This window comes from Myxine glutinosa, chromosome 6 (assembly GCF_964187855.1).
Source record: "Myxine glutinosa chromosome 6, kmMyxGlut1.1, whole genome shotgun sequence".
In the NCBI taxonomy this organism is placed as follows: Eukaryota; Metazoa; Chordata; class Myxini; order Myxiniformes; family Myxinidae; genus Myxine; species Myxine glutinosa.
Genome location: NC_136266.1, coordinates 23,118,559 through 23,406,916, shown reverse-complemented (window position 1 = coordinate 23,406,916; position 288,358 = coordinate 23,118,559). Strand labels below are relative to the sequence as shown.

Genomic DNA, 288,358 nt, shown 5'->3' with positions numbered 1-288,358 from the left:
AATATTGGTTCATTTAAAAACATCTGAAGGGAGTAAGCACTGGTGTCGCGGCGAAAAGAAACAGCCTGCCACGCTTCCAGCATGCTTCGGTAGAACAACGGGACCGATGTCATATCCACGCGCTTCGCGTCGAGAAGAAAAAGCTCGTCACCATAGCCAAGTTTCCCAGCTTGCCTAAGCAAACAATGGGCAAAGGCTTTCCATGGGACGTCGGAGTATAGAAGCCTTCGTACTGAAAGGAGGCGAAAAGCCATCACTTTGCTCGTCACATCTATTAGCCCCTGTCCACCTTCTGCAGTCGGCAGGCTTAGTATTCCTGGCCGGAGCCAGTGCTTTCCCCCCCAGAAAAAATCTACAAAAGAGCTTTGAAGTTTTTTAAGGATAAAACCTGGGGCCTGCAGTGCTTTAAAAACATGCCAGAGCATTGATGCCGCGAGATTATTAATGACCAGAGTACGACCCCAGAAGGAAAGCTGCCTCAATAGTCCCCTCCATTTTATCAACCGCTGCTCGGTTTTGGTAATCAGCGACTCCCAGTTTTTTGAAATAAAATCTTGAGTTCCAAGAAAGACACCGAGGTAGTGTATTCCTTCATTGGTCCATACAAGGTGCCCTGGTAGGGTTGGAGGGGGAGTTTCATTCCGTGGACCTAAGTAAAAAGCTTTGCTCTTTTCCCAATTAACTTTAGTCGAGCTTGCCAGGCTAAATTCCTCGACAGACTCAACCAGAGCGCGAACATCGTCATCGGAGTACACAATTGCACAGAGGTCATCCGCATAAGCAATGGTCTTTACGGGATTTTCTAACGGCAGAGGATAAAACCCTTGTAGCCGTGTGCGTAAACGATGTAGTAAAGGTTCAATTGATAGGGAGTATAGAAGGCCAGACAGGGGGCACCCTTGACGAATACCCCTGGTAACAGGGAAAGGCTGACTTAAGATGTTATTAACTTTGAGCAAGCTAAAAATATTATTATACAATATTTTGATATAACAAATAAAATTTTCCTTAAAACCAAACCCCCGTAAAACTGCAAAGAGATAAGAGTGATCAATCGTGTCGAAAGCTTTTTCTTGGTCTAAAAACACCAGACCAACATTTCTATGTTCAGCAATACAAATGTCAATCATGTCACGTACAATAAAAATGCTATCGTGTATTGTCCTTTTAGGGATGCAATAGGATTGATCGGGGTGTACAATCTCCCCAATCAGAGGTTTGAGGCGGTTGGCAAGAACTTTTGAAAAAATCTTGTAGTCCGTGCAGAGGAGCGAAATGGGACGCCAATTTTTAAGCTGCTGGAGGTCTCCTTTCTTAGGTATGAGAGCAAGTATAGCCCTGCGACAGCTGATTGGTAACAAGCCTGTTCGTAGGCTATCAACTAAGAGGTCAAGCAACTCAGGTCCCAACAAATCCCAGAAGGTTTTGTAGAACTCTGCAGGGATTCCATCAAGTCCAGAAGCTTTACCTGTGGGCAAAGTTTGCAACGCAGTAAAGAGTTCGTCAAGAGTCACTTCCTTGTCAAGTTGTTGACATGCAGGTTCGGACAAGGTGGGCAAAGAAGTGGTTAAGGAACGAATCATGTCTTCTTTAGTGTTTCTGGCGCAATACAAGTCAGAGAAGTATTGTTTTGTCAAGCTTCTAATGTCTTTTGGATCGTGCGTTGTTCGGCCTCCTGGTGCCTGCAGCGAAGTTATTTGCTGGTTTCTCTTTTTTCGTGCTTCCAAAGCAAAGAAAAACTTGGAAGGAGTATCAATAAAGCTGTAGTTCTCCATTCGTAGCCTTATTAGAGCCCCTCTGGCTTGTTTTGCACAGAGTTGAGCAAGGAGTGCTTTCTTCGTTGCTATTAAAGAACTAGTCCTTTCGGCACTGGGAGCTGGGAGGCTTGACTGGAGAGACAATATTTCTTTGGCAATTAGAGATTGCAGCGCAGATTCGTTCTTTGTACAAAAGGAGCTATATTGCTGGCAAAAAGTCCTAATATGGGTTTTCGCATTGTCCCACCATTGTATGAGGCAGGAGTAGGAAGGCTTCCGTAGTAGTAAAGCTTCCCAAAAGGCTCGGAAGGCGACCGGAAAAGCGTCATCTTGCAGAAGACTCACATTGAAGGTCCAATGGGCAGTGCCACGATTTCGAGCCGGGGAGAGTATATGAAGAACAACCATGTGATGGTCCGAAAAACCACTTGGGGTGGCGTCGACATGGTCTATGACGTTTAAAGAGTCATTATTGATGTAAAATCTGTCTAGCCTTGCAAGAGATAGCCGGCCATTTGCACATCGGCACCACGTGTATTGCCGTGCAGATGGGTTCTGGAGTCTCCATACATCCATAAGGGAGAATTTGGACAATGCTCTCTTTAAGGGTGTTGTACTTGATGGGTGGGGCTCTTCTCCATTACGATCAAGGGTGGGATACAGTGTGCAATTAAAGTCCCCACACAGACAAACAAGGCCATCAAAATCAAGGTGTGTGAGGGACATTTCTAACTGTGTGAAAAAAGCTAATCTTTCTGTGCTCGTACTGGGTGAATATACATTTATGAAAGTGTGTTTATAACCATTATAAAAGAAATTAACTGAAACTAAATGCCCTTTAGTAATCTCCTTAAAAGTGACATTTTCAGGACAGAAAGAAGGATTTAAATAAATAGCCACTCCAGCACTAGGACAGGTCAAGCTACTAAAGAACCACTGTCCTTTCATGATGCGAGTCCATTCGCTCATGCACGAAGAGCTACATCTTGTTTCTTGCAAAAGAACAACATCGAAATGTTTTCGCTCGACAAGCAACTTTACCTGAGCTTTACGCAGGGGTGAACGTCCCCCATTTATATTTAAAGTTACAACAGAGAAGGTCATGGTGTAGGCAGGGAAGGTTTATCATGTAAAGGGAAGTTAGGGTGTGCTTGTAGCTCTTTCCGAGCTTTCAATACACACTTTCTAAGGCGAAAAACTTGCGACTCAGTCACACCAAGTTGTTCAGCCTTAAGGAGGAGGCGTCTTGAGGAGTTTATAAAGCCAGACAGGTTCGGGAAGAAGGTTACAATTTTAACCTTTTTCTTTCAAAAGGTGTCCTGAAGAAACTTTAGAATTTCCGTGGGTGATAAATCATCATCACCCTCCAGTTCCTTGGCTATTGCTGGGTCATTCCAGACCTCGCTACTAGCACTAGAGGCAAGCGACGAGGCCCCATCTGAGTCGTAATCTGGAAAGTCTTCATTTTTTTCCCCCACACACCGAAACCGATGCTCTCATAACGGGAAAATCGTCTTCTACTAAAGGTGCAGCTGTTTCCACAGCGGGAGTTTTAAAAACCGTAACAGGGATTAACGCTTTTATATCAGAGGCTTTGCACTCTCCTTCTGGAGCTGCTGCTTCTTCTTCCTCCATTACCTCAGACACTTCATCGTCAGCAGGGCGCGGGACGAGAGCAGGTTTGTGGTTCTTGACTTTAGTTTCAGTAACCGGGGTGGTTACCACAACATCTTGGGGCATTGCGCTTGGTCCTTGTTCATGAGAGGAATGAACAGAAACGTCTTCTTCCATTTCAGCAAACACACTGAACCTATTCTGCAGCAGAAGACCAGCTGCAGGAGCTTCTGTTTCTAAAAGAGAAACATTACGTTCATTCGACGGCGCTATCTTTTTCGAAACGCTCGCCTGTATGTCCTCATTACCGCTTCCTCTTTTATAACTCCTCCTGGAGGACACGGTAGTAAAACCCGCGTCATCAGCCGGTGAATTATCGATTTCCGCGCTCGAATGTGAAGGCTGATCTGCCGTCCCAGACGCGCCATTATCATTGCGAAGATCGACATTTGGTTCTGTCCGTCTAGATGTGCCACTAGGATCGGCATTTGTTCCTGACTGTCTAGATGTGCCGCCGGATACACACTTCGGACAAGCACCTTTTAAATGTCCGAAGGCACCACACGTGAAACACGTCATTGTCTCTGTTGCGATGTACATTCGATAATTTCGATTTTCAACGACCAACGTAGCTGAGGCATTGAGCGATTGAGCATTGTTTTTTAACACCATGTAACAGTGCCGCCGAAAGGACATGATATGGCGGACTGTAGAATCCGAACGCAAACGGAAGGGAATCATGGAGATTTTTGACACCACGGTGCCAAACTGTGTTAAAACGGACAAAATCTGTTCGTTTTTAACAAAAGGCGGTAAATTAGATAAAGTGATTTTCACCGCGGGTGAGTCCAACATACTAACGTTAACGAAAATATCTGGCGGTAAGGACAAACCAGTTTCAACCGCCTGAGCGACATAGCGCTCCTCGGAAAGAAAAACAACAACTCGTTGGTTCATCTTTGAAGCTGCTAACACATTTTCAAAACCAACGAGTTCACCCAAGCCCATCACGACGTCATCGACCCGAACCCCGTCGGGTGGACTAACTATTACCCCATTTTTACGAGTAAGTGACTCGTAAATGCTTTTCTGCAAACGACTGTTTGCCATAGCGATAAATGAACCAAAACTAAGAAAAGATTTGAAAAAGCAAAACAAAATAGAACCTATCGCAAGCAAAGCCTGCAGGCGAAGGTAAAATGAAAAGAAATAGAATAAGGGAGCCGATAAACGACGATAATGAAAACACGACAAGCAGAGCACAGGCCCGAAGAACACAAGGTTCTTTAGGACTCGCACCAAACTCACCGTGCGCGCTCTCTTTCTCTCTCTTGTCTCAACGAAGAAGGAAAACACGGGGAAAACTTCACAAACACGTACAAAGACACAGAGGGAGTGAAAAGGGGGATGGGAAAGGCAACAACACAACACAGTACTCACAGCTCCTCACACACAGCAGCCATGATTGCCACACCCACGCACGACTCACCAACGACCAGCAGGGGGCGTGCGAGAGAGAGAGAGAGAGAGAGAGAGACTTGACTTTTATGTGCTTTTATTATAAAAGTATCAAAACACACATGAAAGAACACCGCAAAATTTTTACAAGAAAAAGAAAGTTGTACAAGCAAAAAATGTATATACATGTATATATGGACATTGAGCGTAGGTATAATTTACAAAAACAAACTCAACACCTCATCTGTAAAACAATCGTCGCTCACACTGCCGAAACTTATCCGGGCCGACACTATTCCTTTGAAGCAAAACATCACATTTTCATCTCTGCCACTCAATTTGATCTTTCTAGTTTTATATATTGCGAGTTTAGCAATTCCGCACAGAAAATTCAAGAAAGGGACCGCTGTCTTGTTCTTGGTGCTCCTTTCAATGCCATACACAAAAATTGCAACAGAAAAAACAAACTGAAATTTATAAAAGAGCTGTTGGAGGAAACAAAAAAGGGGTACCAATCTCTTACATTTCACAAAAGCATGGGTCACATTTTCAGCCTCTTCACAAAAAGGACAAACATTCAGTACAGAAGGATCAAACTTATTAAGTAAGTATTTGGTGACCAGGGCGTGATGAACTAGTCTCCAATTTAAGTCTCCGGTTCGACCTAAGGTTGGAGACCTATACATCTCTTTCCACACTGGAGATAGGAACGACTTAGCCGGAATGATCTCATCCCACCGATTTTTTAAAGGTTTTGTGAAACCCGGTATAAGCACCTCTTGGCATATCCCATAAATAACTTTTTTTTTCATCACATGGAACACACCGCAACCATCTGACTTTGAGAAGACACCCTGTTGTTTTTTTGAGGTGACTTGGAGCTCGGGGAAATAGAGACGAGAGTCCACCACTTCATCTGCCCCAGTCCACCCGATATTTAATTCCCTGAAAGTTTTAATCACAACTCTCAAAACTTTGTCCACCATTCTGGATGACCGAACCCCCACTTCTGATGTGAGAGAACCGGTGGATAACCATCCATTTAGGGAAGGCTTCATCAGGTCCCGAACTTTGTTTATTCCATTACGGGTGAAGCAATGCATAAATGACCTGGAGGTTGAAATTTCAGGGAATAAAGGATTCAGAACCAATGGCTCATGCATATATTTTTTTGCATCGTAGGACACCTCTAATCGTTGTATTCCAAGGACTTGCCAGGCATTCAGAAGGCTCTGATGAAACTCGGGGAGCAGAGTCATGTTGACATGCTGCAGGTCCATGAGGAAGAGCTCTCGGTCATACTTCAACCCATCTGCTTCCTGCAGCCAAGCGTTTGTGAGAGGCCGCCACGGGACACACTCACCATACAATAAACGCTTTATCGTCCCCATGCGGAAAGCCATTATCCGACTCGGAACATGTATCAAGCTTTGGCCACCTGCATTTCGGTGTCTGCACACCGTGTCTGGTCCAAGCCAATGGTGGCCTCCCCAGAAAAACTGAGTTAGAACCCTCTGAATGCCTGTGACCAAGTATCTCGGAGGTTGGAGGGGGATAACTTTATGCCAAATAAAAGGAACCACCAGGTTATTTATTATTGTCACCCTTGCCTTAAGCGATAGAAGGTGGTGCAACCGTTTCCATCTAGCCAGTTTCTGCTTAATTCTTTCCAAGAAACCCTCCCAATTTTTTTGTTCATATGCTTGGACTCCAAGAAATAACCCTAAATATTTAAACCCCTCTTTGTTCCACTGCATTCCTCCTGGTAACACAGGCAGAGCTGAGGAAGGTGGACTGGGGCCCACCCATAAGGCAACACTTTTGTTCCAATTTACTTTTGCCGTGGAGGCGAGCTCAAACTGGGACAGACATCGAAAGACCTCACCCACATCATTTTGGCTGGAAACAGCAACACAAATGTCATCCGCATAAGCTGAAGTAACCATTTTGTGGTTTTTTGTTAAGGAGACTCCTTCCACTGAGTTTCGGAGCAAAGCTAGTAGAGGTTCGACCGAGAGACTGTATAGCATTCCTGAAAGCGGGCAGCCCTGACGGATGCCTCGCTGAAAGGGAAAAGGGCAACATAAGCTGTTGTTTACCTTCAACAGACAGGATGCATTTTCATACAACAACTTAACATAGGAAACAAAATTTTGTCCAAAACCAGCTCTCTGTAGTACAGCAAACAAAAAAGAATGGTCAACACTGTCAAAAGCTTTTTCTTGATCTAAAAGAACCAAACCAAAACCATGAGATGTAGTATGACCGAGACTGATCAAGTCTCTCACCAAAAAAATGTTATCGTAAATAGAACGCTCAGGAACACAATAAGACTGATCAATATCAATCAAAAGGGGGATGACTTCCTTTAGACGTATCGCGAGCACCTTCGACAGTATTTTATAGTCCGTATTTAGGAGTGACACAGGCCGCCAATTTGTGGCGTCTTGCAAGTTCCCTTTTTTTGGAAGGAGACACAAAACTGACCTCCGGCAACTTAGTGGCAATTCTCCTTGTTCAAGGCTATCATGAAAAATGTCAAGTAGAGTAGGGCCTAGAATGTCCCAAAAGGCCTTGTAAAATTCAACTGGGAGGCCGTCAAGTCCAGGGGCTTTCCCATCTTGAATTCCTTTAAGAGCAACAGTAAGTTCTCCGAGAGAGATGCCAGGCTCCAGTTGTTGTCGCTGGTCTTCAGACAGAGATGGGAGCAGTTCAAACATCTCGTTTCTGTTTTCCTGGTTCACAGTTCTCGAGGCAAACAGCTTTGAATAAAAGTTTCGTAATTCATCTTTGATGTCACTTTGAGAAGACAGAAGCGCACCGGCAGAAGAGCGCAAAGCGTGAATTTGTTGAGGGGTCTTGGCTGTCTTTTCCAGGTTGAAAAATTCTTTGTTTGGTTTGTCAAGTTGGATATTGTCCATTCGCAGTCGGACGAAAGCACCAGATGCACGCTCTCTCACCATTTCAGCCAGTAGTGTTCTTTTCTCTGACAACTGCTGGACATTTTCATTGGACATTCCAGATTTCTGCTCACAATAAAGTATATCGTTTTTTAAGGCAGTTATCACACCGAGTGTGTTACAGGTATTATAACGACAGTATTGCTGGCAAAAACACTTAATTTGGGATTTTGTGCAATCCCACCATTGCCTTAAATTTAGGTAGGAAAACTTTTGCATTTCACATTCCTTCCATACCATTCTGAATGCTTCTTTGAAATGCTCACTTTGTAAAAGTTTGACATTGAAAGTCCAATATGCACTTCTACACACGTGATGAGGTAGGCCACATACAACAACAACCATGTGATGATCAGAAAAACCAGATGGCCTTATATATGAATTCTTGACAAGATTTACCTTATCATGGTTAACATAAATTCTATCTAAACGAGCCATTGTCAAAAGATTTCTTGCGGCACAAACCCACGTGTACTGCCGGATATTAGGGTTCTGTGCCCGCCACACATCCACAAGTTGAAATTTTTTAATGAGCTGTGCCAAAGGCCTTGCACTCGGTGGATGAGGCTCAGGAGTGTTTCTATCAAGTTGTGGGTTGAGGGTACAGTTGTAGTCTCCCCCCAAGCAAACCAACATGGACAGGTCAATAGTGCTTAAAAAACCTGCTAACTTGTGAAGAAAAGCACTTCTTGCAGAGTTCGCACTAGGGCAGTATACATTAGTCGTGCAAATCTTTTGGTTACCGCTGACAAACTCCACAGATAATAAATGGCCCTTGTAAATTTCTCTACATCTGATCTCCAACGGCTGGAGTCTAGGATGTAAGACTACTGCAACACCAGCCTTGGCATCAACAAAAGCACTGGAGAAAAAGTGACAACCTTTAAAGATTTTACACCACTCAACCTCAGAAGACTGATTTGCATGCGTCTCTTGTAACATCAGCACATCAATTTTTTCATTCTGAAACATTTGAAACACCTGGAGGCGACGCACACAACTGCGACCACCGTTGATGTTTAAGGATGCTACTTTTATCTCCACTCTGTTAACTATTCATAAAGTTCCTTGCCCGCTCGAGTTACACATTTTCTTAGCCTCTGGAATTGAGGTTCTGACATGTTAACCTGATAAGGTTCACGAATCATGTTCTTTGCAGTCAAAATAAAATCATGCAGATTCGGAAAGTAGTCTTTGATTTTTACATGTCTTTTCCTGAACGTTTCTTCAAGGAACTTAATAACATTTTCTTGAGAAACCATGGTGATGGTATTGTCATCACACGCCTCGCTCTCTTGAGCACCTGAAGCACTAAAGAGTGGAGTAGAAGAGGTTTCATCAGAATCAAGTGCTTCATCTTGATCTGCATCTTTTCCTCCTATTTGCTGAACACTTAGTTTTGGAAACAGCAATTCTACAGGGTCAAGGACCTCCGCACTCTTTGCAGACCCTTCCAAATTTACCATATCCTCTGTGGCTATAGGTATGTCCCCCTCCTCATCATCCCTTTCATTTTTATCTGTCAGGGAAGGGTTAACGTTATCCTCACAGTCGCAAGGGCTTTCCCCTTTATCTATTTTTTCCTCACTAGCAGATCCAGCTGCTAACTCGTCTGAGCGAGTTTGGTAATCAGGACAAGGACTTACCACATCCTGAGAGGATCGACTATTTTCCGGGTCATACTCAATCTCAGCAAGTGGTGCCAGCGAATCTTCCTCATGTACACACACTTCCTGTACCATCTCCATTACCGCCAAGGAGTTTCCGATGTAGGCCTCACCCTGGAGGTCCTGCGAACCTGACACGATCTGAATCTTATTTTGTTTTTCTTCGGAATCACCGGATTCATCACTTGAACGCTTCTGACCTTTTTTCCTGATGTCCACTACGGATACTTCCATGGTATCGTCCGCACTGTCATGTACCGTGGACGAAATGAGGGATGGTTCAACCACTTTTATTCCCACCTTAAGTGGAGGGGCAGGGTTAGTCACCTCACGTTCTAAGTCTATCACTCCCTCCCCCATCCCCCCGGTCGGGGGGGACGAGTCAGGCGCTTCACTCACCGCAGTCGGTGCGGTGGGTGGATTGACCACTCGATCCGCCTCCTCCCCTTCATGGTGCGGTGAAGAGGAGTCGCTCCTCACCAATCCTCCGCGTTCCTGCGGTTTAGCCGCATTGGGACAGGCACTCCTCACATGCCCGTAAGCCTCACACTCGAAACACGTCATAGCCTCCGCGGAGGCATACATTTTGTATTCAAAGCCGTTGATTTTCACACTCAACACGACATTGAGCGTTTTTACATTTGCAGGCAGTATCATGTACACCACTCTCTTAAAGGACATGACATGTTTGAATCGATCGCAAACATTTCGCATCGGCACCATCGAGATCCTCGATACGACCTTACCGAACTTGTTTAATTGTTCACGTAACTCCTCATTTCTAATAAATGGCGGGATATTACTGATGTTAATCTTTACCGTCGGGGCTTGTAAAGCGAACACAGAGAGGAACGTGTTTGGTTCAATGAACAAGCCTTGTTCGACTACACTCGCTACCATGTGCTCCTCGGACAAAAAAACGACAAATTTCTTATTCATACGAGAGGCAGCGCGAATACTGTGTGCACCAACGATGTTTCCAATGGCGGAAAGCACATCGTTAATTTCCACCTCGTTGGGAGGAACACAAGCTAGCCCGTGTTTACGAGTTAGCGATTCGTACGTATCAATGCGGAAACGTTCGCCCGCCATTCTAACTCGACCAACTAAAAGATCAAATTCCTCCCCCCCCCCCCCCCCCTTGTCCGGACCGGACAAGAGGGTATCAAACCTAAATAACCGAACTAAAGTAAATAATAAACGTGCATTATAAGCACACAAAGGTCTTACAAAGCGCCGTCGAAAGCCAGTAGGCCGCACCCAAAACGGGCCCGCTCTCAATCCTCTCTCTCTCGAAGACAAAGGTGTAGAACGGATGTAAACAAAATGCCAAAGTACACAGGATAGGAAGGAGAGGGAGGGGGGGGGGCAGGGGAGGGCAGGAGAGAAGGAAAACTCGCAAAGAACTCACTGCACCACAGAGCAGTTGCTCACAGCCGCCATGACGCCACGCCCAACACACGAACGGCCAGCAGGGGGCGCGAGAGAGAGAGAGAGAGAGAGAGAGAGAGAGAGAGAGAGAGAGAGAGAGAGAGAGAGACTTTTTTGACTTTTTTAGACTTTTTATTACAAAAATATAAAAATACAAGCCAGTCGGTGAAGATACTATTCAATACAGGCACAATAATCAAAAATACAGAAAAGAAAAAGAGATAATGACAGGAAATCAAAACAGTCCAATGAACTAGAAAAGAAAAACAACAACAGAAAAACCGACCACACACTGATTCAATCCCAACAAACCTACAAATATATCAATAATTCATTCTCCTGCACCATGCAGATCCCATCAAAACACCAGATGTTCATAAACTCATCAATACATTTCTTTCTTCCATAATCACAAAATTCAAGTTTGAGTCTTGCAGATATCAAGGCATTAAAAAAGAACAAGACATCACATTGCCCAATCGGCTTTCCTTTCAGTTTTTCCTTCCTCGATAAATAAATTGCCATTTTCGCCGTGGCCACTAAAAACAAAAACAACATATGTACATGTTCTTTCATATCATTGAAACCAAAAATAAATGATCGCAGAGAAAAAGTGATCTTCATTTTTCCAGCCATGTAGTTCAGCCATTGAAATAAAGGCACAAGCCTTGCACAATCAACGTATGCATGGAACACATCCTCTGTGTAAACACAGAACGGGCAACACGTAGATATGGGCGCGAAATGACTCACTAATTTATTAGATGGAATGATCCAGTGTATCATTCGCCACTGGAGATCACCTGTCCTTTTGCTTACCAGCTTACTGTATACTGATTCCCATGCAGGCTCAGATGGGAGTCCTTCCGGCATTAGCCCTTTCCACCTGGCCACTCCATTTAACGGTGAGTTCCCAAGCAGAACTGCAGTGCATAACCGATACAGGTCTTTACTACTGCATTTCTGAAAAATGTTTTGTCCCTCACTAATTGGGGGCAAGTCTCCGTGACTAGGCTGTACCAATAAACCAGGAAAATGCCAGTCATTGGATGTCACCAAAACTTCCTGGGTCCATCTTAGTCCAAGTTGGAAGCTTTTCTTTACTATTCCCTTTAGTATTCTTCCGATTATTCTGTTTGACCATATTCCAGTCATATCGGCTATCTCTTGCACCGACTTCCACCCCCAACCAGAATCATGGCGGAGGTCCAACACTTTGATTATGCCCGCTGTAATAAAGTGTTGATAAAAGTCTCGGCTTCTTGGAATTGCAGGAAACAGTAGGTTGTAAAAAAGGGGTTCTTCCACAAACATGCTTGTCGCATAGGTTTCTTGCTGGCGACTAGTCGAAAGGCTTTGCCAGGCATTCAGAAGGCTCTGATAGAATGATGGTAGATGAGATGTGTCGACATGTTGGAGTTGGACTAAGAAAAGTTCAAGGCCATATCCGAGCCCGCTTGCTTTTCGCAGCACGTGATAGGCCAGAAGTCGGCTTGGCAGTCGTTCCTTGTACAGCAACTGCTGTATGGTACACAGCCGAAAAGCCATGATACGACTTTTTATGTCGATCAGTCCCTGGCCACCTTCAGACAAGGGGCTACATATGACATTTGGTAGTAACCAATGGTGACCACTCCAAAAAAAATCCACGAGTAGCCTCTGCACTGCCTTTAGTAGTGCCTCTGGCGGCTGAAGGCAGATAAACCTATGCCACAGGGAAGAAGCCACCAAATTATTCACCACTAGAACCCTGCCTTTGTAGGAAAGGTGGGGCAGAGCTCGTTTCCACAGTCCCAGTCTTTTTTTGACATGCTCAACAATCCCGTCCCAATTTTTGAGGACGTAATGTGGAGATCCCAGGAAAACCCCAAGGTATTTGACTCCGTCTTCCACCCATTTTAACTTTGTTGGTAGATGCACAGGTGGTACCAGCACTCTTCCAGGTGGAATGTTCTTGAGACAGGGAATCCATAAGGCCTTACTCTTGTCCCAGTTACACTTCAAAGAAGAAGCGAGGCAAAAAAGATTTAAACATTCAACAAGTGCTGGGATATCACTCTCCTTCTTAACAACCACACAGACATCATCTGCATAAGCCGATACAACTACTGAAGGACTCCCAGGGGATACAGTCACTCCTGAAATATTTTTCCTAAATAAAATTAGGAGTGATTCCATTACCAAGGAAAATAATAACCCAGAAACCGGGCATCCTTGTCTCACCCCTCTTTGAACCTGTACCGGAGAGCTGAGTTCGTTATTTATTTTAAATAAACTAAATATATTGTTGTACAACAAAGTCACGTAGGCCCTAAAATTGACACCAAAGCCACATGCTTCTAGCACCCGATACAAAAAAACATGATCCACACTGTCAAAAGCCCTTTCCAAATCCAGGAATATTATCCCAAAATCTTTTTCCAAGCAATCACATTCCATTAAGTCTCTAATCAAAAAAATATTATCATAAATAGATCTGTTTGGGATGCAGTAACTCTGATCATGGTGGACTAGATCACCGATTACCGTCTTCAACCGACTGGCCAACACTTTTGACAATATTTTATAGTCCGTACATAATAACGAGACCGGCCGCCAATTCTTTATCTGTCGTAGATCCCCAGTCTTTGGAATCAGCGACACCACTGCTCTTCTGAAGCTTAGTGGGAGTTCTCCAAGCACCAAGGATGATTCCAGGACATTCAATAATTCAGGGCCCAAAAGGTCCCAAAAAGCCAAGAAAAATTCTGCCGGTAGGCCGTCAATCCCAGGAGCTTTCCCCGAGTCCATTTCACTTAGGGCCTGCGTTAGCTCAGGCAAAGTAATTGTTGAATCCAGGCCCAGGCACTGAGGCTCAGTTAGGGATGAAAGGTGAGAAGTTAAAAATTCCATGGTTTGCTCACAAACATTTTGTTTTGCATAGACTTTTGAAAAAAACTCTCTAATGCACAACCTTACATCTCCAGGGTTGGCAACCATGTTTCCCCTAAAGTCTTGTACAGAGAAAAGGGTTTTGGGTGACTTATTGACAAAATCCATTTGGAAAAAAGATTTACTCGGGGTGTCTGATACCTTTAAATTGTTTATTCTTAATCTAATTAACAGGCCTGCTGCTTTCTCCTGAATCAGCTCTCTCAGTTGAGCCTTCTTTTCAACCAATAACCTGTGGTCTCTTCTGATATTATCTTTAGCCAGTTTACACTCTAACCGTATAATATCAGCTTCTAAACACGCCATTGTTATATTTTTTATGTCAGTTCCATTTGAAACAAACTGCTGACAAAACACTCTAATCTGAGCTTTTGTATTATCCCACCATAATGCTAAAGAAGAGAAAGAGGGCTTTCTTGAAAGTTGGATGACCCAAAAAGCACGGAAGGCGTCTTTAAACAAAGCATCTTCGAGAAGACTGGTATTGAATTTCCAGTATGCACTTTTGCGTAAGGGTTGAGGGAAAAAGAGGCCCATGGTAACTAAATGATGATCAGAAAACAAAGATGGAAAATGATTTGGAGAGATAACCGCATTCCTGAACTGTGAGTTTATGTACCAACGGTCAAGTCTAGCGAAGGTCATTCTCCCATTGGCACATCGTCCCCAAGTATACTCAGATTTGTTGGGGTAATGCAGTCTCCATGCATCTAGCACACCCACTGCCGAAAAATAATTTAACAAATCAGTACTACCTTCGGGATGAGGTTCTGCTGTATTTCGGTCTATACTGGGTTTAAAGGTGCAATTAAAGTCACCCCCCATGCAAATACAATTATTGAGATCTATCGACTGCATGTGTCGAATTAAAGATGAAAAGAAAGCTCTTCGTTCCACACTCTCACTTGGTGCATAAACGTTGAATAGTGTAAACCGAAAATTATTAATGACCAGTTCCAATGAAATAAACCGGCCTTTAATCACCTCCTGGAAGAGGCATGACTCAGGTACCAGGCCTGGTCTGAGTAAAAAGGCTACACCAGCAGAAGAAGACATGTTACTAAAAAAGCATTGTCCTTTAAAGAGGCGACACCAGTCGTACTCCCCATTTTGAATTATATGGGTTTCCTGGAGTAAGAGCACATCAATTTTCTTGCGCTCAAATAAACTTTTCACCTGAACCTGGCGGTTTTGGCTTGCACCTCCGCCATTCATATTTAAGGTTCCAAAGGTGATTTTTTTCATGGATTATCAAAAGGCGTGAGCGGTTGCTGGGAAATCTCGCTCCCTGCTTTTGTAACAGCCTTTCTAAGCCGATGAAACAGCGACCTTGTTAAATGAAATTCATCCGGCCTCCTAATTATGTCCTTTGCAGTCTGGATGAATGAAATTAAATCAGGAAAATGATCTTTTACAATCACATTTCGGTGTCGGTAGGTGTCATTCAGAAAAGAAATAACGAGTTGAGGGGCTATGGATGACTGATCAGATGAAGATTGAGACAACTCAGTCATCTCAACTTCATCCTCTGAATCTGACAAATCAGAAACAGCTCCACCCGGGTCACATATATCAGTCTGCCCAGTCCCCATTTTGATTCCAGCCAAGTCCGAAGATTTGCTGGAATGTTCTATGGTAGAGTCATCCTCACTCTGGTACCCGGGACATTCAGCAGGAGCTGAAATCTCGGCTTCACCCTCCTGCAGGGAGATGTTCACTGGCTCAGTTGACGAACCAGTGTCATGATTTAGATCTTGCAGGGGTAAAGAGGAGCTTGGGGCTGAGACATTCCCAATCCGCTCGGTCTCAGCAGGTAGTAAAGGTGGCGGCTCACTAATGGGCTCACCATCATCTTTAGTCTCACCATCTACTTTTTCTCCCAGGTTTTCGGTGCTGCCCGATAATGTTTCAGAATTAATTAATTCATGTTCCTTCTCCCTGGTGTCAACACAGCTTGTGGACACCTGAGAAAGACGTTCCAGGGCGTCTGCACCCACACTGTCTTTATCCAACACTACCTTTTTCAAAGTAATGTTGGAGTTACAAGCACCAGGTGCTCTTCGTTTCTTTGTCACCACAATGGGATTTTCTTCCATCTCCTCACTGCACGTAGCATCTGCCACCACAGGTGGGTTATCTGGGGTTATTTCATTATTTACCGAATCAGCGGTGTTGTCGTTTACACTAAGACGAACAGGAGTATTATCCCTACTCCTCGAGTGCGAGGGAGCGTCGGTAGGAACCGTTCGGGTATTTCGGTTTACGTTGTTTCGTACGTTAGAGACCGGGGTGTTATCTCTTTTACAATCAGCGTCACTATGACCTGCTTCACCACACCTTACACACGATACCTTCGGACAAAACCTTTTCACATGGCCAAAAGCTCCGCACTGAAAACATGTTAATGAGGCCGATGACGCATACATCTGATACTCATGGTTGTTCACCTTTACCTTGAACGTGATGTTTAACCCCGTGTCATCGCCTCGATCCGGAAGCACCATATACACCTGCCGTCTGAAGCTCATCACGTGTTTAACACGTTCATCCTGAGACCGGAGCGGAATCATTGTGATTTTTGACACAGCTGTTCCGTATCGGGACAAAACGGACATCAGCTGGTTGCAGGTTATAAATGGGGGTACGTTAGATATGACGACCCTCATCGACGGAGTGTCCATAGGCGACGCCAAGACAAAGAGACCTGTCTCTGTGGTTAAACCCGCACTTACAACATCGCGAACGAATTTTTCATCGGACACAAATACAACAACTTTTCGATTCATTCTCGACGCTGCTCGTACATTTTCACAACCGATTATTTTCCCCACCGACAAAACAATGTCCTCAGTGGAAGTTCCTTCGGGTGGAACACACACAAATGCATGCTTCCTTGTTAAGTTGTCGAACGCCTCTAACCGAGAGCGTGCATTCGCCATCCCAGCGAATTAACACCCCCCCACTTGTCCGAACCGGACAAGTAGGTACCAAAACGAAATAAATCAAACTAGAATAAATAATAAACGTGCAGTATAAGCACAAAAAGGCTTACAAAGCGTCGTCGAAGCCAGTAGGCCGCACCCAAAATGGGTCCGCTCTCAAACCTCTCTCTCTTGAAGACAAAGGTATAGGAAGGATGAAAAACAAAATGCCAAAGTACACAGGATGGAAAGGAGAGGGAGGGGGGGGGGCAGGGGAGGGCAGGAGAGGAGGAAAACTCACAAAGAACTCGCTACACCACAGAGCAGTTGCTCACAGCCGCCATGACGCCACGCCCAACACACGAACGGCCAGCAGGGGGCGCGAGAGAGAGAGAGAGAGAGAGAGAGAGAGAGAGAGAGAGAGAGAGAGAGAGAGAGAGAGAGAGAGAGAGAGAGAGAGAGAGAGAGAGAATTGAATTTGCAACACCATTTATTTCACAAAAAAACACACCAGGTCAAGTTACATTTTTACAGGAGAGAAAAAAATAGAAAAAAACAACAGTTCTTAATGTTAAAAAGAAAAGTACAAATTCGATTCATTCACAACACATAAGGCTTCATTAATACACCATTTGCATTCAAAGAGTTTGACATTTTCATTCGCCACATAATAATCAAACTCTAACCTTATTCTTGCAGACACCAGCCCTTTAAACATAGGAACAACATCAAACCCATGCCCATTATCAATTTTAATTTTCCTCGATTTATATATTGAATATTTTGCTACAGCAGCTAAGAAGTTTAGGAGGACACCAGAGTCCTTGCAGGAGGGTCTGAAAGATACACCAAAAATAAAAGAATGTGAAGTAAAAGGAAAAGACAACTGATCAAAAAGGTGTGTGAGAATCAAGAAAAGAGGTATTAGTCTTTCGCATTTCACATAGGCATGAAAGAGATCCTCCTTTTGTACACAGAAGGGGCATGCTACTGGCACTGAGCTGTCAAGGTGATGAACAAAGGTGTTCGTAGGGAGAGCCCAATGTGCTAGTCTCCACTGGATATCTGCGAGGAACCCGTGAATGGGTAGTTTGTACATATTAGGCCACAGTGGCGTGGCAGGAGACCCTGGCCCTAACCTTTCGGACCACAAGGCTACTCGCGCCACTCCGGAGAAGGATGATGCTTGGTTTTCTCGAAGGAGCTTGTGAATACCCGCCTTTGTTACCAAGTGAAAATGAGATACAAGTTCACCATTCGACTGGAGAGCTGGGAGCACCTTAATTTCAGGGAAAGACAGCCGAACATCCTCGACATTGTTTATACCTTCCCAGCCAATATTTAACTCCTTAAACTTCCTCTTGACGATGCGTATAATTTGGCTGACAATACGCACGGATCTTAAACCAAGAATGGCCGCCACCCTGCCAGCAGACATCCATTTTGTCCCAGATGTATCCCTCAGGTCACAAACTTTGCCAATTCCTCCTTGAGTAAATTTCCTAATCAAAGTCGGACTATGAGGAATGCATGGAAAAAACCCGTTATAGAAAATAGGCTCTTGGATAAACATCCGGCAATTATAAGCCTCAAGGCAACGATGAACCCCAAAACCTTTCCAAACTCTCAGCAAACCCTGATAAAAAGTTGGGATTGAAACTAAGCTGACACGGTCAAGGTTCACCAGGAACAAGTGCCTATCATAACACAGGCCTCCCGCTTGTTGCAACAAGAAAAACGCAAATGAGCGCCAGGGCAGCTCTTCAGCAAACAACAGACGTTGCACAGACTGTAGGCGAAAAGCCATAAGCCGGGTGGACACCTCCACAATTCCATGTCCACCCTCCTTCCGAGGATGGTACAGTATTTGCGGCCGAAGCCAGTGGTATCCATTCCAAAAGAAATTAACCAAGACCCGCTGGATGGCTGGTATCAACTCCTTGGGTGGCTGCAAGGCAATTAGTTTATGCCATAATCTTGCTGCTATCAAGTTATTTATAACTAGAGAGCGGCCTTTATAAGAAAGAGATCGCAGCAGTCCTTCCCATCGTTTCAACCGGTGTGTAATTTGTTCAATCATTCCTTCCCAGTTCTTCGTTTCTACTTCCTGGTTGCCAAGATAGACACCAAGATATTTGACTCCATCTGTTTTCCACTCTAGATTATGTGGGAGTGACGGTGGCAGTGTTAAAGAAAGGTTATCTGAACCGCACCATAAGGCTACACTCTTGCCCCAATTTACTTCGGCGGAAGAGGCCGCAGAGTAGTCTTTAAAGCAACGCTGCACCGCAGCAACACTACTTGGGCCCTTAATCAGAACACATACATCATCAGCATAAGCTGTGACCACAAATCTTGAACCAAAAACGGCTCCCACATCCTGAGTTATTCGCTGCCTGATGGATGCTAAGAGTGGTTCCAGGGCAATTATATACAGAAGTCCAGAAAGGGGACACCCTTGACGGATACCCCGACGGAAAGGAAAAGGGGGACATAAACTGTTGTTTACTTTCATCATGCAGAAGGTGTTAGTGTATAACAGCTTGACATAGGAAATGAAAGTTTCGCCAAAACCCATCCGCTCCAGAACAGAAAACAAATATGTATGATCAACACGATCAAAAGCCTTTGTTTGGTCAAGAAACAACAACCCAAAACTGGCACGCAAGTACTTATTACAAGAAATAATATCCCTTATCAAAAAAATATTGTCATAAATTGACCTTCCTGGTACACAGTAGGTCTGGTCAGGGTGCACAATAGAGCTGATCACAGTTCCCAAACGGTTTGCTAAGGCCTTCGACAAAAGCTTGTAATCCGCACACAGCAATGAGACAGGCCGCCAGTTCTCGACTAGTTGAGTGTCCCCAGCCTTTGGCAACAGGCAAATGACTGCTCTTCTGCAGGACAGGGGAAGCTCTCCAACATGAAGGCATTCATCAAATACCTCAAGCAGGTCAGGTCCCACAAGTTTCCAAAAAGTCTTATAGAACTCTCCGGGCAAACCATCAATCCCAGAGGCTTTACCATCCTTCAAGCTCCGCATAGCAGTTTCAAGTTCAGCAGCCGAAACTGACATGTTCAATGTGCGTTGCTGGTCTTCCTCAAGTCTTGGAAGCCCGGTAGTCAGCTCCTGCAAGGTCTCATTACTTATGCTCTGGGGGGAGTACAAGTTTGTATAAAAACCCTTCAAAACAGACTTAATCTCCTGTTGGGAGGTCACTATTGACCCATTAGCAGCACGTAGCCCATGAATCTGTTGTGATTTTTTAACAGAGTTCTCCAAACCAAACAAGGCCTTATTTGGCATATCCAATGTTAAATAACTCATTCTCATGCGTACCAGGGTGCCCATTGCTCGCTGCCGTACCAGTTCAGTCAACATTGCCTTTTTAGTCCATAGCAGCCGGTCACCTGTAGTGTCTTTCCCAGCCGTATTAATGTTTTCCTCCAGGGCTGCAATTTCAGCCTTTAATGAATCAATCGAGAGATTTTTCAATTTAGTGGCATAAAGACTATATTGTTGACAGAACGATTTGACCTGACCCTTTGCGAGGTCCCACCACAGTCGAAGGTTAGCATGTTCAAATTTGGAGGACCGAATTCTTTCCCACACGGCTCGAAAAGCCTCTTTGAATCTCATATCATTCAGCAGGTGGGTATTAAGTGACCAATACGCACTACCCCCTGAGGTCAGAGGCAAATTAAAACCCATTGAAACCAGGTAATGGTCTGTGAAACCAGTTGGGAGTATCTGGGTTGAGGCCATCACATTTAGCATTGGCTTATTCACGTAGAATCTGTCTAGCCTTGCCATTGATATCCTCCCATCATGGCATCTGCACCACGTATAGCACCGTGAAGTTGGGTGTTGCAACCTCCAAACATCTTTCAAATGCTGATTTTTTATGATGTTCTCCAAAATCCTCATAGAAGCTGGATGGGGTTCATGACCGGTCCTGTCTACGGAAGGATTGATAGTGCAATTGAAATCACCAGCAACACAGATGAAAGCAGTTGTATCCAGTCCTTTTACAAAGTCATGCAGAGTGGAAAAGAACACTCTTCTTTCCATGGGCTCACTCGGTGCATATACGTTCACAATGATGATCCTTTGCGTGTTGCAATAGAAATCCACCGCTATCAGATGTCCCTTATAAATTTCCTTAAAGACAATCTTCCGAGCAGGGATTCTATCACTCAAGGCGATGGCAACACCAGCTTTGGGTGTGGTAAAACCACTCAGCCACCACTGCCCTCGATAAAGTTTTCCCCATTCAGCAACCAGGGTGTTCGTAGCATGAGTCTCCTGTATCAGGATGATGTCGGCTTTCACCCTCTCCATCGCCTGAATTGTCTGAATTTTTCGTAAGGGGGTACAACCCCCATTGATATTCAGGGATGCGATACATATCTTTCGCAAAGCCATTTACAAAGGTAACTCACCCTCCGCCTGCAATTCCTTATTCGCCTTTGTGACCGCTTTCCGAAGACGCTGAAATTGGGCCTCCGAGATTTCCATTGGGTCATTTCTTTGCAGGAGGGGTCTTGCAGCCCTGATGAAAGTTTTCACATCGGGAAAATGGTCTTTGATCACAACGTAGCGTTGCCTAAACGTCTCGTTTAGGAAACTGATGACGTTTTCCTTTGTTGCTTCCATCTGTTCTTCTCCCTGATGATCATTCACAGACACAAGGCTTTGAGCTTCCTCATCCAGCTCCCTAACCACATCAACGTTGAAACTCCTTTGTTGTGTGTCAGGAGCAGGCACACCTTCTGTGTCATCACCACTGCAGTCTTCTTGTTGCATCACAAGGGGCACATCTGTGCCACCACTGCTGCCTATTATAGGTCTGCTTGGACCATCATCCTTGGTCGTTTCAACCGGATGTGAGCAACAACCGTTGTCACTCAGGCCCTGCGACTGCTCGTTGTCACAAGGGACAATGGTGCCATCATCACAACCAATACTGCTGCATTGATTTTCTTCAACAAGAGCAAGGGGTGAAGTCCTACTCTCCTCTGTTTCGTCACCACCCTGCCCAGCTTGCCGAGAATCATCAGGATAGTCTGAGATACTGTTTGTTTGTACGAGTATCACTTTGCTACCTTTGTCTTCCACCTCGGCGCTCAAAAAGGTACGTTTTAGGTTCCTCTTAGCCTCGGTGCCTTTCATCAATACCTCCTCAAAGACCATATTCTCTTGAGGTTGCAGCCTCTTGTCCACATCGACTGGGTGCACCCCTGCTGCACTAACCTCAGCAACACCGCCACCACTTTCCACACCCTGGTCTTCTGGTGTGGACGTCTGTACTCCACCAGGCTCATGAACGGGGGGCACTGCATCAGTTACAGGGGGGGCCGACCCAGCTGCTGTAGCGTACGTCTTTTTGGCGTCTGGGCAATACTGCTTAGTGTGTCCGTGTGCTCCACATCCGTAGCAGATCAAGGTCTCGGTAGCCATGAAGATTCTATATTCATGTTCGCCGACTTTAAAGGTGTGGGAGGTGTTCAACTGCTTCGCTGCGTCTTTTAGAACAACAAAACAAAAACGTCGAAACGATTGTACGTGCTTCAACCTGCCGTTTCTCGTACGTAGAGGAACCCTAATGATTCGAGAGACGACAGTGCCAAACTCACCTAGCTTGTGTAGGATTTCCTCGTTACCTAGAAAAGGCGGAACATTGCTCAGAATGACTTTAACTGCCGGCGTGTCCATCGACGACACAGGAACAAACAGATCGTCTCCCAAGGTCAAACCATTCTGCACAACAATATCGGCCAGACTTATTTGCGAAACAAAAACCACAATTTTGTGATTCATACGGGACGCGGCACGAATGTTACTCACGTCGATCAAATCCCCAATCGCGAGCAAAATGTCATCCATTTCAACTCCCTCCGGCGGGACAAGGCACAGCCCGTGCTTACGCGATAAACCCTCATCGGTAACACGATCGGCAGGCCTTTGGCTACTCCTATTAGCCATATCGTCAAAGGAGAAACGAAGTGAAAGCAAATAGATTTGTATAATCCCAAAAAAAAAGAATAGAAAAAAATATATATATTAAGTAACTAAAAAACGAAAGCACGGTTTAAACCACGTTAGGAAAAAACGTGGTTCAAACAAACCCTTACCGTGCTGGCTCTCCCTCTCTCTGTCTCGAAGGAGGAAAAAAAAAACGAGGGACAGGTGGTAACGAAGCAGGAAGGGAGGAAAAAGGTCAACATACACGACAAGAGTACAAAAGGAAAAAAAGCAAAGGAAAGGGAAAGGTAAAAAAGGTTGGTGGGGAGAGGATGAAAAACAACACGAGCCAGGAGCTACAACACACAAGCACGAGCACGCGCCATCTTGCCACGCCCAACACACGAACGGCCAGCAGGGGGCGCGAGAGAGAGAGAGAGAGAGAGAGAGAGAGAGACTTTTGAAGCTCTTTTATTATAAAGGTAAGAAAACCATACAAGTCATGCAAATAATAAAGTCACCACAATTCAAAACATGTGCAGCCAAACAACAACAATAAAAACACCAAGCACTAAAATAAAAAACTTAACAAACCATGATCAAGTTTACAAAACCCACCCTTTGCACACCATTTTTCCACAAAGGTTTGTAAATCATCTTTCATTTGGCAAAAAGAAAATTCCAAGCGTAACCTTGCCATGACTAGAGCCTTAAACACAATTACCACATCACATAAAATATCAGCATTTGCCAGGAGCTTTGCTTTTCTTGTTTTGTAGATTGCTAATTTTCCAATAGAAATTAAGAAATTAGCAAGAGCAGTCTCAGAGCGTTTTTTATAACGAAGTGGTGTTCCAAAGATAAAAACACGTGTAGAAAAAGAAAAGTTCATACGATTAAAAAAAGTTGATAAAAAACCAAAGAAGGGAAAGAGTCTTGCACAATCTACGTAAGCATGGAAAAGGTCTTCAGAAATCATACAAAAGGGGCATTCCACTGAATTATCCTCATTAAAACGATGTAATAAAACATTGGAGGGCAACACCATATGGGTGAGTCTCCAAGCAATATCACCAGTCCTTTTAACAATCGGTGAAACATACATTGCAGACCATTGCGGATGGGAGGGAGACCCAGAAGGCAGTTTCTCTTTCCATCGAGCCCCAAAAGAAAGAGGCTGTAACGAGGGAAACCGAACTGAGATACACAAACGATACAGTCTCTTTTTATCCTTGCTGGAAAGTGGCGATGAGGATAGCAAGATAGATGTTGTGGCGCTATCAGCTGGCAGGCTAGAGCTAGCACAGATCTGTGGTGGTGTATGGTGGTCACCAATGTTGGTGGTTGAGCTCAGGCCCAGGTGCCTAAAAACACACAGGATTTCCTGTAGGACCTTGGCTACGCTCCTCAAAGATCTGATGCCAGTTCTTACTTGAAGATGTCCTGCGGAGAACCAAATGTTCCTGTTACAGTCACGAAGGTCCCGAGGAGAGAGAGAGAGAGAGAGAGAGAGAGAGAGAGAGAGAGACATTTTTTTGACTTTTTAGACTTTTTATTACAAAAATATAAAAATACAAGCCAGTCGGTGAAGATACTATTCAATACAGGCACAATAATCAAAAATACAGAAAAGAAAAAGAGATAATGACAGGAAATCAAAACAGTCCAATGAACTAGAAAAGAAAAACAACAACAGAAAAACCGACCACACACTGATTCAATCCCAACAAACCTACAAATATATCAATAATTCATTCTCCTGCACCATGCAGATCCCATCAAAACACCAGATGTTCATAAACTCATCAATACATTTCTTTCTTCCAGAATCACAAAATTCAAGTTTGAGTCTTGCAGATATCAAGGCATTAAAAAAGAACAAGACATCACATTGCCCAATCGGCTTTCCTTTCAGTTTTTCCTTCCTCGATAAATAAATTGCCATTTTCGCCGTGGCCACTAAAAACAAAAACAACATATGTACATGTTCTTTCATATCATTGAAACCAAAAATAAATGATCGCAGAGAAAAAGTGATCTTCATTTTTCCAGCCATGTAGTTCAGCCATTGAAATAAAGGCACAAGCCTTGCACAATCAACGTATGCATGGAACACATCCTCTGTGTAAACACAGAACGGGCAACACGTAGATATGGGCGCGAAATGACTCACTAATTTATTAGATGGAATGATCCAGTGTATCATTCGCCACTGGAGATCACCTGTCCTTTTGCTTACCAGCTTACTGTATACTGATTCCCATGCAGGCTCAGATGGGAGTCCTTCCGGCATTAGCCCTTTCCACCTGGCCACTCCATTTAACGGTGAGTTCCCAAGCAGAACTGCAGTGCATAACCGATACAGGTCTTTACTACTGCATTTCTGAAAAATGTTTTGTCCCTCACTAATTGGGGGCAAGTCTCCGTGACTAGGCTGTACCAATAAACCAGGAAAATGCCAGTCATTGGATGTCACCAAAACTTCCTGGGTCCATCTTAGTCCAAGTTGGAAGCTTTTCTTTACTATTCCCTTTAGTATTCTTCCGATTATTCTGTTTGACCATATTCCAGTCATATCGGCTATCTCTTGCACCGACTTCCACCCCCAACCAGAATCATGGCGGAGGTCCAACACTTTGATTATGCCCGCTGTAATAAAGTGTTGATAAAAGTCTCGGCTTCTTGGAATTGCAGGAAACAGTAGGTTGTAAAAAAGGGGTTCTTCCACAAACATGCTTGTCGCATAGGTTTCTTGCTGGCGACTAGTCGAAAGGCTTTGCCAGGCATTCAGAAGGCTCTGATAGAATGATGGTAGATGAGATGTGTCGACATGTTGGAGTTGGACTAAGAAAAGTTCAAGGCCATATCCGAGCCCGCTTGCTTTTCGCAGCACGTGATAGGCCAGAAGTCGGCTTGGCAGTCGTTCCTTGTACAGCAACTGCTGTATGGTACACAGCCGAAAAGCCATGATACGACTTTTTATGTCGATCAGTCCCTGGCCACCTTCAGACAAGGGGCTACATATGACATTTGGTAGTAACCAATGGTGACCACTCCAAAAAAAATCCACGAGTAGCCTCTGCACTGCCTTTAGTAGTGCCTCTGGCGGCTGAAGGCAGATAAACCTATGCCACAGGGAAGAAGCCACCAAATTATTCACCACTAGAACCCTGCCTTTGTAGGAAAGGTGGGGCAGAGCTCGTTTCCACAGTCCCAGTCTTTTTTTGACATGCTCAACAATCCCGTCCCAATTTTTGAGGACGTAATGTGGAGATCCCAGGAAAACCCCAAGGTATTTGACTCCGTCTTCCACCCATTTTAACTTTGTTGGTAGATGCACAGGTGGTACCAGCACTCTTCCAGGTGGAATGTTCTTGAGACAGGGAATCCATAAGGCCTTACTCTTGTCCCAGTTACACTTCAAAGAAGAAGCGAGGCAAAAAAGATTTAAACATTCAACAAGTGCTGGGATATCACTCTCCTTCTTAACAACCACACAGACATCATCTGCATAAGCCGATACAACTACTGAAGGACTCCCAGGGGATACAGTCACTCCTGAAATATTTTTCCTAAATAAAATTAGGAGTGATTCCATTACCAAGGAAAATAATAACCCAGAAACCGGGCATCCTTGTCTCACCCCTCTTTGAACCTGTACCGGAGAGCTGAGTTCGTTATTTATTTTAAATAAACTAAATATATTGTTGTACAACAAAGTCACGTAGGCCCTAAAATTGACACCAAAGCCACATGCTTCTAGCACCCGATACAAAAAAACATGATCCACACTGTCAAAAGCCCTTTCCAAATCCAGGAATATTATCCCAAAATCTTTTTCCAAGCAATCACATTCCATTAAGTCTCTAATCAAAAAAATATTATCATAAATAGATCTGTTTGGGATGCAGTAACTCTGATCATGGTGGACTAGATCACCGATTACCGTCTTCAACCGACTGGCCAACACTTTTGACAATATTTTATAGTCCGTACATAATAACGAGACCGGCCGCCAATTCTTTATCTGTCGTAGATCCCCAGTCTTTGGAATCAGCGACACCACTGCTCTTCTGAAGCTTAGTGGGAGTTCTCCAAGCACCAAGGATGATTCCAGGACATTCAATAATTCAGGGCCCAAAAGGTCCCAAAAAGCCAAGAAAAATTCTGCCGGTAGGCCGTCAATCCCAGGAGCTTTCCCCGAGTCCATTTCACTTAGGGCCTGCGTTAGCTCAGGCAAAGTAATTGTTGAATCCAGGCCCAGGCACTGAGGCTCAGTTAGGGATGAAAGGTGAGAAGTTAAAAATTCCATGGTTTGCTCACAAACATTTTGTTTTGCATAGACTTTTGAAAAAAACTCTCTAATGCACAACCTTACATCTCCAGGGTTGGCAACCATGTTTCCCCTAAAGTCTTGTACAGAGAAAAGGGTTTTGGGTGACTTATTGACAAAATCCATTTGGAAAAAAGATTTACTCGGGGTGTCTGATACCTTTAAATTGTTTATTCTTAATCTAATTAACAGGCCTGCTGCTTTCTCCTGAATCAGCTCTCTCAGTTGAGCCTTCTTTTCAACCAATAACCTGTGGTCTCTTCTGATATTATCTTTAGCCAGTTTACACTCTAACCGTATAATATCAGCTTCTAAACACGCCATTGTTATATTTTTTATGTCAGTTCCATTTGAAACAAACTGCTGACAAAACACTCTAATCTGAGCTTTTGTATTATCCCACCATAATGCTAAAGAAGAGAAAGAGGGCTTTCTTGAAAGTTGGATGACCCAAAAAGCACGGAAGGCGTCTTTAAACAAAGCATCTTCGAGAAGACTGGTATTGAATTTCCAGTATGCACTTTTGCGTAAGGGTTGAGGGAAAAAGAGGCCCATGGTAACTAAATGATGATCAGAAAACAAAGATGGAAAATGATTTGGAGAGATAACCGCATTCCTGAACTGTGAGTTTATGTACCAACGGTCAAGTCTAGCGAAGGTCATTCTCCCATTGGCACATCGTCCCCAAGTATACTCAGATTTGTTGGGGTAATGCAGTCTCCATGCATCTAGCACACCCACTGCCGAAAAATAATTTAACAAATCAGTACTACCTTCGGGATGAGGTTCTGCTGTATTTCGGTCTATACTGGGTTTAAAGGTGCAATTAAAGTCACCCCCCATGCAAATACAATTATTGAGATCTATCGACTGCATGTGTCGAATTAAAGATGAAAAGAAAGCTCTTCGTTCCACACTCTCACTTGGTGCATAAACGTTGAATAGTGTAAACCGAAAATTATTAATGACCAGTTCCAATGAAATAAACCGGCCTTTAATCACCTCCTGGAAGAGGCATGACTCAGGTACCAGGCCTGGTCTGAGTAAAAAGGCTACACCAGCAGAAGAAGAAGACATGTTACTAAAAAAGCATTGTCCTTTAAAGAGGCGACACCAGTCGTACTCCCCATTTTGAATTATATGGGTTTCCTGGAGTAAGAGCACATCAATTTTCTTGCGCTCAAATAAACTTTTCACCTGAACCTGGCGGATTTGGCTTGCACCTCCGCCATTCATATTTAAGGTTCCAAAGGTGATTTTTTTCATGGATTATCAAAAGGCGTGAGCGGTTGCTGGGAAATCTCGCTCCCTGCTTTTGTAACAGCCTTTCTAAGCCGATGAAACAGCGACCTTGTTAAATGAAATTCATCCGGCCTCCTAATTATGTCCTTTGCAGTCTGGATGAATGAAATTAAATCAGGAAAATGATCTTTTACAATCACATTTCGGTGTCGGTAGGTGTCATTCAGAAAAGAAATAACGAGTTGAGGGGCTATGGATGACTGATCAGATGAAGATTGAGACAACTCAGTCATCTCAACTTCATCCTCTGAATCTGACAAATCAGAAACAGCTCCACCCGGGTCACATATATCAGTCTGCCCAGTCCCCATTTTGATTCCAGCCAAGTCCGAAGATTTGCTGGAATGTTCTATGGTAGAGTCATCCTCACTCTGGTACCCGGGACATTCAGCAGGAGCTGAAATCTCGGCTTCACCCTCCTGCAGGGAGATGTTCACTGGCTCAGTTGACGAACCAGTGTCATGATTTAGATCTTGCAGGGGTAAAGAGGAGCTTGGGGCTGAGACATTCCCAATCCGCTCGGTCTCAGCAGGTAGTAAAGGTGGCGGCTCACTAATGGGCTCACCATCATCTTTAGTCTCACCATCTACTTTTTCTCCCAGGTTTTCGGTGCTGCCCGATAATGTTTCAGAATTAATTAATTCATGTTCCTTCTCCCTGGTGTCAACACAGCTTGTGGACACCTGAGAAAGACGTTCCAGGGCGTCTGCACCCACACTGTCTTTATCCAACACTACCTTTTTCAAAGTAATGTTGGAGTTACAAGCACCAGGTGCTCTTCGTTTCTTTGTCACCACAATGGGATTTTCTTCCATCTCCTCACTGCACGTAGCATCTGCCACCACAGGTGGGTTATCTGGGGTTATTTCATTATTTACCGAATCAGCGGTGTTGTCGTTTACACTAAGACGAACAGGAGTATTATCCCTACTCCTCGAGTGCGAGGGAGCGTCGGTAGGAACCGTTCGGGTATTTCGGTTTACGTTGTTTCGTACGTTAGAGACCGGGGTGTTATCTCTTTTACAATCAGCGTCACTATGACCTGCTTCACCACACCTTACACACGATACCTTCGGACAAAACCTTTTCACATGGCCAAAAGCTCCGCACTGAAAACATGTTAATGAGGCCGATGACGCATACATCTGATACTCATGGTTGTTCACCTTTACCTTGAACGTGATGTTTAACCCCGTGTCATCGCCTCGATCCGGAAGCACCATATACACCTGCCGTCTGAAGCTCATCACGTGTTTAACACGTTCATCCTGAGACCGGAGCGGAATCATTGTGATTTTTGACACAGCTGTTCCGTATCGGGACAAAACGGACATCAGCTGGTTGCAGGTTATAAATGGGGGTACGTTAGATATGACGACCCTCATCGACGGAGTGTCCATAGGCGACGCCAAGACAAAGAGACCTGTCTCTGTGGTTAAACCCGCACTTACAACATCGTGAACGAATTTTTCATCGGACACAAATACAACAACTTTTCGATTCATTCTCGACGCTGCTCGTACATTTTCACAACCGATTATTTTCCCCACCGACAAAACAATGTCCTCAGTGGAAGTTCCTTCGGGTGGAACACACACAAATGCATGCTTCCTTGTTAAGTTGTCGAACGCCTCTAACCGAGAGCGTGCATTCGCCATCCCAGCGAATTAACACCCCCCCACTTGTCCGAACCGGACAAGTAGGTACCAAAACGAAATAAATCAAACTAGAATAAATAATAAACGTGCAGTATAAGCACAAAAAGGCTTACAAAGCGTCGTCGAAGCCAGTAGGCCGCACCCAAAATGGGTCCGCTCTCAAACCTCTCTCTCTTGAAGACAAAGGTATAGGAAGGATGAAAAACAAAATGCCAAAGTACACAGGATGGAAAGGAGAGGGAGGGGGGGGGGCAGGGGAGGGCAGGAGAGGAGGAAAACTCACAAAGAACTCGCTACACCACAGAGCAGTTGCTCACAGCCGCCATGATGCCACGCCCAACACACGAACGGCCAGCAGGGGGCGCGAGAGAGAGAGAGAGAGAGAGAGAGAGAGAGAGAGAGAGAGAGACTTTTTTAGACTTTTTATTACAAAAATATAAAAATACAAGCCAGTCGGTGAAGATACTATTCAATACAGGCACAATAATCAAAAATACAGAAAAGAAAAAGAGATAATGACAGGAAATCAAAACAGTCCAATGAACTAGAAAAGAAAAACAACAACAGAAAAACCGACCACACACTGATTCAATCCCAACAAACCTACAAATATATCAATAATTCATTCTCCTGCACCATGCAGATCCCATCAAAACACCAGATGTTCATAAACTCATCAATACATTTCTTTCTTCCAGAATCACAAAATTCAAGTTTGAGTCTTGCAGATATCAAGGCATTAAAAAAGAACAAGACATCACATTGCCCAATCGGCTTTCCTTTCAGTTTTTCCTTCCTCGATAAATAAATTGCCATTTTCGCCGTGGCCACTAAAAACAAAAACAACATATGTACATGTTCTTTCATATCATTGAAACCAAAAATAAATGATCGCAGAGAAAAAGTGATCTTCATTTTTCCAGCCATGTAGTTCAGCCATTGAAATAAAGGCACAAGCCTTGCACAATCAACGTATGCATGGAACACATCCTCTGTGTAAACACAGAACGGGCAACACGTAGATATGGGCGCGAAATGACTCACTAATTTATTAGATGGAATGATCCAGTGTATCATTCGCCACTGGAGATCACCTGTCCTTTTGCTTACCAGCTTACTGTATACTGATTCCCATGCAGGCTCAGATGGGAGTCCTTCCGGCATTAGCCCTTTCCACCTGGCCACTCCATTTAACGGTGAGTTCCCAAGCAGAACTGCAGTGCATAACCGATACAGGTCTTTACTACTGCATTTCTGAAAAATGTTTTGTCCCTCACTAATTGGGGGCAAGTCTCCGTGACTAGGCTGTACCAATAAACCAGGAAAATGCCAGTCATTGGATGTCACCAAAACTTCCTGGGTCCATCTTAGTCCAAGTTGGAAGCTTTTCTTTACTATTCCCTTTAGTATTCTTCCGATTATTCTGTTTGACCATATTCCAGTCATATCGGCTATCTCTTGCACCGACTTCCACCCCCAACCAGAATCATGGCGGAGGTCCAACACTTTGATTATGCCCGCTGTAATAAAGTGTTGATAAAAGTCTCGGCTTCTTGGAATTGCAGGAAACAGTAGGTTGTAAAAAAGGGGTTCTTCCACAAACATGCTTGTCGCATAGGTTTCTTGCTGGCGACTAGTCGAAAGGCTTTGCCAGGCATTCAGAAGGCTCTGATAGAATGATGGTAGATGAGATGTGTCGACATGTTGGAGTTGGACTAAGAAAAGTTCAAGGCCATATCCGAGCCCGCTTGCTTTTCGCAGCACGTGATAGGCCAGAAGTCGGCTTGGCAGTCGTTCCTTGTACAGCAACTGCTGTATGGTACACAGCCGAAAAGCCATGATACGACTTTTTATGTCGATCAGTCCCTGGCCACCTTCAGACAAGGGGCTACATATGACATTTGGTAGTAACCAATGGTGACCACTCCAAAAAAAATCCACGAGTAGCCTCTGCACTGCCTTTAGTAGTGCCTCTGGCGGCTGAAGGCAGATAAACCTATGCCACAGGGAAGAAGCCACCAAATTATTCACCACTAGAACCCTGCCTTTGTAGGAAAGGTGGGGCAGAGCTCGTTTCCACAGTCCCAGTCTTTTTTTGACATGCTCAACAATCCCGTCCCAATTTTTGAGGACGTAATGTGGAGATCCCAGGAAAACCCCAAGGTATTTGACTCCGTCTTCCACCCATTTTAACTTTGTTGGTAGATGCACAGGTGGTACCAGCACTCTTCCAGGTGGAATGTTCTTGAGACAGGGAATCCATAAGGCCTTACTCTTGTCCCAGTTACACTTCAAAGAAGAAGCGAGGCAAAAAAGATTTAAACATTCAACAAGTGCTGGGATATCACTCTCCTTCTTAACAACCACACAGACATCATCTGCATAAGCCGATACAACTACTGAAGGACTCCCAGGGGATACAGTCACTCCTGAAATATTTTTCCTAAATAAAATTAGGAGTGATTCCATTACCAAGGAAAATAATAACCCAGAAACCGGGCATCCTTGTCTCACCCCTCTTTGAACCTGTACCGGAGAGCTGAGTTCGTTATTTATTTTAAATAAACTAAATATATTGTTGTACAACAAAGTCACGTAGGCCCTAAAATTGACACCAAAGCCACATGCTTCTAGCACCCGATACAAAAAAACATGATCCACACTGTCAAAAGCCCTTTCCAAATCCAGGAATATTATCCCAAAATCTTTTTCCAAGCAATCACATTCCATTAAGTCTCTAATCAAAAAAATATTATCATAAATAGATCTGTTTGGGATGCAGTAACTCTGATCATGGTGGACTAGATCACCGATTACCGTCTTCAACCGACTGGCCAACACTTTTGACAATATTTTATAGTCCGTATATAATAACGAGACCGGCCGCCAATTCTTTATCTGTCGTAGATCCCCAGTCTTTGGAATCAGCGACACCACTGCTCTTCTGAAGCTTAGTGGGAGTTCTCCAAGCACCAAGGATGATTCCAGGACATTCAATAATTCAGGGCCCAAAAGGTCCCAAAAAGCCAAGAAAAATTCTGCCGGTAGGCCGTCAATCCCAGGAGCTTTCCCCGAGTCCATTTCACTTAGGGCCTGCGTTAGCTCAGGCAAAGTAATTGTTGAATCCAGGCCCAGGCACTGAGGCTCAGTTAGGGATGAAAGGTGAGAAGTTAAAAATTCCATGGTTTGCTCACAAACATTTTGTTTTGCATAGACTTTTGAAAAAAACTCTCTAATGCACAACCTTACATCTCCAGGGTTGGCAACCATGTTTCCCCTAAAGTCTTGTACAGAGAAAAGGGTTTTGGGTGACTTATTGACAAAATCCATTTGGAAAAAAGATTTACTCGGGGTGTCTGATACCTTTAAATTGTTTATTCTTAATCTAATTAACAGGCCTGCTGCTTTCTCCTGAATCAGCTCTCTCAGTTGAGCCTTCTTTTCAACCAATAACCTGTGGTCTCTTCTGATATTATCTTTAGCCAGTTTACACTCTAACCGTATAATATCAGCTTCTAAACACGCCATTGTTATATTTTTTATGTCAGTTCCATTTGAAACAAACTGCTGACAAAACACTCTAATCTGAGCTTTTGTATTATCCCACCATAATGCTAAAGAAGAGAAAGAGGGCTTTCTTGAAAGTTGGATGACCCAAAAAGCACGGAAGGCGTCTTTAAACAAAGCATCTTCGAGAAGACTGGTATTGAATTTCCAGTATGCACTTTTGCGTAAGGGTTGAGGGAAAAAGAGGCCCATGGTAACTAAATGATGATCAGAAAACAAAGATGGAAAATGATTTGGAGAGATAACCGCATTCCTGAACTGTGAGTTTATGTACCAACGGTCAAGTCTAGCGAAGGTCATTCTCCCATTGGCACATCGTCCCCAAGTATACTCAGATTTGTTGGGGTAATGCAGTCTCCATGCATCTAGCACACCCACTGCCGAAAAATAATTTAACAAATCAGTACTACCTTCGGGATGAGGTTCTGCTGTATTTCGGTCTATACTGGGTTTAAAGGTGCAATTAAAGTCACCCCCCATGCAAATACAATTATTGAGATCTATCGACTGCATGTGTCGAATTAAAGATGAAAAGAAAGCTCTTCGTTCCACACTCTCACTTGGTGCATAAACGTTGAATAGTGTAAACCGAAAATTATTAATGACCAGTTCCAATGAAATAAACCGGCCTTTAATCACCTCCTGGAAGAGGCATGACTCAGGTACCAGGCCTGGTCTGAGTAAAAAGGCTACACCAGCAGAAGAAGAAGACATGTTACTAAAAAAGCATTGTCCTTTAAAGAGGCGACACCAGTCGTACTCCCCATTTTGAATTATATGGGTTTCCTGGAGTAAGAGCACATCAATTTTCTTGCGCTCAAATAAACTTTTCACCTGAACCTGGCGGTTTTGGCTTGCACCTCCGCCATTCATATTTAAGGTTCCAAAGGTGATTTTTTTCATGGATTATCAAAAGGCGTGAGCGGTTGCTGGGAAATCTCGCTCCCTGCTTTTGTAACAGCCTTTCTAAGCCGATGAAACAGCGACCTTGTTAAATGAAATTCATCCGGCCTCCTAATTATGTCCTTTGCCGTCTGGATGAATGAAATTAAATCAGGAAAATGATCTTTTACAATCACATTTCGGTGTCGGTAGGTGTCATTCAGAAAAGAAATAACGAGTTGAGGGGCTATGGATGACTGATCAGATGAAGATTGAGACAACTCAGTCATCTCAACTTCATCCTCTGAATCTGACAAATCAGAAACAGCTCCACCCGGGTCACATATATCAGTCTGCCCAGTCCCCATTTTGATTCCAGCCAAGTCCGAAGATTTGCTGGAATGTTCTATGGTAGAGTCATCCTCACTCTGGTACCCGGGACATTCAGCAGGAGCTGAAATCTCGGCTTCACCCTCCTGCAGGGAGATGTTCACTGGCTCAGTTGACGAACCAGTGTCATGATTTAGATCTTGCAGGGGTAAAGAGGAGCTTGGGGCTGAGACATTCCCAATCCGCTCGGTCTCAGCAGGTAGTAAAGGTGGCGGCTCACTAATGGGCTCACCATCATCTTTAGTCTCACCATCTACTTTTTCTCCCAGGTTTTCGGTGCTGCCCGATAATGTTTCAGAATTAATTAATTCATGTTCCTTCTCCCTGGTGTCAACACAGCTTGTGGACACCTGAGAAAGACGTTCCAGGGCGTCTGCACCCACACTGTCTTTATCCAACACTACCTTTTTCAAAGTAATGTTGGAGTTACAAGCACCAGGTGCTCTTCGTTTCTTTGTCACCACAATGGGATTTTCTTCCATCTCCTCACTGCACGTAGCATCTGCCACCACAGGTGGGTTATCTGGGGTTATTTCATTATTTACCGAATCAGCGGTGTTGTCGTTTACACTAAGACGAACAGGAGTATTATCCCTACTCCTCGAGTGCGAGGGAGCGTCGGTAGGAACCGTTCGGGTATTTCGGTTTACGTTGTTTCGTACGTTAGAGACCGGGGTGTTATCTCTTTTACAATCAGCGTCACTATGACCTGCTTCACCACACCTTACACACGATACCTTCGGACAAAACCTTTTCACATGGCCAAAAGCTCCGCACTGAAAACATGTTAATGAGGCCGATGACGCATACATCTGATACTCATGGTTGTTCACCTTTACCTTGAACGTGATGTTTAACCCCGTGTCATCGCCTCGATCCGGAAGCACCATATACACCTGCCGTCTGAAGCTCATCACGTGTTTAACACGTTCATCCTGAGACCGGAGCGGAATCATTGTGATTTTTGACACAGCTGTTCCGTATCGGGACAAAACGGACATCAGCTGGTTGCAGGTTATAAATGGGGGTACGTTAGATATGACGACCCTCATCGACGGAGTGTCCATAGGCGACGCCAAGACAAAGAGACCTGTCTCTGTGGTTAAACCCGCACTTACAACATCGTGAACGAATTTTTCATCGGACACAAATACAACAACTTTTCGATTCATTCTCGACGCTGCTCGTACATTTTCACAACCGATTATTTTCCCCACCGACAAAACAATGTCCTCAGTGGAAGTTCCTTCGGGTGGAACACACACAAATGCATGCTTCCTTGTTAAGTTGTCGAACGCCTCTAACCGAGAGCGTGCATTCGCCATCCCAGCGAATTAACACCCCCCCACTTGTCCGAACCGGACAAGTAGGTACCAAAACGAAATAAATCAAACTAGAATAAATAATAAACGTGCAGTATAAGCACAAAAAGGCTTACAAAGCGTCGTCGAAGCCAGTAGGCCGCACCCAAAATGGGTCCGCTCTCAAACCTCTCTCTCTTGAAGACAAAGGTATAGGAAGGATGAAAAACAAAATGCCAAAGTACACAGGATGGAAAGGAGAGGGAGGGGGGGGGGCAGGGGAGGGCAGGAGAGGAGGAAAACTCACAAAGAACTCGCTACACCACAGAGCAGTTGCTCACAGCCGCCATGACGCCACGCCCAACACACGAACGGCCAGCAGGGGGCGCGAGAGAGAGAGAGAGAGAGAGAGAGAGAGAGAGAGACTTTTCTTCCCCTTTATTACAAGGAAAACAAGTTTTACATGGTGAAAGATGTTTGTACAGGCATCAAAAAGAAATAACCAGGAAGGAAAGGGGTAACAGAGAAGCAATACTTTAGATTTATAAATTGATTGTTAAAACACCACCAACCATACCACATAAGGATTGTTTCACACACCACCGATTTTTAAATAAAGCAGGATCTTGAGTTTCAAACTCAAAAAGAACACGCGATGTAACCAATGCTTTAAAAACAGTTAAAACGTCATCAGCTAAAACGTCAGTGTTCTGCAGTTTTCGTTTCCTCGATAAATAAATGGCAAGTTTTGCCTCAGAACACAGAAAGTTTGCTAAAAGACATTCATTTTTACATTGATACAAAACATTAAAACCAAATATGAAAACACAATGTGTAAAAGTCAAACCGAGCCCCCGGATCACACGTGACAGGATTTTAAAAAACGAGGCCAACCTTGAACATTCAATGAAAATGTGAAAAATGGTCTCTGGGGTGTCGCAAAAGGGGCACAATTCCGAGTTTTCAGGACATATACGGTGGGACAGGATGTTGCAAGGCAGGATATGGTGCGCTAACCGCCATTGTAGATCACCCGAGCGCTTGACAGTAGGTTCTTTGTACATCACCTGCCAGTTTATTGTTGTGAAACGGTTAGCTTGGAGCAGCGCTCGCCAATGAGCTTGTGGCTCTGCAGGTTTGCCAGGAAAAAGAGTGAGAACACATAGATTGTACACTGAGGATTTCTCCATCTGGTTAAAGAGCCTAAAACTTTGAAATAAAATTAAAAGATTTGGGAAAGGACATTGGGATCGATGGAGGGCATCTTCTATGTCTGGGTCCCATTTTAACCCGGTTTGCTTAAAGGTCCGTAAAATCACAGAGAAAATTCTGCCAATGACTCTGATGGACCTCACACTGGTGGCCACGGCAATGTCAGCAGCTGGCTTCCATCTATGTACAAGGGGGTTCCTGAGGTGTTTTACTCTGGTAACGCCGACATCAATAAACTTTTGCATGAAAGATCTGTCACTACAGACCCCATCAAAAAAAGAATTTAAAAATATTGGTTCATTTAAAAACATCTGAAGGGAGTAAGCACTGGTGTCGCGGCGAAAAGAAACAGCCTGCCACGCTTCCAGCATGCTTCGGTAGAACAACGGGACCGATGTCATATCCACGCGCTTCGCGTCGAGAAGAAAAAGCTCGTCACCATAGCCAAGTTTCCCAGCTTGCCTAAGCAAACAATGGGCAAAGGCTTTCCATGGGACGTCGGAGTATAGAAGCCTTCGTACTGAAAGGAGGCGAAAAGCCATCACTTTGCTCGTCACATCTATTAGCCCCTGTCCACCTTCTGCAGTCGGCAGGCTTAGTATTCCTGGCCGGAGCCAGTGCTTCCCCCCCCAGAAAAAATCTACAAAAGAGCTTTGAAGTTTTTTAAGGATAAAACCTGGGGCCTGCAGTGCTTTAAAAACATGCCAGAGCATTGATGCCGCGAGATTATTAATGACCAGAGTACGACCCCGGAAGGAAAGCTGCCTCAATAGTCCCCTCCATTTTATCAACCGCTGCTCGGTTTTGGTAATCAGCGACTCCCAGTTTTTTGAAATAAAATCTTGAGTTCCAAGAAAGACACCGAGGTAGTGTATTCCTTCATTGGTCCATACAAGGTGCCCTGGTAGGGTTGGAGGGGGAGTTTCATTCCGTGGACCTAAGTAAAAAGCTTTGCTCTTTTCCCAATTAACTTTAGTCGAGCTTGCCAGGCTAAATTCCTCGACAGACTCAACCAGAGCGCGAACATCGTCATCGGAGTACACAATTGCACAGAGGTCATCCGCATAAGCAATGGTCTTTACGGGATTTTCTAACGGCAGAGGATAAAACCCTTGTAGCCGTGTGCGTAAACGATGTAGTAAAGGTTCAATTGATAGGGAGTATAGAAGGCCAGACAGGGGGCACCCTTGACGAATACCCCTGGTAACAGGGAAAGGCTGACTTAAGATGTTATTAACTTTGAGCAAGCTAAAAATATTATTATACAATATTTTGATATAACAAATAAAATTTTCCTTAAAACCAAACCCCCGTAAAACTGCAAAGAGATAAGAGTGATCAATCGTGTCGAAAGCTTTTTCTTGGTCTAAAAACACCAGACCAACATTTCTATGTTCAGCAATACAAATGTCAATCATGTCACGTACAATAAAAATGCTATCGTGTATTGTCCTTTTAGGGATGCAATAGGATTGATCGGGGTGTACAATCTCCCCAATCAGAGGTTTGAGGCGGTTGGCAAGAACTTTTGAAAAAATCTTGTAGTCCGTGCAGAGGAGCGAAATGGGACGCCAATTTTTAAGCTGCTGGAGGTCTCCTTTCTTAGGTATGAGAGCAAGTATAGCCCTGCGACAGCTGATTGGTAACAAGCCTGTTCGTAGGCTATCAACTAAGAGGTCAAGCAACTCAGGTCCCAACAAATCCCAGAAGGTTTTGTAGAACTCTGCAGGGATTCCATCAAGTCCAGAAGCTTTACCTGTGGGCAAAGTTTGCAACGCAGTAAAGAGTTCGTCAAGAGTCACTTCCTTGTCAAGTTGTTGACATGCAGGTTCGGACAAGGTGGGCAAAGAAGTGGTTAAGGAACGAATCATGTCTTCTTTAGTGTTTCTGGCGCAATACAAGTCAGAGAAGTATTGTTTTGTCAAGCTTCTAATGTCTTTTGGATCGTGCGTTGTTCGGCCTCCTGGTGCCTGCAGCGAAGTTATTTGCTGGTTTCTCTTTTTTCGTGCTTCCAAAGCAAAGAAAAACTTGGAAGGAGTATCAATAAAGCTGTAGTTCTCCATTCGTAGCCTTATTAGAGCCCCTCTGGCTTGTTTTGCACAGAGTTGAGCAAGGAGTGCTTTCTTCGTTGCTATTAAAGAACTAGTCCTTTCGGCACTGGGAGCTGGGAGGCTTGACTGGAGAGACAATATTTCTTTGGCAATTAGAGATTGCAGCGCAGATTCGTTCTTTGTACAAAAGGAGCTATATTTCTGGCAAAAGGTCCTAATATGGGTTTTCGCATTGTCCCACCATTGTATGAGGCAGGAGTAGGAAGGCTTCCGTAGTAGTAAAGCTTCCCAAAAGGCTCGGAAGGCGACCGGAAAAGCGTCATCTTGCAGAAGACTCACATTGAAGGTCCAATGGGCAGTGCCACGATTTCGAGCCGGGGAGAGTATATGAAGAACAACCATGTGATGGTCCGAAAAACCACTTGGGGTGGCGTCGACATGGTCTATGACGTTTAAAGAGTCATTATTGATGTAAAATCTGTCTAGCCTTGCAAGAGATAGCCGGCCATTTGCACATCGGCACCACGTGTATTGCCGTGCAGATGGGTTCTGGAGTCTCCACACATCCATAAGGGAGAATTTGGACAATGCTCTCTTTAAGGGTGTTGTACTTGATGGGTGGGGCTCTTCTCCATTACGATCAAGGGTGGGATACAGTGTGCAATTAAAGTCCCCACACAGACAAACAAGGCCATCAAAATCAAGGTGTGTGAGGGACATTTCTAACTGTGTGAAAAAAGCTAATCTTTCTGTGCTCGTACTGGGTGAATATACATTTATGAAAGTGTGTTTATAACCATTATAAAAGAAATTAACTGAAACTAAATGCCCTTTAGTAATCTCCTTAAAAGTGACATTTTCAGGACAGAAAGAAGGATTTAAATAAATAGCCACTCCAGCACTAGGACAGGTCAAGCTACTAAAGAACCACTGTCCTTTCATGATGCGAGTCCATTCGCTCATGCACGAAGAGCTACATCTTGTTTCTTGCAAAAGAACAACATCGAAATGTTTTTGCTCGACAAGCAACTTTACCTGAGCTTTACGCAGGGGTGAGCGTCCCCCATTTATATTTAAAGTTACAACAGAGAAGGTCATGGTGTAGGCAGGGAAGATTTATCATGTACAGGGAAGTTAGGGTGTGCTTGTAGCTCTTTCCGAGCTTTCAATACACACTTTCTAAGGCGAAAAACTTGCGACTCAGTCACACCAAGTTGTTCAGCCTTAAGGAGGAGACGTCTTGAGGAGTTTATAAAGCCAGACAGGTTCGGGAAGAAGGTTACAATTTTAACCTTTTTCTTTCGAAAGGTGTCCTGAAGAAACTTTAGAATTTCCGTGGGTGATAAATCATCATCACCCTCCAGTTCCTTGGCTATTGCTGGGTCATTCCAGACCTCGCTACTAGCACTAGAGGCAAGCGACGAGGCCCCATCTGAGTCGTAATCTGGAAAGTCTTCATTTTTTCCCCCACACACCGAAACCGATGCTCTCATAACGGGAAAATCGTCTTCTACTAAAGGTGCAGCTGTTTCCACAGCGGGAGTTTTAAAAACCGTAACAGGGATTAACGCTTTTATATCAGAGGCTTTGCACTCTCCTTCTGGAGCTGCTGCTTCTTCTTCCTCCATTACCTCAGACACTTCATCGTCAGCAGGGCGCGGGACGAGAGCAGGTTTGTGGTTCTTGACTTTAGTTTCAGTAACCGGGGGGGTTACCACAACATCTTGGGGCATTGCGCTTGGTCCTTGTTCATGAGAGGAATGAACGGAAACGTCTTCTTCCATTTCAGCAAACACACTGAACCTATTCTGCAGCAGAAGACCAGCTGCAGGAGCTTCTGTTTCTAAAAGAGAAACATTACGTTCATTCGACGGCGCTATCTTTTTCGAAACGCTCGCCTGTATGTCCTCATTACCGCTTCCTCTTTTATAACTCCTCCTGGAGGACACGGTAGTAAAACCCGCGTCATCAGCCGGTGAATTATCGATTTCCGCGCTCGAATGTGAAGGCTGATCTGCCGTCCCAGACGCGCCATTGTCATTGCGAAGATCGACATTTGGTTCTGTCCGTCTAGATGTGCCACTAGGATCGGCATTTGTTCCTGACTGTCTAGATGTGCCGCCGGATACACACTTCGGACAAGCACCTTTTAAATGTCCGAAGGCACCACACGTGAAACACGTCATTGTCTCTGTTGCGATGTACATTCGATAATTTCGATTTTCAACGACCAACGTAGCTGAGGCATTGAGCGATTGAGCATTGTTTTTTAACACCATGTAACAGTGCCGCCGGAAGGACATGATATGGCGGACTGTAGAATCCGAACGCAAACGGAAGGGAATCATGGAGATTTTTGACACCACGGTGCCAAACTGTGTTAAAACGGACAAAATCTGTTCGTTTTTAACAAAAGGCGGTAAATTAGATAAAGTGATTTTCACCGCGGGTGAGTCCAACATACTAACGTTAACGAAAATATCTGGCGGTAAGGACAAACCAGTTTCAACCGCCTGAGCGACATAGCGCTCCTCGGAAAGAAAAACAACAACTCGTTGGTTCATCTTTGAAGCTGCTAACACATTTTCAAAACCAACGAGTTCACCCAAGCCCATCACGACGTCATCGACCCGAACCCCGTCGGGTGGACTAACTATTACCCCATTTTTACGAGTAAGTGACTCGTAAATGCTATTCTGCAAACGACTGTTTGCCATAGCGATAAATGAACCAAAACTAAGAAAAGATTTGAAAAAGCAAAACAAAATAGAACCTATCGCAAGCAAAGCCTGCAGGCGAAGGTAAAATGAAAAGAAATAGAATAAGGGAGCCGATAAACGACGATAATGAAAACACGACAAGCAGAGCACAGGCCCGAAGAACACAAGGTTCTTTAGGACTCGCACCAAACTCACCGTGCGCGCTCTCTTTCTCTCTCTTGTCTCAACGAAGAAGGAAAACACGGGGAAAACTTCACAAACACGTACAAAGACACAGAGGGAGTGAAAAGGGGGATGGGAAAGGCAACAACACAACACAGTACTCACAGCTCCTCACACACAGCAGCCATGATTGCCACACCCACGCACGACTCACCAACGACCAGCAGGGGGCGCGCGCGAGAGAGAGAGAGAGAGAGAGAGAGAGAGAGAGAGAGAGAGAGAGAGAGAGAGAGAGAGAGAGAGAGAGAGAGAGAAAGAAAGAGAGAGAGAGAGAGAGAGAGAGAGAGAGAGAGAGAGAGAGAGAGAGAGAGAGAGAGAGAGAGAGAGAGAGAGAGAGAGAGAGAAAGAAAGAAAGAAAAGAAAAAAGAAAGAGAGAATTTTGAAGCTCTTTCTTTTATTATAAAGGTAAGAAAACTAACAACCCTAACAAGTCATGCAAATAATAAAGTCACCACAATTCCAAACATGTGCAGCTGAACAACAACAATAAAAACACCAAATACTAAAATAAAAAAAATAACAAACCGTTATCAAGTTTACAAAACCCACCCTTTGCACACCATTTTTCCACAAAGGTTTGTAAATCATCTTTCATTTGGCAAAAAGAGAATTCCAAGCGTAACCTTGCCATGACCAGAGCCTTAAACACAATTACCACATCACATAAAATATCAGCATTTGCCAGGAGCTTTGCTTTTCTTGTTTTGTAGATTGCTAATTTACCAATAGAAATTAAGAAATTAACAAGAGCAGTCTCAGAGCGTTTTTTGTAACTAAGTGGTATTCCAAAAATAAAAACCCGTGTAGAAAAAGAAAAGTTCATACGATTAAAAAAAGTTGATAAAAAAACCAAAGAAGGGAGAGAGTCTTGCACAATCTACGTAAGCATGGAAAAGGTCTTCAGAAATCATACAAAAGGGGCATTCCACTGAATTATCCTCATTAAAACGATGTAATAAAACATTGGAGGGCAACACCATATGGGTGAGTCTCCAAGCAATATCACCAGTCCTTTTAACAATCGGTGAAACATACATTGCAGACCATTGCGGATGGGAGGGAGACCCAGAAGGCAGTTTCTCTTTCCATCGAGCCCCAAAAGAAAGAGGCTGTAATGAGGGAAACCGAACTGAGATACACAAACGATACAGTCTCTTTTTATCCTTGCTGGAAAGTGGCGATGAGGATAACAAGATTGATGTCGTGGCGCTATCAGCCGGCAGGCTAGAGCTAGCACAGATCTGTGGTGGTGTATGGTGGGGTCACCAATGTTGGCGGGTGAGCTCAGGCCCAAGTGCCTAAAAACACACAGGATTTCCTGTAGGACCTTGGCTACGCTCCTCAAAGATCTGATGCCAGTTCTTACTTGAAGATGTCCTGCGGAGAACCAACTGTTCCTCTTACAGTCACGAAGGTCCCGAGTCGTTTACACGCCAGCACTCAAAAAACGTTGCACAAAAGCATGTGAGTGAGGAATAGCAGGAAAGAGGGCATTGTAGAAAAGGGGTTCCCGGAGGAACCTTTCACTGTTGTATGTCCCCATTTGCCGAGTTACTGAAATTAACCGCCAGACGTGTAACACATCTTGGTAAAAGACAGGGAGCAGCGAAGCATCGACATGTTGCAGCTCCATGAAAAAGAGTTCACAATGGTAGCCTAGCATGCCGGCTTGTTTTAATATACAGTTTGCAGTAGATTTCCAGGGCAAGGCCTCCAGAAATATAAAACGACGAGCTGTAGAGACTCGGAAGGCTATCACCCGACAAAGAATGTCCACAAGTCCATGACCCCCTTCCGCTAGTGGTAGGCAAATAGTCTCTGGCTTTAGCCAGTGTTTGCCATCCCAAAATAAGTCAAGTAAGCATTTTTGGATTGACGACACCAACGTTGCAGGTGGCTGCAAGGCAATCATTTTATCATATAAGAGAGGGGCCACCAGGTGTTAATGACCAGGGCACGACCTCTAAAAGACAAGGTCGACAAAATTCCTCTCCATGTGTTTAATTTATTGCTAATTTTGTGGAGCAAACCATCCCAATTCCTTTTGACAAAACCTGGGGTTCCAAGATAAACACCGAGGTATTTCACACCTTCTTTTCCCCATGTCAAATTCATAGGGAGAATTGGAAGGGTGGAAGGTGGCGTACCGCCGACCCAAACTGCTTTGCATTTCGACCAATTAACTTGCGTTGTACATGCTTGAGAGTAGACCCGCAGACACTCAAATAGCAGAGCAATGTCATTACTGCTGCGAACAGCAAGACATACATCATCAGCATAGGCCGAAATGATAACGGGATTTTCTGATGGAGTCACTGAAAAGCCCATATAGGCCATAGGGCATGCAGTATATTTGCGCTTAATTTTCAATTTTCGTGCAACAACGATGGGGGCAACTTAAAACTTTAATGTGTTTGTAGGAAATGTGTCACTGATTAAGAATATCCATGTCCCCATGCACAAGGGGTGCTCAGAAATTTATAACGAGCAGTTGATGAAAATGCATATTAACAAATGGTACATGAAGTGTATGATGGCTTCCTGGCTTTTTAATCAGATTGTTCAGTGAACATGTTATTATCTGTTGGGCTTCATAAATTAATAACGTGCATTTATAATAATAATAATCTATCTATAATTCCAGTAATCTCTGTCTGTACGTTTGTACGTTTGTCTGTCTGTGACCGCTGTTTCTCGACAACCACGGGTCCGATATACTTTAAACTTGCCAGGTATATTGCTGGGGACCCGAGGATGTGCCTTTTCAAGGTTTCATATTAATCGGACAATTACTTACCGAGCTATGTCCAAAAAACGATTCAACCAATCAGAGAGCAGCGAACGATCGCGTGTGCCGGCGTTGCGAATGGACCAAACCATTCCATGTAAATAGAGGGGGGGGTTCTGTGGTCGTTGCGAATGGACGAAACCATTTCATGTAAATAGAGGGGGGGGATTGTCACTGTACTCGCAAGCCGTTCGCCGTTCGCTTTGGCGTTGCGAATGGACCAAACCATTTCATGTAAATAGAGGGGGGGGGATATAATTTTAGATAGATATATAGTACGGGCATATATATAGTACGGGCATGCCCTAGTCTATCTATAATTCCAGTAATCTCTGTGTGTCTGTGTGTGTGTATGCGACCGCTGTTTCTCGACAACCACGGGTCCGATATACTTGAAACTTGCCAGGTATATTGCTGGGGACCCGAGGATGTGCCTTTTCAAGGTTTCATATTAATCGGAGAAGTAGTTACCGAGCTATGGCGATTTCTTTACCAAACTCCGCAAGCCGTTCGCTTTGGACCAAACCATTTCATGTAAATAGAGGGGGGGGGGGGGATTGTCACCGTACTCGCAAGCCGTTCGCTTTGGACCAAACCATTTCATGTAAATAGAGGGGGGGGATTGTCACCGTACTCGCAAGCCGTCCGCTTTGGCTTTGCGAATGGACCAAACCATTTCATGTAAATAGAGGGGGGGGATATAATTTTGTACGGGCATGCCCTAGTAATAATAATACTAAGAGTATTAATGATAAGAATATATTATTGTTATTATTATTATTATTATTATTATTAACATTTATTCCCTTTCTTTGCCAAACTGATGATATCTTGGGCAATTGACAGGAGTTTTTTTTCAGTGTCTTCTGTAACCGCAACATATTGCTCTTCTTCGGGGCTGTCTGAACCACCAACCACCCACGCTAGGAAGTTGAACAGTTGATATGGGACAAGGGTCTTACCTTTATCCAGCGTCAAGTCATCTGCCACAGGTGGCCATGGGACTGTGAGATTCTTGTTGTCAATTGATAACTTCAATGTTAAGGCAGCATTGAATAACATTCGCAGACTGTTTGGCTGGGATCTATTGCTACCTCTTTCAATTGGTTCTGCATCATCTGTTGAACTTTCTGCAGAAGTAGTGTCAGTGTCATCAACAAGTTCCTGGGCTAGGTCGTTTGCACAAAGTCCTTCACTGAAGACGATATCACTCATGCTTCTATTGGCGGGTGTGACAAACACAAGTTGCGGGAATGTTCTTTGCAGACGTGTCTTTAAATTCCAGGTCCTATAGGGAGCATCTACATTTTCAACCTCTTTGATCGTGTGGATAAATATACGGTTTAATCTCAACGAAGTCAAGATTTCTTTATTTTGAATTAATCTTTTTTTCACCGTTTCTTCACTGAATACAATGAAACCTTGGCACACCTGAGCTCCTCACCACATACAAGGCTTTCATCCGCAGCTCAATGGAATACTGTTCCCCCCTCTGGGCTGGTGCTCCTGCCTCACACCTAGCTCGGCTTCACGCTGTTGAGGCCAAAGCTTTCAGAATCATTGGAATCTCCTGCGATGTAGTCAACTCCGAGGGCCTTTCACTCACTCACCGCAGGCAGGTTGGTGGTCTTTCTGTCTTCTACCGACTCCTCTCCGGCCTTGCTCCCCCAGCTCTCTCTGTGCTCTGTCCCCCCAATATTCCTTCAGGTCGCACAAGATCTGCCTGCAACCCTCTGATGGTTAAACTGCCAAAGTCTAGGCTCTCTGCTCACCTTCACTCTTTCAATTCCCCTTTTCTCCCGCCTCTGGAACAAACTCCCCCACTCTCTTCAATCCCACTCCTCCCTCCAGGTCTTTAAAACAGCTGTTCACCACCATCTCTTATCTTCCCCCATCGAAAACCTTGATCTTTTCTACCCCCGGTAATTCACCCCAGAGTCCTTGCAGTGTTCATATGTTTTATTCCTCTCCCACCTCCCCCCCAAGTCCTCCCGTTGTCCCTGCTCTCAAATGTTGTGTTTGTGTCCTTCCCCCTCTCTCCCCATCTTGTCTGCCGCTCCCCTTGTTTTTTGTGTTTTGTGTGTCGGTTTGTCTTTTTGTGTGATTAATGTTAGCTCTTTCACGAGCCTCGATCTTGTATACAAAAAAAACAAAAACAAACAAACAAACAAAAAAAGCATTCATGTAGCCACTCTGAATGGGTGTCAAAGGCTTACTCGGCTTACTCAGGAACCTTGTGTAGGCTCTGTGACAATCACGATGGTACTGCAACTCACGGGCTACCAAATCTTCACCCTGTATCTGGTGTAGAAGTGCAGTGTCTTCCTTTTGCTTTGCAGCTTCCAGGAGCTGCCCACCACAAATAAGCTCACATTTGACTAACCTTACAATATAACTTTTACCAGTTATAGTATTACGTTTGTACTTGTTTGAGTGGCAAACTCTGCACTCCTCTGGAAACAAGTGACGTTTTCTCCACTCTCGTTGGCTGCCCTTGCCATCTGAACGACGCACACACTTTTGGCTTGGCTGTCCTCCGTGTAAGTCACTTGGTTGGTTCAGTACGTTCATGTCTGTTCCTGTATTTGCATTGATGAAATGATAGAAGATGCAAAGACAACCAAAGAGAATGCAATTAGATTGCGTATTTATTTAAAATGTAACATGACAATATTAGATAATAGATATTGTGTTGTAAAATTTTATCTCCAAACACCTCTTTTGTAGCCAGAATATAGTATAAATTCCTTTTATTAGACAGGCATTCAGAAAGTGAACATTTTCCATAACTTTCTGGAAAACTGGATGAAATTAGATGCACTGGACTTTGTGTTGTGTAATATCTCCCAACAAATCTTTTCATTCTCTCCTTTGCTTACAATACAAGCCAGCATGCTATAGGAGGGGCGGACATAGGTATTTTTGCGCATTTGTGAGAGAGGGACCAGCGATGCCGGTTAAAACAACAGTATTTCCATGTTTGTTTACGTAGGATTTCTTTGTAACCAAGCGAATATTTCCTCACTTTTTTTTTCCGTGAAATTTATACTTACAATATCATAAAAGTATATATAGCTTCACTGTAGAGGCTACAAAGAGATATGAGGTGAATTTGAAGGAAACACACATGGAAGGCTGTTGTATGCACCTGCCTCGCTGATCCCCAGTTAACAGATTTGCAAAAGTTCCTGAAGTCTATGTCTGCCCCCCTCCAATAATGGCTTTAAGTTTAATATCAAATCATTGACATTTATAATTCCCTGAATAACCACGACTCCAAAATTACAGTAAAATTGTACTACTACAGCAAGTTGAACATGATACAAAGTCACTAACTTAATCTTCCACCAAATCATCATCATTCACATGTCCAATCTAACGTTACATAAGTTAATTTTGAAGTCATTCTCAATGCATGGTGCATGAGTTTACACATACCTTGTCCTTGAGAAGCAGATTTCTTTGCAAATGACTTCTCTTTTCTTCTGATTTTACTGATGTCACAGAAGCGCTTGTAGCAATTGTAGTGGTAGCCGATGTTACTCGACGGCGAGGGCTGAGCCGCAATGCATGTCGCAGTATCGTGAAAATCAATACCAAGCTTTGTTGCAATCTCGGTAACTATATCACTCTCTTTGCAGTCGTAATTCACCCATTTGCTAGCGAAATCGACAAATCGTTTCCACGATTCATTATTGAACACGATGAAGTTACTTTTTGTTGTAGAATCTACGTGCATAACGCAAAATTTTGAAGAAAATGTACGATCCACAGTAGAATTGCATTCCGTGGGCGCCGCCATCTTTGGTTCGCAGTGCCATGGCACGGCGACCGTGATTGGATTATTCTGGAAAACTACGTCATCAATTTCACTGAGCGTCAAATACGGTAACGCTGATTGGCCTATTTCATCACGTGCATCGACTGGTCAGCAAAATTTAATGTGACATTATTTACCGAAATTATTCGATTTTTACGCTTTTATGAGCAATTTTGAGGATTGGGGACACACATTTTCTGAATGCTTATAATATTTTTGGAATTATTGATCAAGAATAAAGTTTCCCCCAGTAATGTTGCAAGAAACAGAGAGTTAGATACGGACGTATTGTGGTCTAATAAGAGAAGATCGTAAACGAATCAAAAGGGGCTCAATGCAAAGAGAGTACAAGATGCCAGATAAGGGACAACCTTGCCGAATTCCCCTCCCAATCCGCAAAGGTGAACAGAGACCATCATTGATTTTGATCAAGCTAAAAATGTGATTATACAATAAAGATACATAAGAAATAAAAGATGCCCCAAAACCAAATTGCTTTAAAATGTGAAACAAATACTCATGATTAACAGAGTCAAAAGCCTTTTCTTGGTTAATAAAAAAGAGACCGGTATGTTGTTGTTGAAATGCACACACATCCCACAGGTCTCGTACCAAAAAAATGTTATCGTGCATAGATCTGTGCATAACACAGTACTGAAGGAGCTGTGCTCCTACGTGAGTTAAAAGGATTGACGCGACAAAAGACGCGAATTCATCCGAGTTTCTTTATTCCACAAAACCAAACTCGGGTACTCTGAAAAGCCCGTTTATCGGGCGGCAATATATACATGCAATCAAACGCGGCGAGAGTGGGCGTGCCCGGGCGACCCGGGCGAGCCCGGGAAAGGCAAGTCCGGACATGCCCGGGAAAGGCGAGACTGAGCGTCTCAGGGCGGTCTGGGCGAGCCCGGCACAGCGATCGCTCCCCGGTTGCGTCCCCGGCAGGTGCAAGGCGATTGTGTATGTTCAGCGGCAACCGCTACACGCGCCCCCCCAGAATCGACTTGCACCGGCAGGGTCAATTTAAGGGGGGTCCTGATGACCCGGCCGAAGCGACCCCTGGAGGGTCGTGGGGGGGGAGGGGGTCCGGTGTGGTGGTGGGTGGTCGAGCGGGGGGAACCGTGGATGTGGGGCGGCCTCGCCGCGGAGGAAGGGCCAACCGTGGTGGTTGGTCGACGTCCACGTGCGCCGGCTTGACGCGGTCCACCGAAATCCAGTCCGACCTGCCGCCGACGTCGATGACGAAAGACTTGTCGTCCCGTCGCAGGACCCGGAAGGGTCCGTCGTACGGCGGCCGGAGTGGCCCCCGGTGTGCGTCATGACGCACAAAAACGTACTCCGCTGTGCGAAGCACTGGGGGGACGTAGGACTTGGGGCCACCGTGGCGGGACGTTGGCATGGGGGCAAACCGTCGGGCGGCCTCCTGGAGGTCCGAGCGCTGGCGAGCCGCGGACCAGGGACTGGTAGCGTCGGGCACGAACTCGCCCGGGACGCGTAGCGGCTGGCCGTAGACGAGCTCGGCGGTGGACGCCTGTAGGTCCTCCTTGGGGGCCGTGCGGAGGCCCAAAAGGACCCACGGCAGCCGGTCGGCCCAACCGCCGTCCTGAAGGCCGGCCATGAGCGCGGCCTTCATAGAGCGGTGAAAAGGCTCGCACAATCCATTGGCTTGGGGGTGGTAGGCCGTGGTACGGTGGAGCTTGACCCCCAGGTTGCGGGCGAACGCGCCCCACAGCTCGGAGGTGAACTGCGGACCGCGGTCCGAAGAGATGTCCGCCGGTGCGCCGAAGCGGGCGACCCAGGTGGCGGTGAAAGCCTGCGCCACGTGGGCGGTGGTGGTGGAAATGAGGGGAACGGCCTCCGGCCACCTGGTGGTCCTGTCCACCATGGTGAGCAGGTGTGTGAAACCTCGTGATGGGGGAAGGGGGCCCACCAGGTCCACGTTGACGTGGTCGAAACGTCGTTCGGGCACGGTGAAAGGCACCAGCGGGGCCTGGGTGTGGCGGTGGACCTTGGCCCGCTGGCAGGCCGTGCAGGCGTTGGCCCAATCGCGGACGTCCCATCGAAGTCAGTGCCAGACGAAACGCGCCGACACCAGCTTCTGGGAAGCTTTCCGGCCCGGGTGGGAAAGGCCGTGGAGGGAGGCGAAAACGCGGCGCCGCCAGCTAACGGGCACGATGGGGCGAGGCTGGCCTTGGGGGACGTCGCAGAGCAGGACAGTGTCCGTGAAGGGGACGTCGGCCAGGCTGAGGCCCGTGTCCGCCACCTGGAGGGCTTGCACCATGGTGTCGGTGGTCTGGTCGGCCGCCATAAGCGCGAAGTCCATGCCGAGGTGGACCGCGTTCGCGCTGGCCCGAGAAAGACAGTCGGCCACGGCGTTGTCTTTCCGGCGACGTGTCGGATGTCCGTGGTAAATTCCGACACTGCGGAGAGGTGGCGCTGCTGGCGGGCCGACCACGGCTCCGTGACTTTGGCCATTGCGTCAACCAATGGCTTGTGGTCGACTAAAGCCATGAACGGGCGGCCCTCCAGGAGGTGGCGGAAATGGCGAATGGCCAGGTATAGACCGAGGAGCTCACGGTCAAAAGTGCTGTATTTTAGCTCATTCAGCCGGAGTTGCCAGCTAAAAAAAGCGAGTGGCTGCCAAACCCCGTTCACCCATTGTTCGTGTACGGCGCCCACCGTGTAGTCGGAGGCGTCCGTAGTGAGGGCGATTGGAGCGTCGAGCACCGGGTGAGCCAGCAGCATTGCGTCGGCGAGGGCCAGCTTTGCGCCTGTGAATGCCGTGTCCATGGCTGCGGACCAGACGACGTCATGCTTGGCCGGCTTGCCCCGGAGGGCTTCGTAAAGGGGCCGCATGAGCTGAGCATCGTGGGGCACGAAACGGTGGTAGAAATTCACCATGCCGAGGAACTCCTGCAGGGCCTTGATGGAGCGGGGACGCGGGAACTCGGTGATGGCCTCGACCTTGGCTGGCAGTGGCACGGCCCCGTTTCTGGTGATGTGGTGGCCCAAAAAGTCAACGGCCGTCGTGCCGAAGTGGCATTTGGCCGGGTTGACGATTAAGCCGTGCTCGCTGAGGCGCTCGAACAGTGTTCGGAGGAGGAGGAGGTGCTCGGCCCGGGACGTGCTGGCGACGAGGATGTCGTCCAGGTAAACGAAAAGGAACGGCAGGTCGCGCAGCACGCCGTCCATCAAGCGTTGGAACGCCTGGGCCGCGTTTTTGAGGCCAAACGGCATTCTCAAGAATTCGAACAGGCCGGACGGCGTGATGACGGCCGTTTTTGGGACGTCGGCCGGCCTGACAGGTACCTAGTGGTATCCCCGTATTAGGTCAACTTTCGAAAAAATGACCCGCCCCGCCAAACGGGCGGAAAAGTCCTGGATGTGCGGGAACGGATACCTGTCGGGGGTGGTAACGTCGTTGAGAAGGCGGTAGTCGCCACATGGGCGCCAGCCGCCCCCCGGCTTCGGCACGATGTGTAGTGGCGAGGCCCACGCGCTATCGGAGCGCCGCACGATGCCGAGGTGCTCCAACGCGTCAAACTCGGCTTTTGCCACGGCGAGCTTGGCCGGGTCGAGGCGGCGGGCTCTGGCGTAGACCGGCGGGCCTGTAGTTGGTATGTGGTGCTCGATACCATGTCTCACCGCGATGGCCGAAAACGTCGGCCGCGTGAGGGCCGGGAACTCCGCGAGCAGGCGAGCGAACTCGTTGGCAGCTGGCAGGGCGCATGCTAGTTCGGTCGGCGCGGAGCTGCTCATCGTGCATGCCAGGGAGCTGAAAGTCTCGGCATTGACAAGGCGACGCCGTTTGACGTCCACCAGCAGCCCATGTGCGCAGAGGAAGTCGGCGCCCAGCAAAGCCATGGGCACGCTCGCCGTCACAAAGGTCCAGTTAAAGCGCTGGTTGCCGAAGCAGAGGGTGACGTTGCGCGGGCCGAAGGTGCGGATGGCCGATCCGTTGGCAGCGACCAAGGAGGGGCCGCAAACGGCGGTCTGCCTGTCCTGCTCGGAGGCGGGTATGACGCTCAGTTGGGCGCCGGTGTCACAAAGGAAGCGCCGCCCGGACGCTTTGTCCTTGATAAAAAGCAAGTTGCCCGAGTGGCCAGTGCTCATGGCTGGTAATGAACACCGGCCCGGCCATTTCCCGACTTGCCGAAAGTGCACGGGGGTCGGCATGTCCGAGCCTTGTGTCCGAACCTGGCGTGGTAATAACACCATGCCTGGTCAGGTGGAGGCTCCGGCCGTCGTGTTGGGAGCGGTCGGCGCGGCATGGCGGCCGCCAGTTGCACCGGCAGTTCGGCCTCCAACCGTACCCGGCGCTCGGGCGCCATGGGCGTCGCCTCGGACGGCGGCGGGCTCCAGGTAGCCGCCCCGATGTGCTGGCCTGCCGAGGAGATCTTGTCGGCTTCCCTGGCGAGGGCGCGGGGATCCGTGATCTGCGTGCCTGCCAGGGCGAAGCGTACCTGGCTAGGCAGCTGGTGGAGTAACAGCTCTCGGAAAAGAAAATCCGAGGAGTGCTCACCGAGCAGCGAGAGCATGTAGTCCATTCGCTCGGACGGGCGCGTGTCGCCGAGCTCGGGCAGGTCGAGCAGGCGTCGTGCGCATTCTGCCGGTGAGAGGGCGAATGCGTCGAGGAGGAGCGTCTTGATCGCGCCATACTTGTCAGCGGCTGGCGGGTGCTGGAGGAGGCCCAGGGCGCGGGCCACGGTGGCGGAGCCGAGTGCCGCTACCACATGGTGGAAGCTGGTGTCGTCGGCGGTAATGCCTCGCAGTGCAAACTGGGAGTCTGCCTGTGCGAACCAAACCGCCGCGTGAGCCTCCCAGAAGGTAGGCAGTTTAAGGGCAACTGCCGTGTCCATGTCGGGGGTCACCAATGAAGGAGCTGTGCTCCTACGCGAGTTAAAAGGATTGACGCGACAAAAGATGGGAATTCATCCGAGTTTCTTTATTCCACAAAACCAAACTCGGGTACTCTGAAAAGCCCGTTTATCGGGCGGCAATATATACATGCAATCAAACGCGGCGAGAGTGGGCGTGTCCGGGTGACCCGGGCGAGCCCGGGAAAGGCGAGTCCGGACATGCCCGGGAAAGGCGAGACTGAGCGTCTCCGGGCGGTCTGGGCGAGCCCGGCACAGCGATCGCTCCCCGGTTGTGTCCCCGGCAGGTGCAAGGCGATTGTGTATGTGCAGCGGCAACCGCTGCAGTACGATTGATCCTGATGTATAACTGTGCTTAAAACAGTCTTTACACGATTAGCTAGCGCTTTGGCAAAAATCTTGTAATCTGTGCAGAGAAGAGAAATTGGGCGCCAGTTCTGCATCAATTGCAGATCGTTTTTCTTAGGGACAAGGCAAACAACTGCACGTCGACAACTAAGGGGTAACAATCCCTCACGAAGGCTGTATAATAACACTGAGTGCAAAGCAGGACCAAGTATGTCCCAAAAGGTTTTATAAAATTCAGCTGGTAGCCCATCAAGACCAGGAGCCTTATGATCAGCAAGGTCATCTAGCGCAGTTTTAAGTTCACCGAGAGTAATGTTCTCATCCAAGACATGCCGCTGATGCTCATCTATCTGGGGTAAATTGGTCGTAATATTCTGCATTGCAGGCACATCATTAGGCTTATAGGAAAACACATTCTCAAAATAAGACCGAACAAAATGAACAATCTCTGTATTATCACTAAGAATATGCCCATCACTAGCCCGAAGACTAAGCATTTGCTGGCTCGCCTTCGTCGTCTTCTCAAACTTAAAGAAATCTTTACAACATGTGTCTGAGGACAGTAAACCATTGACTCTCAGCCTGACTAAGGCACCAATACCATTTTCTTGAATGAATTCCTTAAGCAGAGTTTGTTTTTCAAAGAGGAGTTGACACCGTCTTTCATCACTATGGACCTCAGCACCTTCCTGCAATCGTAGAATTTCTTGTTTCAAGGCATCGATACATAATTGTTTACTTTGAGAGCAATTGGTTTTGTATTGCTGACAGAAAACACGGATCTGCGCTTTAGCATAGTCCCACCACTGACAGAGATTTAGGAAACGATGTTGGAAATACACAACCTTGTCCCAAAAAACCACAAAGGATGATTTAAAGAAAGGATCGCTCAGAAGTGAGGTGTTAAAAGACCAATACAAGGTGCGGCATTTGAAACGAGGAAAAGAAAAGCACAGTTTTACCAAAGAATGATCAGAGAAACCAGAAGGGACAATAGCCGTATATGTCACAAGATTGATAGAAGAGTTAGGAATATAAAATTTATCAAGACGAGCAAGTGAAAGATGATTTAGTAAAACCCGACACCAGCTAAATTGCTGCAGGTTTGGGTGTTGTTGCCGCCATACATCATTGAGGTCATGCCGCGAAATTATATTGGAAAGAGGCCTGCTTGAAGCTGGATGTGGCTCTGCACTGTTCCTATCTAAAGTTGGGTTTAAAGTACAGTTAAAGTCACCCCCTAAGCACAACAACGTATCAGAAGAGAGGTGTCTCAGGAAATTAAAGGACTGATTAAAGAAAGTTCCTCTATCTGCACTATCGGTTGGAGCATAGACGTTAACAAACATAAATCGTTGCTGATTGTATTCAAACTCTACAGAGGCTAGATAGCCTGGTACGATTTCCTTAAAGATGGGGGGGGGGACAGACAAACGTGAACTGACAAAAAAAGCAATACCCGCACTCACAGAATCTGTATTACTAAAAAACCAAGTGCCAATCAGCCATGCAGTCTGCAGTGGCACGAGTTTCTTGCAATAAAAGTACATCAATCTTTTCCCTCCTGGCTAATTGCACAGTCTGGAACCTACGCAGCTGACTGCGCCCACCATTAATGTTCAAGCTTGCTATGTTCATAGAAACATAGGCAGCAACACAGCCATTACAGGTTTAATTCTTTCCTTGCTGTGACAAGGTACCTCTTCAGTCTTTTCAGTGATTGATCAGAAATATGAAGGGCCGCAGATTGTTGTACAACTTCCTGAGCCCCACTAATGAAGGCGTGAGTATCAACGAAGAAATCGCAGATTTTCACGCTCCTTATATGGTAAGTTTTTTGTAGGAAATCCACAATTTCAGCAGGAGGGACAGAGCCTCCAGAGACATGCTCCGATGAGAAGTCGGCCTCACCATCACTCAGTGAGGCAACGGAAGAACCCCCATCAGAGTCACAATCATTGCATTGAGAGTCAATTGCCGAAGCAACGGGCTCATCAACGTGACAATCTGAGACTTCAACACTATCACCCTGCTGATCATGAGCTTGACAAGGCTCAGCTGCCTCAATGGAGGATTCGATCACAGAAACATCACTCGTTCCGACACACTCACCACTCCCCACAGAGGGAGGGGTGGCACAATCAACACAAGCTTCAGCAGGGGACACACATGGAGGCTCAACCTCACATGGAGGTTTACCCTCAGAACACCGGAGAGACTCAGGTGCTGTCTGGCCAACACATAAATTTTCAGCATTTATCACATTACCCTCAGAATATTCTGAAGGCAGAGGAGGCTGATGGACAACTGCTGAGGAGGAGGTTGCGCTCCATCGTTACCTTAACTAACCACTTGAGCGTAGGTTGCAGGACCGGCCAAGACCTTATTTTCAGGCTCGTTGAGGTCGCTAGAAGGTGGGAGGGTTATTTTCCTGGTTCTCTGTTTGTCTACAATGGGGTTTGCGTCAGCACCACCCATACATCGACAACGATCTCAGTAGAGCCCTGCTGTTCATCACCATTCAGGCTAGTGACTCTATCTGTGGACTTTTTCGGGCACGAGTCCTTCAAATGACCATATTGACCACACTCAAAACAAACTAGAGACTCTGTGGAGACAAAGACCCGATAAGTGTGACCTTCGACCTTGAAGGGCAATACCGCATTTAAAGAGGTTACACCACGCGGTAAAATCATATAAACGAAACGACGAAAGGACATGACGTGTTTTAAACGGTTATTTTTTCCTCGTACAGGAACCATAGAAACTGAAGAGATAGTCAGGTTCACGATGTTAACAAATATAATTTCGTTCAAAATTTTGGGATTAGCAAACCTGTACATTTTTGGAATCTTCAGAGCATGGAGAATCTGAAAATCAATGTTGGCATTTGCACAGACACCTGCATGGCCGCCATTTTGGATTTTGAAAATGGCCGCCATAAAATACTGTTGCGGATATGAGGACTGTATATTTTTTGATTGTGTGCTTTATTATTATTATTATTATTGTTTATTCTGCGCCCCCTGCCTCCGGAGCTGTGTAAAGGTGAAAGGGCATCCCATAATTAGTCCACAAGCATACACGTCAGCCAATAATAGAATACCCCTGTTCGATAGTTATATCTTATTCTGTGTTTTAGAGTAAGGCTGTGTCTCCCATTAATTGAAGTACTCCATTGCACCAGTGAAAGAGATTAGATCCCCTTTCGTCATTGCCGAGCCTCGATTGCCAATTACCTCCCCTCCAAAACCACCATTGAACAAGTGCTCGGGTCGGGGAAGAGGGGCGTGCCCACCCGTCGTCATCAAGGGCGGAGCCAGAGGGTCGCATGACCAACCAGGGCCGAGGTGAGCACACCGATGGGCGTGTCCAAAAGGCCGGCGGCTTGATCGCTGGAGGCGCTATAAAGGCGCGCGCGCAAGGGTCAGTTGGTGGTCAGTTGGTTGCGTTGGTTGCGGTGAAGGTCAGTGGTCAGTTGGTGGTCAGTTGGTTGCGGTGAAGGTCAGTGGTCAGTTGGTGGTCAGTTGGTTGCGTTGGTTGCGGTGAGGAGTCGGTGGTGGTGGTCAGTTGGTTGCGTTGGTTGCGGTGAAGGTCAGTGGTCAGTTGGTGGTCAGTGTGGTCAGTTGGTGGTCAGTTGGTTGCGTTGGTTGCGGTGAGGAGTCGGTGGTGGTGGTCAGTGGTTGCGTTGGTTGCGGTGAGGAGTCGGTGGTGAGGAGTGAGTGGACCAAGAAAGAGTTGAGGGTTTGGACCAGACGAGCCTGTTGCAAGTCCTGGGAAAGCAGCGGAGGCCACAGCAGCGACAAGACCCAACAGCCACTTGGGGCCTGGACGGCGGTTTTGAGCAAGGCCGTGAAGGAACGGCAGCTGCTAAACGCGCCGATCGTGCTGCAGGACCCCCTTGGACCTTCCTCTCCCTCCAGCCATCCACCTCCTGCCTTTCCACCCTTCTTGTGTACGTGAGTTTGTTTTGTTTGTTCTGTCCCTGGGTTAATTAAGTCTGTATAAGCTAGTATTTGCACTGTGTCACCTGCGTCTTATGTGTTGTAAATAAACGTGACTGCTTTCTTTTTGCTTGTGTGTACAATAAATCCAATTACTCTTCTGTCCGTCTTCTCGTTTTATTCCTTTTCCTCTTTGCATTTCGTCGTTTTAGAGTTTTCCAGATTGGGCAGCTGCGGTGCGATACGGCCAACGTTCTGGGTGAATCGGGTGAGTTGGGGAACAACTGTTCGGTCGCGGAGCCTTCGCTCGGCAAAGTAACATCTAAACCGCGATCAGTAACAATACATATTTTGCGCGATCTCGGCTTCTAGTCAACCTAGAGACTTAATTAAATATGCTAATCCAGGTTTTCTGGGTCAAGGAATCCAATAAAGGCCTCAAAATAGTGCTCAGGATTATAGAAAAGCAACAAACAAAGGTAATTGAAAACCATCGTCTTTATATTTGTGATATAACTGTATTACATAATACATGATATTGCAAGTCCTTTGAAGTTATAGGTTGTTATAGGAAGTTATAGGTAGTATCAGATTGAACTATAAGTCCTATACACAGGATCTACTCGGTCTATACCATTCAGGAATATGCTTTTACAGATCTTCATCACTGTCCTGAGTGTCATTTTCGCAAAGGTGTCTACGCAAATGTAAACATTAATTTTTCGATTCCTCATGCTCTGAATATTCCAAAAATGTATAGTTTTGCTAATCTACCAAAATTTTGAACGAAAAAACATAGTGAACCTGACTAAGACGACAGAACCAAGTTTGTTTAGTTCAGTAACCAGGTCTTTGTTGTTAAGGAACGGAGGAGAGTTAGAGAGAGAAACCCACACTTCCGGCGTGGCGAGTGGACAAACCTGAACAAAAACTTCGGGAACAAAGAAAAGCCCGTGCTCGACTACTTGAGCAACCATTGGTACTGTGGAAACAAAGATTACCACACGTTTATTCATGCCAACCTCCACAATGGGACTGGCTTCAGCTGTCCAGCGGGAACTCCAAAACAGGACTACTTTAAACTCTCAGCTCAGACACCTTTTCCAAAACAAGAACAAGTTTCAACTCTTCCAAACAGTCGCCGAAACCGCACCAGTTTCAACTCTGACCAATCTCTGTGCAAAACTATTTTGTCCTTCAGAAATGACACCCATGGGTGTCCGCAGGGGAGGGAAACGGGGGGAATCTTTCCCCCACTGGTCTTTCCCCCATTTTCCCTTATGCTGTAAGATGTAAAATAAAGATAGAAGGTCGTTTGGACCGACTTTTATGTGTTGCACAGTCCACATTAAAAAAGGAAAATTTCTCCAAAAATTGAGCAAATTTTTTATTTTGTCATCCTTACATCTATAAATTATTATCATGTGTCCATCTATATTGTACCTACAGATGTGGTTGGTTGAAATACAGAGGGGTGGAGGACAAAGATGGGCGATGGAGTTGAGTGGGAAAAATGTGGTGGGGGAGGGAGGTGTAAAAGCTTATGCTTCTTCTTTAATAGGCAGCACAAGGCTGTGGAGCAGTCTCATTGGCTGAGGCTGTGTTGCTGATGATTTGCCATCTGTAGGTTAGGGCAGAAAATTTTAATTTGTTCATGTTTAAGCGAATAGTTCGCATATACTCCGCAAAGGACACCATGAGATCTTTAACTTCCACCAAATAATGCCAGCAGATGGAATGCCCATTTTAACGCCCATCCGAGTGACGTCACACACATTGATGAATCGACCTGCCTGTGAAACACCAGGATGACAGTTTATACCTGGGCTGAGACTCTAACCCAGGTTAGACAGCTTAGAGGTGAGTGTGTGTACCTCTGGTCTAAACTTGATATAACTGATTATGCAAGTGATAAACTGATTAGATTTCGGCATCATAGGTCAAAGGTCAGAGGTCGTGTCAGATAAAAATGTGATACTTGAGAACAGTTGAAGGGATTTAAATCAATCTCCCCCCCTCCCCCCTTATTGGCGGTTGGCATGCTCACTAAGCATTGTGTGATGGCAGTATAGGCCAATGTGGGACCAACAGTGTCGACCGCAAACATCACAGGTATAGACTGGTCCTTACGGAGATTGAAGTTGGCAGGTTTTTCTTTCTTGTCTCTGCTGTATCTCGATAACAAGTCTCCCATATTTTTTTTTTATTTTTTATTTTTTTTTTGTATACTGAATCGAGGCTCGTGAAAGAGCTGACATTTACTTCACAAACAAATCAACCAGACAAACAAAATATATAAAAAGAGGGAGCGGAAGACAAGAGAATGGGAAGCACACAAACACTTGAGAGCACACGACATTTAAGAGCAGGGAGATGTGTGGGAGGGAGAGGGCTTGGGAGGAGGAGGCGTGGGAAGGGGGGGGGGCGGGTGGGAGAAGTATAAAACACAAGGACACCAAGGATTTCCAGGACAGAAGTTGGTATTTCAAAAAGTGGAATTGGGGTGAAATTATCGGGGATAGAAAAGATCAAGGTTTTGGATGGGGGAAGATAAGAGATGGTGGTGAACAGCTGTTTTAAAGACCTGGAGGGTGGGGTGGAAATGAAGAGAGTGAGGGAGTTTGTTCCAGAGGCGAGAGAAAAGAGGAATGAAGGAGTGAAGGTGAGCAGAGAGTCTTGATTTTGGCAGTTTAACCATAAGAGGGTTGCAGGCGATCTTGTGCGACCTGTAGGAATATTTGGGGGACAGAGCCCAGAGAGAGCTGGGGGGGCAAGGCCAGAAAGGAGTCGGTAGAAGACGGAAAGACCACCAACCTGCCTGCGGTGAGTGAGTGAGAGGCCCTTGGAGTTAGCTTCATCGCGGGAGATTCCATTTAAAGTGTTCCAGGCCTTTTGCGGCAAATGTTGCACCAAGCTGACCTGCTTGTGGCCTGGTGTCCCCAGATGATGACTGGAATGGTACAATATTTGAGTGTAGACTTAAGGACGTCCTTATAGCGAGCGCTTCCTTTGTCCACCATGTGACCGTTTAACAAATTTAAGTTGATCATAGAGATGTGCTCTTGGGATTCTGTGGTTTTCCATGCATGTGAGGTGTCCTGACCAGCGAAGCTGGGCTTGCATCAGGAAATACTCAATTCCTTGGATATGACAACGGTCTGGGATAGAGGTGTTTTGTATTCTGTCTTACCAGGCCAAGAATCTTCCGAAGGCATCACATATGGTATTGATCGAGACATTCACTATTGCGACAACAGGGTGTCCAAGATTCACATCCATACAGGAGCAACGATAAAACAATGACACAATAGACACTGACGTTGGTGTCCACTGTCCAGGTGACTGCCACGTTTGTGCCAGAGGCGATGATTCAGTCTTACAAAGGACCCACATTCTTTACTGAGTCCTGATGTTACTTCGTCGTCAATCACTGCATTTTGAGAGAGGACACCTCAAAGGTAGCAGAACCTATCTCCAACTTTCAGTGGCGTGTCATCAATGTCAATGATAGGGGAGGTGTGAACACCTTCTGGTCTTGGCTGAAGTATAGGTCCTCTTGAGGCTAATCGTAAGGCCATAGCGACGAGCAAGGCAGTTGCCAATTAACTGCATATCTTCGAGATTATGATTGAGGAGTGTGCAGTCATTGGCAAAAAGTAGATCATGGAACAACATTTCCATGATTCTGGACTTGGCTTTCAGACGCTGCAAATTGAAGACACTACCATCGGTGCAAAACGGGATCATGACTCCCCTGGTGCAATCTCTAAAGGCCTCTTGAAGCATAGAGGAAAATACAATGCTAAATAATAGGAAATGACTCAGAAGTACATCCTCTGTCCCTCACATGAGCACCCATGCCATCGTGGAAGGATCTGATGATGTTGACCAACTTAGCAGGACAGCTGCTCTTGTGCAATAGCTTCCACAGGCCTTCTCTACTGATTAAATCAAACGCTTTCGTAAGGTTGGCAAACCCATACATAGATCGCATGTTGTTTTCTGCTCTTTTCCTGAAGTTGATGAGCAGAGAACATCATATTGGTCGTGCCACGTCCAGCTCATAAGCTGCATTGCCTTTCTGAGGAAATACTGTTGACAATTGTTGATGACATCCGATTAAGAATGATACGGGCAAGTACTTTCCCAGCAATACTAGGGCCATGCCACGATAGATGTCGACACACGACCTATCACCTTTGCATTTTTACAGGGGAATAATCGTGACATCTTTGAAGATCTGCAGTACTGACTCCTCACTCCAGATGGTATTGAAGAGTTGGGTCAGTTGAGTGACGAGATTGGCACCACCAAACTTGAAAACCTCGAAGGGGATACCATCGTCACCAGAGGCCCTTCCAGAAGACATCTCTTTGATAGTTCTGGTGGTCTTTATTATAGTCGAAGGGTGGGCAAGGTCCTCTAGTATAGGCTGCTGGAGAAGAGAGTCAATGGCCTCATATGAGATGGAGGAGGGGCAATTGAGGACACCATTAAAGTGTTCAGCATAGCGCTCCAGGATCTTGTTACCTCCGCCACCAAAGGTCATTGGAGGTTATGTTTTCACCCCTGCCTGTCTGTTTGTCCGTTTGTTTGTGAACAAGATATCTCAAAAAGTTGTGGACGGATTCTGACGGATTTGGCAGAGATGTAGCGTATGTGACAAGGACCAAATGATTAGATTTTGGTGAAGATCCGAATTCGGATCCGGCTACTAGAATTTTTTAATGATTCTTCACTATTGGGAGATCGGGCTAAAACCAACATGTAGCAGGATATCTCAAAACGTTATGGACGGATGATTTTGATTAAATGTGATTCTGTATTGTGATTTTCTGGTCTACTCTGGGATACAAAACGTAAACTGTTAACCTGGCAGAGGTATGCTCAATACTGAGTGCCGTTCTAGTTTGGGTCTGTGATGAGGTGTTGGCCATCTGAGCTACGGAGTGCGGCGATACCACAAGAAGACAGTCCATAGACAGCCTTTAGACCATCATTGAAGCACTTGAAATGCTTCATATCAGCTGCCTCCTGAATTTCTTCCATTCTTGTTGCCCACCAACTGTCTGCCATGGAACGTAGTTTTGATTGCGTGAGTCTCCTAAGTTGCAAGAACGAAGAGTGTTTGTTCGCTGAGCCTCTGTCATCAATCCAGTGGAGATGAGCCACATGCCTGGAGTTAAGTAGACTGTTGACCCGAAGGTGATGTCTTGGAAAATGGGCCATCCCACTTCAGCATTGGTAGTAAGGTAGATCCAATTGTTCTAAGGTGGCATTGAGATGATGCCGAAGCTGTGATTGCACATCACTCTATTTAAACTGTTGAGTGTTGAACTTTGTAGCAGGCCTGAGACGTTGCTTTCTCACATGAGGCTTGATCTTGGATGCATCCATGTTGCTTTGTATTTATCAGTTTGTTGGAACAAGGAGTTTGTAATGACGACTTCATTGCTTGAACATAGTGTCAGAAGCAAAGTGCCATTGGAGGTGTTAGGGTTAGGGTTAGTTAGGGTCGCGCCTGGATTTGCTTCGACCTGGTGCACCTGAAGTTGTTACGGCAACCAATGTTCGTTCATTCACGGTGAACCAGCCAGTTATGGCACGGGACTATGTACACCGACAGAAATAGGTGCCGGCTGTTGTGGTCCGAGTTTTTGGTCCAGCTAACTACCTTGTTCGTACTTCGGCCTGGCTTATCTGGAAACGTCATGTGAATCAATTGTTGGCTCGCGGGTCCGGTCATTCACACACAACCAATTCCGTTCCGCCGTGCGATGTGTCCTCATCCATTGAGATACCTCATTAAAAAACACAAGGAGACAAAGACATAAATGAGAAAATGTCATAGCCTCCGTGGTTTTAGTAATTTTTCTGTATGGAGTTAAAGGCCCCCAGTCGGCCATCTTTTGTTTTACAAAACAAAATCTTCTGCATATCTACACTCTCATGTGTTGATTGTCATTGTGCCAAATTTTTAAAAAATGGACCATGCATGTTGAAAAAATGGTCCAGGATACGTTTAAATAACAAAATGGCAATCAGTCACCCATCTTGTATCTCTTCTTGAAAAAAAATGCCGGCACATGTAAGTCATCATTCATTATCTGTATGCAAAGTGTGAACAAGATCGGTAAATGCATCTCAGAGGAATGGTTGAGGATGTGGTCAATAACGAGTTTTTTTACAATTAAAATGGCCGCCATTCTACCAGTCGGCCATCTTTGATCAGATCGCAAAATAAAGTGAGGTGCACGTATAAAGTGAGGTCATGAACTCTGCTTGTGACAAATTTGAACAAAATTTTACCATGCATGTCTGAGAAATGGTTGAAGACGTGTTCAACATCGGGTTTTTTACAACTAAAATGGCCACCAGTCGGCCATCTTTGATCGCATCGGCAAAACAAATTATGTGCATATGTATACCGTGATGTTTTGTCTTTGTGCCAAGTATGAACAAAATCTGTCCATAGAACTCCGAGATATGGTTGTGGACACACGGACGGACGGACGAGACCAAATCCATAAGCCCCTGTTTTGAAGTCCAACGGTGGCTAATAAAGTATTGTTATGTCTGGCGGGGTAGTGATATGTAGAGCAGATAGATCTGAATAGGTAACGTGCTTCGTCTGTCGTGGTAAGGAACACTACCTGTAATAAGCTCATGTGTAGGCGTTGTGTCGGGTAAGGAGTATTCTTGTGAACCTACCAGGAGGTTCGTGTGTTAAGTAGAGTTAGGGATTAAAGAGTAGCGCCCCTGTGTGTCCTCACCTGGTTAGCCAAACCTTTGTCCCTTTTGGCACCGCAACCACATAGACATTCCGACAGGTCCTTAGCGCAACACTAAATAACGCCCTTCCTTGACATGACTGTGAAAGAGAACCGGCAAAAGGAAACCAGGCCGGGACACTGCCGATAATGGCCGCCACCATTTACACCTCCGACAGGCCTACCCACCTCGATTGCCACATGCTATGACCACACCACAGGCCTGTGATTCGGTGGAGGCCACTGATTGGGTGGCGCGCCAAGGCTGACGTCACCGCCACAGAGTGATACGGGGGAAGTGGGGCGGCAGGACTTTCGTGGGTGAGTTGGTTCAGAGCAGTTGCGCGGCAGTTGGTTCAGAGCAGTTGCGCGGCAGTGGGTCTTGCGCCGAGTGAGTCTTGAGATGCAGTGGAGTGAGTGAGTTGGCAAGCAGAGGAGTTGGCCAGCAGTGGAGTTCGGGCAGGGAGAGAATTGTGAGAGTTGCTTCTTTGGCTTGAACTTGTCTCGAAGCGGCACTTGGCGTGCAGTGGACTCGCGCTCTTTTTCCCCCTTTGACGTTCTTCGTCGTTCTGTGTTCGTGCTCGAGTTGAGGGTCGACCTTGTGTGGAGCTCGCTGGCCTGCGTTGGACGCATGGTGCCTGGTGCACGGACCTCGTGGGTGGCGTGAGGATCGCAGCTTGGAACGGGGCCTACCTCATGTGCAAACGATCGGAGCTTGGAGCGAGGCCTGGTGGCGGCCGAGTGAGGCCGTGTTACACGCAAGACTACAGACAGATAAGACTGCACACTACATTACCTTTCCCAATTACACGACGAATGTGTTCTTTTTATTAATTCATATTCCCTCGTCTCGTTTCTGAAATCTGTCGTGTGGGGACGTCCCGATTCGGATATTTGTTACCGGCGCATGCTTTTTCCTGTCCTTGCCTTTTTCCTTTAATAAACCCTTGTATTATTTTGCATCCCCTGTTAAACCTGTGCCCGCTTGAGTTAATCCCCTTACAGGACCTGAGCTACGTCGGTGCGCTGAAGGTAAGCTTTTGCCGCAGCCTCCATTTTCCTTCTCCCTCCCGCGCGGCCATAGTAAAATCCGTGTTTGGGTTGTGCCTCCCAATAAGACCGTTTAGGCCATCCACGACTCTAGTGTTAACCGGAGTTGCATGACAACTGGTAGTCAGGAGTGGGATACGAACTTTTTGACAACAGACAACTGTTGTCAGGTAGTGGGATTGAACCCCGAATCAAATTGGTGTCAAGAGTGGAGAATTTGAACGAAATTTTTTTTGTCGGAGGCGATAAATTTGTATAGTCGATTGGGCATACGAAGCGCGATAGCGCGTCTTCGGGAAATTTAAATTCGGGTTTTGAGATAAAATCCACATGGGGTAGCGATCTTCTCTCGACGGAGGAGAAGGTAAGTTATATGGAAGAAAGGATGGAAGATGCGGGAAGTCTTGGGGGTGAGTCGGAAGTAGAGGGGCATGAGAATAGGATTAAAGCCTCCCCCATTCCTGAGCGATCGAAAAAGGAAATAGGTCCGACGGATTTCCAGGCCATGTATGACATATTGAAGAGGGGAATGAAGGAAATATTCGATGCCCAGAATGAGAAAATGGACCGAATGATTAACAAAATGGATGCCAGGACGAGTGAGTTGGAGGAGGAACGAAAGAATGGTGCCATTGGGGCACAGGAGAAGCCAAAGGTGGCAGAAATTCAATCTGAAAGGGGGAAGGCAAATTGGGGATTGCGCCGGGAACGGCATGTGAACATGTAAACGGGGAGTGCTCACAGGTGAGCGTGGAGTGCCAAGAGGTGAAGGGAGAATTAAAAGGTAATGGGGAATGTTTCCCACCTGCTGGCCTGGTTGTTTGTCGGGACCGGGTGGATGTCACAACACCCCAACCGGGAGATTAATTCGGAATTGTGCAGCACCAGGGCGGTGGTGCAGAGCGAGAGGGGGTAACATTATTGGGGGTCCGTGTAATGGAGCCGGACCGGGTATTTATTGGGGATATTGGAGAAGACCTGTCAGAGCCGGAATTGATGGGGGATGATGATGTATATGATGTGACCCAGCGGCTGGGGACCTGGGACAGTCCCATAGAGGTGGGGGTTGATAGGGCCCAAAGGAGTTTAGGTGAGGAGGTGAGTCAGTCCGAGGAGGTGGTTGTGGTGACCGTGAGGACACTCACCGTACACTACGATTTGGTGATGGAGGCTCCGAAATTGAACAACCAGTTGGGGGAGTGTGTTGGCTCCGGGCTGGATTTGGACCTTGGAGAGGGATCGGGAGATGGAGCCTCTGAAGATTTGGTCCCCGTAGGGAAGTTGGACCAGCTGCAGGGAGGGGCAGAACAACCCGAGGGAGTTGTTACCTGCAGCTGTGGTTTGGCAGTGGGAATGGAAATTTCTAAAAGGAAATTTAAAATTAAATTAAAATGGGAATTTGATTTGGAGCAGCCTTGGTTGGAGTTGGTCCCCAGGCTGCGGAATGTGGACCAAGAGAGGTCATTGGGGATGGCCTCGGGCAAAATTTGCCCCTTTCAAAATTTGGTAATGCCAGCCAGCTGGGGGGCTGTGCTGGCGAGATTTGGACGTGGGGCCCAGCCTTGGGTGTCGAGGTATGACCTGGGCCCCACGGGGGTTCTGGTGGAGTGTGGCGTCCCTTGTCCGTCGGGGCGCCGTCCGGGCGTGTGGCTCGGGCCGGCAGGGTCACCGGACCCAGGTGGGGGTTAAGACCTCCAGGGGGTCCGAGCTGGTTTCTCAAGCCTGGGATGGCGTATATTGATGACCACTAGGGGGAGGTGTTGTGGGTCACGCTTTGGTGGTGGCACAGTGGACGGCCAACTTGGGCCTGATGTGGTGACCACCCGGGCATGCAGCCTGACACCCTCTCCCTGAGACTTTGGGACAGCCAGCATGTGATGACCTGACATGCTGTGCTGAGCTATGGATGCAGGTCAAACCGAATGGACAGGAATGAGACAGCCTGCCGGACAACCATTGGGGCATCTGTGGAATGTGAGGGTGTGAAAGTGACCTTCCACAGATGTTTCGTTATGATTTATGGACTCTCGGTTTGGGAAGAGAGTCATGGGAGTGATGAATCAGGAGCTGTGTAACGTGCCGAGCATATGGGCCATGCTCGGCTGGCATGTGTATGGCAAAGCATCTTTCTTTGGTGAGTTAGTAAAATGTGAAAAATGTTTGGCACGGGTAATCTGTGGGTTAGATGCAAATTTAAGGGTGAATTTTGTGAAGAGAAATGGTGGACACTGTACAGTGACGCCATTATTGATCCAGGTGTGTTAGACCAAAGTGTTGGAGGCTGTGATAAAATTGGCAGGGTAGCAGGACACAGCTTTCAACTGGTTGCGTGGGCGACTGTGCTGATATTTGGGACGCGGAGTCATGGGGATGTAGTTGTGTGGTCTGGGTGTCAACGTGGTGCTATGGGTGTCCGAGGTGTGTGGACCATGTCTTCTGGGTGGGTTTCCTGGTGGAGCATGGCTGTTGACTGGACCTTGGTGTGGTCAAGTGTGGGTGAGCACTGGGGGGGCTGCAGTTCTGTGGTCGGACTGGGGTATGATGTGGAGGTGCAGGGGACATGGCTGTCGGGACGCCACGCTCTGCGACCGTGCCCCCCAGGGCCGAGGTAATGTGTGCTGTCGTGTGTTTTTGGCAGCAGGTGCTCACCACATTGGCCAGCTGGGGCTGGTGCAGCTGTGTTTCTCGCAGGGGGGCCGAAGGATGGATGGTGGGTCGCACCCTTATGGACACTCATGGGCCATGTTGGCGTTTTGACTGCTCACCCTGTCCCGATGACACTTGCACGGTAGAGGTGCAGAGCTGTCGTGGCCACAGGTAGTTGTGTAGTGATAATCACCGTTGGATGCGGATCCACATACCTGCCAGTGTAGTGGGGACAAAAGTGAAATTTGGTGAAATTTGATTGGCCCAATGATAAATTTTGGGATTGTGAAGGGTGGATTGCACTTTGGACCTGACCAACCTTAGTTACCTTTGCATCAAGGTAGAGGTGAGGCCTTGATGTTTACTGTCCCAGGCTTCAGGACTTGCTTATGGAAATTTTGGGGACATGTAATTTGGAGTTGGGAGGCGGGTGTGAGTGATGACATGGTCGGTGAGGGGGATGGAATGGGTGCCACACAGAGTCTTGTGGGTGGCGTTTGTGTTAGTGTTGTGGTGATGTGTTTTGATGTGGTCGTGAGAGTGGAAACTGAGGATGAGTGGTGATTATTGGAAATGTGCTTTTGGAAATGTGTAATGGCAAATGTGAATTGGGGATTTCACATGAGGCAGGCCATGGCAAAGACTTTTGAAACATCTTTTGTACCATCTATGGAATTGGGCTGAAATGTGTGAGAATTGAATGGCAGCGGGGGAGGAAATGTGTTTTGGAATTTTGTGGGTGGGGAAGGTGTGTGTGTCCGCAGGTACGGATCAAGCTCTGAGGAGCGATGCCTGTGGCCCCCCTCTGCGGCAAATACCCCTGGCAGCCGGTGGTATCTGGAAATTGGAGCTCGTCGGTGGAGGGTCTGGTTGGGCGCCCTGGGGTAAAGGAGACCCCCGGCGACCCGTGGAGCTGCGCGGCAGCAGGAGGCAACGGAGCCTGGTGTGTGGAGACCCTCACCGGCGAGGTAACGGCGGAAAGGGGCTGTTGGGCTGTCACGGGCCAAGAGGTAAAGGGGGGGGGGGGCAATGAACTTGTGAGTCAGTTGACTTGTGTTTGGGACTGCGGGCACCACAGCCTGAAGCGCCCCCGCCATCTTTTTGTGTGGTACCTCCCCGTTGCCTAGTAGTAGAAATGACATGCACACACGGATGATATCAATGCCATGGTCCTGCAGGAGGGGGGGGGGGGGTGAAATAAGTGCTTGAAATGATTTTGTGTGTAATGAGTTTGGACTGACTATGCGTGGATAAGGGGTTTGTGTTGTACGAATGAGGGCGAAATCCACCGAGCCATGTCACTCACCTGTAACACCTGGACAGGGCCCGCGGAAATTTAGGGGCGCATTGGGGATGGCTCGGCAGGTAAGGTTTTGTCTTGTGGCATCCACCGGGGGTCACGGTCTGTAGACCGGGGTATGTACAAATGTTATAGAGTTTTGGAAGTTTTGAATTTTTGAATAAGGCTAAGGTTTGTGGTTAAGGTAGATTTTTGAGTGTTGTTTGTTTCCTCCCTCCGCAGGAACAAAGAAGAAAATGTAAATACATGATTGCATGATTGTTAAGGGGTTTAGAATGTTAAGGAAGAGTAGGTAAGTAGTCCGACTCACTTCCCACAGCCATCCTGATTTATTTCATAGGTTAATTAAGTGTGAGACAGTAAGTGTTAAGACTGGAATGGTAGCATCTGCAGTGAACCTTGCAGGAGCTACGGATCCAGGGGGCTGTGTTATGTCTGGCGGGGTCGTGATATGTAGGGCAGATAGATCTGAATAGGTAACGTGCTTCGTCTGTCGCGGTAAGGAAAACTACCTGTAATAAGTTCATGTGTAGGCGTTTTGTCGAGTAAGGAGTATACCTGTGAACCTACCAGGAGGTTCGTGTGTTAAGTAGAGTTAGGGATTAAAGAGTAGCGCCCCTGTGTGTCCTCACCTGGTTAGCCAAACCTTTGTCCCTTTTGGCACCGCAACCACATAGACATTCCGACAGGTCCTTAGCGCAACACTAAATAACGCCCTTCCTTGACATGACTGTGAAAGAGAACCGGCAAAAGGAAACCAGGCCGGGACACTGCCGATAATGGCCGCCGCCATTTACACCTCCGACAGGCCTATCCACCTCGATTGCCACATGCTATGACCACACCACAGGCCTGTGATTCGGTGGAGGCCACTGATTGGGTGGCGCGCCAAGGCTGACGTCACCGCCGCGGAGTGATATGGGGGGCGGCGGGACTTTTGTGAGTGAGTTGGTTCAGAGCAGTTGCGCGGCAGTTGGTTCAGAGCAGTTGCGCGGCAGTGGGTCTTGCGCTGAGTGATTCTTGAGACGCAGTGGAGTGAGTGAGTTAGCAAGCAGAGGAGTTGGCCAGCAGTGGAGTTCGGGCAGGGAGAGAATTGTGAGAGTTGCTTCGTTGGCTTGAACTTGGCTCGAAGCGGCACTTGGTGTGCAGTAGACTCGCGCTCTCTTTCCCCCTTTGCCGCTCTTCGTCGTTCTGTGTTCGTGCTCGAGTTGAGGGTCGACCTTGTGTGGAGCCCGCTGGCCTGCGTTTGACGCATGGTGCCTGGTGCACGGACCTCGTGGGCGGCGAGAGGATCGGAGATTGAAACTCTTTTTGTGTTTCTGTGTTTCTTTTGTTTCTGTGTTACACGCTACACGCAAGACTACAGACAGATAAGACTGCACACTACATTACCTTTTCCAATTACACGACAAACGTGTTCTTTTTATTAATTCATATTCCCTTGTCTCGTTGCTGAAATCTGTCGTGTGGGGACGTCCCGATTAGGATATTTGTTACCGGCTCGTGCTTTTTCATGTCCTTGCCTTTTTTCATTTAATAAACCCTTGTATTATTTTGCATCCCCTGTTAAACCTGTGCCCGCTTGAGTTAATCCCCTTGCAGGACCGGAGCTACTTCGGTGCGCTGAAGGTAAGCTTTTGCCACAGCCTCCATTTTCCTTCTCCCTCCCGCGCGGCCATAGTAAAATCCGTGTTTGGGTTGTTCCTCTGAATAAGACCGTTTAGGCCATCCATGACTCTGGTGTTAACCGGAGTTGCGCGAGAGTATTTTTTATTGCTTATAGAGTATGAAGGAAACTGCACATGATAATTGGGATGAAATCGATGATTCGCAGATATAGAGGAAGGGGGTCATTTTTCCAAAAGGGGGCCATTTTCCCAGAAGGTGGCAATTTTTCCAGAAGGGGGTAATTTTTCCAGAAGGGGATCATTTTCCAGAAGAGGTTCATTTCTCCAGAAGGCAGTCATTTCTCCAGAAGGGGGTCATTTTTCCAGAAGGGGGTCATTTTTCCAGAAGGGTGCTATTTCGACAGAAGGGGGACATTTCGCCAGAAGGTGGCAATTTTTGCAGAAGGGGGTCATTTTTCCAGAAGGGAGTTATTTTTCCAGAAGAGGTTCATTTCTCCAGAAGGCAGTCATTTCTCCATAAGGGGGTCATTTTTCCGGAAGGGTGCTATTTTGCTAGAAGGCAGTTATTTCTCCAGAAGGAGGTCATTTTCCAGAAGGGGTCATTTTTCCAAAGTGGGCCGTTTTGACAGAATTTCTCCAGAATGGGGTAATTTTGCTAGGAGGTCATTGCACTAGATGACTAGAAGGATGGTAATTTCACCAGAAGGGGGTCATTTTTCCAGAAGGGGGCTATTGTGCCAGAAGGAGGTCATTTTTCTAGAACGGGGTCATTTTTCCAGAAGGGGGTCATTTTCTAGAAGGGGATCATTTCTCTAGAAGGGGATCATTTTCCCAGAAGGGGGTCATTTTACCAGAAGGAGTCATTTTCCAGAAGGAGGCCATTTTGCAAGAAGGGGATCATTTTTCCAGAAGGTGGTCATTTCTCCAGAAGGGGGCCATTTTGCCAGAAGGTGGCAATTTTTCCATAAGGGGGTCATTTTTCCAGAAGGGGGTCATTTTTCCTGAAGGGTGCTATTTTGCCAGAAGGGGGCTATTTCACCAGAGGGGGTCATTTTCCAGAAGGGGGTCATTTTGCTAGAAGGCAGTTATTTCTCCAGAAGGGGGTCATTATTCCAGAAGGGGTCATTTTTCCAAAGGGGGCTATTTTGCAAGAATTTCTCCAGAACAGGGTAATTTTGCCAGAAGGGGGTCATTTTGCTAGAAGGAGGTCATTGCACTAGAAGGGGGGTAATTTCACCAGAAGGGGGTCATTCTTCCAGAAGGTGGCCATTTTTCAAGAAGTGGGTCATTTTTCCAGAAGAGGGTTGTTATTGTGCCAGAAGGAGGTAATTTTTCGAGAAGGGGGGTCATTTTCTAGAAGGGGATAATTTCTCCAGAAGGGGGTCATTTTCCCAGAAGGGGGTCATTTTTCCAGAAGGAGTCATTTTCCAGAAGGAGGCCATTTTGCAAGGAGGGGATCATTTTTCCAGAAGGTGGTCATTTCTCCAGAAGGGGGCCATTTTGACAGAAGGGAGCCATTTTGCCAGAAGGTGGTCATTTCTCCAGAAGGTCATTTTCCAGAAGGGGGTCATTTTTGCAGAAGAAGGCTATTTTGCCAGAAGGGGATAATTTTGCCAGAAGGGGTCATTTTCCAGAAGGAGGCCATTTTGCAAGAAAGGGATCATTTCTCCAGAAGGCAGTCATTTCTCCAGAAGGGGATCATTTTTACAGAAAGGGGTCATTTTTCCAGAAGCGTGCTATTTCGCCAGAAGGGAGCCATGTCGCCAGAGGGTGGCAATTTTTCCAGAAGGCGGCCATTTTTCCAGAAGGAGGTCATTTTCCAGAAGGCAGTCATTTCTCCAGAAGGGGGACCTTTTTCCAGAAGGGTGCTATATTGCAAGAAGGGGGCTATTTCGCCAGAATGGGGTCTTTTTTTTTTCCAAAAGGGGGCTATTTCGCCAGAAGGGGTCATTTTTCCAAAGGGGGCCATTTTGCCAGAATTTCTCCAGAACGGGGTAATTTAGCACAAAGGGGGTCATTTTTCTAGAAGGAGGTCATTGCACTAGATGGGGGGTAATTTCACCAGCAGGGTGTTAATTTTCCAGAAGGCAGCCATTTTTCCAGAAGTGGGTCATTTTTCCAGAAGAGGGCTATTGTTCCAGAAGGAGGTCATTTTTCTAGAAGGGGATCGTTTTGCCAGAAGGTGGTCATTTTGCGAGAAAGGGATAATTTTTCCAGAAGGTGGTCATTTCTCCAGAAGGGGGTCATTTCTCCAGAAGGGGGTAATTTTGCTAGAAGGCAGTTATTTCTCTAGAAGGGGGTCATTTTTCCAGAAGGGGGCCATTTCTCTAGAAGGGGGTCATCTCTCCAGAAGGGGATCATTTTGCCAGAAGGGAGCCATTTTGCCTGAAGGGGGTCATTTTGCCTGAAGGGGGTCATTTTGCCAGAAGGGGTCATCTCTCCAGAAGGGGATCATTTTGCCAGAAGGGAGCCATTTTACCTGAAGGGGGTCATTTTGCCAGAAGGGGTCATCTCTCCAGAAGGGGATCATTTTGCCTGAAGGGGATCATTTTGCCAGAAGGGAGCCATTTTGCCTGAAGGGGGTCATTTTGCCTGAAGGGGTCATTTTGCCAGAAGGAGTCATTTTTCTAGAAGGGAGCCATTTTACAAGATGGGGGCCATTTTTCCAGAAGGGGGTCATTTTTCCAGAAGGGGGGCATTTTGCCAGAAGGGGGTCATTTCGCTAGAAAGGGGTCATTTTTTCAGAAGGGGTCATTTTTCTAGAAGGGGGTAATTTCGCCAGAAGGGGGTCATTTTGCTAGAAGGGGATCTTTTTGCCGGAAGGGGATGATTTCACCAGAAGGGGTTCATTTCGTTAGAAAGGGGTAATTTTACCAAAAGGGAGTCGTTTTACCTGAAGGGTCCATTTTTCCCGAAGGTGGTCATTTTATGAGAAGGAGGTCATTTTTCCAGAAGGTAATTCTGCTAGAAGGGGGTCATTTTTTCCAGAAGGAGGTCATTTTTGCCAGAAGGGGGTCATTTTTTCCAGAAGGGGGCCATTTTGCTAGAAGGGGGTCATTTTGAGAAAGGGGTCATTTTTGCCAGAAAGGGGTCATTTTTGCCAGAAGGGGGCCATTTTGCTAGAAGGGGGTCATTTTGAGAAAGGGGTCATTTTTGCCAGAAGGAGGTCATTTTTGCCAGAAGGGGGTCATTTTTTCCAGAAGGGGGTCATTTTTTCCAGAAGGGGGCGATGTAACTTCCAGGTAAGACGTGAGTCGGCTGTCCTACCTGTTTGCACTGGATTCTGGTATTTGCCTTTATCTCTCGCAAAGGGGAATGCTTTTGGACAGCGAAGCTGCTCATATTGCAGATGGGACTTCGGGGTCAATCGGTGGGTTCACAATCTTTCCACCTCCGTCGGAGCTTGTTTCGTAACCTCCGCGGCGGCCTCGTGAGGGTCCATTGCTGATGCTCCTCTCACGAAACAAGGTGTGCAGCGGAACGTCAGGTAACGTTACTCTTCTTCACCCTCATTCATCCCAGGCAATGTGAAGACCGCACCCTTGTCGCTCCCCAGTCGGGATTGCCTCCCGTGCATGCAGGCTCAGAGCGCGAGGCGGCTCGGCACTGTACGCACGGGCTCGGCACTGTAAGCACGGGCTCGGCACTGTAAGCACGGGCTTGGTGATCGTCGCTCGTTGAGGGAACGAGGAATGAACGTGTCCTGGGAGTGCAGAGAACTGTGACGTGAATCCCGCTCCATTCCATTCAATCCCACTCCCTTGTCCCCATTCTTCCCTCCCTGACCTCCCTAGGCCTAAACCCGGAACAAACAGGCCCGATGGCAAGAATGAGGCGCTTCTGTTGGGCCTTTTGCAAAACGAAATCTTCCTCTGTTCCCCGTGGTGAATAAACCTGCCTGCGAGGTCTGCAGTGCATGAGGTACGCGTGATGGTGTTGATGGTTGTTTTACATTTGTCCCTCTCTCGACATCGTTACAAGTACAGTGTAACGTGTTGATCTGTGAGTGCAGCGAGGGCATTTAAATATGACCCCTGCGTAACGCTGGGTAACGTTCACTTATTCCTTGAAGGATCTAATGTGCAGTCCAGGCCTCCCCGAACACCACCCATCAAACCGAGCTCAGTCCATCACTCCAGTTTTCTGACTCCATTACTCCAGTTGTTTGCACTTGATAGTTTATCTGCAACCGTCCGTCCACCTATCCGTTTGTCTACACACATTCCCTCTCCATTTGTCTGCACCCCTTCCCCTGTCCATTTGTCTGCAGCCGTTCCCCTGTCCGTTTGTCTGTACATGTTTCCCTGTCCATTTGCACCCGTTCCCCTGTCCATTTCAATTTGTCTGCATCCGTTCCCCTGTCTATTTGTGTGCATTTGTTCCCCTGTCCATTTGTCTGCATCCGCTCCCCTGTCTATTTGTGTGCACCTGTTCTCCTGTCTATTTGTCTGCACCAATTCACCTGTTCGTTTGTCTGCACTTGTTCCCCCTGTCCATTTGTCTGCACCTGTTCCCCTGTCCGTTTGTCTGTACCTGTTACCCTGTCCATTTGCGCCCGTTCCCCTGTCCATTTGTCTGCATCCATTCCCCTGTCTATTTGTGTGCACCTGTTCCCCTGTCTATTTGTCTGCACCCGTTCCCCTGTCCGTTTGTCTGTACCTGTTTCCCTGTCCATTTGCACCCGTTCCCCTGTCCATTTGTCTGCATCCGTTCCCCTGTCTATTTGTGTGCACCTGTTCCCCTGTCCATTTGTCTGCACCCGTTCCCCTTTCCGTTTGTCTGTACCTGTTTCCCTGTCTATTTGTCTGCACCCGTTCCCCTGTCCATTTGGCTGCATCCGTTCCTCTGTCTATTTGTGTGCACCCGTTCCCCTGTCCATTTGTCTGCATCCGTTCCCCTGTCTATTTGTCGCACCCGTTCCCCTGTCCATTTGTCTGCATCCGTTCCCCTGCCCATTTGTCTGCAGCCGTTCCCCTGTCCATTTGTCTGCACCTGTTCCCTGTCCGTTTGTCTGCACCTTTCCTCACATCCCTTTCTACAAATCAAATTTCCCGCCTTGCACTCGTCAGTCCATTTGTCTGCACCCGTCCAGCCATCCATTTATCTGCACACAACCACCTGTCCATTCACTTGTCTACCCCAATCCACCCGTTCGTCCATTTGTCCACTCTCGTTCATCTGTCCATTTGTGTGCTAACATCAGCACACCCACTTCTGCACACTCATACAGTGCATTCAGAAAGTATTCAGACCCTTTCACTTTTTTCACATTTTGTTATGTTGCAGCCTTATGCTGAAATCGTTTAAATTATTTTTCCTTCATCAATCTACACTCAATACCCCACAATGACAAAGAGAAAACAGGATTTTAGGAAGTTTTGCAAATTTATTAAAAATAAAAAACTGAAATATCACATTGACATAAGTATTCATACCCTTTGCTATGACACTTGAAATTTAGCTCAGGTGCCTCCCATTTCTCTTGATCATCTTTGAGATGTTTCTACACCTTGATTGGAGTCCACCTGTGGTAAATTCAATTGATTGGACATGATTTGGAAAGGCACACACCTGTCCATATAAGGTCTCACAGCTGACAATGCATATCAGAGCAAAAACCAAGCCATGAGGTCGAAGGAACTGCCTGCAGAGCTCAGAGACAGGATTGTGTCGAGGCACAGATCTGGGGAAGCGTACAAAAAAAATGTCTGCTGCATTGAAGGTTCCCAGGAGCACAGTGGCCTCCATAATTCTTAAATGGAAGAAGTTTGGAACAACCAGGACTCTTCCTAGAGCTGGCCGCCCGGCCAAACTGAGCAATCGGGGGAGAAGGGCCTTGGTAAGAGAGGTGACCAAGAACCCGATGGTCACTCTGGCTGAGCTCCAGAGATCCTGTGTGGAGATGGGAGAAACTTCCAGAAGGACAACCATCACTGTAACACTCCACCGATCTGGGCTTTATGGCAGAGTGGCCAGACGGAAGCCTCTCCTCGGTGAAAGACACATGAAAGCCCGCTTGGAGTTTGCAAAAAAGCACCTAAAGGACTCTCAGACTGTGAGAAACAATATTCTGTGGTCTGATGAAACCAAGATTGAACTGTTTGGCTGAATTTGGCATCACCCCCCAACACTCCCCACAAACAATGGACAGAATACTCACCCCTCCCGCAGCTACCCACAATGCCCGCATGACTACTTAAGTCCAGCATGTCCTGGGTCTCAATCATTCTTCTGGTCCCGCTGCTTTTACCTGTGTTTTGCCTCTCGCTCTGCTCATTGATCAAACATGGCGGGTCTGGGCACGAGTGATGCGGGTGCGGCTATGAGTGATGTGCCGAGCGTTGTGGGTATGAGCGGCCTCAGTCCATACTGAGCGAGCAGGAGATGGTTTGACCGCTTCAAGAAGCAGTATGGTCTCCGCAACGTCAAACTGTCAGGCTAGCGTGGACAACGAGGCGGCCGAAACGTTCCCTGCTCAACTCGCGCGGCTCATCGACGAGAAGGGGTACCTGCCAGAGCCAGGCAGGCAGCTCTCGATCACGCAATTTTTTTCGCCCTGGTCCCTCCACCTCAGGAGCATCAGAACCCGCTCCCGCCTGGCCTGCCTCTCCTGTATCCCCCTCAGTGCAAGACTCATGAGCGATCTCACCTGCTTCGTCTTCAACGCTCTCACCTACATTCCTTTCGGTGCACGACTCATCAGTGACCTCATCTGCGTCGTCCTCAGAGTAGTTCATTGAGTTCGCTGGATTTTAATTCTTCATCATAATCATCATTTGAAAAGTTGCACGTGTTTGTGTAAATTAAACTTTGAAAAAGTACCTGCTGTTGTTTTTTAAAGTTTTACGGTAAGGTTGGTTAAGCCCTTTTAATACATTTTTTACAATTTCCGCTATGAATTAGGAATCGCGGGGAGCCTACCCCCCCTTTCCACATTGAAACAATGCCCCCACATTCGCAACGTCACCATTCACGGCATTTTTCACGAATCACGAACCTTCGGGAACCTATCGCCCCTTTTCCTTTTGAAACAATGCCCCCACATTCGTGGATTTGACATTCGCGGCATTTTCCAGGAACGTATCCCCTGCAAATTTCGGGTTCCAACAATATATAAATCATTGTTTTGTCCCTGACAAATATTTTCCAGTGGAAAAACTTTTTCGGTTCCAATTTAGTCTTTTGTCTACAATGGAAGCATTTCATGGTTTACATCATCATTTTTATTGTGTTTTTGATGCACGTAATCCTTCATTTGTGCAGAATATAATGGCAGCCAGTCAATTCAGTTTGCTGTTTGGTCATTTCTGAGCTGTGTGATGCTTAGGATGGGGATCCAGACCCAGGATTTTGGGATGCTCCAGAAACCTCTTCCTATACTTTGCAGGCCTGGATTTTCTTTCAGTTTAATGTCTGTAATTTCAGAATCGACAGGCTTGCTCAGCCATCTGTCTTGCGAAACCACCAGAATAGGGGTTTGAAGGTAGGTATCCCACTGTAAAATAGGTGCAATGTTCATCATCGCTTGTTCACCAAATAATGTCTTTAACTACGTAATACGTGAAGATAACCAACTGTTGTGCAACATATATAAGAAATCTTATGTCCTCTTTCAGTTAGTGACCTAATATTTGACCTCTGTTGATCTTTAGAAGTCAAAATGACGTCATATTAGTTGTAAAATCATCAAAATTGTTCATGAAACTTAAATTATGCTCATCAGCTTACCAAACTTCCACTCCGTTTGGCTTACCAAAGAGCCAATCAGTACATTTTCATTCTAATTTAAGCGTAATGAATCGCTGGTATGAATGCCTAATAGTATTCCATTTCGTATATTTTCAGATAACCTTTTGAGGCAACATGATGGATGATGTGAAATGAATGAATGAATGAATGATCGTTTTAAGGCCATTTTTCCCCGCTAAAGCGGGGGTTAGCCACAATGATGTACAGAATGATGATGTACAGGATGATGATGATGGATGATGATGATGGAAATGCTACAATGATGATGTACAATGATGTACAGAAGAGTAAACGGTTTTGTCAACAAAAATCACCAAAACTGTTTATGAAACCCAATTCATTAGTTCAGTTAATTTTATAGTTCTATACATTACCTTGTGAACAATCATTTAGTCAAGAGTTGATATTATTAATCATACATTGATACAGAAGTAACTAGAGCTTCCAGGGAAGCAGAACTCAACTGAACTGACTGGACAACTTTAAAGTAGGTCAGTTGTCTGTACTAGATTTGACTTAAGATAGCAACCTACCTTGTGTGGTAAGAGTCTCACACACCAAGTTTGATCAAAATCCATAAATATTTGTGGACGTTAAAGTCTTAATGTCGTTTCGGAGCTGAAAACAATATGGCGGCCTATGGCGGCCATTTTGTGACGGATCGGGCTGAAATGTAATACAAACCTGGTCCTTGGGGTAAGGATGCTGCATGTCAAGTTTGATCAGAATCGGTTGATATTTGTGGACGCTGGAGTGTTAACGTCGAAAAGTTAACGGACGACAGACGACGACGACAGACGCCGGACGCCGGAGGGTTCAGTATGTGATGAACTCAACTGGACAGTAGTCCAGTTGAGTTAACAAGTATAACAACATAGCAAAGTAAGAATACATGTTTTAAATAATATAAGATGCGATATATCTCTGGCCATCTTGATAGCTGATGCTATTGGCAAAACGCTTCAATATTTTGACTACTTCTTTACTCCTGGTGTTTCAAGACATATAATACTCTGGAGTGGGAATACCTCCTATAGCTGCACAAATATCATGAGCCATATTGAGGACTTTTTCCCGATTTCTCTCATTCAGTCTGACTGATTCACCTCTGGAGTTGCATCAGTCACCATGCAGACACACAGACACACAGGAACACATTCCAATGCAGCATCATATTATATATGCACAAACAGTGATGTTTCATCTTCTGAATGGCAACCTTTGATAGAAGATAACCTATTGACATATCTGATGAACAAGTTATGGAAGATTGCTCTTTTTGTGGTACTATCATTACCTTATCATGACCGTTGGCTGTGTAGCATTCTTCAACTTTTTTTGAGAATGGACAACCTGTATAAAGTGGCATTCGCTATACCACATTTGGACAACCAGCTCCTGCATTTCTCACGAAGTGAAGTCAGAAAGATTATACTGTTCGGATCTTCAGATAAGTTACCATCTATGTAAGAGGTGAGCCACTGCAGAGCATCACCATGTACAGGATCAGGAGTGTGTTTCATGTGTAGGTGGACATTTATGTGCACAAACAGGACTTGTGGCACCTGAAGTCATTAGCAATCATGTCAACACAATTGTCACCATATCCCTGGATACGGTGTACCATATCATCATCACCGAGTGCCTTGCTCTCATATCACATTTTGTCGATCCTTCGTACTCACAAGTAGTAGTTTATGTTCACCTCTGCAATATCGTTCCTTCACTCAAATGAAGCACTGATTTCCATGGTCTATGGATTTAGTAGCAGATGACCAAAGCATGCATCCAGAGATGATTCCAAAGTTCGTTGCTGCATTTTTATCACATTTATTGGATACATTTGATGATTTCACTTTTTGTGCAACAGTTTTCTTGTTGCTGTTACAATTTTGACATTTGACATGACATGCAGAGAAAAATCTCAAGAAATTGTTCATCTTCTTCATTCAGCTCTTCTCTCGGCCTAAATGCTACATCATCAGTTCTGTTCTCCACTGCATAGGAGAGTGCTGTGAACCCTTTATGGGTACCGGTAACTTTTTGTAGCGTCTCGGGGGGGGGGGGGGGGGGGGGAAGTGACTTTTGGCATATGATGCAATGACTATAATCAGTGGAAGGTCGTTTCCTCTTGCATTTATCATCCGTCATGTTGCCTCAAGAGGTTATCTGAAAATACATGAAATGGACAACCATTAGGCATTCATACCAGTGATTCATTAAGCTTATTTTAGAATGAAAATGTACTGTTTGGCTAGATAATTTAAGTTTCATAAACAATTTTGATGATTTTATGACTAAAATGACTTCATTTTGACCTCTCAAGGTCATCAGAGGTGAAATATTAGGTCACCAACTGGAAGATAATATAAGATGTTTTTATATGTTTCACAACAGCTGGTTATCTTCATCTATTATGTAGTTATAGACATTATTTGGTAAACAAGCGATGCTGAAAATTGCACCTATTTCATGATGGTGTTGGTGTTGCCTGGTGTAGCCTGGTGTTTGCTTAGCGGTTAGGGTGTCGGCTTGGGATCCTAGGATCCTGGGTTCGAATCCCGGTCGATCGCTAAATTAACACCAGGGGGGTTGACTCAGCCTGTCTTCCTTCCGAGGTCGGCAAATTGAGTACCAGCTTGCTGGGATGAATGATCCCGGTGTGTACCCCGGTTTAGAATAGGTACACCGTATCCCTGCGCATCGTAAGAGGTGACTAAGGGTTGGCGCCAGGAAGGGCATCCGGCCATAAAAACATTGCTTCAAACAGGGAACCATGATTGTCATGGGTCCCGCAAGGCTAACCCCCACTCTAGCGGGGAAAATGGCCTTAAAACGATCATTCATTCATTTCATATTCATGATGGGGGTACTGTACCTATCTTCAAACCCCTATTCTCGTGGTTTTGCAAGACAGGTGGCTGAGCAGGCCTGTTGATTCTGAATCTACGGGGATTGGACTAAAACAATGAGTTTAATCCTGCAAAGTAGAGGAAGAGGTGTCCGATCCATCCTAAAACAAAGCCTTTTTGGCCACATGGAGCCTGGACTAGCTTGATTTTGGGCTCTAGATTCACATCCACTTGAAGGTTGTACTCCACTATGAATCCTGATTTCCTTTTCTGTCGGATTGGAAATAGAGTTCGCTGTCACATCTGCTGGCAGTCAGGAGTGGACATCAACTATGCTCTGAATGCTTTAACAAAGTGTCCTTTTAGGGGTCGGGCTAAGGGCAGTTCCCATGATGTTCCACAAATAGTCTTTGATCAGATTTGTCAGTGAACATTGTTTCATTTATAAAATAGTTTTTGGAAGTTTTGGCTTGGGAGTTGTTTTGGTTGCCTCTCCTTTTGAAATCAAGCTCTTTGGTAATGATCCCTTGGAACATTGAACTTTATCACGTGTAGATGTGCCAAATGCAATCTTATTACAAGCTGGGTAATAATGTCTTTTATGGTTTTCTAATAATCTGACCAGCTGTTTGTTTTGGCATCTCGGACAGGACCTGCAGTGCTTTGGGAAAATGAATGATGAAAAACCATTCGTATGTGATGTTCCCAACTGTGGCCAGGTAATGCCCTTTTCCTGTTGGTGAACACAGATCCATGTCATCCATTGTTTCAAATGAATGCACTTGTTACAGTATAAGGTCTCAAATTGATTGCTTAGATGAACTTTGTATTTGCAACTTCCAAGGAGAGATAAACAAGGAAGAAGGGAGGCCGGGGGATGGTCGCAGAGGAAATGGTAGTAAATGTGAGGGTGAGATGGGTGGGCCCACTGATGTATGTGGTATATGAGGAGGATTTGTAGAGGGATTAGAGCAATTTTTGCATCTGTATATTAATTGTTCCTATTCCCTGATGCAATATCCAAAATCTGTAATTCTTGCACAACAACAAACAACAACAACAGGCATTTTAAGGCCATTTTCCCTGCAAGAGCGGGGGTTAGCCTTGCGGGCCCCATGACAATCTCTCCATTTTGCCCTATTTTCTGCATCTCTCTTTGTTAACCCCCTTGCCCGCATTTCTTTTTCCACCACCTTTAGCCAAGTCTTTCTCGGTCTTCCCCGTCCTCTACTTCCTTCTACATTCATTTCCATCACTCTTCTCAACCAGTCACTTTCATCCTTCCTCAACACATGACCAAACCATCTCAACCTGTTTCTCTTCACAGCATCCATCACAGGCTCTATTCCCATCATCTTTCGCAATTCATCATTTGTCTTCCTCTCTCTCAACGATACTCCGCACATCCACCGAACCATTCGCATTTCCACCCTTTCCAGCTTTCGTTGCTGCTCTACTTTCATTACCCATGTCTCGCTCCCATAAATCATAACATTTCTCACACATGCAGCATACACCTTTCCCTTCAGCTTCAAAGACACTCCCCCCTCGTCAGCACGCCACTCAGTTCCCGAAACTTCTTCCATGCACACCTCACTCTAGCAACCGTTGCCGAGTCTGGTCCACTTTCTCCATTCAGCATGTCTCCTAGGTAGAAAAATGTTTTCACACCTTCCAGCTTCACGCCGTCTCCAAGATCCAACTCAACATTTAGTTGATTTATTTTATTTATTTAAACAGTTAATTTATTGTACACCGCACCTTTCCTATGCCATCTCCAGGCGCTGCATATCGTCATTGCCGGGCACCGAAGGGGGCTCGGCAGTGACGCACGCTGAAAGGGAGTACTCTGTGTTTTCACTCTGGTTGTTGTACACCACACCTTTCCTATGCCATCTCCAGACATTGCAAATCGTCATTGCTGGGCACCGAAGGGGGCTCGGCAGTGACGCACGCTGAAAGGGAATACTCAGTTTTCACTCTGTTTGTTTGTTTTCTTGTTTTCTTGTTTGTTTGTCCGGACGATATCTCAGCCATCCTTTGAGCTAGGAAGCTGAAATTTCGGCACAATAGTGAGCAAGTCCTTTGTCAAAAACGTTATTTTTTGTTTTTTGAATAATCAATTAATTAAGGAGTTATTTAATTATTAGCGATTAATTAAGTACTTATTTAATTAATCAAATTTCCTTTCTCTTCTGACCATTAACTCAGGCACCTTTTGAGTTAGGAAGCTGATATTTGGACATGCCAATGACCAGGTGATTTGGCTGCAAAGGCTATTTTTGATTTATTAATTAATCAATTAATCAATTAATCGATTAATTATTTAATTATTTGATTAATGACTAAATGTTTTTGTTTTTTTAAGTTACAGATTCTGATGAAATGGTGGTGGTTTATGTGTTCTCTGACCGAATTGATTAATAATTTAATTTTTTAATGATTATTATTTATTTCTTTTCATTATTAATCTTTTATTTTTATTTTTATCATTTGGCCAATATCTCAGGCACCTTTTGAGCTCGGAAGCTAATATTTGGACATGAGTGACCAAGTCATGTGGTATCGAGGATATTTTTGATTTATTGATTAATCAATTAATCGATTAATTATTTAATTATTCGATTAATTACGAAAAAAACAAAAAACAATTTCAGTTACAGATTCTGATGAAATGGTGGTGGTTTATGTGTTCTCTGACCGAATTGATTAATAATTTAATTTTTGAATGATTATTATTTATTTATTTTCATTATTAATCATTTATTTATTTTCTTTCTCATTTGGCCAATATCTCAGGCACCTTTTGAGCTTGGCAGCTATTATTTGGACATGACAGTGACCAATTGATGTGGCTATCAAGGATATTTTTGATTTATTGATTAATCATTTAATCGATTAATTATTTATTGATTAATGGATTAATAATTATTTATTGATTTATCAATTAATTATTTAATTTTTTATTAATGACATATTTAATTAAATTTCTAAAAGATACATCTTCGGATGAAGCACTAGTGGTTTAGTTATGCTATTAGCCAATTGATTAAGAAAATATTTTGTGATAATATTTTATTGATTTTAATTATACAATTAATCAATCAATTAGTGTACACCTTTCCCTCCCAATGCAGCCTCAATGAGCTGCACTGCGGTATTGCCGGCGCCGGAGGCACCCCAGCAATGCCGCGCTGTAGGATATTTAATTATTTGGCATGGGAGCGGTGTACTTTGAATGTATCTGTACTTGTTTGTTTGTTTTCTTGGTTGTTTGTTTGTTTGTCCGGGCGATATATCAGCCATCCTTTGAGCTAGGAAGCTGAAATTTCGGCACATTAGTGAGCAAGTCCTTTGTCAAAAACTGTATTTTTCGTTTTTTGATTAATCAATTAATTGAGGAGTTATTTAATTATTAGCGATTAATTAAGTTCTTATTTAATTAGGTAGATGGAAGGGAAGTGGTGTGAGAATGGTGAAGGGTAGGCAGGGACAGAAATACAAGTTTGTGTGGCAAGGGTGCCTGGAGGGCGTGAATGGTGTTGGTGTCCTGTTTTCTGAGGAGTTTGTAGACAGTGTGGTGAGTGTGACTAGAGTGAATGATAGGTTGATGATGGTGAAAATGATGATTGGAAAGATCTTGGTGAACGTCATCTCGGGATATGCTCCGCAGGTTGGTCGGAGCGTTGAAGAGAAGGACAAGTTTTGGTGTGCGATAGAGAAGCTGATGGAAAACGTGAAAGATGAGGAAGTTGTTGTGGAAGGAGGAGACCTAAATGGACATGTGGGAAGGAGTATGGATGGTTTTGAGGGAGTTCATGGTGGTTACGGATATGGTGTGAGAAATGGAAAAGGTGAAAGGATTTTGGAGTTTGCTGATGGAGCTGATTTGTTGATTTGTAATACTCAGTTCCAGAAAGAGGATAATAAGCTTGTTACATACACGTCAGGTGGGTCGACGACAACCGTTGACTACCTGATGGTGCGTAGGCGAGATAGGGGGCACCTCCGGGACACAAAGGTGATCCCGGGGGAGGAGGCTGTTTCACAGCACCACTTGGTTGTCTGCGACATAAGGGTGAAAGGTGCGAGGAGAGCTCGGCGGGTGAAGTACCAACCGAGAATGAAGGTGTGGAGGTTGAAAGAGGTGACAGTAAGGGAGGCATTAAAAGAGAGGCTGAGTAGGGTAGAGGATGATGTGGTTGAGCTTGAAAGTGGTTGGATGTCAATGAAAGCTAGTCTGTTGGGAGCCGTTGGTGAGGTATGTGGATGGAGAAAAGGACCACCGAGGCACTCAGAAACATGGTGGTGGGATGATGAAGTTGGAAAGAAGATTGACGAGAAGAGGAAGAAGTTCAAGGAGTGGCAGAAGGCGAAGGGTACGGGAGCAGAAACAGCAAAGCATGAAAGTTATAAGGCAGCCAAGAAGGCTGCAAAGAAAGAGGTGGCAAAGGCGCAAGAGGCATGTAGGAAAATGTTCGGAGAACGCTTGGATTCGGAAGAGGGTCAGAGAGCAGTATTCAGGATTGCAAAGCAGATAGCGAAAGAGAGGTGTGATGTGATGGGGGTGAGTTGCTTGAAGGATGAAGTGGGTCAAATCGTTGTGGACCCAGATGGAATTAAAGGAAGATGGAAAAGATATATGGAAATGCTGTTGAATACAGAGAATGAATGGGATGGCAACATAGAGAGTAACCCAGTTTTAGGACCGGCAGAGAAGATAACTGAGAAGGAAGTTGAGGAAGCGATAAAAGCAATGAAGAGTAGAAAAGCGGGAGGGCCGACGGGAGTTGTGGGAGATATGTTGAAGGCAGCAGGAAGTTGGGGTGTGAAGAGAATGACAGAGATCTGTAATCTGGCGGTGAAAGAAGGCCGCATTCCAGTGGATTGGGAACTGAGTACCCTCGTCCCTCCATACAAGGGGAAAGGTGACCCTCTCGAGTGTGGCTCGTACCGAGCGATAAAGTTATTGGAGCATGGAATGAAGGTATTGGAAAGGGTGTTGGAGAGGAGGATAAGGAAGAAAGTGAAGATCGACGAAATGCAGTTTGGATTTATGCCAGGAAGAGGAACGAAATACGCACTTTTTATTGTGAGGCAGTTGCAGGAGAAGTACATGGAGAAGAGGAAGAAGTTGTTTCTTGGGTTTGTTGATCTGGAGAAAGCATTCGATAGGGTTCCACGCAATGTATTGACATGGGTAATGAGGAAGTTTCGGAGTGGAGGAATGGTTGGTCAGAGTAGTGATGGCAACGTACAAAAGAGCGCGCACAGCTGTAAGGACGAAGGTCCGGAACAGTGGTGAGTTTGAGGTGAAGGTGGGAGTGCATCAGGGGTCGGTACTAAGCCCACTACTATTTGTAGCTGTGATGGAGGTGCTGGCTCAGAATGTAAAGGAGGGTTTACCGTGGGAGATGTTGTATGCAGATGATCTGGTGTTGATTGCGGAAAGTATGGATGGACTGAAGGAAAAGATGAACAAGTGGAAGGAATGTATGGAGACAAAAGGTCTGAAGGTGAATATCGGAAAGACGAAGCTGATGGCAAGTGGTAAAGCATGTGGTGAGGTGGAAAGAACTGGGAAGTGGCCGTGTGCTGTGTGTAGGAAGGGTGTCGGAGTGAACTCCATTCAATGGACAATGTGCGCTGAGTGGGTTCATCAAAATGTAGTGGTTTGAGAGGGTCATTAACCAGTGTGGCAGCTACATTCAAATGTAAGGTGTGCACAGAGGGAGCTGCAGATGGAGGAAATGTTGAGTTGGATCTTGGAGACGGCGTGAAGCTGGAAGGTGTGAAAACATTTTGCTACGTCGGAGACATGCTGAATGGAGAAGGTGGATCAGACTCGTCAACGGTTGCTCGAGTGAGATGTGCATGGAAGAAGTTTCGGGAACTGAGTGGCGTGCTGATGAGGAGGGGAGTGCCATTGAAGCTGAAGGGAAAGGTGTATGCTGCATGTGTGAGAAGTGTTATGATTTATGGGAGCGAGACATGGGTAATGAACGTAGAGCAGCAACGAAGGTTGGAAAGGGTGGAAATGCGAATGGTTCGGTGGATATGCGGAGTATCGTTGAGAGAGAGGAAGACAAATGAGGAATTGCGAAAAATGATGGGAATAGAGCCTGTGATTGATGCTGTGAAGAGGAACAGGTTGAGATGGTTTGGTCATGTGTTGAGGAAGGATGAAAGTGACTGGTCGAGAAGAGTGATGGAAATGAATGTAGAAGGAAGTAGAGGACGGGGATGACCGAGAAAGACTTGGCTAAAGATGGTGGAAGAAGAAATGCGGGCAAGGGGGTTAACAAGGAGAGATGCAGAAAATAGGGCAAGATGGAGAAGATTGTCATGGGGACCGCAAGGCTAACCCCCGCTCTCGCAGGGATAATGGCCTGAAAATGCATGTTGTTGTTGTTGTTGTTGTTGTTAATTAATTAAATTTACTTTCTCTTCTGGCCATTAACTCAGGCACCTTTTGAGTTCGGAAGCTGATATTTGGACATGCCAATGACCAGGTGATTTGGCTGCAAAGTCTATTTTTTATTTATTAATTAATCAATTAATCGATTAATTATTTAATTATTCGATTAATGACTAAATTTTTTTTATTTTAAAGTTACAGATTCTGATGAAATGGTGGTGGTTTATGTGTTCTATGATCGAATTGATTAATAATTTAATTTTTTAATGATTATTATTTATTAATTTTCATTATTAATCATTTATTTATTTTCTTTCTCATTTGGCCAATATCTCAGGCACCTTTTGAGCTAGGAAGCTAATATTTGGACATGACAGTGACCAAGTGATGTGGCTATCAATGATATTTTTGATTTATTGATTAATCAATTAATTGATTAATTATTTATTTGATTAATTGATTTATTATTTATTGATGAATCAACTAATTATTTAATTTTTTATTAATGACTTATTTAATTAAATTTCTAATAGATACATCTTCGGATGAAGCACTAGTGGTTTAGTTATGCTATTAGCCAATTGATTAAGAAAATATTTTGTGATAATCTTTTATTGATTTTAATTACACAATTAATCAATCAATTAGTGTACACCTTTCCCTTCCAATGCAGCCTCTATGAGCTGCACTGCGGTATTGCCGGGCGCCTAGGGCGCCCCGGCAATGCCGCGCTGTAGGATATTTAATTATTTGTCATGGGGGCGGTGTACTTTGAATGTATCTGTACTTGTTTAAACAGTTAATTAAACTGTTTAATTGAATTAAACTCCAGCACAAAACAGTTAATTTATTTAAACAACTATTAATTCAGCTGTCAAATGCAATGGATGTCTCATCAAAAATATATCCTCACCCATTTTTAAAATGAAGTTGAGTTTTTTGTAAATGTGTAAAAACAAAATGTATTGTTTATGACACATGGGCATGTAATAATAATAATAATAATTCATTTATTTTGTATAGCGCTTTTCATGAAGCCCAAAGGCGCTTTGACAGAGTGCAAAACATAATGCATAACAAAACATGAAAACAAAAATTGCAAAAAGACAAGAATCAATCGGGAAATATTTAAAGCAAAAGGAGGGAGAAGGAGAAGTGATAGTCAGGGGTTACATGCTGTGGGTTGAATGTTGAATGCAGTGCTGAACAGGTGGGTCTTGAGTGATGTTTTGAATGTGGTGAGTGAGGAGGAGTCTCTGATGGTGTGAGGTAGTGAGTTCCAGAGGGTGGGAGCAGCGATGGAGAAGGCCCTGTCCCCCCCAGGATCTGAATTTGGTCCGGATGGGGGGGGGGGGGGGGGGGTCAGGAGGTTGGTACCAGCAGAGCGGAGGTTGCGGGTGGGAGTGTGTCTGGAGAGGAGGTCAGCCAGGTAGGATGGGGCCAGGTTATGGAGGGCTTTGTAGGTCAAGAGGAGGATTTTGTACTGGATTCTCTGGGAGATGGGGAGCCAGTGAAGCTTGTAAAGGACGGGGGTGATGTGGTCACGGGTCCGGGAATGGGTGAGTAGACGGGCAGCGGAGTTCTGAATGTATTGGAGTTTATTGGTGATTGTTGAGGGTGAACCATAGAGGAGGCTATTGCAGTAGTCCAGACGGGAGGTGATGAAGGCGTGGATGAGGGTTTCTGCAGCCGTGGAGGAGAGGGATGAGCGGAGACGGGCGATGTTTTTCAGGTGAAAGAAGGCTGTCTTTGTGATCTGTTTAGTGTATTTGTCGAAGGAGAGGGTTTGGTCAAAGATGACGCCAAGATTCCGGATGAGAGGGGAGGTGGATACTGGGATACCGTCGATGTTGAGGGCAAAGTTATGGGTGGATTTTGTGAGCGTTTTTGAGCCAATGATGATTATTTCAGATTTATCACAGTTTAGTTTGAGGAAGTTGATTTGAAGCCAGGATTTTATTTCAGAGATGCAGTTTGTCAGGATAGAGTGGGTGTCGGTGGAGACGGACTTGGTGGAGATGAAAAGCTGGATGTCATCGGCGAAGCAGTGGAATTGGAGACCATGACGGCGGATTAAGTGACCGAGGGGGGACAGGTAAAGGATGAAGAGGAGGGGGCCAAGAACGGAACCTTGGGGGACACCTTGGGGGAGGGGAGCAGTGGGGGATTTGCAGTTATTGATGGAGATGAACTGGCGTCTGTCAGAGAGGTATGATTTAATCCAAGAGAGGGCAGTGCCGGTAACGTTAAAGGTGGATTCAAGTCGGGTGAGGAGGATGGTGTGATCGATGGTGTCAAAGGCAGCGCTGAGGTCGAGGAGGACGAGAATGTTGAGGTTGCCAGCGTCAGAGGAGAGGAGAAGGTCGTTGGTGATTTTGAGGAGAGCAGTTTCAGTACTGTGGTTGGAGCGGAATCCGGATTGGAATGTTTCATACAGGTTATTGGCAGAGAGGTGATGTTTGAGTTGAGTGGCTACAGCGCGTTCCAAAACTTTCGACAGAAAGGGTAGGTTGGAGATGGGTCTGAAGTTGTTTAGGGTGTCAGGGTTTAGACCAGGTTTTTTTAGAATGGGGGTAACAGCAGCAATTTTGAGGGATGGTGGGACGATGCCTGTAGACAGGGAGGAGTTTATTGTTGCAATGATAAGTGGAGAGAGAGCAGGGAGGGAGGCCTTGACAAAGCTGGAGGGGATGGGGTCAAGAGTGCAGGTGGCAGTTTTCATTCCTATGAGGAGTTCAGAGAGGTCAGTAGGGGAGACCGGGGAGAATTGAGACAGGGGAAGGCAGGATAAGGGGGGGCAGGTGGTTGGAGGGGGAGCGGGTGCGGTGGTGGTCAAGCTGTTGTAGATGTTGTCAATTTTGCGTTGGAAGAAAGAAAGGAAGGAGATGCAGTTGTCTACTGTGAATGACTGGGTGGTGGTGTCCAGGGGGTGGAGGAGTTTGTTTATTGTCGAGAAGAGTGCTTTTGGGTTTCCGGAGCCAGAGTGGATAATTTGAGAGTAGTAGGCGGAGCGGGCGTGGGAGAGGGCATCTTTGTAGTGTTGTAGGTGGTCCTTGTAGGCTTGGGAGTGAACTGTGAGACCTGTTTTATTGCGGAGTCTTTCAAGTTGGCGAGCACGAGTTTTCATCAGGCGGAATTCAGGGGTAAACCAGGGAGCAGAATGGGTGAAAGAAACTGTTTTGGTTTTTACAGGCGCAAGCTGGTCAAGGCAGGAGGAGAGAGTGTGGTTGTAGTAGTCAGTGAGGTCGGAAGGGGTGTGGAGGTCAATGAAGGGAGAAGTGGACATTTTTTCAGAGAGGGTGGATGAGAATGAGGTAGGTGAAAGAGCGTTTAGCTTACGGAATGTACACTTGCTAACCTTACCATTTCTATTTGCGTTTAACTTTGTCTGTTTTGATGATGTTGCTCTGTATTTCCCTTGTTCCCCCTCTTATTAGACCGCCCCACCCTCACCTCCCCCATCCCCCCCTCCTCCGCATAGTGGTAGACAGGGTTTTGCAGTCCGTCTGTCCATCTGTCCGTCTGTTCAGGTCATAACTGTTTTCCCATTTGAGCTTTTGTCATCCAATTTTAAACAAACCTTTATTGTGAGAATAGGGAGAAAAAAAAAATTGTGTCAAAATATGAAAGGGCAAAGTCATAATGACTATAAATAGCCCTGATTAGCCCCGCTGCAGCATGTCAAGTTTGAAATGAGACACCCCAATTTTTTTTTTTAATAGCTTCCGTGTTTCTTTATTTATTAAGCCTCCCCCGAAAGGGGAAGCATTATTGCTGTTGTTGGGTTTGTTTCTACAATTAGCACCCCATTTTTCATTGAAGTTTCTTAGACCCCCTATGAGTACTCAACCACCATTTATAAAATTATTTTTAGCTGCAACATTTCGCAGGTCTACAAGAGCATCGCCTTGTTAGTGTTGCTGTTGTTGCTGTTGTTGGGGTTCTTGTTGTGGGTGGATTTTTGAAATATGCACCCATTGGTCAGACAGCTGTCGGACCACACCCACATCTGTCGCATAACTTCTTATTTTTTGTATACATAGACGAGGCTCGTGGAAAAGCTAAGTTTCTTGTAGAGCGCTCGCCAAGTGGCTTAAGCACTCAAGCAAGCACCCCAACAGAACCTTTAAGGAACGGCTGGCTTTGCAATCGATAGCTAGCTGATTGGTAATTGAACACACCCCAGGTGTGCCCTCCATGCCCGTGTGTTAATCAGGCACTGTGACATGCATATTTTGTTACTTATTCCACAACTGAGTAAAATGTGCTCCACTCATGATTTAAACTGTACCAGCACATGGGTGGGGGAGGGTTGGAGTGGAGGTGTCAGATTTTATCAAATATATCTTTGTGTAATTTTTCAACAGCCCCATTGGGGTTAAATAATCTGTGACGGTGTGTCGAATCAGCTTGTTCTGATATTACCAATTTATTTATTTCATATTTACCAATTGAGCTTTTATCATCAAATCTTCAATAATCCTGTATTATGAGAATATGGAGATCCCAAATGAATATAATGTGCAATTTTTTAAACTGTTGTTTTCGTCAAGTTCAGTTTGAGCACGAAGCGGACGTGGACGGTCTTTGCCTTTTGAGATGCTTTCTAGTTGGTTCTTTTATCCTCCATACCGTCATCACTTTGCACGATCCTGGACCCCGTTCAATCAAAACAATAATATTTGTGGGGAAAAGAAGTTACACCACATGCACAATGTTGTAGCATTGTCAGAATATCGAGTACCATCCACCACAGCCAACACAGTGGAATCGATTTCATATCATGTAAGAATATAAAGACAACTCTGTCGTATAAATACACTATTTCTGCCTCAATAAAAGCACACTGTGTCACTGACTTGTTTGTCTTCGTTTGTTTGTAACATTCGCTTTTGTTTGTAACATTGTATCTTAAGACAGTCTTAACTAGAACGGCACTCAGTAGAGAATATACCTCCACCTGGTTGGCCGTATCACTTCCGGTGATGAATGGTGAAGAATCACTTAAAAATTATACTAGCCAGATCCGGATCCGGATCTTCACCAAAATGAATCGATTCTTCCTTGTCAGACACCCAACCGGTCAAACAAGTTTCGTCCAAATCCGTCCACAACTTTTTGAGATATCCTGCTATGTATCGTTTTTGGCCCTATCTCCCAATGGTGAGGAATCACTGAAAAATTTCTACTAGCCGGATCGGAATCCGGATCCGAATCCGGATCTTCACCAATATCGAATCATTTCATTCTTGTCACATACGCTACATCTCTGCCATGTTTCGTCCAAATCTGTCCACAACTTTTTGAGATATCCTGCTATGTATCGTTTTTGGCCCTATCTCCCAATGGTGAGGAATCACTGAAAAATTTCTACTAGCCGGATCGGAATCCGGATCCGAATCCGGATCTTCACCAATATCGAATCATTTCATTCTTGTCACATACGCTACATCTCTGCCATGTTTCGTCCAAATCTGTCCACAACTTTTTGAGATATCCTGCTATGTATCGTTTTTGGCCCTATCTCCCAATGGTGAGGAATCACTGAAAAATTTCTACTAGCCGGATCGGAATCCGGATCCGAATCCGGATCTTCACCAATATCGAATCATTTCATTCTTGTCACATACGCTACATCTCTGCCATGTTTCGTCCAAATCTGTCCACAACTTTTTGAGATATCTTGTTCACAAACAGACAGACAGACAGACAGGGGTGTAAAACATAACCTCCATCCACCTTTGATGGCGGAGGTAACAAATGCAAAATATGATGCTGGTAAAGTGAACAACCTTATGTTGAGTTGAAATACAGTATAAATAAATAACATACCACACTAGTCTGCTCACGTTTTTTGAAAACATGGCGACCCCACCCTCATTTGGAAAAAAAGAAAATGATTTGGAAACATAAGCCCTTTCGAAGTTTGGCCACTAACACCGACCGATCAGTGGTAATAATAACCTCTGGTTTAGTGAGTTTATGCGAGAACAACAGTCGTGAATTAATCGCTAATTAATATGTACATGTTCATACTGTAATGTGAACTACTTTGAATAGTGCGTAAACCCATACACATGAGTACAGTCGGACCTCAACATTCACGGGCCCTGTTCATAACATGTGACCTGCTTCTACATTCGCGCTTTGTTTATTTGTTTACACATCAGGACTGGTCTCCCATATCCACCGCCACTGATATTAATTCAGCCTGGAAATTCTTCCACAAACCTGCTTTCATATGCACAGATTAATCGGATCTCATCTTCAATTATTTTTTTCAAAAACAATTACCCGTCCTCCCGCTCTTGGTACTCGGAATCCTGTGGTGAGGCAGTTGCTTTGAAGCAATTTGCATTCTCTTCTTGGAAGGCAAATCCACCTGATAGTCAGGTTCACTATGTTTTTTCGTTCAAAATTTTGGTAGATTAGCAAAACTATACATTTTTGGAATATTCAGAGCATGAGGAATCCAAAAATTAATGTTTACATTTGCGTAGACACCTTTGCGAAAATGACACTCAGGACAGTGATGAAGATCTGTAAAAGCATATTCCTGAACGGTATAGACCTCGTAGATCCTGTGTATAGGACTTATAGTTCAATCTGATACTACCTATAACTACCTATAACTTCCTATAACAACCTATAACTTCAAAGGACTTGCAATATCATGTATTATGTAATACAGTTATATCACAAATATAAAGACAATGGTTTTCAATTACCTTTGTTTGTTGCTTTTCTATAATCCTGAGCACTATTTTGAGGCCTTTATTGGATTCCTTGACGCAGAAAACATAGGATTAGCATATTTAATTAAGTCTCTAGGTTGACGAGAAGCCGAGATCGCGCAAAATATGTATTTTATTGTGGCCATTTTCAAAATCCAAAATGGCGGCCATGCAGGTGTCTATGCAAATGCAAACATTAATTTTTGGTTTCCTCATGCTCTGAATATTCCAAAAATGTATAGGTTTGCTAATCCCAAAATTTTGAAAGAAATTATATTTGTTAACATCGTGAACCTGACTATCTTCATCACTGTCCTGAGTGTCATTTTCGCAAAGGTGTCTACGCAAATGTAAACATTAATTTTTGGATTCCTCATGCTCTGAATATTCCAAAAATGTATAGTTTTGCTAACCTACCAAAATTTTGAACGAAATTATATTTGTTAACATAGTGAACCTGACTATGAGGACAACCTCAGATCATTCTACAAAGCTCACAACAAGTGTGTCTACTCTCAGGAGAGCCAGAAAACAACATCTGTCCAATCTCAAGAATGATCTTTCAGAATTGTCCCCTCCTCTAAAACCTGGTGGTGCCTTGTCAAGACTTGCATCCTCTGCCTTCTCGTGCTTTGTCCCCCTCAGGTAGCTCCAGCATGTACGCGGTCCGGCAGCAACCCCCCTCCAAGTGAAACTGCGTAAATCCAGAACCACTGCTCACCGACACTCATTTATTCCTTTCTTCCTGCCTGTGGATCTAGTGTTGGTGTTGGGCTAGCGGCTAGGGTGCCGGCTTAGGATCCAAGGATCCTGGGTTCGAATCCCGGTCGATCGCTGAATTAACGCCGGGGGGGGGTTGACTCAGCCTGTCATCCTTCCGAGGTCGGCTAATTGAGTACCAGTTCACTGGTAATTCCCTGTTTGTCGTTAAAGGCGGCAAAAAGGGTTGGCGTCAGGAAGGGCATCCGGCCGTAAAACATTGCTTCAAATAGGGGACCGAAAAACAACAACAACCACGGTTCCCGAAAAAGGCCAACCCCCGCTTTGCAGGGAAAAATGGCCTCTAAAGGTGGTTTTTTTTTGGTTTTTTTTCCTGCCTGTGGAACCACCTTCCATACTCTCTTCAGTCTCATTCTTTCCTGCAGGTCTTCAAGACAGCTGTTCACTACCATCTCAAGTCACCCCCCATCCAAAATCATGATCTTTTCTACACCTGTTAAACCAACCCCCACACCTCCCAAACATTTTGCTTACATATCCATCCTGTGGACCCCTTGCGTTCTCCCCTACCACTCAATGTTACCTGCATCCCTTGTTTGTCCATCTCCATCTATTTTCTCCCTCTGCCCAGCTGTTGGTGTTTCTTCTTTTCTCCTGTTGTTCCCGTTGTTATGTTGTGTCCTCATTTGTTATGTCATAGCTCTTTCATGAGCCGAGACCATGTAGTTAAAAAAAAAATCTTACCTTCCCCCACAATCAAGCAATGCCCCACATTCGCGGATTTGCCATTTGCGGTATTTTCCAGGAACATATCCCCGTGAATGTCGAGGTCCGACTGTATTTATCTAGAAGTTTAAAGACATTCCAACAAGTGTTTTTTTTTTTTTCAGTGATAAAGTTGGGTTGGCAGGATGGCCGAGAGGTATACATACTCACCTCCAAGCTGTCTAGCCTGGGTACGAATCCCATCCCATATATAAACTGTCATCCTGGTGTTTCTAAGGCAGAGTGATTCATCAATGTGTGTGTGCCGTTTCTCCGATGGACGTTGAACTGAGTGTTTCGTCTGCCGACATTAGTTGGCGGACGTTAAAGATCACAGGGTGTCCTTTGCAAAGAGTAGGAGAGCTATCGCCGGCACACCCTGAACAAATTCCTGCCCCAAGTACTTCGTTGAATGTCAGGCCAGGCAAGCCAGCTTGTGAAAGGCCCCCAGGCAACCCCACAAGTGGGAATAATAGTGGCCATTAAAGAAGAAGAAATGATAAAGTTGTGGCTGTTGCACTGTTCTGATTGGTGGGTTTGTTTTATTCTGTCTGTTTGATAATTTGTGGGTAAAATTTCTGAACGACAGAATGTTTTGGTGATCTTCTGACTTTTACCATCACATTTTTCATATCAAACTCCAGCAGTATCCTTTACTTTAACGTTGCCTTTGCACGGCATCTCAATGTATGAATAAATGTTTCGTTATAACATTTATTTATTCAATGTAACCAGGAAACACAACCTGTTTTTAGAGGTTGCAATGATGCAGTGCTTGTTGTAGGTTGCTGCACAGAATTATCTTGTTGTGGGGTGTGCACTTGTGTGCAACCGCAACAGCACAAACGAGCAGAGGAAATGGAAAAGACTACTACTTTACGCACAATGCAATCGTGACTGCAGGCAGTTGTGCGTCCCGAATAATTTAATCTTTTTTGTCTTCCCCTGGAGCGCGATCAAAAAGCACAATGGAGCAGACTAATTAACAGGCTGGACAGTGACACTGGGAAACCTTGGAAACCGACAAAATGCTCACATCAGAAGGGAGCATTTCCTTGAAGGGAGGCCAACCAACCAGTACTCTGATGTATTGAGCCTTTTCAATTCTTCCTGTGATGGTCTTCGGTAGACATTGCTCCCATGCACAACATTCCTTGGCTACCAAAGTGCTCTTGCATCCAACTCCTTGGGGTGTTGTGGGGAGAGGGCAGTGCAGGGAGAGTGAGGAAGAGAGTTTTTGATAAAGATAGCAACCCCACCTCCAGGACGAGGCTCAGGGCTATCATAACGGAGGAGGGAGTAACCAGGGAGAGAATATTCATGAATCAGAGACATCTTGAAGGAGGAAATCTACTTTACGATACACTTACAATGCGTTCTGCCTCAACAAATATTATAAAGCCTGAAATATAATAATAATTTTGTTCCATAGCCTATAGTTGGTATACCCACATTAAAAGTACACATAACAGAAATACACTGCCTCACAAAATTTATTTATTTCCCTCCAGGACTTCTCAATAAACCGAATCGGTCTGTGCGGGAAAGATGGCGCGAACACACGCACATATGCAGCCTTGATGGATCTATCATGATTTAATAAACACAAGACAACAAATACAGATTGAATCCTGGATAAAGACAATTGCTAAACATTATACATAACAACAAGTGAGGAAACTAACCCTCTATGGGAACACAACAATGCACACAGAACCGGGTGAGTGATCAGGGCTGAATGGCAGAATGCGGGCGATGGCAAAAACTCCCGGCACGGTCAAGTGAGAAGAGCTCCAGCTTTAAGGACTTCATCCAAGGAAGAAGACTAAAAGCAAACTCCAAGTCCCTTTAGACACTCGCGCCCTCCACCCTTAAGACATTCCCCCTTCCCATTTGCCGATGCCACGGCCTGCAGAGTGCCAGTCAGTGACGTGCCACACCCATGCACAGCGACAGCATCTTGGCCAATCCACGATGCCAAAACCCGACCCAATCTGCTCGTGGCCACCAAGCAGTAGGGTCCATTGCAGCAATGTCTTTCTCACCGCCAATCAGGAATGGCCATGCTGGAGGGCCGGAGGGAGGCACCACGGCACACACTGTGAGCTGCAGGACGGTCTCATCGGGGAGTGGGAGGATTTTTTTTTTTTTTTTTTTTTTTTTTTTTTTTTGTATACAATATCGAGGCTCGTGAAAGAGCGAACATTAATCACACAGAAAGACAAACCGACACATAAAACATATAACATAGGGAGCGGTAGACAAGATGGGGAGAGAGGGGGAAGGACACAAACACAACATTTGAGAGCAGGGACCGAGAGACATGGAGACATCGAGAGATCTGAGAGAGGGCGAGGGCTTTGGGGGGGGGGGGGGGGGGCGTGGGAAGGGGGCAGTGGGAGAGGTATAAAACATATGGACACTGCCAGGACTTCCAGGAAAGAAGTTGGAATTTCAAACAAGGTGGATCTGGGGTGAATTAGCGGGGGTAGAAAAGATCAAGGTTTTGGATGGGGGAAGATAAGAGATGGTGGTGAACAGCTGTTTTAAAGACCTGGAGGGAGGAGTGGGATTGAAGGGAGTGAGGGAGTTTGTTCCAGAGGCGGGAGAAAAGAGGAATGAAAGAGTGAAGGTGAGCGGAGAGCCGAGATTTCGGCAGTTTAACCATCAGAGGGTTGCTGGCAGATCTTGTGCGACCTGTAGGAATATTTGGGGGACAGAGCACAGAGAGAGCTGGGGGTGCAAGGCCGGAGAGGAGTCGGTAGAAGACAGAAAGACCACCTACCTGCCTGCGATGAGTGAGTGAAAGGCCCTCAGAGATAGCTTCATCGCGGGAGATTCTAATAATTCTGAAAGCTTTGGTTTCAACAGCGTGAAGCCGAGCTAGGTGTGAGGCAGGAGCACCGGCCCATAGGGGAGAACAGTACAGCATCTTGTTTATAGATTGTTTCTCTGGACAAGCTCCCGCCTGGTTAAACCTCTTCCTCACCCCCACACCTTCCGGAGCCTCCTGGATTGGGGTCAAAAGGTCAAATAACAAAAATATGCCATTACAGGCACATTTTAAAATATTTTAATAAAACCTTGTATATGCAATCAACATTTGAAGATGCATGAAATATGGTGAAAAAAATATTGGATTTGACCCCCGGCTCATGTCTCATGGGGTGGGGACTTGGATCACAGGGGTTAAAACAGAAAAATAATTAACTCAAGATTTTATATTGGGTCATTCCTGGTGGAACTTTTTGGCATCTTACAGCTTTGCTTCAGGTGGGAAGCGTGGGGATTTGCGATGGGGTGCTATCGACTTTGCTCTGGTTATTATTATTTTTTAATTCCTTTTGGATCTCATCAGTTGGCGTTGCTTTGCTTAATCAACAAACTTTGATATTGTGGTATTTTAGAGTTGGCATATCATTTACAAATGAGCTGTGATGTTGGTCAGGTTCTACAGCCCCCATTTCTACAACGTCTAGGTGCGTACGGAATTTGTAGATGGTCGCAAACATGGTTATAATGTCCTCGGGGCTCGGACGAGTGAGAGTGGTCTTGCAATGCGTATGCATTATGTGGAAGTGTATGCATTTTGTAGATGGTCACATACGAGTGCAATTTTATATATGGCCCTCGTGGCTCCTGCAAACAAGTACTCTGCAGGATTTTCAGGAATTATGCACAAAACAGACACGGACAGGCCGCTTGAGGATACCAACAGGTGCCTAGTTCATGTCCTAGGTACGCATTTTCACCATTTGGTGCTAAACCTTCCTGTGCACCCCCCGGGTGCAACCACAAGTTTTCATCTCATTCCGTCCAGCATTTCAGGTGTGCATCAAAGTCAAACAAACAGACACGTCTTAAATGATGTATTTTTTTCCTGTGCCATCCCTACATATGGAGTACCATCATATTCCATGATAGTGTGATTAATGGGGTGTTTATGGGTTTGCTGATGAAGCTTGAAGGCCGAAATAGTGCTATTCGGGGATTATTTTCATATGAAATTGTGCAAGTCGTTGTGACCATAATGAACTGTCTGGCCTTTTGGGTAATGCTTTTTTTATATGTTGATGCCATGTGCAGGCCTTTCCCCATCCTGAAATAGCTTTTTAACATTTATTCTGTAACTACCCTGGCCTTTCCCCCCTTCAAACCCCTTCCCCACCTCCCCATTCCTTTGTAATATAGAGAGATGTAAATTCTTTATTTCCCAATAATGTACTTTGGTAATAACGTCCTTGAATCAAGATGTTTCTATAAATAATATAACTTACCTTAGATGCTATAGAAATTTAATTTGTAAAAACCTTATATTCAAGCTGCATTTCTGAGATGAAGAGGTGGATCACATTGAAAATCTTCCTTGTTGGTGGTGTCATGTTCACATTTAGAACTGTGCTGCACACTTTAATTCACCTTTGTGCAGTTCGTACTGCAACTCCGAAAGAGTGCTGTTTCTGCCCACTACGTGTTTACTTGTGCGAATTAGGGTGGCAACATGGCTCCGTTTTCAACTGTCTCCTCCAGAGCTTTACCAACGAAGACCACCTGGCTGTGCATAAGCACAAGCACGAGATGACATTGAAATTTGGACCACCCAAGAATGATTACACTGTCGTTGCAGGTGAGTGGTGACGGAAAGGAATTTTTAGATCCAAAACTACCAATCAAATGCATGCATAAGTTCATATACCTGCAAGGGGAGGGTTAGGGAGGGACACACCAGGCTTTTTTGACCAATGTAATCGGCCATCAGCTAAAGCTCCAGAAGTGGCTAGAAAAGGAATTCCGTTCCACCATCCGGGGACCTACTATTCTTTGACGGTTTTTGATTGCTGACAATGCACCCGACCTTGTGATAAAAGTTTGACTTCAAAATCCTGCCAGTATTTTTGTCATAGACAGGGAAAGTTGGTCACGTGGGGCAAAAAGTGCTCATTTTAGAGCAAAGTACCAGGTTCACACCTTCATACCATCGTCCTTGGGAATTTGGCAGGTATGACATTTGGTAAGCTTCTCAACATCTATGGGAACCTCTCCCTACATGAGATTTAGCAAGTCCAGAGTTGCCACATGACGCATGAGCGGAATGTGAATTTCACTACTTATTGACCTATTTATCGGTGACTGGGACCAACTTCACGGCTCCGTAACATTGTGTTGGAAACACTGCCGGAATTGTGAGTTTATCTACTCTCTGATATATGTGAGGACTCTGTGTAAGCAGAAGCTCACGATGCTGGGATTCATAAGCGCTGTGTGGGCGCTTTATCGATTCCACTAGATTCACCCAAATCATGGTTCCAGTACCAACTTCATGTCCTCGAATTGTCCTGGGTTAGTCGCCAGCTATGAAACTTGGTTGGCTTTGAGACATCTAAGGAAACTTTCCACACACAAAATTAAGCGATACTGAGGTTGCTACACGATGCGTGAGCAGAACGTGGTTTTCACTAGATTGATCTAATTATCGGCGATGGTTGCTTGAATGAGATGTGCATGAAAGAAGTTTTGGGAACTGAGTGGCATGCTGACGAGGAGGGGAGTGTCGTTGAAACTGAAGGGAAAGGTGTATGCTGCATGTGTGAGAAGTGTTATGATTTATGGGAGTGAGACATGGGTAATGAACGTAGAGCAGCAACGAAGGCTGGAAAGGGTGGAAATGCGAATGGTTCGGTGGATGTGTGGAGTATCGTTGAAGCTGAAGAGAAAGGTGTATGCTGCATGTGTGAGAAGTGTTATGATTTATGGGAGTGAGACATGGGTAATGAACGTAGAGCAGCAACGAAGGCTGGAAAGGGTGGAAATGCGAATGGTTCGGTGGATGTGTGGAGTATCGTTGAAAGAGAGAGTAAGACAAATGATGAATTGTGAAAGAAGATGGGAATAGAGCCTGTGATTGATGCTGTGAAGAGGAACAGGTTGAGATGGTTTGGTCATGTGTTGAGGAAGGATGAAAGTGACTGGTTGAGAAGAGTGATGGAAATGAATGTAGAAGGAAGTAGAGGACGGGGAAGACCGAGAAAGACTTGGCTGAAGGTAGTGGAAGAAGAAATGTGGGCAAGGGTGTTAACAAGGGGAGATGCAGAAAATAGGGCAAAATGGAGAAGATTGTCAAGGGGCCCGCAAGGCTAACCCCCGCTCTAGCAGGGAAAATGGCCTTAAAATGCCTGTTGTTGTTGATCTAATTATCGGTGCTCATGATCAACTTCATGCACCCATAACATCATCATGGACGCACTTGTGGGATCGAAACTTAGTTTTCAGAGTCCACAATCGACTTTATCCCATGTGTACGAACCTGAAGGTGGTATGATTGAGAGAGAGGCCCAACTGGAAGAGTTACTTTCATGAGGGACTCCAACACTTGGAGGGAATAATGCGAAACAGGATATTTCTAGAAAAGAGTGTCACATGGAACAAATTTATTAGGCTCATATATTCTGATATTTAAAGAGCATGGTAGCAAATCTTCACAGAATCTTCAAATATCAAAATAGAAGACAACACCGCCCATTGTAGAATAGTATTTACTTAAATAGTACTTATTTTATAACATCAGGACCAAAATGGTCAAGTCGAATACAGCGAATGACGTTGTGATGAATATCAAAGATATTGTTGCGGATCTCCAAACGTCGGCCTCCCCCTTATCAAGGGGGGATTAATCCCCATGTCCTTTTTTTTACTAGCCGACGCGATCCAGGGCTATCACGTTCCTTCCGGTCGGTGTTAAATAGGGTTGTAAGCCGAATTAGTCTTATTACCTAAGTACTAACACCGGCCGTGAAGCAAGGAAATAACCCCACCCGAACCACGGCGTTAGTGGACACGCCGAGCGATTAGCGAGCCGTGATTCGGGCCGTTAACAGATACTAAACCCGATTCGAGCGGTTGTCAATCGTGCCACGCTTACCCAATGGAGAAATCACTAAGACGGTCGAATCGAGAGGAAAACAGGAAGAACAGGTAATTTATTACAATTGTATGGGAAGGAAGAGAAGTACACACTTTGTACAAAGAAGAGGAAGAAAAAGCAATGTACAGTGAAGAGGAAGAAGCAGATACACAGGGCAGCCTTACACAGTCTTATACTTATCCCTGGACACGGGCCCGTTCGCACTCAGACTCACTCTCAGACTCACTCACACGGGGTTTGTAGATGGTCGGGTTGAGGGTCCACCGATGGCGTCCACAGCTCGCTCCGGTCCCCGACTCGTACCACGAAGCAGATGGTGAGGTAGATGGCAGACGGCAGGCAAGATCGTCCCGTGTCAGTGGCGCGGATCGGACAATTACACTGGGGGGGGATCGGTAAGCAGGCGATTATACTGCGTATGTAATAGTTGTACCGGTGCCTTTATACGCGCTCCCGGTATCGCTCGGTACAATGCGCCACTTCCACAATGATGTCACCCAAGCGCCTTCCCCAATCGAGTCCTTCAATACGAATGCCAAACGTGACAATCCTTGCACACGATTCCTTTGTAATCACATCCGTCCTCCTGGTAAACGCAATCGTGCAAGTCCTTTTGCAATGAGTGCCGCTGCATCAGTCCTCCTGGTAAACGCAATCGTGCAAGTCCTTTTGCAATGAGTGCCACTGCATTAGACCCCCCTGGTAAACGCAATCGTGCAAGTCATTTTGCAATGAGTGCTGCTGCATCAGTCCTTCAGAGGGCTTTGCGCTCGCGGTTATATAGCGCCGCTTCGCGAACCCTCTCAAATCTCTAGCCACACCGTCAGGCGATGTCTCCTCAGCCCTGATTGGTTGTTGAGGTCTTACCGGCTCCGCCCTTGATGGCTGCCTGACGTGGCCACACCCCCACCCTGGCGTTCCGCCCTCTTTTCGGGCCTTACCTCGTGGCATTTGGCTGGTTTGAGCGAGCCACTGGCAGCTAACGTTGCCGGCCCAATGCGAGGGGCAATGGGGTGCAGACAGGATGGTGTGCAATGGAGTCGATTGGAGGGAGGGTGCAAAATGAACGGGGCCTACTCTTATTTGTTTTACACAACGCAGATGCAACTATTGGAAATGGCCTTATCTCACATATACTAAGAAATAACTAACGTTCTAAGGTGACCTATGTGTTGCATGTGGCCTAACTATGGGGTGCAACCTTTAAACTTTAATGATGTTACCTGTGTGGGTTCTCAAAACCGCAACAATATTCTATATTGTGATGAATATAGATTAGGTTTTGGTCCAGGTCCGTTGCAGATCCAGCCCATCAGTGAGATACCAAATGTAAACTGTTCAGCCTGGCGGAGGTATGTGCTCTACCGAGTGCCGTTCTAGTCTGCATTCTGTTTTGAATGAGTTGCCCAGTTTCCAGGTTATGTAGGCATTGCTTTTCTGTCATGTTTGGTGATTACAGTGGTGGAATACTTTATCTCCTCTTGATGGCTGTTTATTCTTCTTGTAGACCAAACACCAACCCCGACACGCTTCCTCCGGAACTGCGAGGAAGTCGGCCTTTTCCATGAACTTGCTAGTCCATTTGAGAAACTGGAGAACGAGTTTAAGAAGACACAAGAGGACGACGATGACAAAAAGGCAAGCGCATTTCTCAAACGATATTTTAATGTTGATCACAGTAAATATTATATTATTGATGGTAGTAAGATTGCATTTTAATGGCACTGCCAAACTGTTGGAAAAACCTCTGCATTACATGCACAAGGGAACAAACAATACACAAACCAAACTACGGGGATTAATGTTAGAAATGTAAAAAAGAAAAGAAAAAAAAAGTGAAAAATAATAGAGATTGACTACACTACAGGAATGTCGTTGAGCAGTCAGCTACGGTACCAGCAAAACATGCCAGGACCCATGATGATATGCACAAAGGAGCACGCTATTGTGGCAAAGTATAGGAAACCGCTAAATCAAAAGAACAATAATTTTGATGAGGAAACCAAAGCAGTAGAATCTCCTCCATACCTGTGGAGCCCAACGTGTTTACTTTGACCTTTTATAGACGTATCCCTTGTGCTGCAAGGATAAATTGACAGGGAGTTAGTAGGGCAACAATTGGGCACAACCAGCAAGGGAATGATCCAGCAGGAAAGGAAGAGCGAGGAGGGGATGAAACATTAAAACCAGCAAGTCAGAATGTTGGGTTAGGAAGGGTTAGTGGGGGATGACATGAGGTGGCAGATGTGGCAGTGCACTGCCTGTTTCAAACCATGGCGGGAAGAGTGTGATAGATCGGCCTATGGAAGGTGATTCCATAGACGGGAGAAGGGAGGAACAAAAGAGGTGAGGAGTGTAGTCAGTCTGGAATTTGGAAGTTTAACCGGAAGATTAATCCAGGAGGGGGTTACTGGAAGAACATGAACATGGAAGAATTGGAAGAGCATGTCCTGAAGTCTTAGGACTGAGATTCCAGAGGGAGAAATAGCGCAGAAAAGGTGGTAAATAAACAGAGGCTGCCGACAATGCCTGTGATGTGAAAGCAACAGACCATGTCCTGCGGCCTAATCATGGGAGATTCCAATAATGTTGAGAGCTTTATATTCCACAGAATCCAGGAGAGATAGATGTTTTACTTGGTGGCCAGCCCATAGTGGAGAGCAGTAATCCATTGAGCCCTGGACAAAGGCCTTGTAGACTGAGTAGCTCTAATTTTCCCAAGTAAAAACTTGGATTGACGGAGGATGCCCAGCCTATGGCCGGCTATGGAGACCAGCTTTTCTATGTGGTTGGCCTAGGAGAGGGCAGTCAGCACGTTTTCTTTTTTGTAGGACTTGCAGGGTTGTTCAGATGTAATGTACTCTCACCTTTGAGGCATTTCGTATGGGTTCAATTATTGACCTGACTATAAACTGTCATCCCGGTGCTTCACAGGTATGGTGTTGCATCAATGAGTGTGTCGTTCTTCAGAGGGGACGTTAAGCTGGATGTTCCGCCTGCTTGCATTTGCTGGTGTGCATTAACGATCCCATGATACCTTTCAAAAAGTGTAGTCCATTATGTGCTAGTACCCTGACCAAATTCCTGCCCAATGATAATGCATCTCGTGTTTGCTCAGCCTCATGATTACATCAGCAGTGCCGACACTCTGGAGAGAGCATGGCCACGAATAGAATGTTTTGCAATTTCTTTGAAGCTTCTGTGAAATGTTTTTGATCTGCCAAATGGGGTGAAATCCTAATTTTGATCCTCTTGTAACGTACTATTCACTTGATTTTTTTCTGATGCAACAATTCAACTTTACAGTGCCTTGACCTCCTCGTGTCGTTTATGCTATTGCTAGCAGGAGTACCCGGCGTTGCCGGGAGGTGGGGAGGAGGCAGGAGAGAGAGTGGTGAGGAAGGGAGTGAAAGGGGGAGGGGAGTGAGAGGTGAGGGGAGAGGGAGGGGAAAGATATGCTACATGTACATCTTTTCGGGGGTGGTGGGAGGTGGGGGTGGCTTTGACAGGCCCCTCTGTTTTGGGGGAGGGGGGAAGGAGGAAAAATTTACCCATGCAAAGAGTGCTTTAACCTCAGTGTTGCCCAGGTAAAAAAGGAAATTGTAATATTGTAATTTACCACCATAATTTACCACCATTTACCACCATGTAAAAATTGTAATACCACCATCACTAGGTGGCGCTACACGGTACATATTTACATAGAGAATTTACGCTCCTCTCCCGGTCCCCCACCCCCGAATGAGGCCGCGGCCACATAGCCTATGTTACCCCCCAGCCAAAGTTTGTATTTTTATTTGTACCCTGAGTAAAGTATATAACTATGCATAGCTGGAGTACCAGACGTTGCTCAAGCGAAAAAGAAACATTAATATATTTGAAATGAGGGCAAATATAATGGAAAAGCAATTACATCCAACTCAGAATCCATCACAAATGTAAATTCATCATTTTACCTTTTCATTGAATATATGCTGCTGAATGTGCCGTTATTCACGTTTCTGAGTTGCGTATGATGACGTCAGGGAAGAAGAAGAAGCTTTACCACCAAATTTGACCACTTCTGGAATTGTTTGATTATCTATGTTCAAATGTCTGGTGATTGTTTTGTATTTATTTATGGCAATGTGTACTTGTATATAACTGTCATTAATCAAAAAGGCTTCGGCACTATAGAGCAATTTTTTAATATATTTTTTTACTTATTTTTTTTAATCCAAAAAAAATGAAGTTGTTTCTTTTTCCAATAATTGTTTTTGCCTTAAACACTCCCAAGCACTCACTGATGAAACTCTGAAAGTTTGACGAAGATCCGTTCTGCCATCTCTGAGAAAAATGGTGACACAGACAGACAGCTCTCTTGTATAGTAGATTACAGTGGGTGGGAGCTCATCAAAGACAACTGGGTGCTCTAATTTTCACTCTGGGCCCATATTATGGCATGCATGAGTTTTGGTTGGCTCGTCTTTGCTGGAAGTATGTTTATGTGCTGCAGATGACTGCAGATTTTCCGGCTCCGAGCCTCGGCGAAAGCAGTTCCAGGAAGTCCCAGGAGCCAGCTGTTGTGCGTTCAAGTTTGAATTGCGAGCCTGTTGTTCAATCCAACAGAAGTTCCCTCGGAGATAAGGTGAAGAAAGGTCAAAGTGGTTGCAAGTTTAACATGATGCAATGACAATTTTACACAATTGTTTGTCAACTCGTTATATAACGTATTATTGCTCACTTTGCTTATTGACATTCAGAAATTATTTTGATTAGTTAATATAAATGTAGTGTCACCTAATGTTGTATTTATTGTTTAACCTAAGATATACAATGTTATAAATCATCAATCGCAGCACATCAGGTGGGTTTGTGAAAAAGAAAAAGAGTCAATGTTCGTGATTGGTTGTCCAGCACAGTTATCAATGTTCATGTTTTTCTTGTATCCGTAGGATGGAGGTCTTGCAGTTAATATGGAGGTGGCATCGCCATCACGGGCAGCCAGTCTCCTTTTATCTGGTGAAGGTCGCAGCATGGTTATTGAACAAGCACTGCCATCTCCAGCTTCCCCATTGCTTGTGCCACCACCTGCTCCTTCCTCGCAGCCCATCCCGTAGGTCTACGGAGCATCACATTGCCTCAATATCGAATTTGAGGCCATAAACAGATTTTGTTGTGTTGCTTCCTTGAAGGCATTGGAGAAAGAGAGCTAGAAGCTGTTTGTTGTGCGCACACCCACTAATGTTTGTAGTCTAGGATGTGCAAGGGATGGTGCTGTTCAAGTTCAGTGGTGCTGAATCATAAACAAATCTGCTCATTTGCTCACCATTTTGCTATCAAATTGATCTGTCCATTGTCTCCTAACAGGCCATTCTTGGGCTCCTTGCCAATTATACTTCAGCTACCCAATGGGCAGTCTGTACCTGTGGCAATCCCAGTGTCCTTACCTACAGCTAGTAGTCCTACATTAACTCTCACCGAGGGATTTCCTAAAAGTAACACAAAATCTCAACAGGTGGGTGTCGAATTGCCGGAAGTTCTTGAACAGCTGTGAATACGTAGCTTTAAAAACACTTAGCACATTGGGTGCTTGTTGTGGTAGTGCTCAATTTACAGTAGACATTTCCGTAAGAGAAATACTTTTCACCCCATTGTTCATCTATTTCTTTCTTCCCACACTCGTGGCGATGCATGTTGTTTTCTGGAATTGCGGAAAAGTTTTTTTTACATCTATTTTTATTCAGTATTTGGTCTATTTTCTATCTTCAGTGTTTATATGTACACTAGTAAAAAGCCTGTCCAAATGATGGAATAGAACAGGTTATTTGACGGTGCAGCCTCGTGAGCGTGCCAAAGTCTGAAGCCTAGGCCTAGTGTCAGGTGTTTTTATATCTTCTTTATTTATTAGACATCCTACTGATGTAAATGAACATTCATTTTACTCTGCATCTATTGCACAATATTTGCAGCGAATTTCACCTCCCTGCGCCTTGTATTTATTGTTATATAAAAAAACGCTTCTGTACACCGACCTTGAGGCTCGGTTTTCAAGCCACCGTCTACAATTCCAATAGAAAAGACTTAATTACTCTTTTATGGAAAATGTTTTTCGAGTTTGTTTTATCCTCATAATAGACCGTAGTGAACACACAATCATGTTCAAATATTGGCCTTTAAAACCTACCGTTATGAAGGTAGTTTTTTTTCTCCACCAGGATATGCCGTCATGTCGCTCAAGAAATTTCAGCTTGATAGGATGAAGTTTGGTACTTGTCGAATTATGACGCCATAATGGAGGTGCCTATGACATCATCATTAACACATTTTATTCCCCATGCAGAGTTCTTTATAATGAGCCATGTCTAAATTTTTTCAATCCAGCGCTTTCAGAGATATAGAGGTGCAAAGTTTTTCGGTTTTTCCAAGATGGCGGCCGAACCACGTGACCTATGATGTCATAATTATCATTAAAAAGTATGCAGGTGGAGTTGCACCTATGGTGAAAATTTCCTGTCAATCGGACCAACGGTTGCAGAGAAAATCGTATTTATTCTGTGCAGACAAACAAACAAAGAAACAGACAGACAAACAGACAAACAAACGGACTCAAATGCAATACCCTCTCCTTTGTCGAGGGTAATAACAGGCCTAATAGGAATAATGATACTGTAATAAGAAATATTACACAGGGCAACAAAAAATATAACGATTCAAACAAACAAATAATTAATAATCATTGCCGACTTTATCTCAACTGGCTGTGCGGCAGTCAGGGTAAATGGTCGGCCCATTTAATTTCCTCCGAGCAGGCGCCTTCGAAGATAACCAGCCTTCTGACAAATATTACAAAGGTAAAAATGGGCCTTTGCTTTTTTCTACGCCTCCGCTCCACCTAGTTCTCTTCCCGCCCCTACCGGATAGTGGGTCTTGATCAAATGAGCTATGAGCATATCAAACTATTTTAAATGCTGTACAATCTTCATATCGAATAGGGTTTTTTCCAACATTAGGTTTTCAATGATCAAAAACGCCTAAATTGAAATTCAAGACATTCATTCTTTCTTACAGATACTGTAGATTGGGAAAAATAGCCTGAGCGAGACTGATGGCAGTTTCTTTGGATCCGGCGACCTGGCCGACTGAAGCCATGTAACGCATTGTTCCAAAGACGAATACTGAATACTGAATTTGTTGCAGTTGGGCCAAAACTTTTGGAGAAAAAGCTGATTTCATCACTGAGACCAGTGATGGGGAGGTTACAACTCTCACAGATGAGACATGCTGGTTACAACTTATCATCTACGTAGGCATCATACACTAAAGCCTGCCTATGACTGAATTTCATTGCAATTAGGTAATTAATTTCAGACGGGTGGATATTTATGGGTCATACCGGATTTTGGGGCTAAGAGCCCCTGTTGTCCACTTTACCACTGGCGGATCCAGGAGATGGGTACATTTTTATATGTTCTGCTCATGGTTCCAATGGTTCCAAATTTGGTTGCTATCTGGCCATTACTTACAGAAGGGCAGGAGTGGGGAATTTTTTTACTGTCATCTCAAATCTTCACCATGCTCCTCTGGTCATCGCGGTAAAGAAAAATCACAATCACAGTAAAAATCACAATCGCACAAAAACTTATTTTTGGCCTGTCAAGGCCTACATCACATGAAACCCCAAAGCATAAGATGCCCCAATCAATTCATTATTCTGTAGTACCAACGGTAAAGAAATTCAATTTCACAGACACACGTATTCACCCAAATTCTGGGACTCAAATCTCGACAGCTTTGCTCACCTGTTGGTAGACACTTGTCAAAATGGCCGCATTTGAACTTCCTGATGACATCAGTGACTACAAGCGCCTCCTAGTGTTGAGAACTGGAACTGAGTGGGTTTCAAGCAATGGGATAACTTTAAAGAAAGTGCATGCATGTCTGAGAGTCTGACCCATTGAAACCTCACTCTTATTTTGAGGAATGTGATCACCACCAAAGCATAAACATGGTATTCTAACAAAATTAAACATTAATTTGATGAAAAAAACATAAAAAGATAGGGGAAATTTTTTCTAAGCCGGGTTTGAGATTGAAGGAAAATCATAAATGCTGGTTGGACCTGATCACGGAGTGGAAAATTACCCTTTGCAATGACATTAAAAAAGGAATAACCACCAAGAAACCTAGTAAATTTTTCAATGGGGTGGAAAAGTATGGCGAGGACATCAATGCCTTCCTCATGCATCCAGCTACAGATTTTGGTAGAGTTAATGACATGACCATTCTTTATTGTGATCCGGATGGTTTTTGTGAAAATGATCCTTCGATTCTCCCCTGTTTTCGGAAGTTTTTTGCAAGGTGGGTGAGAGATATCTTTTCTGCTTCGTTGTGTTCATACTTGTGCACTTGGCACCCATATCTTGGCCAAATTCCATTTGTATGTTGTCGGAGAAACCGTCGGTGTGTCTCTTTCCGTGTGAATTTATTTATGTCACTGCCAAAACTGGGCTCCTTGTCAGTTATTTGTGCAACAGCAGTTAAAGTTTGCTTGAACAGCATTTTAGCTTTTGCTGGGTTAGGATAACCATAATTTAAATGTCAAAGCATTATCACATGCACTGCTTGTGCAGAGTTTTCACAATGGCAGCCATGCTGGTTGTCTGCTGGAAAGGTAATTGACAAATGGTCATACTCGTGTAACTTTGGCATGATAGCAACTATCAAGTACCTTTTTTTTTTTTTTAGCTCACCTGGAACGAAGTTCAGGGGAGCTTATGCGATGGCGCATTGTCCATCCGTCAGTCCGTCCGTCCATCAGTCTGTCATCTGTCCGTCGGTCTGTAAACACGTGAAATTCTTCTCTGAAACAGCTGATGGGATTGCGACCAAATTTGGCACAAATGATATTTGTTGTGTTGTGACTAAAGTTTGTTCACAGCATTAAAAAAAAATCGGGGTATAAGGGGATTAACTGGGGTCAAAGTGGATCCCGATTTGACCCCCCAAAATAGGAATTTGCTTTTTCCGCTGAAACTACACACACAATTTCGATGAAACTTGACCACAACCTTCATCCCCCATGATGTACCAAAGTTTGTTCACGGCACTAAGAAAATCAAAGTCTAAGAGGGTCTACGGGGGGTCAAAGTGGGTCCAGGTTTGACCCCCCAAAATAGGTATTTGCTTTCTTTTCTGAAACTACACATGCAATTTTGATTAAACTTGACCACAACCTTCACCACCTGTGATGTACCAATGTTTGTTCAAGGCATTAGAAAAATTGGAATCTTAGGAGGTATATGGAGTTTGCCCCCCAAAATAGGTATTTTTTTTTTTTGTTTGTTTAAAGTCTTATGATTATGTTGGTATGAGTCCACATGCTGCCCTGTCTTCTAGCAACCATTGAAATTGGTTTAAAAAACCTTTAGTCGGTGCAGTATACTGTTTATTCTACCAGGTGAGCACCAGGGGTATTGCCCCTATGTTTTACCAGAATGCACCTTGACGGTGCAAAACGAGAATTGCATGAACCTTTATAGAATCGTACTGCCCCATTAAATATTCCTTTGTTATGGCAGCGTCTGATACTCCCTACTTTGCAAAATGTTTGGCTTTGGTTGCCTTTTTGTTGTTGTTTCCCTTGTAGCAATTGGCAATCACTTCCTTGTAAGGGTTTATCCGTCAACTTCTTCGCAAATGCATATTCTTTTGACGTATTTTCAAATATATATTTTTTTGCCAGGATAGTTTTCCTGCTGTACAAAAAATTGCATAACTATTTAACCTTGGGTGTTGTGCTAACTGTGCCACTTGTTCATTTCAATTTCTGATTTTTATTTTGTTCCATCACTTCATTTGTTCCAATTTTTATGTGCCATGTATTAGCACTAATGCTACTTTAACTCTTGACCACATAAGCTTGTGTAAGACAGCAATTAATTAAAAAGGCTGCACACGTCGATAACATGGCACGTGCCTTGGTAATAGGATAGATACAGGGCATAGTTCTAGTTTGGCCTAGTTCTGTCATGAAAGCATTTCAAACTTCATAGTGCAGACAAAAGGAAGGAAGGAGGTCCTAATCTACATTTCTTTAGCTCAATATTCAACCTTAACAAAAATGTCCCATCCTGTTATTCGACCTTTTTTGGGTGAGTTTCAGTCTTAGAGCCATTAATCTAGGGGATAGCCTCCTGAATGTCCATTTGATGATGACGAGCTATGCTAATACTGACATGCCACTTCCCGAGACTTTTTGGGTTGCTGGGTGTGTATGAGTTGAATTCAACTTCTACATTTCAGTCTGAGAATGGACGTGGAAAGGGATTTTAATGAGGCCTAAAAGTGGTTTGTTATAAAATTTATGGAGACAGTCAAGAAAAGTGGTTTAGTTATAAAAATTGTTTTTTTTTTGCAATTTGCTCTCTCCTTAAGGGAATGTATCACGAGGTCGGACTCAGTCTGAGACGAGGGTCTGCCTGGATCATTTTAGGTTCATATGGCTTGTAAGGCTGTCTGATTAAGACTAGGCTTTCAGACTTTGAGGACGAGTCAATACCCGCTCCCTCTGTGAGTGAGAATATTTGTTTTCAAAATTGGCGTCGTTTCCCTTCCCATCAGTAATACCGCTCCCTCCGGCAGAGGTCAATGGTTCAACCACTTGCACCATTCCACGTGTGCAGGCGAACATCGCAAGTCATCTCTCCGCACTCGCGGTGGGATGAGGAGGGTGGGTGTGGTTATTTACTGCTCCTGACCTGATGCTGGGTACCCCAAGCATGAAGGCAAAATTTGGTGGTCTGCTATGCCGTTTTGAATTCCATAAGGAACAGACATGCAGACATTGTCTTATTTTATACTAGCAGGGGTACCCAGCGTTGCCCAGTGCTGTTCTAATCCTGTTGGCATTTTGAAGAAATCAAATTTTGTTGTTTTTTTCTATTTTTGTGTGGGGGCTTACAACACCTCCCTACATCCACTAAGGAATGGGTTTGGGGATCATTTAATAATACCTTTCACATCGCTACAAAGGCATATGCACGATAGAGTGATTCCTAATAATAATTTTTAAAATCCAACTTTGTTTTTCCAATTTTTTTTGGCCTAAAACACTCCACGGCACTCACTGATGAACCCTTGAAAGCTTGGCGAAGGTCTGTTTGGCCATCTCTGAGAAAATGTCGACACGCAGACAGACAGACAGACAAACATCTCTCAAATCATATAGATTGTATGAGGTTGTAGGATAGCCGAGAGTAGACCCAGAGATAATTATGCACACTCACCTCTGACCTGGGTTTGAATATTGGCACATCTATAAACTCTCATTCTGGTATTTGGATTGCAGGGCGATTCATCAATCTTTGGGCTGTCCTTTTGATAGAAATTAAACTGGGCATCCTGTTTGTTAACATTAGTTGGTGGACGGTAAATATTCCATGGGGTAGTTGATGAAGAATAGATGAGCTATCACCAGCACCCTGGACAAATTCCTGCACACTCATTAAGTATCCTGTGTTGGAGAGGCGATTTGTCTGGGATTGTAACCCGAACCAAGAAACTACTCAGCAGAACCGATGCTCTGTCGAGAGCATAGTACACGGTTTTTACACTTGGCAATTAAAAAGGATCAGACCCTTGACCCTTACCTTGAATGAACCCGAGGGGATTTCCACACTACCCCTCTTCAATTTCTCCCTGCCCCTTCTAAAGCCCACCCTGTTCTTCCGAAGCTGTGCCCTGCCACCTGAAAATATATAGAATACCATAAATACTGTTTATTTATTTCCACACTGTCTGGATCCCTCTGGCAATCTACCATTTTAACTTCTAGCCTTAATTTTAGTCAGCGACATGTATTTAAAGGCCTGGGAGGGGTGGATTGTTACTCCTGTATATAAAATACAAAAGTTGATGTATGCATATCTGGAACTTGTCCCTCAAGCACCTCCACACCCCTCCAACTCATGTTTTTTTTTGTTTTTTTTGTATACTGAATCGAGGCTCGTGAAAGAGCTAACATTTATTTCACAAACAAATCAACCAGACAAACAAAATATACAAAAAGAGGGAGCGGTAAAGTGCCCTTCTCAATTTGACTTCCACTTTGCCTTTTTCAAGCTAGTGGTTTGAAGATGTTAATCCAGCTTTATCCATTCCTTTTCATTTGTAAGAGCTGCAGTGATAATGGAGGCTCAGCCAGCTTTGTTGTACTCTGCATGTTTGACTCTGCTCAGCTCTGCCTGTGCTTGTTTGGATGGGGATGTCGTGCTGGCTGAATGAATGAAAGACATTGCAAGATGTTTGGTTTGAAAGATGCATTTTACAAATGCACCCTTTTGTGCAAAAAAACCCCATTAATTTTACTCTTTGATTGATCTTCATTTTTTATGTTTCTATTATCCCTAAATCTGAATTGTGAGCTCACTCTCTTTGGAGAAAAATAATTAGCTGTCTAATCTTTGTTATATTGCTTTCTCTGTTTGTCTGTATTGATTTGTTTAACCCTCTTTGTGTTTCTTTCTCTCTCGCTATCACTTTGTTTCTTACTCTCCCTTTTGTTTAGCTATTTCGCCCGTTTGTTTACATAGCCCTCCCATTTGCTTAGATAGCTCCCCATTTTGTTTAGCTCTACTTTGTTTAGATTGCTCTCCTTTTGTTTAGATAGTACTCCTTTTGTTGAGATAGCTCTCCCTTTTGTTTATATCTCCTTTGTTTAGATTGCTCTCCCTTTGTTCAGATGGAGCCTGGTGTTGGCTTAGCGGTTAGGGTGCCGGCTTGGGATCCTAGGATCCTGGTGTTCGAATCCCGGTCGATCGCTGAATTAACTCCAGGGGGGCTGACTCAGCCTGATCATCCTTCTGAGGTCATGCAAATTGAGTACCAGTTCACTGGTAATTCCCTGTGTGTCGCAAGAGGCGACCAACAGGGTTGGCTGCAGGAAGGGCATCCGGCCATAAAACATTGCTTCAAAAAAAGGGGACCAGGGTGCCCCAAAAAAGGCTGACTCCTACTCTGTGGGGGAAAATGGCCTCTAAAGGTGGTTCTTTTTTTTCTGTTTCCCCTTGTTCAGATGGCTCACTTTATTTATAGCTCTCCCTTTTGTTTATATAGCTCCTTCTTTATTTCTCTCTCTGTTTTAGATAGCTCTTCCTTTGTTTAGATAGCTCTCCCTTTGTTTAGATAGCTCCCATTTTGTTTAGATCACTCCCTCTTTTGTTTAGATACCTCCCCATTTTGTTTATATAACTCCCCCTTTTGTTTAGATAGCTCCCCATTTTGTTTATATAACTCCCCCTTTTGTTTAGATATCTCCCCATTTTGTTTATGTAGCTCTCCCTTTTGTTTAGCTCTACTTTAAGATTGCTCTCCCTTTTGTTTCAATAATTCTGCCTTTTGTTTAGATGGCTCTCCCTTTGCTCAGATGGCTCACTTTGTTTCTAACTCCCCCTTTTGTTTAGGTACGCTACATGGCCAAAAGTATGTGGACACCCCTTCTAATTCGTGGATTTGTCTGTTTCAGCCACACCCATTGCTGACAGGTATATATAATCAAGCACACAGCCATGCAATTTCCATAGACAAACATTGGCAGTAGAATGGGCCTTACTGAAGAGCTCAGTGACTTTCAATGTGGCACCGTCATAGAATGCCACCTTTCCAACAAGTCAGTTCGTCAAATTTCTGCCCTGCTAGAGCTGCCCCGGTCAACTGTAAGTGCTGTTATTGTGAAGTGGAAACGTCTTAGAGCAACAACAGCTCAGCCGCGAAGTGGTAGGCCACACAAACTCACAGAATGAGACTGCCGAGTGCTGAGGCGCATAGCGCGTAAAAATCGTCTGTCCTCAGTTGCAACACTCACTACCGAGTTCCAAACTGCCTCTGGAAGCAACGTCAGCACAACAACTGTTTGTCGGGAGCTTCATGAAATGGGTTTCCATGGCCGAGCAGCCGCACACAAGCACAAGATCACCATGCGCAATGCCAAGCGTCGGCTGGAGTGGTGTAAAGCTCGCTGCCATTGGACTCTGGAACAGTGGAAACGCGTTCTCTGGAGTGATGAATCACGCTTCATCATCTGGCAGTCCAACGGACGAATCTGGGTTTGGTGGATGCCAGGAGAACTCTACCTGCCCAAATGCATAGTGCCAACTGTAAAGTTTGGTGGAGGAGGAATAATGCTCTGGGGCTCTTTTTCATTGTTCAGGCTAGGCCCCTTGGTTCCAGTGAAGGGAAATCTTAACGGTACAGCATAGAATGACATTCAGGACAATTGTGTGCTTCCATCTTTGTGGCAACAGTTTGGGGAAGGCCCTTTCCTGTTTCAGCATGACAATGTCCCCATGCACAAAGCGAAGTCCATATAGAAATGGTTTGTCGAGATCGGTGTGGAAGAACTTGACTGGCCTGCACAGAGCCCTGACCTCAACCCCATCGAACACCTTTGGGATGAATTGGAACGCCAACTGCGAGCCAGGCCTAATCGCCCAACATCATTACCCGACCTCGCTAATGCTCTTGTGGCTGAATCAAAGCAAATCCCCGCAGCAATGCTCCAACATCTAGTGGAAGCCTTCCCAGAAGAGTGGAGGCTGATGTGGCAGCAAAGGGGGGACCAACTCCATATTAATGCCCATGATTTTGGAATGAAATTTTTGACGAGCACATACAGGTGTGATGTTCGGGTGTCTACATACATTTGGTCATGTAGTTTAGCTCCCCCTTTGTTTCTCTCTCTGTTTTAGATAGCTCTCCCTTTGTTTGGATAGCTCCTTTATTGTTTCAATAAATCCCTCTTTTGTTTAGATAGCTCCCTCTTTTGTTTCATTCTCTCTGTTTTAGATAGCTTTACCTTTGTTTACAAAGGTCTCACTTTGTTTCTCGCTCTCCCTTTTGTTTAGATTGTTCTCCCTTTTGTTTAGATAGCTCTCACTTTTGTTCAGATAGCTCTCACTGTTTCTCACTCTCTTTTCGTTTCCTTGCTTCTTTTTTTTTTTTTTTTGGACACAAAGTTGAGGCTTGTGTGAGAGCTCACATATAAAACACATAAAAATATAAACAGGAACACACATGAAACATATAATAAAGGGAGCTTGAGACAAGAGGATGAGATAGAGAGAGGAAAGCACGACAACAGTGGAGAACAGCGACATCGGGAAGACTGTGAAAGGGTTGTGGGCTGGGGCGGGCGAGGTACACAGTATAAAACAAAGGGACACTACTAGGACTTTCAGGAACAACATGCATTTTAAAGGCCATTTTCCCTGCTAGAGTGGGGGTTAGCCTTGCGGTCCCCATGACAATCTTCTCCATTTTGCCCTATTTTCTGCATCTCTCCTTGTTAACCCCCTTGCCCGCATTTCTTCTTCCACCATCTTTAGCCAAGTCTTTCTCGGTCTTCCCCGTCCTCTACTTCCTTCTACATTAACTTCCATCACTCTTCTCAACCAGTCACTTTCATCCTTCCTCAATACATGACCAAACCATCTCAACCTGTTCCTCTTCACAGCATCAATCACAGGCAATATTCCCATCATCTTTCGCAATTCATCATTTGTCTTCCTCTCTCTCAACGATACTCCGCACATCCATCGAACCATTCGCATTTCCACCCTTTCCAGCCTTCGTTGCTGCTCTACGTTCATTACCCATGTCTCGCTCCCATAAATCATAACACTTCTCATACATGCAGCATACACCTTTCCCTTCAGCTTCAGCGACACTCTCCTCCTCATAAGCACGCCACTCAGTTCCTGAAACTTCTTCCACGCACATCTCACTCGAGCAACCGTTGCCGAGTCTGATCCACCTTCTCCATTCAGCATGTCTCCGAGGTAGCAAAATGTTTTCACACCTTCCAGCTTCACGCCGTCTCCAAGATCCAACTCAACATTTCCTCCATCTGCAGCTCCCTCTGCGCACACCTTACATTTGAATGTAGCTGCCACACTGGTAAATGACCCTCTCAGACCACTACATTTTTGATGAACCCACTCAGCACACATTGTACATTGAATGGAGTTCACTCCGACACCCTTCCTGCACACAGCACACGGCCACTTCCCAGTTCTTTCCACCTCACCACATGCTTTACCACTTGCCATCACCTTTGTCTTTCCGATATTCACCTTCAGACCTTTTGTCTCCATACATTCCTTCCACTTGTTCATCTTTTCCTTCAGTCCATCCATACTTTCCGCAATCAACACCAGATCATCTGCATACAACAACTCCCACGGTAAACCCTCCTTTACGTTCTGAGCCAGCACCTGCATCACAGCTACAAATAGTAGTGGACTTAGTACCGACCCCTGATGCACTCCCACCTTCACCTCAAACTCACCACTGTTCCCGTCCTTCGTCCTTACAGCTGTGCGTGCTCTTTTGTACATTGCCATCACTACTCTGATCAACCATTCCTCCACTCCTAACTTCCTCAATGCCCATGTCAATACTTTGCGTGGAACCCTATCGAATGCTTTCTCCAGATCAACAAACCCAAAAAACAACTTCTTCCTCTTATCCATGTACTTCTCCTGCAACTGCCTCACAATGAAAAGCGCATCTGTCGTTCCTCTTCCTGGCATAAATCCAAACTGCATTTCGTCGATCTTCACTTTCTTCCTTATCCTCCTTTCCAACACCCTTTCCAATACCTTCATTCCATGCTCCAATAACTTTATCGCTCGGTACGAGCCACACTCCAGAGGGTCACCTTTCCCCTTGTATAGAGGGACGAGGGTACTCAGTTCCCAAACCACTGGAATGCGGCCTTCTTTCACCACCAGATTACAGATCTCTGTCATTCTCTTCACACCCCAACTTCCTGCTGCCTTCAACATATCTCCCACAACTCCCGTCGGCCCTCCCGCTTTTCCACTCTTCATTGCTTTTATCGCTTCCTCAACTTCCTTCTCAGTTATCTTCTCTGCCGGTCCTAAAACTGGGTTACTCTCTATGTTGCCATCCCATTCATTCAGGAAAGAAAACAGAATTTGAAAAAGGTGGATTTGGGGTGTATTATTATTATTATTATTGTGTATTATTATTATTATTGTGTATTATTATTATTATCTAATTATTATTATTATTATTATTAACGGGGGTAGAAAAGATCAAGGGTTTGGATGGGGGAAGATAAGAGATGGTGGTGAACAGCTGTTTTGAAGACCTGGAAGGAGGAGTGGGATTGAATAGAGTGTGGGAGTTTGTCCGAGAGGTAGGAAAAAAGAGGAATGAAAGGGTGAAGGTGAGCAGAGAGTCTCGATTTTGGCCGTTTCACCAGAAGGGGGATGCTGACAGATCTTGTACATCCTGCAGGAATATAAGGTATAATTATTAGGTATCAAAAAATTATTTGAAATAGTCAAGCTAATGGATGGTCCACTCTGGTTCGATTGTTCTGGTTTGTACCTATTGTGTTGCAATCTGCTTGTTTTTAAGAATTTGAACCAGAACTTGACAGATGTACTTATGTCTGTGCTGTGTTCAGGCCTCCACAACTTTGGTGCCAAACATCCCTGGAATCCCGGGCCCAGTTTCAAACAGCACCGGTTCGATGCTTCTTCGCGGTAGTCCGGTACCTGGTCCTCCTCCAGCAGAGGCCGAAGCGGTAAGATCTTGAGTGGTGTCAGTAGGCGACACAGCTATTAGGCCATCCTGTGCTTGAAAGTTTGAATGAAACATGCCAGCTAATTATAACTTTTGGTGAAATGCAGCTCTTATGAAACACCTGAATTATTTTGAACACATCAAACAAATGAAAAGTTTGAATTTGGGGAAGTATACGCCTTTTAAAACCAGGGCTTGCTTGGAGGTCTTTTCAAACTCCTTTATAGTGTCTATAAAGTTTATGGAGAAGTTTTTACATTCGCGTATATGAAATGCAAGACAAGGATATTAGAAGATAAACAGTTTAATTTTGCTACAACTTTACACATCGAAACTTTTTTTGTCGAAACTGTATTTATCTTTCGGTGTGTGTACCTATAGTGTGTGCCTAGGAAGATTCTCGGTGTTAATCTTTCATAATTTAATCGTTTCTGTTTGCCCGCGTGTGCGGCCTTGTAGCATGAGGCATCCCCCGTCGAAGGTTGTTCACTTAAACTCTTTCCTTTACTGTTTTTGCTTGGTTCTTAGATTTTTCCCTTCTCCCCCGAATTTCCCCGAACATCTACTCCTTGTCCAACGTTTTAACACCCCCTCCCCCAACAAAAAAACAACAACAACAACATTTATTTCCCTTTCTCCACGTGTGCTGTCTGTCTCATCTTGTGCTTCTGTCCACGTGCGCTGTCGCCCCGCCCTCATTATCTCCTTGCCTTCCACCTTTTGCCCTGTTCACGTGACTCGTGGTTGTCCCTCTAGGCTCCCTCTCCCCATTGGTATTTTGTGAATATAAGATTGTTTTTCATGGTTCTGTTTAAATATGTTTAAACTTTTCCCTGCAGTGTTTTATTCAGTGGTATATTACAACACGCTGTTTTTCTTCCTATTTAAAAGGTTCTTTTCAATTTCCTCTTCAACTCATTCCACTTCAAAAAACAAATTCAATCTCTTATAATTCTCCCTCACCACATGCTCTAAATTCACATTCATTCCACCCCTCCTCTATCGTTCTGAAACGGATCGCGAACTTGAAAATCACAATAAACCCAATTTGTTATAAATGTTCCTCTTTCATGAATCATCCACTTTTAAAACTCCCCCCTTGCCCCTCCCCTTCAAATCTCCCCCCTTTCCCCTCCCCTCCTAAACTCCTCCCCGCCCCTCCCCTCCTAAACTCGCCCCTCACCCCTCCCCTTCAAAACTCCCCCCCAACCCCTCCCCTTCACATCTCCGCCCCCCCCTACCATCCCTCTCCAATTCTCCCCCCTCCCCCCTCCTCCTCAAAGCTGCCTCCTCCCCACTTCATCTCCCTTCTATCTCATACCTCCACCTTCCCCAACCTTCTACTTTCCTTTGCCCCCCCCCCCCTCCTCAAACAACCCCTCACTGTTCCTCATCCCATCACCATCAAACCTTTCGTCCTCCTCATCCTTTCCTTTCCTGTAACTCTTCTGTAATCTCTGACACACTATCAACTGCTCTCCCTACTTCCCCCTGTCATCCTTCATCTGACCCTACCCCTCCCCTCCCTCCCCTGTCCTGCACCCGATGCTCCTCCTCTCTCCTCATTAATGGTATGGACCTCAAACATCCGGGGCCTTCGCTCAAACCTGATTGATCTCTCCATTCAGGTTGCTTCTGACAATCCAGACTTCATCTGCTGAACAGAAACTTTCCTCCTTCAAGATGTCTCTGATTCCTTAATATCTCTTCCTGGTTACTCCTTCCTCCGGTATGATAGACCTGAGCCTCGTCCTGGTGGTGGGGTTGCTATCTTTATCAAAAACTCTCTTCCTCAATCTCCTTGCACTGCCCTCTCTCCACACCACCCCCAGGAGTACCTCTGGCTACGGCTTCCTCTCTGCTCCCACCTTTTGTTCATATGTGTTCTGTACCGTCCTCTAAACAGTGATGACTCCATTTACATTTCGCTGTCTGACAACATGGACCAACTTCTATCAACTCATCCAAACTCTCTCTTCGTCATATGTGGCAACTTCAACTGTCATCATGCCAGCTGGCTGGGTGTGGGTTCCTCTCTCACCAGCCATGGCACCTCAGCAAAGGACTTCTGCGACTCATTGGGACTGACACAATCTGTCAATATCCCGACCCGGATCTCAGTCAATGGAGTATCTTATCTTCTAGACTTGGTCATGACAAACTTCCCTGCAAATGTCTGCTGCTCTTCTTCTGCTCCAATCGGTTTTTCTGATCATGTGCTTCTTAAAGTGGACATCTCTCTGGCCATTCTCAGAGAGCCTCCTCAGCGCCGACGAGTCTGGCATTTCACTCAGGCTGACTGGCACGGTCTGCAAGCAGCCATCAATCATCTGGACTGGTCTCCCATCGCTACTGCCTCTGACATCAATTCTTCCTGGGAATTCTTCCAAAGCAAACTGCTCTCTCTCATGCACAGATTTATCCCATCTCGTCTTCAGTTGTCTTACCCTTCCTCCCGTCCATGGTACACTGAATCTTGTGGTGAGGCAGTTGCCCTGAAATGACTTGCCTTTGCCTCTTGGAAGGCAAATCCAACTGAAGGCAATCTCAGTTCCTTCCACCAAGCTCAGAACAAATGTGTGTCTACCCTCAGGATTGCCAGGAAGCACTATCTAAACACTCAGAATGAACTCTCAAACCTGTCTCCTTCCTCCAAATCCTGGTGGTGTCTGGTGAAATCCGTTTCTGGTGTTTGTTCCCCCCTCCATCCCCTCCCTTACCTCAAATGGCTACACAGTTGACACTGCACGTGACAAAGCCGAATGCCTCAACTCTGTGTTTGCCTCAAAATCTTGTGTCTCAAACCTCTCTCTCTCTGTTCCTACCTTAACCAGTCGAACCCAACTGCCCCTGGACTCTGTGTCCTTCTCTCCTGACAAGGTGGAGAAGTTTTTGTCAAACCTCGACTCTGATTCTGCAACTGGACCAGACGGCATCAGCCCGTGGGTCCTAGAATCCTGCTCTGCCGCTCTATCTCACCCTTTCTCTGTTCTTTTCACCCTCTCTTTTGATCAAGGTCATCTGCCAGCATCTTGGAAATCAGGAAACACCACCGCTTTACACAAAAAACGTGTAAAAACAGGTCCTTGCAACTACAGACCAATCAGCCTGCTCCCAATTATCAGCAAGGTCATGGAATCCATTATTGCTTTGGATATCAAATCCTTCCTCTTCTCCAATGGCTTGATCTCCGATCATCAATTTGGATTCAGACCAGGTCATTCTACTCTGGACATGTTGCTTCTGCTGTCTCAACAATGGATGGAGGTCCTCAATGCCAAACAGGAAATCAGAGCTGTCTCCCTTGACATATCACGTGCCTTCGATACGGTCTGGCACCCAGCTCTGCTCACCAAACTCGCCTCCTATGGTATCCATGGAAATCTCCATGCATGGCTTGCGGACTTCCTCTCTAGTCGTAGTCAACGTGTGGCCCTGAATGGATTTCTCTCATCTCCCCTTCCTGTTCAGGCTGGAGTTGCCCAAGGTAGTGTTCTGGGCCCTGTGCTTTTTCTGGTCTTCATCAATGATCTCTCCGACTCTGGAAAATCCTCGCTATCTCTTTGCTGATGACTCCACTCTCCGCTGCTCCATTCCTCATCCCTCAGATCAGCAGTCTGCAGCCTTCTCACTCTCTGCCGGCCTGGACAAAAATCACAGACTGGTCAAACAAGTGGAACATGTCTTTCAATCCTGACAAATCTCACACTCTTACTATGTCTCTCCGAAAATACCGACTGGAAAACCCTCCCATCTACTTTCTCAACAATCCTCTCCAAGAAGTTCTGTCGCTCAAGCTTTTGGGTCTCACTATCTGCCATGATCTTCCTTGGGAAAACCACATTTCCAAGCTGGCCTACATAGCCAGTCGCCGACTGGGCATCCTCCGTCGTGCGAAGTCCTTCCTTGGCACACCACATACAAGGCTTTCATCCGCAGCTCAATGGAATACTGTTACCCCCTCTATACGTATATACAGTCATGTGAAAAAGTAAGTACACCCCATGTAAAGTTTTGACTTTTTCAACATATTTCAACATACAGCTATTTGATCTTCATTTCAACAATATTGATAGATAAAGGTGATATAATATAACAAATATCATGAAACATTTACATTTTGTAGTCTATTGTATAATTTAAATAAACATAAATGCAAATTTCGCAAGTGGAAAAAGTAAGTACACCCTTGGCTCTAATAGGTGGTGTTGCCCCCTTTGGCAAAAACAACCTCAAGTAGGCGTTTCTTATAACTGTCTGCCAGTCTGTGACATTGACTGGGAGAATTTTTTTCCTCCTCCTCCATGCAGAATTCTTTCAGCTGTGCGATGTTTGAGGGGTTTCTTGCATGCACAGCTCGTTTCAAATCCCCCCACAACATCTCGGTGGGATTTCGATCCGGGCTTTGACTTGGCCATTCCAGAACCCTCCATTTCTTTCTTTTCAGCCATTCCTTGGTGGATTTACCAGTATGTTTAGGGTCATTGTCATGTTGCAAGGTCCACCTTCGGTTGAGCTTCAACTTTCTGACAGATGGCCTCACATTATCCTCAAGCACCCTCTGATACAATGAAGAATTCATCGTGGATTATATGATGGTGAGCTGCCCAGGCCCTGATGCAGCAAAGCCGCCCCAAACCATAATATTTCCACCACCATGCTTTACAGTTGGTATCAGGTTCTTGTGGTCAAATGCTGTCTTTGGTTTCTGCCAAACATGTCTTCTGGTACTGTGGCCAAATAGCTCTACCTTTGACTCATCTGTCCAGAGCACATTGTTCCAGAAGTGCAGGTCTTTGCCTAGGTGTTCATTGGCAAACTTTAGTCTTGCCCTGATGTTCTTTCTGGACAGCAAAAGTTTCCTCCTGGCACACCTCCCATGTAGATCAAATTTGTGCATCCTCTTTCTTATGGTAGACTCGTGCCCTTTGACATCAACAGTGGCAAGAGCTACCTGTAGTTACCCTGATGACATTCTGGGGTTCTTAGAGACTTCTTTCAGCATCTTGCGGTCTGCTCTCAGGCTGAACTTGCTGGGGTGGCCTGGGCTGAACAAGTTGGCAGTTGTTTGGAATCTTCTCCACTTGTGGATGAGCTTCTGGACAGTCGAATGATTGATTTCAAATTGTTTGGAGATCTTTTTAAATCCCTTCCCAGACTCGTAGGCATCTATAACCTTCTTTCTGAAGGCCTCAGAGAGCTCTTTTGATCTCGGCATGGTGACGCCGCACACTTCAACAACAAAGAGCAAACCAAACTAAATGGCTGAGGTTTAAATAAGACAGGTTCCTCCAAGATCCTCTCTAACGATGTTCTAATCATTTGCACCTGAGCTGGTGCACTTGATTCTAATTTTAGGTGTTTGAAGTAGTGATAAATGTAGGGGTGTACTTACGTTTTCCACATGCGAAATTTGCATTTATGTTTATTTAAATTATACAATGGACTACAAAATGTAAATGTTTCATGATATTTGTTATATTATATCACCTTTATCTCTCAATATTGTTGAAATGAAGATCAAATAGCTGTATGTTGAAATATGTTGGAAAAAGTCAAAACTTTACATGGGGCGTACTTACTTTTTCACGTGACTGTATATCAACGTAGTACTATATATGAGACTTGAACGCAAGATCCTCGCATTATGAGGATCGTGCTCAGATGAAACACTAACAACTTGTATCAGTTTTGCTTGTGGTGTTTATGTATGAGCTAAACATTTTTTGTTTTAAAATCCATGGTGATTGTGAGCATGTTGCATTGACTGCCAGTAGAGTGATGAATCTCATTAACATCATGGTGTGTTCCTAATGCTTATTATGGCGACAGTGCATGATGATATTGTGGCAGATACCATGGGACAACTTCTGCCACCTAATAGGCCTTCTGTGTCCCTATGGTGTCGAAAGAGAAGGTCGAAACACTTTCTGAGAGGGGGGTTGTCAATGTCAGCTCTGAGTTTCCGAGCCTATATAATGATTATCAAATCATTATCCAGTACGACCTTTAAAATATGTAATTATTTTTACCTTTAATTATGGTGCTTTTTGAATGGGTTGCACTAATTAGCCCAGTCATTTGAGTCTTAATTACCTGCGCCACCGAAGATGGACGGAGGTTATGTTTTCACCTTTGACTGTTTGTTCTTTGGCTGTTTGTCCGTTTGTGAGCACGATATCTCAAAAAGTTACGGACGGATTCGGACAAAACTTGGTGGACAGGTTACTTGTATGACTAAGATGGATCCATTCAATTTTAGTGAAGATCCTGATCCAAGAAATGTGAAATATTTTTTAAAGTGAATCTTCACCTTTGAGAGATGGGGCCAAAAACGATATACAGTACCGTATAGCATAATATTTTAAGAAGTTGTGGATGGATTATGATAAACCTTGCTGGATGAGTTCGGTCGGTGATGAGAAAAAATGATTAGATTTTGTTCAAGATCCAGATCCAGATCTGGCCTATCAGTGGGATACAAGACGTAAAGTCGTAAACTGTTCAGCCTGGTGACTGCAGTCTCTCTTCTACCAAGTGCCGTTCTAGTGCTTTTTGTTTTTCTGCAGAGATATTGACAATTATTTAGTCGGTGATAAAGGTGAGCGCAACTGTAGAGTTGTCGTACTTAATCGAGGCAATGATCTTTCCAGGTGTTGATGGGTTTCTAATCATGATTGATTCCAATTTTGTGTTTTTGTACTTCTGTTCAATTTCTGCTATTTTTAAGGAATTGGACCACAATGTCAGTTGGTATGAAGTTTTGTGCAGGTTTTTTTTTGTACAAGTAATTTTTTTTTTTTGCGAAAATCCCCCATAATATCTGTTTATGGAGAGTTCTCCATTTGAGATACTGTAACTTGACCGGGCCTTGGTAGATCATGGTCGTGCTAGGTGTAATTAACCCGATTTAAACTAATTAGCCTGATTTGCCTAATTTAAATGTTGTTGTTGGGAATATGGTCTTCGTGCTTATAACGACAATGGCTTTTTGAAACTGACACCACTGATGATGGAACGAGATGACAACCTTGCTTCTTTCTTCATATATATATATATATATATATATATATATATATATACACAACAACAACAACAGGCATTTTAAGGCCATTTTCCCTACTAGAGCGGGGGTTAGCCTTGCAGTCCCCATGACAATCTTCTCCATTTTGCCCTATTTTCTGCATCTCCCCTTGTTAACCCCCTTGCCCGCATTTCTTCTTCCACCACCTTTTAAGCTGTCTTTCTCAGTCTTCCCCGTCCTCTACTTCCTTCTACATTCATTTCCATCACTCTTTTCAACCAGTCACTCTCATCCTTCCTCAACACACACACACATATATATATATATATATATATATATATATATATATATATATATATATATATATATATATATATATATATATATAAAAAATATATACAGTATATATGTAAATATAAATATAGAAAGCTGAGTTTGTGTCTGTGGGTGGGTCATAAGCACCGCCATTTCTACAGGCCACACCCTCCCTCGTCTTCCCAGCGTCACAAGCACCGCCTTTTAGCTAAGCCACGCCTTTCTCTCCATCTCCCAGAAATCGGCAGTCGTCACATTTTGGGACATCAAACATAATTAATTTCTGTCTGCTGGACACAATCAAATTATATAATCGAAATATTATTTAGGATTTGAGGGTCGCATCCCGTGGACTAAATAAGTTTCAAATCTGGAGTGAAAGTTGAACATTTAAAGAAATTACCGATTGTTATAACCAAGTGTATTTATTCAAGCAAAGCATTCAACTGAACTTTTTATACTGTTCGGTCGATTATATTGCGTGAAGAAAAGATTCAGGAATGTGCAGAAAATGTGACTTCATCGATTGCAACGGATATAATTAACCAGCGGGAACGCCAAGCTTTACAAGCTGCTTTTGCAAGCCATGGCGATGCAGTCGACAGGGGTCCTTTCTTTTCGGCAATTACGTACCCAGTCTCATATTTTCACCTTTTTGTGCAATCTTCTTTCATGATATTGATTATAGGTATACTGGCAGAGGTACCTGGCCGCTTTGCTGAGGGGAATATTAAGAGATGGGTAGAGACAGAGAGGTTTGGTGGAGAGAGAGAGAGAGACTTTTGTATCCTTTTATTATAAAAGTATAAAACCATTCCACAAAGCAGTGTTAAACCAAGCAACGAGTTCAAAGAAACATTGTATAAGGATCATAAACACACCAAAAAAGAACAAAGGATATTCAAAAGAAATCAGCAAGTATAAAAATTTTACCAACCAAAGGTGAGGACACAAACAGAAACCACAAACAATTTTAAAGGAAATGCTCACGCAAGAGCTATGAACACATCAAGAGCAAATTAAGCGTTTGATTAAATTAAGTGAAAAATTGAGAAAGGGAAAGAGAGGGGGGGGGGGATGAGAGAAGGGGAGAGAGGGAGGGGGAGAGAGAGAGAGAGAGAGAGAGAGAGAGAGGGAAAGAGAGAGAGAGAGAGACTTTTTTCTTTTTTTTCTTTTTCTTTTTTTTATTGGTGATCCCAATGCGATCCAAATGGACAGACCAGGAGACAAACCTCGCACAACCAGTAGCCGGGAGCGACAGAGCATCCGTGTCCTTCCCAACCGTGTTCCTTTCTGAATGCACCATGTAACACGTCACCATGTTCACTGCTGGAGGAATGTTTGTGAACGCATTACATCATAACACTTTTCCGATATGTTTTCCTTGATGAACTTGGGGACTTGTGAGCCACTCCAGAGGTGTTGGAAAAAGGCCGATCGTAATGGGCAGGTGCTCCATCTTGGAGGTGCTCCATCTTGGAGGTACGCCATCTTGCAGGCACGCAATGTTGCAGGTTATCCATCTTGCAGGTCATCCATCTTGCAGGCGCCCCATCTTGTAGGTTCTCCATCTTACAGATGCTCCATCTGTATGACGCTTTGGAGTTGCAAGCTTTCTGGGGCTACAGCGGTGATCCGTTCACTCATTTACCCCCGGGTCGAGCTGTAACCCCCCCCCCCACAAATTTGGAGAGAGAGAGGGAGAGAGAGAGAGAGAGAGAGAGAGAGAGAAAGAGAAAGAGAAAGAGAAAGAGAAAGAGAAAAATGGAAAAATGGAGTAGAGAAAAGTGGGGGAGGCTGGGAAAGGGGGAAGAAAGGAAAAGGGGCAAGGCGTAAAGGAGAGACGGTGATGTTGGGGGGGGGGGGGGGTGGTTGGCAAAGAGAGTGATATGTTATGCTTTATGACCACACACACACAAATAGACGGGCAGCTGTCGACTTACGAATGGGTTACGTCCCTAAACTTTCTCCGGAAGTCGATTTGTTCATAACTCTAATTGCCTTCTCCCCACTCTCCCCTCACCTGAAACATAGAATGGATATGGACAAAAAATGAAATGAACAGCAGAAAGAGGAAGAAGCAACCAAGAGCAGGTAAGAGTGACAAAATAAAGTGGGGGATGATGAGGAGGAAATAGGGATGTGGACCGAGACCGAAACCCAGGCTGAAAGCCAAGAGGCGAGTGTGCGACGTGATGTCCAGTTTAACACACACATACATTGATGAATTCATAACATTTACACAAAATGCACCCACGGAGAGTAAAAAAAGGAAGATTTTCATTGTGCGTTCCCATGATTATTAAGTGGCACGGAACACACGACAATCCACACTGCAGCCGTGAAAGGCGATAAAGAACTGCCGTTCCTCTTCACTGGTACCTACTCTGTCTCATCTCCCCCTCTCTTATGTATGGGCTTAAGCCCTAGATAATTGGATTCCCCGCTGTTCCAACTTCCAAGTTCCATATGAAGTTCCGCACGGACGGCATTAATAATGAAACAGAAAACCAAATACTGCATTGGAGTCATCAGAAAGAACAGGAATAATCAAAGAGCAAAGATGGAGTCATCAGGAGGAACCTGGATAGGATTCGGGTTTCAGCCGCTACTCCACAACCCTCAAACCCAAACTCTAAAGTACACACAAATACACACACCTCAAACTCTAAAGTACACACGGATACACACACGCATGAGGAGAAGGGGTGGGGTGGAAATCCAGAGGGAGGTGATGGGAGGGGGAGGAGGTGGGAGGAAGGAGGAAAACGGAGGGGAAGGGGTTGCATGGAAGTCCAGATGGAGGTTGGGTGGGAGGAGGCAGGGGAAGGTGTGGGAGTGGAGTCCGGAGGGAGAGGTGAGGGAGGGAGGAGGAGGAGGGAGGGCAGGGGTTGGGTGAGAGTCTGGAGGGAGTTGGAGTGGGACTCTGAATGGAGGGGCCAGGGAACAGGAGGGAGGGGAAGAGGTGACGTAGTAGGAGGAGGCAGGGGAAGGGGTTCGAGTTCGGAGGGAGAAATGGAGGCAGGGGATGGGTTGGGATGAGGGACTCTGCTTTGCCCGGCAAAGCCTGACCTTTCCTAGTTTTTTTTTTTTTGTGTAAGAGCTAACATTGATCACAAACTGACACATAAAACATATGATAAAGGGAGCAGGAGACAAGATAGGGAGAGAGAGGGAAGCACACAAGTTCAACATTTGAGAGCAGGGACATTGGTAGATCTGTGGGAGGGAGAGGACTTTGGGGGGGAGGAGGCACAGGATCGAGATCGGGATCGGGGGGGGGGTAGTGGGGGGGGGGGGTAAAAAAAACACGTGGACACTGCTCGGACTTCCAGGAAAGAAGTCGGTATTTCAAAAAAGTGGCTCTGGGGTGAATTAGCAGGGGTAGAAAAGATCAAGGTTTTGGATGGGGGAAGATAAGAGATGGTGGTGAACAGCTGTTTTAAAGACCTGGAGGGAGGAATGGGATTGAAGAGAGTGAGGTAGTTTGTTCCAGAGGTGGGAGAAAAGAGGAATGAAAGAGTGAAGGTGAGCAGAGAGCCTAGATTTTGGCAGTTTAGCCTTAAGAGGGTTGCTGGCAGATCTTGTGTGTCCTGTAGGAATATTTGGGGGACAGAGCACAGACAGAGCTGGGGGAGCAAGGCCGGAGAGGAGTCGGTAGAAGACAGAAAGACCACCAACCTGCCTGCGGTGAGTGAGTGAAAGGCCCTCGGAATTAGCTTCATCGCGGGAGATTCCAATGATTCTGAAAGCTTTGGTTTCAACAGCGTGAAGCCGAGCTGGGTGTGAGGCAGGAGCACCGGCCCAGAGGGGAGAACAGTATTCCATTGAGTTGCGGATGAAAGCCTTGTTTGTGGTGAGGAGCTCAGGTGTGCCAAGGAAAGACTTCGCACGACGGAGGATGCTCAGTCGGCGACTGGCTTTGGAGGCCAGCTTGGAAATGTGGTTTTCCCAGGAAAGATCATGGCAGATAGTGAGACCCAAAAGCTTGAGCGACAGAACTTCTTGGAGAGCATTGTTCAGAAAGTAGATGGGAGGGTTGTCCAGACAGACTTTTCGGTGAGAAATAGTAAGAGTGTGAGATTTTTCAGGATTGAAAGACATGTTCCACTTGTTTGATCAGTCTGTGATTTTGTCCAGGTTTGCAGAGAGTGAGGAGGCTGCAGACTGCCGATCTGAGGGATGAGGTATGGAGCGGCAGAGAGTGGAGTCATCAGCAGAGTGAAAGAGAGGATTTTTCAGAGAGTCGGAAAGATCATTGATGAAGACCAGAAAAAGCACAGGGCCCAGAACACTGCCTTGGGGAACTCCAACCTGAGCAGGAAGGGGAGATGAGAGAAACCCATTCAGGGCCACACGTTGACTACGACCAGAGAGGAAGTCCGCAAGCCATGCGTGGAGATTTCCATGGATACCATAGGAGGAGAGTTTGGTGAGCAGAGCTGGGTGTCAGACTGTATCGAAGGCACGTGATATGTCAAGGGAGACAGCTCTGATTTCCTGTTGGTATTAAGGACCTCCATCCATTGTTCAGACAGCAGAAGCAGCATGTCCAAAGTAGAGTGACCTGGTCTGAATCCAAATTGATGATCAGAGGTGAAGCCATTGGAGAAGAGAAAGGACTTGATATCCGAAGCAATGATGGATTCCATGATTTTGCTGAAAAATCCGGAGCAGGCTGATTGGTCTGTATTTGCAAGGATCTGTTTTTGCACCTTTTTGTGTGAAGCGGTAATGTTGGCTGATTTAAATCATCATTAACATCAACATTCATTCATCATCATCATCATCATTCATCATCATGAACATATGTTATTCCACATGGAGCGTTCTTTACATTGAGCCATGTCTCAATTTTTTCTATGCAGCGCTTTCGGAGATATGGAGGTGCAAATTTTTTCGTGTTTTCCAAGATGGCGCCCATACCACGTGACGTATGACGTCATAATTATTTCACAAAATTATACAGGTGGAGTTGCTGCTATGATGAAAACTTCCTGTCAATCGGACCAACGGTTGCAGAGAAAATCATATTTATTCTGTGCGGACAAACAAACAAACAGACAGACAGGCAAACGGACTCAAATGCAATACCTTCTCCTCAGGCGAGGGTAATAATTATTTTAAAGTTAAGTTTGTCTGCAGTGGCTCATGTCAATGGATTTTGTTTAAAAAATAATTATCAAATCAGATAATTTCGCCATCTCTTATCTTCCCCCCCCATCCACCATCGTTCTCCCAACCACCATCTCTTATCTTCCCCCATCCAAAACCTTGATCTTTTCTACCCCCGTCAATTCACCCCAGATTCACTTTTTTGAAATTTCGACTTCTTTCCTGGAAGTCCAAGCAGTGTCCATGTGTTTTATACTTCTCCCACCCCCCCCCCCCCCCTTCCCATTCCCCACTCCCCCCAAGCCCTAGACCTCCCACAGATCTCCCGATGTCCCTGCTCTCAAATGTTGTACTTGTGTGCCTCTCTCCCCTCTCTCACCATCTTCTCCCGCTCCCTTTATTTCGTCTTATGTGTCCGTTTTTTTTTGTCATTAATGTTCGCTCTTACACGAGCCTCGATCTTGTATAAAAAATAAATAAATAAAAAAGCTTTATTTCACTCCTAATGTGCTGGAGTTAATTATTTTAAATGGAATCACCCAGCAAAAGTGGCATTAAAAAAAAATTAAATCCTTCAAGCAATACCGTACATGTACAAATTCACCCATGTGTCAATTATATCAGTTAAAGAACAAATAGAATAAAACAAACCAAATTATTTTTTCAAAAAAGAAGAACAAAAGTTTTGATGTTCAAACTCACCGAGTACGATGCAATTAAAATAACGGTTTGTGTTGCTGAAACTCGATTCATTTATTGTCTTGATAATGTACGAGTGTTTAAAACCTTCCTATGAGGAAGGGAGACATGCAGTCTCAGGCAGGGAGGGAGACACGCAGGTAGGCATGGTACACGAGTGCTCCTGCCGTCACAGTCCAGCAGGGATTACTCCCAAACAGCCAAGGTACCCATATCGCTCTTGATGTTTCCTCCGAGCCAGAGCCACTTAAGCAGCCCACATGCGGTTCACTGCCACGCAAGATGAAACGGCAATGAATGACCATTGCAAAGAGTCTTTATTTTTTCAAAAGGATTCTCACCGAAACGTATTCATGAAACAATTTGGATTTCTCGTTGTGTTGAAGCAACATCCGGATTTGGCAGCAATAATTCACGACGTGGAATGATCCACCCGTTACCATGAGACTTTCATCCTCTTGGCCATCAACCCAAAGTGTAAACGTCATGAATAATTTTCAGATGTTGATAAGCTTCGCACGAGCTCTCCAAATGAACGTGTGCTGCACGTTCAGTTGTAGCGACGGTGACGGGATAATTGAAAATGAAGGAAACATTTGCTATTTGTCCGAGTCGAGAGTGTCTGCAGATTCTGGAGCAGCATCCCAGATCAGCACAAATAAACAGATTCTGTCCCAATTATTAGCGGCGCATTAAATATTGATGGAATGGAGTCTGTGTGATGAGTGACCGAATAGGGCAGTTTGTCTGCAAGCCTGACCAGTTCAGGTGCTTTATGGAGCTTCCCACAGAGCTAAACTGCTGCTCATGTGAACTGGCTACACCTTAACGAGGCTAATTAAGTATTTTTATGGGGGAAAGGAGCAGGGATGATGACTAAAGGGAGTTATTAGAATGGCAGTTGCTCACGTTTTGCTCCCCAGACTGCAGTTGTGTGCGTGCAATTTGTGCCAGTAATTACAGGATCCGGCGTAGGAGGTTGCCTGCTGACTGCAGCTCCGGTGACAGACCGAGGGAGATAAAGGGATTGCTCTTACCTGTGTTCACAGCATCGTAGCGGTCCTGGTCCTCAACGCAGCTGTGCCCTTTGTCTTAAACTTGGCAACTTGGCAACTTCGCTTTCCTAAAGCTTTATAATCTCGCCCGTGGCGATGGTGTATAGAACACACTTTTAAAAAAATTCTCCACTTCCTTTTTAGCTGTTTTTGAAAACCTATTGTAGAAGGAGCATTCGTTTTTGTTGCATTAACCTGTACTTTGAAGTGCCTGATAACATTTCTTGTGGACCTGGATGAGCCCGAGACCGAGGGAGATGGGATGGGGTTGGGTTAGGGATGGGTTTGGGTTATCATGTTGGGCCTCAATTTTACACACATGGAATTTAATAAAGCATTCCGATGTTAAACTAGATGGTATTCATAGAATACTTACCCTGAGGAGTCATCTTATTGCGAGCCAACTCTTCTGTTTTAGAACATTTTTTTTCTTTGATTCAATATGGCTGCCAGACCACGTGAGCAATGACATCATACATTTATATTCTCTGATATAATTGTTGCATAGATCACGCTCAATACATTTCAAACTGAACAGACTAAGCGTTGTCCCTGTCGAATTATGACGTCATAATTATGGCATCAATGACGTCATCGTTAACAAAACCTGTTCCCCATATGGAGTTCTTTACAATGAGCCACGTTTCAATTTTTTTCCATGGAGCCGTTTTGGAGAGATGGAGGTGCAACGTTTTTTGGTTTTTCCAAGATGGCGCCTGCACCACATGACCGATGACGTCATGATTAATATCATTAAAATATTCTAAAGGAGGAGGTGCTCCTATGGTGAAAATTTCGTGTCCATCAGACCACCAGTTGCTGAAATAAAAAATAAAAAAAATGATCGGATAAGTGTTGTATTTGTCGAATTATGACGTCATAACGAAAGCACCGATGACATCATCATTAACCTATCTTATTCCCCATGGGGAGTAGTTGACAATGAGCCAGGTTTTCAATTTTTTTCCATGGAGTGGTTTCAGAGATATGGAGGTGCGAAGTTTTTCCAAGATGGCGCCTGTACCACGTGGCTTATGGCGTCATAATAATTATTAAATTATTCTACAGGAGGAGGCGCTCCTATGGTAAAATTTCACGTCAATCGGACCAACGGTTGCCGAGAAAATGAATTTTTTAAATGCAGACACATACGGCACACGTACCTGAATTTATCAAATCATACGCACATGAATACTTAACCCCGCTTTTCGCTTCGCGGGCGCAGGGTAATTAGTCAGCATTTGAAGTACAGGTACGTCGAAATAGCTGTCAAAAACATACCTCTGTTGGATGGCACACACGTTGATTTAATCCGGCCTGCGAATGCGAGAACACTCACAGGTGAGTGCGCATACATCGTGAAATTTCGTTGTGAAATTGATGGAAAAGTAGTGAAATTTTGTCGAATGTTGGAAGGTCGTGGAAAACTCACAGCACTTGAGGGTTTATTAGCCTGATCACTCAATTTTCCAAATCAACACTCAATTCACTCATTGTTAATACCATCTTGCCATAAATAGACAAACACATTCATGAAAACCACTTGTGACGACAAATGGTAAAAGTCATCGACTTTGCATTAGATTTACTTTATTATCTCCGACACCAAAGGTCGATGGAGGTTATGTTTTCACCACTGGCTGCTTGTCTGTCCGTTTGTCTGTGGACAGAATATCTCAAAAAGTTATGGATGGATTTGGACGAAACTTGGTGGACCGGTTGGGTGTGAGTAGTGTAATAATGTTGGTTCTGGGACACCCCAAATCCCCATTCACTTACATGTTAATTTTTCCATTCCCTCATTGCCCCTAAACACCTCTATTTCTCTCACCCTGTTCTTTACGAACCTTCTAACCTTTTGACATGTTATCCTTATTCATTAGACCACTTAAACAATGGTCCTTCTGTGTGAACCTGTGATCCTTCTGACCTTATGGACCTTTTAACCTTTTACTCTTAATATCATCTGGTGAATCATCTTTGACCCACTCAAACAACGACCATACAAATATTTGTTTATGTGTGGGAAATAATTTAATTCTCCTACAACTCTCCTTACCGTCTAATACATTAACAAAAAATATGTTTGAGTTTGGTTCTTTCTCAAGATATTTTAACTGAGCTAAAATAAAATGATAAACCTCCCTCAATGTTATTGTCTGAGCGCCTCCAGTGCCGCCCACTTTTTGGTAAGCTCCGCCCACTTTTTGGTAAGCTCCGCCCACATTTTTACTAGGTCCGCCCACTTTTTGCTAAGCCCCGCCCACTTCTGCTAAGCCCCACCCACTTTGTTAAGTCCCACCCACTTTATAAACTCTTCAGCATTGTATCATTTCCAGGTAATACATTACATCATTTTCAGGGAATTTCCATCACATCATTTCCAGTTAAGACACGCCCAGGTTTGCCCAGGGAATTTCCACAGGAAATGACACAAACCCAGCCCTTCTTATAAAAGGCACCGACCACACAGGCTTTTTCAAACACGCTTTCTGCTTCACTTGAGAATGGACTACTATGCCGAAATGGAATGGGATAACTTTGCTATTCCTTAGAGTCCTACTACCTGTGTAGAACTCAACCTTCAGATTGATGAACTGGACTCGAACCTCTTATCAATGGAGGTAAGATTGTTTATTTATTTATTTATTTATTTATTTAATTAATTATTTATTTAATTTTTTTTTACTTTTTTTTTTTTTTAGATGAGACTCGTGTAAGAGTTAACAAAGTTTATTTTAATATTCATAGAGCTTGATTTATACAAATAAAAATATTGTATTAAATTAATACATTGTTATTTTCTTTCACAGGAAATTGTATCTGAGATACGAAATGAAAATTCTGCTTTTAACACAACTTGGGATGAAGTTATTTTTTTGTTTGAAGACTTTTTGAACAACCAAGACCCCCAGAACGAGTTCTACCTTGATGATCCAGCCAAAGAGTTATACCTTGTAGATCCACAAAATCCTGAAAAAGAGTTTTACCATGATGATACTTGTTGTGAGTTATCAAAACAAAACCCACTGAACAAGTTCTACCTTGATGAGTCAGAATACAAGTCATACATTGGAGACCCACAAATTTCTGAAAATTGGGAAACGGGAATTCTCCCTGATGGTCCGCAGTTATACTATGTGAGACACATCATAGAAACCCTAAAAAATTGGGCAAGGAGAGTTCTCCCTGATGGTCCGCAGTTATACTATGTGAGACACATCATAGAAACCCTAAAAAATTGGGAAAGGGAAGTTTTCCCTGATGGTCCGCAGTTATACTATGTGAGACTTATCACGGAAACCCCCAATATTTCTGAAAATTGTGGTTCTACCTTGGAGACTTGGAAAGATGGTTATATTTTTGGAGACTCGGAATGGGGGTTTTGTTTTGATGACTCGGAATGTGATACCTATCTTGGAGGCTCAACAGGAATGTGGTTATACCTTGGGAACTTGGAAAGTTGGTTTTATTTTGGAGACTCTACCTGTGGGGTCCATCTTGGAGACTCTTTGCATTCTAAAGCAATGAACAATGTTCTTTGTTTAATGACGCTTGATTTAAGCAATATCAAGAAAGTTCGAGGAAGAAAATGCTGGAAAATTCTTTCTTCCCATTTCTACTTCTTCAAACTTGAAAGCCTTGAAAGACAGAATTGGAAGAAGAGGAGGAAAAAAAAATGAAATACGTATTTAAAAAAGAAGAAAAAAAAAAGATTATGTTAGGGTTTGGGTGGGATTTTGAATGTGAGGGTTAGGGATGGGGTTGGGTTAGGGATGGGGTTGGGTTAGGGTGGGATTTTGAATGTGAGGGTTAGGCTTGGGTTAGGGATGGGGTTGGGTTAGGGATGGGATTTTGAATGTGAGGGTTAGGGATGGGTTGGGTTAGGGATGGGGTTGGGTTAGGGATGGGGTTGGGTTAGGGATGGGGTTGGGTTAGGGATGGGGTTGGGTTAGGGATGGGGCTGGGTTAGGGATGGGGTTGGGTTAGGGATGGGTTTGGGTTAGAGATGGGTTTGGGTTAGGGATGGGGTTGGGTTAGGGATGGGGTTGGGTTAGGGTTTGTATATTATTATGACTCACTCACACATACACACACACACAAAAGTTAAGCCCCAACTGAAAAGTTGTGGGATTCTGTGTTTGGGGTTCACAGATTTAAAAACGTATCCCCATTATACACACACAAAAGTTAAGCCCCAACTAAAAAGTTGTGGGATTCTGTGTTTGGGGTTCACAGATTTAAAAACGTATCCCCATTATACACACAAAAAAGTTAAGCCCCAACTAAAAAGTTGTGGGATTCTGTGTTTGGGGTTCACAGATTAAAAAACGTATCCCCATTACATTTTATTTATTTATTTATTATTTTCAAGGGTATTATCTGCTTACTTGTGTTTTTTGTAATTCTTGCGAGTAAAATGAACCCAAGATTTCTTCTCCATTTAAATCATATAATTTGTAGGTCCAAGGGACTGTATCCATTACATCAATGATTTTAAATAATTCACGAGTCCATTTTTGTGTATAACCTTTCTCAAAATGACTTTTCCATTTGTATATTCTTACAATATCACCAACTTTAAACTTGGGCTTTCTCAAATTAATCTCCTTTTCATATTCTAATTTTGTAAATGTTTCCGATGGTTTTGATTTTGTTGATGAATGAACTGTATTATTGTAATTATCTACAATATCCTGAATTAAATACACCCATTTTTGAGAACCGAGTTGTGTGAATTTTTTATATAGTCTCTCTTTCAAAGTGCGATTAAAACGCTCAATAACAACTGCTTTTCCTTCATTAAAGGTGCTGTATAATTTAATACCCTCCCCTTTAAGAAATTTCATAAATATTTTGTTATAGAACTCTGTTCCCTCATCGGTCCATAACTTTTTTGGTTTCCTTTTATCCCTATCAAATATTAGCTTAAAGGCTAACATTAAAGTATTACCTCTCTTGTTTTTCAACGGAACAACCCAGGCAAATCTACTCCTCAAATCAATAACGGTTAAAGCATACCTGTATCCCCTGTCATTATTCAATTCAATTAAATCAGCGGACCATATGTGGTCGGTGTATTTAGAATAAACTTTCCTTCTTTTAAACTTTGTGATTATAGGTTTGTGTAATTCATTAGCCAAAAGCTCCTCAGTCTTGATAACATCATTGGAGTCTAATAGTTTTTTGAGGGTGAATAACCAAGACCAAGTTTCAATTTGACACATCATTTTTTTAACAATAAACCTATCAACTTTCTCTCTCAATGTAGGATTTTGTATCAAAGACAAATTATATAACATTTCTCTGTCTGCTTCATGTTTTTCATCCAATGTAGCGGTTTTCCCTTAAGCAATATCATGCTTCATACACACTTCATCAACCCTATTTATAGGTTTAGACCAAGATTTAGGATTGTCAGCCTCATCTAATCTTTTATCTAGGTTTGTTCCAGGACCACAGAACGAATATCCAGGTAGATGTAATTCCCCTGGAATTCCAGTTGTTGTAAATTTACTTCCTGAGAGAAACCTTTGTATGTCTCCTCCTCTTTTAGGAGAGATGAATTGGCACTTTTTAGAGCCACACACTTGACATATTCCTTTTTGATAAACTCTATTATTTTTAGCTTTAACATAAGAGATATTTTTAGATTTAGTTTTCTTTTTACATTTGAGACAATAACTCATATTTATTTATCAGAAAAATTCCGACAGAGGATCAAAACCTTTTTGGTTTTCAACATATACATTTCTATCTTAATTTTTAAAACATAAAGAATCCTAAGGAATGCCTTCACTCTCTCCTCCATTTATTTACAAATAAAACTAACTAAAGTCAATAACACCAACATCATCAACCACATAATCTTTTCCTTCTTCTTCTTCACCACTTTCTCGTTTAAATCTCCTCCCTGAAAGTGAAGACATTGACGCCGTTATTCTTGAAAATAATATTTCCATTAGACTTTTCATTTCTTTATTTTCCTCCTCAGTGCGTTGAGTTTGATTTATTTGCTGTAATACCTTCAATCTTATATTAATCTCACTGATTTCCATCTTTTTATATTTTTCCTCCCTCTCTCTTTGCTCCCTCTCCTCCTCTCTTTTCTCCCTTTCCTCCCTCTCCTCCTTCTCTCTTTTCTCCCTTTCCTCCCTCTCCGTTTTTTCCCTTTCCTCCTCCTTTTTCTCCCTCTCTTCCCTCTCCTTTTTCTCCCTCTCCTCCTCCTTTTTCTCCCTCTCCTTTTTCTCCCTTTCCTCCTCCTTTTTCTCCCTTTCCTCCTTCTTCTTTTTCTCCCTTTCCTCCTTCTCCTCCTCTCTTTCCTCCTTCTCTTCTTTAACTCCTTCCTCATCCCTTGCCACCCTTGAGCTTGAGCCCCAAAGAATATTATACCTATACTCATCTGGATTTTGAGATATTCTTGTATCTATAATTATTTTTCTCATAATAGAATACCAATAAGATTTGTTGACGATTTCTAAAAGAGTTTTATATTTCATAACTTTGAGAAGTTCATTTTTATTTAATATTTTAAACAAGTCTCTATTTGTGGGTTTAACAATATCAGTATAAGGCCAGTTTTTAATGACAAAATTCCCATGTATATGCTCCAAATCATAAGGTATGTAATACCGAGCACCCTTTTCTTGTAGGTATCCTTGAATACAAAAATTATAATTCTCTTGTAGTCTTCTTCCTGCCATTTATGTATCAGAAATATATGTGAGATTAATATTATGACAGGTAATACCACCCCATCTTCCCACTACCAAATTGGTTTGTATTCCTTGGCTTTCTATCCTTATCTCATGACCTTCCTTCTTTGTCATGCTAACCATCGCTATACTATCATATATTTTTCTTTTCTTAAAACCATGTATTTGTTGTTTATTAATTGTACTTCCACATAAATCCTTATCCTCACCAAGTGGATAATATTCTTCTTTACGAGACTGATTAAAATCATGTAGGTCTTCTATGTTTATTGAAAAAGACCAATTATACCCTAAATCAGGCATATCATACCCCCATTTATTAATTCGCATATTAACTATATGTCCTTCTTTATAAAATTCAATTGTAAGCAGGTAGTTAAATTCAATGAGGAAAGGTGTATGGTCAGTATAACCAGGTGTTGTGGTTGTAAATTTTACTTGTTTAACAAAACGTGCTGTTTTCTTTAAAAATATATATTGTGATAAATCACTTAATCTAATTAAGTCATTCGCATCTGTAGGGTTTGGATAATTGATTAATTTATAAGTATTCTTCATATTAATATTTTTACTTACACTATATTTTTGTCGTTCAGCCTGTGCCTTTGTATAATAATTTGATAAATCAATATCCTGAGAGGATTTTCCAAAGATAGAACCATCTTTTCCAACATGTCATTTATATTAGATTAAAAATGATATCATAAAAATTTTCATTATTGTTGAGTTGAAATAATACATATAAACATAATTGACCACAACATTTAAAATTAATTTCTTGAACTTGAAATGTTTGATAAACACCATTCTGTAAGAATTGTATTACTTCAACAGGTGGTGGCATACCATAACTATCAAAATAATATTTATCCTGACTATTATGAATACAAACCCAATGAGAACCATTCTGTGTGTCTAAATTCATAATAATATTCTTTGTATTCTTATTTATATGTATTAATTCATCTCTCATACAAATAACCACATTATCAATTTTTAGTGTTTTAAAATACTTAGCTAGTTCTATATTTGACGTTGTATTCTTTCCAAATTGTTTAAACCATTTATCCATTTATTTATGAGAAAGATACAATCCATTACCCCGTTTAGTTAGTTTAACACCCGCTTGAGCGATAGAGGAAAGCATATCTCCAACCAACAATCTAGCTTTATCAGGTAGACTTTCAAGTTTTTGAGCAAAATCTACAATTACACCACTTCCACTAATTTGTTTCTCCAACTCCTTGTTATGTCTTTCCAATTCTTTTTGAGCTTTTAGTTGTGCCTTCCTTTCGTTAGCAGTTTTTACCGCTGCTGAAATACCACCAGTCAATACTCCCGCCGCACTTAAACCAGCAAATAAAGGAATTAGAAACGGGAGAAATCCTCCTCTTGACTCGTCTATTGAATATTTCTTTAACATAGGTTTCGTCATTTTAATTTTAAGAGATCCAACATCATTTAGTGTTTTTACTTGTGTGTGTGTGAGTAAAACATCAATTCTTACAGCTCCTTTTCTTTGAATTGTATTAACATTAATAATACAAGGCTTTTGATTTTGAATACAAGATGTTAATTTATTAAGATTGATTTGATTAACATATACCCCAACCATTTATTTATGAGAAAAAACCTATGTGATATTAATCATAACACCATTATCTGTATTAATCTGTAATTCTGTTTCCTCCAAAAGCAAACAATATGCATTAACCTCTTCACTCTCCCCTCTTTCAATGTATAGAGAAGTATCCACTCGATTAGACTTTATAGTTTCCTTTTGAGAACTCAGGTCAATTGCGTAGATTGTATAAAGTTTTTGAAACGCAACCATATCCAAAATAGGATCATTATTACCATTACTTTCACACACCTTTTGGTAGGACTTGTAGGCTTCCGCATAATCATTTTTTTCCCAATCAATTTCCAATCTATCTCGCGGATAAAATGTGCCATCAAGAGAAACCCGAAGTTGTTTCACCTTAGCATTATCACTCAGCGCATTATTCTTATCAGTGCCTTCATCTCCATCTGGTTTCTTAAAAATGAGCCATAGGTATCGTGGCTTTCCTTGAAGAACACCTAAATTCCAAGTGTAGGTAGTGTGTTCCAGTTTAACGTGTTGACATCTTCTTTTAAGGTATGATACATTTAGTGGTTTCTTTGAGTTAAGTCTTCTTTTTAACATCTCTTCCGTTTTAAGATTAGGAGTATATTCACTAATATACCAACACAAATCATTAATAACAAATTTATTATTATCACCAAAAGCATTTTGAGCCCCAAAAAGCAATCTATTTACATTATCATTCCTTTGTAGTTGAAATCTAATTTTAAGCCCATACAAAACTTTATCATAATCACAAAATCCAAATATACCTTTAAGAGGTACTGCTACGGTAAAACTATTCTCTGCTTTTGTTTCATCATTATACATTGACTTCCTTTGACTATAACCGGGGTCAGCATTTGTTCCCGTTGACATATCAGGAATAAAACCTTCAACAGCTCCCTTACCCATTCTATCACTAAACGAATATAGTGTAAATTTCATCATTTCAGATGTAGCAGAGACATAATCAACCGCTTCAACCTCTTGTGTTCCAATATACAGGCGGACACTGTCAAACATTTTCCAGAAGAAATCATTTACGAGTGTAGCATTAGTATTATTCGCAGCCTTCGTGAATTTAAATTTACACAGCAAGAAACTATCAGCTATATTCAAGTAAGTTTGTTGATTATTTATTTCAAAACTTTTTGTTCCGTTTGAATTCCAGTCTGTTCCTGTTATAGCATTTACCTTAAAATAGTCTTCCTTTTTAGTGGAGTTTGAAATGATAATCGTATCATCCAAATCATAGATACTATCAATCGCTTCCATACTTGTATTTATATAGCATTAAAATTGTTGAAACCCTGACCCAAGTATTTTAATGATTTTTTGTCGTTCTTGTGAAGATAGTTGAGTTTTACCTTTTTTTAATTTCTTTGATTGCTTGTAATTTATGAGACTCCTTTTGAGCATCTTTTATACTCTTTATAGCACCCGCAACTGAACCCACGGCAGAAGCAGTTGAACCAATTAGGTCTTTATGTTTAAGGATGGTTGAACCAATACCCATTAGAGTATCAATTATCCCATCTCCTTTATTTCGAAATTGATGACCAACACCTCGTTGTCTCTTAGGTTTATAGTATCCTCTCCCAAGAAACATACCTTCACCCTTATAGTATGGTGAAAGGTACATGCCCTCCCCTGTAATTATTTTATATTTTCCCAACTCGTGTTTTCTCACAATAACCATTATTTATTTATTGAAAAACTTCACGTAGGTGAATTCTGATGGATATAATTTCATCATTAAAGGATATCATACGATTATCTTGGTCGGTTATCCTAAAATTTACTCTGTATATGGTTTTTCCTGACACAGGTAAATAGACAAGATTTTTTGGTTCCATATTAAATTTATAACCAATCGGGGTTGAGTATGCACTGAATGAAAATATTGTATTTGTTCTTATTCCATCGTTATAAGCACCATCAATCAAATCACAATGAATTAATACTGAATTTATACCGGAGGATATTTGGATAACATTATCACTGTAAAACGTCCCGTTAGTTTCAATCTTTTTTGAAGAGAAACCCAATAGCTCTCTGAACGAATTTTCAATCGTGAAATCAACTTTATAATTATTTTTAAGCTTAATCGTTGATTTTGAAGTGTGTTTTTGAATATCTATTACCATATTTTTTGGTTCATCACCTTTTTCTTTCATAAGGCGAGAGACTTCTGAAGATATTTGAGAAATCTCGTAAGCTCCGGGTGAAACGGTTATAGTTTTATATCCACTTCCTGGATTATAACTAAACTTGTTGTTTTTCTCTGTGATATTAAAAAGGGTATTGTAAGTTTCCATTGACAACAAAGAAGCCTCATATTCTTTTGTGGGGTCAAGTTGTAGTGGGTAAGGGAATGAAGCTGTGTAATCGCTCGTTGTGAAATTAAAACTAAGAATTGTGCTTCTCATCTTATTTAATATCTAATAAAATATCTTTGTATTGACATTTATTAATTATTTTCATATTCATCAACTGATCTAAAATGGCTGAGGATTCATTAAAACAATTGTTGTTTCCAGCCTTCTTACTACCTAACAACAATAATAGCCTATTAACTAATTGTGATGGGTCATTTGGAAGAAAACTAACACCTGAACCAAGCTTACTTAAAGCATCAATTATATGTTTCTCCTTCTCATACTTCTTACTTTTACCAGCAACAGAAACTCCATAATCAAGTGCATTTAGCAACTCAATATATACCCTATCTTCCTCTCTTTCCATATCAAGTGGTTCCTCAAAATATTTTGAACCGCTGAATCTGGGGTTTGTTAGAAGAAACATTAATCTTGGAGTTAATTTAACATTTGGTTGAGTAGAACTCAAGAACATCAATTCATCATTAAATACCAATACCTTTTCTTTCACAAGATGAAACACTGCTGGTTCTTCTGTTGGAATGAGACCTGCTCTGGTTTTTGAATCTGCCAAATATTCATTGTTTTGAAGAGCTTCCACTACATAATTAGGGGGTTGATTTACCTCCTCAAGTTTCTGAAATAATTCTTCATCATTATATTCTAATTTTCCAAGTTCTTGTTTTGTTATCTGACTAAAATCTTTGAGCATTTGAAGTTTTTTCGGAGTAAATTCTACCGTGGGAACTGTAGGGTGTTGAGTTTTTAAAAGCGGTTTAAAAATTTTCTCTTGTTTTCTTTCAAAGGCTTCTTCACCAGTTAGTTTCTGTCTCCGTTTCTTCTTTATCTCTTCCTGTTGTTTTACAACTTTTGAAACCAACTCTTGATGTTCTTTAAACTTTCTTGCTCTTTCTTCAGTATTCATTTTCTGTATTTATTTATTGAAAAATATCATTTAATGAATTGTAAAGGTCAATGGGAAAATTTTCCTTTTCTTCATCATTATAGTAAATGTGTTGAAATAAATCCTTTTCTTTAAATATTTCATCAAATTCTTTATTGGTATTAATACAAGTTGTTATTTCTTCTTCACTAATACTTGTATCTCTGCTTTTCATACGTTTGCGTTGAGTCTCCTCATCGATATCAAAACCGAATGATAAAATCTTAACTCCATCACCACACAAATGTTTAATAATTTGTCTCATTCCTTCAGGATTCGTTTCTAAAATCCCAAGACCATTAGATTTTACTTTATTTAACTCACTCTTACAATGTGAATATTTTGTAGAACCAAGAGAGACCTCCTCAAATATTTGACCTTCGTTCCTCAATCGCATATGTTCCTCCATTGAAATGTAGTAATAATCTTTCCCTTCTACTTCTCCTGGTCGCTTTGCTCTGGTTGTAGTACTCACAAAACGAATCATAGGGTGTTTTTAAAAAAAACTTACAATCTTTTCATTTTTACTATTCAAGAGTTTAGATTTATGAAAGTTCTTTCCTGAAGCAGATTTACCCACAAGATTAATAATTATAGTTATCATTTATATATGTAATTATGTTTAAAATAAAAATACATCCTTTAATATCTCATCTTGTTTCACAACAATATATTTATATTTTTCAATCGTGTGTTTCATATAATTTTCAAATTCTTTTTTACTACATAACGTTAGAGCAATTATCTCTCCAAAAATTATTTACATCTATTGAATTTAACTTAAATAAAATAAAAGTATTGGCATTGTTTCTTATTGAGCGTCGAGGGAGTTGAAAATATGATTGACTAAGATATATACAATTACAAGAAGAATGTCTCCCTCTTGTATAGTAGCTATCCATTACTGTTTGGTTTCTCTCATTAACACAATCATCAAAGATGACGAGGTTCTTTTTTGATTTATCTAAATCTTGAGGTGAAGGTATATCATCCGTATTATCACTGAGAATACAAGTTATGGGTTTTGGTTTCGATTTTGATTTCTGTGTATCACAAAATAATTGTATTATATCTTCAATATTATAATCATTTAGTTTGTTTTGAAGTTTAAATAAACCGATAATGTCTTCCTTTTTAAGACCTGCATTAAAACCCTGTGAGAGTAGTTGATACTCGGGTTGAAAACTAGACTTTGTAAAAATTATTAAATTATCATAATCTAAAAAATTAGGACCAAGGAGCATCTTTAAAAGTAAACAGGTTTTTCCACATCCGCTTGAACCAACTATTAGACATCTCAATGAATTTGGAATGTTTTTATGGTTATTAAATTTTATCTTATTTTCCCAAACGGGTAAAAAATCATTCATTTATATATTTGGAAAACAAGTCATCTAACTTTTTTTGAGCTATTTTAGAAACTCTATATTTTATCCTGAGTTCGGGTTTAATTTCAAAATAATTCATTATTTTATTTATATAGTATCTTGTATTAACATTTCCATTAAAATTATTTTGAATAATAAATATCATTAAACCCTTATACATTTCCTCAATACAAATAGTCTCTTCCCTTGAAAGAAATGGTGTATTATCATCACAATACTTAACATTCATCTCTCTTATTAATCTTGTAAAGTAATTCATTTTTGGTTCTAATTTAAAAGAGTTATATATTTTTTTATATTTTTTATTATCATTAATTAAAATTAAATCACAGAAAATACATTGTTTATATGAACCCTCATTATTAAGCCCTATTCTATCACAAGCCGGACAATTCTCTAATTTATCATATGGAGAGTCTGGAAATTCTAAATATCCTTCAGAACTTCTTATATTTATATGGTAAATTTTTACTTAAACTAAACGCAAGTTTATTCATTAATAAATACAATGTTTCAAAGCACAAAAGACAAATTTCAATCAATCTCTACTTCGGTGAAAGATATAGAAAAATATGTCAAAGATGTTAAATTGAACAAAGATAAATATGGAAATTTTTGGGTAAAACCAGTTATGGAAAATAACATGAGCCCCTCTATTTCATTTAAAGGAAGAGCTCTAACTATACCTGGAAAGACATCCATTAAAGTAAATCTAACAAAAGTTTCTCCTCTACTCCTGGCAATTTATTCAAAGCTTGAAAAAGTGATTGACCACGATACTTTGAAAAAGAATGATAAGACCATCAACAATACTCGTGGAGAAATTTGTATTTACTTTAATAATCCAAAGGGTGTAGATCTAAGTAAAATGAATGATGTTAATATTTCTGGTGAAATGTCATTTCGTTCTATGATAGTTAGAGATTATTTAAAGATAACTTTTGATATTAAAAATGTAGAGATTGAATCCGTTAATGAAAGAAAGTATATTGGTATAGATGGAAAGGTTTTTTCTGCTAATTAAATATGAGTCATTACAGCAGTGAAGATTTTACTATTTCATTGAACTCGGACGATAGTGATGACAGTATTTCATTGAACTCGGACGATGGTGATGATAGTATTTCATTGAACACAGATGATAGTTATGATACTAATAGTTTGTGCTCAAATGATAGTTATGAGAGTAGCTTTATTGATGACTCTGAGTATGATTCTGAGTATTCATGTGATAGTTATGACTTAGATGATTCTGAGTGAAAAAGTGTTTTAGTTTAAGCACAGCGATATATATAAAACGGAGCTGTAAAGCTCAAAAGTGTTTTATTTTAAGCACAGCGATATATATAAAACGGAGCTGTAAAGCTCAAAAGTGTTTTATTTTAAGCACAGTGATATATATAAAACACCACGTTTTCTCACGCTATAAATATGGTTTATTGTGATACTTGCGAGAAGGAAGTAAAATATTATAAACAACATATTCTCACCGCAAAACATACATACAACATTCTTAACAAACTTTCTCCTCTTCCACCTAAAACAAAACATTGTAAGGTCTGTAAAACAACCATCCTCAAGAAGGGGTTTAAAGCCCATCTTAAAACTAACAAACACTTGTCAAAATTGTTTACTATTAAAAATACTGATGGTGCTTTCAAAAGACATATCAGGATTCGAATCTTTAACTTCAAACCTCCCGAACCAAAGTCTATAGTTGATGCTGTAGAAATAGTCAAACCTGCTGTTCAAACATTGATTGAAAAAACACTAAAAGAAATGAAACCACTTAAATTTTATATGGGGGTAAAATTAGAAATGACAAAGGATAAAGGAGTTATAGATACACCATACATGAGAACTGAGCCACACTTTATATCTTCATATCAAGATTTTAAAACATCAGGAGTCTATGATGAACTTATTAAACAAGAGCAAGATGTTTATAATTCAATCGTAGGAAGTGGATTCAATATAGGAAAAATTATTTACATAGACATTCATATTCTTAAATCAGATCCTCTAAAAGCTTCTTCTTACATTGATTTACCCAGTGTTATCAAAAATAGAAAAGCAGTTATCAATATCAAAAATAAAGACAATAAATGTTTTCTCTGGTCTATTTTAGCACACTTACATCCTCCACATTTTCATGATGAAAGAGTATCTCATTATAAAAAATATGAGAATACATTAAATACGAAAGATCTAAAGTTTCCGATGACTTTAAATGATATTCCTAAATTTGAAAAGATGAATAATTTATCAGTTAATGTTTATGGTCTAACAGAAACAAACAACATTCAGGTTTTAAAGCTTTCTGACAATTGTAAACAAACTCATATTAATCTTCTATATTTTAATTCAGAGGAAAATTCACATTATACATACATCAAAGATATTGCTAAATTAATAAAACCACAAGTCTGTAAGAGAACAAATAAAATATATATTTGTTTGCGTTGTCTTAACTTCTTCAATTCACAAGAAAGATTAGATAAACATTCAAATTATTGTGGCGAACATAAATCAACGGTAATCAATATGCCTAAAGAAGGCTCAAAGATCACATTCAAAGATAAAAATAAAAAGATCAAACATCCATTTGTTATATATGCTGATTTTGAAAGTATTCTAGAAAAAATAGATACTGCTTCTCCAGATCCAAAAGAATCATACACAAATAAATATCAAAAACATACTCCTTGTGGTTTTTGTTATTATATCAAATCATCCGTTGGTGATGAATATAACAAGTTAGAGGTGTATAGAGGCTCAAATACCCCAGAGGAGTTTGTGAAACGACTAGAAAAAGACTGTGTCCGATTAACCAAGATAATGAGAGAAACCAATAAACCAATGTCCTTAACAAGTAAAGAAAAAAGAGAATTTAGACAGCCAAAGGTTGACTGTCATATTTGTGAGAAGAAAATTGGTAAAGGTCTAAAGGTTAGAGACCATTGTCATCTCACTGGTAAATATAGAGGTCCGGCTCATCAAAGTTGTAATATTAATTATCAACTCCCCTCTTTCATTCCTGTCTTTCTTCATAACAACGCTCATTATGATACACATCTATTTATCAAGGAACTCTCAAAGACTTCTGGAAGTATCTCAGCAATTCCAAACACGGATCAGAAATACATTTCATTCACAAAAACAATTCACACATCTCCTATTACTCATATCAGATTTATTGATACATTTAAATTCATGGCAAGTCCATTGGCTAACTTGGTTCAAAATCTAAAAGAGTTTCCATGTCTTTCAGAGTATTTTTTAGATAAAGATTTTCTAACACAAAAGGGAATTTACCCCTATGACTATATGGACTCATTTGAGAGATTCAATGAAACACAACTTCCTTCAAAAGAAAATTTCTATAACAAATTAAACAACAGTAATATATCTGATAAAGATTATGTACACGCACAAAATGTTTGGGAAAAATATAACATCAAGAATCTTTGCGAGTATCACGATTTGTATCTCAAAACTGATGTGCTTTTATTGGCCGATGTATTTGAAGCCTTTAGATCTGTTTGTCGCACTGGATATGGATTGGATCCTGCTCACTACTACACAGCACCTGGATTGGCCTGGAGTGCGATGTTGAAAATGACAAAACAAGTTTTGGATTTGATAACCGATGTTGATATGCTTTTGATGATTGAAAAGGCAAATAGAGGTGGAATTTCACAAGTCTGCTCGAGTAGATACGCAAAAGCAAATAACAAATATCTTCCAAATTATGATCCAACGAAAGAGAGTTCTTACTTGATGTACTATGACGCGAACAACCTGTATGGCTGGGCAATGTCTCAGGCTCTTCCTTATGGAAAACTTAGATGGGTAAAGGAAAAAGACTACAAAAACGTTTTACAAGATGTATGTATCTCTACACAAAAAGAATTGGATGAAGAAAAAGTTGGTTATTATTTTGAAATTGATTTAAAATATCCAGAGGAACTCCATAACCTACACAAAGATCTCCCATTTGCTTGTGAGAAAGAAAGTCCAAAGAAAGAATGGTTGAGTGATTATCAACGATCGTTTGCTATAGGTGAATCAACAGAAAAATTACTTACTACATTATATAACAAGAAAAATTATGTTCTACACCAAAGAAATTTGCGACAATATTTATCAAAAGGTCTAAGAGTAGAGAAGATCCATAGGGTTCTAAAGTTCAATCAAAGTCATTGGTTAAAGGGGTACATTGATTTTAATACACAAAGAAGAACAGAGTCAAAAACAGATTTTGAGAAAGACTTTTATAAATTGATGAATAATGCGGTCTTTGGTAAGACTATGGAGAATGTGAGGAAAAGACAAAATATCAGACTATCAACATCTTGGGAACAAGCATCAAAATTAATTAATAGACCGAGTTTTACTCGAGCTGAGGTCTTTACTGAGAACTTTTGTGCGATCCATTTGATTAAAGAGAGTATTGAAATGAACAAACCTATTTATATTGGAACATCAATTCTTGATTTATCAAAGTCATTAATGTATGATTACTTTTATAATAACTTGAGGAAGAAATATCAAAATGATGTTAATCTACTTTATATGGATACAGATAGTTTTATTTTGAAAATTAATACCAACGATGTTTATTCAGACATGAAAAGAGACATTAATATCTATGACACGAGTAATTACAGTCCAGAGAGTGAGTTGTTCTCTTCTAAAAATAAAAAGGTGATTGGAAAGTTCAAGGATGAATTAGGAGGAAATGTTATGAGTGAATTTGTGGGATTGAGGTCAAAGGCTTATGCTTATAAATACATTGTGAATAACGTTGAAAAGACTGATAAGAAGTTAAAAGGTGTAAAGAAAAATGTTATTAAAGAAACAATAAACTTTAAGGATTATTATAACTGTTTAACAACAAAGAAAGAAGAGTTTAGAAAGATTAATGGAATAAGAAGTTATAAACATCAATTATATTCAGAAGAGATAAATAAGAAAGCATTGGGGGCTTTTGATGATAAGAGGTTTATTTTAGAAAATGGAATTGATAGTCTCCTTTATGGTTATATAAGTATATAAGTGATAAGATATATATAAGTGATAAGATATATATAAGTGATAAGATATACATAAGTGATAAGATATATATAAGTGATAAGATATATATAAGTGATAAGTTAAAAAGGGGGGGTTGGGGATTTTAACGGGCTACCGCCGCCTTTTTTACTATTATATAAATGATAGAACCAAGTATCAACCAGACTAAAGAGTGGAGGTGTAATCAACCTTGGTATATAAATGGAAAACATAATGAATGTGAAAAATATCAAATAGGTATAATTGAAAAGGCAACTGGTAAAAAAGTTCACAAAACAAATAAGAGAATTAATTTAAATACCGGTGAGTTGGGTAAAAAAGATAAAAATATTTTTGAGTGGACGGAAAACTTTGATGGTTGTCAGGAAAATATATACATTAATTTAAAAATGGTATGTGGGAGAGGAGGCGCTCAGACAAGAACATTGAGGGAGGTTTATCATTTTATTTTAGCTCAGTTAAAATATCTTGATAAAGAACCAAACTCAAACATATTTTTTGTTAATGTATTAGACGGTGAGGAGAGTTGTAGGAGAATTCAATTATTTCCCACACATAAACAAATATTTGTAGGGTCGTTGTTTGAGTGGGTCAAAGATGATTCACCAGATGATATTAAGAGTAAAAGGTTAAAAGGTCCATAAGGTCAGAAGGATCACAGGTTCACACAGAAGGACCATTGTTTAAGTGGTCTAATGAATAAGGATAACATGTCAAAAGGTTAGAAGGTTCGTAAAGAACAGGGTGAGAGAAATAGAGGTGTTTAGGGGCAATGAGGGAATGGAAAAATTAACATGTAAGTGAATGGGGATTTGGGGTGTCCCAGAACCAACATTATTACACTACTGGTGTGTGACAAGGACGATTCGATTCGATTTTGGTGAAGATCTGATTATGAATTCGGATATGAGAATTATTTAATTTTTTAAGTGATTCTTCATCATGGGAGATTGGGGCAAAAACGATGCATAGCAGGATATCTCAAAGGGTTATGGACGGATCTGGACGAAACTTGTTGGACAGGTTGTGTGTGTGACAAGGAAGAATCGATTCAATTTTGGTGAAGATCCGGATCCGGATCCAGCTAGTCGAATTTTTAAGTGATTCTTCACCATTGAGTGATATGGCCAACCAGGTGGAGGTATATTCTCTACTGATAGTGGGGGGGCAAGTGGTCCTAGACAATGGGCCCGTAGGACTTTCATGATGAGAAGTTGCCACCTATTTAGATATGTTCTACGTATGTCTAGGAACAGGAAAATTGATGTTGCCAATTTCGGAGCTGTCAAATGGCGGCCATTTTGAATTCCAAAATGGCTGCCATGATCATGCTTTTTTCTTCAATGAATACAATTATTGCTCATATTTTAAAAATAATATCAAAATCTTATCCCATAATATGAGTGAACATGAATAGGAGAGACATTATGATTTATTGTATGCATATTTAAAATAATTATAAGGTCATTTTGAATTTCAAAATGGCCGCCATTTGAAATGAGCTGTTTATTTATTTAAATATTCTTCTAAATCCATTGAAATCGAGTATTTTTTTCTTATTTCTAAGAAACTTTGGGATGCTACTTCTAACAGACAATAATATATTAAATAAATTGGCCCTTTTGAGTATCCGTAACAAATAATTAGCTGTAGAGGGAAGCATCTGGGTTACCTGCTGCCTCTACTACATCCATAAGCACATGGCATTGGACAGAAGTTTCTGCTGTATTGTCATGCAAAGTGATCACAGCATATATTGTTACTAAGGTAAGTTTAAGTTACAGTACTTGTTTTTAATTGTGCTTACATGTCCAGAAAGCTTTGAAAATATATCAGCAAAAAGTTTAAAGAAAGGCTTTTATAAGAAGCTAATGAATTAATGTGGAAAGCTTATCACCCATAGGCCTATATCATTCATTATAACCATTGGCAAAGTTGTAACAATAGACTGAAATATATAAACATAAAATGTCTGAACATATTTTCCCTCAATAGTATTCCAAACAAATTGTATTTTTTTATAAAACACGCCAACAACGCCAACAAGGTGTCAACAATGCTAACGAATTGGTAATTACGGAAAGCCGTATGGGATACTCTGGATAACTTTTAAATTAAAATATATCTCTATTAAAACACAGTATGCTAACATGTAGGAATACTTCCAATCACTGACCCACATAACCACACATGGACACATAAACACTACCCCAGTGCACATATTATGGATTTATGTTGTTTTTTTTTCTAGTGAGCCGACCCACCTTGGAGTAAACCCAACAGTTACTGTGTTGCTAATGGAAAATGGATGCTTTTGGACCACCTAGTGCAAAGACGTCAAGGCAGGAAACAAATCTTTGTCTCTGCATTATCTGTCAGCAAAAGACTGATGAAGAACTTGTTAAGAGACCAACTTCGCACCAAAATGTTATCGACTTCATCAGAGAACGCGCAGGGTATGGTGATGGTGAATATCCAGAAATTGATCGACGGCTTCGCGATTCAACAGCAGACAGCCTTGACCCTCGACCCCACCTGTGAAGTTTCATGCTGGTATTTCAATCGTTTTGACAAGAGAGCTAAAAATGTGCATTTGCAAGCCCCATAGAATACTGTGGTTCAACTAATTGGTTGACCAATAGTAAGCAAGTTTTGGCGTACAAAATCCAAACTAAACATCTTGCAGCCCGACGATTTCACAGGGTCAATGAGAAGAATAGCAGCTTTCTTCTCATATCAAAATTTATACCACGTCTGGTTAAATCCGGGGGTCAATGTTAGGATGAAGCTGTTGATCGGACCATGGCCCTTAAATTTTAATGCAATTTGTAACTTTTTGGCGGCCATTTTGAATTTCAGGATGGGTGATATCGCATGTAATTTGAACAAAATAATACTTACATTGATTTTGAAGTGTTAACAACAATGAAAACCTATCATTTTGCTTTCAAAATTGAGGTAAAATACTTTCATTGAAACTAACCAAGCGAAAAATAGTGGCAAAACATCGGCCATTTTGAAATGCAAGATGGCTGCCGTCTGCCACACTTTCAAAAATGGCAACATGCATTTTCATGTACTTTGGTACCGACATAATGAATTAAAATAGGTGGCACCTTCTCATCATGAAAATCCTACAGGTGTCCACTTGCCCCCCCACTATGAGTGCCATCCTAGTTTCTCTTTCTTATTACCCCGCACACACAAGGCGAAAAGTGGGGTTAAGCAATTGGTTAACTTCTGTCTTCTGTATCCACAAACGTCAGTTTATGATCAAGGAACAACTTTATTTCAATTGAATGTTGCATTTTGAACACGAATCGGAACGTGAATCGGAAAACAAACCTGAAGTTTTGCAGTACTTTGGCTCTGAATAGTCCTGATCGTGCATGTGCAAGGAGTGATATAATTTTTACCTGCGACATGTCGCAGATCTGCAAGAGATTTGCATTACTGTTGTTGTTGTTGTTGTTGTTGTTGTTGTTGTTGTTGTTGGGGTTCTTGTATGGGGTCGATTTTTGAAATGCGCACCCATTGGTCAGACAGTTGCCTTACCACACCCCCATCTGTTGCTTGACTCCACCCACCATTGGGCCGAGATGAAATAATGTAGCCGCCATCTTGCTTTTCTTGTGGGCCTAACACATTAGGCATGTAGGCCTCTGCTGATTATACATTGCCTGGGTTTGTGGCATCAGATTTCCATTGGCTTTGGTTTGGGTTGAGCGCTTTTGATGATGAAGGACCCCCAAAAATCTAATCATATGTCGAGTATTAGTAAGGTTTATTCAAGCCCGTCAGATTGCACAGAATGTCAGAATGTATAGGAATGAATCAAGCATTATGTTCCACAAATTATATAATAGCGCATTAAATGTGTTTTCCAATCAGCCCTGAACAACCTGATTTTAACCTGATTTTGTTGCAGGTTGTGACCACAGTGCAGCCATTCTTGTTTTACTCTGTCTGCTTGTCTGGCAGTCAAACAGAATTGAAAACATTCCAAACAGTTCTTCATCAATGATCTCTCTGACTCTCTTGAAAATCCCCTCTATCTCTATGCTGATGACTCTACTCTCTGTCGCTCCATTCTTCATCCCTCAGATCGGCAGTCTGCAGCCTCCTCACTCTCTGCAGACCTGGACAAAATCACAGACTGGGCAAACAAGTGGAACATGTCTTTCAATCCTGACAAATCTCACACTCTTACGATGTCTCTCCGAAAAGACCGACTGGACAACCCTCCCATCCACTTTCTGAATAATCCTCTCCAAGAAGTTCTGTCACTCAAGCTTTTGGGTCTCACTATCTGCCATGATCTTTCCTGGGAAAACCACATTTCAAATCTGGCCTCCAAAGCCAGTCGCCGACTGGGCATCCTCCGTCGTGCGAAGTCCTTCCTTGGCACACCTGAGCTCCTCACCGCATACAAGGCTCTCATCCGCAGCTCAATGGAATACTACTCTCCCCTCTGGGCTGGTGCTCCTGCCTCACACCTAGCTCGTCTTCACGCTGTTGAAACCAAAGCATTCAGAATCATTGGAATCTCCCGCGATGAAGCTAACTCCAAGGGCCTCTCACTCACTCACCGTAGGCAGGTTGGTGGTCTTTCCGTCTTCTACCGACTCCTCTCTGGCCTTGCCCCCCCCCCCCCCCCCCCAGCTCTCTCTGGGCTCTCTCCCGCAAATATTCCTACAGGTCGCACAAGATCTGCCTGCAACCCTCTTATGGTTAAACTGCCAAAATCAAGACTCTCTGCTCACCTTCACTCCTTCATTCCTCTCTTCTCCCGCCTCTGGAACAAACTCCCTCACTCTCTTCAATCCCACTCCACTCTCCAGGTCTTTAAAACAGCTGTTCACCACCATCTCTTATCTTCCCCCATCCAAAACCTTGATCTTTTCTACCCCCGCTAATTTCACCCCAATTCCACTTTTTTGAAATACCAACTTCTGTCCTGGAATTCCTTGGTGTCCTTGTGTTTTATACTTCTCCCACCCCCCCCCCCCCCTCAAACCCCCTTCCCATGCCTCCTCCCCCCAAGCCCTCTCCCTCCCACACATCTCCCTGCTCTTAAATGTTGTGTTTGTGTGCTTCCCCTTCTCTCCCCATCTTGTCTTCCTCTCCCTCTTTTTATATATTTTGTTTGTCTGGTTGATTTGTTTGTGAAGTAAATGTTAGCTCTTTCACGAGCCTCGATTCAGTATACAAAAAAACAAAAAAACAAACAGGAAAGTTACTGTCTCTAAGAACGTCATAAAGAACGCAAACAACAGGCACGAATAACTAATGTGACGTGCTAAATAAGGTGGTGTAATAGCCACTGTGTCAAAGGCGGTAAACTTCCAGAACTAATTTTTGTTATATAATCTTTACAATATTTATTTTATTTCGATTTAATTACATACTTGAACTATTTAGAACACATTGCTGCCTTATTGCTTCCAAAAACCTCCAGTTTTGCAGTACTTGTGGCCATGTTAAATAATGTGGTGTATAAAACTGCATCAGCGGCAGTAAACTTCCGGGATTTTAAAAATAATAACATTGAAATCATTATTAGTCCCCTACCGGTGTACACCGGAGGGGACTATAGGTTTGCACGCCGTCATTATATACTTGATCCAAGGCTCCAGCTATGATTGTCAATATTGCAACAATTTATTCGCCCAGTTGACCGGTCACAGCCTGCCCACCTCCTCTGTTTTTTTCATGCCGAGTTTCTTCTCACGAGCCAGTGCCTTTGCCTTCATCCTCCTCCAGAATAATCCAGAATAATCCTCCAGAATAATTTCAATAAAATTTGCACAATTTGCATAATTTATTTGGAAATGATTTGCATAATATTGCAAATTTTGCATAGTTTTTCATAATTATATAATTATATATATTAATTAAATAATGTATAATATAATTATACATACATAATATGATTATTAATTAATAATACAGATAATCTATACAACATATCAGATAATAACACGATAATAACAGATAATAACAGATTATTATGATACCAGATTATCTACAATAAAACCAGATACCACCAACCAGATTACCATACCAGATTAATAACAGATTGTTACGATTAACAGATAATAACAGATTATTAACAGATAATAATAATACAGATTAATAATATAGATAATAATCCAATAATAATACAGATAATAATACAGAATATTAATAATATATCCAGATAATTATTATATAATTATTAATTATAATATTACATACATAATTATTATATAATCTTCTATATATATATAAAAGAAAGTTTTTGTTTGTTTGTTTGTTTGTTTGTTTGTCTGCACGCGCTAATCTCCTGAACGGTGAAAGATAGGAGGAAACCTCTAAAACAAAAAATGTCGGGACGGGCCCCGGGAAGGTTATAGGCTCGGTGGCGAGGCCGGTCGAGGCTGCCTCGGCCGGGCTGGGCCAATTTCGCAATTAAAAACAGCTGAATTATAGTAGTCAATCTTCTACGGCTGCGAGTAAAAGCTGAATTATAGTAGTAAATTCATTCAAAAAGAACTTTTAAAATGTCGGGACGGGCCCCGGGAAGGTTATAGGCGAGGTGGCGAGGCCAGTCAGGCCGCTTCGGCCGGGCTGGGCCCATTTCGCAATTAAAAGCTGAGCTGAATTATAGTGGTCAATCTTCTACGGCCGCCAGTAAAAGCTGAATTATGGTAGTAAATTCATTCAAAAAGAACCCGGGCAACGCCGGAGGGGGGAGGGGAGGGGGAGGGGTAGGGGGAGGGGGAGAAGGGAGGGGGAGGGGAAGGGGTAGGGGGAGGGAAAAGGGAGGGGGAGGGGGTAGGGTGGAGGGGGAAGGGAGGGGGAAGGGGGGAGGGAAGGGGAGGGCCAGTCAACAATGACGTTGCAGTTCTCATGGTCGGAGAGCAGCACAACAATCGCGACATCGTCCTGAATCTTTTATACCTCTCCCCCCCCCCCCCCCCCCCCCCCCCCCTCCCCCTCCCCCTCCCACGCCTCCTGCCCCCACGCCCTCTCCCTCCCACACTTCTCCCTGCTCTCAAATGTTGTGGTTGTGTGCTTCCCCTTCTCTCCCCATCTTGTCTTCCACTCCCTCTTTTTGTATATTTTGTTTGTCTGGTTGATTTGTTTGTGAAATAAATGTTAGCTCTTTCACGAGCCTCGATTCAGTATACAAAAAAAAAAAAAAAAAAAAAAATCTTCGCAACAGCACGAAGCGGATTTTGGAGACTCACCGATCCTGTGACGCCCTCCAGTACCCGGCGTTACCGGGCGGGGGAAGGGAGACCCGTACATTCCCAACCCGTACATTCGCCCTCTCGACTCAAGCTCACTCGGACAAAAGCCTCGCACAAATTACACCGTGAAGGCCCAATGGCCATGTCTATGCCACAAATCAAGTACGTGAGCGAGTCGGGTACATTTAAGGGAAATGATTTTCTGTCATTCTTCTGAGTGGTTGCTTCTCCTTCCCCGTATTTTTGTTCATTTTATTGTTTTTTTCCACTCTCTTGAGTTGTGGGCCTTCCTTGAGTGGTATTACATTTATCATCATCATCATTGGAATGTCTATTGTAAAGATACGGACATCAAGTCCGTATCTTGACGCAGAGAGCATCAAGCACCATATTTTTATACCAGGCAACGGCAACGGCAACGCACTAACGCAGACCTTGCTCGGCCCCGCCCACAGCAACCTCTCTCGGCCCCGCCCATAGCTGCCTCGCTCGGCCCCGCCCACAGCGATCTCGCCCGGGCCCGCCCACAGCGACCTCGCTCGGTCCCGCCCACAGCGACCTTGCTCGGTCCCTCCCACAGCGGCATCACTCCGCCCTACACGGCACTATCGATATATTATTCGTACAATGCCGGGTACTTCTGCTCGCTGAAAACAAACCCATGTGAAACATGCTAAATCATGCTAAATGCTAATCATGCAGAAGTACCCGGCAAAAACGCAATCGCTCTGAAATACGTGCGAACGCGTAACTGAGTTAATGGCGGCAACGAACATCACGTGATCGCTCTGAGCGAATCAGCGCGCTGCTCTGCTTCCGGTCAGATTCCGGTCATAACATTTCGCGCTGAGATAAAAATATGGTAAAAACATATTATGAAATAAATTTTTAGGTCAGCCATGTTCGTCCCAGGCTCAATGGCCATGTCTGTGCCAAATATCAAGTACATGAGCCTCTCCGTTTAGGAGTCTATCGGTAACATTACACACACACACACACACACACACACACACACACACGCACACACAAACTGTGTTATATATATATATAGATATTATTTGCATAATTTTCAATATATTATTTTGCATAATTTTGGATTATTTGCATAATTTTGCACAATTTGTGGTCCAGAATATTGGAATAATTTCCAGAATAATCCTCCAGAATAATTTTTGAGTGCACTCGTTTGTCAAATGAAAAATTGGCCCCTCTTTTCTTTGCCGACATGCTGCAACCGTTGGAACACACTTCCAATGAACAAAAACTACCTAAACTTGTGTGGTCAGGTCAATGTGGAGTAATTGAGGTTAATTGGTTTGGTAACCTCCTATTTGGTGCGCTGAACACCAATGAAACGATTAAAAGGAATGAATCATACCTTAGATGTGCATAACTAAACGCTTGTTTAGCTGTTTATATGCACAGTTAAATGGATGTTAATCTCCCTTCGTAAATAGCTGTTTAATCGGGTGATTAGATGTGCGCATACAAAGATGGTTTTGTCAGTGTTTAAGGGCTAGCGTGTGTTAACTAGACGCTCAATGAACACCTTTCGTAAATTCGGCTCATATGAGGGTACAGAAAGAGTGGCAAAACGTCACTAGATCTGCCTACATCATAAATAGCACTAATTAATTTTATACTGTGTATAGAACCCAAACATAAAATATGACAAGTCAGGAGACGACGATGGTTCACGAGCGAGCGGTATTCAATGACAAAGGACGGACTATAACCAAAACAGGCCCGGACAGGCCAGGACGAAGGTTGCTGACCATGAAATGAGATAGAAAATAATGTATAATCAGTTATGAGGTTAGTTAGCTACACAATACCGAAAATTCGGTTCGATTCCGACAACTTTGAAACTTTGACCTTTGTGACCTTCAAAGGTCAAAGGTCGAAGATTCTGAAATTTGTTGGAAAACTTGTATTTCATGATGTATGTGATAATATAAGATCATGAACGACATTTCACCCTATCAGGAAGCGAACAATGTAATAAAACCATCAAAAATTGACTTTTCTAAATTTCGTGACCTTGTGACCTTTACCTTGGGGCGAAAATGAAAAATCGAGCTCCGCGGGGCTAGACACATGACATTGGCTTAACCAAATACCGAAAACCCTGTCAGATTCCACCAACTCCCTCGGAGAAGATGTAGCTTGAAATCGATTACCCCCTAAAAATACATTTTTTTCGGGCGTGGCTCCGCCCACAATGGGCACAATACGCCCACTATAGGCAGGACACAACTAGATCATGATATCAACCTCCCACCCAAGTTTCATCAAGATCGGATGATATCATCGGGTAGTTATGCTGTGGACACAGACAGACACACACCCATGACGAATATAGTGGTCACTCTGTTTAAAACTCGTGAACCAATAGATGTTTCAATAACCATCATTGATCACTTCAATCTAGATTATCCAGAGTGACATACATGTGGGAACCATATCTCAGATACAGAGATTGTACACTTTCACAGATTGTCTTTTCCATGATATGATCAACGGTTGGAGGGATGGATGGATCTATGAGGGGAAGGAGGGAAGGATGAGTGGAAGGAGGGAGGGATGAGTGGAAGGAAGGAAGGATGAATGAGTGGATGGAAGGATGGGTGATTTGAAGGAGGGATTGTATGATTGGAAGGAGGGATTGTATGATTGGAAGGAAAGGTTGGATGATTGGAAGGAAAGGTATGATTGGAAGGAAGCATTGGATGAGTGGAAGGATCGATGGACGAGTGGAAGAAGGGATGAATAATCTCGAGGAGGGATGGATATATCTCTCGAAGGAATCATTTCGTTGGCTGCTGAATCTAATGAATGATGACCTGGATCAACCTACAATGAGGAACAATGTGCCAAATCCCCTCCAGCAATTGTCTGTGGTGCTTTGTTTCAATGCAAGAAATGTCTGCCAAGATGCAGAGTGCTCATTGGTCAGTAATGTCTGGCCATGCCTACGTCCACCTCTTTTTTCGGATCAAAAAGTGCTTAACCCGCCATCGGTGAGAAAACATTTTCTGATAATGTATAAATACAATAAAAAGGGCAATTACATTTTCTGAAGCATAATGGACAACATCAGACTGCTTCTCATAAAAAAAACATAAATGTTACAAGGTTATTGTCCATATTTAATGTGGATGTCGTGTGGGTCTGCTGTTGTTTGGATTTATCCCGAAAATATTGGACTTATGATGTCCCAATTTGAGTGATATGAGTCTTGTGTGTGTCGCTGGTTGTTTTCTCTATATGTCGGTTTCAGAAGGCGGAACAGAGTCCTTCCAGGTCTCGAAGTATCCACCTTTGTTTCAGTAAGGGATTTCATGGACCAAGTTGGAGAAGTTGTGAAGTTTTATTTTTCTCAGTTTTGTTTCAGGAACTTCACCTAGCCCCACACAGCTTCCAACTGCAGTTTGTTTGTAGTAATATTCTCAGCGATGGGTTTTAAGACCTCTGTGAGGATTTTTCTTTTTCATTCATGTTACTCCAACTATCACCGGTACATTTCGGCACTCTTCAGATTCCAAGATATTGTCACTTCATTTTTGAGGTATTTAGTCATTTTCTTGATTTCTGTGTTGTTTAGGCAAAAATCGCTGGGTACTGACACCTCAATTAGCAATGCCTTCTTTTCTTTTTTGTACCCATGTATGATATCCAGTCACAATACTTTGTTTTCTATCTTCACACTCAATGGGATCATAAGGTCGTATGTGAACATTACTTCCTTGGTTTCAGTAATTGTTTTTGGTTCATGTTTCCATGAGTTTTCTGAAACTGGGATATTGCATTTCTGCAGATATGCCAGTGGATTACTCTACATACTTTGTTGTGCCTTTGGGAGTACAGCTGTTCTGACAAGAGTATTTTCCATCCTGTTAGGAGGTGGCTCGTGCTTTCTGTTTCTACCTTGCAGAACCTACACTTGTCCGATTGACTGAGTCCTACCATCTTCTTAGCCATTGCTATAGTGTCCTCGGTGTTGGGCATTTTTTACAATTTGTTCTCTGTCCCGTTTGAGTTGACCTCTTCTTAGTCATTCCAATGAGCCTTCTTTGTCTGTGCCCAATCTGTCAAACCTTTTTCAAATATCTCCTGCTCTTTTACCATTCTCCTAGTTATCGGTGTATATATCTTGCTATCTTGCTTTAATACATTCTTTGTTGCAATCATTGGGGCTGCATTCATTGCTGTTTTGGTTTCATATGTGACATCTTCTATTCACACCTGTCTTTGGAAATTGTTTTTTTGAACGGTTAGTTCAGGGTACCTTTTCTGTGTTGCTGTCTCTGTGTTTGCATACACATTGGATTCAGTGTGCACACAAACAAGTAAACTGTAGTCTGTTGAATTTTTCACGTATTCAGCCAATCCTACAGTTGTCATTCTGCGGACTTGGTTGAGATCCAGCAGGCTGTTATGTGCTTCTCTTCTCGGCAGGTACATTCTCAGGATGCATTGCTTTTTGTCGAACTGTTCGTGGATGGTGAGGAGACTCCTTGTTTTTATATCTAGATTATTGATTTCTGATTGTGGCCAGTTTATTATTCCGCAGCTGTACTGGAACACTGGTGTTGCTATATGGTTTATGGTTTGCTTTTGTCTCTTGGAGAGAGGTGTGTTTTCAGGATCAGCTTCGTTATACACAGGTATTCTTTGATAATTGTTTTGTGCATTTGTTTGTAGCATATTTGGTTGCCCTCTTCTACTCCGAGGTGGCCCTCTTCTACTTCGAAGTACTTTGATGATGCCTCGTTTTGTAGCTCCTGTATATTAGCCCGTGCTGTGAGAGATGGATTTTTGCAGTTTTGTGTGTTTGTGTGTGTGCTCGTGTGTGGCATGGCTGTAAGATGACCGGAAGGTAGTGCCAAATCCATGGCAATTGGGAAGGTATTCGCTACCTCTTCCCCAGAATGGGCAAACATTTTTTTTAGTGAAGGCAAAAAACAAAGTGTAACGTTTACAGTAGCTTGGTTTCATGGTTGGTGTACCACAAAGCAGACTATAAAAATTTGTAGAGATTAAACCTCTGGTTCACAACCGGTGTTTGTTTGTCTTTCCCTAGGCTGAACTTTGTGCACCGATACCTGGGCCTGATCCTCCTGCTGGTGCACAATACAATGGTGCTGTGGAGGTGCTCTCTCAGGCTCTGGAGATGGTTATGGCCCGGCAGGAAGTCAAACAGCAACAACCGTCTCCAGTGTTGCAAACGCGGCTAACACAGTCGCCATCACCATCGAGTCAGCCGCAGGTAGACTAGAGAGGAGTGGCCATGGCAATTGGGAACATGTAGTTGAGGGCACTGTCTATATCTGCAAACTTGCACAAAACTCCCACCTTCTGCTTCTCCTGCAAATTAATGTGCAACTTCTCACTACACATGGCTAGCTTGCTTTACATTTGAAATAGGGGTGGTGTGGTGGGGTAACATAATTGTGTATTAGTGGCCATTAGTAAACATTATAATGCATTCGCCGTGCTGGAAGGTGATTCATTGGTTTATTGTTCAGTACACCACAGCAGCAAGTCCGTGGAGGTATGACGTCGATCGTGTTCACAGTTCAGGTATCCAACATTTGACTCCGCCCATTGCCTTAAGCGAACCTGTTTCACCTGGTTCGTTCCAAAACATTCTACCAATAGGATCTTCCATAACATACAACACCAAGTAGAGTTGATTACAATTAATGTTTTTTTTGTTTGTTTGTTTTTCTTTTTTGTATACAAGATCGAGGCTCGTGATAGAGCTAACATTAATCACACAAAAAATCAAACAGACACATAAAACATATAATAAGGGGAGCGGTAGACAAGATGGGGAGAGATGGGGAAGCACACAAACACAACATTTGAGAGCAGGGACATCGAGAGATCTGTGGGAGGGAGAGGGCTTGGGGGGAGGAGGCGTGGGAAGGGGGGGGGGGGGGGGGTGGGAGAAGTATAAAACACAAGGACACTGCAAGGACTTCCAGGAAAGAAGTTGGTATTTCAAAAAAGTGGATCTGGGGTGAATTAGTGGGGGTAGAAAAGATCAAGGTTTTGGATGGGGGATAAGAGATGGTGGTGAACAGCTGAACAGCTGATGATGGATAAGAGATGGTGGTGAACAGCTGTTTTAAAGACCTGGAGAGGGAGTGGGATTGAAGAGAGTGAAGGAGTTTGTTCCAGAGGTGGGAGAGAAGAGGAATGAAGGAGTGAAGGTGAGCAGAGAGTCTTGATTTTGGCAGAAGAAGAGGGTTGCAGGCGGATTTTGTGCGACCTGTAGGAATATTTGGGGGACAGAGCCCAGAGAGAGCTGGGGGAGCAAGGCTGGAGAGGAGTCGGTAGAAGACAGAAAGACCACCAACCTGCCTGCGGTGAGTAAGTGAAAGGCCCTCGGAGTTAGCTTCATCGCGGCAGATTCCAATGATTCTGAAAATGTTAGCCAAGCTAAAAACGGAACTGTGATGTTCCTGAAGCAAAACGCTGATGAAACATCTTCCAGCTGCCTTGTATATTCACTCCATTTTCAAAGCCAGCGATTCAAGGTGCTGTCTGCACTGGATTTTAGTGTATGGAAGAACGCATGTCCAACTGAGCATCGACAGAATCGGCCAGCCCAAGATTCACCATTCCACGGTAGGAATTTGGCCCAAAGATAGTTTCATATAAAGTTGTAGGGGGAAAACAATCATGGTTATGTCTGGTCGTCTTCTCTTCTTTATGTCATGTACCTTAGTATGTGGCCAGCAGGTGGTAGAGCATGTAAAGTTGGCGCAATTATTTAAGGAACTGGGTGGTGTTACGTGCTTCTCCCCAAACCCCGGTCACGGTGTACCTCCAAGCCCCGAGAGGAGTCACGGCAGAAAGATGTGTTATTCTGTATGTCAAAGATCAATGGTGAAACCACACCAATTGTTACCAACAAACAAATATTGTATCAAGATCACACAAGAATAACAGTACAACAACAATAGTAATCAATTGTACAACCAATATATATTTCCTATGATGGTACCATCAGGTTCGTACAATATAACTCACTGTGCTCCAAGTGAGCGAAAAGAAGAACATTCCCAATGTCTCTATTCCGGCATCAAGCCAAAGTCGATCCGCTCCAGTAATCGTCAGAACGATGTCTAATCGAGACCAGAATCCCGTTCGGATGACAGTCACAGTCACGCTGCCAAAGCTGCGCAAAGGTGCCCTCAAGGCGACTGGGAAATCACACCCTCGGGTATGGACGTTCCACGGCTCCCACTCGGCGAACCGCAGATTTCCCACTCAAAAGCCACGTTGCACACACACACCAGATTAACGTCTGAATGCGGTGAAAATGGTTTAAGCAAGATGAAAAACCTTGAGCGAAGCGCAAATCCTGCGCGAGGTAAAAATGGCCGATGGCCCGTTCTCATGGCGTAACGGCACTCTGATGATTCTCTCCGGAATCAACCGCAAAACCTGTCACGCAGGTTTATCTGTCATCAATGACAACTCTGTCGCAAGAATCCCTTTCCCGGGAAACCCCAAAGTTCACTCGTGACTCTCGTTCGCCAACGTTCGCTCCAGACCTCGAAGCAGCTAGGCTTCTTGTCCGACTCGCTCGCTCCGCCTTCTCTTCCTCGTCGTCGTCGTCCGGTTCCGGTTTCATTTAAAATATTAACTTTTTTCCTTTTGAAAATAGTAATCTCTATTTCCCTTAAACGACAACAATAATAGTACATGGAATCAAAAATGTTTACAGTGGATGAAAACCACAACGGAAGTGACGAATCCGTAACAGTGGCCAGGCCTGATGTTAAATGGGAGCGAGCTCAGGCAGGAATTTGAAATTTGTTCAGGGTGTTGCCTAAAACTCACCGACTCTTCATCGAGGACACACTGTGGGATCTTTGACGTCCACCAACTAATGCCAGCAGACAACCGCGTCCCCAACTTAATGCCTAGTTGAGGGATATCGCACTCATTTATGCAACGCTCTGCCTCTGAAGTACCAGTCTGAGAGTTTATAGTCGGGTCAAGGATAGAACCCAGACGAGACAGCTCAAAGACAGTCCTGATGGTCTTCTTTTTTTTCTTTTTTTTTTGTGTACAGAGTCGAGGCTCGTGAAAGAGCTAACATTTATCAAACAAACAAATCAAACAAACAAGCAAACAAAGTATATAAAAAGGGGAGCGGTCGACAAGATGGGGAGAGAAGGGGAGGAAGCACACAAACACAACATTTGAGAGCAGGGACATCGGGAGATGTTTTTGGAGGGAGAGGGCCTGGGGGGAGGCAGGATAGGTATAAAACGCAAGGACACCAAGGACTTCCAGGAAATAAGTCAAAAGTCACCTCAAAAAAGTGGATTTGGGGTGAAATTAGCGGGGGTAGAAAAGATCAAGGTTTTGGATTGGGGAAGATAAGAGATGGTGGTGAACAGCCGTTTTAAAGACCTGGAGGGAGGAGTGGGATTGAAGAGAGTGAGGGAGTTTGTTCCAGAGGCGGGAGAAAAGAGGAATGAAGGAGTGAAGGTGAGCAGAGAGTCTTGATTTTGGCAGTTTTACCATAAGAGGGTTGCAGGCAGATCTTGTGCGACCTGCAGGAATATTTGGGGGACAGAGCCCAGAGAGAGCTGGGGGAGCAAGGCCGGAGAGGAGTCGGTAGAAGACGGAAAGACCACCAACCTGGCAAAGACCACCAAAGACCACCAACCACCAACCTGTCGTGTTATTAGATCTGTAGATCTGTGGATTTCCTGTGTATATCCCCTCACCTTCCCAATTCCTGTTGGTTGTACCATCCCTCAGATCCTTGTTCTCATTTCTCACTGATAAAGATGGGCAGGCCTGTGAAGTTTTCTGCTGACCTACCCACAGCTGAGATAAAATTACTCTTCTGCGGTGAAAGTGCACTGCATCTGCAAAAATACAACCTTCACCTCCATTAGAAATGAAAGGGCGGTTGTGCATGTGCGTACGTGCGTGTGTGCACATTTAAATTTGAGTCTTCATTGCAGATCACAGTGGAAAGTCAGCATTCTCCTCCAGCCTCAATTCCCAGCAGCGGCAGTAGCAGCAGTGGGGGAGGTGGAGGCAGGACACCACCAGCCAGTAGCAGCACGAGAGGTAGTGCAATATGGTCTTTACTAAACCAAATAATTTCTGTAGAGTCATTGTTGCATTTTGCTTTTTTTAAATTTTGCTCATTTGCTGTTCATTGTTGTACCATAACAGCTTTTTTAAAAATATGGTCATCTGAATGTATATTTTATAAATACCAGTACTGTGGTATTGTTTTGCCACTGTACACTGACCCAAAGGCCGCCGTCGCCGGTGCACTATTGAAGACCCAGAGGAGAGGCGCCGCCGTTTCCTAGAACGAAACAGAGCGGCAGCTTCACGCTGTCGCCAGAAACGCAAGGCATGGGTCACGGACCTAGAGCATCGTGCTGAAGACATGGCACACACCAATGGGCAACTGCAGGTCTTGTGAAGTCCTTACCTTTCTTTGTACACTTGGGCTCATGAAATGTTTAAATAAAGCAAGACCTAAATATGTAACAACTACAACATTACTTGTTAGAGCGCATACATACAAATGGCCAAATTGCGGCCATTGCGGATATACAGTGCATTCAGAAAGTATTCAGACACCTTCACTTTTTTCACATTTTGTTATACAACAACAGGCATTTTAAGGCCATTTTCCCTGCTAGAGCGGGGGTTAGCCTTGCGCAAGAATGGCAGAAAATCCCCAAATCTAGGTGTGCAAAGCTTGTCGCGTCATACCCAAGAAGACTCGAGGCTGCAATCGCTGCCAAAGGTGCTTCAACTAAGTACTGAGTTAATGGTCTGAATACTTATGTCAATGTGATATTTAAGTTTTTTATTTTTTAATAAATTTGCAAAACTTTCTAAAATCCTGTTTTATCTTTGTCATTATGGGGTATTGAGTGTAGATTGATGAGGGAAAAAATGAATTTTAAACGATTTCAGCATAAGGCTGCAACATAACAAAATGTCAAAATGTGAAGGGGTCTGAATACTTTCTGAATGCACTGTATGGATGCGGCAATATTGTTCACTTTATCGACGAACTAAGGAGCTCTACTTATCCGAATTTGAGTCAGAATTACAATAATCCACATTGGCTTTGGTAGAGAGCAATACTCGCTCCCAGCAATGACGTTGTCACCACCATCAATTCCCAATTACTGCACTCTTTGACAGCCGATTTTTCGTTGTACACATCAATGGACAGGGTCGTAGACATGGATCAAGACATTACCTATCCAATGCAATTTCTCAATTCACTCGAGCTATCCGGCATGCCCCCTCACAACCTGTTCCTCAAAGTCGGCTGCCCGGTGATGCTTCTTGATCCCCCACGTTTCTGTAATGGTACAAGATTGGTGATTAAACAAATGTCACCTAATGTCATCGAAGCCACTATCATCATTCTAAAAATTAATATGTTAATATATAAATGAATATATAATTCATTATTAATTGCAAAATATATATGATATTAATAATATATTTAATAATACATATTTAAATGAATGAATGAATGAATGATCGTTTTAAGGCCATTTTCCCTGCTAGAGCGGGGGTTAGCCTTGCGGGCCCCATGACAATCATGGTTCCCTGTTTGAGGCAATGTTTTTATGGCCGGATGCCCTTCCTGACGCCAACCCTTGGTCGCCTCTTACGATGCGCAGGGATACGGTGTACCTATTCTAAACCGGGGTACACACCGGGAAATAATACATATTTAAATAATATTTAATAATACAATATATATATATTAATATAATATATATATATATATATATTAATTAATAATTGCAAAAGATTCATTCGCAAAAGAAAAATAATCGAAATAAAAAAGAATTATTAATAAAAATAAAAAAATAATTAAAAATAAATAAATTATTAATTAAATTAATTATGAAATTATTATTAATTAATTCGATTAATTAATTAAATTAATAAAGAAAATAAAGAATTATGAATTATAATAATAAATAGAAAGCAAAAGATTCAAAGAAAGAGAAGGTGAATATATTAATTGCAGAAGGACAAGATTCATTCCCCAAATCCCCATTATTCCATCGGACCTACCTATTGAATTCAAACAAATTCAGTTTCTGATATGAGTGAATTCCACGATGTCAATCACCGAAAGCCAAGGCCAAACTCGGAAAGTGGTGGAGATTGATTTGAGTGCTCCGTGCTTTTCTCATGGTCAACTTTATGTCGCTATTTCATGTGTAGGTTCACCAGAGACCCTGTACATTTTTGCAGCTAACGGCACAACAAAGAATATTGTTGATCTGCATAGAAAGAAAGAAGAACTGCCTTTAGAGGCCATTTTTCCCCAAAGAGCAGGGGTTTGACTTTTTTGGGCACCGTGGTCCCCTTTTTGAAGCAATGTTTTATGGCCGGATGCCCTTCCTGCTGCCAACCCTGTTAGTCGCCTCTTGCGACACACAGGGAATCACCAGTGAACTGGTCCTCAATTTGCGGACCTCGGAAGGATGACAGGCTGAGTCAACCCCCCTGGCGTTAATTCAGCGATCGACCGGGATTCGAACCCAGGATCCTAGGATCCCAAGCTGGCACCCTAACCGCTAAGCCAACACCAGGTTGATCTGAATAAGAACCACCTTTAGAGGCCATTTTTCCCTGCAGGGCAGGGGTTTGCCTTTTTTGGGCACCGTGGTCCCTTTTTTGAAGCAATGTTTTACGGCCGGATGCCCTTCCTGCCACCAACCCTGTTAGTCACTCTTGCGACACACCGGGAATTACCAGTGAACTGGTAATCAATTTGCCGACCTCGGAAAGATGACAGGCTGAGTCAACCCTCCTGGCGTTAATTCAGCGATCGACCAGGATTCGAACCCAGGATCCTAGGATCCCAAGCCGGCACCCTAACCGCTAAGCCAACACCAGGCCAACATCAGGTTGATCTGAATGCACTGCCATAAACGAAAAAGCAATCACCTCATGATTTACGCATTCTAATAATTTTCTCATGACACTGTCGATGCCGTATGGACCATTCAGTTGTGAAAATTAATGGAAACCACATATGATCCATTTCATACATGAACTTCTTTATTCCTGTGTTTTATGATTGCCAATCATGTTAGGTTACAACTCCGAGGTTGGGAATGCCTGCTAAAAGTACCTGGTGAAGTTAAATATGCTACAGGATGGATTTAATTTCCCCGTACAACTGCCTGAGTTGGACTTTTATCTTCTATGGTTATTCTCACCACCAATCATCATTGAGTGATCGGGCCAAAAAGGATATATAGCACTCAAAGTTTTGGACGGATTCAGACAAAACTTGCTGGACAGGTTGGGTGTGTGATAAGGACGAATTAATTCGATTTTGGTGAAGATCTGGATCCGGATACTATGATGTGTTTTAGTTTTTAAAGTTTTGTTTCAGCCATTGAGAGATAGGGCCAAAAATGATGTATGGAACGATATTTCAAAAGGTTAAAGACGGATAATGACAAAACTTGGTGGATGAGTTGGGTGTTTCACTAGAACAAGCGTATTATATTTTGGTTCCGCTCCGGATGCAGATCTGGCCTATCATTGGGATACAAAACATAAACTTTTCAACCTGGCGGAGGTATGCGCTCTACCGAGTACCGTTCTAGTTTGCTTTGTATAGTGCACAGAAATCGCCCACAGAAATTTCAGTAGAGCACGCCAAATTTGAGCCACCAGGCTGTGGAATAAAGGAGATATCTGACCATCCCTCTATCAGCATTTTAGTTTCTGAGATGTGTAGGCCTCAGAACTACTTTGGCCATTCTCCTCAAGAAGTTCTCTGAATTGCAGTAGGATTATTTTTTGAAAGAAATGGAACACTTATTTTGCTTCAGTTTGTTCGTGGATTCTTCAATCTGCTGTTGAATGACATTTTTGTACAAAATGTCCTCCGAGGCAACCTTTCTGGGAGCTGAAATGTTTCGAGGATTGTAATAGGTTGAACACTTTGCATAGTACTGGGCCTCACCTGCTACTAGATCACCATTTGCAACTCCCAGTAATCCGATTGAGAGTTCATGATCCTGTCTTTGGTCTGTTGCTCTTAAAACTTTGGTATGCAAATTGATAGAATCTGGTTTGTCGTCTACAAGTAGTTATCTACATTGTATCGAGTATCTCTCTTGAGTTGATTACAGTCCTCACCACAGATTAAACAGTTCTTCCAGCCAAATTTTGGGAAAGGGCTCTGAGATCGAGTCCTTGGTAAATTAATGCTACTGCTAGTACTACTGTACCCATCACCCCCTGCACTATCACAACAAGCATCTGACATTTCTTTTTTGACAGTTATTTTGATGTGGTACTAACTGGCAGGTGTGCTTCTGCAGTGCCCATGATACCTGAGAGAGGCATAGCCATCGACAATGCTGTGCTCTTGAGACGAGATATCTTTTCCAATGTAATTTTGTCTTTGTCTGGATGCTGTAAACAGGAACTGGAGTTTTGATTTATCAGATGTTACAGCAGGAAAATTGTCTGTAAAAGTCCCAATGCAAAATATGCATAACTTAAAGTTCAAAACAGATCAGTTTTGGATTTCTTGGCACAAGGATCTTGGAGTTCAAATTCTGCTGTAATATTAATGGTTTTCTGATGTTTGAGATGTGTCTGTTACTTTTCTAACCTGTAATGCACAAAATACGCAATAGCTTCGATAAGTACACAAAATAAAACTTCGTAGCTTTTGGAATAGCCATAGCCTTTGATTGTAAGCAGAATTTTTGCCGAAATATGTCAAATTGTCAGCCATATTGGGTTTATGCAAATGAGTAATGATGTACTCGGATGCCAAGGTGGCATCATGCATTTTCTCACTCCTGGGACCATGTTGAACATCAAGAAAACAAAATGGAATCTTTCGGTAACGCCGATTGAATCTCGAAAAATAGAGCATCTTTCGGTATCTTGAAAAATAGAGCATCTTTCGGTATCTTGAAAAATAGAGCATCTTTCGGTATCTTGAAAAATAGAGCATCTTTCGGTATCTTGAAAAATAGAGCATCTTTCAGTATCTTGAAAAATAGAGCATCTTTCGGTATCTTGAAAAATAGAGCATCTTTCGGTATCTTGAAAAATAGAGCATCTTTTGGTATCTTGAAAAATAGAGCATCTTTCGGTATCTTGAAAAATAGAGCATCTTTCGGTATCTTGAAAAATAGAGCATCTTTCGGTATCTTGAAAAATAGAGCATCTTTCGGTATCTTGAAAAATAGAGCATCTTTCGGTATCTTGAAAAATAGAGCATCTTTTGGTTGCTTGAAAAATAGAGCATCTTTCGGTATCTTGAAAAATAGAGCATCTTTCGGTTGCTTGAAAAATAGAGCATCTTTCGGTATCTTGAAAAATAGAGCATCTTTCGGTATCTTGAAAAATAGAGCATCTTTCGGTATCTTGAAAAATAGAGCATCTTTCGGTATCTTGAAAAATAGAGCATCTTTCGGTATCTTGAAAAATAGAGCATCTTTCGGTTGCTTGAAAAATAGAGCATCTTTCGGTAGCTTGAAAAATAGAGCATCTTTCGGTATCTTGAAAAATAGAGCATCTTTCGGTATCTTGAAAAATAGAGCATCTTTCGGTATCTTGAAAAATAGAGCATCTTTCGGTATCTTGAAAAATAGAGCATCTTTCGGTATCTTGAAAAATAGAGCATCTTTCGGTGTCTTGAAAAATAGAGCATCTTTCGGTATCTTATAAAATAGAGCATCCTTCGGTATCTTGAAAAATAGAGCAGCTTTCGGTATCTTGAAAAATAGAGCATCTTTCGGTATCTTGAAAAATAGAGCATCTTTCGGTATCTTGTAAAATAGAGCATCTTTCAGTATCTTGAAAAATAGAGCATCTTTCGGTATCTTGAAAAATAGAGCATCTTTCGGTATCTTGAAAAATAGGGCAGCTTTCAGTATCTTGAAAAATAGAGCATCTTTCGGTATCTTGAAAAATAGAGCATCTTTCGGGATCTTGAAAAATAGAGCATCTTTCGGTATCTTGAAAAATAGAGCATCTTTCGGTATCTTCAAAAATAGAGCATCTTTCGGTATCTTGAAAAATAGAGCATCTTTCGGTATCTTGAAAAATAGAGCATCTTTCGGTATCTTGAAAAATAGAGCATCTTTCGGTATCTTGAAAAATAGAGCATCTTTCGGTATCTTGAAAAATAGAGCATCTTTCGGTATCTTGAAAAATAGAGCATCTTTCGGTATCTTGTAAAATAGAGCATCTTTTGGTATCTTGAAAAATAGAGCATCTTTCGGTATCTTGAAAAATAGAGCATCTTTCGGTATCTTGAAAAATAGAGCATCTTTCGGTATCTTGAAAAATAGAGCATCTTTCGGTATCTTGAAAAATAGAGCATCTTTCGGTATCTTGAAAAATAGAGCATCTTTCGGTATCTTGAAAAATAGAGCATCTTTCGGTATCTTGAAAAATAGAGCGTCTTTCAGTATCTTGAAAAATAGAGCATCTTTCGGTATCTTGAAAAATAGAGCATCTTTCGGTATCTTGAAAAATAGAGCATCTTTCAGTATCATGAAAAATAGAGCATCTTTCGGTATCTTGAAAAATAGAGCATCTTTCGGTATCTTGAAAAATAGAGCATCTTTCGGTATCTTGAAAAATAGAGCATCTTTCGGTATCTTGAAAAATAGAGCATCTTTCGGTATCTTGAAAAATAGAGCATCTTTCGGTATCTTGAAAAATAGAGCACTTTTGGGGCCTCGTTTGAAGCACTATAATAACTATCTGAACACAAAATGGTATCTAAGACCTTAAACTAACTACTGTATAAGCCTATTCTTTAGCGGAGTACTTTTTATTAATCCAGAACGAGTTGCAAGTTTTTTTTTTTTATCATTCTAGGAGTGCATGCATGAATACTTTTATTTCATACTTTGTTCATATGCAACACAAGGCTGCGGGGTGGCATCATTAGCCGAGGGCGTGCCTTGACTGTGCCACTGGCGCAATGCCCTCTGCTGGTCAGGGCTGGAATTTTGAATTTGTTCAGGGTGCCGGCGATAGCTCGCCTACTCTTCGCGAAGGACACACACCATTGGATCTTTAACGTCCAACAATGAATGGCGGCAGACGGGACGCCCGTTTAACGTTAATCCGAGGGATGACATACCCATTGAATCACCCTGCCTGTGAAACACCGGGATGCCAGTTTAGAACTGGGTCGCGATCATACCAAGGCGAGACGGCTTAGAGGCGATTGTGCATTTTTCAAGTATATCGGTTGGTCTTGTGCGTTATTCTGTATGTCTGTATGTCTGTCTGTATGTCTGTCTGTTTGTATGTCAATCTCCTACAGGTCACAATTTCAAAACTTCACCAAATGGTAGAGTTGGTCATGAAGAAGAAGCCTGTTGATTTTGAGGTCAAAATATCAATATAGGCAAAAGGACAACAACTTTGTGGAATTCCTAAAATCCTCATTTTTTTCTTCTGATTGGCTGGGAATTTGAAGAGGATTTACATATCTGGTCACTTAATTCAACCGCAAATTATTTTTGAGGTCAAAAGGTCAACATAGGCCGAATTTTAAAAATCGTCAATTTTTTTCTGATTCACTTGAAATTCGAATAGGATTTGCATACTTGGTCATTTAATTGAACCACCAATATTTTTTTTAGGTCAACATAGGCCAAATGTCAACAACTTATTTTGGGATTTCCCAAGTATCGTGCTATGTACGACATAATTATTGTTGCAAATTGGTTACTCGTCAGAGAATCTTCAGTTTTTATGCTTTTGTTACCGTTAGACTTATCCATAATAAAGCTAAAGACTAGCGGTAAATAGAATCATCTTTTTGCATTCAACAGTTTAGTCCCTGTGCAAGGCCTGGCTGATGTTTACATTTTTAGCTTTGCCTTTGCAGTGGAGGAAATAATAGGATGCTATGTTTTCATTATTTCATGCAGAATGAAGTGAAGGTTCTACGGAGTGAACTTTCTGAACTTAAGCGTTTGCTGCTGGCCCACAAGGACTGCCCAGTGACTGCCACACAGAAGGAAGCACAGATCTACTTAAGTGAGTGCATTCAAACTACATCATGGGGGACACAGGATTTTATTGACAACACTTTTATTCACAACATTATTGGTATGTCCCACAAGTGCCTCTTTTAACTGGTCGCCACATCTGACAACAGTCGCCACATCTGACAGCCTGGAGTACACATGGAGTGCTTTGACAGTCAAAGCCCATCCTGCCCTGCCCCACCCACTGCTAGTGTTATAACGCTCAAACATCACAATGTAGCTGTCTAGCTCATATATCCCCTCAACAAAGGCAGGATCTTTGGACCTCTGGCCTGCATAAAGTTATTCACATTATCCGAGCGACCTAGTTGAGCACTCTGTATTTTGAGACACTTCAACTCAAATTTGGCGTCAAACCTTCTTGCTTACTTCTTTCTTTCAGCCTTGACCCTCTTATCCTTCCTTTCAGCCTCTAATCTTATCATTTTAGCCTCAAGCCTCTTGTCCTGTAAACATCAAATCTTATCCTTTCAGCCTCAAGCTTTTTAGCATCAGCAAATCTTTTATTTTCCTTTTTAACCTGGAGCCTTTTAGCGTTCATTTTGCCTCAAGCCTTTTCTGGCTTCCCTTTCAGGCTCATGTCCTTTACTTTCAGCCACATGCATCCAGGTCCGAAACCGGACGATGGGCAAACATCTTCCCTTTCGGCCTCTAATCTTTATCTTTTGATATCCTTTTATATGACCTTAGTAACTTTGCTCCTTCACCAGAGCCTGCTGTTCAGTCACAAACTTCCGCAGCTCATTCCTTTCTAAGCCTAAATCGCTTCCACTCTCCACCTCTCTCTCAATCCTAAGCTCGGTGTCCACTCCAAGCTTGGATGGCAAACAATTCTTCATTGCAAAAATTTCGTAACCATGCACTCCTTTTACCTTCACTCTCCAACGCGTTGTTCACTCACCCCACCTTCTGCGAGCAGTCTCACAAACACCACAACGTTAAGTCACCAGATTTGGGGGCCAGCTCAGCTCAGGCCCCTCCACTCAACAGCGAGGACCAACAATTGCCCATCTCGAGATGGCCCCACAGCCAGCTTCAAGAGAATTCTCTTCTCATACTCTCCTCTGCACACGGGTCTCCTCTCACTTAGTCGTGGCCAAAAATATTGGCACCTTTGCACTTTTTTCAAATAACTCACAATTTTCTCAAAAAAAGAAGTTGAAATTGACAGAAGAATTTGGTCTCCACAATTCTTTATTTCACTGTTGATATTACAGAACCTTTGTTTTTGATTCAGAACATAATATATTCTTTTAAATCAGAAAATAAAAAGAAATGGCATTGACAAAATTATTGACACCCTAGACTTAATATTTGGTAGCACGGCCTTTGGACAAAATAACTGCAGTCAAGCGCTTCCTATAGCCATGAATGAGCTTCCTACATCTCACTACTGGCAGTTTGACCCACTTTTCTGATGCTAACTGCTCCAGTTCTCCCAGATTTGAAGGGTACCTTCTCCCAACTGCTGTTTTCAGATCTCCCCACAGGTGTTCAATGGGATTTAGATCTGGACTCATTGCTGGCCACTTCAGAACAGACCAGAGTTTTGTCTTGAACCATTCCTGGGTGCTTTTTGAAGTGTGTTTGGGGTCATTTTCCTGCTGCAAGACCCATGACCTTCGATGGAGACCCAGCTTTCTGACACTGGGTTGAACATTGCGCTCCAAAATGCCTTGGTAATCTCCTGATTTCATGATGCCATGCACACATTCAAGGCACCCAGTGCCAGAGGCAGCACAGCAACCCCAAAACATCACTGAACCTTCTCCATGTTTGACTGTAGGGAAGGTGTTCTTTTCTTTGAAGGCTTCATTTTGCTTTCTGTAAACATAGAGATGATGTGCTTTACCCAAAAGCTCTAATTTGGTCTCATCTGTCCACAGGACATTCTCCCAGAAGGATTTTGGCATGTCCAGGTGTGTTTTGGAAAACTCTAGTCGGGCTTTCTTAGCAGTGGGGTCCTCCCGTGTCTCCTACCATAGAATCCCCTTTCATTGAGTTGGCGACTGATGGTGCGAGTTGAAACTGTCGTACCTTGTGTCTGAAGGTGAGCTTGAATCTGGTTGGCAGTTGATCGAGGTGCTTTCTCCACCATTCAAATAATCCTTCGCTGCAATCTTCGATCAAATTTTCTCTTGCCGCCACGTCCAGGGACGTTGGCTACAGTGCCATGGGCCTTAAACATCCTGATAAAATTGCATATGATGGACACAGGAACATCAAGGACTCTGGAGATGGACTTGTCACCTTGAGATTGTCCATGTTTGGCTACAATCTTGTGTTTGACCTCCTCAGACAATTCTCTGATTTTCTTTCTTTTCTTCATGCTTCATGCTTCATCATTGATGAAGATATTGCATTAACTGGCACCAATAATCTTGGGCCCTGAGCAATATCCCACCATGAACCGTAGCTGCAACAGTTCTTATCAAACAACGTGAGCCGATCCAATCCCCTAGAGTTCTAGTATTCATTGGAACAATACAAAGCTTTTAACTTGACTCTTTTTATTTGATCACAAATGTCGTCTGACCCTCAGTAAAAGATTGCATGCATCGCCTCCTTACATTTTGATTTAAATTTTTTTATTTCTTTGTTTGAGAAAGGTCTACGGAAAATCCAAATAGGTGTATTTTATGCTGCCTGGTGTAAGGTTGTTATTTTCATCGTAGCATAATGTGATGGGCATGTTGTTTTATTTTTTGACAAGTGATGGAGAAATACCGGGAAGGTCAAAGCAACATTAAGTTTGTATTCATTGATATAGAGTTCAGGCTTCTGACTAAATACCTATGGAGGAAGTCTGGAGATGTGCAATAATTTGTGGCGTCTCTGAGAAGTATGTACGACCATTACAGGACATGTATAAGGAATACCAGACAAGAGTAAGAAGCAGCATGTGAGATAGTGAGACCTTTGAAGTTAAAGTTCGATTGCACCAAGGATCGGCACTAAGCCCTTCTGATCCTGATTGTCATGGATGTTTTAACTGAGCAAGTGAGACAAGAAGTGCCCTGGTCAATGGTGTTTACAGATGGCGTTGAGCTATGTTGGTGGTAATGATGAGCATACAACTGATTACCTGGAGAAATGGAGAAAAACACTGGAAGATGGGGGTATGAAGATCGGAGGACCAAAGGCTCGATGTACGGATTGTCAGTTTGAGCCGAGGGAAGAGGATCGGGGTGGAAATATAAAGATTCTTTATGGGAGAAGATCTGGATAGAGTGAGCAGCTTTAAGTATCTGGGGCAGTGGTGGCAGAAGATGGAAGTATGGAAATTAAGCAACGGATTAGTTCTGGTAGGGATAATTGGACGAAGTGCGGTGCAAAGTTGTGTGATAGAAAAATACCACTGAAACTGAATGGAAGAATCTACAAGACAGCGGTGAGACTAACTTTGTTATATAGTGTGGAAACCTGAGAAACATTAAAAAAGGGGAATAGAAACTGGATGTAAACTAAAACGTCACTTGGTAGAGCGCATACCTCCGCCAGGCTGAACAGTTTGTTTTGTATCCCAATGATAGGCCGGATCTGGATTCAGACCTGAAGCAAAATCTAATCGGCTTGTTCTTGTCACCCAACCAACTCATTCACCTAGTTTAGTCATAACTCGTCCATAACTTTTTGAAATATCATGTTATACTGAATATCGCTTTTTGCCCGATCTGTCAATAGTGAAGAATCACTTGTGAATTAAATAATTCTCGTATCCCACTCCATATTCAGATCTTCACCAAAATCGAATCGATTCGTCCTTGTCACACACACATCCTGTCCACCAAGTTTCGTCCGAATCTGTCCACAACTTCTTGAGATATCTTGCCATCTGTCGGTTTTGGCCCGATCTCCCAATGGCGAAGAATCACTTAAAAAATTATAGTAGCCGGACCCGAATCCGGATGTTCACCAAAATCTAATCCTTTCGTCGGTATCACATCCACTACCTCTCTGCCAAATTTCATTCGTATCTGTCCACAATTTTTTGAGATATCTTGTTCACAGACAGACAAACAAACAAACAGACAGGGGTGAAAACATAACCTCCATCCACCTCTCGGTGGCAGAGGTAATGAGATGCCGGATGCCCTTCCTGCCGCTAACCCTGTTAGTCGCCTCTTGCGACACACAGCGAATTACCAGTGAACTGGTCCTCAATTTTCCGACCTTGGTAGGATGACAGGCTGAGTCAACCCCCCTGGCGTTAATTCAGCGATGACCGGGATTCAAACCCAGGATCCTAGGATCCCAAGCCGGCACCCTAACCGCTAAGCCAACACCAGGCTCCTCTGATTCAAATGAGGTGCTTTGAATTTGTTAATTACGGCAGCGATGTGGTGCGATGCAGCTTATCCCTGAGTCATATTGGGTGAGTTTCAACCAACTGAAGCGGTGTAGCAAATGTAATCTGAATTTACGTAATTTTTCGTAGGATCCTATCAGGATCCCACCCACACAGCAACACAATAGCGCTATGCTGGGATCACACAAGTTTTCTTTTTTTATTTCTACGTGCCTGTCAGGATTTTTACCAGAATGACAGGGATTAATTCCAATATCTGGGATTTCAAATAAGCAGGTCTGTAGTTACTATCTGGAATGATATATGGGAAAAACCAAAATGTCCTGAAACTGTTTGACCTGTGTAAAAATAAACAAATAAATAACTGATGTTCCGATAATTCCAGTAGATCTCGCTCTGATGAAAAAGTCTTCTCCTTTTTTTTCTTCTCATTTTCAGGTAATATGAATGGTCCAACAGACGGCATGGAGACCAAGGCACCAGACAGCTTGCTGTGCACATTTGAAGAGCAACCAGCATCCCCAGGATCAAGCACCAGCAGGGAGTCCGAGATAAATATGGCCGGAGATGGTGTCGGTACGATAAATGCAAGTTCCACTGCTGTGCAAAGCACCGTGTCTACGAACCACCCTCAGTCCAACAGGAACCTTGTAACCACATCTGCTCATCATAGCATAAGGTGATTGGTATGGTTGGACCAAGTGCTCTTCGGAACCTGGGTCGCACTAATGCATCGACCTGACAGCCAGTTCCGAATACCGTTTCAGAGGGCTCGACGGATATCCGGCTCACCCTCCACCGTCCATGTGGATATAGTGTAATATAAGAAGTATTGCTTTTGGAGCCAAACTTCAATGCGTCTGCGCTGATTGGGGGGAAGCGTTCCGTGATCCACGCATCTTGTTTGGTTTCAACATCAGATGAAGGATTTTTTATTTCGAGGATTCGGAATACTTGGAGGTTACAGGTCTTGCTCGTTGGTAAGCTCATACACGGATAGCACTTTGCTGGTTACGAGCTGTCCTGGGCCACAAAACGCTTGCTGCATTTATTTTGCCGAGGCACCGACAAGCAGGAAAATGTTCCTGAGCACAAATAGCATTCGGTACACGATCAAGCATGATCTTCGTTTGCTGCCCTTTATTCTAGTCTTGTCGTGCATCATTTTTCACTGCACTTTTTATTTACCTTTTGCTCAAGAAAACCCCCCTTTTTAATGTGCACTGCACAGTCCAGGTTCACTGCTTCCAAATAGACGTACGTGGAAAGCGATGTCGAGTTTGGATGGCAAAGTCACCGAATGCACAAAGCATTACATGCGTTGCCATTGCACACAATTATCCTCTACCTGTTGCTGCTCGACATACACGATTCAAAGATCCAGATGAAATTTGGTACCCGAGTATAATTAAATAAATGTGCGACACGATTCTCACCATCAGTAATTTCTAAAAGTACTTGGAAGAGCACAATGAGTGGTGTTTGAGCAGTTTTTAAATCCTTATTGGTATCATTTCCTATCTACATTTGTAGCAACGCCATTAGTTTTCTGAAATAGGAAAAATGATGTAAACACAGCTAATGTACCCTTAGATTTTGACTTCCACATATATTTTCACCCTGAATGGTGTGCCTGGACGCTGCTGCTGAGTGGAGCTTTTTTTTTAGCCTTTGTTGCCAATACCGTCACAGAGCTGGATGGGTACCGTCACAGAGCTGGATGGGCACCGTCACAGAGCTGGATGGGCACCGTCACAGAACTGGTTGGATGGGCACCATCACAGTGCTGGATGGGCACCGTCACAGTGCTGGATGGGCACCGTCACAGTGCTGGATGGGCACCGTCACAGTGCTGGATGGGCACCGTCACAGTGCTGGATGGGCACCGTCACAGTGCTGGATGGGCACCGTCACAGTGCTGGATGGGCACCGTCACAGTGCTGGATGGGCACCGTCACAGAGCTGGATGGGCACCGTCACAGTGCTGGATGGGCACCGTCACAGAGCTGGATGGGAACCGTCACAGAGCTGGATGGGAACCGTCACAGAGCTGGATGGGCACCGTCACAGAGCTGGATGGGCACCGTCACAGAGCTGGATGAGCACCGTCACAGAGCTGGATGGGCACCGTCACAGAGCTGGATGGGCACCGTCACAGAGCTGGATGGGCACCGTCACAGAGCTGGATGGGCACCGTCACAGAACTGGATGGGCACCGTCACAGTGCTGAATGGGCACCGTCACAGTGCTGGATGGGCACCGTCACAGTGCTGGATGGGCACCGTCACAGTGCTGGATGGGCACCGTCACAGTGCTGGATGGGCACCGTCACAGTGCTGAATGGGCACCGTCACAGTGCTGGATGGGCACCGTCACAGTGCTGGATGGGCACCGTCACAGTGCTGGATGGGCACCGTCACAGTGCTGGATGGGCACCGTCACAGAGCTGGATGGGCACCGTCACAGTGCTGGATGGGCACCGTCACAGTGCTGGATGGGCACCGTCACAGTGCTGGATGGGCACCGTCACAGAGCTGGATGGGAACCGTCACAGAGCTGGATGGGCACCGTCACAGAGCTGGATGGGCACCGTCACAGAGCTGGATGGGCACCGTCACAGAGCTGGATGGGCACCGTCACAGAGCTGGATGGGCACCGTCACAGTGCTGGATGGGCACCGTCACAGAGCTGGATGGGCACCGTCACAGAGCTGGATGGGCACCGTCACAGAGCTGGATGGGCACCGTCACAGAGCTGGATGGGCACCGTCACAGAGCTGGATGGGCACCGTCACAGAGCTGGATGGGCACCGTCACAGAGCTGGATGGGCACCGTCACATTGCTGGATGGGCACCGTCACAGAGCTGAAGGTTGCTGCGTGAGGCTTACGAAGATGGATCCAAAAGTTCTGTCACCACATCTCCATATTACCTTCATGACAAACTTGCATCATATTAATGTCCTCGTTACACTTCATCCAGCATTCAAGCAACTGTTCAAGTCCAGCAATGAAGCCTTCCTCCTGAATGGTCCTCAACACCGTGGCAGTGTCAACCTCTTTAAGCAGATTCAAAACGTCGTCTTCTAAGGTCGTTTTTCGTTTTGTGGCCTAAGTGGAAGTCCAAGTCTGGTGAATACAGTGCATGAGGTAAAACTTTCCATTCCCAGGATTCTAACAGGTCGTGGACATTGTGTTTTGCATATGGCACAGTATTTTCACGTCGCTCAGAAGAGCTGGACGCTTTTTGTGCATTGCGGGTCTCAGGTGATAATGCTCCAAACTGCAGTTTATGGAATTTCCGAGTTTAGTAACATTCCAATGTGGCCTTACAAAGAAACGTGAAGTGACACGAAGATTCCAAAAGACAGAAGAAGTCTGCCCTTTCCACTTTGCCGAATGCGACTCAATTCTTCCTCGTAGTCGTGACACCAGGTTTCGTCTACAGCAACGATACATTCCAAAAGGCATCTCCTTCTCAATGAGAAATCCAGAGAATCTGTTGACACAGAGCAAGGTGATTCCGGTTCTCCTCCGTGAGGGCATGTCGCATCCATTGTGCGACCAATTAATCTTTTCCCCAAATCCACAGCGACGGTGATGCTCGAGTTTTACCAACTGTGTCGCAACTTCTTGAATTACAACGACCTCGAGAGGGACACACATTGTCCTCGCATCATCCGTTGGAATGTCTCCCGGAATGCGATCGGTCACGCACATCCATTTTTCTTCCCAGGAATGATGATAGCCAACGACGAACATTTCCAAAGTGCAGACGAGTGTTGGGAAGAATTGTAGAACTTTCATGGAAGGTCTCGCACCTTATTTTCCCATCGCCATGAAATTAACAAAAGTTTGGAAGTTTTTACTAAAGCTTTCTGTCATCGCCGCATCATAAGTACCCCACGTAATTTATTTTAATTGTGGAATAAAACCAATAGTGTGAGAAACTTTATATTTATGAGACATATCAGTAAATAATGAGACAGATTTACATGTAATTTTGCGATCGCTAAGACACCTTACAAAGTTACAAGTGTAGTGACAGAACTTTTGGGATGACCCTCGGAGACTCGTTCTTCTTCTTCTTCATCACACAAGGAATATTGCGGATTTTATATCGACCATTAGGCAATATAACTTTATCGAAAGCAATTTTTTTTAATGGAAGAAAAACACTGAAGAATCACCTCCTTTGTCAAACGCTGCTTGGGAAACCTTTTTTTTTCTTCTTTCACCTACATTGTCAAAATTCATTCGTGCCATGGTGCTCTTCTTTCATGCTGATGTTGCAGAAAAAGCATGACGTCATCTTTCTGCCAATAAGTCGAGTTCGTGAAATTCCAAATTGATCCTCATTCTGAAGACTTGTCCTGATTGCCCTGACTGGCTAGGTTGTATTAAAAATAAATAAATAACAGACAACACCCATAAATTGAACTAAAGTGCACGTCCGTCTCCGAGAGACATCGGCAATGCCCACCAAGATATCTGGTGGAACCTTTTGTTACCTTCACAGGTTTGCAAGCACATAGTAGGTAATCAAACAATGAAATTCATTTCAGGTAAACAATGAAAATCCGTATGCAGCCTGTGGCTGCTGGCTGCATCATTGCTGGGAGCGTGGCTGTGTCGCTGATGCGGTGCCCCCTTAGCGTATTGCCCCAGTAAGCTTGTACTCATTTTGCAGAGTCATCCCACCTGGTGTTATTTAACCAGGGTCCCAGGTCACCAGGGTGTCACAGGGGCTCCTACTCAAGACCGTGAGAGGTTAAGCCACCACACCCTTAACACGGTGGTCTTGTCCCGTACTCGTTAAAATAATTACATTTGCTGTTCTATAATAAAACAAAACTGGTGAAATTTGCTGCTTTTCCGCATCATGGTTGAAAGACACTTTTCCACGTTGCTTGTAGATTTTATTTGCAAAGTTCTAATTTTGTAGAATATCTGAGCCAGGAAAAAGTACTTGGACAAGTGAAAGGAAGAGGAATGCCACTTAAGATAAATTGCATATTTGTTTAATAGAGGATAATTTATGTTATGTCATTTGGGGATTTTAATTCCTTATTTGCAGAACAGGGTTGAATTATTTAATTTCCCTTCTTGTGCCTCATTATATATTTGTGGAGTAGGGATGATTGCACTTTTGGCAACAGCTGTGTTGACATTATTGGCCCTTAGAGATTTTCCTTAATGTTTTTTTTTTTTTTTTGAAAAGGTGAATTTTTTTTTAGTTCAGCAAAGTGTTTTTTGCTTTGTTTTGTTTTCCTCACACCTGGTTCATTTATATTACTCGGTGTTTGTGAAACGATAGTATTTTTAATGCACCTTTATTTTAAATGCTTACTCCGACCGCCACACGCATCAAGAGACGATGCCGTTACTGTGGGTATGTTTTGTCGTAGAACGGTGTTTATAGCTATCTGGAACCGCCACGTTCTTTAGACTAAATCAGGTTTACGGAATAATTGTGGATGAAGGAAAATGCCACACCTCTTACTGTGCACTTATTTTAACAAGGTAGTTTTGTGTACTTGTGCTCTTTTTCATTTTCATTGCGGGTGGTTTTGGTGATGTCAATGTGATCTCACTTGAAGTGCTTTCTTCAATTCTGCCTTCAGCACATAATTCCATAAAATTAAGACATGCCATTCAATGCATGTGTCTACTGTGACTTTTATTTGAGCCAAAATAATGTACTATCTGAATGTATATTTAAATGTCATTATTCACGTTCTTATTTATGTATTTATTTTTGTGTATTTATTTATTTATTTATTGGGGTGGGAGGGAGGAAATAAATGTTTGGTTCTATAATTGCTACCTTCTCTTCATTTTTGCAGAGGTCTTGATCCCTTATTGTGTCATTATCGTACCTCCACCCACTAACAGGAAGAGAGCAGATGCATCACTTTCTGTAAATCTGGAATTGATTAGATGGTGGTCTGAAAAATGGAACATGTCTTTCAATCCAGGAAAATTCCAGTCTCACCCTGTTGCTCCTGTAGGACTGTCAAACAAACTCATTAATCTATTCGTCAGCTCCTAGAAGAGGTCTCTTTTCCTTTTTTTTTTTCCTTTTTTTTTTACAGGATCTAAGGCTCAAGGTGGAGCTCCACACACACATCTCACACACATGGACATCATCATACTAAAATATGCAATTTGGTGTCTGTCTGTTTGACGATTTTTGACCACGATTCATTTGGTCGCTACTTATCCAATCTCAACCAAACTTGACGGGAGGACTAAGGGTCACTCGATGGAGATTGCAGCAAATTCATTTGCCCCCCTCCTCAAGAGGGTTTTTTCCACCAAGGGGGATTTTCCCTGCCAATGGGGTTGCGTGTTGAGGTGTATATCCGTGTTAAGATAGCTTTATCGTGGTGCTTTCCAAAGCCCCTTATAATAACAAATGTAACTAGAACGGCACTCGGTAGAGCACATACCTCCGTCAGACTGAACATTTTACATTTTGTATCCCAATGATAGGCCGGATCTGGATTCGGACCTGAACCAAAATCTAATCGGATTGTTCTTGTCACCTAACCAACTCACCCCCAAAGTTTAGTCATAACTCGTCTACAACTTTTTAAAATATCATGTTATATATCGCTTTTTGCCCGATCTCTCAATAGTGAAAAATCACTTAAAAATTAAATAATTCTCATATCCGAATCCATATTCAGATATTCACCAACATCGAATCAAATCCTTGTCACACACACAACCTTTCCACCAAGGTTCGTCCCAATCCATCCATAACTTTTTGACATATCCTGCTTTATATTGTGTTTGGCCCTATCTCCCAATGGTGAAGAATCATTTAGAAAATTCTACTAGCCGGATCCGAATCCGGATCTTAACCAAAATCGAATCAGTTCGTTCTTGTCACATATGCTACCTCTCCACCAAATTTCGTCCGAATCCGTCCACAACCTTTTGAGATATTCTGTTCACAGACAGACAGGGGTGAAAACATAACCTCCATCCACCTTTGGTGGTGGAGGTAACAACACTTAATATAAAATAATAATAAAAATGTTATTATAAAACTACATTAATACTAATAATATCTCTCCCCAAGGGATTTTTCCTCCTTGAACAAACGCCGTGTTTTCGTGGGAGCGCACTCCCTACCAGAAGTAAAAAATATTATAAACCACAAACACGTTTGATTACCTTTTTAAAACAGTCACTTCTGCTCTTTAACACTAAACTGAAAGGAAGAAAACCCGAGGTGTGTTCGGTGACCAAGCAGCTAGCTAGCGCTTGCCAAGCCTGGCGTTCCTTATCAACGGCAGGAGGGCAAAAAGTCCATAGGACGGGTAGAAACGGTCGTCAGCTATGCTGGCGGCCTTGCGTGTGCAGTGTTTGTAATAGACTAGGGCATTGCCCGTACGTGGGTGCCCGTTCCTTGCCAAAAAAAAAAAAAAACGCTACCCGTACGCTCTACCCCGCCCGTACGCCCGTAAACAAAAAAAACAACGCTCTTCGCTTCCGCCCTTCGCTCTGACTGAATTGGGAGAAATAATGCGCATAAGAAATCGAATTACGTACCGTAATGGCGGTCAGCTCGTAACGCGCTCAGCTCCGCTCGTCTCACATCGGCCACGCCTACGCAACAAAGCGTTCTGTGATTGGCTGCCGGAAGTGAAGTCGTCACTGTCCGGAAGTTCGCAAATCGCAGTTACGATGAATCGTTTTAATTTAATCGCAGTTTGAATTCGTTTTAAAACATAGTTTAACGGCAACATAGTTTTCCAACGTGAAATAAATGAATACGCTGTCAAATGTGCCGTCCGAGGCAGAGTCTGATCGCCACGTTCGGCACACGTGATAGCTCGCTGCTCTCTGATTGGTTGAAGCGTTTTTTGGACATAGCTCGGTAAGTACTTGTCCGATTAATTACAAACCTTGAAAAGGCACATCCTCGGGTCCCCAGCAATATACCTGGCAAGTTTAAAGTATATCGGACCCGTGGTTGTCGAGAAACAGCGGTCACAGACACACAGACACACAGACACACAGACACACAGACACACAGAGATTACTGGAATTATAGATAGATATCCTGCATGGAGGGGAGAGAGACCCCAATGATGTTTTCAGCTGTCTTCACTATCCGCTGCAGAGTCTGGTGGACCAAGACATTGCAATTCTCGTACCAGAGAGTAATACAGCTGGTCAGGACACTCTTGATGGTACCCCTGTAGAATAAGGTGAGGATGGAGGAGGGAAGGCTTTGCCTTCCTCATGCGTCGCAAGAAATAGAGATGCTGCTCTGCTCTCTTGGCTAGGGAAGTGGTGTTGAAGGACCATTTGAGGTCATTTGTGATGTGCACACCAATACACTTGGTGCTCCTAACTGTCTCCACGGTGGAACCATTGATGTACAGTGAGGAGTGGTCAGCTCGGGCCTTCCTGAAATCCACAGTCCTAGCTTTTGTTTTATCCACATGAAGACACAGATTATTGTTACTACACCAGACTGATAGCCGCTCCACCTCATCTCTGTATGCTGACTCATCATTGTTGCTGATGAGACCCACCACTGTCGTGTCGTCAGCAAACTTGATGATATGATTTGAACTGTTCTTGGCAGAACAGTCATGAGTCAGCAATGTGAACAGCAGTGGACTGAGCACACAGCCCTGGGGGGCACAGGTGCTCAGTGTGGTGATGCCGGAGATGTTATTTCCGATCCGGACTGCCTGAGGTCTCTCGGTCAGGAAGTCCAGGATCCAAATACAGAGGGAGGTGTTCAAGCCCAACAGGCCCAACTTCCCTATCAACTTCTGGGGGATAATTGTATTAAATGATGAACTGAAATCAATAAACCGCATTCTTACATAAGTGTGTTTGTTTTCCAGGTGAGACAGGGCCAGATGAAAGGCAGAGGATATGGCATCCTCAGTAGACCGGTTAGGGCGATATGCAAACTGGAGGGGTTCTAGTGAATTTGACCCTCCACTCAAAAGGAGATCATTTGCCAGGCAATGCACACAGGTTCAAAGGCACGCCATCCAAGCAACAGGTAAAAGTCCCTTCGAGAGGACTTGTGGGGGGCAGAGGATGCGACCCTCCACCAATTGGCAACCCAGAAAACACCCTCAAACAGCCCCCCCCACCTCGCCAGGGCCTGACAAAAAGGCCTTGTACATGTGCCTTTCCCTCTGGGCCAGACCCTCTCTCTTCTCTGCATGTGCTTGCATGACGCTTTCTGCTACATAGAAAGGCCTGGACTTTGTTCTCTCTGCACGTGACTGCTCTCTGCCTGCCGGTTGCACTCTGCACGTGGTCATCGGACACTCTGCAAGTGTTCGTCGGACTCTCTGCACTCTGCACGTGTGCATGATTTGTACTCTCTTTCTGCATGGGGCCACGACTTCATTCTCTCTCTGCTGCCTTGGACATTGTTTCCACTCTCCAAGTGTTACTGGCTCTTACCTGCATGGTTCCCGACACACTCACTCTGCCGAGTTCCCAACGCTTTTTGCCTGCTCGTGTTCGTGCTCGGGATCGCCTTTACCTGCTCAAGTTCATGCTGAGGATCACCTTTACCTGCTCAGGGTTCTCGGTGGCGACATCAAAACAAAGGTCGTCGCGAGGAAAAGCATCGGGTAACATTGTAACCATTTGGTGGCAGGATCCCGACGTTTGTTTTCCCCTCCCCTCCCCAGTAAATGGGTGCTGGGCGCCCTTGTTGTGTTTATTCTTAGTAATCGTCATAAGGCATAGTGTTACGTGTCCTCCCCAAACCCCGGTCACCGTGTACCTCCGAGCCCCGAAAGGAGTGACGGCAGAAAGATGTGCTATTATGTGTGCCAATGACAAATGGTAGAACCACACCAAGCAATTGATACAAAAACCAAGTATTATATTAAAATCACACAATAATAACAATTAACACAAGTACAAGAAAACTCTCACTTGCACAGCAAACACCATACAATTCCTATGATGGTACCACCAATATTTTCTTTAATCAATAACTCACAGTACTCCAACGTGAGCGAACCGTAACATTCCCCAAAGTCACTGTGTCACGACACCAGGCCAAAGTCGATCCCCTGATCCGGTGATCACAAGAAAAAGTCGTACTGAGACCTGAACACAGGACGGCTGACAGTCGACGCTGCAGAAGAGCCGCTTGGTGAGAGGTCGGGCCGGTAATAGTTCACCCAAAAGGCGACTGGGAATTCACACCTTCCGTTCACCAGACAATGAAGCTGACATGAACGATCAGCGGTTCCCAAGCGGAGATTGCTCCGGGGAAAATCCACGACACACACGGTGACCAGGCGAATGGCTGGTGCGAGGTGAAATGGCGGACTGGCCGGTAATGGAGGCGTACCTGCTCTCCAGCGATGATTCACTTTCGGAACCAAAACCCGTCACGCAGGTTTATTTGCCAAAGCAATAACGACACTGTCACGAGAATCCCTTTCCCGGGGAAACCAATATTCGCTCGCAACCAATGTCCACGAGGTCTGCTTGACACCACGAAGCAGATAGGCCTTTTTTCCTCGATCTCACTCGATCCTCTCGCCCGCCCCTTCTTCTTCTTCCGGTTTCCCCCTCACCCATTTCGTTTTTCTTCTGAGACACTATTTTTAACCTTTGAAGACAGTTATCTCCATTTCACACTGAAACTATAACAATAATAGTACATGAAACTAAAAATGCTTCAAGTGGATGAAAACCACAAAGACGGAAGTGACGAATAGATTAAGTGACAATGGATTAAGCTAAATTTCTGCCTCTTGTTCCTTTTTCTTTCCAATCGATAAGTTATACTGTAAATATTTGTAAATAAATCAAACCATTAAACGTTTCCTTTCCCTCTGTCCATGAATGTCCTTTCTTTCATTGGTCTGCCATTGCTCACACCCAGAGTTGCGATTGGCCATAACAAAATTAGCATCAGCCCGTCCGGTACCAACGGTTGCTCGGCTGTCTAAATTTACATTCAGGAACAAAAGAAAGTGGTACACTGCCGGAGGGTACGTTCCCCGATTGAAACCGTCACGTGGTACAGGTAAGCGGTGCTAGACGATTGGACCCTGCTACCGCGTGACGTACCAATTGGCATTCGTAGTTGCTGGTTTGCAACCTGCCAAAGTACGAAGTTATTCGTGCACGGCAGCCTCAGTTCCGGTAGGTTCGGGAGGGAATGGAGGCTAACCCCTTCATCGTAGACCCGAACCCCGGGCTGTAACAATATATATGAAAGATGATAACTATAATGTCAAGAAACAAAAACTTGTAAATTATAGGAATTAATTTCAAATAAAATTTGGTGGGAAATTTGAACCACTTTTGAATATAGAACAGGAAGATGATAATAGCCAAAGAAATTGGGAAGATTCAACATTTCAGGCGATAACTAGAACGGCACTCGGTAGAGCGCAAACCTCCGCCAGGCTGAACAGGTTACATTTTATATCCCACTGATGGGTCAGATCGGATCCACCATGAACCAAGGGCTAATTGGCTTGTTCTTGTCACCTTACCAACTCACCCACTAAGTTTTGTCATAACCAGTCCCCAACTTTTTGAAATATGCGACATATCGTTTTTGGCCCTATCACGAAATGGTGAAGAATCACCTCTAAAAATTAAAATATTCGGATCTTCACCAAAATCTAATCTTGTGCGAATCCGTCCACAACTTTTTGAGATATCTTGTTCACAGACAAACAAACAGACAGACAGACATAACCTCCATCCATCTTTGGTGGCGGAGGTAATGAAACATCGAAAGAAGTCTTCATGTATAGAAAAACAAGAATGACCGCACTGTAGTCACAACCTGTGTTAAAATCCGCTGACGAACCAATTGGGAAACACACATTTAAAGCATTCTTAAAGGATTAACAGCGAGATTGGATTAAACCTTGCTATTATTCGACATATAATTCGATTTTTCGGGGTCCCTCATCATGATGGTCCCATGGTCCCTCATCATATTAGCTCTTTCACGAGCCTCGATCTTGTATACCAAAAAAAAAAAAAATGAGCAACCCGCGACCAAACAAAGCCAATGTAAATCTGATGCAACAAACCTGGCCAGTGAAAAATCAGCAGAGGCATACAGGCCGAATGTGTTTGGACCACCAGAAAACCCAAAAATATAATTTTGTCTTGGTGCTATGGTGGGTGGAGTCAAGTGACAGATGTGCGTGTGGTCCAACAGCTGTTCGACCAATGAGCGCAAATTTCACAAATCGACCCCAAAAAACAACGTGAAGCTCTTGTAGACCTGCGACATGCCGCAGGTAAAAAGGAAACAAACAGGGGATAAGTGTTACAGCTCAAAGGCTAAGTGAGAATCGAAGAAAAGTATTGAGAGATGAACCGAAGAAAGAAGTAAAGGCCGACACAGATTATAAAGAGGTTTTTTATACATATAGTCAAGCATAGGTGGAGTTTGACTTCTCCATTTGGAGAGGTAGGAGGCTTAATATTGTCGTGCGAATCCCTCAAGGTTAACACCAGGGACCGCGGAAGACCGAACGGCTTTAATGGAGGCGACGACGAAATACGGATTTTTCTATCAACCGCGGGAGGAAGAAGTGAAGAGGAAGAGGCGGAAGCGCTTACCGATAGCGATTGATGTGCAGGTAATTTCCGGTTGGTCAGGTCCAAAAGTGCCATCCACCCACAAATCCCAAAATTTCTCATTGGGCCTACCAAATTTCACCAAATTTCTCTTTCTCCCCACTATCCTGGCAGGTATGTGGGTCCGCATCCAATGGTGAACCATTCTAAATAAATACCTGTGGCTACGACAGCTCCGCACCTCTACCGTGCAAGGGTCATCGGGACAAGGTGAGCAGTCAAAACGCCAACATGGCCCATGAGTTTCCACAAGGGTGCGATCCACCATCCATCCTTCGGCCCCACCTGCGAGGAACACAGCTGCACTAGCCCCAGCTGGCCAATGTGGTGAGCACCTGCTGCCAACACCGCCATTCCCAAGGCTTCGGACCTGGGGGGCATGGTCGCAGTGCGTGGCATCCCAGCAGCCACGTCCCCTGCACCTCCACATCTTCCCCCAGTCCGACAACATGCAGCCCGCAGTGCCCATCCACACTTGACCACACCAAGGTCCAGTCAACAGCCACGCTCCACCAGGAGACCCACCCAGAAGACATGGTCCACACACCTCGGACACCCATAGCACCACGTTGACTCGCAACTACACAACCTCATCCCCATAACGCCGCGTCCCAAATATCGGCGCAGTCGCCCCCGCAACCAGTTGAAAGCTGTGTCCTGCTGACCTGTCAATTTTATCACAGTCAACAACACTTTGGTTTACACACCTGGATCAATAATGGTGCCACTGCTGTCAGTGACCACCATGACATTTCAAAATTCACCCTTAAATTTGCATCTAACCCTCAGATTACCCGTGTGAAACATTTTTCACATTTTACTAAACTCACCAAAGAAGAGTGCTTCTCCATACACATGCCAGCTGAGCATAGCCTATATGCGCGGCACGTTGCCAATTCCCAATTCAACACTCCCATGGCTCTCTTCCCAAACCGAGAGTCCACAAATCATAACGAGACATCTGTGGAAGATCATTCTCACCATCATGTTCCACAGATGCCTGAATGGTTGTCCGGTGGCTATGTCATTCCTGTCCATGCGGTTCGACCCGCGTCCATAGCCCAGCCAGCATGGCAGGTCATCACATGCTGGCTGTCCCAGAGTCTCAGGGAGAGGGTGTCAGGCCGCATGCCTGGGTGGTCACTACATCAGGCCCAAGTTGGCCGTCCGCGGTGCCACCACCAAAGCGCGACCCACAACACCAACCCCCTAGTGGTCCTCAATATACGCCAGCCCAGGCTTGAGAAACCACCTCGGACCCCCTGGAGGTCTTAACCCCCACCAGGGTCCGGTGACCCTGTCGGCCCGAGCCACCCGCTCGGGCGGCGCCCCGACGGACAAGGAACACCACACTCCACCAGACCCCCCGTGGGGCCCAGGTCGTACCACGACACCCATGGCTGGACCCCACGCCCAAATCTCATCAGCCCCCCAGCTGGCTGGCATTTTCAAATTTACAAAGGGGTACATTTTGCCCGAGGCCATCACCATTGACCTCCCCATGTCCAAATCCCGCAGCCCGGGGACCAACTCCCTCCATGGCTGCTCCAGATAAAATTCCCATTTTAATTTTATTTTAGATTTCCTTTTAAGAATTTTGACCCCATGTGTCCAATAACCACAGCTACCGGTAACAACTCCTACCACAGGTTGTTCTGCCCCTCCCTGCAGCTGGTCCAAATTCCCTACGGGGACCAAACCTCCCGAGGCTCTATCTCCCGATACTCCAATGTCCAAATCCAGCCCGGAGCCAACACACTCCCCCAACTGCCTGCTTCCAACATACTCAGCCTGCTTCCAATTATCAGCAAAGTCATGGAATCCATCATTGCTTCGGATATCAAATCCTTCCTCTTCTCCAATGGCTTGATCTCTAATCATCAATTTGGATTCAGACCAGGTCATTCTACTCTGGACATGTTGCTTCTGCTGTCTCAACAATGGATGGAGGTCCTCACTGCCAAAAAGGAAATCAGAGCCGTCTCCCTTGACATATCACGTGCCTTCGATACGGTCTGGCACCCAGCTCTGCTCACCAAACTCTCCTCTTGTGGTATCCCTGGAAATCTCCACTCATGGCTTGCTGACTTCCTCTCTGGTCATAGGCAACGTGTGGCCCTGAATGTATTTCTCTCATCTCCCCTGCCTGTTCTGGCTGGAGTTCCCCAAGGTAGTGTTCTGGGCCCTGTGCTATTTCTAGTCTTCATCAATGATCCCTCCGACTCTCTGGAAAATCCTCTCTATCTCTTTGCTGATGACTCCACTATCTGCCGCTCCATTCCTCATCCCTCAGATTGGCAGTCTGCAGCGTCCTCACTCTCTGCAGACCTCGACAAAATCACAGACTGGTAAAACAAGTGGAACATGTCTTTCAATCCTGACAAATTTCACACTCTTACAATGTCTCTCCGAAAAGACCGACTGGAAAACCCTCCCTTCTACTTTCTCAACAATCCTATCCAAGAAGTTCTGTCGCTCAAGCTTTTGGGTCTCACTATCTGCCATGATCTTTCTTGGGAAAACCACATTTCCAAGCTGGCCTCCAAAGCCAGTCGCCGACTGGGCATCCTCCGTTGTGCGAAGTCCTTCCTTGGCACACCTAAGCTCCTCACCACATACAAGGCTTTCATCCGCAGCTCAATGGAATACTGTTCCCCCCTCTGGGCCGGTGCTCCTGCCTCACACCTAGCTCGGCTTCACGCTGTTGAAACCAAAGCTTTCAGAATCATTGGAATCTCCTGCGATGAAGCTAACTCCGAGGGCCTTTCACTCACTCACCGCAGGCAGGTTGGTGGTCTTTCTGTCTTCTATCGACTTCTCTCTGGCCTTGCTCCCCCAGCTCTCTCTGTGCTCTGTCCCCCTAATATTCCTTCAGGTCGCACAAGATCTGCCTGCAACCCTCTTATGGTTAAACTGCCAAAATCTAGGCTCTCTGCTCACCTTCACTCTTTAATTCCCCTTTTCTCCCACCTCTGGAACAAACTCCCCCACTCCCTTCAATCCACTCCTCCCTCCAGGTCTTTAAAACAGCTGTTCACCACCATCTTTTATCTTCCCCCATCCAAAACCTTGATCTTTTCTACCCCCACTAATTCACCCCAGATACACTTTTTTGGAAATTCCAACTTCTTTCCTTGAAGTCCTTGTCGTGTTCATATGTTTTATATCTCTCCCACCTCCCCCCAAGCCCTCCCCCTCCCACATTTCTCCCGATGTCCCTGCTCTCAAATGTTAAGTTTGTGTCCTTCCCCCTCTCTCCACATCTTGTCTACCGCTCCCCTTATTTTTGTGTTTTATGTGTCGGTTTGACTTTTTGTGTGATTAATGTTCGCTCTTTCACGAGCCTCGATCTTGTATACAAACAACAAACAAACCAAAAAAAACTCGTCTTCAATTTCGGAGCCTCCTGTTCCCAATTGGTATGCACAGTGAGGGGCCCCTCGGTCACCTCAGCCTCCTTCTCGGACCGACTCACCTCCTCCCCCAAACTCCTTTGGGCCTGATCAAACTTGTCCTCCATGGGATTGTCCCAAGTCCCCAGCCGCTGTGTCACATCACGCTCATCCCCATCACCAATCATTTCTGGCCCCATCAGGTCATCCCCAATAAATACCCGGTCCGGCTCCATTACCCGGATCCCCCCACCCCCCCTATTGTTATCCCCTGTTGCACTGCACAACCGCCCTTGTGCTGTACCACTCCAAATTCATCCCCCTGTTGATGTGTTGGGGCATCCACCCGGCCCCGATAACCCTCCAGGCCAGCAAGTAACAAAAATTCCCCATTTACCTCCAAACATGCAGTCTCCCCATCTACCTGTGGGCACTCTACATTCACCTGCTGACTCTCCCCATCTACCTGTAGGCATTCCCCATTCACCTCTTCACATGCCGCAACCAAATTTTCCCCATTTAAATTTCTACCTTCCCTTTCTTCCCACTGTGATGCCAATTTTGCTATTCCCGGTTCCTGAGCCCCGTCTGCACCATTCTTTAGTTCTTCCTTCAATTCCTTCATCCATCCTTCCATTTTGTTTTCCACTCGCTCACTCCGAGCATCCATTTTGTTAATCATTCGTCTCATGTCTCCCTTCAATTCCTCTTTCATTCCCTTCATGTTATTGTTCATTTCCCGCATATTGTTGTTATTCATTCCCCGAATTTCTGCAAGGGTTTGTTCACTGCGCTCAGTCTGAGCATTCATTGCCTTCATTAATTGATCAATTGCGGCCTTGAGATCTATCGGGGCCATCTCTACGGCGGGTATCGCTATGCTGAATTCCCCCATCTACATCCGACTCACCCCCAATGCTCCCGCTTCTTCCATCCTTTCTTCCATACTGCTCACCTCTTCCATCTGTAAAGAAGAGGTCGTTTTCCCGCACGGATTTTACAACCGGAATAAAATTTAAATTTTAACTGACAAATGTCCAGGTGGTGAAGGCGGGAGAAAAGAGGAATGAAAGAGTGAAGGTGAGCAGAGAGCCGAGATTTCGGCAGTTTAACCATCAGAGGGTTGCTGGCAGATCTTGTGTGACCTTTAGGAATATTTGGGGGACAAAGCACAGAGAGAGCTGGGGGAGCCGGAGAGGAGTCGGTAGAAGACAGAAAGACCACCTACCTGTCTGCGTCCCGCGCACCGATCGACGATGCAAATTTATCGCCTCCGACTACGAAAATTTTGTTTCCAAATTCTCCACACTCTTGACACCAAATTTATAACAGGGTTCTATCCCACTCCTTGACAACAGTTGTCGTGCGAATCCCTCAAAGTTAACACCAGGGACTGCAGAAGACCGAACGGCTTTAATGGAGGCGATGACCAAATACGGATTTTGCTATCAACCGCGGGAGGAAGAAGTGAAGAGGAAGAGGCAGAAGCGCTTACCGTTAGCGATCCAACCACAGCTCCGATCTTGCAGGGGAATTAACTCAAAACGGGAATCCGGGGTAAAATGTACAAAAGGAAACATGTTTATTCCGGAACCCGAGAACAAGGCACGCGACGGTAAATAAATAATGATCCCAAATTGGGATCCCACACACCGACTTCCAAATACGAGACAGGGGAAAATGAATTAACAAAAGAACACGTTCGTCGTGGGTTTGTGTAATGTGGTGCAAGCTTATCTGTCCGTCGTCCAACGCGGCCCCGTCCGGCTCCAAGCTCCGGCGCGAGGGAACCCTCCGTCCGCCTTGCTCACACGCTTCGCCAGACCCCGCGCAGCCAGCACCGCTCCAAGCTCCGAGTCGATCGCACACGAGGCCCCAGCACCACTCCAAGCTCCGCGCAGATGGCGAACCAACGACCACCGGGACCTCTCAAGACGAAGAGCCAAGAGCCAAGGACGAACAATGAAGAGCGAAGGACCAGCACGAAGAAGAGAAGCACAGATACCAAGAAGAAAGGCAAGAGCTTCAAGCACACAGAGAGAGAGAGAGAGATCTCCAATATGAAGGGGTCCAGCACGAAGAGAGCAAAAGAGACAAAATGTCGTTCAGCAAGCCCTTTTGTAACTTTGCCATGTGACATCAGTTCTGGCACACCACCAACCAGAGCCTCGTAGCTTCCCGCCATTTGCCGAACCTCCTCGCGCCTTCGCTTCTGATTCACTCCAGGTTCGCGCCTTCCGCGCCAACCAATCACAGTCCTCCTGGGCGTGGTTACAGCTCGTCTCACGCGATGTTGCGAGGCCAGCTGGTGGTGTGGCTGGCGGCGGCCATCCGGCGGTGCCCCGATCTGGCTTCCTGCCGGTCTTCTTCCAAGGTCATTGTAAGGGAAGGGAACTAATTAATGTGTGAACTAAGGACCTATCTAATTGTTTGTATAAGTGTGTTGCCATAAGGGACAAAGGAATGATTACCAGGTCTGACACACAGGGGTTTATCTTAGTCCCTACAACTATTTAACACACGAACATCCTTGTATGTTCACAGGTATACTCTTACCCCGACAAACCGCCTAAAAACACAGAACTTATTACAGGGTAGATTCCCTATCGCGACAGTCGAAGCATGGTACCTATACAGATCTACCTGGCTCTCGATATTCCTTTACCCCCCGACATAACAATATATTAATAACAGGTAGTTAGATCTGACTTCCAAAATTACCGTTTGTTAGTGTAGTCTGTTACAGTGCACGTGAAATCACAAATACAGTTTACGTTCATTTTTTCTTTCATCACCCTTGGTTTTTTGTTTTAGCCTAATTATTTGACATGTTTACCAGCTACCACCAATATTAGAACAACAAATTATTGAATAAAAAAAAAATCGGGCACTTTGTAAATCATGTCACCACTGTGTTACACATACATAAACATTGTCTTCTACTATAAATGGATGAAGTGTGTGTGTGCGTGTGTGTGTGTGGGGGGGGGGGGGGGTGGGGGGGATGTGTGTGTGTGTGTGTGTGTGTGTGTGTGTGTGTGTGTGAGTGTGTGGCAGGCATACTTTTTGTGTCTATTAATTACGTAATATTGAAATGTACTTTTCAACTCTTTAGACTGCTGAGAACCCTTCAACCTTTGAAGAGCCTTTAAGACCCCTAAGATTGTTAAAGAGTCGTACCCTAAGTCGTACCCAGCTGCTCCTGGACTATGTGTCCTTTCCTCCTGACAAGGTGGAAAAGTTTCTGTCAACCCTCGACTCTGATTCTGCAACTGGACCTGACGGCATCAGCCCACGGGTCCTAAAATCCCTCTCTCACTCTCTCTCTCTGTTCTCTTCACCCTCTCTTTTGCTCAAGGTCATCTGCCATCTGCTTGGAAATCAGCCAACATCCCCGCTTTACACAAAAAGGTGCAAAAACAGATCCTTGCAACTACAGACCAATCAGCCTTCTCCCAATTATCAGCAAAGTCATGGAATCCATCATTGCTTCGGATATGAAATCTTTCCTCTTCTCCAATGGCTTAATCTCTGATCATCAATTTGGTTTCAGACCAGGTCACTCTACTCTGGACATGCTGCTTCTGCTGTCTCAACAATGGATGGAGGTCCTCAATGCCAAACAGGAAATTAGAGCTGTCTCCCTTGACATATCACGGGCCTTCGATACGGTCTGGCACCCCGCTCTGCTCACCAAACTCTCCTCCTTTGGTATCCATGGAAATCTCCACGCATGGCTGGCGGACTTCCTCTCTAGTCGCAGTCAACGTGTGGCCCTGAATGGGTTTCTCTCATCTCCTCTTCCTGTTCAGGCTGGAGTTCCCCAAGGCAGTGTTCTGGGCCCTGTGCTTTTTCTGGTCTTCATCAATGATCTCTCTGACTCTCTTGAAAATCCTCTCTATCTCTTTGCTGATGACCCCACTCTCTGCTGCTCCATTCCTCATCCCTCAGATCGGCAGTCTGCAGCCTACTCACTCTCTGCAGACCTGGACAAAATCACAGACTGCGCAAACAAGTGGAACATGTCTTTCAATCCTGACAAATCTCACACTCTTACCATGTCTCTCTGAAAATACCGACTGGACAACCCTCCCATCCACTTTCTAAATAATCCTCTCCAAGAAGTTCTGTCACTCAAGCGTTTGGGTCTCACGATCTGCCATGATCTTTCCTGGGAAAACCACATTTCCAAGCTGGCCTCCAAAGCCAGTCGCCGACTGGGCATCCTCCGTCGTGCGAAGTCCTTCCTTGGCACGCCTGAGCTCCTCACCGCATACAGGGCTTTCATCCGCAGCTCAATGGAGTACTGTTCTCCCCTCTGGGCTGGTGCTCCTGCCTCACACCTAGCTCGTCTTCACGCTGTTGAAACCAAAGCGTTCAGAATCATTGGAATCTCCCGCGATGAAGCTATCTCCGAGGGCTTTTCACTTACTCACCGCAGGCAGGTTGGTGGTCTTTCCGACTTCTACCGACTCCTCTCCACCCTTGCTCCCCCAGCTCTCTCTGTGCTCTGACCCCCAAATATTCCTACAGGTCGCACAAGATCTGCCTGCAACCCTCTTATGGTTAAACTGCCAAAATCCACACTCTCTGCTCACCTTCACTCCTTCATTCCTCTTTTCTCCCGCCTCTGGAACAAACTCCCTCACTCTCTTCAATCCCACTCCTCCCTCCAGGTCTTTAAAACAGCTGTTCACCACCATCTCTTATCTTTCCCCGTCCAAAACCTTGATCTTTTCTACCCCCGCTAATTTCACCCCAAATACACTTTTTGAAATACCAACTCCTTTCCTGGAAGTCCTTGGTGTCCTTGTGTTTTATACTTCTCCCACCCCCCTCCCCCTTCCCACGCCTCCTCCCCCCAAGCCCTCTCCCTCCCACACATCTTCCGATGTCCCTGCTCTCTAATGTTGTGTTTGTGTGCTTCCCCTTCTCTCCCCATCTTGTCTACCGCTCCCTCTTTTTATATATTTTGTTTGTCTGTTTGATTTTTTTTGTGTGATAAATGTTAGCTCTTTCACGAGCCTCGATTCTGTATATGAAAAAAAAAAAAAAAAAAAGAGCCCAAAGACCCAGATGACCCAAAAGACCCCAAAGAGCCAAAAGACCCAGAAGACCCCAAGGACCTAAAAGACCCAGTTGGTTCAAAAGACCCTGAGGATCTAAAAGACCCAGGTGACCCAAAAGTCCCCGAGGAACCACAATACCCTGAAGGTCCAAAAGTCCCCGACGATCCAAAAGACCCAGAGACCCAAAAGACCCCCCGAGTCCGGCAGGCAGGTATGCTACAAGGCGGTGAAGTCCAATGAAAATTTGTTCAATGGGCCAACGGGACCCCTGGCGATATAAATACTGTTCTTACCTTCATAACTAATGTAGGTACAATCGTCTTTCTGTTCGGTTAGCGTAAACGTCCACAATGGCTTCTGGAATCTGTTTCGTAGTTAAATCGCCTTCTATGTGAAGAAGAGCCAGTGAAGAAAATCTTTCTTCCTCCATGGTTGAGCACAACCAGTCTCTAATCCCTCCCTCTCCCCCCCCCCCCACCCCCCCAAAAAATCTGCTTGCGGAGTCGAGGCTCATGGAAGGGCTAGGATAGTAAACGGATCAGCGCACAACAGAACAACAGGAACAGTAGTGAGAGGGTGAAACAGCAACAGCAGGGTGAAGGTTAAAATAGACAGAGATTTGGAAAATAATGGGGGTGGGAGGAGGGATGCGGGGGAGGGGAAGATGCATGGGGTGGATTATATGGATACAGAAGGAAACTATCAGGAATAGTAAGGGAAACATATGAAAATCTGTTAACTAAATTGTTACCAAAAAATTTCTTCACCAATATGTTTGTAAAGGTGTGTAATAACATGTGTTAAAATGTTGAAGGTCAACTCCCGTGGGAAACCCAGAAAAAAAGCTGTTGAATTCGGGTACCGAAAAATTATTTTCGAGAATTTTTTTTTTTTTTCATCGGCCCTTAAGTAACTTATGAGGGGTCAAATAAGGGTTTTTCATGATTCTGAGTCGATTGTTAACATTTATATTTCACCACAGACACTCCTTTGTGGAAAAATAATTTCTAAATATATCTCATTTTCTACTTTGCAGGACATGGAGTCTAGCAATATGGATGAAGACGTTACTCCACCTGTGCTCAATTGCTTCATCTGTGCACGCTCGGATACACCAGCTGAAAGGCTCATACAGGCAACTCCAAAGGGATACTCAACTTTATTGAAACAAGCAGAAACTGTCGAAAATGTTACTGTTGTGGAACGTATGAAGGAGGCTCAAAAGGAAGGAAAACTGAGGTACCACCAGAAGTGTAAAAATGATCTGTACAACAACTTTGTTGCAACCACCAAGAAGTCAGCTCAAGCATCAAAGGCAGAGAAAGAGTCATCAAAGTTGAAGAGAAGACGCACTACTTGTGAGTTCAGTTCATCAACTGGCTGCAGTTCTAGAAGATCACAGTCAGTTGACCTCCTCTATAAGGATGTATGCATTCTTTGCAACCAACCAGCCCAGCTCTACAAAAATAATCCAGCACAAGCTAGAAAGAAATACAGAGTGCCAGATAATTTGACTGCAGATACACTGAAGGCAAGCTTGCTGAAGACAGCACGGAGTCGCGGGGATGACTGGGGCACTGAAGTCACTGGACGCCTGGAAGGGATCAACGACTTGGTAGCAGAAGAAACACTGTACCATTTGCGATGCAAACTTATGTTTGCGAGAGGTGACAGTTTGTCCAAGACTGATGAGGAAGGAAAAAGGAAGAGAGGACAGAGGAGTATTGATGAGGAGCGAGAGGCAGTTTTTATTGAATTCTGCGAATGGTTAGACTCAGAATTAGAGCATGGGGTAATGAACATGGACCAAGTCCATGAAAAGCTGCAGGAGTTTGATCAGTCACCAGAGAAGAGCCTTTCTTATTCAAAGCATTGGCTAAAGATTAACTCTTCTAGAGAAATACGAAGACACCTTGTATTTCACAACACAGGAAAGAAGGGCAGATGTACTCTGTCTCAAAGATGGCACCGACAATATTCTGCGAGAGCATCATGCTAATCTTGACCATGGAGATGAGAAGACTCAGATCATAAAGACGGCACTCAAGTTCATATCCGATGATATTGCCTTGATTGATTTAGGTCCAAAGTCATACCCCACCACACACAGTATGACTGACATCGATAGTCAGCTGACACTTGTTCCTGCAAGCCTTCAGATGTTCTTGAGACCGATTGTCAAGACAGACGAAAGAGTTGCCGTTTGGGGGCAGAATTTTATTAAGGCCTGTCGACCTCGGTCTGGAGTATTGCCACACCAAATGGGGCTTGCCATACAACTTGATCATAGATTTGGGTCAAAATGGATGCTCAACAAGTTCCACCGGCTGGGATACACTGAGTCTTACACGGAGACACAAAACTACAAATACTGCTTCCTTAATAGTAGGAGTGGAGATGATGTTCCAGATACTTCTGGCACTCTTGACACCATTGTGGAGGAAACCGATGAACAGATCAATGATGAGGTTGCGGTTGATGCTGCGCTTGAGGATCAATCAGTGATGACAGCCAAAGTGCCAGCCAGTGAAAGTGAATTGTCAAGTAATGATCAGGTGGTCTTTATGGAGGTTGGGGAAACAAACAATGCAGTCACTCAGTTTGTTGGAGACAATATAGATTTAAACATTGTCTCTATTCACGGAAACACTCCCTTTCACTCAATGGGTTGGATCGAAGTCACCTCTCCGGCACCACCTTTGCCAGATCCACAGACAACAGCAGCTTTCCCCCGGGTGAAGTTGAAGGCACTCGACAAAGCTAAGATCCAGAGAGGAACTGAAGTAAAGATTATTCCATTTACGAACAGGAAACAGATAGGAACGAACGCGATCATGTTTCTCCCCCTCGCTGAGCTTTCCTCCTCCCTGGCTCATGATCAGCCACTCCTCACTCCAGGTGACACACTCTGGGCAGCGGGGTGGGTGATCTGGGCAGCGGGGTCTACAGAGCATGTCTCTGAACCCCAGTGACTATGGATGGACAATAGGTGTGCATGGGTATGAGCCAGTTCCAACACTGGACCCCACGGCTCCTGAGGAGCTATTGCAGTTCACGAGCTGTAATTGTCATGGAGATTGCAGCAACCGGCGATGCAGCTGCAAGAAGAATGGGGTCACGTGCATCTCGGCCTGTGGAGTCTGTAATGGCATTACATGCAGAAACTGCAGTCATGATGTTGTTGAGTCTGAAGAAGACATAGACAATGACTGTTGAAACTTCTGACATTGTGAATGAGAAATAACTCTTGAGTATTATATATGTATGTGAAATAAAAGCTACTTTGTGTGTAAATGTAAAAGTGAAAATATAAATGTTAACAATCAACTCAGAATCATGAAAAACCCTTATTTGACCCCTCATAAGTTACTTAAGGGCCGATTTAAAAAAAAAAAAATTCTCGAAAATAATTTTTCGGTACCCGAATTCAACAGCTTTTTTTTCTGGGTTTCCCACGGGAGTTGACCTTCAACATTTTAACACATGTTATTACACACCTTTACAAACATATTGGTGAAGAAATTTTTTGGTAACAATTTAGTTAACAGATTTGTGAAATATCTCATAAAATGCCCTTACTAGAAGGAAACCCAAAGAGATGGGCTTTGAGGTGGTGGGGAGAGGAGAGGAAAACAAAGCACGGAGAAAACAGAGGGTGCAAGACTGGAAAGGATGTGGTAGAAGACAGGGACCACCGACCTGTCTGTGATGGCGACGTTTGAGGTGCGTAGATTCAGCTTCATTGCAAGGGATTCCAATAATCTTGAAGTCCTTGATTTCCATGGCATCAAGCTGAGCAAGGTGGGGCAGGAGTGCTAGGAGTTCAGGTATAGGTGTTCAGGTATAGGAGTTCAGGTATGCCAAGGGAGGACTTTGTATGATGCAGTCAACAAGTTAGCGACTGTTTTTTGAAAGAAGGTAGAAATAAATATTGGAACAACAAAGCATATGAAAGGACTTGGGGGGCGGGAGGGGGAGAAGCTTGAGGACCTGGGGTGGAGGGAGTTGAGGAATTTTTGCTCTGTCAGAACACATGACTGATGACGTCATCGTTATCGAACTATTCCCCATGGGAAGTCTGACATCCGTCAAGTTTAATTTAGTTTTGTTGAGCTGTTTCAGAGAAAACAAAAATCTTCGTTTTTCCTTCAATCCAGTATGACTGCCAAACTACGTGACCAATGACGTCATCATCACCCCTCAGCCCAATGGGCCAAGGGGTATTGTCGTCACGAGCATCGTCGGGGCGTCCGGGCGTCCGTCAACTTTTGGTTTCCGTCAATTTCAAGGAGAACGGCTTGTCCGATTAAATCCGTTTTTGCAGTGTGTGTTGGGGTTGAGTAGAGGAAGGTTCCTTTCGAGAATGGGCGCGCTGTGATTTTCAATATGGCCGCCATGGCAGCCATCCGGGCCTCCGTCAACTTTTGGTTTCCGTCAATTTCGAGCAGAACGGCTTGTCCGATTAAATCCATGTTTGCAGTGTGTGTTGGGGTTGAGTAGAGGAAGGTTCCTTTCGAAAATGGGCGCGCTGTGATTTTCAATATGGCCGCCATGGCAGCCATCCGGGTCCGTCAACTTTTGGTTTCCGTCAATTTCGAGCAGAACGGCTTGTCCAATTAAATCCATGTTAGCAGTGTGTGTTGGGGTTGAGTAGAGGAAGGTTCCTTTCAAAAATGGGCGCGCTGCGATTTTCAATATGGTCGCCACGGCAGCCAAATTGGTTTCCATCAATTTTGAGCAGAACGGCGTGTCCGATTAAATCCCTTTTTGCAGTGTGTGTTGGGGTTGAGTAGAGGAAGGTTCATGGGCGCGTTGCGATTTTCAATATGGCCGCCACGGCAGCCATCTTGAAATTGGTTTCCGTCAATTTCAAGCAGAATGGCCTGTCCGATTAAATCCGTTTTTGCAGTGTGTGTTGGGGTTGAGTAGAGGAAGGTTCCTTTCGAAAATGGGCGCGCTGTGATTTTCAATATGGCCGCCATGGCAGCCATCCGGGCCTCCGTCAACTTTTGGTTTCCGTCAATTTCGAGCAGAACGGCTTGTCCGATTAAATCCATGTTTGCAGTGTGTGTTGGGGTTGAGTAGAGGAAGGTTCCTTTCGAAAATGGGCGCGCTGTGATTTTCAATATGGCCGCCACGGTAGCCATCTTGAAATTGGTTTCCGTCAATTTCGAGCAGAACGACTTGTCCGATTAAATCCATTTTTGCAGTGTGTGTTGGGGTTGAGTAGAGGAAGGTTCATGGGCGCGAAATGGGTTAATGCGTTCATGGGCGAAAATTTCATTACTTGCAGTTCCTACTCGGTATACAACTTCGCTTCAAATAACAAATTATCATCAATGCTTCCTTTCACCGTGCATGGGCTGAGGGGTTACGCCCGCTTTGCGGTGCTATTTATTATCAAACTGGTGTACTTAAGGTTTTGCATCGACAGGTTATCGTTAAGAGCAGGACAGCTTAGGCTCAGGAGGCCAGTATAGTGCTCGCAGGCATGTAAGTGCTGGCGTAGGAGCGCCCGTCTAGTTATTCTTACTCACAAACACACACACACACACACACACACACACACACACACACACACACACACACACACACACACACACACACACACACTCCCTATCTGAACCTCTGGCCCATGATGGTGGGAACCTCGGTTCAAAGCCCGTGCACCATAAGTGTTTGTCCATTGGACTAATGTCCTTGTAATGCGTGTACACAGTGGCATAGTTAGGGTTTGTGGCACCCGGGGCCAAAGGTCAATACTAGTGCCCCACAGGCACTGGCATAGTTAGGAATTTCTATTGCGGGGAAGAGGGAGGGAGGGGGTTGGGTGGGTGTGAGTCATAAGAAAGAGCTCTAAGCTAACCCAGCCTAGCAGCAGAGCCCTAGAAACTGTTCAAGATTACATTTGGAATATCCTATATGCGAGTGTCATGTGTACCTCCAGGCCTCCAACTTGCAGCCCTCGGGTGGGATCACTGAACTGCTCACAGGCCGAGTTCTTCGTCTGGGGGGGGGGGGGAGGGGGGGGGGAAGGGAGGGTAGATAAGGAAGGTCTTTTAACAGAAGAATGAAAATATAATTATAAGAAAATAAAGAAAAAGGAGCTATTCTGGTACCCCAGCTGACCTGCAGCAGTCCACCTGAGATACACCTTAATGGCCACAGCTGCCTATCATTACCAGGCAACCAGTCTCACGAGCATACCTTCATTATTGAGCAATCCTTACACAATAAACCCCATGAGCATAACACCGTACGTCATGGCTCATACGTCATGGCGTAGCTCGTGCGTACATGCCGGTGGGACTGAAGGAAACTCTTCCCATGAAAGAGGGAAAAAAATAAGGAGGATCACTGATTACAATTATCCTCGGATGGCCGCACACATTATAAAGAGGGTGAAATGATAGGAATCTGAGGAATCCAATCCTAGACATCGAAAGGAAAAGAGAGAGCGACAAGGAACTAATGTGACACGTGATCCTCGCCGTCGCTATGTTGGCTCGTGTGGCGCGCGAGACATCTGGATCTGATAGACACGTAATTACGTCATTATGAAATATCTGTTTTGTATACTGAATCGAGGCTCGTGAAAGAGCTAACATTTATTTCACAAACAAATCAACCAGACAAACAAAATATACAAAAAGAGGGAGCGGAAGACAAGATGGGGAGAGAAGGGGAAGCACACAACCACAACATTTGAGAGCAGGGAGAAGTGTGGGAGGGAGAGGGCTTGGGGGCAGGAGGCGTGGGAAGGGGAGGGGGAGGGGGGGGGGGGAGAGGTATAAAACACAAGGGGACCAAAATTAGCGGGGGTATAAAAAAAAAAATTTTTTTTTTTCAACACGTGTATCCCCTCCATCGCATGTGAATTGATATTAGCCTGTCCGTGCCGATAAAGACCGGTCTCAGATGGATGACCGATCGAGTTTACCTCCGAGGCGTTCAATCCAACAATGGTTTGATGTGATGCACGTGATTTTGATATATTTATCATGCCCGTGATTTTGTGATTTCTGTGCAAGCTCCTCCAACAACCCTAGATCAGGTTCCCACTTTCATTGAAACTAGCGAATGCTAGTACTAGTAGGGTGGGGTGTGTTCATTGTTGTTACCAAGTTTCCTGTGGAGCACTCAAACGAAACTGGTGATACGGAACGACTGGCTTGGCAAGCACTAGCTAGCTGCTTGGTAACTGATCCACATCCCGGATTCACGAACCGAGTTCGACCACCATGGCGCCAGAAACCCCAATGCAAAATGATGCAGTGAATCTGTGCCAGCCCTGCCCAACATGTGTAAGACTTGTGATCGATCACACACAAGCATCAGCTGTGGATATCAGGATGTTCATCGTGTTTTCATGGAAAAATCATGGCACCGAGTCCTGGCAACCCGAACTTACCACTTCGTTGCTCTCGCAGCGCACGAAGGCGGAGTGACGACATTGCGTGCGGCCTTACGTCGTGTGGAGTCACGTGATTTGTATGAGCCAATGTGCAGGCCCAGGCGGCAGTGCGCCTGTTGTCGAGTCTTGCAGATAGGGAGGAGTTGGAGCGCCATCTCGTGGGGCAGACGAGTAAGTTTACATACAAGTTGATAAATGGTCATGTTGTTACCTGCGCCACTGAAAGTGCTCAGAGGCATAGATATATATATATATATAGATTGGCAGTGGGTCACGACAGGGCGAGATTTCCGGCCACCATCTTGCCACAGGAAAGCTTTCAAGTTGCCATCTGTGGAATGCACTCGCCTCATCGTCATTTGCAAGTTATTGTTGATTAAATTGAGTACAACTGGCGAACAAAGTATCAGGTTAGTGTCGTACATTGGATTAAAACACATTCAGTTGCCAGACTCTGATAATGTTGTAACTTTGGTGATATTTAACGCATCGTCTGCCTGTCTACACTAACACTGGTTCATAGTAGAATGTTAATTCTCTTAAATGTTCTGTCCATGAGGTACATGTACCTCCAAAATGCAGCTCTCATAAATCATTGAATAAAGATAGGAGATTCTGGGGCACATTTGGGACTATCCATGACTCATGAGGAAACTTGGCCATGTTCAGGAATTCTCATGGGGTTAGAATTCTCGACCGAGATCTTCAACACCAAGGGGTTGACTTATCCTGTATTCAATATTATTGCCAAGCAGTCAAAGGTAGGCCTATTATATTTATATAAGCATTATAAATATAAGCATTAACTTTTACATTGTGCTTGTTCTTTCTTCAAATATAGGAGGGAGTAGCCTAGGCTACAGTTAAGATGCCCAGGCAGTGTGCACATGCAAGATGCCGAAATATACAGAGGAAGGGGAATGGTCTGACATTTCATCTGTAAGTTGAATACCACAATATCTCTTCTAAATATATGACATGTATATCTCTTATTTGTGTTAACAGGGTAGTAGACCTAATAAAATCTGCAGGTTTGAGGTCTGCTTTCCATGCAGCTCAATCAGATTGAATTTAAACAATTAGCTATCTTATTTTCAGCTTCCCCACCAGTGAAGGGCATGAAGAAAGAAGAAGGAAATGGTGTATTCAGATGAAACGGGTAGAGGGGTGGAAGCCAAAGCCCTGGGATGTCGTGTGCAGCCAACACTTTTTACCTGTGGACTTCGATCTTACAGGCCAAACCAAAAGACTACGTCATGATGCAGTCCCATCAAAGTTTGACTTACCAGAGCACTTGCAAAAAGTATGTTTGTGTTGTTTGTGATCTTTTCTAAACGAACTAAAACCTTCATACTTTAATATTTGGACAGTGTGTAAAATGTGTGGGAACTATATGTAATGGTACGCGGCGGCGGACTCTTTTTTGACTCTAACTTTAAGACAGATAAAGTAACTGCATGTTTTATTCTGTGGTATACTTTACATTGACAATATGTGGCTGATGTTTGCTTTTCAGCATGAGAAGAAACGTCAAACGCAAACTTCAAAGAGGGCATTGGAGGAGCGCCAGGACGACCATCAGGCTCACATGCATGAATCCAATACTATGAGCTTTGACAGTGGACATGTACATTCAAGTATACCTGATGTATGTATATTGGAATTAGTAGCTTACAATGCTAGCATTGATTGATTTTTATATAAAAATTAGTCACGTACTACAGGTAATTTACATAGTCCTAGTGAAAAATCATCTTTTTTTTGGGACATATTTGTCTGGTGATATTCTGCTCATGCATATTATTTGTGCTGTGATGTTGTAGTTCCATAGCTATGCAGCGCCCGACGAAGCTGTGGGAAAAGTCAAGTTGAGGAGGACAGAGGATCGAGTGGCTGACTTAGAGCTGCAGCTGAAAAACACAAAGGCCAGAGAGAAAAGATGTAAGAGCACGTTATCATCCATAGAGGATGAGTTGAAGGAACACAACCTCATGACAGCAGAACTAGAAAAAAAGCTCCAGGCATACCGTGGTAGGACTTTGTAAAGTATCTCGACAAACTGCGATCAATTGTCGTACGCGTTTATTCACTCTGCCGATCAAGGCCCGATTCACAGCCGCGCCATCCGAGCTCTGGCGTAGGGATACAACCCGGTCCCAGTGTAGGGATACAACGGTGAACATTTGCACTGCATACATGACATCCTCCCCTTTAAGTCCAAAATTACCAAGAGCAATACGTGCTAGATTTCCAGAATTGACATTTCAAAAGCAACATTTCCAAAACATGTGAAAATATGTGTGCAAACGGTTATGAGAATAATGAAAATACGTGAAAATAGAACATGTGTCAACGTGAAAAAAAAAACATCTTCAAAGATTCAACTGGTCGGGTGCTTTTCTCTCACGCATTGAGCGTCGCAGTGTACCAGTGGATACAGAGTCCGAGGTGATTCCTTTGGGTCGCAGTGTACCAGTGGATACAGAGTCCGAGGTGATTCCTTTGGTCTCCACGAAGGGTGTAGCGTTTGCAGAGGTTTTCGGGGCATCCGAGCCGGCTGGAGCGGCCACGACGATCTCCGGCAGTGGCGGGTCGAACTGTTGTCCTGACTGTGACGATGCTACACTGCTACAGGCTCCATCGACTCATAGTGACGGTAGGTTATGTGGTCCTGATGTCGACGAATTTTGCGGCCGTCCTGCAGGCGAATCACACTGGACAGTGGACCTGGCTTCTCGATGATGTCTCCCGGTAGCCACGTCGCACCTGCACCAAAATTTCGGGCAAACACTGGATCTCCAATGTTGATACATCGACTGTTGGACGTCTTATCGTGCACCAACTTTTGATTAAGCTGGCTCTGATAAACATTTGATGATATGTCTGGTTTGAGATTGTCAAGTGTCGATCTCAAGTGTCGTTTCATCAATAACTCAGACGGAGCTGCACCGGTTGTTGATTGTGGCGTGATGCGGTATTTGAACAGGAGACGAGACAGCTTTGTTTCCAGGGTTCCCTCCTGAAGTTTCTGCAATCCGGATTTGATGATTCCTACGGATCGTTCGGCCAAGCCATTTGAAGCCTGGTGATGTGGGCTGACAAACTTATGTTTGATGCCGTTCCGACGTGTGAACTTGGCAAACTCGGTACTGGAAAAACACGAACCGTTATCACTCACGATCATTCTGGGCAGACCATGAGTGGCGAAACAGCGTCTGAGTCTTTCGATGACGATGGCTGACGTAGTACCACGCGTCACATAGGCATCAATCCATTTTGTGTGCGCGTCCGTAATTATTAGAATCATGCTGCCGTTAATAGGCCCGGCATAATCGAGATGTAGGCGATGCCACGGTTCGCTGGGCCATTCCCAGGGATGCAGTGGCACTTTCGCAGGTGTATTCTGGGTGCTCTGGCAGGGGTAACAATGTCGAACATGATGTTCGATATCAGCATCAAGATTCGGCCACCACACATAGTTTCTGGCGAGTGACTTCATCTTCACAATCCCGGGGTGACAGTCATGGATTTCATCCATGACCCTGGAACGCAGATTTTTCGGGATCACGACACGACATCCCCAGAGTAGGCAACCATTTTCCATGCTGAGTTCGTTTTTACGTGCTTTAAAAGCCGCAAAATCTGGGTCACCCTCAGGTAGCAAATGCCATCCAAGCTGTACAGCCTGGACAGTTCTGGACAGAACAGGTGTCTCGTCGAGTATGAGTGCGGATCTGGCCGGAATCGACAGCACAATCTTCCAGATGATCCATCAGTGCGATAATGGATCCTGGTGTAGGCGAATCATCAACGGATTCTGGAAGGGGTAACCGACTCATGGCATCTGCATTTGTGATAGACGAACCGGGCTTATAACATATGGTGTAGTCATAAGCAGCGAGAAACAGGGACCAGCGGATGATCCTGGGCGGTAGTGTGTCAGATGTCGCCTTAGTTGGACCAAACAGACTGATCAGCGGCTTGTGATCAGTGCGAATCGTGAAATGATGTCCAAGAAGGTACTGGCAAAATTTGCCGACGCCGAAAACGATTCCCAATCCTTCCTTGTCAAGTTGGGAATAGTTTTTCTCTGCCGGGGACAACGTTCTGGATGCAAATGCAACCGGTCTTTCCGTACCATCAGGCATCACGTGCGTACGTGAATAAACATCATCACGTGAATAAACGCGTACGACAATTGATCGCAGTTTGTCGAGATACTTTACATGGCGACGAGGATGGGATCGGTCAGCATCACTCCACAGGTTTGTGAAAACAGCATGGCTGATGAGCGAGACGGCCGCACCAGTGTCGACCTCCATTTGCAATGGTCGATTGTTGACGACAACATTGGCAAGAAGAGGGTCCCGCCTATGGTGAGAATCAATATGAAGCAGGTCATACGATTCTGAGTTGTCGGAAACAGAGCTCACCTGGTCAAGCTCGGGTTCCTCCGAACCGATAAACTGATGAATCTTGTCAGCAGCTTTTCCTTTTCCCGATTTGCGAGTGATGCAAGCTGGAGCAATATGGCCAGTTTTCGAACAGAAATGGCAGGTGGCATCTTTGAACCGACACGTCTCCGGAGGGTGCTTTCCGTTGCACCGAAAACAGTTGTTGTGGGTTTGAGACTGCACTGGCTTCTGACGAGGAGCCTTGTTCCAACGTTGTGGCTGAACATGATCCAACCGATTCACAGCAGGGCTGGTACCAGATGAGCGAGTGGCACCGATGCTTGTAGCATTGCGTTCAGCACTTTCCATGGAAATGGCGGTGTCTCTGGCATTTTGGAACGTCAGTCTTCTCTCAGCAAGCAGGCGTCTACGAGTGCGGTCATCGGACATGCCAACCACCAGCAAATCACGAAGCATGTCATCGATCGTGTCCCCAAACTCACACAGATGTGACAGTTTTTTGAGGTGTGCAATGAAGTCTGCGATCGACTGACCTTGCTGCTGTCTGCACATGTAAAAATTAAACCGACACAGGATGACTGAAGGAGATGGGTTGCAATGTTCCTTCAAAGCGGCCTTGAGCTCTGCATACGTGAGCTCCTGGATTGTCCGAGGCCGAATCAAGTTTTTAACGAGTGTGAACGTCTCACCTCCGCAAACGGACAGGAAGACGGCCTTCATCCGGCCTTCGGTCGCGATGCCGTTCGCCTCGAAGTAGAAAGACAACCGCCGAAGTAGAAAGACAACCGCTCAGAATACGTGTCAAAATCCCCCTCATGAGGGTCGAATTCATCGATATGGCCGAAAGATGTCATGGTCTAGATGTTTATCCTCGTCGCCATGTAAAGTATCTCGACAAACTGCGATCAATTGTCGTACGCGTTTATTCACTCTGCCGATCAAGGCCCGATTCACAGCCGCGCCATCCGAGCTCTGGCGTAGGGATACAACCCGGTCCCGGTGTAGGGATACAATGGTGATCCACTCCCGGTGTAGGGAACCAATTCATCGTATTGGTTACATTACGTAGATATATATGCCACTGGCATCTGAATGAAGTTCATTCTGTCAAACAACAAATATCATTCTGATAATCTGATTATCGGTACAACTACATCACTTTGTGTTCAATAACCATACTTTTGGTCTAAACATTACTTTCTAAAAGATTTTCATACATGAGCAATGTTTTATGTTATATATTTCGTTTCAGACTTTCCCATGGATCTATTTTAAAAACCAAAGGGAAGTGAGGCATACACAGCAGAACAGAGAAGGTTTTCTCTGACCTTACATCTGTACGGACCTAAGGCATACGAGTACCTTCGCAGCAAACTTAATATGCCTTCAACCAGGACACTGAGAATGTAAGTTGTCACAAACATGGATGTATTATATTTAATTTGTTTGACATGTGTCAACTACATTTTGAACTCATTAAGTAGTTGTTAATAATGATCACAATAGTCAAATTGATTATTTAAGTTCCATAATTTTTTCTAGGTGGCTCTCTAATGTGGATTGCACCGCAGGAATCAATTCTTCGATGATTATGTGCCTCAAGGAAAAATGTGCAAATGATCCCGAGACATACAAGGATGTTGCTCTCATGATAGACGCCATGGCCATTAGGAAACAGATTGTTTATGATCCAAAGGAAAAGAAGATGCTTGGATTTGTTGATCTAGGAGATGACTCGGAGAGCACCAATGAGGCAAAAGAAGCCCTCGTCTTCATGGTTGTTGGCCTACGAGGCCATTGGAAAGCTCCTGTGGCCTATTTCTTGACAAACACTTTAAGAGCTGCCACTCAGAAGCAACTGCTTTTACAGTGTATCGCGTCCTTGCATGGGATTGGCATCCATGTGAGGACACTGACGTTGGATGGACACGCTTCCAACCTCGGGATGTGCAGAGATCCTGGCTGTAGCTTGAGTGCACTCGACTGCAAGCCATCGTTTAAGCACCCTGATACTAACCAGGAGATTTTTGTCATAATGGATCCATGCCATATGCTGAAGTTAATGCGAAATATGTTCCAAGCATACGGTGTCATAATGTCTGACAAAGGACGTATTGATTGGCGCTTCATTTTGGATCTACAAAAACTTCAGGATGATACTGGATTGCGATTGGGAAATCGATTGTCGTTCAGGCACACGAACTTCATGAAACAGAAGATGAAAGTTAGTCTTGCTGCACAGTTGTTGAGCAACTCCGTTGCAACAGCACTACGTTCAATGGAGCTAGAAGGCCATGCCAATTTCCAGGGTGTATCTGCCACCGTTGCATTCATTCAGGTATGCTTATAGTTGTGAATTTATGTCCAATTTGGTTTCAAATCAGACCCAAAAAAGTTCTACAAGTGCAGCTTTGTTTGCTATTTTTCAGTATGATTGAAATACCAATTGTAATATTACGCCATAATGCAGAGGTAACTTGAGGCTTATTGTAGGCCCAATATAAACATACTCTTTACTCTGGTCACATTCTTGACTGACTATTTTCAGGTGATCGATAAACTGTTCGACATCATGAATGTGAGAAATGCCTATATGCATGGGTTCAAGTCGGCTCTCAGCCCCTCCAGTATTGGACACACCATGACGTACATGGATTCTGCGGCGACGTATTTGCAGTCGCTGAAGACAATAGAAGGAGAATTCATCCACAAAACTAGAAGGTTTGTGTAATCCTGATAACTTGTTCCTCCTCTGGTTCCTGCCCCACCCCCTCCTTGACCTCTGCCAGTTTCTCCCCCACCTCCCTCTCCTATGCATCAGATATAAGTTCATTCCGGTTAGTTAGGATACTTATTGTTACTTGTTGTTTTGCAGACACACTGCCATTACAGGTTTCATAGTTTGCATTGAGAGCTTGAAGCGTCTTGTGCCACTGCTGCTACAGGAACAAGCATATGTACTGACATACAAACTGTCACAAGATCATCTGGAACTATTCTTCAACTCAGTGCGCAGAGCAGGCAAGTTACATGCATTTCTCTTTCATAAGTTTAATAGCTAATATAGGATTTAATTTAAGTACTGTACTCTATGTATATAATTTATTTCGGGACAGTAAACACAAACTTGTACAATATTTTGTCAGTGGTGAGTTGTCGTAATTTTACATCGAGCTTGTTCCAGAGTTTCACGCCAACAATAGATACACTCATTGCTTTTTACTTAATCATATCTGTTGTTGTATGAAATTATTTAAGTACTGTACTTTTGAATTAAAAGGACATGTTTCTCTCATGAAGGCAAACATTCTGTTTCAGGGGGCTGGAACAACAATCCCAATGTCCAGCAGTTCAAGTCTATATAGCGGAAGCTGTCTGTTCATTGCGGAATTGAGCCAACCAAAACTGGAAATGTTCGTGCTCAAGATGGCACACTCTGCATGGCTACTACAAGCCAGTCGGATGACTGTGACAACTTTGACAGTGTTGTGTGTGTGATGGCTGAGCATGACTATGCAAACTGGATACCACCACAGAACAAATGTCTACTGGACAACAGCATCACGTACATTGCCGGATGGATAGTCAGGCGTGTGTGCAAAGCTGTGCAGTGCAACACTTGCAGACTTGCTTTGTTCTCCGATTCGATGCCTCAGGATTATTCTCAGTCCTACCACCTGCTCAGGCTGAAGAACAATGTGTAATCCTGATAACTACCTGAATGTGTAACCTGAAGTGTGATAACCTGAAGAATGTGTAATCCAGTCTTATGATCCCATCACCAGGTGTGGTGAAGGTCTTGCACACTGCTGAGAAGGCCATCCAGAGCCTTATGGATGTGCACACAGTCAAACTCTGTACATTTCAGCAGGTTCTACTATGTGTGAAGGAAATGACAGCTTCAGAAGAACTCTTTGATATGGGCAATCATATCATTGAAACCCAATATGGCATAGATAATCACCTGTACGACCTGATAGGTATTCTCACCAATGCTTATTATGACCTGAGGCAGCACCACATTGCAAAGACCTACAATGTTAGGCGAATGGGGATGTCAATAAGACACGAGTCAACCAAGCTGGTGCTGTTCAAAGGCCAGTGATTGACAGGCATACCCAGTGTACAGTTACTGTACACACACTCAGTGTACATATGTACATGTGTGATATCACTAACCCGTGTATTTGTGTTTTATTAAAATGTTGTTAACGTGTGATGTGGTTTTATTTCTTAGCTCTGTGTATATCCATGAATATATTACATGTAACAATCTTTGATTCTTTTTATTAAAATTGCGCAATGATAGTGGCATCTTTAATTCAAACAAATATTTCTCCGTTAATATTTGCACAGGAAACCAACAAATGCTTGGCAGAGATTTGGCCACAGCTGCTGGTATTTTGTGTGGGTGTCTGCGTAAGTTTTCTGTTCATATCCCTTCAACTTTGCTTGGGAGAGCAGTTTTCGTTGGTGTTGCGAAGATTGCACCGTCGTTAACTAGTGTGATGTGCTGGTCTGCTGTTGCTGTGAGGCAGAGTTCAAACCGCAAGGAAAGTGTGGTGCATATAATGTAAGCCTATATATTTATTGCTATTTTCAACGCAAAAGTGGACAAGTACAAATGTTAAAGAAAGCAGTTAAATTCAATGATGACAGATCCACATTGTGCTTGTGAGTGACAACCTTCAACTCCTGCAAATAGCAAGTCAAACAATGAACGCCTTGACACTGTTACAATAATTAATATGTGAACATATTGTTCTCACACTGGGGCAAATAGTCCCAGACCCCTCGCTCAGTATAAGGTACTGTATTGTACAATATGATGAATTAATCCTTGTCCATGTATTTAAATGGTCTGTTTATTAGTCCCAAAATGGCTTCAGCTGCGGCTTTGGAGCATTGCAGTCTGGGTTTGAGATCATTATATTAATCCGTACACCAAGATTCATTTTCTGGTGATGTTTCGCTCAATTCTTTATCTTCCATGTTGTCGATATGTTTGTTGCCAGGACCAATATGCATGACTTTGCATTTATCCTTGTTGAATTGTCAACAAATCGCTGAACAAACAACCTGCCATATCCACAGGCTGATATAGAGTACCATCGCGAATCCTGAAACAAGAGCTGTCAGTGCCAGTCACGTCTTCCTTTTCCTCTCTCGAGCCCGTTACAAGAGTCTCCAAACATCTTCTGACTTCCCACTCCTTTCAAAATATAATTACAGCAAAGGCCTAAAGCACATTGTGATATTTGAAGCCTGGCCGACGTCAGACTTCATTAAGACGTGGCACCTACCACTGGCTACCAGCAGCGCAGATTGATGACAACGCCCAGTTATCCTGTGGCAAGATGGCGGACGCAAATCTCGCTCGGCCGCTTGCGATTGGCCGGCAACTGCCAATCTATATATATATATCTATGCTCAGAGGTAATATGTTTTCATCTATACCTATTATGAAGAACTTATTTACGGATTCGGTCGAAACTTGGTGGACTGGTTGGGTGTGTGAAAAGGAAGAATCAATTCGATTTTGGTGAAGATCCGAATTCGGATACAAGATTATTATTTTTTATGATTCTTCGCCATTGAGAAGTGGGGCCAAAAACTATATAATATATACCAGTGTTTCTTACACCTGAGATGCTTACACATTGTGTAAGCAATAATAAACCGTGCTTCGTACCTAGGTACATAATGAGTAGAAACTTTGATTGTAGTCAAGCATCACCGACCACCTGCTAGATATCAATTTAGGTTTATTTATTTATTTTACCAACGCGTTTACGGTTTTAATGTAAATTTTCATTGACATTTTTATTTCACAGTTTACACTTATATAAATTACAATTTTCAAATGCTAGATATCGATTGAGGTTTGAAAAATATTTTATGGATGCCTTTACGGTTTTCACGTAAATTTTCATTTACGGACGCTTTTTCTTTTTTTTCCTTTACTGACATTATTGTCATGTTTATTTCACAGATTAGTCATATAAATTACAATTTTCAAATGCCAGGTATTGTTTTTATTTTATATTTATGTATGAGTTCATGGTTTTTTAATGTAAATTTTCTTTTATGGACGCTTCCTGACGGTTCTGTGATTTTCCCCCCAGTATACTGGCTTCCATGTCCGTCAGCACGCCAAATTTAATCTCTCTATGACACCCGGAAAGTACCGAACAGTCAGTCAGTCAGTCAGTTGTTAGAAAGAGGTTTTATTTATATATATATATATATATATATATATATATATACTGTATATATATATATATATATATATATATACTGTATATATATATATATATATACTGTATATATATATATATATATACTGTATATATATATATATATATATATATATATATATATATATATATATATGTCGGAATGAGACTTAGAACTTGGGACTCAAAAGACTCAGAGAAAAGGAGCAACGGATATATTTATTAGAACTCGAGTACTCAAGCTTGAGGACAGCAAAGGTTGCACTGAAACTCACAAGAAATGACCAACAGTACAGCAAGATGCTCTGAATTAAATCAATTAAACCTTGCTTTATATAAGGAATATCAGGGGTGGGGTTAGCTCACAAGATACAGAGATAGAATGGGCTCATTGGTCCCAGAATGGGCTCATTGGTCCCCCCACCATAGTCCCATCCTGTTGTTCAGTTAGTTAGAGGAAGCTCATCAAGGCCACTCATAGGTTAACTCAGATAAGAAGATGGTCAGCCATATGTGGCAACATGTTTACAACTTTCTGTAAAGAAACTTTGTTTGAGAAAGAACAAAGGGAGGGGGATACTCATAAAACTGTCAACTTACAGGATATTGGCAAAGTCTAGAAGGGAGGCAAAGAAATAACAGCCATAGCCAAGGCCAGGAGAGGAATACTGAGAGATTGTGCCCACGCAGGCCAAGAGCACACAGGAAAGAACTCCTTATTAGGATATTACACATCCTCAATGCACAAGAAAGAACTTAAGTATTATAAAGAGTTCAGCACTAAGGCAAAACAGAACATATAATTGGTTATACTTGGTAATTGGTAAGGCAGCATAATAACAAAGGGGGAGGGGCATAATAGCTCCCTACATACCGCCCTTTTGGATCTAAGATACAAAGTTATCTATGAGCCAATCAAAGGCCTTTATTTCAAAACAAAGCAGAAATGAATCAAATCAGAAAAGCCATTCAACATATCACGCGAAGGCAGCCGGTGAGCATGTCCCGCACGCAAAGCACCACACAGTACCCAGTAGGATGATTCGCGTCTGTATGTGAGTATGCACTGTAAGGCCGTAGAAGCAGGGTGAACAAATGGCATAAAGGAAAAACCTCCAAGTGAGGCAAAACAGACAGTGTAAAAGATTCACTAAACATACCACACGGATGCCTCCCAGTGAGCATGTCTCGTACCCCGTACCGCACAGCGCACTCAGCAGGAAGATCCGTGGGCGTCTGGGTGCAAGTGGGTGTTAGTGGATGTATGATGTAAGTCGGGTGTAGATGGGTGTATGAGGTGAGACCGTAGAAACATGAAGATCGAATAGCGTGTCAGATCCCCAACGAAGACCTCTGGTTCCACCGGGGTCCACACCCAGGAAGATCTCCTGACCCACCCTTGGTCCACAGAGGTGCGGCCGGACTCCTCCCCGACTGGAGCTCGCCCAGGCTTCCCCAGGAGAAATCCTTGGAAATCGTCAGCGCTCAATCGATATTCATGTTCATGAGGTCCCTTACATGCTGGTGATCTGGGGAAGACACAACATCGTCAGTATCAGGTGGCTCAAACCTATGGCCATAAAACAATGCAAAACGGTCCAAAGGAGGGAGAGCAACTTCCTTTGGGTCAAAGTCGAGATCGTCCGAGGCGATGCTGCTTCCATCGCTGTTATCCATGGACGAATCTCCAAAACAATCAGATTCGGAACTCAGAGTATCTCCAATGTTGAGTTCCTCACCATCCAGGCTTGGGTGTGCAGTTGGGTCCAAATCCAGGATTGGGTCAGTGACGTTTGACTCACTGTGAGCTTGTGAGACATAAAGGTGAGCTCGTGAAACATAAAGAGGCAAAGCCTGCATTGAGACATAATCATCAGTCGGGGACCCTTGCAAGTGGCCCACATCATCATTAGTAACATCATCAGTAACATTATTCTCAGGTGGCGTAGGCTTGCGGCGTAGGCGGCCAGCAACAGTCATAGCCGTACACATCGAGAAGAAATGAGAGGAGTCCCTTAGGAACTCGTTGACGTCTGCATGCGACGCGTTGGGGCCCAGAGGAATCGGCCTCCTGGCGGCCTGAAATGCTTCGAGGTCCGCAAATGTGTAATCGACATTATTATCAGTAATATCAACAATGGAAGAACAATCTTCGGAAGCGGAGATCTCATTGTCGCGGCCCAGTGACTCGTTCGGGTCGTCGTTCCAGGATCCGCGATCTGCAGTCACGTCGACGGCCGGAGTGTCATCTGGACCCACGGTCAGCTTGTCGGTCATCACCATGGCCTTTTCTGGTGTTGTCTTCAGTGTCCATCCTGTGGTAAACTTTCTCACACACGCAAGGACTAAAGCCTCGATTAGTACACAACAAACCACGATTCCAAGGACTATTGCCAAGGCGGTCAATATCTACTTTACTATCGTACCTGTCCATCCTTTGGTTGGCGGCTTTTCCTGCCGTCTCGTCCGCCCTTGCATTGCCCCGAGCAACGTCAGTGTCCGCCCTTTGATGGCCGCGACATTTGATCACCGCAATAGCGCGGGGAAGCAAAATGCTTTGGAGTAGCCCTCCCAATTCTACCACGCGCACCACAGCCCATATCCACCACAATTTACCTGTACCCTCTACCTATTTTAAACTACTATCCACGGGTATTCGTGAAGGGGGTCCATCTTTCCCAACCACTCCCTTCGCACCAGCCACTCCCCGTTGTCCATAAACCTCTGAGACACACACACAACCTGTCCATTTCACAGTGAGGTGGGGTGCAGATCAATTCTGAAATAACAAAGAGGGTTTTGTCTGAAATTCGTCTCATGAAAACCCATCCAAGAGTCCAGTGTGACAGACAGACAGACACAGACACTGTGACACACAGAAAACCCCAGGTACACATTCAAACCAGCTTGTCCTCAGATCCACAAATGTTCACTTTCTCCCATTATAATCCCCTTATTCCATTCCCTGTGCAAATTAAACCGACAGTTCAACCCAAAGTCGCAGCACGAGTCAAGCCTGGTGTGGGAGTGGACCAGATAAGACTTTGGCTGAAATGTACGCTGGCCCGACCAAGCCTGTTTAAAGGAAATGCATGTTAAATGCAGTGAATTTTCTTCTACAAATGGCAAAATGAAATTGGACGTAGCTTTTTAAAGCACCTTTGACAATTTCCAGCTAATGTTAACCTTTAATTTAAACCAAATTGCAACTGAAGTTATTTTCCTGAACCCAGGAAGTTACATACAGTTACATACATCCCTGCTCATGCCACACAAGACAACAGGTGATCCACTTTCAACAGATACCACACTACACAGAAACCTTTGGCAATGCAACAACCGAACTTCCAAAAACAACAACAAAACATTTAATCCACCTCAATGGCTCACCTAGCAGCTCATTGTGTCCCTGTCTATCTCTTCTTGCATCTACACTGTTCACAGCAAGTCCAATTCATCCTTTAAGTCACATGTACCCAGAGTATATGAAACAACCACTCAAATTTAATCCAGCTACACATACCGTTTTCCCAAAAACTCACAGAGCAGTCCAAATCCAGACCAGTCATGCATTTACATGTAAATATTAGGTATAGTATCTAAAATTAAACAAATGGTCGACTTCCGGCTCACAGATGAAAAGCTTGTATCTTTAAGATTGATCTAAGCTTCCAACATTTCAAATCGTCACTTGAAACATCAGCTTATATCAAAAATACTTGCTCATTCCTGGAATCGCACGTTCAACCCTTTGTGTCATGACACAATATCTATTTAAATAACTATTTTCCATTTATACATTCATAGAAATGTTAGCGTCGGTCACAATCCACATGGATTGTAGCTGTCAGCGAGCGAGCCATCCATTCCATACAAGTTATTTCACACAACCATTCTCCATACACCTGGGTTTGCACACCTGTGCCCACACACTGACTCCAGGCTTCTTCATTCAATACAATGCACTCACCCCCACTCACAATACTCTGCTCAATAGACAATACTCTTCTACACACACACACAGCGTCATTTGATCTAACTACTCCCTTCTGAAACATGCGCTTTGCAGTCACCCCTTATATTATTGCGCTCCCCCATCACTACAATACTCGGAGCACACTGACGTCATCTCCCATTTTCCCCGTCCCATATGCACTAGACTATAGGAATTTAAATTAAAATTGAACATAAATCCACAACAACTTAAATCAACGTAAAACCCAGCGGTTTTATCAACAGCCCAGCCACTTTCCTTGTTCGCTCTCCTTCTGTGGAACTGTAACCTTTGCCACTTTGTTGTCTTTTCTCTGCCAGTAATACAAACCGAAGCACACCTTTGTCTGCACATGTACTTTAACCATAATTATATGAGACCCAACACCAGGACTGCTCCCTGGAGCTGCCATAACTCGCCTTCACACCCCATCCATCACATATCTCACTCAACCTTGCCAAAATCCAATCTATTTACCTTTGTTGCACACAACATCTGTCCCCCATTGCCCATCAAAAGTGCCCACTCCACAACCCACAATTTTCTCAGGGTACACACCTGTCTTTACTGTCGAAATCCATGTTTCAGAAATATAACTCCATGGCCTGCTAGACAGCCAGACAGACACAACAATGAAACTATAACCTCCATTCTCCTTCCATGGTGAGTTTGTACCCCAATTTGTCTTGTCGATTTGTTCCATATTATTCCCATATTTTCCTATTCCCCTTCCAATGGAACGTAAATCATGGAAGTAAGTTACCAAAAGAACTCCCCTCCAGGCCAAAGGTGTGTATTTCACACCTCTACGGCATTTCACACCATGACATAATTTTAATCTTTCTCATTACACAGCTCATTGGCTCCCATGTCCTGTCAAGCCATGTGCAGCTTCACAATGTGCTACATCCTTCGGATGGACGTTAAAATCGACATTCCCGGCATGGATTTCAATATTTATCCAATAGCCGATGTTAAATTCAATCCCACCTGCCCAATAGCTATTATGAATCCCAATATCCCAATATAAATTGTTTCAACTCGACTTTCAACCAATTTTACCGCCAACAAACCACCATTAACCTACCTCCCCCTGTTATTTATTTATTTTTCGTAAATAAACAAATAAACAAGAAAATAACCTAGTCTGTTTATTGAAAATAAAAAGTTCCCATATGTCTTTCCCTGTAACACTCACCACGGGTGTGCACTCCCGCAAATACCCCCACTCGCGTGCTCCGATGTGCCCCCTCGCACACTTGCCACAACATAAAACTCCCATTTACTGGATTAAACCTTGGCCTTCCGTGAAATCACACCACAGACTTACGATCAGACAAACAGGCAGACACGTCTTTCCTCCATGACATCATACATTGGGACCTTGTCAGTCGGATCACAGGCCACAGGAGAAATACAAAAACCTCCAACCTACTCTCCAACACCGTCAGGTTGGAGAAAATATCCGAGTAAGTGTTTCTACGCCCCCTTAACTATTTCTAAGCTTTCTATGCAACCTTTTAAAACTCACAATAGTTCAATTTCAGCAAGATTTTCTTTACTATTTTCCCACGTCATTCATGCCTAATACACCTCACACATCCATACATACCGCACAAGTAGCCAATACCAATCAATACAAGAAACCCTTTCATGCGTCAATGACACATGGCACACACAATGGACACAAATACATACTTCAATGACAGACATCCATATATACATTTATTCATTCATTCATATACCAATGAGTCTCTCAGACGTCGCGCGAACACCGGATCGACTCCAACCATGCACCTCCAACAGCCACTCCCCTGCCAACCTAGGCAACGCATTTTAAATCATGCGTTTCCCTATACATTCTCCATACCACGTGACTGACAAGCCAGCTCGCATTTCAAACCACTGCGCACATTCAGCAGTGTGAACAGTCGCAAAAATTCACAGCACAACGACCTGAGTGGGTCGTGTACAACGCCTTATGTCTCAATCATTCAAAAGAAAGGGGATTCTTAGACCGGGGTGGAAAGGGTGAGTTGGGGTGAAAAGGGTGGGGCAGGGAGGGTGGTGTTGCCTGGAACCCCGGGACAGAGCTCAGGGCTGGGAGGGTAGGGGTTTGGTATCTGCCTGACCCTCCCACGGGGACTTGACTTTCAACGAGCGGCATCAGTCACTCGTTAGCCTGCCTCTCTATTTCCTTAACCGCTTCATCCTGCATTTTATTCACCTGTTTCCTCAGGCCCTTGAGTTTTAATACCTCACCGGCCAGGCTGGCCTGTTTCGATCTTGCCTGTCACTTCATCGCTTCTTCCTTCCACCAACCAAAGACTTTCCAATAGTCAGGTGGGAAGTGTTTCGTGTCCTGTTCTAACTTTTCTAATGCCCCATACAACACGTCCAATTTTTCCAGCGCAAAAGACCCTCCTTTGGGCCACGGTTCACCTAGATCCTTAGTCAGCGCAACCCATGACTTCCCTGGTCTCGCAGCATCATAGCCATACCTCCGAAACATGAAAAATGCTGGGGTATTTCTAAGAGGTTCACCTGCCTTTACAGTCTTATTACCCATCCTGTTCCCCATCCTAGGAAAATTTAGTTTACCGACGTAGCCTTGTACTCGTGAGGTTCGTCCGCCTCGCGTTCTACCTAACTCTGAAAGGCTCGTAGCCTTGTGTACCCGTGAGGTTCGCCCGCCTCGCGAAGTACGGCCTTCTACCTAACTCTGAGAGACCCGTAGCCTTGTACCCGTGAGGTTCGCCCGCCTCGCGAAGTACGGCCTTCTAACCTACCCTTACTGTACTCTCCTGGCGTCCTACGCCCTTATAATACTTCTAATCTTACTTATAATTCCGACGTCTCCCGGGTAGGCCTCGGATCGGGACACCGCCCTTATCCTTACCCTCACAACCCAGAGATCTATTACCCCTTAACCTCGGGCGCCCAACGTGGGCACCCCCCTTACGTAACGTTACCCTGACGAGTCCATAAACAGTCAGTTGCTCCGGGACCCAAGCGGTCCGTATTTAAATTTAGGTTCGTGGATCAGGTTCGAGCAGGGAACGGAACAAACGGCATCCGAGCAAGAGAGTGGGTTACAATTTGGACTGACCCCCAGGCTATAAAGGAAAAAACAAAAGAAAAACCCACAGCTCACCTGACCCGGATCAATTGCTAGCTGGTCTCACCACTCACTTGCCTGGGACCGCGTCCCGGACTGCACAGACTGATCCCACCGCTGCCACCAGTTGTCGGAATGAGACTTAGAACTTGGGACTCAAAAGACTCAGAGAAAAGGAGCAACGGATATATTTATTAGAACTCGAGTACTCAAGCTTGAGGACAGCAAAGGTTGCACTGAAACTCACAAGAAATGACCAACAGTACAGCAAGATGCTCTGAATTAAATCAATTAAACCTTGCTTTATATAAGGAATATCAGGGGTGGGGTTAGCTCACAAGATACAGAGATAGAATGGGCTCATTGGTCCCAGAATGGGCTCATTGGTCCCCCCACCATAGTCCCATCCTGTTGTTCAGTTAGTTAGAGGAAGCTCATCAAGGCCACTCATAGGTTAACTCAGATAAGAAGATGGTCAGCCATATGTGGCAACATGTTTACAACTTTCTGTAAAGAAACTTTGTTTGAGAAAGAACAAAGGGAGGGGGATACTCATAAAACTGTCAACTTACAGGATATTGGCAAAGTCTAGAAGGGAGGCAAAGAAATAACAGCCATAGCCAAGGCCAGGAGAGGAATACTGAGAGATTGTGCCCACGCAGGCCAAGAGCACACAGGAAAGAACTCCTTATTAGGATATTACACATCCTCAATGCACAAGAAAGAACTTAAGTATTATAAAGAGTTCAGCACTAAGGCAAAACAGAACATATAATTGGTTATACTTGGTAATTGGTAAGGCAGCATAATAACAAAGGGGGAGGGGCATAATAGCTCCCTACATATATATATATATATATATATTATATATATATATATATATATATATATATATATATATATATATATATATATATATATATATATATATATATATATTGTTACGGTTTTTAGAACCTTCACTAGTAAATTTTAGTAAATGTTTCCCTATAAATGATCCCCTGTAAATATCCCCATCAATTGGCTTTGTTAAAGATCGCACCCTAGTTAGTCCATGTACAACACGTAGCGAACCATAGGACCTCTCCGTAGTTATTTCATTATTATGTGTTTCAGTGAAGGATCTGTTCCCAATAGTTGAATCTGCGTTGCATTAATCAAATAAGATAGGTCCCATTCCGTCCATTTTGCTCTCCCTCTCCAAATTGTGGTACCTCGCTTGCCAGCAGCGTTCGCTGCCGTTGCATTGGGCTGTTTTGCTGGCACCACGCCGCCATAAGCCATGCGGTCAAGCCGAGGAAGAAGGGGGCGGAGCCACAAGAACAAGGTGTGGCACGTCGACTCGTCAGCAGAGGTGGAGTCAGTGAGCCCTTACCGACCAACCAGCGCCGAGGTGAGCCAACCGGTAGGCGTGTCATCAGAGCCGGCGGCTTGATTTCTACACGGACAATAAAAGCGGCTGTGAGGGACTGCTTGGACAGATGAGTCAGGGAGACGAGTGAGAAGGTAACAGATGAGTGAGGGAGACGAGTGAGAAGGTACCAGATGAGTGAGAGGGAGGAGTGTGACAAGAGAGCAAAGAGAGGCGAGCTGAGTGCGAAGGATCGGGAGGTAGAAGAGTGGGTCCGCTGACCTTACGCGATCCATTCACATTGCCAGCCCGCGTGAAACGCATACGCGCTCGCTGCCTGCCAGGGTTTTCCCGCCACGACGCGAGTCGACTCCTGGAGCCGGACCTCGGCGCCTACCGTCTGCCTGGACCCTTCTCATTCCTTCCAGCCATTCCTTCCTGCCATTCCCTGTCATGTGAGTCTGTTTGTTTTGTCCTGGGGTAATATAAGACTGTTTAAGGCTGCCCTGTGTATCTTCTTCTTCTTCTTCTGTATAATACTTTTGTTTCTGCTTTGGTTTTGGGTTTGTACATAATTATGAAATGTCTGTTATTTCTTACCCTTTTGGTTTCATTCTCCCCCGATCGCTTTAGTCCCTTCTTCCCATTGAGTACCTGTGGCACGATTCGGCCAACATTCGGAGTCGGGTTAGTCTCTTGTTAACGGGCCGAGTCGCAGCTCGCTTCGCTCGGCGCATCCAATCACGCTGCGGCCCGGGTGGGAGTATCTCCTCGCTTACGGATTGGTGGTGGTAATTAGGTAGTAAGACGGGTTGGGCTTACAACCCTACTCACCACCGACCGGAAGTGATGTCATACCCCCAGGACCGGTCGGACGGCAAGCTTAACAGGACAAGGGGATTAACCCCCCCCCCCCTTGCTAACGGGAGTGCCGTCCCCCGGATCCGTAACAATATATATATATATATATATATATATATATATATATATATATTGTTACGTATATATATTGTATATATATATTGTATACCTCGATATATATTGTATACCTCGATATATATTGTATATATATTGTATACTCGATATATATGTATACCTCGATATATAATATATATTGTATACCTCGATCAACCAACCAAGAATGAGGGGTTTGGCTTGAGAGGGCGGAGAGAGAACCATCAAGCAGTTTCGTGAACATCCCAGGGTGTGGCGCTATATAACCCGTTGCGCAGAGCCCCCACCAGGAGGGTTGAGAGAGTTGAAGGTTTGAGGGGTTTTGAAGAGCTGAGTTCTGTGAGGAGTTGAGGAGTTCGGCAGGAGGTTCTGAGTGCCGAGAGAGACGCGCAACCCACAGAGGTACGAGGGGAAGATGACGCTGTTCAAACAGCCCCTGCGCGTGCAAAGCATTGACGCGCTGCTGCGAGCAAACGCCGCGGTGCGTGAACCAGATTGCGGTGGAGTCAGGATCCGTGTGGGATCAAGCTCCAGCCCTGCATCCAGCTGAACCTTCCTCTCCTTCCAGCCATTCGTTCCTGCCTTCAAGTTCCCCATTCGTGTGAGTCTGCCTGTTGTCTGTCCTTTGTGTTGTCCTGGGAATAAGTAAGCCTGTGTAGATAAGCTAGAAATTGCTCTGTGTCCTTCTGCTCCTTCCATTTCCCTGTATATTACTTTTATTTCTTCTCTTCTCCTTGATTTTGGTTTGTGTAAATAATTAATAAATATCTGTTCTTCCTACCTTCGTCTTCTTCTTCATGCTCGTCCGATCGTCCCTGTCTTTTACCCATTGAACACCTGTGGCACGATTTGGCCAATGCTCAGAATCGGGTTTAGTCCTTGTTAACGGTTCGAACTCCGGGTTGCTAAAACCGCTCGGCAATTAGTCCACCTAAAACCGGGGTTCGAGCAGTACTTGTCTCCCTGTTCTGCGGAGGGACGGATAAAGGTATTCGGAATAAACCCTGGACCCATAACCCTGATCAGTTCCATCCCGCGGGAGAGCGTTACAAGTACCAGGAGCGGAGAAGGTCAGCTTAACAAGACAAGGGGCTAGCCACCTCTTGCTAAGGGGAGAGCCGTACTCCGTTTCCGTAACAATATATATATATATATATATATATATATATATATATATATATATATATATATATATATATATATATATATATATACGTATATATATAACAAGCTAGTATAAATGGATGAGGTGTGTGTCATACTTTGTGTGAGGTATACTTTTTGTTTTGTGTGAGGCATACTTTTTGTTTTGTGTGAAGCATACTTTTTGTTTTGTGTGAAGCATACTTTTTGTTTTTTGTGAGGCATACTTTTTCTTTTGTGTGAGGCATACTTTTTTTTTTGTTTGAGGCATATTTTTTGTTTTGTGTGAGGCATACTTTTTGTTTTGTGTGAAGCATACTTTTTGTTTTGTGTGAGGCATACTTTTTGTTTTGTGTGAGGCATACTTTTTGTTTTGTGTGAGGCATACTTTTTGTTTTGTGTGAAGCATACTTTTTGTTTTGTGTGAAGCATACTTTTTGTTTTGTGAGGCATACTTTTTGTTTTGTGTGAAGCATACTTTTTGTTTTGTGTGAGGCATACTTTTTGTTTTGTGTGAGGCATACTTTTTGTTTTGTGTGAGGCATACTTTTTGTTTTGTGAGGCATACTTTTTGTTTTGTGTGAAGTATACTTTTTGTTTTGTGTGAGGCATACTTTTTATTTTGTGTGAGGCATACTTTTTGTTTTGTGTGAGGCATACTTTTTGTTTTGTGTGAGGCATACTTTTTGTTTTGTGTGAGGCATACTTTTTGTTTTGTGAGGCATACTTTTTGTTTTGTGTGAAGTATACCTTTTGTTTTGTATGAGGCATACTTTTTATTTTGTGTGAGGCATACTTTTTGTTTTGTGTGAGGCATACTTTTTGTTTTGTGTGAGGCATACTTTTTGTTTTGTGTGAGGCATACTTTTTGCATCTATTAATAACATACATCTATTAATTAATTCCATGTTACGTACTATTGAAATGTACCTTTTAACTCTTTGGACTGCTGAGACCCTTTCGACCTTTGAAGACCCTTTGAGACCTCTAATATCCGTAAGACCCCAAAGACGCCTAAAGTCCCTGAGGACTCAAAAGACCCAAAAGTCCCCGAAGATCCAGAAGACCCAAAGGTCTCCGAGGACCCAAAAGACCCAGATGACCCAAAAGTCCCCAAGGACCAAAAAATCCCAGAAGGCACAGAAGACCCAAAAGACCCAAAAGTCTCTGATGACACAAAAGTCCCCGAAGAGCCAAATGATTCAGAAGACTCAAAAGACCCAAAAGTCCCTGATCACCCAAAAGACCCCGCGAGTCCGGCAGGCAGGTATGCTACAAGGCGGTTAAGACCAATGAAAATTAGGTCCAATTGACCAATGGGCCCCGGAGTATCTCAAATCTCAAAAAGTTGTGGACGGATTCTGACAAAACTTGGTGGATGAGTTGGTATAGGTGAGAAGAACAAGCTATTTGATTTTGGTTTATAGTCTGGTCTGTTAGGGGAAAAATTGTGCAGATTTGTCTACAAGCATGACATTTGGCACACTTGTAGTTTTTGACATGCTGAATTCAAATCTGCCAGGAGCCAAAGCCAATTCTCAATGGGAGCGCCATATTTGACACTTCAAAATGGCCGCCACTCAAAAACTGACTTTTCCGTTACTAGCCAACCAAAAGTCACATAATTACAATTAAAAGCACTTTTCTAGGGTTTTGGACCTCACTGATTCTAAATCTGATGTCTGTTTGACAGTAGCCTTGACAGGAAATTTTACATATTTTTTAGCCGCGTCGCAGACGCTGGTCATAGAGTGCCCTCTGCTGTTGTTGTTGTTCTTCTTCTTCTTGTTCTTGTTCTTGTAGAGAAGACAAAACCTCAAAGCTCCACCCATCTGGGAACCATAGCTCCACCCATTCTGGGAGAGGCTTCATATAAACAAATATCCACCATTTTATTAACTCGCATAGCTTTGAGGCCTGTTTTGTAGGCCCGTGGAGTCTTCCTCTCTCACACAGTTTTATTCCAAATCAAATTCGATATATCATTTCATTTTTCACAGTCGCTAACATCGTTTTAGACTCGGTTGAAAAAAAACGGGAAGAAAATCCGATGAAAGTTGCCCTTTATAGAACGAAATGAATTCTCAAAGGCCTGTAACTTCAAGTCCATTGAGATATATATTTTTTAAATCGCGGCATGGTCAGTCATACACCGCCCGAAATAACAGACGGGAAAATACCGAGATATATATATTTTGTTTAAATCGCGGCATGGTCAGTCATACACCGCCCGAAATAACAGACGGGAAAATGCCGAGATATATTAAAAATTCGTCCATTTGATGACAATCGTCACGATGAAATATTTAATTTATACGTCGTCACAATAATGTGGAGAGAGGAGCATAGCTTCGTTCACGTGTCGCCACACACGGGAAATTGCCGAGATATTTTTTTTTTAAATCGCGGCATGGTCAGTCATACACCGCCTGAAATAACAGACGGGAAAATGCCGAGATATATTAAAACTTCGTCGCCACACACGGGAAATTGCCGAGATATATTTTCACTTTGCACAAAAATAACATCAAGTAATCGAATCAATAGGAATGTCCTGTGCCTATAACATCGACGTTATAGGCACAGCTGCATCTAGGCATTCTGTAACATCGACGCGGCTTTTGTTATAATTAAAACCTTTTGTACTTGTTTTTTTATGTTTGACAATTTTTTTAAATTTTAGATTTTTTTATTTAAATTTTTTTTTATTTTTTTTATTTCAGGTGCCTGTCGTTCTGCTGTGGGAATAGAATAATAGAATAGAAGAATAGAGTATAGAAGTCCTAGCTGTACTGGTGGTGGATGGCAAGGATGGATGCCATCAACTGGGAGCTTTGCTGTGTCTGCCAAGAAGAAAAGGATGAACGGTTGCAGACGCCAACGGAAGAGGGCCTTGCTTCAATTGAGAAAGATCTGAATGGTTTTAAAGCCATTGGTGTCATGCCTTCTTGTTTGAAAGTGTCATGGGCTCAGCTTGATGAGGGCCAGGGCATTGCTAAGACGCTTCAGACACACAATGCCAAATATCACAAAGTTTGCAGAACCTACTGCAGTAACTCTCGCCTGAGAAGGTTCACTGAAAAAGAGGATTCTAGTGACCAAAACTCACCTAAGAAACTACGGTCCAGTTTTGCAGTGTCTTCTGCTCCTCAGAAGTCTCCTTGTTGCATAATATGTGAGGGACAGGACCAAAAGAATCTACGTAAAGTTGAAACATTTAATGTAGACACAAACTTAAAGACCTGGGCTCAGAGCACCAACAATTTCAATCTTCTGGGCAAACTGATTGCCCACGCAGCTGATGCCCACGCTGGTGACACTTACTATCATGTACAGTGTTACTTGCACCTGGGAGACTCAGCTCGTGCTGAGGATCGCAGATCATCTGCAGGTCCTCCTGCCCCTCACTTCAATTCAGTTGCCATTGCGCAAATTGTTGCTTTAGTCGAGGACTCTGACTCAGTCTTCAAACTGTCTGCTTTGCGACAGTTATATAGAACACTTGTGGAGCAACAGGGAATTCCCTGTTCTGATACCAGGGAACCACATGCCACACGGTTCAAGGAGTATCTTCTGAAGCTGCTTCCTGAGTCGACAGAGTTCTCCCAGGGCAAGGAAGTCTATATCTCTAGCAACCAGAACGTTGGAGATCTAATAGCTGAAGCCCATAAGTCCCAGATAGGTCAGGATGATGCTTTGTTGTTGATGCGGCAGTAATAGCAGCAGCAGTAATACTTAGGAAATGCTGTCTCCAGAGGCAAGAACCATTTACTGGTTCTTTTGCCTCTGATTCCCTGACATCTCCCATCCCTGGACAGCTGAGAAGCTTCCTCAACATCCTGCTCCAGGGCCCCTCAATCTTGCGTGAACAGAGCAATGAGGAGTTGCAGGCGCAGGTACAAGGCAGGGCAAGAGTTGCAAGTGCCATTGCCCAGCAGATTATTTATAATACCTGCAGTGGTTCACATCATGCCACAAAGTCCAGCAACATCCATCACAACAAAGAACATAAGACCCCTTTCCCTTTGTACCAGGGCCTCAAGCTGCATGGTGAGGGTAGGCGGAAGAAAGAGATCAATAATGCCAATGCCTTTGGGGTTTCTGTGTCTTACAGTCGTGTCTTGGAGATCAGGCGATCCATGGCACGAGCACATGTCAAACAGTTTGTCCAGGATGGAGTTGTGCTGCCCACAAACATCCGTAGTGGGGTCTTCGTGACCTTTGATGTAGACAACTTGGATAGCAGCAACCAAGGTAACTTCTCCCATGATGAGTTCCATGGGACAGCGATCAGCATGACAAACCACCTGTCTTGGGACAACCAAGGAGTACAGCGACCCTCTATCGAGCTGGATCCTACAGACACTACTGTACCACAACTTCCTGAATCCTACACAGTGGTTCAGCCAGCTGAATTCTCAAGCAATGATTTGCATGTACCATGTACTCCAGATCTCAATTCTCGGCCATCTCATAATCTGCTACATGGAGCCAAATTCAAGGATGAGTCCTGGATGGCACATGTGTCCACAGTGCTGAAACAGGACACATTGCCAGAAGGTGAAGTCATCACCTGGTCAGGCTACAACTCCCGACTCATGAGTGATGACTCTGTGAAGCCTAAGGCATTGATAGGGGTTCTACCTCTGTTCCCTGACAAAGCAGCCACACCTTCTATGATGAAACATGCAATGCATCTCACAATGCAAGGCACAGAGGCCCTCAACCCTGGTCAAACTCCTGTGCTTGGTGGTGACCAGCCTCTGTATGCCATCGCTAAGCAGCTGCAGTGGTCATTCCCTGACACAATGGGGGAAGATAAGCTGGTCCTGATGATGGGCACTCTACACATAGAGGACAAAAAGCACCAGATGATTGGTAAGTTGCTGCGTGACTCTGGGTGGAGCAACATTCTTACTCAGGCCCAGGTCCTCACATCTGGCCGTGCCCAGTCTGTGCTTCATGAGCATCATATAAAGCGCACTCACTATGCTCACCAGGTCTCTGTCATGGGTCTGTATCTCCTCAGACAGAAGTCATACTCCAATTACTGCTCTGGTGTTGAGGGACCACCTGAGTCTAGAGATCTGGGCTCAAAGGTCCAGAACTCACAATCCCATGTTCATGTTCTGGTCTACCATCGTGGACCTGGAGCTCCTAATGTGCCGCTTCATCCTTTCTCTCCGTGAGGGCGACTTCCTGCTGTATGTGCAGGTCTGTGATGAGCTGTGCTCCTGGTTCCATGTGATGGACCACACAAACTATGCTCGTTGGCTACCAGTGCATGTGCGGGATATGGTGCAGTTGCCTGAGAAGCACCCACAGTTGTATGCTGAGTTTCTCAAGGGGAGCGTTGTTGTCCAGAGGTCACCGCACAAGTTCAGCCTCATTGGCAAGGACCAATCTCATGAGCAGTCAAACAAGAACCTTCAGGCCCATGGTGGTGCAGTTGGTCTGTATGAAAACCCTGAGGCCCTCAATCTTTTCATGCTAGCAGGTCCCGACTGCTCTCGATGTATCGAGGAGTTTGAGGCTGTGTTGGACACTGCAAGCTCACGCACTACCCATCACGAAGAAGCAAGTGCTTTGCAGACTAAGTACAAGAAAGATGTTCTGTCATTTGTGGAGATAGCTGAACAGCTAGGTAATCCCTTTGCCAATGGCCATGAGCTTGTGGCTCTACACACACAGGAGGTCATGAAAGATGAAGTTGTTGCATCGCTTGCCCAGCTTCATAACCTTGGAAAAGATCTGCATGCCAAGTTTGTAACACAGACTCTAGACCAGGACACTTTGCCAATAACAAACACTCTCAAACGCCAAAATGTCCTCACATTTGCCAATCGCCCTTTTACCACCAAAAAGGGAGGCACATCAGGCAGTGCTCAGAGAAACTCTTCCCTCATAACCAAGCTTTTCCTGTCCTTGCAGTCTCGACCTGATGCAGACATGGAAGAGTTCTTCTGGTATGAGAATCAGAGAGAACCACCTAGTCTCTCAAACCAAGGATCACTCAGGTCTGGCAAAAAGTCGGACATTCTAGAGCACCTAAAGGCACCCACTGGTCGCTCAGCTGCAGCCAAAGCAGCCACAGTTGTGGTACTTGACATGGCAGCTGTTGTTCACATGGTGCGGCCGACCTCAGCACACACATTCACTGATTATGTGTCACAGCATTTGGTGCTATTTGTGGAGTCACAGGTAACTCCAACTGTCACATGGGTAGATGCTGTCTGGGACACCTACCCAGAGGACAACCTCAAAACCCTGACACACCATCATCGTGGCTTAGGCCCATGTACCAGGATTGGGGATGGCCAGACCCGTATTCCAAAGAAGGACTGGAACACTGGGTTCCTCAAGAATACTGACAACAAGAGGGAACTGTTCCCCTTCCTGAGTGCACAGCTTGTAAAGCAGGATCTGGGTGGGAGACTTCTCCTCAGCACCAACAAGGAGAGTGTTCTCTCCAACAAACAACATGACGTGTCTGGTCTTCAGCCATGTAACCACACTGAGGCTGATACCAGGATACTGCTCCATCTTGCCCATGCAGCACAGCAGCGCCACCAGGTTGCCTTGGTGCACACAGTCGACAGTGATGTGGTCATCCTGGCCATTCACTTCTTTTCATCACTTGGGCTGTCCCAGTTGTGGGTCTGTCTCGGCAGTGGGAAGAAGATGCGTGACATTCCTATCCACACTCTCTCTGCCCAGCTGGGACCATCAACGTGCCTGGCACTGCCACTATTCCACGCGGTCACAGGCTGTGACACTGTGTCACACTTCCTGGGATGTGGTAAGAAGTCAGCCTGGTCAGCCTGGCAGAGCACACCAGGACTGACGGACACCCTTGTTGCTCTCACCAGTGAACCCCAAGAGCTCAGCCCACAGTCCCAGCACATGCGCACTCTAGAGCACTTTGTTGTAGTCATGTACAGCAAGGGCTGTGGTCTGGAAAGAGTCAATGAGGCTAGGCTTCGACTCTTCACAAGTGGGAAGAAGACACTAGAGGCCTTACCACCAACACAAGCTGCTCTATATCAACACATCCGCAGAGCAATGCTGCAGGCCAGCTTCTTCTGGAGTCAGGCAATGTCTGTTTACCAGGACATCCCTGACTTCCATGACTGGGGGTGGCACAAGGACAGCAGTGGTGGGTGGTTGCCCTTCTGGACAACCCTTGAGGACAGCAGCAAGGCCTGTTCCATCCTTTTGCAGTGTGGCTGTGCGAAGTCATGCACAGGGAACTGCAAGTGCTGCAGAGCTGGCGTTCGTTGCACAATTTTGTGCAAATGCGAAGGTGGATGTGTGAACAATGAGAATTCATGAATCAGTGTGACACCAGTCACAGCACGTGATATGATTGATACATTTATTGATTGATTGATTTACTATTAATATATGTAAATTAATTAATTAATATTAACATAGTGCTTAATGGTTATTAGCCTGATTTTGTTTATCAATAAAGGATACCTTGATCTCTTGGTTTTACTTGTTTTACTTCCTGATTTATGACTTTAAGTGTCAAAGTTATGCAAAATTTATTATAATATTCACCGGCGGCCATATTGGATTTTCCAATTTGGCGATCCCTGTCAAGGCTACTGTCAAACAGACATCAGATTTAGAATCAGTGAGGTCCAAAACCCTAGAAAAGTGCTTTTAATTGTAATTATGTGACTTTTGGTTGGCTCGTAACGGAAAAGTCAGTTTTTGAGTGGCGGCCATTTTGAAGTGTCAAATATGGCGCTCCCATTGAGAATTGGCTTTGGCTCCCGGCAGATTTGAATTCAGCAGGTCACAAACTACAAGTGTGCCAAGTTTCATGCTTGTAGACAAATTTGCACAATCCCCCCTTAAAATCCCCCTAACAGACCAGACTATTAGGTCAAAATCCAGATCCGACCCATCAGTGGGATACAAAATGTAAACTTTTCAGCCTGGCAGAGGTATGCTCTCCGTGTCATTCTAATTCTTTTTAGTTTACCGTTTTAATCATTCTAACCAGGACCATTCACCCAAAACAAGGCACTCTCTGGTACAATATGTCCAGGTTGTCTGTGTAGACTGGAGATCTTGGAGAAGGTGACGATCTATAAATACTCACACTAACAATATTACCCTGGATCCTCTCGGCTGCATTACTGGCACCTCCCACGACGTGGAGCTGTTAACGGGGTTGAACCCCTGTCGCCCGCCGCCATGGCCGGGGCCCCAAAGTCGAGAGTCGGAGGACGGAGGCTCGCCCAAGAGCCAAGCTTCGTGGCCACCTCCACCCTGGTGCGCACCCTGAACGCGGCCTTGCTTGATGGAGACGCGGCCATCGTGTCAGCCCAGCTCGGTTCCCTGCGGGACGCAAATGCAATTCTTGAACTCGCGAACGACGACTGGGTCAAAGAAGCGGACGTACAACTGGACCCTCTAATCCTCATGGGTAAGGCATCCTCCCCTTCCAACATAATCTTCTTCACCTCATTGCCATTTCTCATTTGGATATAAAACGGACTGACAACTGACATTGCAAACATTGCATTGTGTTACAACATCGTCTCAAACGATCTTCGTGTCTTTTCAATTGAAGAAATAGCACTTGGGAACCACCAGATGATGAGCCATAGAGTCGAAAGGAAACTGTTCTGATTTAATTCCCTTTTAAAGGTGTGGTGCCTCTGCTTCACACCTGTATCTCTCCTGGTTGGTATGGGATCCAAAGTTCTCAACTCCATTGGCATCTCCCACAAATAAACACGAAGCAAGATGCATGCTGCTTGCTCTCTCTCACCGCAGAGACATTGATGGACCATCACTGTTCCCATCACCGCCTCTCCTGACGTCTCATCATTCCCTCTGTTCTTGATAGCTCATCCCTGATCCTTGTGAAACTCACAAAATCCAGGTTTGCTGCTCACCTCCTCTGTTCCTATGTTACTCCTCTGGTCCTCTGTTCTTGATAGCTCATCCCTGATCCTTGTGAAACTCACAAAATCCAGGTTTTCTGCTCACCTCCTCTGTTCCTATGTTACTCCTCTGGTCCTCTGTTCTTGATAGCTCATCCCTGATCCTTGTGAAACTCACAAAATCCAGGCTTGCTGCTCACCTCCTCTGTTCCTATGTTACTCCTCTGGTCCTCTGTTCTTGATAGCTCATCCCTGATCCTTGTGAAACTCACAAAATCCAGGTTTTCTGCTCACCTCCTCTGTTCCTATGTTACTCCTCTGGTCCTCTGTTCTTGATAGCTCATCCCTGATCCTTGTGAAACTCACAAAATCCAGGTTTGCTGCTCACCTCCTCTGTTACTATATTACTCCTCTGGTCCTCTGTTCTTGATAGCTCATACCTGATCCTTGTGAAACTCACAAAATCCAGGTTTGCTGCTCACCTCCTCTGTTCCTATGTTACTCCTCTGGTCCTCTGTTCTTGATAGCTCATCCCTGATCCTTGTGAAACTCACAAAATCCAGGCTTGCTGCTCACCTCCTCTGTTCCTATGTTACTCCTCTGTTCCTATGTTGCTCCTCTGGTCCTCTGTTCTTGATAGCTCATCCCTGATCCTTGTGAAACTCACAAAATCCAGGCTTGCTGCTCACCTCCTCTGTTCCTATGTTACTCCTCTGTTCCTATGTTGCTCCTCTGGTCCTCTGTTCCTGATAGCTCATCCCTGATCCTTGTGAAACTCACAAAATCCAGGCTTGCTGCTCACCTCCTCTGTTCCACGTTACTCCTCTGGTCCTCTGTTCTTGATAGCTCATCCCTGATCCTTGTGAAACTCACAAAATCCAGGCTTGCTGCTCACCTCCTCTGTTCCTATGTTGCTCCTCTGTTACTATGTTACTCCTCTGTTCCTATGTTGCTCCTCTGTTACTATGTTACTCCTCTGTTCCTATGTTACTCCTCTGTTACTATGTTACTCCTCTGGTCCTCTGTTCTTGATAGCTCATCCCTGATCCTTGTGAAACTCACAAAATCCAGGCTTGCTGCTCACCTCCTTTGTTCCTATGTTACTCCTGTTTGTAGAACCTCGTCATGAGTCCATTCCGTCTGACACTTTCCTCCAGAATTTTAAGTTGCCAGTGTACGGACACTTCAGCTCATCCTTTAGATCCAACCCAACCCGTGGTCTTCACGACCAACATCCAACCTCTCCTGCTCGACACCAACAATTTGCTACATTTCCTTCCCTCTTCCTTCCATCCAACCTCTCTTTTCCTCCTCCTGTTCGTTCATCCCTTTGTTGGTCTGACAGGATGCCCTCGACGTACGCACAATCTCCTCTAAACTTGGCGTCCTGTCTGCCGACATTAGTTGGTGGAAGTTGTCCTTCGTGAAGACGAGGTGAGCTAACGCCGGCACCATGAAAAAATTACAAATTCCTGCTCTAACACACAGGGCAATGCATCAGCGGCTCAGCTGTGCCCTCCTCAGCCAATGATGTGACTCCCAGCCATGGGCTGCATTGAAAAGAAGAAGAAGAAGAATATGGACCAGTACACTTCAAATGTAATGGGAGTGCTGGTTTGTTGAATTGGAACACAAGTTAAATAGGTTTTTCTTGTGCATTAATTACCTTGAGATAGGAAGTAGGAGGAAGAAGAATAGAGAGACTTCAAGCATACCTTCAGCCTACTGACCGCCTGATTCAATGGCTATCTGAATCCTCAGCAGGGTACCATCCGCATTTTCAATTTCATAACCACTCCGATCACTGGGTCCATAAGAGTAGTTGTGTTTGAAGGTCATCCAATAAGGGGTAGAGAAAGGGTTCAGCAGATAGAGATAGAGGGATGGGAGAGATGGAGATATGGAAGGTTTGTTCATCGTATTTGTTTTTAACCCACTTCACACGTGGCATAGACCCCACAAGGTGTGTCAAAGGTTCCGTTGTCCTGTTTGTATGTCCCTACTTATGTTGTCTGTTCATTCCTTGTCAAATTCTTCATCCCTCTTCTGCCAGTACTGCTTTGGTCAGTTGTTGTTGTTGTTGTTGTTGTTGTTGTATAGCCCTGATCAATCTCCCAGGAGTGACCCAGAAATCCCCCACATCGAGGATGGTGTACCCCTGCCTTCACGTCGTCAGGGCCACAACTTAGTTAGAGAGAGAGATGAGACAGAGCCAAGGAGGAAATGGCCGGTCGATGGAGACTGATCGACACTGACTGTGACTGTGCTGCCCTGAGGAATCCGGGCAGCAGGTAAGAATGGGGAACATTTGGCCTCCGACTAGCTCTTAGAAGAGCCTTTCAAGGCCTCTGTTTACAAAAGATGATCCTGGAAATGTTACTGATTGATCCGAATAGTATCACAAAATGAAGCATAAGCTCGCCTACTCTTCGCGAAGGACAACGTGTAATCTGCAAAATCCTGTTTATCTATTTGCTGATGACCCCACAGCCTTTGCCGTGACATCACTGACCCTACAGACAGGCTGTAGCCTCTTCCCTCTCTCCATAACTTGGAAAAATCAGAAGATGGTCAAACACTATCTCTCTCCGAAAGGACCATCCGGCAAATCTCCCCACCCTATTTACTTTCTTAACAATCCTCTTGAGGAAGTTCAGTGCTTCAAACTCGTGGGTCTCACTATCAGTCATGATCTTTATTGGGCAAACCACATTTCAACATTGGCCTCCAAAGCCAGCGACCGACTGGGAATCCTCCATCATACAAAGTCCTTCCTACTGGGAATCCTCCATCATATAAAGTCCTTCCTACTGGGATTCCTCCATCATACAAAGTCCTTCCTACTGGGAATCCTCCATCATACAAAGTCCTTCCTACTGGGAATCCTCCATCATACAAAGTCCTTCCTTGGCACTCCTGAACTCCTATCCACTGACCTGGTCTTCCTTTGCGGCTTGATGGAGTACTGCTCTCCTCTTTGGGCTGGCAGTCCTGCCTCACACCTTACTCAGCTTGATGCTGTGGAAACCAAAACCTTCACGATTATTGGAATCTCCCGCGATGGGGCTGAGTCTATCAGTCTATCACTTCCTCATTTCCGACAGGTCGCTGGTCTCTCTGTCTTGTACCGCCTCCTTTCTGGTCTTCGACCCTCTGCTCTCTCTGTGCTTTGTGCTCTCTCACCCCTCCCCAGGTTTTCTGGAAGATGCACGTGGTCCACCATCAACCCTCCTCTGATGAAACTCCTAAAATCTAGAATCGCTGCTCACCTCCACTAATTTCGTCCTCTTCCCCCCTCCTCTCCCCGCATTTGAAACCAACTTCCACATTCTCTTCAATTTAATTCTTCCCTCCAAGGCTTCAAAACAGCTGCTCACCACCATTAGTCAGGTTCACTATGTTTTTTCGTTCAAAATCATGGTAGATTAGCAAACCTATACATTTTTGGAAACGTTATTACATGGAAAATCTGAAAATCAATGTTTACATTTGCCAATTCCGACCAATTCGATTCGACCAATTCGACCAATCGACCAATTCCATTTCGACCAATTCGACCATTCGACCAATTCGATCGATTCGATTCGATTCGATTCATCGAATTCGATTCGATCGACCATTCGACCAATTCGATTTGCCAATCAATTTGACCGACCTTTGCTTGTGTGGAACGGACTGTGAAAACGATGCGGACTATATTGTCGGATACGACACACAGGACGGTGATGACGAACTCTAAATGGCATATTCTGTAATCGTGTATGTTTGATGCCATTGACTGCCTGTGTATATTTTGTCATTGACTGCCTGTGTAGATGTGAAGTTATACTGACTGCATGTGTATATATGATTTTGCTGACTGCCTGTGTACGTTTGGTGATATGAATTATTGTGACACATTTTGATGTTATTAACTGCCTGTACAAAATGATAACATGTATTCGATTATGCAACTTATCGCGAATATAAAGACAGTATTTTGCAATTCAAAACCTTTGATTCGTGTCTTACCATTCCCCATAGCACTAATTTGATACTTTCATTGGATTCCTTGTCCCTGGAAATATAGGTTTAGTATATTTTAAAAAGTTTTAGGGTAATTAGAGGCAGAAATAGAACAAAATATGTATTTTACAGTGGCCATTTTGAAAATTCACAATGGCCGCCATACAGGTATCTCTCCAAATGTAAACATTGATTTTTAGTTTCCTGATGCTATAACCTTTCCAAAGATGTATAGGTTTGCTAATCTACCATGATTTTGAACGAAATATAATTTATTGACATAGTGAACCCGACTACATGGTAGTTCCTCCTGTATTGATCTGGTCCCGCATGCAAAACAATGATATTTTCTACTCCCGTTAACGTCCGCTTCCACCTCTAAACCTACCTCCTTCCAAATTTCCAGTCTTTCCTCTTCTTAAGGGTTGTCTTCTGTATCCATCTGGTCCACCCAACGTGCCTCCCCCTTCCTCTCATTCCTCCTTACTCCGTTGTTTGTCTGTCTCACTCTATTTTGTCCTTCAGCCCTGCTGTTGGTGTTGCCCCCCCCCCCCCCCCCCCTCTGTCTACACTGTCCCGTTTGTTCAGTTGCGTCGTGATCCATTCTATTTCTATCTCTTCCACAAGCCTTGACCTTGAATACAAAAAAGCACAATGAACCCAAGCTCCGTCACAAGGGAAAAGGTACAGTAAGAAGTTTTCTACAAATGATACATCTGTTGTCTCATATGGTAATCACAGGTGGAGGCGAAAGATCCCATGGTGTCTTTCATAAAGACTTGGCCATTGTGTTCCGGTACCGTGGCCAAATTCCAAGTTCTTTCCCTAATCCTTCCACGAACGTCAGGCCCCGCCAGCCGGTTGTTGAAAAGTTGTGCCAATTCCACAAGCTCGACGAGTCCCCGACCCCACCTAATGGGACATGGCAGAAGGTGGTGATGATGTGTGCGTGCTGCATTTGTTTCGTATTTGTACTGCTTCAACAGTTATACATCGCATTATATGATCAATCTAAGTTCCGACAGGATGGCGCAGAGGGAACAAATTTACCCTGTAGATGTCCATAGCCTGGGTTTGAATCTCGACCCAACTGTAAACCGTCCGATTGGTGTTTCACAGGATGTGTGTTGCATCTCTGGTTTGGTGGTGTCTAAATTTGGTAAAGCTGCAACTGCAGAGAGAAGTAAAACAGGCTCCAGGTCGCCAGGACAACAACCTTGTTTTTCTTTGTACATGATATCCTGAATTCTACCAACTTTTAAAATTAACGTTTAAATACCTTTAAGTAATCCACCTCCTTCAAATTCCGTTTTCTTTCCTGAAATACCCTGTAGTGTCCATCTTTTTACCCTCGCCTGAGGAGAGGGTATCGCATTTGAGTCCGTTTGTCTGTCTGTCTGTTTGTTCGCACAGAATAAATATGATTTTCTCTGCAACCGTTGGTCCGACCGACAGGAAATTTTCACCATAGGTGCAACTCCACCTGTAGAATTTTTGATGCTAATTATGACGTCATAGGTCACGTGGTTCGGCCGCCATCTTTGAAAAAAATTTGCACCTCTATATCTCCAAAAGTGCTGCATGGAAAAGTTTGAGACATGGCCCATTGTAAAGAACTCTCCATGGGGGAATAAAATAGGTTAATGATGATGTAATAGGTGCCTCCATTATGACGTCATAATTCGACAATTACAAAACTTCGTCCGATCAAGATGAAATTTTTTGAGCATCAGGTAGGCATAAATTGGTGCAGAAAAAATAATAATGATGACGTCATCGGTCACATGGTTCGGCCGCCATATTTGTTTTAACACAAAAGCCTTAAAAACCACTGAAAATACATCCTAGCGAGGGTTTGCAATCCCTGATTGCTCTTTCTTGTTTATCCTGTGTACCCCACACCAGCCCTCTCCCTTCCACAGATCTCCTGATGTCCATGTTCTCTCCTGTTGTTGCGCTTCCCTCTCTCTCCCCTTCTTGTCTCCCGCTCACTTTATTTTATGTTCTCTGTGTTAGCTCTTACACTAACCTCGACTTAGTATACAAAAAATAATTAATTACCTCCACCACCAAAGGTGGAAGTAGGTTATGTTTTCACCCTTGTCTGTCTGTGAGCAGGATATCTCAAAAAGTTTTGGATGGATTCGGACAAGCAGATTAGATTTTAGTGAAGGTCCGGATGCAGAACGCATACCTGGAGTAGGCTGAGCAGTTTACATTTTATATCCCACTGATAGACCGGATCCAGATCTTCACCAAAATGGAATCATTTCCTCCTCGTCACCTACCCAACCTGTCCACCAAATTTCGTCCAAATCCGTCCATAACTTTTTTTGAGATATTCTGCTCACAAACAAACAGCGGTGAAAACATAACCTCCGTCCACCTTTGGTGGTGGTGGAGGTAATTAATTGAATAATATTTTATGCTGAAGTTGTGAGCTTTGTTTGACCATGCAATTTTCCATTTTTTGCGGTCAAATAATATATAATTCAACGGAATTCATCACAAAGTGTGCCATCCCTCAGAGGACGATCGGGTGGGACACTTCGATCATCATTGATTATTATGAGTGGACATTGAAGATCACATTTTGTCTTTCGTGAAGAGGCGGCTATTTATCGCCAGCACTCCGAATAGATTACAAATTCCTGCCGCCTTAAGTTGAACGTCAGGCCTGGCCAGTCGGTTTGTGAAAATAATTGGCCAAACAATACACTCTACGAACCCAACCTAATGAGAGCTGGAAAGAAGATGAAGAAGAAGAAATTATGAACCTCATCGTCCTCTTTTGTTCTTCTTAGTGAATGAAAATCCATTAAGATTGGGCAGGCCTGGAATTTGAAACATTATTTTAGAGTTTTTAAAGATGTGCATTAAACTAGTCATTCTTTAACTCCTTAACTACTTTCGTTCCTCTTTCTTTACATCATCTTCAATACTTTAGGGACTCGACCCCAGCTTACTGGGGCTTAACAACATCATTGGCAATGTGGCTCTAAATCTGAAAATTTCCCAGCATACATCAGGGTTTGCGGTGTTTGTTATTGAAAGTGTAACTGTTTATAGATGATTACTCCACGCTCTGTATCTTGTTTCATTGTTTACTCTGAGGATACTCGTGATGTCTGTAATGCCAACCAGAGGAGGATGATGAGGGGTCAAGGAGGGAGAGTTTTGTTTACCACTGAGAGAGAGGCATTGAAAGACCCATTTAATGGCACGATTAAGGTCCATCTCTTTTTTTTTGTCAACCTCTTGGTTAAACTTCAAAACTCCAGGTTGACTGCACACCTCATCTCTTTTATTCCTCACATATTCCACCTGTGGAACTACCTTACAGAGGCCGTAATATTCCACTCTTCCTTCTGGGGCATCAAGCAGGCAGTGGCCATCTTACTTGCAGGTTACTTTCTCTCTCTCTCTCTCTCTCTCTCTCTCTCTCTCTCTCTCTCTCTCTCTCTCTCTCTCTCTCTCTCTCTCTCTCTCTATCTCTATCTCTCTCTCTCTCTCTCTCTCTCTCTCTCTCTCTCTCTCTCTCTCTCTCTCTATCTCTATCTCTCTCTCTCTCTCTCTCTCTCTCTCTCTCTCTCTCTCTCTCTCTCTCTATCTCTATCTCTATCTCTATCTCTCTCCATATATTTTTTTTCTCTCTCTTGTTTTACTGTCCATTCATTCCACTGCTTTTGTGTCCTACTCCCAACTATCCAATTGTCAGTTCATAACCCCTGTCGCTTTTTTGCTCTTGCATGACGCTCGAGCTTATAACGGGCTTATAAAGAAGCCCGATTCCCCCCCCGATTTTCCCTCAACCCCAAATGCCTGACCTCCCTTTTTATCATTACTCTTCTCTACCTGACCACTCTCCTAACGCTTGAAAATCAAAATCCTTGTTTCCAGAATCCATATTTAGGAGAAGGAAGAGAGTCAGACAGGTTATAATTACGGTAATGTATTGAGTATACACTTTCTCTGGAATCTTTACGAAATCCTGAGCTGAAGTTTTCACCATTTTCTCTTGCAGTGTTTTAATGAATTATTTAAAGGCATCAGCAAGCCATAACAGCCGATTTGCCATGCCTTTAAGTTAGCAGCTTCACCTGTATATTTCCTCAATGATGGTCGAGCTTCTCAACATGGCATAACTCAACATTATGCGACTTTTGGACTTTGGGCAAGAAGGTGAAAACTACGACCTGCTACCTTTGAGGCTACAGTTTCGCTTTTTGGACTTTCCGTGAGACGGATGTGTTCTATGGGACTTCTTGGCATGACTCGAAAAGTGGAAAAGATGCCACTTTGATTGTACCACTGACAGGATGTCCCTTTGGACACTCATCCGGGCAACAGTTGGTGCTCCAGCTAGACATTCTAATAATAATTCCGCATCAGCTGATCCTTGACAGCTAAACATACATGCGGGTCGGGCTGCGGCACCTGCTTCCGTCACAGACACGCCACCGATATATGAGCTTCGCGGCTCCCTTAACTTGGAGAAGTCCTTTGGAAGCCCTAGCCGCCATCATGCCCAGACCTCTGGCTTTCCCTTTTTCTGCTCCGGCTTTGCGCTCACTCGAGCGGCTCCAGGACGAACAGGACTGCTTGCACAACCCGCAATCCACTTTCTGGAGACTCCCGGGAATCCCATCATCTAGAGGCTCAAGTTTTCAGCAGTGCCCCGTTCCGGTCTTGTGCCGAGACCCGTCGGTGCACAACGCGTTGTTTTCGGGCCACCTGGACCTTGTTAGACGCATATTCACAGAGCCTTGCATTGCCAGTGCATGCATGGATTGTGCTGCTGACAGGAAGCATGGCGGGAGCAAAGTCCCGGGTAGCGCTCTGACAATAAATGACACAAATATATCGGTGATTGTAATTGATACATGTTGAGTTTGCACAGTTTTTGAAGCATTTTTGCAATGATTTTATTCTCTTCCTCACATGCCTGCCCCGGTTCAGGTTTGTGGCCTCTGCCCTCGCAGCGGGTACACACCACTCCGGCCTGCATCACGGCAAGCCGCGGGTATGAGGGGTGCCTCCGCCATCTGCTCGAACGTGGTGCCGACCCCGAGGCCGCGCCGGGCGGCGAGTGTGCTCTGCACTGCGCGTGTGAGGGCGCGCACGAAGCGTGCGTGCGACTCCTTCTTGAATATGGCGCACGACCCAACAGCTGCTCTGAGCAGGGTCTTACTCCGCTGCACGTGTGCACCGTGCCCGAATCCCTCGGGTGAGTGCAGTTCAATTCCGTTCCGCTAATAAGGATGGTGTAAGCACACGAGATGGCCCCTCACTTCTTGTTTGTACTCACATTACAGAGAAGCCTGTCCGTCTGCTATTGCCAGCATTTGTCAGCCTGCTATTTCCAACTTCCTGCTCTAGCCTACAGAGGGCACTGTGCTTCCAGAAAATGATGCTACCCATCGCCATGTGCTGCATATCAAAACTATTTGAAGAAGCAGAGGTCTGTCAAAGTCTGAGTCCCTTCATAAGTGTTACTTTTGTGATCACTGGCAGTTGTGCAGAGCGACTCCTTGCCGCCGGAGCCCGACTACAAGAAGAGGCCGACCTGACAGGAGACACCCCGCTGCACACGGCCTCCACTTATGGTCTCGTCGGTCACGTCAAGCTGTACCTGAGCTCGGGAGCACACGTCGATGCACGGAACGCTCGTGAAGAGACACCTCTGCACGCGGCCTGCTTCAATGCACGGGCGGCTCTGGGAGGCCATCGTTATTTGCAAGTACTCGTACCAAGTGCTAGCAATGCGCCAAACTTTACTGAAGTCGATTTTAAAATCTCACTAGTGGTTGTGCACAGTACACCTGTTGCAAACGTTGATTATCGTAATAACATTAAAGCGGTTTAATTTCAGATATTGTTTTATCCATAATTTATTTCATTGCTCCAGATTGGAAATAACATACTTAAAAGTAGTTAAATGCATCTTAAAAGTGTAACATTGTTTTTTTATGGAACAATATGTCTGTCGGCCTACAACAAGTGTAGATCCATTGCAATAATTAATATTTTAAGATAAATTGAAGAGTGCAATGGAGGAGTTTGTGATATTCAATCCTCAAAGACAAAACAAATGATTTCTGTTTGTAAACAACAACTAGAAAGAGCAATCAGAGATTGCGGACCCTCGCCAGGACGTGTTTTCAGTGGTTTTTAAGGCTTTTGTGTTAAAACAAATATGGCGGCCGAACTACGTGACTAATGACGTCATAATTTTTTTTTCTCCACCAATTAATCCCGAGATTATGCTCAATAAATTTCTTCTTGATCGGATGAAGTTTTGTACTTGTCGAATTATGATGTCATAATGGAGGCACCTATGACATCATCATTAACATATTTTATTCCCCACGGAGAGTTCTTTACAATGAGCCATGTCTCAATTTTTTCTATGCAGCACTTTCGGAGATATAGAGGTGCAAATGTTTTCGGTTTTTCCAAGATGGTGCCCATACCAACGTGACCTATGACGTCATAATTTATCATTGAAAGATTCTACAGGTGGAGTTTCACATACAGGTGGAGTTTCACCGATGAAAATCATATTTATTCTGTGCAGACAAACAGACAAACAGACAGACAAACAGACAAACAAAAAACGGACTCAAATACAATACCCTCTCCTTTGGCGAAGGTAATAATGATTTTATTTTCAACTCTTCTTATCTCATTCATGCCATAATTTGTGTAAAGTTTTCATAAATCCAGCTATAATTTTGTGAAGCCTAGACGGATGTTGAAATGTTTGGATTGACCAAATTTTGGGACTACAGTACTTGTTTTAAGCTCACTCATATGGACTACATATTTATTACTTTGGTTTGGAGGGGAGGGAACTACATTGGGAAAAAGAAGTGAAGAGAAGATGATGAGAGAGACAGAGAAAGAGAGAGAGAGGTAGGTTGGGGAGTGTGAGATAGAAGGGAAATAAGTTTCCAAGGGAATGATTATAGGAAGAGAAGGTAAAGGGCAAGTAAAAAACAAATGGGTGAGGGTTAGGGTGCGCCTTCCTTCCCCTCACCAAAGCCCCCCACGAATCTGTTATATTCAGCATGTTACTGGATCTCATCGAACTCGGTTCCCTGCGGGCATAACATGGTAAAAAGGGAGATGCCAAATCCAGGGTTTTCGCTCTCAGCATGATGAGGTCGGAGAAACCCAGCAAGCTGCCAAGCCAGGCCGCGTCCCAGATGATCCACGCGACTTTGGGCACCATGTGTGTGGCACTCCACCACACACATCAAAGCTACTGTTCATCCAAAAGCCACCGCATTCTGGTTCGTTCTTCGGCCTCTCATCCCCAATGGACCCTGCAAGAGGAAGTCCATCAATGGCCAGGCCTTCCCCATCCGGCAGCACGGGGCCCACAAGTCCCATCAAGCTCAAAATCCAGGCCTCATCCCAAACGCATGTGTAACGACGTGAGACCGAACACCATCTCGTCGCATCAAAGCTGCCATTTTCAGGTCAGCCTTTACTGTCTTCAAAACGGATTTATTTGACACAGCTCCTGGTCCTCTCCATCTTCGCCAGAGTGAGCTGGGAAATCATGCCGCCTCCCTCTTGCCACCATCGTGTGTGTGTGTGTGTGTGTGTGTGTGGACATACAGACTGTTAGACGTAGGACATACTGTTAGACGAGACAAACATAGCCACTGAGCTTGGGGGAAGTGCCCTCACTTCCTGGAGCATTCTGGGTATCAGCGATGGCACAACAATGGCGCCACCTTTCTCACTGCACTCAGCGAGGACATTTATAAAGAGGAACCTACAGGGGGATTGTCCGTGCTGTTATCCTGTTAAATGCTGAGCGTTAAGCAAGGAAGCAACACGTACGGTTTTTATACTATTTAATATGACTCCGACGGGATTTGAACCACCGACTTCCCAGACTCGGAGCGGATGCTCTAACCATTACACCACCGAATGACTCAATAATCTGAATAGATTGCCCTCAGTGCACTGGAATTTGGGTGAATAGGATTGAATGTACAAAGCGTACACCCCCCCCCCCCCCAAAAAAAAATATATAAATATTATGGAGCTAAGTTAGCAACAGGAAGGATCTGGGTTTGAATGTATCAGTTTCTTGTGATGACTTCTTCTTTGGGGGTGTGGAGCCCTCTGGGTACTTGACTCATTAAATTGGATATAATTAGTAGTGCATATGCTACAACCATCAGAACACTGGGAGGCAGGAGCACATCAGACCATCTGCTGAGCTGCCCAATCTTGCAGACACTATTCCCTTGATCTTACAAATCCCATTTACGAGACTGAGCAACCCCATATGGAGATCTCTATTTTTTGTGTTTCCTTTTGCTCTCCTTGCTCATCTAGCTTATCTTCTTCCTTTGTCACTTTGTCATCGTGATTGCTAAGAACTCCCTGGTGGCTTTTGAAAAGAGTAGGTCATCGTGGGCCCATAGCCTTGTCAAATTTGAAACTCCTGCCATAACATACAGGACACTGCATCAGCAGCAAAAGGTCACTTCATCAATAACGCAACCAGCATATTGACAAACTGGACTAGTCGGTTGGTAGTTTTCTTCGATGTTCTTGTTACGATGATGATTGTAAACCTTGACGATGTGCTCTTTATACCTTCTCAACTCTCCACCAGGTGTGTGACCTGCTGCTGACTCACGGAGCGACTGTAGATGCCGTCGATGCCGAGATGCAGACACCATTGCTGCGCGCCTGTGTGAATGTGCAAGGTGGTGTGGTCAGGAGGCTCCTCGACGCTGGTGCTAACCCCAATGCACGCGGTTACTGTGGTGTGGCACCTTTGCAGAAGGTCCTGCAGATGGCCGACTACAAGCCCGATCAGCATCCCGAGCGCCTCGTGCAAGATCTACTCAACCAGGGGGCGACCAAGTTCTGGCCAGGTGCACTGCATAAGGTAAGCTTTTTAGTCTTCTTTCCCACACCAACTTCAGAAAATCTAACTTTTCTTCGCTAATAACGTGGCCGATTGTTTTTTGAAAGATATCACGAGATCTGATTGGGTGGAACACAGAGAGGATGGTGTGTGGAAGATACATCCTGTTGGTCGGGATCCATGCAGCTTTAGCTGTTGTGGCAATAATGGTCACCTCACTCAGGAGGCTGAGGCAGGCAGGGGGGTGCTAATGGCGGCCAACGTTAGGAGACGCATATTCACGGATGAAGCTCTTCGTGGTCAAGCTGGCCCAAAAATCTAGGATACCATCTTCATGTACCTGTAACACTGCAGTACAACCTATCCTGTAGAGGGCTGTAGTGAGGAGCTGGATCTGCTTTGACAACTTGCACAAAGATGGAAGGGCTTATCCTTTTACTGCTTAACATCCACATGTAGACATGTAGACAGGATAGCCAGCTTTGCATCCTCTTGTGAAGGATAGTGTCCTCTCTACACAGCCGCATATATCCTTCTTTTTCTTCCTTTGAGTTAAGCAAAACCTCGTTGGGGATTAAACCAAAAGGTTAGATGGTTCAATGAAAGACAATCTATCAACTTGCTGTCTTCCTTCTTTTTCTTTTTTTTGTATACAAGATCGAGGCTCGTGTAAGAGCTAACATTAATGACAAAAAACAAACGGACACATAAGATAAAATAAAGGGAGCAGAGACAAGATGGGGAAGGAGGGGGAAGCACACAAGTACAACATTTGAGAGCAGGGACATCGGGAGATCTGCGGGAGGGAGAGGACTTGGGGGAAGGAGGCATGGGAAGGCGGGGGGGGGGGGGGGGGGCGAGGTAGAAAACACATGGACACTGCTAGGACTTCCAGGAAAGAAGTTGGTATTTCAGAAAAGTGGATCTGGGGTGAATTAGCAGGGGTAGAAAAGATCAAGGTTTTGGATGGGGGAAGATAAGATGGCGGTGAACAGCTGTTTTAAAGACCTGGAGGGAGGAGTGGGATTGAAGAGAGTGAGGGAGTTCGTTCCAGAGGCGGGAGAAAAGAGGAATGAAGGAGTGAAGGTGAGCAGAAAGTCTTGATTTTGGCAGTTTAACCATAAGAGGGTTGCAGGCAGATCTTGGGCGACCTGTAGGAATATTTGGGGGACACAGCACAGACAGAACTGGGGTGGCGAGGCTAGAGAGGAGTCGGTGGAAGACAGAAAGACCACCAACCTGCCTGCGGTGAGTGAGTGAAAGGGGGTTATTAACAATGACTTGCGGCTTATGTTAACAAGAATGACAGCACTGTGGTCATGACATGCGACAAAACCCGGAAACGGGCTGTTTGGGAAGCACGCATTTTATAGCACTTTTAAAAGATGAACAGCGCAATTGGGAAACGCACATTTAAAGTGCTATTTAAAAAGTAACTCGACACCTCTCACCCATGACGGCCTCCACCACGGTTATATCAGAACAAGCTGATTCTTACGGTCACGGGTTGTTTAATCCCAGTATGAGGCCGTTCAAAAATGACGTAACGTTGTTTCTTTAGGGAACCATTTCTTCGACATGAGATTAGAGTTTTCAGGATCCCTCATTGTGAGTAACACTCGATCCAACCAAAGCCAATGGAAATCTGACGCAAAAAAACCCGAGCAGTGTATAATCAGCAGAGGCCTACAGGCCTGATGTCATAGACACACCAGAAAACCAAGATGGCAGCCATATTATTTTGTCTGGGTGCAATGGTGGAGTCAAGTGACAAATGTGTGTGGGATCCGGCCAATGCGTTCAAATTTCAAAAATTGATCCCCAACAAGAACCACAACAACAACAACAACAACAACAACAACAACCATTGCAGAGCTCTTGTGGACCTGCGACTTGTCGCATGTAAAAACACGTTGGTATGTAATTTTCTGTATAGATATGTATAAGCAAATGAAATTTCTCATCAGGACATAATCTCAGGGCCATCGTTTTAAAGCAAGTGTTATCTTCACCAGAGGACTGTTTGTGCCACTCGCAAAGACATTTTGATATCTTCCCTGGTAGACCAAACCATCAACCAAGATGGACGCCCATTAATCAATGTGGATGCGAATCTCCTGGTGAATTTATTTTGCAGTGCAGGATCCGCTGCCCAGAGGGCAACCGTACTCTGAGGATGCAGGCGGTGTAACCTGGTGCCAAGGAACTTCCAGGAAGACGAGACCACTTGCTACCCACAGTTCAGACAATGATGTGCAATTTGTTCAGGGTGCTGGAGAGAGCTCGCCTGCTCTTCCTGAAGCACACTGTGGTATGTTTAACATCCACCAAGGAATGCCAGCAGATGGGAATGTCAGTTTGACATCCGTTCGAGGGACGGCACACACATTGATGAATCACCCTGTCTGCGGAACACTGGGATGACAGTCTATAGCTGGGCCGAGATTTCAACCCAGGCTAGACAGATCAGAGGCGAATGTGCGTACCTCGAGGCCATCCTGCCAGTCGACGAGGCGGTATGAAAGGGCTTCAAAAGGCTTTTTCCCTTCACCCCCAAGTGAGCTGGTCATGCCTCCGGAAAAGTGAACGCCTTTTAAATGAGCAATTGTCCCAGCTACCTCTTCATATCTGCTTGTGTGGACTACGGATGCTGTTGTGTGTGTGTGTGTGTGTGTGTGTGTGTTTGTGTGTGTGCGTTTGTGTGTGTTTGCGTTTGCGTGTGTGTATGTGTTTGCGTGTGTGTGTGTGTGTTTGTGTGTGTGTATGTGTTTGTGTGTATGTGTTTGTGTGTGTTTGTGTGCATGTGTTTGTGTGTGTGTGTGTTTGTGGGTGTGTGTGTTTGTGTGTGTGTGCGTGTTTGTGTGTGTGTGCGTGTTTGTGTGTGTGTGCGTGTTTGTGTGTGTGCGTGGGTGTGTTTGTGTGTTTGTGTGTGTGTGTTTGTGTGTGTGTTTGTGTGTGTCCTTGTGTGTGTGTGTGTACGTGTGTGTTTGTGTGTGTGTTTGTGTTTGTGTGTGTTTGTGTGCATGTGTGTGTGTGTTTGTGTGTGTGTTTGTGTGTGTACGTGTGTGTTTGTGTGTGTGTGTGTGTGTGTGTGTGTGTGTGTGTGGTTGTTCCAATTTTCAATAGCGTTCTTCCTTATGCCGAGATACACCCACACACCAGATTAGAAGTTGGTACTTCGCTTATTTTTCAAGATATTCCGCTCACAAGGTTCAGACATACATGGCGGCGGCCATCTTGGATTTTGACGTGGGTTGCACCCACACACCAAATTAGAATTCGGTCCTTCGCTTACGCATGCACGCACGCACGGACGGACGGATGGACGCACACACGGACGGAGGGGAAAACCATAGTCCGTTAGTCCCCCTTTCGCTCCGCGGTGCGACGGGGGACAATAAAACTTCTTAACATTTAGTTGTAGGTTTTGCTTTTGTCACATAAAATGTGTTGCGGAGAAGTTCAGACGTCAAAACGAGTTAATAATTATGTTCTTCCGCAGGTCCTCACACATACGTGCGCATCAGTCTCCACTGTGGAAGTCCTTCTGAACGGCTACAATTACTTTAAGGTCACAAAAGCCTGGCGGGATGCCGTTCCCGAGGAGGTGCAACAGGTAAAGCATCTCGGCACGGGTGTAAAACTTCACTTCCAAAATCGATCCCATGAGTAAAAACAGCAGCTTAAAGATGGTTTAAAGTTTTTGCAGGTGTTTTTCCAAGCAGCTTGCACTGGTGGATCCATACATTTTCCCACCCGTGTGCCAAGCAGGCCAACGAGGATTTTTATCTGTCGCTTTTTGCGCTTTCGGGGCAACCTCGTCGCCTGCAGCACCTCGCGCGCTGTGCCCTCCGCTCGTACCTCGGAGCCACTTGTCGTCGCCTCGTGCCATCTCTGCCCATCCCTGCGGCACTGCGGTCCTACTTGCTGCTGGAGCCGCAAGGCATTATGCACTGAAGAGTGACGCCGAGAGAGTTGAGTGAGTGGTGAGGGCTGATATGCGTTCGGGAGTTTTTGTTGTTGCAGTAAGAGTCCTTTTTCTCACGGCCAGTGGAATGTGCTGTGACGTCCCTCTTCCATCCGCGTGTTCCTGCCACCAGGTGGCAGATTCTCCGCACTATATGCTGCATATCTGTTCAGCCGGAGGAGCTTCTCTGTGCCTTTCTGGAACCACCTTTGGAGGCCATTTTCCCCGCAGAGCAGGGGTTGGCCGTTTTTGGGCACCGTGGCCCCCTTTTTGAAACAATGTTTTATGGCCGGATGCTCTTCCTGCCGCCAACACTGTTAGTCGCCTCTTGTGACACAGGGAATTACCAGTGAACTGGTGCTCAATTTTCCGACCTCGGAAGGATGACAGGCTGAGTCAACTCCCTTGGTGTTGATTCAGCGATCGACCGGGATTCGAACCCAGGATCCTAGGATCCCAAGCCGGCACCCTAACTGCTGAACCCAGGATCCTAGGATCCCAAGCCGGCACCCTAACTGCTGAACCCAGGATCCTAGGATCCCAAGCTGGCACCCTAACCGCTGAACCCAGGATCCTAGGATCCCAAGATGGCACCCTAACCGCTGAACCCAGGATCCTAGGATCCCAAGCCGGCACCCAAACCGCTGAACCCAGGATCCTAGGATCCCAAGCCGGCACCAAAACCGCTGAACCCAGGATCCTAGGATCCCAAGCTGGCACCCTAACCGCTGAACCCAGGATCCGAGGATCCCAAGCTGGCACCCTAACCGCTGAACCCAGGATCCTAGGATCCCAAGCCGGCACCCTAACCACTGAACCCAGGATCCTAGGATCCCAAGTTGGCACCCTAACCGCTGAACCCAGGATCCCAAGCTGGCACCCTAACCGCTGAACCCAGGATCCTAGGATCCCAAGCTGGCACCCTAACCGCTGAACCCAGGATCCTAGGATCCCAAGCCGGCACCCAAACCGCTGAACCCAGGATCCTAGGATCCCAAGCCGGCACCCAAACCGCTGAACCCAGGATCCTAGGATCCCAAGCTGGCACCCTAACCGCTGAACCCAGGATCCGAGGATCCCAAGCTGGCACCCTAACCGCTGAACCCAGGATCCTAGGATCCCAAGCCGGCACCCTTACCACTGAACCCAGGATCCTAGGATCCCAAGTTGGCACCCTAACCGCTGAACCCAGGATCCCAAGCTGGCACCCTCACCGCTGAACCCAGGATCCTAGGATCCCAAGCTGGCACCCTAACCGTTGAACCCAGGATTCCAAGCCTGCACCCTAACCGCTGAACCCAGGATTCCAAGATGGCACCCGAACTGCTGAACCCAGGATCCCAAGCCTGCACCCTAACCGCTGAACCCAGGATCCCAAGCTGGCACCCTAACCACTGAACCCAGGATCCTAGGATCCCAAGCTGGCACCCTAACCGCTGAACCCAGGATCCTGGGATCCCAAGCTGGCACCCTAACCGCTGAACCCAGGATCCCAAGCTGGCACCCTAACAGCTGAACCCAGGATCCGAGGATCCCAAGCCGGCGCCCTAACCGCTGAACCCAGGATCCTAGGATCCCAAGCTGGCACCCTAACCGTTGAACCCAGGATTCCAAGCCTGCACCCTAACCGCTGAACCCAGGATTCCAAGATGGCACCCGAACTGCTGAACCCAGGATCCCAAGCCTGCACCCTAACCGCTGAACCCAGGATCCCAAGCTGGCACCCTAACCACTGAACCCAGGATCCTAGGATCCCAAGCTGGCACCCTAACCGCTGAACCCAGGATCCTGGGATCCCAAGCTGGCACCCTAACCGCTGAACCCAGGATCCCAAGCTGGCACCCTAACAGCTGAACCCAGGATCCGAGGATCCCAAGCCGGCGCCCTAACCGCTGAACCCAGGATTCTAGGATCCCAAGCTGGCACTGCAACCGCTGAACCCAGGATCCTAGGAGCCCAAGCTGGCACCCTAACCGCTGAACCCAGGATCCTAGGATCCCAAGCCGGCACCATAACCGCTGAACCCAGGATCCTAGAATCCCAAGCTGGCACCCTAACCGCTGAACCCAGGATCCTAGGATCCCAAGCTGGCACCCTAACCGCTGAACCCAGGATCCTAGGATCCCAAGCCGGCACCCTAACCGCTGAACCCAGGATCCTAGAATCCCAAGCTGGCACCCTAACCGCTGAACCCAGGATCCTAGGATCCCAAGCTGGCACCCTAACCGCTGAACCCAGGATCCTAGGATCCCAAGCCTGCACCCTAACTGCTGAACCCAGGATCCCAAGCCGGCACCCTAACCGCTGAACCCAGGATCATAGGATCCCAAGCCTGCACCATAACTGCTGAACCCAGGATCCCAAGCCTGCACCCTAACCGCTGAACCCAGGATCCCAAGCCGGCACCCTAACTGCTGAACCCAGGATCCCAAGCCTGCACCCTAACCGCTGAACCCAGGATCCCAAGCCTGCACCCTAACTGCTGAATCCAGGATCCCAAGCCTGCACCGTAACCGCTGAACCCAGGATCGCAAGCCTGCATCGTCACCTCTAAGCCAACACCAGACTATTCTGTGCCTATTTGGACTGATGCTTGTGATATATTTGTGGGTTTTTAGGTTGTGGGTTTTGTGGGTTCTTGTGATATATTTGTGTGTGGTTTAAAATGCATTTTTCGGGCTGGACACATATATGTTGGATATTAAACGTTTTTTTGAATACCAGGCAAAGTTCATTGTTCCCTGCATTGAGGATCCAACACGAGGCACCGGACAGTAAATAAAAATTTATCTTTTTGGATGGAATTCCAGATCTGGACTTCAATGAAAGATTGAAACAATATTAATATTTTGACAGACGGGCTGAAAACATAACCTCCACCACATTCGCCAACGGAGGTAGTGATGATTGATTATGAATCATAGAGATATGAATCATAGGAGGTAGTGAATCATATCATAGCGATATGATTTCACACATGCTTCGTAAAGTATCCCTCATGTTGTTTGAATGTCAGTTTACTCGTCACAGATTTGTTTATCATATTGATATTTTGGTGTTAAACATAAACTGTCCGAGTTCAAATTACTGTAACTCACAAACGTGTTTACAACCTGATCCATGACTTTCGATTCCTTGTTGATATGAACGAACGAATCCTACATATAGGGCGGTAGTATTTGGTGAGTCGTCGGCGCTACCCACAAGATGGGTCATGACATGAGTGTTACTGTCATGAGATGAAGACATTCCTTCCTTGCTGGAATGTCTGATTTATACTTGTTTGTGCCTTACAGGGAACTACAACGCAGAAGGAGGCCATCCGGCCCTTCAAAGTTTGCGCTGGTGTTGCCAACCTCTGGTTATTTTTTATCCATACTCTCTTTTTTCAAATATTAAGCATCAAGCAAGGAAGCAGGAGGTACCAAGTTTGGTTGGCATGACCCTCCTGGGGTGGTTGGCATGACCCTGCCAGGGTTTGAACCGCCACCCTCACAGGCTCGGGGCGGACGCCATAACCGTTCCGCCACCGAGTCTCCCGGTTATTGCTGTGGTTGACCTTATTAGTGTGCGGCTTCATAATGATGAAACTCGAGAAAATGAGAGTCTGCAGGTCATACACTCAAAGAAAGATTGTCGTCACACAAACGGGAACTGTGTTGGATGAGAAAGGAAAGCAACAACAATACGTGCTATCAATGCAACCACTAGTGCACGTGATAAGATGATCTAGTCCTGCTTTAAAGGCCTTCCTCTTATACTGTTAAGGAGGCCAAGCCATGTATAAATTAGCTCAGGTGAAAATTGCCATTGACTTATGGCCACCAAATGCCGCTTTTCCTCTTACGAGGACATCACCTTAATATAAACATGAGATTAAGCCTGAAATCCGCATTTTAGGATCATTTATACTATCCGTTAGCATCCAAAGAGCCTTCCTGGAATGGAGCATGTCTATGGCACCTCTGAGCTCGACTTCCAGGCCACCGGGGATTTGGGTGTTGTAGTTCGGCAGGTATATGTCTTCATATTCCCGAGGTTCTCGTCAAAAGTGTCTGAAGTGCCCCAATGTTGCTGAAGGGTGGCGGATGGAGCGAAAGCCGGACACGCAGTCCGCTGCGGAAAAATTCCTGGGTTTTGATGATTTTTGGGCCGTTCAAAGTTCTCGTTCGAGATACCGAAAACGTAAAAAAGAGCGACCAACTCTCAAAAAATTGTTTTTTTTAACGATTTAATTGAAAAGAATAAAAGGTTTGCACATCTTGTGACTCTTGTATCTTCGTATAACGTTTTAAACGCCCCTCGTATCTCCTTAAACAACTCATTTTGTCTTTTGAAACACCAAATATGGGAAATATTCTCCCGAACAAACTGATCAAAACTGATGAGAGACGTTGATCTGGGGAGATTACCGTGAGAAGCAATTCCATGAATCCTTGGAAAAGGCAGCGCGTCTCCATCCTTTATGCTTAAACGTCATCCTGGTGTCCATTCTGTCTTGGAATTTACCTTGACGTTAAAGAATCTTCATCTTCTTTTGAATTGAACCCTTGGTTGAGAGTCTCATCATTGGCTGAGGGCAGCGCACTTGTGCCTCTGAGGTCAGCAGGTGGGAAGAGAGTGTGCGTACCTCCAGTCAACCCTGGAGGTGGTAGTGGAACAGATGGTGGTGAACAGATGAGGAATGTGGGAAGAGAGTGTGCGTACCTCCAGTCAACCCTGCGAGGTCACCACGCCTGTCTCAGAAACATCTTTTGTGAGGCTAAAATAGAACTTACATTCATGAGGTTAAACATGTCAGTACAGCTTAGCGAGTTTTCAAAATATAATTTTGCATCCAAGAGGTACAAATGACCTTTCTGTCACCCTTTTGCTGAGATTGAAAAGTTACTCTTAAAGTTTCTTATCTAAGTTTCAAATAAACACATTACCTTTTGAGCACTCCGTGTGCATCTCTTCGTAAAATATACTTTTACACACACACACACACACACACACACACACACACACACACACACACACACACACACACACACACACACACACACACACATATATATATATATATATATATATATATTAATGTATATATACAGGGTGGTCCAGAAACCCTGGGCACATTTTGAAGAATGATATCTGCAACAAACAACTAAGTTTATTATTGTTCTTTGGTGCAAAACAAAACATGATTACTCGTGATTACTACAACAGTCTAATCGGTCTAATATACATGAAACAGATTTTTTTTTTTTTTTTTTGTTTGCAATATCGAGGCTCGTGTAAGACCTTACATTGATCATAAAAATACGAACTGGCACATAAAACATATGATAAAGGGAGCAGGAGACAAGATGGGGAGAGAGAGAGGGAAGCACACAAGTACAACATTTGGGGGCAGGGACATCGGAAGATCTGTGGGAGGGAGAGGGCTTGGGGGGCGGAGGCGTGGGAAGGGGGGGAGAGGTGGGAGAGGTAAAAAAACAAAACACATGGACACTGCAAGGACTTCCGGAAAGAAGTCGGTATTTCAAAAAAGTGGATCTGGGGTGAATTAGCAGGGGTAGAAAAGATCAAGGTTTTGGATGGGGGAAGATAAGAGATGGTGGTGAACAGCTGTTTTAAAGACCTGGAGGGAGGAGCGGGATTGAAGAGCGTGAAGGAGTTTGTTCAAGAGGCGGGAGAAAAGAGGAATGAAAGAGTGAAGGTGAGCAGAGAGTCTTGATTTTGGCAGTTTAACCATATAGTAGGGGAGCTCCCAATAGAGTTCGTGACCATTTTCCCGTGATCAAGGTTTGAAGGTTGATTTTGAAAGATAAAAATATATATAAAAAAATAAGCTTGGGTATCTTTTTTTTAAATGCGGGCTAACTCGGCCAGAGGACAAAATCCAAGATGTCCGCCAAAACCGCGAAATCGGGCATATTTCCGCCTACGTGAATGCTACATATACATATTGGGTGTCCATATGTGGGTTTTTCTGGGCCCAGATCTTGCATCTTACATCAGTCAAGTGATATTGTGACTTAAAATGATATTAAATGATTAATGTTCACCAAAATACAAGATGGCCGCTGCAAAAAACCATGTATTGTATATGTTCATAATTGTGCATACCATAGATTCATCGCTGGCGTCTAAATACAGTTTTACATGACTAGTGTTTTCATTTATAACCTTACTGTTACTATGAATGACTTTTTGAGCAGGTAACGAACCAAGATGGCTGCCTCTCGCCCGTTAGATAAGCAGTTATGGCTACTGTACATTGTATCTATTGCAACGTCTTTTATTTGACACAATGTTCAAGGTTTTCATTTGCAATCAGTAAGAAAGAATTTATCTTTCTCTATTTTGTTTTATTATATTTACAGTGACATGACATTACATTTACAAGCAGTGATACACATTGCACAAGTAGCATATACGGTAGGGTTGAAAATGACAATAGTTGTTATAACAGTTTGTTTGTGTTGGATAGATTGAAATTGTTATTCACTGTCCGAATCGTCCGTCTCGGACCCAGACTCGACTGGATCATCCATAGTTGGGCTGCTTTCCAAAGCCTGAGTTAGTTTTTCTGGGAGTGCTGGGTGAATGTACCTCAATGGAAGACACGTGCCTTCCTCGAGATGCCAGCCATGAGATAAAGGAGACGGTGGCGCATCAGGTTTTTCGTAGTTGAGCAACACGTAGGTTTGATAGTTCACTCTCTTGACTTTCAAATCGTGGGATTCTTTGTCTGGTGGAAGCCGCAGTATTGATTTCCTTTTCATTTGTCGCCACTTCCTGGCCCGAGCATCACACAGAGTGGTACTTTGTTTGTCCTTGTATATGTACCGTATGGTGTACAGCGTCATATGATCAAGCACCTGCTGAGGGACCGGTAGGTGTTTCCCTACTTCACTGAGGAACGCTCTAGCTTCAGGTGAAGTGGATGATATGTCGAAGATGGTTTTCTTCCCATGTCCAAAGAATGCTGCTGTTGTGTCTGAGCCGCTGTGGACGTGAAGAGGAACTATGATATCTGCTATTTCCTTCGGGCAGAAAGCTGTACAATCTATGAACTGCTTTTTGTACTTCATTGCGAGCACCCCTTCAGTTCTATGAGCAAATACGATGCCAATACAAGCACGTCCGTATCTTCTGCGTCGATGATAACAGGTGTTTCTATTCCAGCTTTACGTATTTGTGAGTAGATGAAGAACATGCATGTGTCTGCTTCTAACTGTTCACACTGGAAGTCTGTAACAGGCAAACCTGTCGATAGATTGACACATGTGGGCCCAACGCAGTAGACAAATTCAGTGTTAGAATAGTTTCGGTACAACACGCTGAACTCGTTTCTGAGAAAGATCTGTAGGTGCTGCTTGTTTGTTGCATTGTGGAAGAAGTCTTGAAATCCTTTGGCAGATGGGAATTTGTCCGACTGCTTGAAAAATACATTCTTGGAGCCATCTGAAAATCCAGAAGTGCTTTTTCGAAGCTTGCGTTCGCTATCCTTGACGGTCAGGGAAACATCATATCTGTCATTGACAAACACAACTTGTGATGCATATTTATGTCTGCTCATAATGACGGCGAACACCTTCGATGCGTAGTCTCCCCAGGTGTAGGAAATTCCATCAGCCTTTTCCCTGTCTTCTACCGATGGCGTAAACAAACGCCATATAAATCCCATGTCCAGGATCGCCGTGTACTTGTCTGGTGTTGGTTCCAACGCATGTAGCTTGAATTTTTCTACCAACTTAGATTTTTGCACTTTTTTCATGGTGCCGTTGATATTGAATATTGGCAGACATTCATCTGTGACTCGGTACGACATTATCTCTGACAAGGTGAAATTTTCGGTGTCATTTTCAGCAAGTGAGACAACTGCTGCCATCGCTCTGTTCTCCATTGCGTCTGACTTCATGATGCGCTCGCCAGTCTTGACTGAAGGTGGGTTGCTGAAGTTCCGTCTCAAATTCCTGTGAATGGTTGCATGGAAAGGTTTGTTGCTGCTGAACATTCTGTCTTCACAGAATGCCTTCAAGCATTTCTCGCCATCGGTGTGGACCGATTCAAAATCTTGAATGAGGTCATCAGAAGCTACCATTCCAGACTGTAGTGACTTCAAGACCTTGTTTTCTTCATTGAAAGGGTCACAGCCGAATTCAGTGATGCAGTTGTTAATATCTTGTACAGCTTGTTCGTCTTCCTTCATGCGAGTGGGAGCATTTTCACTGTGATGTCGTTTTGATTCTGATGTGCTGGCAAGATCATGCAGTGAGGATCGGACTCTATTAACATCGTTAGCATTTCGGGAATGTGACAGCAGCATCTTTTCGTTCTTCAAAATTTTGAGCCAGCCAGCTTTCATCTTTGAACCCTTGTTCATTGTCATCTCGATCCAGAGATCCAATGGCAAACATGAGTAAGGCTTTCCCGACATGGATTGAGCAAATAAGCCATCTCGCATGTATTGTGCTACATCCTCTGGGAGGGATTCCATTTCCAGCCAATACTCAACCAACCACCGTCCATATTTATCGTTGTCATAAATCTGGATCCATGGTAGCATTAAACGTAATGTCGACTTGAATTGTTCCCAGTTCTGGATTCTCAACGCATGCAGATTCATCATCAATATTTCAGTCATCTCCATAAATGTGATCCAGTACTTTGCCATTGAACCAACGGACTCCTCAATTCTATTGAACTCATCTGCCACCAATGAAATAACCTCTTGGTTGGCTTCCAGAAGTGCATAACATTCCTGCCGTTCTTCTGCTGTTGAGGAAGGATTCCGCAGGACAGTCAAGTGAGCTTCAAGTTCATCTGAGATGCTTCCCCCATTCTGTAGTGACTGTTGTATGATTCTTCTCAGCAGAGTTTCATACATCAATCGGAGACATCGTATGCTCCTCTTGTAGTGTTTGCCCCGTACAATACATGGTTTTGTATTGAAATGATTATGAACATATACAATACATGGTTTTTTGCAGCGGCCATCTTGGATTTTGGTCAACATTAATCATTTAATATCATTTTAAGTCACAATATCACTTGACTGATGTAAGATGCAAGATCTGGGCCCAGAAAAACCCACATATGGACACCCAATATGTATATGTAGCATTCACGTAGGCGGAAATATGCCCGATTTCGCGGTTTTGGCGGACATCTTGGATTTTGTCCTCTGGCCGAGTTAGCCCGCATTTTAAAAAAAGATACCCAAGCTTATTTTTTTATATATATTTTTATCTTTCAAAATCAACCTTCAAACCTTGATCACGGGAAAATGGTCACGAACTCTATTGGGAGCTCCCCTACTAATAAGAGGTTGCTGGCAGATCTTGGGCGACCTCTAGGAATATTTGGGGGTCAGAGCACAGACAGACCGGGGGGAGCGAGGCCGGAGAGGAGTCAGTAGAAGACAGAAACTGCGGTGAGTGAGTGAAAGGCCCTCGGAGTTAGCTTCATCGCGGGAGATTCCAATGATTCTGAAAGCTTTGGTTTCAACAGCGTGAAGCCGAGCCAGGTGTGAGGCACGAGCCCCGGGCCAGAGGGGGGAACAGTATTCCATTGAGCTGTGGATGAAAGCCCTGTATGTGGTGAGGAGCTCAGGTGTGCCAAGGAAGGACTATGCACGATGGAGGATGCCCAGACGGTGACTGGCTTTTGGAGGCCAGCTTGGAAATGTGGTTTTCCCAGGAAATATCTTGGCAGATAGTGAGACCCAAAAGCTTGAGTGACAGAACTTCTTAGAGAGGATTGTTGAGAAAGTAGATGGGATGCTTGTCCAGTCGGTCTTTTCGGAGAGACATAGTCAGGGTGTGAGAATTATCAGGATTGAAAGACATGTTCCACTTGTTTGCGCAGTCTGTGATTTTGTCCAGGTCTGCAGAGAGTGAGGAGGCTGCAGACTGCAGATCTGAGGGATGAGGTATGGAGCAGCAGAGAGCGGAGTCATCAGCAAAGAGAAAGAGAGGGTTTCCAGAGAGTCGGAGAGATCATTGATGACGACCAGAAAAAGCACAGGGCCCAGAAGATTGCCTTGGGGAACTCCAGCCTGAACAAGAAGGGGATATTAGAGAAATCCATTCAGGGCCACACGTTGACTACGACCAGAGAGGAAGTCCGCAAGCCATGTGTGGAGATTTCCATGGATACCACAGGAGGAGAGTTTGGTGAGCAGAGCGGGGTGCCCGACCGTATCGAAGGCACGTGATATGTCAAGGGAGACATCTCTGATTTCCTATTTGGCATTAAGGACCTCCATCCATTGTTGAGACAGCAGAAGCACCATGTCCAGAGTAGAATGACCTGGTCTGATCAGTTCAAATGTTCAAACTGCATTTCTTCATTGTCAATGCACAGCTGTAGCCATGAAGAAACACTCTGACACACAGTTCTGCATGTTTCAGTCGTTAAGGCAGCAGTCTCATTACGGATGAATTGTTTCAAGTCTCTAAGGGTCATAGGATTCCTCGCATACACTTTGTGTTTGAGGAAAGCCCAAAGGAAGAAATCACAGGATATTGTTAAATCATCAGACCGCCATGACCATTCAACCGGACCATGATGGCCAATCCATTTGTCTTTAAATTTCAAATCAAGGGCCTGCGGTACACTGGCAGCATAATGAGCAGGCGCACCATCATGGATGTACCACATTTGGCCATCATTGAGTGGAAATACATGCTGCTCCAACATTAGAAGGTTATTTTCAGCATTCACATTTTCTTTGAAAAAAAATTGGTCCACCAATGCCACCAGAAGAAATGCCTGCCCAGATGGACACACTAGCTTGATACTGGACGTTGTGCTCAACAGCAAATCGTGGGTTGTCTAATGCCTATATCATGCTGTTATTGACAGAACCTGATATTCACAGAACCTGATTCACAGAACAGAACCTGATTGACGATTCACAGAACCTGATAAAGTAAACCTGGATTCATCTGATCACAAGATCCTGTTCTGCAAATCATTGTCCATATTCATTAACCGGGGCAATGTCTCACATGCCTCAACGCGCCTGTCAAAATCATCCTCTGATAGTCGGTGAATTAATCTGGGTATGTATGGTTTTCGCATTAAGGTCTTTTAGTATTCTTCGAAACGATTATCGGCTTATGTTGCTGACGTTTGATTCACAGAACCTGATAAAGTAAACCTGGATTCATCTGACCACAAGATCCTGTTCTGCAAATCATTGTCCATATTCATTAACCCAGGCAATGTCTCACATGCCTCAACGCGCCTGTCAAAATCATCCTCTGATAGTCGGTGAATTAATCTGGGTATGTATGGTTTTCGCATTAAGGTCTTTTAGTATTCTTCGAAACGATTATCGGCTTATGTTGCTGACGTTTGATAAACGACGAGTTGATAATGGTGTGTCACTGTCGAGTTGTTGTTGAATGACCGCTCTGCTTTCCTCAGTTCGAACAGTACAAGGCCTACCTGGTGACTGTTTTAGAAGAATGCTGCCGGTTTCATCAAACTGCTCGTTTATTCTGCCGATGGTTCTTCTGTCAATTGTGTCGGCCCCACATTCTTTGACAAGTTGTCTGTGAACTTTAGCCGAATTTCCAGAAACAGAATACAAGTGTACAGCGTGAATTTTCTGTCTCACGATATCCTCTGTCATATGAGGGCGTCTAATTTACAATGAACTGAACTAATGCAAAGACAAACGCACAGTGAGCAAAGCTCACCCCAATCCATATCACGTGATGCATCTCAACCTGTTGCGTATCACGTGATGCCTGTGCTTGTTGAAGCGGCCACATCCATTTACAAGTAATCATGTTTTGTTTTGCACCAAAGAACAATAATAAACTTCGTTGTTTGTTGCAGGTATTGTTCTTCAAAATGTGCCCAGAGTCTCTGGCCCACCATATATATATATATATATATATATATATATATATATATATATATATATATATATATATATATATATATATATATATATATATATAATATATAAATAAATAAATAAATAAATGTAATATTCTGTCGTTACAAAATTGGAAATGCATTTTTGATGAGTGGAAATAGGCCTTCTTGGTATTTAAAGATGTGTAACAAATGTTCTCTCCAACAAATATTGTAACAAATGTGAGAAAACACCAGGATGCTTCAAGGAGGCCGCCGTGCCAGAAAAACCCAGTTCGCAAGATGTTGACGAGGCCAGACCTTGAAGTGGAATAACACATTGTCTGACTTGCTGGAGATTCAAGAAGGTATCAGCTCAAAGGACCATGGCCAATGTTTTCTAGGATAGTGAAAAGATAATCATGACTACCTCTGAATAGGACAGACCATCAATGCAGATTACATATATAACATGCTGTAGTTGTGAGAAGCCATCAAGAACGTGCGCCATGGAAAGTTGAGTGAAGGAGTGCCACTCTCCTACCTGTTCACCAAGTTTCAAACTCGCCCACTCTTCGCGAAGATCACTGTGGGACCTTCAACCTCCACCAACTATTGCTGGTAGATGCGATGTCCAGTTTTTGGCGATGGAACATGAACATTGATACCTTGCCTTGCATACGAAACACCATGGTGTCTGTCGTGAAGAAGAGGCGAGCTATCACCAGAGCCCTGAATAAATTATAAATTCTTGCTGGGAAGGCAATGGCAACCCACCCAGTGGAACCTGGATACGTGTCAGGAACCCCGTGTGCAGGATTAACACTCTGTAAGAGTATATGGCACATTGGTGCTGTCCATTGATTATGATGCTTGGGATGTGGACTGCACCACTTTTATGCAGGTTCAATTTTTGTACCAACCCTGGGTTGGTCTGAGCATTTCGGAATCAACGACGAATTGTGACCTGGTAGCGAACCTAGAGCATAGCGAATAGGGCAGGTAGATTACAAACATAGCTTGAGGTCATCAGTGATAGATCTGGGGCTTTCTTGACAATGTGATACCAACATGCTAAATATCCTAGGACAAGGTTGGGGACCTTATTAAATATGCAAAAATAGCTGAACATCAACCCACTTGCCACCACCACTTCTGCATCCACCTCTGCCTCCGCATCCACCACCACCACCTCCACCTACGCATCCACTTCTGCCTCCACCACCTCCTCCGCATACACCTCCACCACCATCTCCGCATCCACTTCTGCCTCCACCACCACCTCCGCATACACCTCCACCACCACCTACGCATCCACCTCTGCCATCTCCACCATCTCCTCCGCATCCACATACACCTGGAGACCTTCCCATACACCTCTGCATCCACATACACTACCATACACCATACACCTCCACTTCCACCACCAAGTCCGCATACACCTCCACCACTGCATACACATCCACCTCCACCACTGCATACACATCCACCTCCACCACTGCATACACATACACCTCCACCACTGCATACACATCCACCTCCACCACTGCATACACATCCACCTCCACCACTGCATACACATCCACCTCCACATCCAAATCCACCACCACCTCTTATGCACCCATATCTGCCTTTTCCTCTGCCTTCACATCCACTACCACCACCTCTGCATCCTTCTCCACCTCCGCACACACCCCCGCATTCACCACCACATCCACTACCGCCTCCGCCTCCGCCTCCACCTCCGCACACACCCCCGCATCCACCTCCACCACCACATCCACATTCACTACCGCCTCCGCCTCCACCTCCGAAATTAAGCTGTAGTCCACCTCTGTGATAAAGTTTGTAGCTTTTACCATTTGGGTGTCAGCTTCTGTACCATGAAATATATAGTTATGTAGTCTTGAAGTGAAACAAAGTAAGTTTCAAAACGGACAATCACGAAAATATTTACTATAAAGTTTTTCACTTTTTGGTTTTACAAGATCGAGGCTCATGGAAGAGTGATGTAACTCATGGAAGAGTGATGTAACTCATGGAAGAGTGATGTAACCCATGGAAGAGTGATGTAACCCATGGAAGAGTGATGTAACCCATGGAAGAGTGATGTAGTTAATGGCAGGAACTTAGAGAAAGGAGGCCATTTGGCCGATCAAGCGTGTGCTTTATCAACACAACATGAATTAAATCTACGTTTATTAACAACGTGGAATGCCTACCTCCTACCTGTCGCTTCACTGATTGGTTGAATCAAAAGGCAGCATGTTGTACATCACAAACATATTGTATGTCTATGTGTGAGTGTCAATGAGGATGTAAAATGTGGGGAAATACACGAAAAAGGAACTTTATTATAAGTATAACACGTAATTGTTGGTGTCATGGCTGTGGTTGTTTGTGTACTCCTTCCGTGTACGTTTATATATTGTACACCGCCTCTTTCATATTACATGTAAAGGTACTGCATGACGTCATCGCCGGGCACCGGAAGAAGTTGGTCATAAGGAAGAAGCCTATTGATTTTTAGGTCAAAGGTCAAAGATCATCTTGAGGTTAAATTTCTAAAATTGTCAATTTTAATCCGATTGACTTGAAAATGAAACATCAATTACAAAGTACATCACGGAATTGGGAAACCAACTATTTTAAGGTCAAGAGGTCAAAGGTCAAACTTCTAAACTCATCAATTTTCATCTGAAAAATCGTCACTTTTCTTCCAATTAACCTGAAAATTAAAGAGCAATTGCATAGTACATCACGGAATTGGAAAAGCAACTAGTTTTGGGGTCAAACGGTCAAAGGTCAATCTTATACAATCATCAATTTTTGGTGAAACATTGTCCATTTTCATCCTATTAACTTGAACATTAAACAGCAATTGCATAGTGCAACACTGAATTGGGAAAGCAAGTATATTTGAAGTCGAAAGGTCAAAGGTCAACATCAGGGCAAACTTTTAAAATCATCAATTTTCATCTGAAAAATAATCAATTTACATCCGATTTAAGTGAGCTTTGATTAAGATCATCAATTTAAATCTTAATGAAATGGACAATTTGATGCATCGATGGCAACGTTTTTTGGGGGCTGGGGTGGATTTTGCAAGTATCGCGCTCTGCACAACTCTTTCTTTGTTGATGTACACCGCACCTTTCCTATGCCATCTCCAGGCGCTGCATAACGTCATTTCCGGGCACCGAAGGGGGCTCAGCAATGACACGCGCTGAGAGGGAGTACTCAGTTTTCACTCCGGTTGTTTGTTTCTTTGTTTGTTTGTCCGGGCGATATCTCAGCCATCCTTTGAGCTAGGAAGCTGAAATTTGGGCACAATAGTGAACACTTTTTTTTTTTGGCAAAGTGTTTTTTTTGTTTTTTTATTAACCAATTAATTGATTATTTATTTAATTATTATTGATTTATTCAGGAATCATTTATTTCATTTCTCATCTGGGCAATATCTCAGGCAACTTTTGAGCTATGAAGATGATATTTGGACATGACAATGACCAAGTGATTTGGCTAAAGGTTATTTTTTATTTATTGACTAGCAGAAGTACCCGGCATTGCCGGGCGGGGGAGGGGAGGGGAACGGGGGGGAGGGGGGGAGGGGAGAAGAGGGGGGGAGGGGAGAAGAGGAGGGGAGGGGAGAAGAGGGGGAGGGGGAGAGGGGAGAAGAGGGGGAGGGGGAGAGTGGAGAAGAGGGGGGGATGGGGAGGGTGAGGGATGGGAAGGGGTGGGAGGGGGGAGGGGGAGGGGGAGAGGGGAGAAGAGGGGGGGATGGGGAGGGTGAGGGATGGGAAGGGGTGGGAGGGGGGAGGGGGAGGGGGAGATGGGAGGGGTAGGGGGGAGGGGAAGGGGGGAGGGGAGGGGCAAGGGGGAGGGGGGGAGGGGGAGGGGGAGAGGGGGAGGGGGGAGGGGTGGAGGGGGAGGGGGTGGAGGGTGAGGGATGGGAGGGGGAGGGGGGAGGGGGAGGGGGAGGGAGAGGGGGAGGGGAGGGGGGAGGGGGGAGGTTACATTACACCGATTTACATTGAAAACTGCTGAAATATGTACGCAACTTCAACTTAGCACAGTTTAGTAAATACTCGAGATAAATCCATGCGGTAAAAGATTGCTGAGAGTTGCTAAGACCTACGACTTAGAAATTCCACCTGGACACACTTCAGGGGGCACTTTCAAAGGGGAGATGTGCTTATTCTTTCTAAAAAATATTTTAGGTGTGGTATAGACACGATATTTGCATGCATCGGTTTCAAAAATCGAGCAAATATGGAAAAATTACTCACGTGAAACCAGGATCCGTCTCGGTGGTAGCCATGAGTGTGTAGATGTCACATGATCAGTCATGAAGAGTGGTTAAGTCCAAAATATGACATACCATGGCATAAAAACGATTTGCCCGCAAAGCATTGCACCACAACGGCGGTCACAGAGTGCCATGCACAGCGTGACGTAGGTAGTGCGCGCAGCGCCCCTGGCGGAATTACCGGTCCCTATCAAAGACATTTAATTCATATCGACCAAAATCGACACAAAACACGATCGCTTTTCGCTCTGAATTACGTGCAAACATGTGACGGAAATCACCATCGCCCAGCATCGAATGCCAACCAAGATGGCGCCCGGTAACTGCATCTCCACCTATGTGGAGTGAATGGCAATGGTCACATCACGTGATCGCTCTGAGCGAATCAGTCTAGCGGCGGGGATGGAACATCACGTGATCGCTCTGAGCGAATCAGCGAGCTGTTCTGACACCGGCTGAGATTAGCGGGTACATCGCTGAGATGCGCTGAGGTAAATATGAATAAAAAATATGGATCGTCAAATATTTTGAGTTCGGCCATGTTCATCCCAGGCTCAATGGCCATGTCTATGCCAAATATCAAGCACGTGAGCCTCTCCGTTTCGGAGTCTATCGGTAACATTACACACACACGCACACACACACACACACACACACACAAACTGTGTTTTATATATATAGATTAATCAATGAACTATTCAATTATTCGATTAATTACTCTGTTAATTAATTTTCAAAAAGTTACAGATTTGCATGAAACGGTGGTGGTTTCGGTCTGATATTAGCCAATTGATTAAGAAATTAATTATTTTACCATTATTATTTATATATTTTCATTATCAATCACTTATTTATTTTCTTTCTCATCTGGGCAATATCTCAGGCACCTTTTGAGTTAGGAAGCTGATATTTGGACATGATAGTGACCAAGTGATGTGGCCATAAAGGGTATTTTTGATTTTTTTGATTTATCCATTAATTACATAATTTTTATTCGATTAATTAACTATTTAATTAATTTTCAAAAAGTTACACATTCTGATGAAACACTGGAGGTTTAGGTATGCTATGAGCCAATTGATTAAGAAATTAATTATTTTACGATTATCATTTATTTATTTTAATTATGCAATTGATCAATCAATTATTTTACACCGCTCCCTTTCAATTTCTTCTCCATGTGCTGCACGTGTGTAGTGAGCCAGCCTGGATTTTGGAAGTTGAACACCAGCAGAGGGTTACTGGAAGAACGCATGCAATCTTGAATTCCTGGCGAGGCTTGAAAAACAGGGCAGAGGGAGCCAATGGTGGAGAACAGACGTAGAAAACAGAGAGACCACCGACCTGCCAGTGACATACTGAAGCAACGGATCTTGTACTTCAGCCTCATCACGAGAGATTCCAACAATTTTGAGAGCTTTAAATTCCACCCAATCCAGATGAGACCAAACTCCAAAAGTGATTTTAAGTATGTCAGGGTATGTTCTCTACACATGTTATAATACATGACGATGCAGTGGAGATCTTGTTGTAAATGCGAGACCTAGATGTAAATCAGATTATTAATGATGATGTAACTCACCCTCTCCATTTTTGTGTAGTTTATCATCGGCCAGGAAGAAATTTCACTTCCACGGGTTAAAACCAGGACATTTAGAAATTCCTCCTTGCTTTGTACTACAAGGCAATACAACGACTCCATTTATAGATGAGTCTAATGAACGTGTTGCTGCTCGAGATCTGCTTTGTTTGAATTATTCATTTGGTATTTCCAATTAATATATTACATGTAATGTTGTTTTTATGATGTATGTTTTTTTATGTTGAAGTTTCTACTATTTTTATGGGATAGCTGTTTTGCAAAGGATTTTTTTTTTTTGCATACATAATCGAGGCTCGTGAAAGAGCTAACATTTATCACACAAACAAATCAAACAGACAAACAAACAAAAAGTATGTAAAAAGGGGAGCGGTAGACAAGATGGGGAGAGAAGGGGAAGCACATAAACACAACATTTGAGAGCAGGGACATCGGGAATGTGTGGGAGGAAGAGGGCTTGGGGGGAGGCAGCGTAGAAAGGGGGGGGGGGGGGGTGGGAGAAGTATAAACACAAGGACACCAAGGACTTCAAGGAAAGAAGTTGGTATTTCAAAAAAGTGGATTTGGGGTGAAATTAGCGGGGGTAGAAAAGATCAAGGTTTTGGATGGGGGTCGGGGGAAGATAAGAGATGGTGGTGAACAGCTGTTTTAAAGACCTGGAGGGGGGAGTGGGATTGAAGAGAGTAAGGGAGTTTGTTCCAGAGGCGGGAGAAAAGAGGAATGAAGGAGTGAAGGTGAGCAGAGAGACTTGATTTTGGCAGTTTAACCATAAGAGGGTTGCAGGCAGATCTTGTGCGACCTGTAGGAATATTTGGGGGACAGAGCACAGACAGACCGGGGGGAGCGAGGCCGGAGAGGAGTCAGTAGAAGACAGAAACTGCAGTGAGTGAGTGAAAGGCCCTCGGAGTTAGCTTCATCGCGGGAGATTCCAATGATTCTGAAAGCTTTGGTTTCAACAGCGTGAAGACGAGCTTGGTGTGAGGCAGGAGCACCAGCCCAGAGGGGAGAGCAGTATTCCATTGAGCTGCGGATGAAAGCCTTGTATGTGGTGAGGAGCTCAGGTGTGCCAAGGAAGGGCTTCGCACGACGAAGGATGCCCAGTCGGCGACTGGCTTTGGAGGCCAGATTTGAAATGTGGTTTTCCCAGGAAAGATCATGGCAGATAGTGAGACCCAAAAGCTTGAGTGACAGAACTTCTTGGAGAGGATTATTCAGAAAGTGGATGGAAGGGTTGTCCAGTCGGTCTTTTCAGAGAGACATCGTAAGAGTGTGAGATTTGTCAGGATTGAAAGACATGTTCCACTTGTTTGCCCAGTCTGTGATTTTGTCCAGGTCTGCAGAGAGTGAAGAGGCTGCAGACTGCCGATCTGGGGGATGAGGAATGGAGCCGCAGGGAGTGGAGTCATCAGCAAAGAGATAGAGAGGATTTTCAAGAGAGTCGGAGAGATCATTGATGAAGACCAGAAAAAGCACAGGGCCCAGAACACTGCCTTGGGGAACTCCAGCCTGAACAGGAAGAGGAGATGAGAGAAACCCATTCAGGGCCACACGTTGACTCTGACCAGAGAGGAAGTCCGCCATCCATGCGTGGAGATTTCCATGGATACCAAAGGAGGAGTGTTTGGTGAGCAGAGCGGGGTGCCAGACCGTATCGAAGGCACGTGATATGTCGAGGGAGACAGCTCTAATTTCCTGTTTGGCATTGAGGACCTCCAGCCATTGTTGAGACAGCAGAAGCAGCATGTCCAGAGTAGAGTGACCTGGTCTGAAACCAAATTGATGATCAGAGATCAAGCCATTGGAGAAGAGGAAAGATTTCATATCCGAAGCAATGATGGATTCCATGACTTTGCTGATAATTGGGAGAAGGCTGAGAGGTCTGTAGTTGCTAGGATCTGTTTTTGCACCTTTTTGTGCAAAGCGGTGATGTTGGCTGATTTCCAAGCAGATGACAGATGATCTTGAGCAAAAGAGAGGGTGAAGAGAAGAGAGAGAGGGAGTGAAAGAGCGGAAGAACAGGATTTTAGGACCCGTGGGCTGATGCTGTCAGGTCCAGTTGCAGAATCAGAGTCGAGGGTTGACAGAAACTTTTCCACCTTGTCAGGAGGAAAGGACACAGAGTCCAGGAGCAGCTGGGTATGACTGGGTACGGTGGGTACAGAGAGGGATGGGTTTGGGACACAAGATTTAGAGGCAAACACAGAGTTGAGGCATTCAGCTTTTTCACATGCGGAGTCAGCTGTGTAGCCGTTTGAGGTAAGGGAGGGGATGGAGGAGGAACAAACACCAGAAAAAGATTTGACCAGATGCCACCAGGATTTGGAAGAGGGAGACAGATAAGAGAGTTCGGTCTTGAGAACGGAGAGATATTGTTTCCTGGCTCTCCTGAGGGTGGACACACACTTGTTTCGGGCTTTGTGAAAGGAAATGAGGTTTCCTTCCGTTGGATTTGCTTTCCAGGAGACGAAGGCAAGTTGTTTCTGGGCAACAGCCTCACCACAAGATTCCGTGTACCATGGATGGGAGGAAGGGTATGACAACTGAAGACGAGATGGGATAAATCTGTGCATGAGAGAGAGCAATTTACTTTGGAAAAATTCCCAGGATGAGTTGATGTCAGAGGTGGTAGAAATGGGAGACCAGTCCAGATGATTGATGGCTGCTTGAAGACCGTGCCAGTTGGCCTGAGTGAAATGCCAAACTCGTCGACGCTGAGGAGGCTCCCTGAGAATGGTCAGAGAGATGTCCATTTTAACAAGCACATGATCAGATGAGCCGATTGGAGCAGAAGAGCAGCAGACATTTGCAGGGAAGTTTGTCATAACCAAGTCTAGAAGAGAAGATACTGCATTGACTGAGATCCGGGTCGTGAAATTGACAGATTGTGTCAGTCCCAATGAGTCGCAGAAGTCCTTTGCTGAGGAGCCATGGCTGGTGAGAGAGGGTACCCACACCCAGCCAACTGGCATGGTGACAATTGAAATCACCACATATGAGGAAGAGAGAGTTGGGATGAGTCGATAGAAGTTGGTCCATATTATCAGACAGCGAGACGTAGATGGAATCATCACTGTTTGGTGGACGGTACAACACACATATGAACAAGAGGTGGGAGCGAAGGGGAAGTCATAGCCAGAGGTATTCCTGGGGTGAGGTGGAGAGAGGGCAGTGCAGGGCGAGGGAGAAAGAGAGTTTTTGATAAAGATAGCAACCCCACCTCCAAGACGAGGCTCAGGTCTATCATACCGGAGGAGGGAGAAACGCGGGAGAGATAGTAAGGAATCAGAGACAACATGAAGGAGGAAAGTTTCTGTTAAGCAGATCACGTCTGGTTTGTCAGAAGCAACCTGTATGGAGAGATCAGTTAAGTTTGAACGAAGGCCCCGGATGTTTGAGGTCCATACCGTTAATGAAGAGGAAGGGGGAGCATCGGCTACAGAACAGGGGGGAGGAGGTGTTGGGCAAGATGTGGAGGAGGTGTTGGGCAAGATGTGGAAGAGGAGTAAGAGGTAGGGAGAGCTGTTGAAGGTGTGTCAGAGATTTCAGAATAGCTCGTGTTAGGGTGCCGGCTTGGTATCCTTGGATCCTGAGTTTGAATCCCGGTCGATCGTTGAATTAACGCCATGAAGGTTGATTCAGCCTGCCATCTTTCCGAGGTTGGCAAATTGAGTACCAGCTCACTGGTAATTGGGGCACTGCATCAGTGGCACCAACGCGCTTCCAGAGGATTGATGCAACCAGCAGCCACAGGCTGCATACGAAACAACATGTCCACCTTTGGTGGCGGAGGTAATAAAATTAGTCTAAAGAGACAAATGTGATGCTGGAGTGCCAGCCCGTAGCGGAAAGCAATACCTCATTGAAGTATTTTTTTTTTTTGTGCACTAAGTCAAGGCTCATATAAGAGCTAACATATAGAAGACATAATAAAGGGAGCAGGTGACAAGAGGGGAGAGAGAGAGGGAAGTACAACAACAGTGGAGAACAGGGACACCGGGAGATCTGTGGAAGGGAGAGGGCTAGGGCGGGTTACACAGGATAAACAAGATGGACACTACAAGGAGCTACGGACAAAGGCCTTGTGGACTGCGAGAATCTCTGATTTTCTATGGGAAGATATGAGGCGACAGATGACGCCCAGTCTGATCCTGGCTTTGGAGACCATCTTTGCTACGTGTCGGCTCAGGAGAGGTCGTAGCTGATGATGAGGCACAGACCTTCAAGAGACTGAACCTCTCCGATGGATGTCAAAGAAAATACATAGGTAGTGAAACGGAAAACGAAATACTGCATTGGAGTCATCAGAAGGAATCAGAATAAATAAAGAGCGAAATGGAGTCATCAGGAGGAACCGGGACAGATAGATTTCAGCTGTTCTTTCACAGGCAAAAACATAGCAACAGTTACAAGCTACCAGAGTTGTTCGTTTGACGATCATTTGTTAGGTTCGTTTGACGATCATTCTAAAGCAATAGGATGAGAATGAGATATTCCAGGTGTGAGCGACATGTTACATTTAGCAGATCAGAGTCAATAATTTCCAGATCAGCAGAGAGTCTCTTGGAGACATATCCCAAAAAAAAAATCAAATTATGTGTACAGGGCCTTCAGAAAGTATTCACACCCCTTGACCTTTTCACTTTTTGTTGTGTTACAACATGAATTTCAAATGAATTAAATTGAGTATTTTTTGTCACTGATTCCCATGAGGTCAGAGTGGAATTAATTTTTTTGATTTATACAAATTAATGAAAAATGAAATACAGAAATATCTAATTTACATCCAGTAAATATTCAACCCCCTGAGAAAATACTTCCGAGAAGCGCCTTTGGCATCGATTAGAGCTTTGAGTCTTCTTGGGTATGTCTGTATCAGCTTCGCCACATCTGTATTTGGGGAGTTTCTCCTATTCTTCCTTGCAGATTTGCTCAAGCTCTGTCAAGTTGGATGGGGAGCGTAGGTGAACAGCAATCTTCAGGCCTTTCCACACATTCTCAACGGGATTCAAGTCTGGGCCTTGGATGGACCATTCAATAACTTTCATGTTCTTGTTCTGAAGCCATTTCAGTGTTGCTTTGGCTGTATGTTTGGGGTCATTGTCCTGTTGGAACTGTTACATATTTATGTGAAGGTATGTGAATTACCATTCAGGTTGCTTATCCGTGTGTATTATATTAAGGGTTGTTGTGATTGGAGGGTCAGGAGCCCTTCTGAACAAGTGGCCGGAAACGGAAGTGGCCGGAAACGGAAGAAGAAAAGACACGAGGAGAAAAAAGGACGGTGATTATTCTTCCTCGCCCCGCTCCGAAAAAAGGTGGAAGCGACCTTGCGCAGCGTGGACAAAGCGGCGTTCCGAAACCCGTCTGGCGAGAGGAGTTACCTGGACGCGTAACTACCTTTTGAGACGTCAAGTCCCCGTGAGTTCGTGCACGGAACCAAGCGGCCCGCTTGGTTTGCCCCGTCTACAAGGACGCGTACGGGTCGCACTTTGGGGCCTCGCGCGCGTTGGAAGCCGCGCTGGGTTTTGCCCCGTGGCTTGGCAAGGAGGTGTGCGCTGCAGCAGCGGTCCCCGGTACGAGACGGCACGTTTGGAGCACGTCCGCCCGGGGTTCGTTCAACCGCCCGTGTGCGGAGAAGAGAGACATTGTGAGAGACATTGACCACGGAGGGAGTCAGGAGTGGGGCTCACGTGAGAAATGTATAAGATGGCCATCTTAGAGTTATTGTAGATGAGTTACATCTTTGGGATATTGATTGTTGATTGTTGATGGTTGATTGCTCGGGGAATATATCACTGATTATTCCGGATCCTTGGTGTGGGGTTTCCTTTTGATTGGAATTCCTATTGATTGCGTTACGAAAGCTCATATATATAATACTACTTGCTGGCGAAGGTCCTCTCACGGTCCGGGGGTCACCGAGACCAGGTAGTCACCGAGGGGACCACGTAACAGAATTGGGGGCTCGTCCAAATTACGATTTGCGGTTTCGCAATTGGGTCTACGTCCGGGATTTAAAATTGTATAAAGTAATAAAATAATAATTTTTATTAATTAAAATTTATTAATTAATTATTAATTGGTAAAAAAAAATTTTGAGAAATTGGGGTAAAATCTTGGGTGAAGGTTAACAGGTGTTAACGATAGGCACCATGGCGTTTGTGGCACAGAACTTTGGGGTAACACCGAGTGAGGCACAGTTCCGAGCGTTGCTAAAGTCGGACCTCTTGAAATTGGCCAAACATTTTAACTTGGAGGTCCGAACTAATTTGAGGAAGGCAGAGTTGCAGGCCACGGTGATACAATCTATGGTGGGATTAGGAACATGGGACGAGTTAGCCTGGGAGTGGCTACCCGAAGAACCAGAAGACGTTGAGCTCCGGAAACTGGAGTTGCAGTTACGGAGCCAGGAACGGATTAAAGAAGAAGAAAGGAAAGCAGAAAAGGAAAGAGCAGAAGAAGAAAGGAAAGCAGAAAAGGAAAGAGCAGAAGAAGAAAGGAAAGCAGAAAAGGAAAGAGCAGAAGAAGAAAGGAAAGCAGAAAAGGAAAGAGCAGAAGAAGAAAGGAAAGCACAAGCAGAGGAAAGGAGAGTGGAACGAGAACTCCAGGAAAGGTTAGAAGACAAAAAAGCAGAGGAAAGGAGAGCTGCAAGGGACCTCGAAGCAGAGGAGAGAAAAGCGGAAAGGGAATTAAAGGAACGTGACATGGAGCTTCAGCAAGAAATCAAATTCAAGGAGCTGGAGTTAATGAGAGAACGGGGAGAGGCACCACCCTTGCTGACGGGGTCGACACCTAACCAGAAAACCTGGGATGTGGGCAGACATGTGAGGCTGGTTCCACCGTTCAGTGAAAAAGAAGTCGCGAAATTTTTTCCACACTTTGAGAAAGTGGCTCGACAATTAAATTGGCCGGAGGAGGCATGGACCATACTCGTGCAAAGTGTGCTGGTGGGGAAAGCTCAGGAAATTTATTCGGCGCTACCAATGGACCAATGTGCAGATTATGAGGTACTGAAGAAGCACATCCTCAAGGCCTATGAGTTGGTTCCGGAAGCTTACAGGCAAAAATTCAGGAATGCCAGGAAGAGGGAGAGTGAGACCCATGTGGAGTTTGCCAGAGTGAAAGAAAACATGTTTGATCGGTGGTGTGAGTCAAAAGGAGTCGGGAATGACTTCGAGAAATTGCGGGACTTGATCCTGGTGGAGGAATTCCAGCAGTGTGTCCACGAGGACATCAAAGTGTACCTGCAGGAAAAGAAGGTACCAAAGTTGTGGGACGCAGCCACCATGGCAGATGATTATGCCTTAACCCACCGAATAGGGGTCCACGAACCTAACTCCTCGCCTAGATCTCCGCAGGGGAGGTGGGGAACAGCAGGTGCGGAGAACGACCATACATGGCGGCGGCCTCGAGATGATTATGGGGACAACTATGATACCCCACCGGTTCGAAATCGGAGGGATGAGGGCCCAAGACAAACTTATAGTTCGGGGGGCCCGAGGCAGACCACGAGTTTTTCCTCCGGGCCTACTTGCGCTTTTTGCAAGAAACCTGGACACTTGATGTCCAGTTGTTACCGCATGAAAAGCGAAGACCCAGAGCGGAGTCCGACTACTACGACTCCAAACGCAATGGCCATTGTGAGAAATCGCCATCAAAAGGGTTACCAACCATTTATTTCAGAGGGGTTTGTGTCACGGGATGGAGCCTCGACTAACCGGAAACCGGTTAGGATATTGAGGGACACAGGGGCACATCAATCTTTAATGCTTGAAGGCATTTTGCCATGGTCCGAGGAGACGGCAACGGGGGATAGTGTTCGTTTACAGGGGATCGGGGGCGGTGTTAGTGCTCCCCTTCATGTCATCCATTTGGAGTCCGATTTGGTGTCAGGACCGGTCACCGTCGGTTTACAAGCCACGCTTCCTGTAGAGGGTGTATCTGTGGTTATCGGGAATGATTTGGCCGGGGGTCAAGTTTATGGTAACCTGAGGGTTGGTAAAGAGCCCAGCAGGGAAAATAACGCCACACCAGCTCGGGATGGCGACAAAAGTGCCAAGTTATTTGTAGGGGGACTGAACTTCAAAACAGAGGAAGAAGTTCTGACCTCTGTCTTCAACAGATATGGGCCGCTGGTGGAAGTGCGGTTGGTAAGAGACTGGGAAACGCAACAGTCAAGAGGGTTCGGCTTTGTCACGTTTGCCAGCACAAAAGACGCCAGAGAGGCAGAGAAGAATTGGAATGGCAAGGATTTGGAGGGTCGGACCATAACAGTAGGGAAGGCATTTCGTAGGCGTCGAGAGGTCTACAGGAGAGGACAACTGGGCGGTAGTTTTGGTGGTGGCCGCAATCAATATTATGGAGGCTCCCTGAGTTATGGCCGCTCCCGAAGGAAGGATTGGAAAAATGGTGGCCGAGAAGGAGACCGCTATTCATGGGACTACAGGGACCAGTGGTCCCACCCTAATTATTAGGGAAGTTCTGAGAAGTTGAAGCACTGAAGGCGGCGGAGCCGCCGAGCCAAGATTCCTACACGAATTAACCGTGAACGCCGTTCCTAAAGGCGTCCATGTAGTGAACTTTCATGCACGGACTAACCGTGAACTCCACGTTCCTCAAGGCGCCCATGTAGAGAACTTTCCTGCACGGACTAACCGTGAACTCCGCGTTCCTAAAGGCATCCATGTAGTGAATACTCGGCTTGGCCTCCCGGAAAAAGTGCTATCGAGTTGCTTAACTTTGGATCTTTGATCAACCCTTAACCTTCATTCCCAAGATACGGACGGTCAAAGTCAGAGGGTCATGAGATGGAGTTTGATTTGGCAGGGACAATGTCGTTGTTGGTACTTAGTCCAGAGGGAGTAATCTGGAGGGGTTGTGGTGAAATTTTGGTTGCTTTATTTTTAAGTGATAACTGTGCCCGGGGGGAACTGATAATGTGGGGGGGGTTGAGTTATCTGGTTTGTTTCTCCAAATTGGCCGGCAAAGAAAGTTTTCGCTGGGTTCAAACTTTCTTTCTTGAAGGGGGGGAGTGTTACATATTTATGTGAAGGTATGTGAATTACCATTCAGGTTGCTTATCCGTGTGTATTATATTAAGGGTTGTTGTGATTGGAGGGTCAGGAGCCCTTCTGAACAAGTGGCCGGAAACGGAAGTGGCCGGAAACGGAAGAAGAAAAGACACGAGGAGAAAAAAGGACGGTGATTATTCTTCCTCGCCCCGCTCCGAAAAAAGGTGGAAGCGACCTTGCGTAGCGTGGACAAAGCGGCGTTCCGAAACCCGTCTGGCGAGAGGAGTTACCTGGACGCGTAACTACCTTTTGAGACGTCAAGTCCCCGTGAGTTCGTGCACGGAACCAAGCGGCCCGCTTGGTTTGCCCCGTCTACAAGGACGCGTACGGGTCGCACTTTGGGGCCTCGCGCGCGTTGGAAGCCGCGCTGGGTTTTGCCCCGTGGCTTGGCAAGGAGGTGTGCGCTGCAGCAGCGGTCCCCGGTACGAGACGGCACGTTTGGAGCACGTCCGCCCGGGGTTCGTTCAACCGCCCGTGTGCGGAGAAGAGAGACATTGTGAGAGACATTGACCACGGAGGGAGTCAGGAGTGGGGCTCACGTGAGAAATGTATAAGATGGCCATCTTAGAGTTATTGTAGATGAGTTACATCTTTGGGATATTGATTGTTGATTGTTGATGGTTGATTGCTCGGGGAATATATCACTGATTATTCCGGATCCTTGGTGTGGGGTTTCCTTTTGATTGGAATTCCTATTGATTGCGTTACGAAAGCTCATATATATAATACTACTTGCTGGCGAAGGTCCTCTCACGGTCCGGGGGTCACCGAGACCAGGTAGTCACCGAGGGGACCACGTAACAGAACGTACATCTTCACCGCAGTCTCAGGTGTTTTGCACTCCAAAGCAGGTTCTCCTCAAAGATTTGCTTGTGTTTGTCTCTGATTCTTACACGAGTGGGTGTTGGTGAGTGTGATATCAATAAGATGTTCTGATTGTTACATGTGTGTGTCTTATTGTTTGTGATATCATTAAGATGTTCTGATTCTTACATGTGTGTGTCTTATTGTTTGTGATATCATTAAGATGTTCTGATTCTTACATGTGTGTGTTTTGAGTGTGACATCATTAAGATGTTCTGATTGTTACATGTGTGTGTCTTATTGAGTGTGATAACAATAAGATGTTCTGATTGTTACATGTGTGTGTCTTGAGTGTGATGTCAATAAGATGTTCTGATTGTTACATGTGTGTGTCTTATTGAGTGTGATATCAATAAGATGTTCTGATTGCTACATGTGTGTGTCTTATTGAGTGTGATATCAATAAGATGTTCTGATTGCTACATGTGTGTGTCTTGAGTGTGATATCATTAAGATGTCCTGATTGTTACATGTGTGTGTCTTATTGAGTGTGATATCAATAAGATGTTCTGATTGCTACATGTGTGTGTCTTATTGAGTGTGATATCATTAAGATGTTCTGATTGTTACATGTGTGTGTCTTGTTGAGTGTGATATCATCAAGATGCTCTGATTGTTAAATGTGTGTGTCTTATTGAGTGTAATATCATTAAGATGTTCTGATTGCTACATGTGTGTGTCTTATTGAGTGTGATATCAATAAGATGTTCTGATTGCTACATGTGTGTGTCTTATTGAGTGTGATATCAATAAGATGTTCTGATTGCTACATGTGTGTGTCTTATTGAGTGTGATATCAATAAGATGTTCTGATTGCTACATGTGTGTGTCTTATTGAGTGTGATATCATTAAGATGTTCTGATTGTTACATGTGTGTGTCTTGTTGAGTGTGATATCATCAAGATGTTCTGATTGTTACATGTGTGTGTCTTATTGAGTGTGATATCAATAAGATGTTCTGATTGCTACATGTGTGTGTCTTATTGAGTGTGATATCATTAAGATGTTCTGATTGTTACATGTGTGTGTCTTGTTGAGTGTGATATCATCAAGATGTTCTGATTGTTACATGTGTGTGTCTTATTGAGTGTGATATCATTAAGATGTTCTGATTGTTACATGTGTGTGTCTTGAGTGTGATATCAATAAGATGTTCTGATTGTTACATGTGTGTCTGGTTGAGTGTGATATCATTAAGATGTTCTGATTGTTACATGTGTGTGTCTTGTTGAGTGTGATATCATTAAGATGTTCTGATTGTTACATGTGTGTGTCATATTGTTTGTGATATCATTAAGATGTTCTGATTGTTACATGTGTGTGTCTTATTGAGTGTGATATCATTAAGATGTTCTGATTGTTACATGTGTGTGTCTTATTGAGTGTGATATCATTAAGATGTTCTGATTGTTACATGTGTGTGTTTTGAGTGTGACATCATTAAGATGTTCTGATTGTTACATGTGTGTGTCTTATTGAGTGTGATATCGTTAAGATGTTCTGATTGTTACATGTGTGTGTCTTATTGAGTGTGATATCATTAAGATGTTGTGAGACAAGTCCACACATCTGAGCCAAATGGCGTTTGTCTTCTGCTTTGTCCAAGGTGCATGTAATGCGTGATCACTCATCTGACAACTAACGTTCAAAAAGTTGTATGTGACACATGGTTGTGGTTGTATATGGTTGTATATGACACAACATGTTCAGATGAATATAACATGGTGTTGTATATGATAATTCTATGCACCATCCTCTTTACAAAGTGTCGGTGCTCGGTTATGCCGAGTGGTTTGCCATTGCCTTCCCAGGAGAAGGCAGGGATTTTGTAATTTGTTCAGGGTGCCGGCGATAGCTCGCGAACATCCGAGGGCCATGAATTGATGCCTCGCCTCGTGTGTGGCAGTTTACACCAGGGCGGCAGTTTACACCAGGACGGCAGTTTACACCAGGGCGGCAGTTGACATAAGGGCGGCAGTTTACACCAGGGCGGCAATTTACACCAGGGTGGCAGTTTACACCAGGGCGGCAGTTTACACCAGGACGGCAGTTTACACCAGGGCGGCAGTTTACACCAGGGCGGCAGTTTACACCAGGACGGCAGTTTACACCAGGACGGCAGTTTACACCAGGGTGGCAGTTTACATCAGGGTGGCAGTTTACACCAGGGTGGCAGTTTACACCAGGGCGGCGGTTTACACCAGGGCGGCAGTTTACACCAGGGTGGCAGTTTACACCAGGGTGGCAATTTACAGCTAGGCCGAGATTCAAACACATTGAAATAGATCGAACTTTATTTCTCGCCCTTTGTAAAGTTAAAAGGAAGATTCGTCTTCACTTGTCCCGTCGTTTTGTTCATCGGACTCGGACTGGTGAATGTCCAAGCGATATTAAGTGAAATGTTCCACGGACGTTTGGACAAAGTTTCTAAACTATAAACCGAAATGGAAACGATGAAACAACAATGATTAACAATTAAGTCGTGAAACTGCGGGAGCAAAGCACGACGTGTGCAAGAAGATCGTGACGTCATAATGAACCGATCAACGTCGATCGAAGTCGGTGCGTGTTTTGCACTCGTTCGGAAGCACGAAACCGGCACGGCGACACGTACGGTACGTACTTTGGGGGTAACAGCCGAGCTTGCGCCGTCCACGCTTCGTCTGCTGGAAACTCCAACTCGGCTTCGCTTACGGGAAACATTAGGCGTCTTCGTTCCCGTAATACACGAAATGAACCGTATAACATGTACCCGCCTCGGATTGCAAAATGCCTTCCGTTGGAGACGGCCGTACATGGCGAATGCGTCGAACGTCACCAAAAGGCGTCTAATGTGGCGGAACGTCTTTAAATTAATTGCAATGTTAATATGGCGCCATCGATGGACGTTCGGGCGCCGTTTGTTGATGTGGCTGCGTGACGTCACTTGTGCGTGAC

General features: G+C 44.3%; 2 protein-coding genes and 1 non-coding gene across 15 annotated transcripts; all 3 read left to right on the top strand.

The window, feature by feature from the left end:
- The first annotated feature begins 74,818 nt into the window (after window positions 1–74,818).
- On the top strand, window positions 74,819–184,090 carry LOC137429646 (cyclic AMP-dependent transcription factor ATF-2). 3 transcript variants are annotated; one of them, XM_068119751.2, is made up of 14 exons: window positions 74,819–74,984; window positions 75,311–75,437; window positions 82,768–82,836; window positions 101,285–101,381; window positions 105,184–105,314; window positions 108,172–108,303; window positions 108,611–108,771; window positions 109,026–109,173; window positions 121,150–121,269; window positions 165,905–166,090; window positions 169,821–169,929; window positions 170,124–170,287; window positions 177,798–177,906; window positions 182,665–184,090. In XM_068119751.2, the coding sequence occupies exons 3-14, from the start codon at window positions 82,789–82,791 to the stop codon at window positions 182,907–182,909; spliced, it is 1,650 nt and encodes a 549-aa protein (XP_067975852.2). In that variant the 5' UTR covers window positions 74,819–74,984; window positions 75,311–75,437; window positions 82,768–82,788; the 3' UTR covers window positions 182,910–184,090. The 3 variants fall into 3 exon arrangements, with proteins under 3 accessions (XP_067975852.2, XP_067975851.2, XP_067975853.2); XM_068119750.2 differs by having other exon boundaries at window positions 74,819–75,003; XM_068119752.2 differs by lacking the exon at window positions 74,819–74,984 and adding an exon at window positions 75,029–75,164.
- Window positions 113,862–113,970, top strand: LOC137430423 (small nucleolar RNA U6-53/MBII-28). The gene has a single exon (XR_010985065.1). It is a non-coding gene; the product is annotated as a small nucleolar RNA U6-53/MBII-28 (small nucleolar RNA).
- A 56,012-nt stretch (window positions 184,091–240,102) lies between the features above and the next one.
- On the top strand, window positions 240,103–261,974 carry LOC137429343 (ankyrin repeat and SOCS box protein 18-like). 11 transcript variants are annotated; one of them, XM_078779682.1, is made up of 7 exons: window positions 240,103–240,377; window positions 249,805–250,072; window positions 250,360–250,585; window positions 253,487–253,765; window positions 257,247–257,360; window positions 257,516–257,718; window positions 261,008–261,974. In XM_078779682.1, the coding sequence occupies exons 1-6, from the start codon at window positions 240,146–240,148 to the stop codon at window positions 257,699–257,701; spliced, it is 1,305 nt and encodes a 434-aa protein (XP_078635808.1). In that variant the 5' UTR covers window positions 240,103–240,145; the 3' UTR covers window positions 257,702–257,718; window positions 261,008–261,974. The 11 variants fall into 11 exon arrangements, with proteins under 11 accessions (XP_078635808.1, XP_078635806.1, XP_078635807.1 ...); XM_078779680.1 differs by having other exon boundaries at window positions 257,516–257,723; XM_078779681.1 differs by having other exon boundaries at window positions 257,516–257,730.
- The last annotated feature ends 26,384 nt before the right edge of the window (window positions 261,975–288,358 follow it).

Coding starts and splice junctions, on each gene's coding strand:
- LOC137429646 (XM_068119751.2), top strand. CDS start 82,789: ATGAATGATGAAAAACCATTCGTATGTGATGTTCCCAACTGTGGCCAG. Junction 166,091..169,820: donor CACCATCGAGTCAGCCGCAG/GTAGACTAGAGA, acceptor TCTTCATTGCAG/ATCACAGTGGAAAGTCAGCA. Junction 170,288..177,797: donor ACACCAATGGGCAACTGCAG/GTCTTGTGAAGT, acceptor TATTTCATGCAG/AATGAAGTGAAGGTTCTACG.
- LOC137429343 (XM_078779678.1), top strand. CDS start 249,313: ATGAGCTTCGCGGCTCCCTTAACTTGGAGAAGTCCTTTGGAAGCCCTA. Junction 249,677..249,804: donor TGGCGGGAGCAAAGTCCCGG/GTAGCGCTCTGA, acceptor GCCCCGGTTCAG/GTTTGTGGCCTCTGCCCTCG. Junction 257,361..257,515: donor TTCCCGAGGAGGTGCAACAG/GTAAAGCATCTC, acceptor TGTGCCAAGCAG/GCCAACGAGGATTTTTATCT.